The sequence below is a fragment of the Dermacentor albipictus genome, chromosome 2, assembly GCF_038994185.2.
Source record: "Dermacentor albipictus isolate Rhodes 1998 colony chromosome 2, USDA_Dalb.pri_finalv2, whole genome shotgun sequence".
Taxonomy (NCBI): domain Eukaryota; kingdom Metazoa; phylum Arthropoda; class Arachnida; order Ixodida; family Ixodidae; genus Dermacentor; species Dermacentor albipictus.
This window is the reverse complement of record NC_091822.1, coordinates 165,688,204-165,952,973: the sequence shown is the minus strand read 5'-3', so window position 1 is coordinate 165,952,973 and position 264,770 is coordinate 165,688,204. Positions and strand designations below refer to the sequence as shown.

Below are 264,770 nucleotides of genomic sequence, written 5' to 3'. Positions count from 1 at the left end.
AATTCCTTTGTTTTTGTGCACCTAATTAACCATGCGATTCATGGCGAATCCCCCACTGTGGGCATGAGCCAGAGCCACTCAGGACAACGACGACAACTAACGATGATGGGTACAATTATGTTTTCTTTCTCTTTCTTTTTTTGTAAAATTTGTACCGGAGAATTTACGATGTAAGCGCATAGCTGCGAGTTCGTTTTCCCGCCATGGTGGCCACAATTCTGCGAGGGCGAAATGCAAAAAAATAATAATAAGAAAATGTTCCTGTATTTAAATTTAGGCGTACTAAGGGCATATTGTTGCAGGGAGAAAGCAGGTCCTCGAGTGCAATATAATGTATATTTAGAAGTAGTGTATATGCGTTCAGGCAACTGCCAGACTTCGTCGTCCTCTAGTTCATGACAACTTCTTTCCCTTCACCGTAATATAACCCTCCCGGCGGGGTTAGCTCCATCCCGGTGCAAGTTATAGAGCCTCAATTAATGGCGGGGGGGGGGGGAGGAGGCGGGGAGGGGCATAGGGCTTGAGCCTGGCGACGTGAACAACATCGCTGGTGACGTTGTGAGGCACTGAAGGCTGACCGACTGGGGCGATCTCTCATGTCACGTCGGACAGTTGGTGCAATATCTGGTACGGACCAGAATAACGGGAAAGTAGTTTTTCCGACAAGCCAACGCGACGTGAAGGCGTCCAGAGACGGACAAGGGAACCAGGTGAAAAATGGTGGTCTCGTTGCCGAAGGTCGTAGCGTCGCTTTTGAGAAGCTTGCGAGACTGTGAGGCGATGACGGGCGACATCTCGGGCCCGGTCGGTTAAGGCAATAGCATCGCGTGAGTAACCGGTGCTGGGTGATTGTACTGCGGAAGGTAGCAACGTGTCAAAGGGCAAGGTGGGGTCGCGGCCATACAAAAGGTAATATGGTGAAAATCCAGCAGTGTCGTGACGGGACGAGTTGTGTGCGAAAGTCCTGTATGGTAAATCGACGTCCCAGTCGCGGTGATCGCCGGAAACGTACATGGCCAGCATTTCAGTTAGTGTGCGGCCGAGTCGCTCGGTGAGGCCCTTCGTTTGAGGGTGGTACGCGGTAGCAAGCTGGTGTTCCGTAGAACAGGAGCTGTGCAGATCATCGGCGACCTTCGATAGAAAGTAGAGCCCGCGATCCGTGAGCAATTGGCGAGGGGCGGCGGGGTGCAGGATGACGTCGTATAGTAAGAAGTCGGCGACATCTGTAGCGCAGCTGGTTGGCAGCGTTGGTACGATGGCATATCTCGTGGCATAGTCTGTTGCTACAGCAATCCATTTGTTTCCTTTGAGGGAAATTGGAAAGGCGCCAAGGAGGTCGAGGCCCACGCGAAGAAGGGCTCTGTAGGGACATCAATTGGTTGAAGCGAACCAGCTGGAGGCATAGCAGGCGCCTTCCGGCGTTGATGTTCCTAATTGGCGTATAGGGCGAGAAAGTAGAATTGTCTGGTACTTGGCGGTAGTGACTCCGATACGACCACCGAGGAGGCGACGACCTGTGGTTGCGGCAATGACGGACGATGTGTCGTATACCGGAACAATTAAAACAGGTGGGCTTACCATCCGCTGCGCGTTAGTCAGCTGGGTTCCAACGAAGGGGTGAAAGCTTTGCGTCTGGGAGCGAGGGGCCGGAGTAATCTGGTAGGTGTTTGTTTGGCGGACCGAGCAGAGAGATGGAATGCCCAGACTTGCTATTCCCTCCCGCATGACCATTTGTATAAGGAAGATAGCGGGCACGCTTTCCCGACAGTCGGAACGAACTGGAGCCGGAGCCATGGACTCAAGCTCACGGCGAACGATGCGCGTTATATTTTCCAGTCCTGTCGGCTGAACGAACCGCGGCGGGTCTTCGCAAGAAGATGTCGCGGCGGTATTGGGCAGTCTGTCGAAAGTTTGAGTGATGCGGTGGCCCTTCGTTTGTTCGAAGCGCCGGCACTCCTTTATAACTGCACCCAGAGTAGCACAATTCTTACACATCAGGAGATTGAAGGCATCGTCAGCAATACCTTTTAGTATGTGACCAATCTTGTAGGCCTCGGTCATGTCGTTATCAGTCTTGCGACAGAGCGCCAACATATCCTGTATATACACGACACAGGATTCTGTGGGCGTCTGGGCGTGGCACGCAAGTTTTTTTTTGCTACCAGCTGACGATCGACAGGTCTGCCAAACAGGCCTCGCATTTTGTCTTTGCAGACATCCCAGCTCGTTAGGTCAGGTTCATGTGTATCGTACCATTGCTTCGCTGTTCCTCTTAGATAGAATATCAGGTTTGCTAGCATCATTGTTATATCCCACCTGTTGTCGTCGCACACTAATTCGTACATCGTAAGCCAGTCCTCGACGTCGGCGTTGTCCGTGCCACAAAATGTCCCCGGGACCCGCGGATGAGTGAGGATGACCGTTGGCATGGGCTTCTGAGGCGTTGTCGCTTGTGTCGGTTGATTTGCCATTGTGGCGGCAGGTGGATGGCGTCCACTGCGAAGTCCCGTTATTGTACCCCGCACCTTCCACCAAAATGTTGCAGGAAGAAAGCAGGCCTACGAGTGTAAAACAATGTTTATTTACAACTGGTGTATATGGCGTCTTGGTGATGATGATGATGATGACGATGATGATGATGATGATGATGATGATAATGGCCTCATGTTATGGCTCATACCCACACTGGGGGATTGGCCAAGAATTGGGTGCTGAAACGATTACCTGTTCTTTTGAAGGGCTACTTATTCGACGAGAAAGAAAAACAAGAAATAGAGATAAGGAAACATACAAAAACAAGCAAACTACAAGACAAAAATCAAAAAGTTATTCGTTTTGTTGACTGTATGTAACCGCAAACGGCATCAAATACGTCCCTGTGGTTCAGGCAACTGCCAGACTTCGTGTTCTTCCAGTCCATGTCAACTCCTTTCTCTTCACCGTAACAATATCAAACGCATATATAGGCACATCACCGAACCCCACACGGTGAAAATAAACATCCGGAGCCGACCGCTGCGGCCTCCCGTGCTGGAGATGTGTGCAGTCTCTGGATGCTAACCTCCATAATTTAATTTTTACCTCCTTGTTCCATCGCCCGCAGTGGTGGCACGCGCCATACTTCTCAGGGACATAGAAGCAGAAGCAGAAGAAGAGTAACGCCGCCGGAGAACGACGTCCACAAGTGGGTATGTGCCACGGCCACTAAGGACAACAACAACAACAACAACGACGTCCACAATAACTCCTGCTTCAGTCATGATCACCAGGAACGGCGCCAGGGGTTTGGCCCTCAGTTTCACGGTGAGAACTACACGATGATTCACCATAACGTACGCCCGACGATTAGCAGGGCGCTTGTCGAAAAAAAAAAAGAAAAGCCATGGCATAGCGTCAAGTCCTCTGTGACTGCGGTGTTAGCCCTTTCTCTGGCGACGTAATTTATTACGTTAGCATAGGAGTGTCAATGTCGAAAAAAAAAGTGTATGCGTGTAACGCGTGGGAATCTGTTTACGAGGCAGAGGTAGAGAGGGATTGGAAGAGCATAGAAGAGCGTGTTCGTGTGTGTAGGCAAAGAGAACCTCTTCAGGCTACCTTTCAAACGTATAAGGTACCTGAGTGATGCTACGAGGTAAACTAAACACGTATTTAATTTGAAGAGTTTCTATCGGTGCAGTGAACGGTGGAGTGGCGCGCGGCGGCGGCATTTCATGGGGACGAAATGCAAAAGCGACCGTGTCCCTTTCATTATGGGGCACGTTAAGGATCCCCAGGTGGTCAAAATAAATGCGGAGTCGGCCCACTACGGCGTCTCTCATAATCAAATAGTTCTTTTGGCGCTTGAAACACCAGAATTCACTTCACGTGTTCATTCTTCCAAGCAGCGCACTGCAATATAACTTACACCCTTAAAAGTGGAAAAAGAGAGGATGCAATATATAATATGCCAATAACTCGTCCCCTTGCACCCTTCTCGGGTTCGGGAGTGTGAGTTATAGGCATGTTTAAAGGCTTAGTCACTTCAAGAGAGCAAATTATTTTGCAGTGAAATTGCCTTGCATGCTATGTCGGGCCAACATATCGCGCCCGCGTACGGTAAGAACACCGTGCGAGGTTTTTGTACACAACGTGAAACCCTGCGGTCGCTGTCTATGCATCGCCAGAGACTCCCATGTAAGAAAACAACAAACAAATTATGGAACCAATTTTTATTCCTTGGTTTATTTGGAAACAGATTTCGTATCGCAGTATAAGGGGCGCTATAACGTAAAAAATATTCCAAACTATTCTATTCCAGTTTTGCAATCAGCCCACCGCGATTGATTAAACTTTTCTGGACCATGCACCCCCACTTCACCTGTCTGTCACGCAACATCACGAAAACCGCGCTAGCTCCCCGTCCGATGTGACGTGTTCACACTGATTATGCATAATTTGACCGAACAAAACAAAAATAGTTATTTATGATTCGACGCCTTTTCGCCATTAGCCCTCGGCTATTGGTCAAAAGTTTTCGGGCTGCACCCACATCACCTGGCTCTCACGCGACGTCACAAAACCGCAAAAACTTACCGCGTCAAAGTGACGTGTGCGCGCCAAAGATGTATGTATTAAAGGGAAGCTGAAAGGTTTTCCAGAAAAAATGAGTGAACATCTGTACATAATGGTTTTCAACCCTCCGAATTCGAATATCGTATCCAAATTGAGCGAAAGAAAGCGCAAATATATTTTATTTTGACGAAAAGTGCAGCAGCGGACACGCCCAGCTCGTGCGTCTCGTTTCTGCCTGTGACGTCAACTCTGCGTCGTGACGTCAACTCTGCCGCTGCCGACCGCTGCCGCTACACATGAAGCGCGGTGCCAGGTAGTTTGGTGCTGTTTTCTGAGACGGTAATGGAAAATTTAGAGAGACTGCGTCTTTCTGAGGAGTTCGGCGTTACTCCCTACATGTACGAGCCGATTGCGAAGAGCCGGCCTCTCGAAGAAGCAAACGATGCTGGTGCGAGCAGTGCTTTAGACGCGAACGAAAGCAAAGCCTTGTGATCTCCTCGTGTTGGAAATGCTCTTTAGTGAGTGTGTTTTTTCCAAAGCGATCTAGTGATCTCGGCGATCTTTCGGTGATCTAGTGAGCTAGTTTCCGGTCAAACAACTGTAGTGTTGTGTTCCTGCATGCCTCCTCGTGGAACGTAAGCGGGGATGCGATCGTCGGCATTTGTGCGCTGTCCAAAGCTGTCGGCAATCTACAAAGACGGTTTAAACGCGCGAAAAGCTTCCCGGTTCATGCGGTACGTGTAGCGACCTTCATCTGTTGACTACCACTCACGTTGACTACCACTCACGTTGATTACCACTCACGTTGACTACCACGCACGTTGACTACCACTCTACATACACGCAGACGCACCAACAAAGGAATGCAGGGTCGATCGAAGCAGATACACGATGGCACGCACGCAGAAACAAGCGCGGTCAGGCACGGTCGCGGACGCTGCGAAGGAACGAAGCAGAGTTGACGTCACAACACCGCGGTTTCCGGTCTCCGCTCCGCTCGCTCACTCAAAGGGGGGCGGAGCTACAGCGCAATTTCAACCGACGATTACGTCGCTCCTAATTGAAAAAAAAAACCCAAATTTTACCGACATGGTTTATAAGGTTCCCGCATCCGTATATGAGCGTCTTATTGAATTCGACAGACTCTTCAGCTTCCCTTTAATATGCCGAACAAAAGTAAATTTTCTTCTGAATAGCCGCAGGCTGCCCCGTTCCGAAAGGAATAAAAGGTGGCTACTGCGGATCGCTCCGGCACTAGCTACTCGCACCTGCCGGAGAGCATGGGTTTATTTGCGTGTAATAAAGCTTTTTGCGTGGCCGTGTACGCCCACACTAGCGACAAAAACGCGCGCGACACGCCGCACGCGGCAAGCGCCCGCGCGGCAGACGCGTGCGGGCAAGTCCACAGTCGCGTTTTGCGGCACGCGGCAGCGGCCCGTGGAGTCCCGCGTTGTCTCGTTCCATTCGATACTTCTCGCGACAACGCGCTCTCCGTTCTGCCCATTTCGTCTTCCATCGGAAGTGTCTGTGTTTTTTTGCGCCACTGCGGGCCACGCTCAGGCATGTCGGATACGGACGAGGAGCTACTGGTGACTGTGAACACTATAATACTTGTTTGTTCTTTACTTGTGCGACGCCGACGTGCCAGACAGCGGACGAGAAAGTTTTGAGTGCGGTACAGGGACACTGAGGGCCAGGCGCACACTCTGCTTCCCCACCTTCACCAATTACTCACCTGTCATGCCAAACTGCTGTCCATAATGTGCCAGCGGTTGGCGCGCAGCTCCTTGTCCGACGCTCGATTTATCATAGAGGCACGCATAACCGTGAACGGTTTCCAAAAACGCCTCCATTGCGAGGCGAATTCTTCGTCGACGCCTCAGTGGCGGTGTGGTAAGGCTTAACAAAAACAGCCCCCTTGACTGGAAATGGCCTCTGAGATTTTACGGCGCGCGTGTCACTGTTCAGTCTCAGAGCCCATAGATTATGATTCTTTGCTTATGCGACAGGTGGCGCCACAACAGCGCGGCTCGTAAAGCGGCTCGCTTCTGATTGGTGGACGTTTCGCGTCTGCCGCGAAAAATGGGTCTCGCACCCATTCGCGCGTTTGCCGCGCGTTGCTGCCGCTTTTCGTGAATCTTGCCGCGCGCGACAGCACCGCTCGCCGCGCGCGTCGTGTCGCGCGCGTTTTTGTCGCTAGTGTGGACGTACCATAACGTTTTCGAGAACTTTAGACAGGTTTACGGCCTCGTTCTGCCAACTCTTCTTTGCTGAGGATCCGTTTTAGCGTCATTCTTCAGCTTCCGTTGCATGCCGCCGCGATAGTCGACGAGCCACTGCAAGCAAAGTAAGAGAAAGCGGACTAATCGCAGACGCCGGCACCACCCTCTTCATCCGGTTATCGATATTCAGTGCAGTAGCTCGGCCACATCGAATCCCTCTCCACTTGAGCATGCTCCATGGCCTCTTGTGATCCACTTAGATAAGAGAAGCCGCTCAGTGCAGGCAATGTTATTCGTTTTTCAAGCAAACAAAAGTGACCTTCTATGAACGAGGGGAGCATTTGATCGGTTTTGTTCAGACAACCCTGCGGGTGACCGCCCGATGCTTGCGTCGGCGATTGCGCATATTTGACTTCAAAAGATGGGAATAAAAACATATTGGAATAGTTTTACGTTATACGACCCACCAGTTCGTCTTCCTTTCTTTTTTTTTGCTGTTCCAATTATTATATTCCAATTATATTATATTATATTCCAATTAATTATTATATTCCAATTCCAATTATATATATATATATATATATATATATATATATATATATATATATATATATATATATATATATATATATATATATATATATATATATATATATATATATATATGTCTATATATATATATATATATATATATTTTACATTCAAGAGTGTTTTTCAACCTCAGTTGACATTGTCAGTGAAGAACAATTCGAATAATTCGAGCGTGTTTGCTTGGTTCCCCCCCCCCCCCCCATGAGGCGTTGTATACCTGACGTACGTTTCGAGGAAAGTTCCGCTCTGAACTTATTTTGTGCTTATCTCATATTTAAGAACATTCTTTAGAGTTTTGTCGCGAACAACACTTGTGAGAGATAGCTAACGGGCCGATCGCGTTCGGAGTTCGTCAGGCTTTGGTAAAAGAAGCCCGACGTATACCATGAGAGAAGATAATTCAGGAGCCATATGCCAGAGCATATAGACCGCATGGCTTTAAGCCAAGCACACTAGCCTATACGCCGCCACTTCCTTTTCTTGCGGGCAACGGGTTTTAAGCTGTGGGAAACGAAACTGAATGTGTCCATCCGCTTTTATGCGCATCAATTTATAGTAATATAAAGATTAATAATAACCACACTAGACGCGCTGCCCATGACTTTTTGTTCCCTTTCGCGCGCATATGTAATTTCTTGTCAATCGTTAACCCACCTGGAATCGCTTCAAATAACAGTTTACACCATGAAATTTGCCCTATAATTATAAAAAATGGACTCCAGCTTTTAAGACAATTGGAATGAATATGTTCGCCGATGCACCAATACGTTCATACTCGTTAGCTACGTTGAAATACTCCATTAAAGCTTTTCTTTTGGATTAGTCCTAATTTACTCGATGTTGCTGTACTTGTTTGTATTGCTTTTGTTCCTGAATTTTCAATTTGTTTATGTGTACTTGATCTTATACGTTCGTATTGTTTGTTATAATATTGCTGAATCATATTGTATTCCAGTTGCCTGTGCCATTTGCGTTTGTTCGTCGAATTACTTTCTAATTTTCCGTTTGTCATAATTCCTGTTTACGGCATACTAAGCTCCAATCCCCTATTTTGGCCATCTTTACTGTATAATTTACCTATGTGTTTGACTATCTGAAGCTTAACGAATCAAAATGATATCATTTGACATGATTTGACCCTTAACTGAGCCGGGGCGGTATTTTCGATCGAACGCGTCAACGTCTACTGGGGCGACAGCGCTTCTCACACAAGACTTGTTTTGCTCATCTCCGCTCTATACGTTGCAACGACGATGCTCTTCGTCGGACAAGGAGATGGAGAGCTAGTGCCAGGGCTTTGACATAACCGATGCTCACCTTACACATGAGTTAAGGCAATCAAAGCATCACTGTAGCTTATCAGTTATTTTCTGCTTTATTTGTACGTCAAGATCCTTTTTTTATTTTTCTTTACTTGTGGATCGCAGCTCATTGATATGCCATGGCAGGTCACGCAGTGTTTTGCTCCTCATGCGCCTCATAGGTGGTGATGGTCCTGGCCCTGTCGATGCAGATGCTCTTCATGTACAGTTCGGCGATTCTGTGCGACGCAAGCAGTAAGCATACGTAGCGCCAATACCCCTTCTACTGCTTACATCTACTACTACTACTACTACTACTACTACTACTACTACTGCTACTACTACTACTACGAATACTAATTACTAGTAATACAAATAATTGCTACCTATTAGCATGTGCATATGAACGGCAGCTCGCATTAACAGCCCAACATGGCACGCGCAGCACGGCCGTCTGTCTGGATCTCCTGGGGCGTCGGCTCTTTTCTGATGGCGGCTAACATCGGGTTCATCATCATGTGGATGGTCGCCGCAGCCAGGGTGCGTATACCGCTATAGAGAAGCATGAATTCACGATGAACTGGTGCAACAGCAAGAACAACAACAACAAAAACGCAGTCAAACCAAACGAGGACGACGATGACACCACCAACAATAACAACATGCCGACCCGCCACGATGGCGTAGCTGATATGGTGTCGCGCTGATAAGCTCGATGTCGCAGGATCAAATCCCTGTGGCGGTGGTTGCGTTTAGACGGGTGCGAAACGCCAAAAACGCCCGTGCCCCGTGCATAATTGCGGGCGCATTAAAAATCCGGAGTCCTCTAGTACGGCGTGCCTTATAATAAAATCGTGGTTTTCGCACGTAATACCCCTGAATCAGTTCATTCACAACATGCAGACAGAAACAAAGTAAATCATATCGTGGGATGACCTCAATATGACCAGCGTACCCGTGACACTTTAAGCAACATTTACAGACATTCCTGACAAAGAGCGCAGTCGATACCGATCCCGAAGACGCCGCAGATAAAAAAAAACAAATTGAGCAGTCCGACGTTTACGCTACTCCCCTCACCCGAGTGGCGACGGATAGATAGCCGCGCGCAGTGCGCATGCGCCATTCTCACCACGAGCTCTCTCTCAGGAAGGAATTCTGTTATCGTCTTAAACTATAGGGTAAACCACTTTCCAATTTTTTGTTTAGTAGACATTAACCTCGTGGAATGCTGCAAGTAGCATTAGGTGTCTGCCCTGCACTATTCTTTTTTTTTATTGCGATAGCAATTACAACGACACTCTTGGCGAATTTCCACCATCGCCGTCGCCGTCGCCGTGATGTTCCTTATAAAGTGCAAGCGCGATACCATCACGGTCGCGCGTCGCATGCTGTAGGTGCGAGCGAAAGCTTGCGGGGCTGAGCCGAGAAGGATGCTGGCTTGATGCAGCGATGTCTTCTTGCGCTCCCAAGTGACGAAATCATGGACGGTGCGCGCTGTCTTCTGACGAGCGCAAGGCGAGAAGCGGGGAGATGTGCGCGCGATAGCGCGGGTGTGGGGGTGAAAGGTGGCAGGTTAGTGCGCATATCCGTTCCTACTTCAGCTGCTGCGGCTGAGCCCGGCCGTGACGTCCTGTCTTAGAGGCAATCTGTCGTGGGTTTGAATGCTAGCCAACCGAAGATAACTGATGGCTTTGTGTGCGCTGTGTTTTCGTGCGCATCGTTTGCGTTGAAGTGAGAGGCACCACGAAGGGGAGTTCGCTCACCGCTGTTGCCGCTCCTCATCACGCCAGCGTAATTTTTTTTTATTGTGGGGTTGTATGTGCCAAAACCACTTTCTGATTATGCGGCACGCCGCGGTGGAGGACTCCGGAAATTTCGACCACGTGGGGTTCTTTAACATGCACCTAAATCTAAGCATACGGGTGTTTTCGCATTTCGCCCCCGTCGATATGCAGCCGCCGTGGCCGGGATTCTATCCCGCGACCACGTGCTCAGCAGCCCAACGCCATAGCCACTGAGCAACCACGGCGGGTAGCAGCGTTATGACTGCGAATGTCTGCGGTCATCGAGTGAGATATATTTGTGTTTGCCTGTGCATGCGTAACAACGTACTTGTTAAATTAGCTAGTACGCGATTGCTTACAGCAGTTTGTGCAGCTGATAAAACGACCAACCTTACTTGTCCGGGATCAGGACTAACCTTACGTGTTCGGAATTCGTGGTTAAAAGGTAAACAAAAACCCGGGGCACTTCGCCGACCAAATAAAGATTTAAAATAAAAGAAGACGTTTCGGCTCCCAGACGGGAGCCTTGTTCACAGGTAAAATAAACAAAGGTGTTCGAGCAGCTCGCTTAAATAGTCTTGAATACATGACGCAGGCAGAGCGCATACACTGACGGCAGATTGCCATTGCTCCTGTTCAGAGTGTGTGGGGTAGTCTGAATCATGTGCGACTCAAGCTAAAGGCGTCGAGATGGCCCTTTTTCCCTGGCAGGGACACGTGCCTTCCCCTAGTCGATTGCGTGGCCGCTTGAAGCGGCATGCTCAGCCATTCTGTCAGCTCAGTTCCGGAAGCGTCACCTGTTATTTCAAGATTCTTGTCGCAGGAGCATTGCTCTTCAATATGAGCCGCGGAACGATGCTAGGTTACCTCTGGCCATATTTGCGCGCAGGACAACGTGCGACGGATGCGCATAGGCCTCACGGGCGTTTCGGTGCGCCTTGTGGGCACGGTCATCTACATTATCATCAGCCGAGTCGAGGCCGCACTATCGGTGAGACATTAAAGGCTACGCTACGCATCGCTGAGCTGTTCTGCTGTCTAACCGCCGAGAAATCCCGTTTCAGAAGAAGACCGTTTCCGAAAGGGCCGCCCAAGTTCTGCATACGGGAGAGGTAAGCGATCAAAATCCGTCTCGCCATGGTGCAGCATCTGGGGAATACGGCACAGTCGCACTGTCAGGACACAAAGCCAAGTCTAAAGGAAAAAAATGAAACGATAAAAGTGTGTATGATGGATTCCCAGTAGAAGCGCGGTGGTAGGTGAGAAAAGTTGGATAAGCCTTGCGCTAAACATGTGAAGCGGAATAGGACAAGTCAAGGTTACACAAGTTGGCGAGAAATGTATGCATGTTGCAAGCGGCTACCTTCTCTTCCCAAATGGTCCCACAGCACGGAGCGACCAATGTCGATTCACTTGGGCCGCAAACCTTCAATCAAAACGCGCCAAAAAGAAGAAAAAAATTGACCGCGAATCTAGGACTGCGTTCATGGAAACTTGGCCTCCGGGATAAGGCAACGCAACCAGATCCCAGAGACCTATGATGGGAGGTACAGCGCTTCCCACGAAATTGACCAGACGAAACTCCGTGGCGTTACCGTCCTAGAGAACTGCAAGCAGAGCGATTCATCCAGCAATGGGAATGACGCTTAGTACCACAGCCTGCTATATATATATACACGGCTGTGCTTGTTGGACGACCACAAAACGGCCGGCATCTATGGGAACACCACATACGTAGGGTTAAAAACAGCATATTGAGGTCGATGAGGATAGCAATAGGGGCTTGTTGGTAAGGCATATCTTATTTTGTTATAGCGCAAGCTTGACACGGACAACACAAGGCGCATCTGACGCACACAGCGCTGTGTGTGTCAGATGCGCCTTCTGTTGTCCGTGTCAAGCTTGCGCTATAACAAAATAAGCATGTTGAGGGTAGCGGCGATCATCACCAGGCGATAGGCGACCATGTTACGGCGTTGCCGAAGAGTATAGCACCAGAAGGCGGCAAAATTTGTTTGTACCCTTCGCATAAGAATGGTTTCGAGCGGCGGAAGTTTCTACAGCGGCCGATCTTTATTGCTTCGTTAATGTTTCGGAAAGCAGAAGTATGCAGTCGCTATTTTATTGATGCAGATTTTTTTTTTGCCAGCAGCGAGCACAGAATGTAAAAAGTGTACTGGGGACAACTCTACGTAGTATCGCCGTACCTTAAACGACGGCCGCTTTCCATTGATTCGCCGATGATCCGGCAGGTACAGAAGTGTATATGGGAGCCTGCGTTAGTACATAGAATTTCCTAAACTTCATCCTTCTCGCTTCAAACGGTTTTGCGACTTTTCAGAGCTGCGACGCTCAAGAAATTGCCGCATATATAAGCGTCATGATTGACTACGATCATGCGCATGCGCGGAGTCTTATTGACTTCTGCATTCAGAAAAATCGGATTGCTTCGCAATTCGGGCTAACAAAGCCAGATAAAGCGTAGTTAAAGAAGGGGCTTTAGCGGGCATGCTATGTGTCGGTGAAGCCTGTGCAGGACATGGCCGGTCCGCTCCACGCAGCACGGCCAGACAGGTGCGTATGAGCGCGGGCGCACAAACGAACCCTGCCGTGCAAGATGCAAACGCTGCTATTCGGTGCAGTACGTTCGGGGCGCTATTCTGGGCATTCCGCCATTTTCTTCGATGCGTGAGGTAGAGGCGACGCGAATAAAATGGCGCTGATGGCCCCATGTTGCTTTCGTACGCATCTGTCTAAGCATCGCTGTACCGCGACTACACACCTTCGCGCGACCATAACCAAGAGAGGACAAATGTCCATTAACTACGCCACACGGAGCACAGTGAGCTTTGACATTGCGATTTTGCGTGATGGCATGAACAGTGACGTACATTCCCAAGTGCAGCCAATGAACAGCCGAGTTAAGGCGGAAACGACATGCACCGCCTTCCAAGATCCAATCACGCGGAGAGAACACCCGCTCCATCTTATGAAGGTGGCGCTGTGTTCGTCGAAAGCGTCCAGCCTGACCGTGTACGGGTCATCACACCGGCGCGTTTCTATGTATCGTATTGGGTTTGATTTTGTGACTCTGTTGTGAAGCTAGCGATTTTAGAACGATATATATATATTTAATGTGCTGAAGCGCAATAGACGGGGCAAGCACAGACAAGACAAACAACTGGCCGATAATTGTACTCTTCCTTAGAACTATATACATTGGTCGCTTCGATACGCGCGGTTACGCAGAGAAGAAAGCAAGTATGAGGTTTTGGAAACTGTAGAATATTTGCGGCGGCACCAGTACATTCTTGTTTCTCTCTCTTTCTCGGGCAACTTTTGTTGCGCAAGAGCGGCTTCCAATTTTGACGGTTTCCTAGACCGCCAAGCTTCAAACTTACCGGTGAATTTAAAGCGGCTTTTTCAGCATCGGTAAAGCAACAAACGCCCATAAATTACGTGATGATGATCATTGATGATTCACAATGGCAGATGTTCTGCAAATCCCTCACTAAAAATAGCACGTGACATGTCCGCTTGCCCGCCGTGAAATCACCATAGTGAAATGGTGTGAAAAAAAAAAAATGGCCAGGCTTAGCTTGGTTAAGCCAAGAATGCGTTGCATATTGCGCGAGTTGGGGCCCAGCTGTTCCTCCGGCTGTCGTGACGTCACGTCACGTGGTTGCGCTAAAGGTCAATGGTGGCTGCCCGGCCGCGCCCAAGGGCTGAACTGAGTGATTGCAATATGCAACGCATAAAAATAGAAGCAACTTAATAACAAACATAGCAAACTTAAAACAGAATAGACCCACATATGAGACGCGCAGCAATGAACAATGGCTCATACCCTCAATGGTGGCTGCCCGGCCGCGCCCAAGGGCTGAACTGAGTGATTGCAATATGCAACGCATAAAAAGTACCTCAACAAAATGAATGCCCCATTGGTCCTCGCGATTGGCACTGAACTCCGATTCAAGTAAATTACGGCCAGACAAAATAAAACTAGAAAATAAACTGTGGTATTTCGCGCCGAAACCACAATCAGAATATGAGGCACACAAGTATGGGATTGGCCACCTCAATCTTCCTTGTGTATTTGTTCAAGGAGAAGAAAAATTCAATTCAATTCAATCTCAGCACGTGCAACGCGACATAGCCACTTGAGCTACCGTGGCGGGTTGCCAGACAAGTGCCGATGCATGCTGCCTGAAACACGCTTGTGAACACGTGCACGAGAAAAGAAAAAAAAATACAAACGCCAGCCCTGAGGATGTTGGTGCAAGTGTCCGACAGTGCGGCGGTGCCTTTAAGGCAACGATGGCCAACCAATTGCCCCAGCGATAAATCTCCTCAGAACATGCTTCAGTCTTGGGTGTAACAATTTCATTCTCGCTTCATTAAAAAATTAGCACTGCGCCTATACGTGTTGACGATATAGCTGTCCCAATGCTTTTCGTAGGCTGATTTAGTATTGTTGCATGTCAACAGTCTCTGTTGGGCGGCGGCCTATGGGTGATTCCAGCTGTGCTCATGTTTGCGATAGAGGTGAGTCCTTTGTTTCTGCTGTTCTCTCTGTTACTTTTTTTTTTTCGTGCTGAAAAAAGAAAGTCGCTCACATTCGACTCCACCGATACGTTCGCTTCTCGAAGCACAGACGGTAACAGAAATTCACCGCGCCTACAGGCGCTCGCGTGTAGCGGTAATTCGAGCGTATGCGCAGGCATGGACCTTTAAAAATAGATATCCATTCACTGAATGCTATGAATGCAATTCACTCAAGCGTGGAGGACGTTCCGCGTTACCGAATACGCGATGATCATGTTAAGTTCAATAATATCATTCCAGTTCTCGAGCTATAGATTAATCGGAGAGAGGCGGACATTATACTTGTACGAAAAAAAATCAAACGCGTATTCAGCGTATTCAGCAAATGCACTAATTAACTTCCTGATTAACAACTTCGCGGCATATGTTGCAATTAACGAATCGTATAGCCGCCGAGTTTGAAAGCCGTGTCCCACTTGGAATGAATTTCCAGAATGACACCAGTTTGGTGATATGTGCCATCAAACTCGCCGATAAAAATGCACTGCTTTTACACTTAATTTTTTTTTTGCCAGAACGCCCTTTTATGCATTCAAGCACAAGAGTAACTGAAAGTAGCTGGAACGCACCATCAATTTCCTTCCACTCTTTGGGAAATGGTATACCTCGAAAAGGGTGTCATCCTGTAAATTCATATTAAATTGATACATCTTGCAATTAATAGATCGGCTACCATTCGTAGCTTGCAATATGGGCCGTAAGCTGTAGTTAATTAAGAACCTAATTATTGAATTTTGTTTCCTTAGTTGAATATGTGTTTCCATTCGTGTAAAGTTCGCGTCTTCCAAAAATCCAGCTCAAGGACAGGAATTGCGCCACCTGACACAGGAAGGACCGCGCGACATCTTGACAGACAATGTTTGCTGGTGAATCTAAACACATCGTACTTGTTGGACGACAAGGCAGCAGGTCGCACATCTTTCAATAGAGATATCAAGCATTAGAGAATTAACATTCAAAATTATACAACTTCAAAAAATATATTCCAACACACTAAAAAATATATTGCGCTCTCCAGGCACGCTTGACTGGAGAGCGTAGTACTTATTTATTAGCGTAGAAAGACTTGGCCGAAAGTCTTTCGGCCAGCCTTTCGGTCCCAACGCGGGAGCGGCCCGCTTCGGGCTCGGAAACTAGCGTCACCTAATGGACCATAATAAAGTTTTTCCATCCTGATCCATCTCCAGTCACGTAAGAATACAAGCAAAAATCGCATGTCACAATGAAAAGTTCATTACCACTTCCTTACTTATTTCATCCTTTTACATTTTCAATCTATATGATGCAGTGTTTCATCAAATTCCTTAGAAAAATCGGGGACATAATAATTCCTCGTTTTCTTTCCATAGTTAACACTTGTGGCTTGAAACATCTTTCCGTTTTTCGTAACGCAACACATTTTTTACCAATACTTTAAAAACAGTTGAATAATGATAGCGTGTTGCAACCACACACTCAAAGAGTTCCTGTGCTGGAAGTATTCCTCAAATGTTACACTTTTCTTCTCTGTCTGCTTTTTCTAGTCCGGTTCCATAAGTTATGCAATTCACTATTACTTTAACTACGAGATTAATAGGTTGCTTTTTATGGTCAGAACATGGTCAGAACATGCAACTTTATGGTCAGAACATGTGCCCTATAACCTTATACCTTATGCAATTACTGAAAACAAAGGTAACAGTACTATCACGTATATCTATGGAACCGTAAGTATACCCAGGCACTGTTCTCCTGCCACGCATGACTGAACGGGAGCTAAATTTATGCCTTTCGCTCAGTGTTCAGGAAGACGTAGTTTGTAAGTAAATTCTAAACAAGAAGTGAGAAGTTTCGGAATTTTGTATGCATATACAGTGAAGTTACATCCTTAAGGAATGTGCTGTTTATAGCAGTGTACGTTTCATTAACATAAGCACTAGTAATTTAGAAACACACTGCCACAAGGTAACTTATAATAGAAGTGCGCATTTTCACAATCCGGAATACATATACAGTCGAAATCCTTTATAACGAAATACTCAGGGGCCTCCGAAACCATTCGTTATACAGGTGACTTCGTTATAGAGGTCGCCAACCGCAGAGCTCACGATAGAACTGGGACAAAATTATTCTTTCGTGATTTAGGGGATTTCGTTCTAGAGGCGTTCGTTGGAGAGGCGCTAGACTGTAAACTGATGTTAGAAAGGTGTTGCTTATTAGAAGAATACAATTATCTGAGATAACTGCTAGAAATCTAAAAGTAACATTTCCGTTGGGGCAATGCTGGCCTTTAGTATTCGCATTCGTCATGTCTGAAAACTGAGCGTAACAAATGATGTGGAGCGCAACCTCTACGCGTGCAATGACTAAGGAGGGATGTATACGGAATCCGAGCTGCTGAGCATTCGAAATGCTTTCATTAATCCAGAGAGTCTAGCTAGTTGCATCACACGTCCAAGAAAGATGACTTCGAGTACACTGAGCCTGCAGATTATGATGTGCCACAGTAACTGACGCCGTGAAATTGACGATAAACACAGAGTGAAGCGAAAATTCGGTGCTACAGCTTTAGCACTCCTGCCGAGTGTCACACAGTCTCACTGGCTTGGATGTTGAAATTTATATACGCACGCTAAGTTATCCACGTTAAATATAATACATAATGTTAAAAAAACAAGCTTCAGCTGAATTTTGGACGAGAACTGCGTATATGTTTGCTGAATACGCTCATCATTAAATACGCTCATTAGCACTCCACAAATGCAAAAACTTCATAGCCTTCACTGAACCGCGGGTACAGTTGCAAAATTTATGTTACCTAAAGTGAAACATCACATGGAAATACAAAAAAAACTCAAGATGAAGTTATCGGAACAAAAATAATGCGCAATTCATTTTATGGAGTGAACCCACTGCTGACGATGTTACAAACAAACCTGCGTAAAGGCGTAAATAAATGCAGCTTTTGCATTTGGTTAGTTCTATTTCGGCACACTGCGGGGCCCACGCACCTTCAGATGCAGTCGCGTGAAGTTTAGAGCACCACATTGCGACCGCGTCCTCGATACAGCCTGCACGTGGTTGTACCTTTTTCTTTACTTATCTTTTACCGGGAAAGGGCATTCGTTTACGCACAAAGCCCAGTTGCTTGCACAGCGCTTTGAAACGACCCGCCCAAGACGCGCCCCGGTGGTTTGTATTCGCAGTGTGGCTTCGTGGCCACAATGGCCAGTTACACCGAGCGCTGCCAGGCGGCGATCGACGCCAAGAAGGCGGAGGAGGAAGAGGAGAAACCAAGAGAGAAGAGCGATGCCAACTCCTCCTCCTCCGGTGCCTCCCCAGCTGGCCCGAGCAGCAACTGAGGACGCTGTACATGCATGTCAGAGCCGGTGCAGACGCCGCTGCTTCGACAGACAGCTGCGTCATATTTATTTTGGCTGGCACTTGCGCGAGAAAGCTTGCAGAGCACGACGGACGTGCGAGCAATTAAAGCGTGAATTGTTTCGACCTTGAAACCGACAGCTGAAGATGAGCAAGCACGCGGTCGCCGAGGCGCGCCACAATGCGATACCGCCTGCTCGTGGCATATGCGAAGGAGGGCGTGGCTTTGTATCTTCTCGAATATTCGTGCTTGTCATCGAGTAGACCGATCATGATGAAGGTGATAATGTTAATTTACTGCGGCTCGTAACCGCAAAGGGGTATTGGTCACTAACTGTGCGGCGGGAAGACAGGTAAGTCGATTGATACTGCGAGGAGGGAAAATGAATATGCGAAAGGAAAGACGCATCAGAAAAGGAAAAAAATGAACGAGAACGTGGCGTTAATGTTCAGTCAGTTAACGTTCAGTCAGTCTGATATAACATCCAGGCTATGCATCTGCACCTGCCAACCGAAGTAAAATATTTAAATTATTTACGAGCTAATCCGTGTACGCTATCATTATCATTAACGTCATCGTCGTCGTCACCATTATCGGGAGAAACGCCTTGATGTGAACGCATCAAGTAGCCCGCTGAGCAAAAACGCCGTCATCTGTCGTCTGTAGTAGAGAAACGGCACCTAAATTCCCATTGGTTGTGACGCCATGTCACGGGCGCCTGTCGATGTGGGCGAGCGAGCGCAACGGCGCACCAGCATTTGCGACAGCGCGCCAGGTGTTCCGTGAGGGGAGAGGGCATCTCCGCGACTCTCTAGGAAGCCGGCGCGTGGTATCTATCTATCTATCTATCTATCTATCTATCTATCTATCTATCTATCTATCTATCTATCTATCTATCTATCTATCTATCTATCTATCTATCTATCTATCTATCTATCTATCTATCTATCTATCTATCTATCTATCTATCTATCTATCTATCTATCTATCTATCTATCTATCTATCTATCTATCTATCTATCTATCTATCTATCTATCTATCTATCTATCTATCTATCTATCTATCTATCTATCTATCTATCTATCTATCTATCTATCTATCTATCTATCTATCTATCTATCTATCTATCTATCTATCTATCTATCTCGCTCTGTCACTGACTTCAACTGGGATTAGCTGCTGCGCTCACCTGCGACCCTTGGTACCCACTACTGCTTCCTCGGTCGCTCCTCGCGCAGGACATCAGTGAGTGAGTGAAGAAACATTTATTGTAGGTCCGGCGAGGACGCGAACTCGTCGCGCACCCGGCTAGTCCCACGTCGGGACCGGCAGGTCTAGCCCACCGGCCCGGTCGCGGGCACGCCGGACAGCCATCAGGCAGGACATCAGTGGCATGCGGCTTTGGCACGCCAGGCTTCTGCTGCTGCTGCTTGATGGCGTGGGCCGCACGTACCCCTGTGGTACATTAATCGTTGCCTAAAATTCGAAGGACAGCTGAGCGGCGTTCAAATGAACATTAATGCTTTGGCGTGGGAGCGGCCCGCAGTGCGCTGAGTAGCATAGCTCAGGACCTTCATTTAAAATTTTGCATCCATCCATCCATCAAGAAGTCATAAGCAGTGTTTAGGTGTTCTCGGTTTTTGAAATCATCTGTTCACGTTTACAAGAAGCCGTTAACAAAACGGAGGCATACCTCAAGACCTGTGGTCTCTCGTACGTACCCGAAAAACCATACTTACTAACATTACGTAGAGAAAGCAAGGGACGACCTCTCAAGGTCACCCCCTAATGCGAAGTGATTCTCAATTAGCGGAGTTACTATACCTAAGGTAGAGTCACTAAGAATCCTTGGCCTCGTCATATGTGACGGGGCCGAGTCGTGAACTCTTCCTAAGCTCCAAGAGGCTGTCCTCAAAGTTTCTCGCCTGGTGAGACGGGTGGTCCGAGAGACATAGGCTAAGGGAACAGCACGCCTTGAAGATAGTACAAACGCTTGTCATCAGCAGGGTAACCTACGGCGATGCCGTATACCTTAGACTCGAAAGGGCTGAAGTGGAGAAGCTTAACATACTAATAAAGAAAGCTTTGAAAACATTCTTTGGTGTCCCTGACAAAGCCTCGACGGAAAGACTGCGCCTACTGCACACCAAGAAAAAGTGCACTTTTAAGAATGTTTTCTCGTGCCTATAACTCGCGTTTTCAGGCCCATACAGAAGTGTGTTTAAGCTAAATGTACACCCATCTGAAAGGGTGAATTTCTCTTTATTTCGCCATTTCCATGCAATGTACGTTTTCTCAGAAGCCAGGCTGCGTTTTATTTTTGCAGCGATATCTTTATTCCATCACTATTCTAATTTTTGGTCGCGCCCCTTCGCTTTCCCGAAGCTGAGGCCACGGTTTCAGTGCTTCAGTTTGTCTATCATTTAGCGCCACGGGGAAAAAAATTTAAGCAAAGCTAGCAGCCTGCGGAAGGCGGGAAGAAGGGAGGAGAAGCACAGTTATGTCTTTCCACATTACAGCCTGGAGCTGAATGAAAGGGATCCGTAGCACAATAGTGACTGGGCGACAGCAGCCGATGCCGAACCTGCGTCGAATCGAACCTTTCCGTTTTGTTTCGGAGCGCCACGCAGTCCAACGCGTGCGTTTGTTTTTCGTGTCTGTCGAAACGTAATGTGATTAATCATTTGCGGATGACGGTACTCATAATTCTATACAACAATAAAAAGCTATTGTATCGTCGCTCCGCGGTAGAGCTTTGAGCTCATGTTTACTGCGTCCTGGGTTGGAATCGTGTCCAGCAGTCTAAAGAAAAAAAAAATATGTATTATAATACCGAGACCGATCAAGTTGTCCAGCGCTGTTTATTCCGAAAAAGATAACGCCCCAGCTTACGCGCGCAGAAGTAGAAGAACAGGGAAGACGATGATGTCTATGTACGAATTAAAACGACGAAGTACGTTAATAGTGCTTACAGTGTATTTATTTTATGTTGCCGCATTATATTTTTTCTCGTTTGACTTCTGTCGTACTTGTTTCACCACCACGCCTGGCACAGAGGGCTACGGCCAAGACGAGTGAAGCGACCCATTGCGTAGACCAGGGAGAATGGGGTTGGGGGCCTTAGGCACATACCGCTTCAGGGGCTGCATACTAATGAATACTGATGCGTTGTGTCATAACAGCGCATACACTATTACGATGGGCCCCATCACCGTAGTGAGTGCCTTACGACGGAGCGCGCCGCCTCCGCAATGAATGCTGCGTCCTCGTTGCTAGGAGACTGCTTCATATGTCTGTCCGCAAGTTTACTCTGCGTGGAAAAGCGCAAGCCTTACTGCACGTCACATTGCACCGGCCCGGATGCTCAGGAGGGAGATCTCGTGCCTCAAGAACTACGATTGGCTGATGCTCGAAGATTCGCTGGCCGCCAGTGGCTGCGGGTTCCCGGAAACGTAATTTTTGCATTCTTGATGACAGCAGAGCATTGCGAACGATCGAACGCTTACGAATTGGCAGCTGAGCTATAAAACAACACCGAGCTGAAGCAACTTAGACAAATACAGCCATAAAAAGCAAAGGGAGGGTAAGAAAGAAAGGGAAAAGCTATGTCTTTCAACTTCACCAACGGGGACGTCATGTACTTGACGTAGCAGGTCGATATCCATAAACTGCTCTGACCGTACGACGACGGTTCGCGCCATAATGACTTGGCGCGAACCGCCTGGAAGTTGTCGTTTATGGCTTTCTTACTTGCTTGCAACGTTAAAGAACCCGAGCATCTCTAAGTTCTGCGAGGTTTAGCGTTCGCACAAAACGCACTTCTAGCACCAAGTGGCCCACAGGTACATTGATACATACCCAGTGGCCCAGTAGCCCATACATTGTCATCACATAGCGAGTAGCATCAGTTGCAAATACCCAGTCGCCCCTTGGGTGCACATACATACAAGATAGATACATACCCGGTGCGCTTATATATGGACGGCACGATTTTCAGGATCGTTCCACGAAAGAGGCAGAAACAGTCGAGAAACAGGCGCACCCTATGCGGGAAAGTAAAGGGAAACTTTCTTAGAAAGATATTGCCTTTAAAATAAAGCGTGGAACAAACAAACGAACAGAAAGACCACCAGTAAAGTCCCAAGTGAGCGTACCTCAATGCAGAGATCGGCGGCTTTTACTTTACCCAGCGTATCTGGTCACCCACCACCCAGTAGCAGTACGGCGAGTTCAGAACTCCAGTGCATGGCGCCCAAGTAGGCGACGACCGTCTGCGAGGAAAATCGAAAATAAAGGTGTTTCCATCCATCCATCTCCGCTGGATAACGATCAGGATGACGACGAAGACGGCAAGGACACAGGGTGGCTTTGTGCATACGTAAATGGCACGACGCATTCAGGTCGCAGTTTTGTGCGAACACGTCACCAGCTGCGTTTACGGAGTCACACGAGCAGTTACGGCTTCCTCTCGTGTCCCTCTGAAATCGAAACTTGTGCTCGTCGCCATAAGTCATGCGCTGAAGCAAACCCGGTTTCGTGCCGTGATGGCTAGGTCGTTAGCCAAGGCAAGACAAGATCCAAGATTCGTGTACCAGTGCTACATTAAAGGTTCAGTACGGAGAAATTTCACTTTCTCTAAATCTTTCTGGCCAGGATTTCGAAGAAAAGGCAATATGCACAAGATCGTGGAACGTTTAAACGAGCAAGGCAAACCGGTCGTTCAAGAAAAGAAAAAGAAAGGCAGAATGCGCGTATAACTTGGAGTTTACGTGTAACAGTGCTTTAATGAAGCGGTCAAAAGACACACACACAGAGAGAGAGAGAGATATGAAAAGGCAGGGAGGAAACCGTTGACAATTGTCTATGATTATTTTTTTTATTCACGGTTTTCTTCTGATTGCATTTTTCCCTCTCGCAAACCTTTTACCTCCTGAGCTCCAACGTTCAAATTGTTACTTCCTTTGTTTTTATGCACCTAATTTAACCACTCGGATCCTGGCCCATCCCCCACTGTGGGTATGCGCCGCAACCACTCAGGACAACAACAACTAACGGCTATGCGTACAATTGCATTTTCTTTCTATCTAGCTTTCTTTCTTTTTTGTAAAATTTGTTCCGGCAAATTTCTACCGGAAAATGTTGGATGTAAGCGCGTAGCTGCGAGTTCGTTTTCCCGCCACGGTGGCCACAATTCTGCGAGGGCGAAATGCAAAAAAAAGAAGAAAGGAAGGAAGAACGCTGCTGTATTTAAATTTATGCATACTTAGGGCATATCAAAGGCACATATTTAGGCATATCACCGAACCCCACGTGGGGGAAATGAAAATCCGGAGCCGTCCACTGCGGCCTGCCATGCTGAAAATGTGTGCAGTCTCGGGATGCTAACCTCCATAATTTAATTTTTCCTCCTTGCCCTCCGGCAAGCCGAAGATGCCGTCCGAGTCCAATGACTTTAAGCCGCCACCAGAGGCCACACACACAAAAAAAAACTGCCGGACCATTCATTTCCATATTTACAGACGTCTACGCTACCCCCAACTGCCGGTGCTGTGGCACTCACCCGGCTACGCTTCCGCATATGCTGTGGGAGTGCCCAGCACAGCACACACAGACTAACGCCACGACTCCCTCGTGACCCTGAATGTAGCGTCTGTCACACTCTTGAGACAGTAGCTCACGTACTTTGCCTGTGCCCTCAATATGCGGCCGAACGAAGAACACTCAAATCTACAGTTGACTGCGTGGACTCCCGCCCCTTTTCAGAAGAAAAGCTTTTGGGCGCGTGGAGGACTGTTCACTGTGCCCAACGTGCCATAATATCACTTTTTAACTTTTAAGTGAGACTGGTTTAGACGATCACCTCTAGAAGCTGTGAGACGTGCAGTTAGTGCGAAATGTGTTTGCGCAATAACTTTTTGTGACAAGATTACTTTTTGCATGGACAAGATTGCTCTTACGTTTATTGCGTCTACAGTGCGCATCCGCATATAGGACAACGTGTATATAGTATCTCATTGTACTATATCATAATCACCCGCCACCTACCTTTCCCTGTATTTCCCACTTCCCCTTTCCCTAGTGAGGAGTAGCAGGCAAGAGGCACACTCTCCAGGCCGACCTCTCCTCCTTTCTCTTCATTAAAATCTACTCCTCCTCCTCCAAGACTCTCTCGTCGAGGTTGCATGGGGCTCTGCGGAGCTCCGCCCTCGACGACCAAACCTGGATGACCCAGCACGCCCGCGAGGCAGCAGCGAGGCAAGCCCTCGACGTCCCTTCGTGGGAGGCTTAGGCCTGGCCATCGTAAAGTGCTGGTTCTACAATAAAAGTTCATTCCTCCTCCATTCATTAATAAAGTTTCTTCTTCTTCTTCTTCCTTGGTCCATCGCCTGCAGTGGTGGCACGTGCCATGCTTCTCGAAGACATAGAAGCAGAAGAAGAATACCGCCATCGGAGAAGGACAAGACAACACACCTCAAGAAGGAAATCCACTCCAATTCCGATAATGCCTGCTTCCCTCTTGGACTCTAGGAACTGGGTCAGGGGTCTGACCCTCGCTTTCACGGTGAGAACTGCACGATGATTCACCATAACGTACGCTCGAAGATTAGCAGGGCACTTGTCGAAAAAGATAATCTAAGCCATGGCGTAGCGTCACGCAGTGTTGAGTGAATCGCGTCGAGTCCTCTGTGCCCCCGGTGTTAGCCCTTTCTCCGCCGACGTAATTCATTGCGTTAGCATAGGAGTGTCAATGCTGAAAAAAAAAATGGCTGTGGCTTAGCTAAGGTTAAGCCCAGGATGCGAAGCATACTAGCCTTTATTTTAGTTGTTGAACCACTGTTTAGCCTGGTGAACTGCTGTTGCTTGGCTATACTTGGTTCGGCTAGACGAAGAAACAACTCATGCAGGCGAGCGCATGAGCTGAGACCCGGCTATGTAGCTACGCGGCCGCAATCGAGCGCACGAGTTGAGCCTCCGCTTTTGCAGCTGTTATGACGTCATATGGTAGCTACGCGGCCGCGCGCGGCGCAGCAAGGAAGAGCGTGGTTGTGCGGCTAGTATGCTTCGCATAAAAAATGTGTATGGGTGTAAAGCGTGGGAATCTGTTCACGTGTCAGAGGTAGGGAGGCGATGGAAGAGCGTAGAAAAGCGTGTATATGTATGTAGGCGAAGGGAACCTCTTCAGGCTACTGCCGTTGTCGCCGCTGTCGGTGTTGTGCTGCCCCGCTGTTAGACGGCGCGTTGATCGCATGCGCGCGGAATGTCAACGAGTTTGTCGAGAGAAGCCGAGTGCGTTTGGCTGCAAAAACGACGAAGCGGACGCAACGACAAAAATAACGTACAGCGCGAAAGACAAGGACTGCGAAGACGACCTACACAGCGCTGACTTCCAACAACATTTAATTGCGTTGCCACATCGGGTGTATATATACAAGAAAGGGCATGCATCGCCGGGACTGCGGCTGCGTGCCCCGCTTTGAAGATACTGAAATTTTAGCGAGACACAGCTCGCAGCTCACTCGGGAAATTGTGGAAGCTGATTTCATCGGGAAACTTGGTAGTAATTGCGTTAGTGCCCCCTCTATCGCGCTGACCCCTGGTGAAGTCACGTATCTAAACAGATAGAAATCGTAATGTATATTTTTTTTCTTATTTTTCTGGTGACCATGCTTTTAGTTCATTGACTTGCTGTTAGAACACCCCATGTGACTGCCTTTCATTTTCTGCGCATGCCCTTTCTTGTATGTATACACACGATGTGGCAACGCAATTAAATGTTGTTGGAGGTCAGCGCTGTATATGTCGTCTTCGCAGTCCTTGTCTTTCGCGCTGTACGTTATTTTTGATCATGGATTACCAGCTAGCTCAAGCAACCACCCTAGTGCAACGACAAAGTCCCGCTCAGTCGGGGATCCGTGGCGGAGCTGCAGGGCAGCGTTTCTGCCTTCCTCTGCTGGCACGAACTTTGGGCGCCACACCTTTCCCGCTGAGCTGTTGTTTGTATAACACTCGGCTGAGCGTATAACAGACGGTACACGCGGAGCTCACGCTATAGTATATTTCAATGGGCGCCGACTATGGCAAGCGCTATGGGAAACGAAACTGAACGCGTCTATCCACTTTTATATGCATCCATTTATAGTAATTTACAGACTAACTGTAACCAGACTAGATGCGCTGCCCACGACTTTGTTCCCCTATAGCGCGCTAATTATGAAATTTGTATTTGTTAATCGTTAACCGCGCTGGATTCGCTGCCAGTAACAGTTTACACCATGTAAATCGCCATGTAGTTATGGAATATTGTCTCCAGCTTTCAAGGCAATTGGAAGGAATATTTTCACTCATGCATCAACATATTCATACTCGTTAGCTACGTTAGCTACGTTAGCTGTGTCCATTAAAGCTTTTCTTTTGGATTAGTCCTAATTTACTCGATGTTCTGTATTTGTTTTTACAGCCTTTCTTCCTGAATTTTCCATTGGCTTACGTGTACTTGATCTGATACGTTCGTATTGTATATAATAATATTGCTTAACCATCTTGTATTCATTTGCCTAAGCTGCTTGCGTTTGTTCATTGAATTACTTTCTAATCTGCCTGTTTAGTTGTCATAATTGCTGTTTACGGTACCATGGTCCAGTCTCCGATTTTCGCAATCTTTACTAATTTACCTGTGTTTTGGACTTTCTGAATCTAACGAAGGAAAACGATGTCATTTGATATGATTTGACCCCTAACTGAGCAGGGGCGGTATTTTCTGTCGGACGCGTCAGTGACTGGGGCGACAGCGCTTCTCGCGCAAGACTTGCTTTGCTCATCTCCGCTCTATACGTTGCAACGACGATGCTCTTCGTCGGGCGGGAAATGGAGAGTGCCAGGGATTTGACATAAGTGACGCTCACTTTACATTTGAGTTAAGGCAGCCAAAGCATCACTGTAGCCTGTCAGTTATCTTGTGCTTAACTTGTACGTCAGGGTCTTTTTCTTTTTAGTTTTCTTTATTTGTGCATCGCAGCTCGTTGATATGCCATGGCAGGTCACGCAGTATTTTGCTCCCCATGCTCCTTATAGGTGGTGATGGTTCTGGCCCTGGGGATACAGATGACCTTCATGTACAGGATGGCGATTCTGAGCGACGCAAATAGTAAGCACATGTAGCGCCACCACCCCTTCTACTATGACTACTACTACTACTAATAGTACTACTACTACTGCTGCTACTATTACTATTACTACTATACTGCCTACTACTACTACGAATACCAATAACTACTACTAATACAAATAATTGGCGCGAAGCACGCCCGCATGTCTGGATCTCCTGGGGCTTCAGCTCTGTTCTGATGGCGGCTAACATCGGGTTCATCATCACTTGGATGGTCGCCGCAGCCAGGGTGCGTATACCGCTATGGAGAAGCATGAATTCACGATGAACTGGTACAACAACAAGAACAACAACAACAAAAACGCGGTCATACCAAACAAGTACGACTATGACACCACCAACAATAACAACATGCCGACCCGCCCCGATGGCTTAGCTGATATGGAGTAGCGCTGCTAAGCGCGAGGTCGCAGGATCAAATCCCCGTGGCGGTGGTTGCGTTTAGATGGGTGCGAAATGCCAAAAACGCCCGTGCCCCATGCATTGGGGGCGCGTCAAAGATCCGGAGTCCTGTACTACGGCGTGCCTCTTAATAAGATCGTGGTTTTCGCAAGTAAAACCCCAGAATCATTTCATTCACAACATGCGGATAGAAACAAAGTAGATCATATCGTGGTATGACCTCTATATGACCAGCGTACCCGTGGCACTTTAGGCAACCTGGAGAGATATCCCCAGATAAAAAGCGGTCTTAAAATGCATACCGATCCCGAAGACAGCGCAGATAGAAAAAAAAAAATAGAGCAGTCCGGCGCTTATGCTAATCCCCTTACCCGAGCGGCGACGGATAGATTGCCGCGCACAGTGCGCATGCGCCATTCTCGCCACCAACTCTCTCTCAGGTAGGCACTCTTTGATCGTTATAAAGTATAGGCTAAACCACTTTCCAACTTTTTTTTTTTACTAGACCATAATATCATGGACATCTGAGAGTAGGATTACGTGTCTGCCCTGCACTATTCTTTTTTTATTGCGATAGCAATTATGTCGACACTCCAGGCTAATTTCCGCCGTCGCCGTGGTGTTCCTTATAAAGAGCAAGCGCGACAGCATCACGGTCGCGCGCCGTTTTCTGTAGGCGCGAGCGAAGGTTGCGAGGTCGAGACGAAAAGGATGGTGGCCTGATGCAGCGATGTCTTCTTGCGCTCCCAAGGGACGAAATCATGGACGGTGCGCGCTGTCTTCTGACGATCGCAAGGCGAGAAGCGGGGAGATGTGCGCGCGATAGCGCGGGTGTGGGGGTGAAAGGTGGCAGGTTAGTGCGTATATCCGCTCCTACTCCAGCTGCGGTGGCTTAGCAGCAGCCGCAGACGTCCTATCTTAGAGACAATCTGTCGTGGGTTATAGAAGGCTAGCCGACCGAAGATAACTGATGGCTTTGTGCGTGCTGTGTTCTCGTGCGCCTCGTTTGCGCTGAAGTGAGAGGCAACATGAAGATGAGTTCGCTCACCTCTGTTGCCGCTCTTCATCACGCCAGCGTTATGATCGCGAGTGTCTGCGGTCAATGAGTGAGATATAATCGTGTTTGCCTGTGCGTGCGTAACAACGTACTTGTTAAATTAGCTAGTAAGCGATTGCTTAGAGCAGTTTATGCAGCTGATAAAACGACGGATCAGGACTAACCTTACGTGTTCGGAATTCGTGGTTAAAAGGTAAACAAAAACCCGGGGCACTTCGCCGACCAAATAAAGATTTTAAAGAAGAGAAGACGTTTCCCCTCCCACACGGGAGCCTTGTTCACAGGTAAAATAAACAAAGGTGTTCGAGCAGCTCGCTTAAATAGTCTTGAATACCTGACGCAGGCAGAGCGCATACACTGACGGCAGATTGCCATTGCTCCTGTTCAGATGTGTGTGGGGTAGTCTGAATCGTGAGCGACTCAAGATAAAGGCGTCGAGATGGCCCTTTTTCCCTGGCAGGGACACGTGCCTTCCCCCAGTCGATTGCGTGGCCGCTTGAAGCGGCATGCTCAGCCATTCTGTCAGCTCAGTTCCGGAAGCGTCACCTGTTATTTCAAGATTCTTGTCGCAGGAGCATCGCTATTCAATATGAGCCGGGGAAGGATGCTAAGTTACCTCTGGCCATATTTGCGCGCAGGACAACGTGCGACGGATGCGCATAGGCCTCACGGGCGTTTCGGTGCGGCTCGTGGGCACTGCCATCTACATCATCATCAGCCGAGTCGAGGCCGGGCTATCGGTGAGACATTAAAGGCTACGCTACGCATCGCTGAGCTGTTCTGCTGTCTAACCGCCGAGAAATCCTGTTTCAGAAGCAGACCGCTTCCGAAAGGGTCGCCGCAGTTATGCACATGGGAGAGGTAAGCGATCAAAATCCGTCTCGCCATGGTGTAGCATCTGGGGAATACGGCACAGTCGCACTGTCAGGACACAGAGCGAAGTCGAAAAGAAAAAAAAAATGAAACGATAAAAATGTGAATGATGGATTGCCAGTAGAAGCGCGGTGGTAGATTAGAAAAGTTGGATAAGCCTTGCGCTAAACATGTGAAGGGGAGTAGGACAAGTTAAGGTTACACAAGTTGGCGAGAAATGTATGCATGTTGCAAGCGGCTACCTTCTCTTCCCGAATGGTCCCACAGCATGGAGCGACCAATGTCGATTCACATGGGCCGCAAAACTTTAATCAAAACGCGCCAAAAAGAAGAAAAAAATTGACCGCAAATTTACGACAGCGTTCACGGAAACTTGGCCTCCGGGATAAGGCAACGCAACCAGATCCCAGAGACCTATGATGGCAGGTACAGAGCTTCCTACGGAATTCACCAGACGAAAAGCTGGCGTTAGTGTCCTAGAAAACTGCGAGCAGAGCGATTTATCCAGCAATGGGGATGATGCTTAGCACCACAGCCTGCTATATACATGGCTGTGCCTGTTGGACGACCGCAAAACGGCCGGCATCTATGGAAACACCACATACGTAGCGTTAAAAACAGCATATTGAGGTCGATTAGGATAGCAATAGGGGCTTGTTGGTACGGAATATCTCATTTTGTTATAGCGCAAGCTCGACACGTACAACAGAAGGCACATCTGACGCACACAGCGCTGTGTGTATCAGATGCGTCTTCTGTTGTCCGTGTCAAGCTTGCGCTATAACAAAATAAGCATATTGAGGGTAGCGGCGATCATCACCAGGCGCTAGGCGACCATGTTACGGCGTTGCCGAAGAGTATAGCGCCAGAAGGCGGCAAAATTTGTTTGTACCCTTCGCATAAGAATGGTTTCGAGCGGCGGAAGTTTCTACAGCGGCCGCTCTTTATTGATTCGTTAATGTTTCGGAAAGCAGAAGTATCCGGGCGCTATTTTATTGATGCACATTCTTTTTTTGCCAGCAGCGAGCACAGAATGTAAAAAATGGCTGTGGCTTAGGTAAGGCTAAGCCCAGGATGCGAAGCATACTAGCCTTTATTTTAACGCGACAGCGTTAAGGAGCTCGTGTCGCAGAAAAGCCGGTGTCGTCGGCGTCGGCTCAGGCGTGCGGCGCTTGCTCAGGCGCACATTTCGTTGTCGCGCCGAACGCTGCGTTGCTCGACGCTCACCGCGTCCGATGCGGGGCGCGTAGTCGCTGCGCCGTAGCAAAGCCACCTAGAAACAGTCTCTGTAGCACGCCGCAACCTTCGCTTCTCATTCCAACGAGCAGCTCTGTCTCCAGGAGGCATCTCACCTCGTGAGTGTCTAGCAGAGGCAAGCGCAGCTGCTTATATACCGCCGCGACGGCGCGAGTTGGAGCCCCGTTTCTCCTCTGTCGTGACGTCACGGTGCCACGTGGTATTGAAGGGACACCGCCGCGCCTGAGGAGCTGGGTTGAGCTCTAGTAATATGCTTCGCATAAAAGTGTACTGGGGACAACTCTACGTAAGTGGCGCCACCGCCATACTTCAAACGACGGCCGCTTTCCATTGATTAGCCGATGATCCGGCAGGTGCAGAAGTGTATACGGGAGCCTGTGTTAGTACATGGAATTTCCTAAACTTCATCCTTCTGGCTTCAAACGGTTTTGCGACTTTTGAGAGCTGCGACGCTCAAGAAATTGATGCATATAAACGTCATGATTGACGACGATCATGCGCATACACGGAGTCTTATTGACTTCTGCATTCAGAAAAATGGGATTGCTTCGCAATTTGGACTAACAAAGCCAGATAAAGCGTAGTTAATGGAGGGGCTTTAGTGGGTATGCTATCCATCGGTGAAGCCTGCGAAGGACAAGGCCGGTCCGCTCCACGAAGCAAGGCCAGACAGGTGCGTATGAGCGCGGGCGTGCAAACTAACCCTGCCGTGCAAAATGCAAACGCTGCTATTCGGTGCAGTACATTCGGGGCGCTATTCTGGACATTCCGCCGTTTTCTTCGATGCGTGAGGTAGAGGCGACGCGAATAAAATGGCGCTGACGGCCCCATTTTGCTTGCGTAACGTGACGCCAAATTGACGTTTTGCCTAACAAACTGAAATGAAGCCACTGAACGTAAGGTTCTCGGTGAAGCAAAACAGTTTTCCTTCGCAGTAAAAATAAAGAAGCTATAGCTCAAAGCGCATGATTATTCCGTCGAAAACGCTTCTCGCTTCCGTCGTCTGCTGCGTACAAGTCGTCGTCTGCTTCATTCGTTAGGATGCGTGTCCCCGGGAAATGGAATGAATCCTCGTACGTTGGCGCCGACGCGCTTGTTTTCTGCCTTGTTACATCATACGCGACGTACGAGTAGTGATGCGCGCACGTTCTAGGCCACGTTATCGCTGTTTCGTGAGACGCAAGTGACTCAGCCCGATTCGGATGACTGAGAAAGGGCGAATATCACCGAAAGCGTTGCCCGCGCCAGAGATATCTACTTGCACGAGGCAAGCGCCGGCACTGCCATCTCTTGTCCACTTCGCTGGTTACTCGCACCGCGGGAGGAAACTTCACGGCGCCGCCTTACGTACATTCCTTTATTTATAAATTAAAAAACAACGTTGTCATAACTTCGAACTGTGCGAAAAGGCATTAATCTTGATTACAATATAAACGCAGCAGTGCAAAGTGCACACCGTTACAGAAAGTCTGCTATGTTCAAGCATTATGATTTCGTTTATAAGCGTTCTTTTAAAAAACGATGGCCGAAAACACAAACGCCAACACCACCCGAGAGCGATGCAAATACCATGAGCACGCGATATGAACAAAAGATTTTCATGGCGCCAAACGACGGGGAAAATGTGGCGATACGCATTCCTCTCGGCCGCCATTGCATATGGCTGCTCATTAGCATAAGTCGCGCGGCTCGTCGCACCACAAATTATGGCGGAATATCTCTGCAATGGCGGCCCAGCTCAAGTTAAAGTTAAATTCGACGTTTCGCAACGTCGAATTGACGTTTACGAAACGGCCCTTCCTGTGACGCTCCCCTCACCATATTCCTTCAGCCAATCAGCAAGCTGGCATGGCGCATGTCTTGGATCGCGACCACATATTCGCGAAGTTGCAGATGCATTGCAGTGGCCACCGCTCACTTTTGTTTTGAAGCGCTAACGGCGCAGTATAGCTGCCAAGTACCAACAGAGTGCATTAGTCTACAAAATTTCTAGCTCCACGTCACGTTTCGTCATCTTGATGAAAACGCAATAATGCATTTTGCAAAACTTCCGTTTCCCGGGACAAATTTCAAGGCGCGCGAGCTCTCCACAACCAATCTGAGAGTCAACATGGCGGATAATGGCGGCCGTGCAGCCACCATGCGTGTCGAGCATCCAGGGTGTCGAGAATAGCGCCCTCGTTCTGCTACACTCTAAGAACAGTTTACACCCTTTGGTTGCCCCTTCTGCCACACAAAAATAATCGTCATCTGCCTTGATGCGTTTCCTTTCTTTATCGCCGCAAGCCCGGAACTTTCCAGTGACGAACGGCACGCGCGTTATCAGAAGAGGCACTCCAAAGGGTGTAAACTGTTCTATGCTGATAACGCGCGTGCCGTTCGTTACTGGAAAGTTCCGGGCTCGCAGCGATAAAGAAAGGAAACGCATCAAGGCAGATGACGATTATTTTTGTGTGGCAGAAGGGGCAAGCCAAAGGGTGTAAATTGTTCTTAGAGTCTACACTCTTAGGCAAAGTTACACCCTTTGGCTTGCCCCTTCTGACAACGCGCGTGCCGTTCGTTACTGGAAAGTATCGGGCTCGCAGCGTTAAAGAAAGGAAACGCATCAAGGCAGATAACGATTAATGTTGTGTGGCAGAAGGGGCAAAAGCCAAAGGGTGAAACTTTGTCTAAGAGTGTACGCGTAGCGTGTAGGTATATACGGCGCGGTCGCCGCTGTTGTGTCGCGAGGTGCCGATCCTCTGGCCACTGCGGCTCGCCGAGGACCCAATCGCGGTTCGCTCCCGTTTGGCGCCGCGTCGTAGGCGCCCAAGTCGCAATCAGCGGCGTCTACGTGAACCGCCGAATCGTCAAATTTGAACTGCGCGCCAGAGTGACTGTTCGGTACGCGGGGCGCTGTAGGGGCACCCATTTCCGCCGTAGCCTTGAAATTGCCGCCGAAGAAGGAACGGAGGCACCGCGAACGTTACGGTTGACGGCCAATCAACTCCGCTTCTGCTGAACGTACTTGAGAACTGATGTATAAAAGCCGACGCGCTTGACCCGCTGATCAGATTTCGGCGACCGCCGATCGTGTTCGCCGCTATCGTTGTGCTATACGTGTAGCCTGTTTTGTGGGCACAGGTTCGCCCAATAAAAGTTAGTTTTTTCGTTCACAGTATTGCTACTGTGTTCTTTGAAGTCACGACCACGCGACAATATAGTTCTGAGTACAATTTTCGGCCAGTTGTTTGTCTTGTCTGTGCTTGCCCCGTCTGTTGCGCTTCAGCACATTAAAAATATATGTATCGTTCTAAAATCGCTATCTTCACAACAGAGTCAGAAAATCAAACACAATATGATACCTAGAAACGCGCTGGTGTGATGACCCGTACACGGTCAGGCCGGACGCTTTCGACGAACACAGCGCCACCTTGATAAGATGGAGCGGGTGTGAAACTGCCGCCGGAGAAGGAACGGAGGCACCGCGAACGGTACGGTTGACGGCCAATCAACTCCGCTTCTGCTGAACATATTGAAGAACTTTTTCGCGGCGAAGTATAGTTCCGAAATAGCCTAATTTAACCTCGGATGCATTTCTCGACTTGGACAATAAAGAAGTGCACCCCTTTCACACTTTTCTGGGCGCGGTGCGTGCGAGGTGTGTTTTGTCGTCGGGTAACCCGCTTTGGTCGCCAATTCGCGGAGGTCGGCGAGCGGCCGCCGCGTTGCGTTGCCGAGTTCGAGGTCGCAGGTTCGACTCGGGCCGCTCTGGCTGCGGACCGATGGGCGCGGAATGCGAGAACGCTCCTCTGCCCTGCTCTCGGTGAACGCTATAAAGTACCCCAGGTGGTCTAAAATTAATCCGTACGTACTCCTTCACTACACGGTGCGCCTTGCAATCGTATCGTAGTTTTCGCACGTAAAACCTCTTCCCGCCCCCCCCCCCCCCTTTCTATATTGAGTTACGAACACAAAGCGGATGACCACTGTATCTGAGCGCGGCGGCCGCTTTTCGAAAGGATGGGGGCGAAATGCGAAAACGCGCGCGCCCCGTGCAATGGGGGCACGGTAAAGATCCTCGGGTCTCAGAATCAATCCAGAGTAAACCACTACAGTGTGCCTCATAATCAAATACTGGTGTTGGCACGTAAAACCCCAGAATTTGTTAATCGCGCATGCCTTCCGTAGAGTCGGGTGGCCGACTGGCTCGGAGTCTTCTGGCGCGCAGAGAAGCAATGTTTCGTGCTATATATGGTAGCAATAGCAATTGCCGGTTTCTTAAAAAGAAAGAAAACACGAAAAGACGCCATAACCGAATAAATATACCGCTGACCGTACTGCACCTAATTAGCGCAAACTGTTCGCACCTCAACAGCTGTCAGCAGCGGTGAGAGGGCAGTATACCGCGTAAGGGCATTTACATTTTTGGAAGGTACTTAAGGGTGCACATCAGTCTATGGCTCGCAGCCTTACACCCGCAAGGGCGTAAACGTGCGAGTAATAGACAGGATCGAAGAACCCTTATGGATGTAAGTCGGTTTACTGTGTGTGGCAGTAATTGGACAGGGAGACAGGATAGCAGAGTGCGATAGCGACTCTCGTACACGGCTTGCATCTATCTCCCTGCAAGTTCCTCTCCGCTACGCTTATTTACAGTGCAATATGATTACCAACGCCTTGTGCAGTCACGTCGAGTTGCGGGGCACTTCACAAAAAAAAAGAAAGCTTGCCTATTGGTAGAAACACAGAGACAATTTTCTCGCAAGTACTAATCAAAATGACGTCACTTATACAAAATATGGCCCCACTTTTTTTTCTTTTTGTGCGAGGAAGTGTCACTCTCTGCGCATAGATGGCGCTAAGCCCCATTAAACTCTGATGTACCGCCACGTTTTGAGCACACGGGCATCTAAGCATCGCTGTACCGCGATTACACACCTTCGCGCGACCATAACCAAGAGTGGACAACTGTCCATTAACTACGCCACGCACAGCACAGTGAGCTTTGACATCGCAATTTTGCGTGATGGTATGAACAGTGACGTACATTCCCAAGTGCAGCCAATGAAAGCCGAGTTCAGGCGGAAACGACATGCACCGCCTTCCAAAATCGAGTCACGCGGGGAGAACACCCGCTCCATCCTATCAAGGTGGCGCTGTGTTCGTCGAAAGCGTCCGGCCTGACCGTGTACGGGTCATCACACCAGCGCGTTTCTATGTATCGTATTGTGTTTGATTTTGTGACTCTGTTGTGAAGCTAGCGATTTTAGAACGATATAGATATTTTTTATGTGCTGAAGCGCAATAGACGGGGCAAGAAAAGACAAGACAAACAACTGGCCGAAAATTGTACTCTTCCTTAGAACTATGTATATATTGGTCGCTTCGATACGCGCGGTTACGCAGAGAAGAAAGCAAGTCTGAGGTTTTGGAAACTGTAGAATATTTGCAGCGGCACCAGTACATTCTTCTTTCTCCCTCTTCTTCGGGCAACTTTTGTTGCGCAAGAACGGTTTCCAATTTTGACGGTTTCCTAGACCGCCAAGCTTCAAGCTTACCAGTGAATTTAAAGCGGCTTTTTCAGCATCGGTAAAACAACAAACGCCCATAAATTACGTGATGATGATCATTGATGATTCGCAGTGGCAGATGTTCTACAAATCCCTCACTAAAAATAGCACGTGACATGTCCGCTTGCCCGCCGCGGTATGCTCGGGCCCAGAAATCTCCATAGTGAAACGGTGCGAAAAATGGCTGTGGCTTAGCTATGGTTAAGCACAGGAGAACATTCATTTGGGCTAGATGGTGCATACTTGAATTAGGAAGGAACAGCGCCAACTAAGACGAACACAAGAGGGGAGAACGACACAGTAAGCCCAAGATGCGAAGCATACTAGCCTTTATTTTAGTTGTTGAACCACTGTTTAGCCTGGTGAACTGCTGTTGCTTGGCCATATTTGGTTCGGCTAGACGAAGAAACAACTCATGCAGGCGAGCGCACGAGCTGAGACCCGGCTATGTAGCTACGCGGCCGCAAGCGAGCGCACGAGTTGAGCCTCCGCTTTTGCAGCTGTTATGACGTCATGTGGTAGCGACGCGGCCGCGCGCGGCGCAGCAAGGAAGAGCGTGGTTGTGCGGCTAGTATGCTTCGCATAAAAAGTACCTCAACAAAATGAATGCCCCATTGGTCCTCGCGATTGTCACTGAACTCCGATTCAAGTAAATTACGGCCAGACAAAATAAAACTAAAAGAATAAACTGTGGTATTTCGCGCCGAAACCACAATCTGAATATGAGGCACACAAGTATGGGATTGGCCACATCAGTCTTCCTTGTGTATTTGTTCAAGGAGAATAAAAATTCAATTCAACTCAATTCAATTCAATCTCAGCGCGTGCAACGCGACATAGCCACTTGAGCTACCGCGGTGGGTTGCCAGACAAGTGCCGATGCATGCTGCCTGAAACACGCTTGTGAACACGTGCACGAGAAAAGAAAAAAAAAGTACAAACGCCAGCACTGAGGATGTTGGTGCAAGTGTCCGACAGTGCGGTGGTGCCTTTAAGGCAACGATGGCCAACCAATTGCCCCAGCGATAAATCTCCTCAGAATATGCTTCAGCCTTGGGTGTAACAATTTCATTCTCGCTTCATTTAAAAAATTAGCACTGTGCCTATACGTGTTGACGATATACCTGTCCCAATGCTTTTCGTAGGCTGATTTAGTATTTTTGCATGTCAACAGTTTCTGTTGGGGAGCCTATGGGTGATTCCAGCTGTGATCATGTTTGGGATAGAGGTGAGTCCTTTGTTTTTGCTGTTCTCTCTGTTACTTTTTTTTTTTTTCGTGCTGAAAAAAGAAAGTCGCTCACATTCGACTCCACCGATACGTTCGCTTCTCGAAGCACAGACGATAACAGAAATTCGCCGCGCTTACATGCACTCGCGTGTAGCGGTAATTCGGGCGTACGCGCAGGCATGGACCTTTAAAAATAGATAGCCATTCACTGAATGCTATGACTGCAATTCACTCAAGCGTGGAGGACGTTCCGCGTTACCGAATACGCGATGATCATTTTAAGTTCAATAATATCATTCCAGTTCTCGAGCTATAGATTAATCGGGGAGAGGCGGACGTTATGCTTGCACGAAAAAAAAAAATCAAACGCGTATTCAGCTAATGACACGAAATGCACTGATTAACTTCCTGATTAACAACTTCGCGGCATATGTCGCAATTGACGAAATGTATAGCCGCCGAGTTTGAAAGGCGTATCCCACTTGGAATGAACTTCCAGAATGACACCAGTTTGGTGATATGTCCCATCAAACTCGCCGATAAAAATGCACTGCTTTTACACTTAATTTATTTTTGCCAAAACGCCCTTTTATGCGTTCAAGCACAAGAATAACTGAAAGTAACTGGAACGCACCATCCATTTCGTTCCGCTCTTTGGGAAATAGTATACCTCGAAAAGGGTGTCATCCTGTAAATTCATTTTAAATTGATACACCTTGCAATTATTACATCGGCTGCCATTCGTAGCTTGCAATATGGGCCGTAAATTGTAGTTAATTAAGAACTTAATTATTGAATATTGTTTCCTTAGTTGAATATGTGTTTTCACTCGTGTAAAGTACGCGTCTTCCAAAAATCCAGCTCAAGGACAGGAATTGCGCCACCTGACACAGGAAGGACCGCGCGACATCTTGACAGACAATGTTTGCTGGTGAATCTAAACACATCGTGCTTGTTGGACGACAAGGCAGCAGGTGGCACATCTTTCAATAGAGATATCAAGCATTATACAACTTCAAAAAAATATATTCCAACGCACTAAGAATAAATACTACGCTCTCGAGTCACGCTTGACTGGAGAGCGTAGCATTTATTTATTAGAGCAGAAAGACTTTGCCGAAAGTCTTTCGGCCAGCCTTTCGGTCCCAACGCGAGAGCGGCCCGCTTCGGGCTCGGAAACTAGCGTCACCTAGTGGACCATAATAAAGCTTTTTCCATCCATCCATTTCCACTCACGTAAGAATACAAGCAATAATCGCACATTACAATGAAAAGTTCAATACCACTTCCTCACTTATTTCATCCTTTTACATTTTCAATTTATATGGTGCAGTGTTTCATCAAATTCCTTAGAAATATCGGGGACATAATTCCATAGTTACCCGCCGTGGTTGCTCAGTGGCTATGGTGTTGGGCTGCTGAGCACGAGGTCGCGGGATCGAATCCCGGCCACGGCGGCCGCATTTCGATGGGGGCGAAATGCGAAAACACCCGTGTGCTTAGATTTAGGTGCACGTTAAAGAACCCCAGGTGGTCAAAATTTCCGGAGTCCTCCACTACGGCGTGCCTCATAATCAGAAAGTGGTTTTGGCACGTAAAACCCCAAATATTATTATAATTCCATAGTTAACACTCGTGGTTTGAAACATTCTGTTTTTCGTAGCGCACCATATTTTTTTTTACCAATACTTTAACATTTGAATAATGATAGCCTGTTACAACCACGCACTCAAAGAGTTCCTGTGCTGGAAGTATTCCTAGAATGTTATACTTTCTTCTCTGTCCGCTTATTCTTGTCCGGTTCCATAAGTTGTGCTATTCACAATTATTTTAACTACGAGATTAATAGCTTGTTCTTTATGGTCAGAACATGTACCATATCACCCCATACCTTATGCAATTACTGAAAACAAAGGTAACAGTACTATCACTTATATCTATGGAACCGTGAGTATACTCATGCGCCTCACTTTGGTGTCATTGTGCAAAGGAAAAAAAAAGAGCCATTGCTCTTTCCTGACGTGTCGTATCCACAGACGGCGCTATCTCCTGCCACGCATGACTGAATGGGAGCTAAATTCATGCCTTTCGCTCAGTGTTCAGGAAGACGTAGTTTGTAAGTAAACTCTAAGCAAGAAGTGAGAAGTTTCGGAATTTTGTATGCATATACACTGAAGTTACATCCTTAAGGAATGTGCTGTTTATAGGAGTGTACGTTTCAATAACATAAGCACTAGTAATTTAGAAGCAGACTGCCACACGGTAACTTATAATAGAAGTGCGCATTTTCACAATTCGGAATATTTATACAGTCGAACTCCGTTATAAGGAAATACTCAGGGGCCTCCGAAACCATGCGTTATACAGGTGGCTTCGTTATAGAGGTCGCCAACCGCAGAGCTCACGATAGAACTGGGAGAAAATTATTCTTTCGTGATTCAGGTGATTTCGTTCTAGAGGCGTTCGTTGGAGAGGCGCTAGACTGTAAACTGATGTTAGAAAGGTGTTGTTTATTAGAAGAATACAATTATCTGAGATAACTGCTATAAATCTAAAGGTAACATTTCTGTTGGGGCAATGCTGGCCTTTGTATTCGTATTCATCATGTCTGCAAACTGACCGTAACAAATAATGTGGAGCGCCACCTCTACGCGTGCAATGACTAAGGAGGGTTGTATACGGAATCCGAGCTGCTGAGCATTCGAAATGCATTCATTAATCCAGATAGTCTCGCTAGTTGCATCACACGTCCAAGAAAGATGACTTCGAGTACACTGAGCCTGCAGATTATAATGTGCCACAGTAACTGACGCCGTGAAATTGACCATAAACACAGTGTGAAGCGAAAATTCGGTGCTACAGCTTTAGCACTCCTGCCCAGTGTCACACACTCTCACGGGCTTGGATTTTCAAATTTAATTACGCACGCTAAGTTATCCACGTTAAATATAATACATAATGTTAAAAAAACAACCTCCAGCTGAAGTTTGGACGAGAACTGCGTATATGTTTGCTGAATACGCTCATCAGCACTCCACAAATGTAAAAACTTCATAGCCTTCACTGAACGCCGGTACAATTGAAAAATTTGTTAACTGAAGTGAAACATCACATGGAAATAAAAAAAAAAACTCAAGATGAAGTTATCGGAACAAAAAATAATGCGCAATTCATTTTATGAAGTGAATCCACTGCTGACGACGTTACAAAGAAACCTGCCTAAAGGCGTAAATAAATGTAGCTTTTGCATTTGGTTAGGTCTATTTCGGTACGCTGCGGTGCCCACTCACCTTCTGAAGCACTCGCGTGAAGTTTAGAGCACCACATTGCGGGCGCGTCCTCCATACAGCCTGCACGTGGTTGTACCTTTTTCTTTACTTATCTTTTACCGGGAAAGGGCATTCGTTCACGCACAAAGCCCAGTTGCTTGCACAGCGCTTTGAAACGACCCGCCCAAGACGCCCCGGTGGTTTGTTTTCGCAGTGTGGCTTCGTGGCCACAATGGCCAGTTACACCGAGAGCTGCAAGGCGGCGATCGACGCCAAGAAGGCGGAGGAGGAGGAGAAACCAAGAGAGAAGAGCGATGCCAACTCCTCCTCCTCCGGTGCCCCCCCAGCTGGCCCGAGCAACAACTGAGGACGCTGTACATGCATGTCAGAGCCGGTGGAGACGCCGCTGCTTCGACCGACGGCTGCTTCATATTTATTTCGGCTGGCACTTGCGCGAGAAAGCTTGCAGAGCACGACGGACGCGCGAGCAATTAAAGCGTGAATTGTTTCGACCTTGAAACCGACAGCTGAACATGAGTAAGCATGCGGTCGCCGAGGCGCGCCACAATGGGATACCGCCTGCTCGTGGCATATGCGAAGGAGGGCGTGGCTTCGTATCTTCTCGAATATTCGTGCATGTTATCGAGTAGACCGATCATCATTAGGGTGATAACTGTGACTCGTAACCTCAAAGGGGTATTGGTCACTAACTGTGCGGTGGAAAGACAGGTAAGTCGATTGATACTGCGAGGAGGGAAAATGAATATGCGAAAGGAAAGACGCATCAGAAAAGGAAAAAATGAACGAGAACGTGGCGTTAACGTAGAGTCAGTCTGATATAACATTCAGGCTCTGCATCTGCACCTGCGAACCGAAGCAAAATATTTACATTATTTACGAACTAATCCGTGTACGCTATCATTATCATTAACGTCATCGTCGCCGTCACAATCGCCATTATCGGGAGAAACGCCTTGATGTGAATGCATCAAACAGCCCGTTGAGCGAAAACGCCGTCATCTGTCGTCTGCAGTAGCGAAACGGCACCTAAATTCCCATTGGCTGTGACGCCATGTCACGGACGCCTGTCGATGTGGGCGAGTGAGCGCGACGGCGCACCAGCATTTGCGACAGCGCGCCAGGTGTTCCGTGAGGGGAGAGGGCATCTACGCGACTCTCTAGGAAGCCAGCGCGTGGCCCGTATCTATCTATCTATCTATCTATCTATCTATCTATCTATCTATCTATCTATCTATCTATCTATCTATCTATCTATCTATCTATCTATCTATCTATCTATCTATCTATCTATCTATCTATCTATCTATCTATCTATCTATCTATCTATCTGTCTGTCTGTCTGTCTGTCTGTCTGTCTGTCTGTCTGTCTATCTATCTATCTATCTATCTATCTATCTATCTATCTATCTATCTATCTATCTATCTATCTATCTATCTATCTATCTATCTATCTATCTATCTATCTATCTATCTATCTATCTATCTGTCTGTCTGTCTGTCTGTCTGTCTGTCTGTCTGTCTGTCTGTCTGTCTGTCTGTCTGTCTGTCTGTCTGTCTGTCTGTCTGTCTATCTGTCTGTCTGTCTATCTATCTATCTATCTATCTATCTATCTATCTATCTATCTATCTATCTATCTATCTATCTATCTATCTATCTATCTATCTATCTATCTATCTATCTATCTATCTATCTATCTATCTATCTATCTATCTATCTATCTATCTATCTATCTATCTATCTACTATCTATCTATCTATCTGTCTGTCTGTCTGTCTGTCTGTCTGTCTGTCTGTCTGTCTGTCTGTCTGTCTGTCTGTCTGTCTGTCTGTCTGTCTGTCTGTCTGTCTGTCTGTCTGTCTGTCTGTCTATCTATCTATCTAATCTCGCTCTGTCACTGACTTCCACTGGGATTAGCTGCTGCGCTCACCTGCGACCCTTGGTACCCACTACTGCTTCCTCGGTCGCTCCTCGCGCAGGACATCAGTGGCATGCGGCTTTGGCACGCCAGACTTCTGCTGCTGCTGCTGCTGCTTGATGGCGTGGGCAGCACGTACCCCTGCGGTACATTAATCGTTGCCTAAAATTCGAAGGACAGCTGAGCGGCGTTCAATTGAACATTAATGCTTTGGCGTGGGAGCGGCCCGCAGCGCGCTGAGTAGCGTAGCTCAGGACCTTCATTAAAATTTTGCATCCATCCATCCATCAAGAAGTCATAAGCAGTGTTTAGGTGTTCTCGGTTTTTGAAATCATCTGTTCACGTTTACAACAAGCCGTTAACAAAACAGAGGCATACCTCAAGACCTGTGGTCTCTCGTACGCACCCGAAAAACCAGACTTACTAACATTACGTAGAGAAAGCAAGGGAAGACCTCTCAAGGTCACCCCCGAATTCCAAGTGACTCTCAATTAGCGGAGTTACTATACCTAAGGTAGAGTCACTAAGAATCCTTGGCCTCGTCATATGTGACGGGGCCGAGTCGTGGACTCTTCCTAAGCTCCAAGAGACTGTCCTCAAAGTTTCTCGCCTGGTGAGACGGGTCGCACCGAGAGACATAGGCTAAAGGAACAGCATGCCTTGAAGATAGTACAAGCGCTTGTCATCAGCAGGGTAACCTACGGTGATGCCGTATACCTTAGACTCGAATGGGCTGAAGTGGAGAAGCTTAACGTACTAATAAAGAAAGCTTTGAAAATATTCTTTGGTTTCCCTGATAAAGCCTTGACAGAAAGACTGCGCCTACTTCACACCAAGAAAAAGTGCACTTTCAAGATTGTTTTCTCGTGCCTATAACTTGCGTTTTTAGGCCCATACAGAAGTGTATTTAAGCTAAATGTACACCCATCTGAAAGGGGGATTTTCTCTTTATTTCACGAATTCCATACAATGTACGCTTTCTCAGAAGCCAGGCTGCGTTTTACTTTTGCAGCGATATCTTTATTCCATCACTATTCTGATTTTTTGGTCGCGCCCCTTCGCTTTCCTGATGCTGACCCGCCGTGGTTGCTCAGTGGCTATGGTGTTGGGCTGCTGAGCACGAGGTCGCGGGATCGAATCCCGGCCACGGCGGCCGCATTTCGATGGGGGCGAAATGCGAAAACACCCGTGTACTTAGATTTAGGTGCACGTTAAAGAACCCCAGGTGGTCAAAATTTCCGGAGTCCTCCACTACGGCGTGCCTCATAATCAGAAAGTGGTTTTGGCACGTAAAACCCCAAATATTATTATTATTATTTCCTGATGCTGAGGCCACGGTTTCAGTGCTTCAGTTTGTCTATCATTTAGCACCACGGGGGAAAAAAAATTAAGCAAAGCTAGCGGCCTGCGGAAGGCGGGAAGAAGGGTGGAGAAGCACAGTTATGTCTTTCCACATTACAGCGTGGAGCTGAATGAAAGGGATCCGTAGCACAATAGTGACTGGGCTACAGCAGCCGATGCCGAACCTGCGTCGAATCGAACCTTTCCGTTTTGTTTCGGAGCGCCACGCAGTCCAACGCGTGCGTTTGTTCTTCGTGTCTGTCGAAACGTAATGTGATTAATCATTTGCGGATGACGGTACTCATAATTCTATATACAATAATAAAAAGCTATTGTATCGTCGCGCCGCGGCAGAGCTTTGAGCTCATGTTTACTGCGTCCTGGGTTCGAATCGTGTCCAGCAGTCTAAAGAAAAAAATATGCATTATAATACCGAGACCGATCAAGTTGTCCAGCGCTTTTTATTCTAAGAAAGACAACTCCCCAGCTCACGCGCGAAGAAGTAGAAGAACAGGGAAGATGACGATGTCTATGTGCGAATTAAAACGACGAAGTGCGTTAATAGTGCTTACAGTGTATTTATTTTGTGTTGCCGCATTATATTTTTTCTCGTTCGACTTCTGTCGTGCTTGTTTCACCACCACGCCTGGCACAGAGGGCTACTGCAAAGACGAGTGAAACGACCCGTTGCGTAGACAAGGGAGAATGGGGTTGGGGGCTTTAGGCACATACCGCTTCAGGGGCTGCAGGCTAATGAATACCGATGCGTTGTGTCATAACAGCGCATATACCGTTATGATGGGCCCCATCACTGTAGTGAGTGCCTTACGACGGGGCGCGCCGCCTCCGCAATGAATGCTGCGTCCTCGTTGCTAGGAGACTGCTTCACATGTCTGTCCGCAAGTTTACTCTGCGTGGAAAAGCGCAAGCCTTACTGCACGTCACATTGCACCGGCCCGGATGCTCAGGAGGGAGATCTCGTGCCTCAAGAACTACGATTGGCTGATGCGCGAAGATTCGCTGGCCGCCAGTGGCTGCGGGCTACTGGCAACGTAATGACTTTTGCATTCTTGATGAAAGCAGAGCATTGCGAACAATCGAACGCTTACGAATTGGCAGCTGAGCTATAAAACAACACCGAGCTGAAGCAACTTCGACAAATACAGTCATAAAAAGCAAAGGGAGGGTAGGAAAGAAAGAAAAAAAGCTATGTCTTTCAACTTCACCACCGGGGACGTGATGTACTTGACCTCTCCGGTCGATATCCATAAACTGCTCTGACCCTACGACGACGGTTCGCGCCATAATGACTTGGCGCGAACCGTCGGGAAGTTGTCGTTTATGGCTTTCTTACTTGCTTGCAACGTTAAAGAACCCGAGCATCTTTAAATTCTGCAACGTTTAGCGTTCGCACAAAACACACTTCTAGCACTCAGAGGCCCACAGGTACATTGGTACATACCCAGGGGCCCGGTAGCCCATACAGTGTCATCACATACCGAGTAGCATCAGTTGCACATACCCAGTCGCACCTTGGTTGCACATACATGCATGATACATACATACTCGGTGCACTTATATTTCGACGGCACGATCTTCAGGATCGTTCCACGAAAGAGGCTCAAACAGTCGAGAAACAGGCGCACCCTATACGGAAAAGTAAATGGAAACTTTCTTTCGAAGTCATTGCCTTTAAAATAAAGCTTCGAACAAACAAACGAACCGAAAGACCACCAGTAGAGTCCCAAGTGAGCTTACCTCAATGTAGAGATCGGCGGCTTTTACCTTACCCAGCTTATCTGGTCACCCACCACCCAGTAGCAGCACGGCGAGTTCAGAACTCCGGCGCATGGCGCCCAAGTAGGCGACTACCGTCGGCGAGGAAAATCGAAAATAAAGTTGTTTCCATCCATCCATCCATCTCCGCACCCCACGCAGAACAGACTACATCACTGCATGACTGCCCTATACAAAACATCATATTGCGAAAATTGCCATAGCACACTGGACGTACATCACTTGCTCTGGCCGTGTGGTCGGACCCACGCAAACAAGGATCAAGACTCCGCCAGGCTACAAGAAGCATTACGCAGCACTGACCTGGCCACGATACGGCCAGGGAGTTACAATTCCCGGTCCCAACGTGGGAGTAGCCCGCTCTATGGGACCTTGCGTCCCGTAGCTCGCAGGACCTTTCATTAAAGTTATTCAATCCACACAAAAAAAAAATCCATCTCCGCTGGATAACGCCATCAGGACGACGACGAAGACGGCGAGGACACAGGGTGGCTTTGCGCATACGTAAATGGCGCGACGCATTCAGGTCGCAATTTTGTGCGAACACGTCACCAGCTGCGTTTACGGAGTCACACGAGAAGTTACGGCTCCCTCTCGTGTCCCTCTGAAATCGAAACTTGTGCTCGTCGCCATAAGTCATGCGCTGAAGGAAACCCGGTTTCGTGCCGTGATGGCTAGGTCGTTAGCCAAGGCAAGACAAGATCCAAGATTCGTGTACCAGTGCTACATTAAAGCTTCAGTGCGGAGAAATTTCACTTACTCGGAACATTTCTGGCCAGGATTTCGAAGAAAAGGCAAAATGCACAAGATCGTGGAACGTTTCAACGAGCAAGGCAAACCGGTCGTTCAAGAAAAAAAAAAAAGAAAGGCAGAATGAGCGCATATCTTGGAGTTTACGTGTAACAGTGCTTTAATGAAGCGGTCAAAAGACAGAGAGAGAGAGAGAGAGATATGAAAAGGCAGGGAGGAAACCGTTGACAATTGTCTATGATTATTTTTTTTATTCACGGTTTTCTTCTGATTGCATTTTTTCGTCTCGCAAACCTTTTGCCTCCTAAGCTCCAACGTGCAAATTGTTAATTCCTTTGTTTTTATGCACCTAATTTAACCACTCGGTTCCTGGCCAATCCCCCACTGTGGGTATGCGCCACAAACACTCAGGACAACAACAACTAACGGCGATGCGTACAATTGCATTTTCTTTCTATCTAGCTTTCTTTCTTTTTTGTAAAATTTGTTCCGGCAAATTTCTACCGGAAAATGTTGGATTTAATCGCTTAACTGCGAATTCGTTTTCCCGCCGCGGTGGCCACGATTCTGCGAGGGCGAAAATCAGAAAAAAAAGAAAGAAAAAACGCTGCTGTATTTAAATTTACGCATACTTAGGGCATATCAAAGGCACATATTTATGCATATCACCGAACCCCACCTGGGGGAAATGAAAATCCGGAGCCGTCCACTGCGGCCTGCCATGCTGAAAATATGTGCAGTCTCGGGATGCTAACCTCCATAATTAAATTTTACCTCCTTGCCCTCCGGCAAGCCGAAGATGCCGTCCGAGTCCAAGGACTTTAAGCCGCCACCAGAGGCCACAAAAAAAAAAAACTGCCGGACCATTCATTTCCATATTTACAGACGTCTACGCTACCCTCAACTGCCGGTGCTGTGGCATTCACCCGGCTACGCTTCCGCATATGCTGTGGGAGTGCCCAGCACAGTACACACAGTCTAACACCACAACTCCCTCGTGACCCTGAATGTAGCGTCTGTCACACTCTCGAGACAATAGCTCACGTACTTTGCGTGTGCCCTCAATATGCGGCCGAACGAAGAAAACTCAAATCTACAGTTGACAGCTTGGACTCCCGCCCCTTTTCAGAAGAAAAGCTTTCGGGCGCGTGGAGGACTGTTCACTGTGCCAAACGTGCCATAATATCACTTTTTAACTTTTAAGTGAGACTGGTTTAGACAATCACCTCTAGAAGCTGTGAGACGTGCAGTTAGTGCGAAATGTGCTTTCGCATTAACTTTTTGTGACAAGATTACTTTTGGTATGTACAAGATTGCTCTTACGTTCATTGCGTCTACAGTGCGCATCCGCATATAGGACAGCGCGTACATAGCATCTCATTGTACCATAACATAATCACCCGCCACCTACCTTTCCCTGTATTTCCCACTTCCCCTTTCCCCAGTGAGGAGTAGCAGGCAAGAGACACGCTCTCCAGGCCGACCTCTCCCCCTTTCTCTTCATTAAAATCTACTCCTCCTCCTCCACGACTCTCTCGTCGAGGTTGCATGGGGCTCTGCGGAGCTCCGCCCTCGACGACCAAACCTGGGCGACCTAGCACGCCCGCGAGGTAGCGGCGAGGCAAGCCCTCGACGTCCCTTCGTGGGAGGCTTAGGCCCGGCCATCATAAAGTGCTGGTTCTACAATAAAAGTTCATTCCTCCTCCATTCATTAATAAGGTTTCTTCTTCTTCTTCCTTGGTCCGTCGCCTGCAGTGGTGGCACGTGCCATGCTTCTCGAAGACATAGAAGCAGAAGCAGAAGAAGAATACCGCCATCGGAGAAGGACAAGACAACACACGACAAGAAGGAAATCCACTCCAATTCCGATAATGCCTGCTTCCCTCTTGGACTCTAGGAACTGGGTCAGGGGTCTGACCCTCGCTTTCACGGTGAGAACTGCACGATGATTCACCATAACGTACGCTCGACGATTAGCAGGGCACTTGTCGAAAAAGATAATCTAAGCCATGGCGTAGCGTCACGCAGTGTTGAGTGAATCGCGTCGAGTCCTCTGTGCCCCCGGTGTTAGCCCTTTCTCCGCCGACGTAATTCATTGCGTTAGCATAGGAGTGTCAATGCTGAAAAAAAAAATGGCTGTGGCTTAGCTAAGGTTAAGCCCAGGATGCGAAGCATACTAGCCTTTATTTTAGTTGTTGAACCACTGTTTAGCCTGGTGAACTGCTGTTGCTTGGCTATACTTGGTTCGGCTAGACGAAGAAACAACTCATGCAGGCGAGCGCACGAGCTGAGACCCGGCTATGTAGCTACGCGGCCGCAAGCGAGCGCACGAGTTGAGCCTCCGCTTTTGCAGCTGTTATGACGTCATATGGTAGCTACGCGGCCGCGCGCGGCGCAGCAAGGAAGAGCGTGGTTGTGCGGCTAGTATGCTTCGCATAAAAAATGTGTATGGGTGTAAAGCGTGGGAATCTGTTCACGTGTCAGAGGTAGGGAGGCGATGGAAGAGCGTAGAAAAGCGTGTATATGTATGTAGGCGAAGGGAACCTCTTCAGGCTACTGCCGTTGTCGCCGCTGTCGGTGTTGTGCTGCCCCGCTGTTAGACGGCGCGTTGATCGCATGCGCGCGGAATGTCAACGAGTTTGTCGAGAGAAGCCGAGTGCGTTTGGCTGCAAAAACGACGAAGCGGACGCAACGACAAAAATAACGTACAGCGCGAAAGACAAGGACTGCGAAGACGACCTACACAGCGCTGACTTCCAACAACATTTAATTGCGTTGCCACATCGGGTGTATATATACAAGAAAGGGCATGCATCGCCGGGACTGCGGCTGCGTGCCCCGCTTTGAAGATACTGAAATTTTAGCGAGACACAGCTCGCAGCTCACTCGGGAAATTGTGGAAGCTGATTTCATCGGGAAACTTGGTAGTAATTGCGTTAGTGCCCCCTCTATCGCGCTGACCCCTGGTGAAGTCACGTATCTAAACAGATAGAAATCGTAATGTATATTTTTTTCTTATTTTTCTGGTGACCATGCTTTTAGTTCATTGACTTGCTGTTAGAACACCCCATGTGACTTCCTTTCATTTTCTGCGCATGCCCTTTCTTGTATGTATACACACGATGTGGCAACGCAATTAAATGTTGTTGGAAGTCAGTGCTGTATATGTCGTCTTCGCAGTCCTTGTCTTTCGCGCTGTACGTTATTTTTGATCATGGATTACCAGCTAGCTCAAGCAACCACCCTAGTGCAACGACAAAGGCCCGCTCAGTCGGGGATCCGTGGCGGAGCTGCAGGGCAGCGTTTCTGCCTTCCTCTGCTGGCACGAACTTTGGGCGCTACACCTTTACCGCTGAGCTTGTATAACACTCGGCTGAGCGTATAACAGACGGTACACGCGGAGCTCACGCTATAGTATATTTCAATGGGCGCCGACTATGGCAAGCGCTATGGGAAACGAAACTGAACGCGTCTATCCACTTTTATATGCATCCATTTATAGTAATTTACAGACTAACTGTAACCAGACTAGATGCGCTGCCCACGACTTTTTTCCCCTATAGCGCGCTAATTATGAAGTTTGTATTTGTTAATCGTTAACCGCGCTGGATTCGCTGCCAGTAACAGTTTACACCATGTAAATCGCCATGTAGTTATGGAATATTGTCTCCAGCTTTCAAGGCAATTGGAAGGAATATTTTCACTCATGCATCAACATATTCATACTCGTTAGCTACGTTAGCTACGTTAGCTGTGTCCATTAAAGCTTTTCTTTTGGATTAGTCCTAATTTACTCGATGTTCTATATTTGTTTTTACTGCCTTTCTTCCTGAATTTTCCATTGGCTTACGTGTACTTGATCTGATACGTTCGTATTGTATATAATAATATTGCTTAACCATCTTGTATTCATTTGCCTAAGCTGTTTGCGTTTGTTCATTGAATTACTTTCTAATCTGCCTGTTTAGTTGTCATAATTGCTGTTTACGGTACCATGGTCCAGTCTCCGATTTTCGCAATCTTTACTAATTTACCTGTGTTTTGGACTTTCTGAATCTAACGAATGAAAACGATGTCATTTGATATGATTTGACCCCTAACTGAGCAGGGGCGGTATTTTCTGTCGGACGCGTCAGTGACTGGGGCGACAGCGCTTCTCGCGCAAGACTTGCTTTGCTCATCTCCGCTCTATACGTTTCAACGACGATGCTCTTCGTCGGACAAGGAAATGGAGAGTGCCAGGGCTTTGACATAAGTGATGCTCACCTTACATTTGAGTTAAGGCAATCAAAGCATCACTGTAGCCTGTCAATCAATTTGTGCTTAATTTGTACGTCAATGTCTTTTTCTTTTTAGTTTTCTTTATTTGTGCATCGCAGCTCGTTGATATGCCATGGCAGGTCACGCAGTATTTTGCTCCCCATGCTCCTTATAGGTGGTGATGGTTCTGGCCCTGGGGATACAGATGACCTTCATGTACAGGACAGCGATTCTGACCGACGCAAATAGTAAGCACATGTAGCGCCACCACCCCTTCTACTATGACTACTACTACTACTAATAGTACTACTACTACTTCTGCTACTACTACTATTACTACTATACTGCCTACTACTACTACGAATACCAACAACTACTACTAATACAAATAATTGGCGCGCAGCACGCCCGCATGTCTGGATCTCCTGGGGCATCGGCTCTTTTCTGATGGCGGCTAACTTCGGGTTCATCATCACTTGGATGGTCGCCGCAGCCAGGGTGCGTATACCGCTATGGAGAAGCATGAATTCACGATGAACTGGTACAACAACAAGAACAACAACAACAAAAACGCGGTCATACCAAACAAGTACGACTATGACACCACCAACAATAACAACATGCCGACCCGCCCCGATGGCTTAGCTGATATGGAGTAGCGCTGCTAAGCGCGAGGTCGCAGGATCAAATCCCCGTGGCGGTGGTTGCGTTTAGATGGGTGCGAAATGCCAAAAACGCCCGTGCCCCATGCATTGGGGGCGCGTCAAAGATCCGGAGTCCTGTACTACGGCGTGCCTCTTAATAAGATCGTGGTTTTCGCAAGTAAAACCCCAGAATCATTTCATTCACAAAATGCGGATAGAAACAAAGGAGATCATATCGTGGTATGACCTCAATATGACCAGCGTACCCGTGGCACTTTAGGCAACCTGGAGAGATATCCCCAGATAAAAAGCGCAGTCTTAAAATGCATACCGATCCCGAAGACAGCGCAGATAGAAAAAAAAAAAATAGAGCAGTCCGGCGCTTCTACCCGAGCGGCGACGGATAGATTGCCGCGCACAGTGCGCATGCGCCATTCTCGCCACCAACTCTCTCTCAGGTAGGCACTCTTTGATCGTTATAAAGTATAGGCTAAACCACTTTCCAACTTTTTTTTTTTACTAGACCATAATATCATGGACATCTGAGAGTAGGATTGCGTGTCTGCCCTGCACTATTCTTTTTTTATTGCGATAGCAATTATGTCGACACTCCAGGCTAATTTCCGCCGTCGCCGTGGTGTTCCTTATAAAGAGCAAGCGCGATAGCATCACGGTCGCGCGCCGTTTTCTGTAGGCGCGAGCGAAGGTTGCGAGGTCGAGACGAAAAGGATGGTGGCCTGATGCAGCGATGTCTTCTTGCGCTCCCAAGGGACGAAATCATGGACGGTGCGCGCTGTCTTCTGACGATCGCAAGGCGAGAAGCGGGGAGATGTGCGCGCGATAGCGCGGGTATGGGGGTGAAAGGTGGCAGGTTAGTGCGTATATCCGCTCCTACTCCAGCTGCGGTGGCTTAGCAGCAGCCGCAGACGTCCTATCTTAGAGACAATCTGTCGTGGGTTATAGAAGGCTAGCCGACCGAAGATAACTGATGGCTTTGTGCGTGCTGTGTTCTCGTGCGCCTCGTTTGCGCTGAAGTGAGAGGCAACACGAAGATGAGTTCGCTCGCCGCAGCTGCCGCTCTTCATCACGCCAGCGTTATGATCGCGAGTGTCTGCGGTCAATGAGTGAGATATAATCGTGTTTGCCTGTGCGTGCGTAACAACGTACTTGTTAAATTAGCTAGTAAGCGATTGCTTAGAGCAGTTTATGCAGCTGATAAAACGACGGATCAGGACTAACCTTACGTGTTCGGAATTCGTGGTTAAAAGGTAAACAAAAACCCGGGGCACTTCGCCGACCAAATAAAGATTTTAAAGAAGAGAAGACGTTTCGCCTCCCACACGGGAGCCTTGTTGACAGGTAAAATAAACAAAGGTGTTCGAGCAGCTCGCTTAAATAGTCTTGAATACGTGACGCAGGCAGAGCGCATACACTGACGGCAGATTGCCATTGCTCCTGTTCAGATGTGTGTGGGGTAGTCTGAATCGTGAGCGACTCAAGATAAAGGCGTCGAGATGGCCCTTTTTCCCTGGCAGGGACACGTGCCTTCCCCTAGTCGATTGCGTGGCCGCTTCAAGCGGCATGCTCAGCCATTCTGTCAGCTCAATTCCGGAAGCGTCACCTGTTATTTCAAGATTCTTGTCGCAGGAGCATCGCTATTCAATATGAGCCGGGGAAGGATGCTAAGTTACCTCTGGCCATATTTGCGCGCAGGACAACGTGCGACGGATGCGCATAGGCCTCACGGGCGTTTCGGTGCGGCTCGTGGGCACTGCCATCTACATCATCATCAGCCGAGTCGAGGCCGGGCTATCGGTGAGACATTAAAGACTACGCTACGCATCGCTGAGCTGTTCTGCTGTCTAACCGCCGAGAAATCCTGTTTCAGAAGCAGACCGCTTCCGAAAGGGTCGCCGCAGTTATGCACATGGGAGAGGTAAGCGATCAAAATCCGTCTCGCCATGGTGTAGCATCTGGGGAATACGGCACAGTCGCACTGTCAGGACACAGAGCGAAGTCGAAAAGAAAAAAAAAAATGAAACGATAAAAATGTGAATGATGGATTGCCAGTAGAAGCGCGGTGGTAGATTAGAAAAGTTGGATAAGCCTTGCGCTAAACATGTGAAGCGGAATAGGACAAGTTAAGGTTACACAAGTTGGCGAGAAATGTATGCATGTTGCAAGCGGCTACCTTCTCTTCCCGAATGGTCCCACAGCATGGAGCGACCAATGTCGATTCACATGGGCCGCAAAACTTTAATCAAAACGCGCCAAAAAGAAGAAAAAAATTGACCGCAAATTTAGGACAGCGTTCACGGAAACTTGGCCTCCGGGATAAGGCAAGGCAACCAGATCCCAGAGACCTATGATGGCAGGTACAGAGCTTCCTACGGAATTCACCAGACGAAGAGTTGGCGTTAGCGTCCTAGAAAGCTGCAAGCAGAGCGATTTATCCAGCAATGGGGATGATGCTTACCACCACAGCCTGCTATATACATGGCTGTGCCTGTTGGACGACCGCAAAACGGCCGGCATCTATGGAAACACCACATACATAGGGTTAAAAAACAGCATATTGAGGTCGATTAGGATAGCAATAGGGGCTTGTTGGTACGGAATATCTCATTTTGTTATAGCGCAAGCTCGACACGTACAACAGAAGGCACATCTGACGCACACAGCGCTGTGTGTATCAGATGCGTCTTCTGTTGTCCGTGTCAAGCTTGCGCTATAACAAAATAAACATATTGAGGGTAGCGGCGATCATCACCAGGCGCTAGGCGACCATGTTACGGCGTTGCCGAAGAGTATAGCGCCAGAAGCCGGCAAAATTTGTTTGTACCCTTCGCATAAGAATGGTTTCGAGCTGCGGAAGTTTCTACAGCGGCCGCTCTTTATTGATTCGTTAATGTTTCGGAAAGCAGAAGTATCCGGGCGCTATTTTATTGATGCACATTCTTTTTTTGCCAGCAGCGAGCACAGAATGTAAAAAATGGCTGTGGCTTAGGTAAGGTTAAGCCCAGGATGCGAAGCATACTAGCCTTTATTTTAACGCGACAGCGTTAAGGAGCTCGTGTCGCAGAAAAGCCGGTGTCGTCGGCGTCGGCTCAGGCGTGCGGCGCTTGCTCAGGCGCACATTTCGTTGTCGCGCCGAACGCTGCGTTGCTCGACGCTCACCGCGTCCGATGCGGGGCGCGTAGTCGCTGCGCCGTAGCAAAGCCACCTAGAAACAGTCTCTGTAGCACGCCGCAACCTTCGCTTCTCATTCCAACGAGCAGCTCTGTCTCCAGGAGGCATCTCACCTCGTGAGTGTCTAGCAGAGGCAAGCGCAGCTGCTTATATACCGCCGCGACGGCGCGAGTTGGAGCCCCGTTTCTCCTCTGTCGTGACGTCACGGTGTCACGTGGTATTGAAGGGACACCGCCGCGCCTGAGGAGCTGGGTTGAGCTCTAGTAATATGCTTCGCATAAAAGTGTACTGGGGACAACTCTACGTAAGTGGCGCCACCGCCATACTTCAAACGACGGCCGCTTTCCATTGATTAGCCGATGATCCGGCAGGTGCAGAAGTGTATACGGGAGCCTGTGTTAGTACATGGAATTTCCTAAACTTCATCCTTCTGGCTTCAAACGGTTTTGCGACTTTTGAGAGCTGCGACGCTCAAGAAATTGATGCATATAAACGTCATGATTGACGACGATCATGCGCATACACGGAGTCTTATTGACTTCTGCATTCAGAAAAATGGGATTGTTTCGCAATTTGGACTAACAAAGCCAGATAAAGCGTAGTTAATGGAGGGGCTTTAGTGGGTATGCTATCCATCGGTGAAGCCTGCAAAGGACAAGGCCGGTCCGCTCCACGAAGCAAGGCCAGACAGGTGCGTATGAGCGCGGGCGTGCAAACGAACCCTGCCGTGCAAAATGCAAACGCTGCTATTCGGTGCAGTACATTCGGGGCGCTATTCTGGACATTCCGCCGTTTTCTTCGATGCGTGAGGTAGAGGCGACGCGAATAAAATGGCGCTGACGGCCCCATTTTGCTTGCGTAACGTGACGCCAAATTGACGTTTTGCCTAACAAACTGAAATGAAGCCACTGAACGTAAGGTTCTCGGTGAAGCAAAACAGTTTTCCTTCGCAGTAAAAATAAAGAAGCTATAGCTCAAAGCGCATGATTATTCCGTCGAAAACGCTTCTCGCTTCCGTCGTCTGCTGCGTACAAGTCGTCGTCTGCTTCATTCGTTAGGATGCGTGTCCCCGGGAAATGGAATGAATCCTCGTACGTTGGCGCCGACGCGCTTGTTTTCTGCCTTGTTACATCATACGCGACGTACGAGTAGTGATGCGCGCACGTTCTAGGCCACGTTATCGCTGTTTCGTGAGACGCAAGTGACTCAGCCCGATTCGGATGACTGAGAAAGGGCGAATATCACCGAAAGCGTTGCCCGCGCCAGAGATATCTACTTGCACGAGGCAAGCGCCGGCACTGCCATCTCTTGTCCACTTCGCTGGTTACTCGCACCGCGGGAGGAAACTTCACGGCGCCGCCTTACGTACATTCCTTTATTTATAAATTAAAAAACAACGTTGTCATAACTTCGAACTGTGCGAAAAGGCATTAATCTTGATTACAATATAAACGCAGCAGTGCAAAGTGCACACCGTTACAGAAAGTCTGCTATGTTCAAGCATTATGATTTCGTTTATAAGCGTTCTTTTAAAAAACGATGGCCCAAAACACAAACGCCAACACCACCCGAGAGCGATGCAAATACCATGAGCACGCGATATGAACAAAATATTTTCATGGCGCCAAACGACGGGGAAAATGTGGCGATACGCATTCCTCTCGGCCGCCATTGCATATGGCTGCTCATTAGCATAAGTCGCGCGGCTCGTCGCACCACAAATTATGGCGGAATATCTCTGCAATGGCGGCCCAGCTCAAGTTAAAGTTAAATTCGACGTTTCGCAACGTCGAATTGACGTTTACGAAACGGCCCTTCCTGTGACGCTCCCCTCACCATATTCCTTCAGCCAATCAGCAAGCTGGCATGGCGCATGTCTTGGATCGCGACCACATATTCGCGAAGTTGCAGATGCATTGCAGTGGCCACCGCTCACTTTTGTTTTGAAGCGCTAACGGCGCAGTATAGCTGCCAAGTACCAACAGAGTGCATTAGTCTACAAAATTTCTAGCTCCACGTCACGTTTCGTCATCTTGATGAAAACGCAATAATGCATTTTGCAAAACTTCCGTTTCCCGGGACAAATTTCAAGGCGCGCGAGCTCTCCACAACCAATCTGAGAGTCAACATGGCGGATAATGGCGGCCGTGCAGCCACCATGCGTGTCGAGCATCGAGGGTGTCGAGAATAGCGCCCTCGTTCTGCTACACTCTTAGGCAAAGTTACACCCTTTGGCTTGCCCCTTCCGATAACGCGCGTGCCGTTCGTTACTGGAAAGTATCGGGCTCGCAGCGTTAAAGAAAGGAAACGCATCAAGGCAGATAACGATTATTGTTGTGTGGCAGAAGGGGCAAAAGCCAAAGGGTGAAACTTTGCCTAAGAGTGTACGCGTAGCGTATAGGTATATACGGCGCGGTCGCCGCTGTTGTGTCGCGAGGTGCCGATCCTCTGGCCACTGCGGCTCGCCGAGGACCCAGTCGCGGTTCGCTCCCGTTTGGCGCCGCGTCGTAGGCGCCCAAGTCGCAATCAGCGGCGTCTACGTGAACCGCCGAATCGTCAAATTTGAACTGCGCGCCAGAGTGACTGTTCGGTACGCGGGGCGCTGTTGGGGCACCCATTTGCGCCGTAGCCTTGAAATTGCCGCCGAAGAAGGAACGGAGGCACCGCGAACGTTACGGTTGACGGCCAATCACTCCGCTTCTGCTGAACGTACTTGAGAACTGATGTATAAAAGCCGACGCGCTTGACCCGCTGATCAGATTTCGGCGACCGCCGATCGTGTTCGCCGCTATCGTTGTGCTATACGTGTAGCCTGTTTTGTGGGCACAGGTTCGCCCAATAAAAGTTAGTTTTTTTCGTTCACAGTATTGCTACTGTGTTCTTTGAAGTCACGACCACGCGACAATATAGTTCTGAGTACAATTTTCGGCCAGTTGTTTGTCTTGTCTGTGCTTGCCCCGTCTGTTGCGCTTCAGCACATTAAAAATATATGTATCGTTCTAAAATCGCTATCTTCACAACAGAGTCAGAAAATCAAACACAATATGATACCTAGAAACGCGCTGGTGTGATGACCCGTACACGGTCAGGCCGGACGCTTTCGACGAACACAGCGCCACCTTGATAAGATGGAGCGGGTGTGAAACTGCCGCCGGAGAAGGAACGGAGGCACCGCGAACGGTACGGTTGACGGCCAATCAACTCCGCTTCTGCTGAACATATTGAAGAACTTTTTCGCGGCGAAGTATAGTTCCGAAATAGCCTAATTTAACCTCGGATGCATTTCTCGACTTGGACAATAAAGAAGTGCACCCCTTTCACACTTTTCTGGGCGCGGTGCGTGCGAGGTGTGTTTTGTCGTCGGGTAACCCGCTTTGGTCGCCAATTCGCGGAGGTCGGCGAGCGGCCGCCGCGTTGCGTTGCCGAGTTCGAGGTCGCAGGTTCGACTCGGGCCGCTCTGGCTGCGGACCGATGGGCGCGGAATGCGAGAACGCTCCTCTGCCCTGCTCTCGGTGAACGCTATAAAGTACCCCAGGTGGTCTAAAATTAATCCGTACGTACTCCTTCACTACACGGTGCGCCTTGTAATCGTATCGTAGTTTTCGCACGTAAAACCTCTTCCCGCCCCCCCCCCCTTTCTATATTGAGTTACGAACACAAAGCGGATGACCACTGTATCTGAGCGCGGCGGCCGCTTTTCGAAAGGATGGGGGCGAAATGCGAAAACGCGCGCGCCCCGTGCAATGGGGGCACGGTAAAGATCCTCGGGTCTCAGAATCAATCCAGAGTAAACCACTACAGTGTGCCTCATAATCAAATACTGGTGTTGGCACGTAAAACCCCAGAATTTGTTAATCGCGCATGCCTTCCGTAGAGTCGGGTGGCCGACTAGCTCGGAGTCTTCTGGCGCGCAGAGAAGCAATGTTTCGTGCTATATATGGTAGCAATAGCAATTGCCGGTTTCTTAAAAAGAAAGAAAACACGAAAAGACGCCATAACCGAATAAATATACCGCTGACCGTACTGCACCTAATTAGCGCAAACTGTTCGCACCTCAACAGCTGTCAGCAGCGGTGAGAGGGCAGTATACCGCGTAAGGGCATTTACATTTTTGGAAGGTACTTAAGGGTGCACATCAGTCTATGGCTCGCAGCCTTACACCCGCAAGGGCGTAAACGTGCGAGTAATAGACAGGATCGAAGAACTCTTATGGATGTAAGTCGGTTTACTGTGTGTGGCAGTAATTGGACAGGGAGACAGGATAGCAGAGTGCGATAGCGACTCTCGTACACGGCTTGCATCTATCTCCCTGCAAGTTCCTCTCCGCTACGCTTATTTACAGTGCAATATGATTACCAACGCCTTGCGCAGTCACGTCGAGTTGCGGGGCACTTCACAAAAAAAAAAGAAAGCTTGCCTATTGGTAGAAACACAGAGACAATTTTCTCGCAAGTACTAATCAAAATGACGTCACTTATACAAAATATGGCCCCACTTTTTTTTTCTTTTTGTGCGAGGAAGTGTCACTCTCTGCGCATAGATGGCGCTAAGCCCCATTAAACTCTGATGTACCGCCACGTTTTGAGCACACGGGCATCTAAGCATCGCTGTACCGCGATTACACACCTTCGCGCGACCATAACCAAGAGTGGACAACTGTCCATTAACTACGCCACGCACAGCACAGTGAGCTTTGACATCGCAATTTTGCGTGATGGTATGAACAGTGACGTACATTCCCAAGTGCAGCCAATGAACAGCCGAGTTCAGGCGGAAACGACATGCACCGCCTTCCAAAATCGAATCACGCGGGGAGAACACCCGCTCCATCCTATCAAGGTGGCGCTGTGTTCGTCGAAAGCGTCCGGCCTGACCGTGTACGGGTCATCACACCAGCGCGTTTTTATGTATCGTATTGTGTTTGATTTTGTGACTCTGTTGTGAAGCTAGCGATTTTAGAACGATATAGATATTTTTTATGTGCTGAAGCGCAATAGACGGGGCAAGAAAAGACAAGACAAACAACTGGCCGAAAATTGTACTCTTCCTTAGAACTATGTATATATTGGTCGCTTCGATACGCGCGGTTACGCAGAGAAGAAAGCAAGTCTGAGGTTTTGGAAACTGTAGAATATTTGCAGCGGCACCAGTACATTCTTCTTTCTCCCTCTTCTTCGGGCAACTTTTGTTGCGCAAGAACGGTTTCCAATTTTGACGGTTTCCTAGACCTCCAAGCTTCAAGCTTACCAGTGAATTTAAAGCGGCTTTTTCAGCATCGGTAAAACAACAAACGCCCATAAATTACGTGATGATGATCATTGATGATTCGCAGTGGCAGATGTTCTACAAATCCCTCACTAAAAATAGCACGTGACATGTCCGCTTGCCCGCCGCGGTATGCTCGGGCCCAGAAATCTCCATAGTGAAACGGTGCGAAAAATGGCTGTGGCTTAGCTATGGTTAAGCTCAGGAGAACATTCATTTGGGCTAGATGGTGCATACTTGAATTAGGAAGGAACAGCGCCAACTAAGACGAACACAAGAGGGGAGAACGACACAGTAAGCCCAAGATGCGAAGCATACTAGCCTTTATTTTAGTTGTTGAACCACTGTTTAGCCTGGTGAACTGCTGTTGCTTGGCCATATTTGGTTCGGCTAGACGAAGAAACAACTCATGCAGGCGAGCGCACGAGCTGAGACCCGGCTATGTAGCTACGCGGCCGCAAGCGAGCGCACGAGTTGAGCCTCCGCTTTTGCAGCTGTTATGACGTCATGTGGTAGCGACGCGGCCGCGCGCGGCGCAGCAAGGAAGAGCGTGGTTGTGCGGCTAGTATGCTTCGCATAAAAAGTACCTCAACAAAATGAATGCCCCATTGGTCCTCGCGATTGTCACTGAACTCCGATTCAAGTAAATTACGGCCAGACAAAATAAAACTAAAAGAATAAACTGTGGTATTTCGCGCCGAAACCACAATCTGAATATGAGGCACACAAGTATGGGATTGGCCACATCAGTCTTCCTTGTGTATTTGTTCAAGGAGAATAAAAATTCAATTCAACTCAATTCAATTCAATCTGAGCGCGTGCAACGCGACATAGCCACTTGAGCTACCGCGGCGGGTTGCCAGACAAGTGCCGATGCATGCTGCCTGAAACACGCTTGTGAACACGTGCACGAGAAAAGAAAAAAAAAGTACAAACGCCAGCACTGAGGATGTTGGTGCAAGTGTCCGACAGTGCGGTGGTGCCTTTAAGGCAACGATGGCCAACCAATTGCCCCAGCGATAAATCTCCTCAGAATATGCTTCAGCCTTGGGTGTAACAATTTCATTCTCGCTTCATTAAAAAAATTAGCACTGTGCCTATACGTGTTGACGATATACCTGTCCCAATGCTTTTCGTAGGCTGATTTAGTATTTTTGCATGTCAACAGTTTCTGTTGGGGAGCCTATGGGTGATTCCAGCTGTGATCATGTTTGGGATAGAGGTGAGTCCTTTGTTTTTGCTGTTCTCTCTGTTACTTTTTTTTTTCGTGCTGAAAAAAGAAAGTCGCTCACATTCGACTCCACCGATACGTTCGCTTCTCGAAGCACAGACGATAACAGAAATTCGCCGCGCTTACATGCACTCGCGTGTAGCGGTAATTCGGGCGTACGCGCAGGCATGGACCTTTAAAAATAGATAGCCATTCACTGAATGCTATGACTGCAATTCACTCAAGCGTGGAGGACGTTCCGCGTTACCGAATACGCGATGATCATTTTAAGTTCAATAATATCATTCCAGTTCTCGAGCTATAGATTAATCGGGGAGAGGCGGACGTTATGCTTGCACGAAAAAAAAAAATCAAACGCGTATTCAGCTAATGACACGAAATGCACTGATTAACTTCCTGATTAACAACTTCGCGGCATATGTCGCAATTGACGAAATGTATAGCCGCCGAGTTTGAAAGGCGTATCCCACTTGGAATGAACTTCCAGAATGACACCAGTTTGGTGATATGTCCCATCAAACTCGCCGATAAAAATGCACTGCTTTTACACTTAATTTATTTTTGCCAAAACGCCCTTTTATGCGTTCAAGCACAAGAATAACTGAAAGTAACTGGAACGCACCATCCATTTCGTTCCGCTCTTTGGGAAATAGTATACCTCGAAAAGGGTGTCATCCTGTAAATTCATTTTAAATTGATACACCTTGCAATTATTACATCGGCTGCCATTCGTAGCTTGCAATATGGGCCGTAAATTGTAGTTAATTAAGAACTTAATTATTGAATATTGTTTCCTTAGTTGAATATGTGTTTTCACTCGTGTAAAGTACGCGTCTTCCAAAAATCCAGCTCAAGGACAGGAATTGCGCCACCTGACACAGGAAGGACCGCGCGACATCTTGACAGACAATGTTTGCTGGTTAATCTAAACACATCGTGCTTGTTGGACGACAAGGCAGCAGGTGGCACATCTTTCAATAGAGTTATCAAGCATTATACAACTTCAAAAAAATATATTCCAACGCACTAAGAATAAATACTACGCTCTCGAGTCACGCTTGACTGGAGAGCGTAGCATTTATTTATTAGAGCAGAAAGACTTGGCCGAAAGTCTTTCGGCCAGCCTTTCGGTCCCAACGCGAGAGCGGCCCGCTTCGGGCTCGGAAACTAGCGTCGCCTAGTGGACCATAATAAAGCTTTTTCCATCCATCCATTTCCACTCACGTAAGAATACAAGCAATAATCGCATATTACAATGAAAAGTTCAATACCACTTCCTCACTTATTTCATCCTTTTACATTTTCAATTTATATGGTGCAGTGTTTCATCAAATTCCTTAGAAATATCGGGGACATAATTCCATAGTTAACACTCGTGGTTTGAAACATTCTGTTTTTCGTAGCGCACCATATTTTTTTTTACCAATACTTTAACATTTGAATAATGATAGCCTGTTACAACCACGCACTCAAAGAGTTCCTGTGCTGGAAGTATTCCTAGAATGTTATACTTTCTTCTCTGCCCGCTTATTCTTGTCCGGTTCCATAAGTTGTGCTATTCACAATTATTTTAACTACGAGATTAATAGCTTGTTCTTTATGGTCAGAAGATGTACCATATCACCCCATACCTTATGCAATTACTGAAAACAAAGGTAACAGTACTATCACTTATATCTATGGAACCGTGAGTATACTCATGCGCCTCACTTTGGTGTCATTGTGCAAAGGAAAAAAAAAGAGCCATTGCTCTTTCCTGACGTGTCGTATCCACAGACGGCGCTATCTCCTGCCACGCATGACTGAATGGGAGCTAAATTCATGCCTTTCGCTCAGTGTTCAGGAAGACGTAGTTTGTAAGTAAACTCTAAGCAAGAAGTGAGAAGTTTCGGAATTTTCTATGCATATACACTGAAGTTACATCCTTAAGGAATGTGCTGTTTATAGAAGTGTACGTTTCAATAACATAAGCACTAGTAATTTAGAAGCACACTGCCACAAGGTAACTTATAATAGAAGTGCGCATTTTCACAATCCGGAATACATATAAAGTCGAAATCCTTTATAACGAAATACTCAGGGGCCTCCGAAACCATTCGTTATACAGGTGACTTCGTTATAGAGGTCGCCAACCGCAGAGCTCACGATAGAACTGGGAGAAAATTATTCTTTCGTGATTCAGGTGATTTCGTTCTAGAGGCGTTCGTTGGAGAGGCGCTAGACTGTAAACTGATGTTAGAAAGGTGTTGTTTATTAGAAGAATACAATTATCTGAGATAACTGCTATAAATCTAAAGGTAACATTTCTGTTGGGGCAATGCTGGCCTTTAGTATTCGCATTCGTCATGTCTGAAAACTGAGCGTAACAAATAATGTGGAGCGCCACCTCTACGCGTGCAATGACTAAGGAGGGTTGTATACGGAATCCGAGCTGCTGAGCATTCGAAATGCATTCATTAATCCAGATAGTCTCGCTAGTTGCATCACACGTCCAAGAAAGATGACTTCGAGTACACTGAGCCTGCAGATTATAATGTGCCACAGTAACTGACGCCGTGAAATTGACCATAAACACAGTGTGAAGCGAAAATTCGGTGCTACAGCTTTAGCACTCCTGCCCAGTGTCACACACTCTCACGGGCTTGGATTTTCAAATTTAATTACGCACGCTAAGTTATCCACGTTAAATATAATACATAATGTTAAAAAAACAACCTCCAGCTGAATTTTGGACGAGAACTGCGTATATGTTTGCTGAATACGCTCATCAGCACTCCACAAATGTAAAAACTTCATAGCCTTCACTGAACGCCGGTACAATTGAAAAATTGGTTAACTGAAGTGAAACATCACATGGAAATAAAAAAAAAACTCAAGATGAAGTTATCGGAACAAAAAAAAAATGGCTGTGGCTTAGGTAAGGTTAAGCCCAGGATGCGAAGCATACTAGCCTTTATTTTAGTTGTTGAACCACTGTTTAGCCTGGTGAACTGCTGTTGCTTGGCTATATTTGGTTCGGCTAGACGAAGAAACAACTCATGCATTACTTCTTCGCCTTCAAGAGTGGAACGCGACAGCGTTCCCGTCGACCCGCCAAGGGGTGTAAGACAATGGGCTACAGGGCAGCGACTACGCGCCCCGCATTGGACGCGGTGAGCGTCGAGCAAAGCAGCGTTCGGCGCGGCAACGAAATGTGCGCCTGAGCAAGAGACGCACGCCTTAGAAACAGCGCGTTTCTAAGGCAACACCGCATTCACTAGAGGCGCTTTTGTACCGCTTTGAAGCGTTGTACTCGTGGCTCAGTGGTAGCGTCTCCGTCCCACACTCCGGAGACCCTGGTTCGATTCCCACCCAGCCCGTCTTGCAAGAGTTGAGCCAAAGCCACTTCTCCTCTGTCGTGACGTCACGGTGTCACGTGATTTCATGGTCACCGCCGCGCCTGAGGAGCTGGGTTGAGCCCTCGTAATATGCTTCGCATAATAATGCGCAATTCATTTTATGGAGTGAATCCACTGCTGACGACGTTACAAAGAAACCTGCCTAAAGGCGTAAATAAATGTAGCTTTTGCACTTGGTTAGGTCTATTTCGGCACGCTGCGGGGCCCACTCACCTTCAGAAGCACTCGCGTGAAGTTTAGAGCACCACATTGCGGGCGCGTCCTCCATACAGCCTGCACGTGGTTGTACCTTTTTCTTTACTTATCTTTTACCGGGAAAGGGCATTCGTTCACGCACAGAGCCCAGTTGCTTGCACAGCGCTTTGAAACGACCCGCCCAAGACGCCCCGGTGGTTTGTTTTCGCAGTGTGGCTTCGTGGCCACAATGGCCAGTTACACCGAGAGCTGCAAGGCGGCGATCGACGCCAAGAAGGCGGAGGAGGAGGAGAAACCAAGAGAGAAGAGCGATGCCAACTCCTCCTCCTCCGGTGCCCCCCCAGCTGGCCCGAGCAACAACTGAGGACGCTGTACATGCATGTCAGAGCCGGTGGAGACGCCGCTGCTTCGACCGACGGCTGCTTCATATTTATTTCGGCTGGCAGTTGCGCGAGAAAGCTTGCAGAGCACGACGGACGCGCGAGCAATTAAAGCGTGAATTGTTTCGACCTTGAAACCGACAGCTGAACATGAGTAAGCACGCGGTCGCCGAGGCGCGCCACAGTGCGATACAGCCTGCTCGTGGCATATGCGAAGGGGGGCGTGGCTTCGTATCTTCTCGAATATTCGTGCATGTTATCGAGTAGACCGATCATCATTAGGGTGATAACTGTGACTAGTAACCTCAAAGGGGTATTGGTCACTAACTGTGCGGTGGAAAGACAGGTAAGTCGATTGATACTGCGAGGAGGGAAAATGAATATGCGAAAGGAAAGACGCATCAGAAAAGGAAAAAAATGAACGAGAACGTGGCGTTAACGTAGAGTCAGTCTGATATAACATCCAGGCTCTGCATCTGCACCTGCGAACCGAAGCAAAATATTTACATTATTTACGAACTAATCCGTGTACGCTATCATTATCATTAACGTCATCGTCGCCGTCACAATCGCCATTATCGGGAGAAACGCCTTGATGTGAATGCATCAAACAGCCCGTTGAGCGAAAACGCCGTCATCTGTCGTCTGCAGTAGCGAAACGGCACCTAAATTCCCATTGGCTGTGACGCCATGTCACGGACGCTTGTCGATGTGGGCGAGTGAGCGCGACGGTGCAGCAGCATTTGCGACAGCGCGCCAGGTGTTCCGTGAGGGGAGAGGGCATCTCCGCGACTCTCTAGGAAGCGGGCGCGTGGCCCGTCTCTATCTATCTATCTATCTATCTATCTATCTATCTATCTATCTATCTATCTATCTATCTATCTATCTATCTATCTATCTATCTATCTATCTATCTATCTATCTGTCTGTCTGTCTGTCTGTCTGTCTGTCTGTCTGTCTGTCTGTCTGTCTGTCTGTCTGTCTGTCTGTCTATCTATCTATCTATCTATCTATCTATCTATCTATCTATCTATCTATCTATCTATCTATCTATCTATCTATCTATCTATCTATTTATCTATCTATCTATCTATCTATCTGTCCGTCCGTCCGTCCGTCCGTCCGTCCGTCCGTCCGTCCGTCCGTCCGTCCGTCCGTCCGTCCGTCCGTCTGTCTGTCTGTCTGTCTGTCTGTCTATCTATCTATCTATCTATCTATCTATCTATCTATCTATCTATCTATCTATCTATCTATCTATCTATCTATCTATCTATCTATCTATCTATCTATCTATCTATCTATCTATCTATCTATCTATCTATCTATCTATCTATCTATCTATCTATCTATCTATCTATCTATCTATCTATCTATCTATCTATCTATCTATCTATCTATCTATCTATCTCGCTCTGTCACTGACTTCCACTGGGATTAGCTGCTGCGCTCACCTGCGACCCTTGGTAGCCACTACTGCTTCCTCGGTCGCTCCTCGCGCAGGACATCAGTGGCATGCGGCTTTGGCACGCCAGACTTCAGCTGCTGCTGCTGCTTGATGGCGTTGGCAGCACGTACTGCTGTGGTACATTAATCATTGCCTAAAATTCGAAGGACACCTGAGCGGCGTTCAATTGAACATTAATGCTTTGGCGTGGGAGCGGCCCGCAGCGCGCTGAGTAGCGTAGCTCAGGACCTTCATTAAAATTTTGCATCCATCCATCCATCAAGAAGTCATAAGCAGTGTTTAGGTGTTCTCGGTTTTTGAAATCATCTGTTCACGTTTACAACAAGCCGTTAACAAAACAGAGGCATACCTCAAGACCTGTGGTCTCTCGTACGCACCCGAAAAACCAGACTTACTAACATTACGTAGAGAAAGCAAGGGACGACCTCTGGTCACCCCCTAATTCGAAGTGACTCTCAATTAGCGGAGTTACTATACCTAAGGTGGAGTCACTAAGAATCCTTGGCCTCGTCATATGTGACGGGGCCGAGTCGTGGACTCTTCCTAAGCTCCAAGAGACTGTCCTCAAAGTTTCTCGCCTGGTGAGACGGGTCGCACCGAGAGACATAGGCTAAAGGAACAGCATGCCTTGAAGATAGCACAAGCGCTTGTCATCAGCAGGGTAACCTACGGTGATGCCGTATACCTTAGACTCGAAAGGGCTGAAGTGGAGAAGCTTAACATAGTAATAAAGAAAGCTTTGAAAATATCCTTCGGTGTCTCTGAGAAAGCTTCGACGGAAAGACTGCGCCTACTGCACACCAAGAAAAAATGCACATTTAAGAATGCAGAACTCCTCGATCGATTAGCGGAGGCGATTAAGACACAGTCCGGAGCTATCGAGCAGTAATCCGAGACTATTAAGAAACAGTCTGAGGCCATTGCTACCCTCAACCGCAGAATGGGGATAATGGAGGCTAAGCTTGTGGACGTAAGCAGACTGAAGGTGGCCGGTAAAGTTAAGAAAGCACATCAGGATTCCGAGGCGTCGGGCAAGTGCACCGCGCTCAAGGGGATGCTAACTATATAGAGACACAATGGCGGGCAACACAGGCAAATTATTTGTGTGGCAATGGAACTGTGCCAGCTTCAAGAGGCGCAAGGCCTCGCTACAACAGTTCGTGAAAGCACAAGCGGACAAACCGCATGTCCTGCTCCTACAGGAGACCCTTTGTGAGGAAGCGACCTTCTCGGGTTACCGCGTTGTCTCGACGAGAGGGGACGGTAGGAGAGGGGTGATCACTATGGTTAAGAAGGCAATTTCCTTCCAGGAGCACGATATCACAATAGGCAGAGCTGATGCTAGCACTAGATTGGAGGCGCAGCTGGTTGAGATAATCCCTAGTGGCAGGATCAAACAGAGCATATTCGTCCTCAATGTGTACAGCCCTCCGACAGATCAGAGGCAGAGTTTTCGCGGACTCCTAGGCAGGGCAGTCGCCATAGCGGGTGACAGCCCTCTGATAGTGGCAGGGGACTTCAATGCCCCGCACATGGCCTGGGGTTATAATAGACAAACGGCGAAGGGAGTGAACTTAGTGAGCACGGCAGAAGACTGCGCGTTGACCCTAGTGGCGGACCCCCGCTTTCCCACGAGGCTAGGCACCTCGGTCTCGAGGGACACGATGCCAGATCTGGCTTTTGTTAGAAACACTGACGCAGCCTGGACTAACTTGCAAGAAAATTTAGGGAGCGACCATCACATTGTGGCGTTATCAATCAGGATCAGAGCGGCCCCGCTTAGGATATTTAAGTACGTTGATTGGGATCTCTTCCGAAAGATACGGGACGAAGGTGAGTCGGAGTACGGTGCACTGGAGGATCTACTCGCGCAGGTCAAGATAGACGTTGAAAGGGCCACCAAGGAAATATCCACGGACCTTAAGACCCCCAGGATGGACGCGCGCCTGGCGCATCTCCTGGAGGCCAAGAGGTCTGTGCTGGAGAGGTGGAAAACGCAAAGGCTAAATCGCAGGCTGAGAAAGAAGATCGCGGAGCTTAATCGCAGCATAGAGGCACACTGTCTGGAGCTCAACAGGCAACAATGGAACGAAGCCTGCTCTGCAGCAGACGGGCGAATGCGCACGGGGGGAAAATGGAACCTTCTTAAGCACCTGCTCGATGATAAACAGACCAAGGGTAATCAGAGACTCTCCGTAGATAGACTTGTGCATAAGCAAAAACAGGAAGGTCATTCCGATACGTCCCTTCTCCGAGACCTGGCAAGAAAGTATCTTCCGGTAGGAAAGGATGAACTACGGGAATGCCCTCAATACGTGGGGGAGGACGCCCCAAAGCTCGATGATCCGTTTTCTGAGGCAGATATCAGGGAGGTGCTCTACAATCTCAATGGTAGGTCGGCCCCTGGGCCGGATGGCTTAACCAACCGGGTTTTGAGGAACCTGGACGACCGGTCCATTCGCACCATTACAAAGGAAATCAACCAGGTATGGGAGGAAGGTAGTGTTCCGGACTCGTGGAAGCAGGCGACGGTGGTACTGATTCCTAAGCCTGGAAAGCCCCCAAGCCTGGACAACCTCCGGCCCATTTCGCTAACGTCATGTTTAGGTAAGGTTGCCGAACATGTTATACATAACAGGATTTCAAAACACATAGAGCGGGAGGGGTTGTTCTCGTACAATATGGTAGGGTTTAGACCATCTCTTTCCACGCAGGACGTCATGCTACTGCTAAAAAGACAGGTTATTGACAACAGGACTAGAGACGTCAGGGGCATTCTTACACTAGACTTGTCCAAAGCCTTCGACACCGTGTCGCACGACTTCATCTTAAATGAGATTTCGGCATTGAACTTGGGAGGTAGATTTTTCGCGTTTGTGGAGTCCTTCCTGAGGGGCAGGACGGCGGTCGTCAAGGTGGGGCAGACCAAATCAGAACCATTCCCGCTAGGAAACAGAGGCACGCCACAAGGGGCGGTGATCTCCCCCCTCCTATTTAACATTGCAATGCACGGACTCTCGAAGCGGCTGGCCGCCGTGCCAAACGTGGGACACGCGCTGTACGCCGATGACATTACGATCTGGTGTCCGGGAGGCTCGGAGGCGGCCGTGGAACAGGCACTCCAGGAGGCCTTGGACGTGACCCAGTCCTTCCTGGAGGGCACGGGTCTCCAACTCTCCCCGACCAAGTCAGAGCTTATGTTATACAGACCGGCAAGGCAGGGGGTTCGGGGGCTCGTGCCGCTCGAGCAAATCCCCATAGATGTATACACGCGGGACGGCCAGAAGATCCCCAGGGTGAATTCGATTAGAGTTCTAGGATTGTTGCTCGATGCCAGGGGCTGTAATGCCAAAACCATTGCGCACCTGACCGCCAAAACCGAGAATATTCTCAGATTAATCATGAGAGTCTCCAATAAGAAGGGGGGCCTAGGCGAGGACAACCTACTTAGGGTGCATCACGCTTTTCTTGTGAGCCACATCAATTATGTGGTCTCGGCCCTGCAGTGGACAAAGACTGAAAGGGACAAGCTTGACACGTTGATGCGGAAAAGCGTCAAGAAGGTACTGGGTATTCCGATCACGGCGAGCACGGACACGCTAATGCAGCTCGGCGTTCATAACACGACCCTCGAACTCATAGAGGCGCAACGAGCGGCGCAGATCACGAGGCTTTCGGGCTCCAGCGCCGGTAGGTGCCTCTTGGAGGCTGCGGGCTTGCAGCCACGTTTCAATCACAGCGAGGTGGTTCAGCTGGACGAGAACTCCAGAGGGACCTACGTTGTCAGTCCGTTCCCTAGAAACGTTCACCCGCAACATAATGCGGGCAGGCGAGCAGCTCGTGCCAGGGCGATATTGAAGAAAACGGTCGGCATGGAAGCCTTCGTGGACGCAGCTCAATATGGGCGCTCCGGTAAATTCACGGTCACGGCGGTCAGCGAAAAGGGCGAGCTCCTATCTGCGGCCTCGGTAGGCGCTGTGACGGCCGACGTGGCAGAACAGGTGGCGGTGGCGCTGGCGATGCAGGATTCAAAAAGGCCGTATATCTACACTGACTCACGCGCGGCCGTCAGGGCTTTCGCTTCGGGAATGGTTGCGAGACAGGTGGAGGTGATTCTGAAAAACAAGTCCGGTACTAATTGTGACCCCGTGCATTATATTACATGGTTCCCAGCTCACATGGGCGACAACGTGCTGCCGAGCCGCCCGAACCCCAATGAAATTGCTCACCGCCGTGCGCGAGAATTAACGCGCCGCGACGGCGATGGGGCTACATTGGATCCGGAGGAGCTCGGCCACAGCGACCCGTTATTAACATTTCACGAGATCGTCTCCCATTATAAATAGGAACGCAGGCGCTTCCCGCCTCCACATCCAAATTTATGCAGATCACAATCGATCACGCTTAGGATGCTTCAGACGAGGTCATATCCCTCGCGAAGTTTCTTAAGCTGGATTTATCCAGAAATTGACCCACAGTGCCCGGATTGTGGGGAGGTTAGCACTCTACCTCATATGCTCTGGCAGTGTCCTGCGTTACGGGATACGTCCCTCACCAGCGAACGGGACTGGGACGAGGCCATATCTAGTACGCAACTCAAGTTCCAGTCCATGTCCGTCCAGAGGGCCCGTGAAAGAGCGGAGAGGCTTGGCCTCCCGATTCCGACATGGGAGCAGCCAGCGGCGAGCCGGGGGCCCCAACGGGTCTCCACCGGCTAGTCCCTCAGGACCTCAATAAAAGTTCATTGTCTGTCTGTCTGTCTGTCTGTTTAAGAATGTTTTCTCGTGCCCATAACTCGCCTTTTTAGGCCCATACAGAAGTGTACTTAAGCTAAATGTACACCTATCTGAAAGGGTGATTTTCTCTTTATTTCACCGTGTCCATAAAATGTACGTTTTCTCAGAAGCCAGAGTGCGTTTTATTTTTGCAGCGATATCTTTATTCCATCATTCTTCTAGTTTTTTGGTCGCGCCCCTTCGCTTTCCCGATGCTGAGGCCACGGTTTCAGGGCTTCAGTTTGTCTATCATTTAGCACCACGGGGAAAAAAATTTAAGCAAAGCTAGCAGCCTGCGGAAGGCGGGAAGAAGGGCGGAGAAGCACAGTTATGTCTTTCCACATTACAGCCTGGAGTTGAATGAAAGGGATCCGTAGCACAATAGTGACTGGGCGACAGCAGCCGATGCCGAACCTGCGTCGAATCGAACCTTTCCGTTTTGTTTCGGAGCGCCACGCAGTCCAACGCGTGCGTTTGTTCTTCGTGTGTGTCGAAACGTAATGTGATTAATCATTTGCGGATGACGGTACTCATATTTCTATATACAATAATAAAAAGCTATTGTATCGTCGTGCCGCGGTAGAGCTTTGAGCTCATGTTTACTGCGTCCTGGGTTGGAATCGTGTCCAGGCAGTCTAAAGAAAAAAATATGTATTATAATACCGAGACCGATCAAGTTGTCCAGCGCTGTTTATTCCAAAAAAGACAACTCCCCAGCTCACGCGCGAAGAAGTAGAAGAACAGGGAAGATGATCATGGCTATGTACGAATTAAAACGACGAAGTACGTTAATAGTGCTTACAGTGTATTTATTTTATGTTGCCGCATTATATTTTTTCTCGTTTGACTTCTGTCGTGCTTGTTTCACCACCATGCCTGGTACAGAGGGCTACGGCCAAGACGAGTGAAGCGACCCATTGCGTAGACAAGGGAGAATGGGGTTGGGGGCTTTAGGCACATACCGCTTCAGGGGCCGCAGGCTAATGAATACTGATGCACTGTGTCATAACAGCGCATGCACTATTATGATGGGCCCCATCACCGTAGTGAGTGCCTTACGACGGAGCGTGCCACCTCCGCAATGAATGCTGCGTTCTTATTGCTAGGAGACTGCTCCACATGTGTCTCCGCAAGTTTACTCTGCGTGGAAAAGCGCAAGCCTTACTGCGCGTCACATTGCACCGGCCCGGATGCTCAGGAGGGAGATCTCGTGCCTCAAGAACTACGATTGGCTGATGCGCGAAGATTCGCTGGCCGCCAGTGGCTGCGGGCTCCTGGCAACGTAATGACTTTTGCATTCTTGATGACAGCAGAGCATTGCGAACGATCGAACGCTTACGAATTGGCAGCTGAGCTATGAAAGAACACCGAGCTGAAGCAACTTAGACAAATACAGTCATAGAAAGCAAAGGGAGGGTACGAAAGAAAGGAAAAAGCTATGTCTTTCAACTTCACCACCGGGGACGTCATGTACTTGACGTAGGAGGTCGATATCCATAAACTGCTCTGACCATACGACGATGGTTCGCGCCATAATGACTTGGCGGGAACCGCCGGAAAGTTGTCGTTTATGGCTTTCTTACTTGCTTGCACTGTTAAAGAACCCGAGCATCTTTAAATTCTGCGAGGTTTAGCGTTCGCACAAAACGCACTTCTAGCACTCAGAGGCCCACAGGTACATAGGTACATACCCAGGGGCCCGGTAGCCCATACAGTGTCATCACATACCGAGTAGCATCAGTTGCACATACCCAGTCGCACCTTGGGTGCACATACATACATGATACATACATACCCGGTGCACTTATATATGGACGGCACGATCTTCAGGATCGTTCCACGAAAGAGGCAGAAACAGTCGAGAAACAGGCGCACCCTATGCGGAAAAGTAAAGGGAAACTTTCTTAGAAAGATATTGCCTTTAAAATAAAGCGTGGAACAAACAAATGAACAGAAAGACCACCAGTAGAGTCCCAAGTGAGCATAGAGTTTCTCACTACATTACCTAGAGGGAAATCTGGCGCTGCTGCGCTGTGGTATGCATGGGAATGCCGGTATATTGTGGATTCGGATTGGCATCGTTCTCGTAGAGACAGGACGCCTTGAAGACGCGCTCGGCGAGTACCGTTCCATCTGTCACAATGATTCATTTTCTACTAGAACAGCACGTAAAAAGCTGTTTTAGCTTTATTATTACGCGAAAACATGTTTTGTTTAACTATGAGAACTTCTTATTGTGTGTACGACTACATGTTGCGTAAAAAGTATCAGCGGGCCGCTAAAGTTGGAGGACAGACGACAAGGTTTGCGCTCGCTTTGAAACAATTGGTCGTCTGTTCTTGCTTTTCTTCGCTTGGTCATGCATTGTGGGTGAGTAAAGATGTAATATGCGTAAATGGAAACATTTTATGAAGATTTTAGTCTGAGAACGCGTTATTTGCATAGCCATATCCACGTTTTAGACGAAGCCTCTTACAACACCAGCCAACACGAGCCTCGCAGACACATATACCGTCATTCCCATGAGGGCACGGTGCCCCCTTAAGAAACTCCCATAGACGGTGGCGCCAGATTACCCTCTAGGTGTTGTAGTGAGAAACTCTATGCAAGTGAGCGTACCTCAATGTAGAGATCGGCGGCTTTTACTTTACCCAGCCTATCTGGTCACCCACCACCCAGTAGCAGTACGGCAAGCTCAGAACTCCTGTGCATGGCGCCCAAGTAGGCGACTACCGTCTGCGAGGAAAATCGAAAATAAAGGTGTTTCCATCCATCCATCTCCGCTGGATAACGATCAGGATGACGACGAAGACGGCGAGGACACAAGGTGGCTTTGTGCATACGTAAATGGCGCGACGCATTCAGGTCGCAGTTTTGTGCGAACACGTCACCAGCTGCGTTTACGGAGTCACACGAGAAGTTACGGCTTCCTCTCGTGTCCCTCTGAAATCGAAACTTGTGCTCGTCGCCATAAGTCATGCGCTGAAGCAAACCCGATTTCGTGACGTGATAGCTAGGTCGTTAGCCAAGGCAAGACAAGATCCAAGATTCGTGTACCAGTGCTACATTAAAGGTTCTGTACGGAGAAATTTCACTTTCTCGGAATATTTCTGGCCAGGATTTCGAAGAAAAGGCAATATGCACAAGATCGTGGAACGTTTAAACGAGCAAGGCAAACCGGTCGTTCAAGAAAAAAAAAAAAAGAAAGACAGAATGAGCGCATATCTTGGAGTTTACGTGTAACAATGCGTTAGTGAAGCGGTCAAAAGAGAGCGAGCGAGAGAGAGAGAGTGAGTGAGAGAGAGAGAAATGAAAAGGCAGGAAGGAAACCATTGACAATTGTCTATGATTATTTTGTTGATTCGCGGTTTTCTTCTGATTGCTTTTTTCCCTCTCACAAAACTTTTGCCTCCTAAGCTCCAACGTTCAAATTGTTAATTCCTTTGTTTTTATGCACCTAATTTAACCTGGCCAATCCCCCACTGTGGGTATGCGCCACAACCACTCAGGACAACAACAACTAACGGCGATGCGCACAATTACATTTTCTTTCTATCTAGTTTTCTTTCTTTTTTGTAAAATTTGTTCCGGCAAATTTCTACCGGAAAATGTTGGATGTAATCGCGTAGCTGCGAGTTCGTTTTCCCGCCACGGTGTCCACAATTCTGCGAGGGCGAAATGCAAAAAAAAAAAGAAAGAAAGGAAGAACGCTGCTGTATTTAAATTTATGAATACTTAGGGCATATCAAAGGCACATATTTAGGCATATCGCAGAACCCCACGCGGTGGAAATAAAAATCCGGAGCCGTCCACTGCGGCCTGAGATGCTGAAAATGTGTGCAGTCTCGGGATGCTAACCTCCATCATGTAATTTTACCTCCTTGCCCTCCGGCAAGCCGAAGATGCCGCCCGAGTCCCAGGACTTCAAGCCGCCACCCGAGACCACCAGAAAAAGAAACTGCCGGACCATTCATTTCCATATTTCCAGACGTCTACACTACCCCCAACTGCCGGTGCTGTGGCACTCACCCGGCTGCGCTACCGCATATGCTGTGGGAGTGCCCAGCACAGTACACACAGACTAACACCACGACTCCCTCGTGACCCTGAATGTAGCGTCTGTCACACTCTTGAGACAATAGCTCACGTACTTTGCGTGTGGCCTCAATATGCGGCCGAACGAAGAACACTCAAATCTAAATCTCCCGCTCCTTTTCAGAAGAAAAGCTTTTGGGCGCGTGGAGGAGTGTTCACTGTGCCCAACGTGCCATAATATTACTTTTTAACTTTTTGAGTGAGACTGGTTTAGACGATCACCTCTAGAAGCTGTGAGACGTGCAGTTAGTGCGAAATGTGTTTGCGCATTAACTTTTTGTGACAAGATTACTTTTTGTATGGACAAGATTGCTCTTACGTTTATTGCGTCAACAGTGAGCATCCGCATATAGGACAACGTGTATATAGTATCTCATTGTACCATGACATAATCACCCGCCACCTACCTTTCCCTGCATTTCCCACTTCCCCTTTCCCTAGTGAGGAGTAGCAGGCAAGAGGCACGCTCTCCAGGCCGACCTCTCCTCCTTTCTCTTCATTAAATTTGCTCCTCCTCCTCCAAGACTCTCTCGTCGAGGTTGCATGGGGCTCTGCGGAGCTCCGCCCTCGACGACCAAACCTGGGCGACCCAGCACGCCCGCGAGGCGACGGCGAGGCAAGCCCTCGACGTCCCTTCGTGGGAGGCTTAGGCCCGGCCATCATAAAGTGCTGGTTCTGCAATAAAAGTTCATTCCTCCTCCATTCATTAATAAAGTTTCTTCTTGTTCTTCTTCCTTGGTCCATCGCCTGCAGTGGTGGCACGTGCCATGCTTCTCGAAGACATAGAAGCAGAAGCAGAAGAAGAATAGCGCCATCGGAGAAGGACAGGACAACACACGACAAGAAGGAAATCCACTCCGATTCCGATAATGCCTGCTTCCCTCTTGGACTCTAGGAACTGGGTGAGGGGTCTGGCCCTCGCTTTCACGGTGAGAACTGCACGATGATTCACCATGACGTACGCTCGACGATTAGCAGGGCACTTGTCGAAAAAGATAATCTAAGCCATGGCGTAGCGTCACGCAGTGTTGAGTGAATCGCGTCGAGTCCTCTGTGCCCCCGGTGTTACCCCTCCCTGCCGACGTAATTCATTGCGTTAGCATAGGAGTGTCAATGCTGAAAAAAAAATGGCTGTGGCTTAGCTAAGGTTAAGCCCAGGATGCGAAGCATACTAGCCTTTATTTTAGTTGTTGAACCACTGTTTAGCCTGGTGAACTGCTGGTGCTTGGCTATACTTGGTTCGGCTAGACGAAGAAACAACTCATGCAGGCGAGCGCACGAGCTGAGACCCGGCTATGTAGCTACGCGGCCGCAAGCGAGCGCACGAGTTGAGCCTCCGCTTTTGCAGCTGTTATGACGTCATATGGTAGCTACGCGGCCGCGCGCGGCGCAGCAAGGAAGAGCGTGGTTGCGCGGCTAGTATGCTTCGCATAAAAAATGTGTATGGGTGTAAAGCGTGGGAAGCTGTTCACGTGTCAGAGGTAGGGAGGCGATGGAAGAGCGTAGAAAAGCGTGTATATGTATGTAGGCGAAGAGAACCTCTTCGGGCTACTGCCGTTGTCGCCGCTGTCGGTGTCGTGCCGCCCCGCTGTTCGACGGCGCGTTGACCGCATGCGCGCGCAATGTCAAGAGGTTGTCGAGAGGTTGTCGAGAGAAGCCGAGTGCGTTTGGCTGCAAAAACGACGAAGCGGACGCAACGACAAGAATAACGTACAGAGCGAAAGACAAGGACTGCGAAGACGACATACACAGCGCTGACTTCCAACAACATTTAATTGCGTTGCCACATCGTGTGTATATATACAAGAAAGGGCATGCATTGCCGGGACTGCGGCTTCATGCCTCTCTTTGAAGATTCTGAAGTTTTAGCGAGACACAGCTCGCAGCTCGCTCGGGAAATTGTGGAAGCTGATTTCATCGGGAAACTTGGTAGTATTTGCGTTAGTGCCCCCTCTATTGCCCTGACCCCTGGTGAAGTCACGTATCTAAACAGATAGAAATCGTAATGTTTTTTTATTTTTTTATTTTTCTGGTGATCATGCTCTTAGTTCAGTGACTGGATGTTAGAACACCCCATGTGACTGCCTTTCATTTTCTGCGCATGCCCTTTCTTGTATGTATACACACGATGTGGCGACGCAATTAAATGTTGTTGGAAGTCAGCGCTGTGTATGTCGTCTTCGCAGTCCTTGTCTTTCGCGCTGTACGTTATTTTTGATCATGGATTATCAGCTAGCTCAAGCAACCACCCTAGTGCAACGACAAAGTCTCGCTCAGTCGGGGATCCGTGGTGGAGCTGCAGGGCAGCGTTTCTGTCTTCCTCTGCTGGCACGTACTTTGGGCGCTACACCTTTACCGCTGAGCTTGTATAACACTCGGCTGAGCGTAACAGACGGTAAACGCGGAGCTCACGCTACCTTATATTTCAATGGGCGCCGACTATGGCAAACGCTATGGCAAACGAAACTAAACGTGTCTATCCACTTTTGTATGCACCCATTTATAGTAATTTGCAGACTAATTATAACCTGACTAGATGCGCTGCCCATGACCTTCTTTTCCCCTACAGCGCGCTAATTATGAAATTTGTATTTGTTAATCGTTAACCGCGCTGGATTTGCTGCCAGTAACAGTTTACACCATGTAAATCGCCATGTAGTTATGGAATATTCTCTCCAGCTTTCGAGGCAATTGGAAGGAATATTTTCACTCATGCATCAACATATTCATACTCGTTAGCTACGTTAGCTGTGTCCATTAAAGCTTTTCTTTTGGATTAGTCCTAATTTACTCGATGTTCTATATTTGTTTTTACTGCCTTTCTTCCTGAATTTTCCATTGGATTACGTGTAATTGATCTGATACGTTCGTATTGTATATAATAATATTGCTTAACCATCTTGTATTCATTTGCCTAAGCTGTTTGCGTTTGTTCATTGAATTACTTTCTAATCTGCCTGTTTAGTTGTCATAATTGCTGTTTACGGTACCATGGTCCAGTCTCCGATTTTCGCAATCTTTACTAATTTACCTGTGTTTCGGACTTTCTGAATCTAACGAAGGAAAACGATGTCATTTGATATGATTTGACCCCTAACTGAGCAGGGGCGGTATTTTCTGTCGGACGCGTCAGTGACTGGGGCGACAGCGCTTCTCGCGCAAGACTTGCTTTGCTCATCTCCGCTCTATACGTTGCAACGACGATGCTCTTCGTCGGGCGGGAAATGGAGAGTGCCAGGGATTTGACATAAGTGACGCTCACTTTACATTTGAGTTAAGGCAGCCAAAGCATCACTGTAGCCTGTCAGTTATCTTGTGCTTAACTTGTACGTCAGGGTCTTTTTCTTTTTAGTTTTCTTTATTTGTGCATCGCAGCTCGTTGATATGCCATGGCAGGTCACGCAGTATTTTGCTCCCCATGCTCCTTATAGGTGGTGATGGTTCTGGCCCTGGGGATACAGATGACCTTCATGTACAGGATGGCGATTCTGAGCGACGCAAATAGTAAGCACATGTAGCGCCACCACCCCTTCTACTATGACTACTACTACTACTAATAGTACTACTACTACTGCTGCTACTATTACTATTACTACTATACTGCCTACTACTACTACGAATACCAATAACTACTACTAATACAAATAATTGGCGCGAAGCACGCCCGCATGTCTGGATCTCCTGGGGCTTCAGCTCTGTTCTGATGGCGGCTAACATCGGGTTCATCATCACTTGGATGGTCGCCGCAGCCAGGGTGCGTATACCGCTATGGAGAAGCATGAATTCACGATGAACTGGTACAACAACAAGAACAACAACAACAAAAACGCGGTCATACCAAACAAGTACGACTATGACACCACCAACAATAACAACATGCCGACCCGCCCCGATGGCTTAGCTGATATGGAGTAGCGCTGCTAAGCGCGAGGTCGCAGGATCAAATCCCCGTGGCGGTGGTTGCGTTTAGATGTGTGCGAAATGCCAAAAACGCCCGTGCCCCATGCATTGGGGGCGCGTCAAAGATCCGGAGTCCTGTACTACGGCGTGCCTCTTAATAAGATCGTGGTTTTCGCAAGTAAAACCCCAGAATCATTTCATTCACAACATGCGGATAGAAACAAAGTAGATCATATCGTGGTATGACCTCTATATGACCAGCGTACCCGTGGCACTTTAGGCAACCTGGAGAGATATCCCCAGATAAAAAGCGGTCTTAAAATGCATACCGATCCCGAAGACAGCGCAGATAGAAAAAAAAAATAGAGCAGTCCGGCGCTTATGCTAATCCCCTTACCCGAGCGGCGACGGATAGATAGCCGCGCGCAGTGCGCATGCGCCATTCTCACCACGAACTATCTCTCTCATGTAGGCACTCTTTGATCGTTATAAAGTATAGGCTAAACCACTTTCCAACTTTTTTTTTTTACTAGACAATAATATCATGGACATCTGAGAGTAGGATTACGTGTCTGCCCTGCACTATTCTTTTTTTTATTGCGATAGCAATTATGTCGACACTCCAGGCTAATTTCCACCATCGCCGTCGCCGTCGGCGTGGTGTTCCTTATAAAGAGCAAGCGCGACAGCATCACGGTCGCGCGCCGTTTTCTGTAGGCGCGAGCGAAGGTTGCGAGGTCGAGACGAAAAGGATGGTGGCCTGATGCAGCGATGTCTTCTTGCGCTCCCAAGGGACGAAATCATGGACGGTGCGCGCTGTCTTCTGACGATCGCAAGGCGAGAAGCGGGGAGACGTGCGCGCGATAGCGCGGGTGTGGGGGTGAAAGGTGGCCGGTTAGTGCGCATATCCGTTCCTACTCCAGCTGCGGTGGCTTAGCAGCAGCCGCGCACGTCCTATCTTAGAGGCAATCTGTCGTGGGTTTGAATGCTAGCCAACCGAAGATAACTGATGGCTCTGTGCGCGCTGTGTTTTCGCGCGCCTCGTTTGCGCTGAAGTGAGAGGCAACACGAAGATGAGTTCGCTCGCCGCAGCTGCCGCTCTTCATCACGCCAGCGTTATGATCTCGAGTGTCTGCGGTCAACGAGTGAGATATATATTCGTGTTTGCCTGTGCGCGCGTGACAATGTCCGTGGTAATTTAGTTAGCAATCTAACGTTTACAGCAGTTTAAGCAGCGATGAAGACGAAGACCGAACGCTAAACCCTTAATGAACCAAATAACGTTTTCTCTCTCTCTCTCTCCTAGTGTATGCCGACCTTTTCTTGTCTGCATCCTGTTTCTGTCTTAGCCTTTCCCGAGTAGTGTATTTGGATTTCGGAATGTCCGACGCTAAAGAGCCGTGTACCCGTATATTTTCATTTTCTTTTCTGTTAAACTAAATATAGAGAAGCGTGAGCTGACATAATTCCGGAAGCGTCATCTGTTATTTGAAAATTCTTGTCGCAAGACAATAGTTGTTCAAAATGAGCCGGGGAACAGTGCGAAGCGACTTCTGCTCATATCTGCGCGCAGGACAACGTGCGATGGATGACGATAGGCCTGACGGGCGTTTCGGTGCGCCTCGTGGGCACGGTCGTCTACATTTTCCTCCGCGAAGTGAAGGCCGAGCTATCGGTGAGACACTCAAGGCTACGCTACGCATCGCTGAGCTGTTCTGCTGTCTAACCACCGCGAAATCCTGTTTCAGGCGTGGAACCTTTCCGAAATGGCCGGCGACGATTCGCGTAAAGAGGTGAGCGCTCAAGACCCGTCTCGCGATGGTGTAGCATCTGGCGAATACGGCACAGTCGCACTGTCAGCACACAAAGCGAAGTTGAAAAGAAAAAAAAAGGAAACGATAAAAGTGCGAATGATGGATTTGCAGTTCAAAAAAAAATTAAATTATGGGGTTTTACGTGCCAAAACCACTTTCTGATTATGAGGCACGCCGTAGTGGAGGACTCCGGAAATTTTGACTACCTGGGGTTCTTTAACGTGCACCTAAATCTAAGTACACGGGTGTTTTCGCATTTCGCCCCCATCGAAATGCGGCCGCCGTGGCCGGGATTCGATCCCGCGACCTCGTGCTCAGCAGCCCAACACCATAGCCACTGAGCAACCACGGCGGGTATTTGCAGTTCAGGAGGAGCGCGGTCGTGCGTTAGAAAAGTTAGGCAAGTCTTGCGCTTGCAATGTGAAGCGGAATAGGACAAGCTAAGGTCACACAACTTGACGAACAATGTCCGGATTAATCAAGGGAAGATGAGACAGCCACCCGTTCGTAGCAGTTGCTAGAAAAGAAACCGCAACCGGTTCCTTGAAAGAAAAGCCTCGCAGTTGTGAAATTCGTCCTGGTCCGAGACTCGAACCCTGGATTGCGCATGGCATTAAAAGGACAGGGAGACAGGATAACACAGAGCGATATTGACTCTCGTATACGGCTTGCATCTACCTGCAAGTTTTTCCCCGCTTCTGTTATTTACAATGTCATATGAGTGAAATTACCAACGCCTAGTGGAGTCATGTCAAGTTGCGGGACACTTCACACACACAAAAAAAGCTTGCCTATTGGTATAAACACAAAGACAATTTTCCCGCAAGTACTAACGACAATGACGTCACTTCTTTTATATAAAATATAGCGTCACTTTCTTTTTCTTTTTTTGCTAGGAAGTGTCGCTTTCTGCGCATAGATGGCGCTAAGCCCTATTAAAATCCGATGTACCGCCATGTTTTGAGCACAGGGGCATCAGTCTAAGCATCGCTATATCGCGCTTACACACCTTAGCGCGATCATAATCAAGTGTGGACAACCCTCCATTAACTACACGGCGTCGAGCACCATTGCAAAGTCCCGTCGTGATATGAACAGTCACGTTGATCACCAAGTATGAATAAATTGATAGTGAAATAATTAAAGTGATAGCGATAATTAATTGATCGTGAAATTAAAGTGATAGTGATAATTAATTGATAGTGAGACGGTGCGAAATAATTGCCGTAATAAAATGAATGCCCGCATCGGTCCTGGCGATTACCATTGAACTACCATTCAAGTAAACTACGGCCAGACAAGATAAAAATATAATAATCTACCGTTTTTTTGTGCCGGAACTACAATCTGAATGCGAGGCACACTGTGCAGCGAGGAACTCCTGGAATAATTAATGTTGTCCACACCAGCGGCGCTTCCTTATATGGTGCTCCTAAATATAGGCGCAAGGGCGCGTTTTTTTTTTTGTCATTTTGCATTTCGGTTTCATCAATATGCGGACGCCTCGACCGGAATAGGATTGTCCACCTCGACCATGTGCAACGCGACATCGCCACTTAAGCTATCGTCGGGGAGGGTCGCCAGAGAAGTGCCGATGCATGTTACCTGAAAAACATTTGTGAACACGTGCACGAGAAAAGAAAAAAAAAAGTAAATAAACGCCAGTTCTTACGGTGTTCGGGCAAGTGTCTGTCATTGCGGTGGTGCCTTTACACAACGATGGCCAACCAATTGCCCCAGCCATACATGTCGTCAGCACTTGCTTTAAACTTGGGTGCAACAATTTAATTCTGGTTTTATTTTAAATATTGGTGCTGCGGCTGTGCGTGTAGACGACATACCTGCCGCATTGCTTTTCGTAGGTTGATTGAGTATTTCTTGCATGTCAACAGCTTCTGTTTGAAGATGTATGGCTGTTTCCTGTTGGGATCATGTTTGCGATAGAGGTGAGTACTCTGTTTCAGCTGTTCTCTTCTTTTGCTTTCTTTTTCATGCTGATAAAAAGAACAATCGCTCTCCTTCGACTCCACCGATTCGTCCGCTTCTCGAAGCACAGACGATGATAGAAATTCACCGCGCTGACTTGTGCTCGCGTGCAGCGGTAATTCGAGCGCACGCAGATACACGGACCTGTAAAAAACATGCCCGCTCTGCGAATGCTATAAATGCAATTCACGCAGTCGCGTAAGCCGCTGCGCGTTTCCGAGTAATGGTGTGATCAGTTGTATGCTTTCTGGAATTTCTAGTGATCGCCTGCTGTAAGTAATAAAATTCCAGTTCTTGAGCAAGAATACTCGCAGAGGTGGACATTAAAACTGCGCGAAAAGATCAAACGCTTATTCAACTAATGAAACGGTATGCACTAAAAAACTGTTCAGTAAAACGAATAAACAACTTCTCGCAGAACTTCTCCGCTTCGCTGGAATCATTTGTTGAATGTATTAGTACTGTCAACTTTTATTGAAATTCGAGTCCAAGTGGTGTACACTCTGAGTTGATAATATTGCCCTGTTCGCGTATTCATTTGTCATCTATGTCCAGTGTATTGCCATGTTTTTTTGTTTTTCTCACTTTTGTATGTATTATTATCTTTGCAATTATGTCAAGTAATTAGTTTAAATTTACTTCTCTTGTTTGTATTCTTAGTATCCACTCCTGCATGGGCCCGACAAGGGCCTGCAGTATCTGTAAATAAGTAAAAATAAATAAATTTGTTGTAGAATGAATTGAACGAAAACAATATCATTCAGAAGATGTCCAGCTCTTGTGCAACAAGATATGCAGCACATCAGTGAGGAGATAATTTCCAACATTCCGCTTTCCAATACCAATAATGTTCACATCTCCATGCATGCGCATTGGTTATAAAAACAAGTGGCTCTTAAGTGACTCAAGCTACATAGCTAATGTAACGTTGGTGTCACTCGTTTCGCGTCTCTGCATAACAAACAAGCAATCAAGGCGTCACAAACACTGAAATGTTACCTCTGTTCAAACGTAACGGTGTGCATGTGGCATTTAATCATGAAATGTGCACTACTATGCATATTAACGTGACTACAGACTGCAGTGCTTGTGCTTGAGGGAGCTCGCTTTATTGCAGTATAGGGGCAATTCATGGAACATGATCATCAGGAGTTATGAGAGAAGTTCTTGTGCAAATTTGACTGTTGCTCTGCTGTGGCGCCTGCGTATTCGACACGTGTGGTCTAGAAATGGACTCGTGCGAGGAGAGCCTCGCGTATCGGTCACAGGGATGGCCAATCCGCGCCCACCACCTTTGGCCACGGCGGGCCCACTAGGAACAGGAAGCGAGCACCATTGCACACCCACTAGCTGAATCACAAGTATAGCATAACAATAATATTTGGGGTTTTACGTGCCAAAACCACTTTCTGATTATGAGGCACGCCGTAGTGGAGGACTCCGGAAATTTTGACCACCCGGGGTTCTTTAACGTGCACCTAAATCTAAGCACACGGGTGTTTTCGCATTTCGCCCCCATCGAAGTGCGGCCGCCGTGGCCGGGATTCGATCCCGCGACCTCGTGCTCAGCATCCCAACACCATAGCCACTGAGCAACCGCGGCGGGTGTAAGTATAGCATGCAAGTTTTGTAGGGCGTCTATAAATGTAGCTTACGCATTTCATTACGTCCATTTCTGTGCCCTACGGGGCCCATTCACCCTCGTAAGCACTCGTATGACGTTTCACGCAGCCCTTTGCGGCCCCGTCCTCGATAGAGCCCACACGGGGTCGCTTCTTTTTTTTTCTTTCTTTATCTTTTACGGAGAAAGGGGATTCGTTCACGCACAAAGCCCAGTTGCTTGCACAGCGCTTTGAAACGACCCGCCCAAGACGCCCGGATGGTTTGTATTCGCAGTGTGGTTTCGTGGCCGCAATGGCCAGTTACACCGAGAGGTGCAAGGCGGCGATCGACGCTAAGGTGGAGGTGGAGGTGGAGAAGCCAAGAGAGAAGACTGGTGACAGCTCCTCCCCCGGCGCCCTCGCAGCTGGCACGAGCAACTGATGACGCTGTGTACATGCATGTTAGAGCCAGTGGAGACGCCACTGCTTCGACAGACAGCTCCTTCATATTTATTTGTGCTGGCAGTGGCGCGAGAAAGCTTGCAGAGCACGACGGACGTGCGAACAATTAAAGCGTGAATTGTTTCAACCTTGAAACCGACAGCTGAAGATGAGCAAGCATGCGGTCGCCGAGGCGCGCCTAAATGCGATACCGCCTGCTCGCGGCATATGTGAAGGAGAGTGTGGCTTTGCATGGATGGATGGAGTAACTTTATAGAAAGGTCCTGCGAGCTACGGTGCGCAAGGTCCCATAGAGCGGGCTACTCTCACGTTGGGACCGGGAGTTGTAACTCCCTGGCCGCATCGTGGGCTCGCTGGACGGCCCAGAGCTGCTCCGCCAGGTCCGTGCTGCGTAATGCGTCTTGTAGCCGGGCGGAGTCTTGATCCTTGTTTGCGTGGGTCCGACCACACGGCCAGAGCCAGTGATGTACGTCTAGTGTGCTATGGCAATTCTCGCAATATGATGTTTTGCATAGGTCAGGCATGTAGTGATGTAGTCTGTTTGCCTGGGGTACGTGTTTGTTTGAAGCATTCTGAACGTCAGGGCTTGAGGCCTGGTGAGCTTATTGTGAGGCGTGCTGTATATTCTGCGGTCTAGATAAAAGTGCTTTATGATCTCGTTATATGTGGAGGGAGGGTCCCGATTCTCGCTGGGATGGTCACGACCAGAATAGGTGGCGTCGCGGAAGGTTAGGTCTCGCGCGCTCCTGTGAGCCTTCTCATTGAGATTGCGAGGGGCGTCCTCGATCTCTCCGAGGTGTGCCGGGAACCAGCAGATGGTGTGATGCTGCAGCGGTGCGGATCTATTGATTATTTGTAGTGCTTGTCTTGCAACTGCTCCTTTCTGAAAGGCTTTGACGGCCGAGTGTGAATCGCTGTGGCTTTGAATGCTCGAGCGTGTGGCTTTGAATGTTCTCGAATGTTCACGTTTGTTATCTACTAGACCGATCATGATATGGTGATAATGTTGGTGATCTAGTGCGACGCCTGCCTACAAAGGGGTATTGGCCACTAACTGTGCGGCGGGAAGACAGGTAAGTCGACTGCTACTGCGAGAAGGGAAAATGAATGTGCGAAAGGAAAGACGCATTAGGAAAGGAATAGGAACAAAAACGTGGCTTTAATGTGCATTCAGAGTGATACGACATCCAGGGGCCGAATCCTATAACGGTTCGGAATACGAACCGTTGGTTTCGCCGCTTACGTCACTAAATGTGCCACTCCCAAGCCGGTAGAGGAAGAAGGGGAGGACGCGACCAATAGATCAGAGGGTGCCACCTCTGAAGTGCACGTCATTATACGACGAGCTAACCGAGGAATCGCAGAATGTTCCTGCTTGTTAAATAAATGTAAAATACAAATTGAATGTTAAACGCGAAGTTCTGAAGTATAAACGTATGGTGCTGGGCGTTTACGCAATACAGAAATAATTTATTAGTGTCATTCTTTTTCACTCTCAGCCGACAGGTGGTATCGCAAGCGTAAATGAGTTGGCAGAGCACAGCGCTGTGTCGTCTGCTAACAGGAGCTTGCATGATGCACGCAACAGGAACGCACTGCCAGCAATTCTTAAGTAGCAAGCGCGACAGAACCATGAACTGGTTCTTAGGGACACCTTTAATAGCCGACTATATCCATTTTTCTTTATTTTTTCGCCCTTCGTCATCGGCTCGGACATGACTGGCCCGCCGCCGGGTTGGCGCTATCCCTTGTTGCGTACTCCAGGGTAGCCTAGTCCACCGTTGCCGAGTTGTTGCGACGCCTGTTTATCGAAGCTCCACCGACGTTACTATTCGGTTGCGTGTCGTTGTCGGCGGGCTGCAGGCATCCGGTAGACCATGGCGACCAGGCAACGACGAGACGATTTCTGGTGCGAAACTTGCACGTTTCATCCAAAGGTTGGTGAAAGATGATAAGAAGAGAATGAAGTGCAAAAAAAGTACATTTCGGAACCCCTTTAAGTAGCCTCTCTAAAATTGTGGGCGGGATCTTGCTCACGTCGACGTCACGAGACAGGCACAGAGTCTGGTGTGGGGATGGGCCTCCCTCCTCCGTAGATACCAAGCCATAGCAAGGAAAGGGCGTCCCGCCTCCGTAGATAGCAAGCCGCAGGTCCGGGATAGTAGACGCTTATCCTTCTCTCTCGCGCGTTGCTGGTTCGCGGAAAGGGCGTGCGGTTGTGGATAGGCGGATGATCCATTGTCCCAGCTGACGGTGCAAGTGCTCGTCATGGCTTGATCCTTTCTTCTAGGGGACGTTGGTGCGCGAAAGTTCTCCCGTAGAGCTTGACAGTTCGAGGAAAGGGTCCCTCTAAATTCGCACACACACAAAAGGGCTCTGCAAACACTGCGGGCCGTCCGCCAGACCGGCATCCACTCGAGACAACCACGGCGAATCAGGAAGTCACACTTCGTTTCGATGAGGCATGTGCACGGTGTGCTAGACACCAACCGTAACAACCTCCAATTTGCCCCGCGGCGCGTCGCGTGATAGAAGTAATGGAAATTGAAATCGAACATTACGATATACGGGCCCTGCATTGCCTGCGCGAAGTAAAATCGAAGAGTGTGGTGCTTACGCTGCGCGCTGTGCCTTGAAATTGAGGAACAAAGTGTGGCACTCCCGAACTATAGAAAAAAGGGCAGCCGAATAAGAGATTTCCACAATATCTTCCCATCCTGACTGTATAGTTTTATCGGCCGAAAGAAGGCAGCGCTGAACCAGCCTAGGTTGAACCCTTTTGACTGCTGGACGGCGATCTGCGAGCTATTCACGCTGGCGATAGCACTGGGAATTCGATCTCGCCATGCAAATATCTCCTTGGCATTGGCTTTGAAGCGGAGGTCACGGGAAAGCTGACCGAGCCCTTCTACCGGCCAACACAGTAATTGCGAGAGCAACTTTGTGGACAGTGCCGGCAGCAGAGATCTAGGCCATTCCAATCAATGCGTTACGTCCGACCGACCTGTTGGAGCTGCAGGCCGGTGGCAATGCACCGCAGCGCGCAATATTCCTTCCTATGCGTGGAATGACCACTGGTACGCTTGCACCCGAGTCTCCTCCATTTGATAGCGTATAGCCTGCAAAATGGCTACTTAGAAAGCCGGCAAGGGCGGTGTAACTCATTATCCGTCACTTTTTCGAACGCGTATCGCATTTCCAGCCGTGGGCGACACCGAAAGAGCAACGCCAAGCAGACGACGAAGGCGAGTAACAGCCTCCGAAGCAACCAACGCACGCGCGCGCGACGCCCGCGTGTCTCCGGGGTCTTGCGACCGGCGCGCGCGGCCAGGGTCGCAAGCCAACAGCCAAGCCACAGCAATGGAACCCAAAGCGGACTATCCCGTCGCCGATTCCTAAGACCGGTTCGCTTTGCAGATGATTGGCACATGCGTGACGTATTCATAAATTGCGATACCGCCCCGCTGCCTCTGACGACCTGTGACGTAACCAAAATTTTGGCCAATCAGGTGATGCCAAACGAATCGTTTCTCGACCGAACTGTTATAAACTTCGGCCCCAGGCTCTACATCTGTATTTGCCAACCGAAACGAAATATTTCAAATTATTTCCAAACTAAACCGCGTACACTACCATCATCATTAACGTCGTCGTCACCGTCACCTTTACCGGGCGAAACGCCTTTCATGTTTCTTTCTATTTTCATTCAGCAAAGTTGTGATGATGGTATTTAGTTAAAACAAGAAATGGGAACCTTCTTTGAATGCCAGGAGGACAACACGCTGGAACATACTTATTGGCTATATAGCCCTCATTCACTTGATGGACGAAGCGCTGTGATTTGCGTAAAATATTATATGAAACTGTGGCTGGCGGCCGCGCGCCCTTACAAATGAGTACCTGGAAATCATCGTTCATGTGTTCCATGCATTGTGGGAAACACTGGGAGACATGACAAACTAGAGCCATCGTTATTGCGTCACAGTAGTGCATTCGATCACACGTCAACGGCATAGTTTGGTCCGAGAGTTCTCGACACTTGGCTACCATCACGCTTTATCCGCCCACGCCTTCGTACACTCTTCAGCGTTCATATGGTCACGTTATTCATTGTAGTAAAAAGAGAGCCATGCCAGCTAGTGCACGCCTGTCGAAAAAAAAAGACGCCACCAAAAATATGTTATAAAACGTATACGCTGCGCAGTGATCATATGAATACGAGTTGTAATTGTCATTTTAGATTAATGTCACACTACGAATGACAAGTCACCTCGCTTAAGTCACTTGAATGAAAGACAAATGGGAAATGTTACGATTCGCTATCACTCGACATAGACTATACATATGCGCAAGCCATTGGTGTGACAAAGTGTGTGTGGCGTATCATGCGAATATCAGTCACGCGGCAGGCGCCCAACGCGCGACGTCAGAAAGGCGGGAAGGAGGAGATTATCCTGCGGTCGTTGAGTTTCTGCGGTGGCCTGAAGTTGTCCATGAGGGGCTTGAGGCCCGTGCGATCTTTGAGCCTCCGGAGCTTTTGTAGCTGTTGCAGAGAGAGAAAGAGAGAGAGAGAGAGAAAACGCGTTCCTTAGACAAATAAAAAAACATATTCTTGAAAAAAAAAGAGTATTTGTATAACGCGTGTGCAGAAGTACAAGCAGGAAGCTACAGCTTGTCTAAAGGAACACATAGTACGTCGCCTCCTTTGGACCGCTAGACGGAGAACAAAGCATTCGTACAGCTCGCAGATTGCGGTAGCTGGGCTTGAAATAGCACACCCTGGCTATCGCGACGGATCAAACGCTATGGCAGCTGTGTGTGTACGGGGAAGAAATTACAGGTGTAGAGCCACCGTCGGACGTAACCAGAAAACATCAACGGCGACTTGTCTTGTTTGTCCTGCAGGGTTAGCTAGAGCTTTCCGGCGATAATGTCTTCAAAGTGTTCTATAGCGGGAACCCTGGCGTCTTCCAACATTTCCATAGGCTGGCGTTTTTTACAGTCCTCCGCATTTCCTAAGGAAGACGCTAGCTTCGTCTCATCATTGTCCGAGTTAGGCGACGGGGCTGCACCTGTACGTCTCCGAGTGAGGCAGCATTTCCCGCACGTACATTTCTCTAATCCCAAGTTCGTCCATGTGGACCACGGGTTCTCGAACACGCAACTCACGCTCTATACCATACACGGTGCGTTACCCTCGAAGCCATTGCGTGCTACCATCAACGTTTAACAACATATTCTGACAAAAGTTTCTGATGCTATAAGCGAATGCTGGTGTTATATGAGCACCACATTGGTCTTTCCGCAATCAGTGGACGATGCTAGTGCAGATAGCTATCGCCACCCTGGCCTCTGTTGCATGCTGCGGAACACTCAGCTGTCGCCATGCTCAGCTACTGCCTTGCTGCACATCTCAATACAAGACTCCGGCGCATACAATGGCCTTTAAGATTAAGTGCGTGCTCCGCGGTCTCGGAGGCCGAGCTCGCGTGCATTTACGTCTCCACGCGAACAGTAAATATAATGCAGAACGTGCGTAGACCAACGGGTAATGCGCGTTGTACAGCGAGCTCAGTGTTAGTTACATGGCCGATGAACTTCATAACGCTTGTTCCTTTATCTGTAACGAGGAAGTAGAAGTACCAGCGAAACTAATGCTTATGGGCCCACGCAGAAACCTCACCAGGGACTCGGTGATGAATGCCTGCCTGTTGAAGACGGTCCAGCTGACGGATTCCGTGCACGGAGGCACGGTGAGCGAGCCACGGTACGTGTAGAACTCGTCTCGGCCCGCGGGTGGCATCAGGCTGTCCAGCGTCAGCCGGGGAACGTGCGTGTCCGCGCGTCCTGACGAGCTGTCGCCACGGCCCGTGAGGCGGCGCACCATCCAAGGAAGAAGGCGGCGTCGACGACGTTTGCTCCGGGCGCCGGAGTTCAGCGCGGCCAGGACGGCCCGCATCGCCTTCACCGACTCGAAGTCCACAAACGTAACCTGCGTTCGATCGGACGCGGCTGTGTTGGCGGTGGACGAGCGACACCAAACGGGAAACGAACGCGATTCCCCGCGCCGCCCGAAGACTGCAGCTTCGTTTCCGTGAACGGACCCGCCGCGGTAGCTTAGTGGCTACGGAGTTGCGCGGCTGAGCTCGAGGTCGTGGGTTCGGCAACGGCGGGTGCATGTCGAAGCAGGCGAAGCGCGATAACGCTCGTTTACCTACGTTTGAGTGCACGCTAGAGAAATTCAAGCGGTCTAATCCAATCGCGTTTCTCATACTACGGTGCGCCTCATAATTATATTGTAGTTTCGGCATGTGAAACCCCAGAATGTCTTTTTTTTTTCTTTCTTAGTGAACTCAACGAGAGCGCGTCGAGACAGAAGTCCGGCTGACTTATACTGAGCCGACAAACGTTTACATGAATTTCGCCAATCAGGTTGAGCGAGTCAGTCCATCTCTCTAGTAGTCACTCAGCCAAACTCAATCCACCCCGACATGTCACCGACTCGGTTAATCGCATACCCTGTGCGACGCCATTTTAATGGAAGGATCACGTATTGGTTAGCGGCATGCGAAAGGCGATTCGTTCTTTTCTGCTTCCAGTGGCCAAACGCATACCAGTATGTCATCATCATCATCATCACTCTGGTTACGCCCACTGCAGGGCAAAGGCCTCTCCCATACTTCTCCAACAACCCCGGTCATGTACTAATTGTGGCCATGCCGTCCCTGCAAACTTCTTAATCTCATACGCCCACCTAACTTTCTGCCGCCCCCTGCTACGCTTCCCTTCCCTTGGGATCCAGTCCGTAACCCTTAATGACCATCGGTTATCTTCCCTCCTCATTACATGTCCTGCCCATGCCCATTTCTTTTTCTTGATTTCAACTAAGATGTCATTAACTCGCGTTTGTTCCCTCACCCAATCTGCTCCTTTCTTATCCCTTAACGTTACATCTATCATTCTTCTTTCCATAGCTCGTCGCGTCGTCCTCAATTTGAATAGAACCCTTTTCTTAAGCCTCCACGTTTCTGCCCCGTAGGTGAGTACTGGTATGACACGGCTATTATATACTTTTCTCTTGAGGGATAATGGCAACCTGCTGTTCATGATCTGAGAATGCCTGCCAAACGCACCCCAGCCCATTCTTATTCTTCTGATTATTTCCGTCTCATGATCCGGATCCACCGTCACTACCTGCCCTAAGTAGATGTATTCCCTTACGACTTCCAGTGCCTCGCTGCCTATTGTAAATTACTGTTCTCTTCCGAGACTGTTAAACATTACTTTAGTTTTCTGCAGATTAATTTTTAGACCCACTCTTCTGCTTTGCCTCTCCAGGTCAGTGAGCATGCATTGCAATGTAGTGCAATACAAAGGAAACTAAAGTGCGTGAGAAAGGCGCTTACCCTGTATAACGTTGCAATAATGGCGACACCGTCATGTTCCTTCGCCGCATCTGCGGCGCTGTATTTCTCGTTCGTATAAACCAGCTGTGACTGAAAAAAAAAAGGAAACGGCAACAATACGTTAACACAACGGCAGGAAGAAGTTTGTGCTCAGGACCAATGGCGACCGGGCGGGATATAACTTTTGACCGTTGCAGCCACGACTGCAAATGCGTTGGAGCTCAAATGCACACAAACACTTCACCACGGGTTAGAACGCTTCACTAATGTGTTTGCGCCTTCCACCAAGCGCCATGATCGCTGCCGCGAGGCTAAGACGTTATCTTAGGACTAACAGACTTCGAAACTATAGAGATTTTCATAAAACAGTTTCTTCTTGCGATGACAGTCCGATCCGCCCACCGAAGGACTCGGGAACCATGAGCGGTGTATTAGGAAATGGAAACAGCACTAAACCGGCTTAGACCGGTAAGTAACGCATTCAATGTTCTACATTGGTTCATACTGTGGAGACGTGCCGGTTACAACTGGAGAAAATTACGGCCAAACTACCTCTAGAATTTCGCTCCGATACCGCAGCGTCAATAATTCAGTGTGATGTCACCAATTTTAAAGTAGTTTTATAATATTATGGTCGCTTTGGGGGGGGGGGGGGGGAGTTATTCGAGCCTGCTGGTTGAGGATTTGACTCTCTCGAGTATGCAATATAGACGATTAGTTACTGGACTTTGGCAGAGATTCTCAAAGTTCTCGCCGTCACATAGAGCTGGTACAGGAAAACGAGAGCGGCGTACAGCGGCCCGTATTTCGTGTTCGCGTCCATTCTCCCTCCCTCCCCCTCCTCCGTTTCGTTCTAGCCTCCTCTCAGTGTTACTGTGGCCGCTTTGCTAATGCAGAAGGAGGACTTACAAATCCAGCTTAACGTAAGAGGAAGCCTTATCTCGGAAACTCCTATCTGCATACATCGATCACGATGACCACACCACCAATTTCGATTTTGAAAAGAAGAACGTAAAATCAAATGATCGATGAAAGTACATCTTCAATTTCTGCCATAACTTTCCGAAATATGTCATGAAATACTGCGGCATTTCAAAAATCTCAATTACATTGTTTACAATCCTGTAACTACATAGGCAATATTACAATTCTGTAAGTAAACAAACATTACGCACAAGGCGTACAAGATTGACGTAACATGCATCACTCTGAAAAATTCTCATAATTTGTGCGGTGGGCTTTCACAAGGCGTTCGTTAGCATTATATGAGTTTCACATCGGCTGTAAACCCAGATACAATATTTGTGCGCTTGAGACGCTCTAATAGATGCAGTTTACAGACCTGCGACATCTATTTTGGTGCGGACTTCAGGAATTGCAAACACGTTCTTCAATGTTTCTAAACTTACTTATTTTCTCCGGCGTTTGTAAAACGTTTGACGTTCATAATTTTATTAGGATTGCAAATCGAGCAAGTTGGTAACGATCCAACTTCAAAAGCAACAATTAAGAGAAGGGAAAGCGAAAGAACACAGGGCATGTGCTGATTACCAATTGAGTTTCCTACATGTAGACACCGGGTTATGCAAGCGAAAGAAAAAAACACGCGCGTGCTCTTTTGCCTGCTTCCCTCTTAAGTGGTGCTGTTCAAGATGGAGGTCCTAAATCAAAATCGTTTCATAGAGCTGATGAAATTACATATTTCTCTCTCACGTGATCGTTCTCACAAGCTTCCTTTTAATGTTTCCTCTAACTGGTTACTGAGAGCAAAAATGGGATAAATTGGTTTCTGGTTGGAAAAAATGGTTTCCGCAAAAATGGAATAAATTGTTTTTGTAACAGTGTATTTGCCGAATTGTGCATTGCAGTATGTTTTGTGTGCCACATTTGTTGATTTCATATATGTATAATCTGCATTAGCAATTAGCGTTAATTCTTTCGGTTTCAATTGTACGTGAGTGCTACATGTACTGCATATACATTCTGTTTCACTTGAATTCATTTTACACATATATGTATGTATATATTATACATATGCATTATGCCTGACACTCGTGTTATTGGGACTTAGTTAATTCTAGCTTAATACGTAATACCTAACCATATGCTCTGTCACTGCTTGTTAAAAGGGGCTGTCAAGGCTGTTACCTTGTCAAGCCATAAAAGGCTTTTTTTTTCGCGGTCCTCAACATTGTGGTGTTGAAAATAAAGTGAATTGAATTGAATTGAATTGAACATAAGGCTGCAAAATGGCGGCGTAGTTCCGCGTGAACGCAGCATGTATGCGCGCGTTAGAGGACACCTCCATGGGGTAGGCGATATGCGTGCGCTAGAGGATATACCTCCATGGGGTAGGCGATTCCGTCGACATGGTGCTCGGAGCCCTGGCGCGAGCCGGATCCCCAGTGGAAGAGCGCGTGCCGGAACACGAACTTGCCCGGCAGGCGACCGCCCCGCACAGTCCTAGCCGTCGCGTCCGCCGGCGCCGCCTTGAGGGTCACTGTAAGACCACACCAACCGCCCACAGTCCCGCACACTTGTTTTCAGGCAAGACAGACGCGAGAACTATCAACTGGGGAACTTGTGGAATTCCATCTTGGGGAATTTCTTACAGCCACAGTGTTGCCTTGAAACGTTCGACCCTATCGCTTATGATTTAAAGAAAGCCGATCACACCAAACAATAACGACACGGGACAGCTGAATTCCCAGATCGCCATTATTTTCATGTGGCACGTACCCGCATCTGCGCAAGGCTGAGGTAGTCAAGCTTCGTCTCGGGAAGCCTTATGGAAAAAATAGTCGGGCGCCGACGTACCCTAATGTGCGGTCGTTTATTGAAAGTATGGATTACCTACACGTCCAGTAGAACATTTTCTTCCAAGGCAAGGCTTCTGCAGACACGGACGTACCCTAACCCGGTCATCATGAATAAAATTAATCCGGACTGCGGGGTTTCAGTCTATTGTAGTAAGTGTGGGGGTTTGCTCGATTTACAACACATGTTGTGGCGCTGCTTGGCGTTGGCCGGTGATGGTTCTCGAGGTGAACAGTGATGGCAGCGAATGCTGCACAGTGAAATGCTGGCGGACCAACTCAGGGCTGCCCAGAGGGCCCGTGTGATGGCAGAGGGGCTCGGCCTTTCTGTACCGACGTGGGAGCGGCCCGCATCAGTCCCAGACTGATCCCTCAGGACCTAAATAAAGTACTTCATACCATACCATACCGAACAGAGAGCCCCGGAAAGCGTTCAGCAGCAGCGTGGTCTCGCATCGGTGACCAGTACTCACGAGAAAGGCCGTCATTGTTGACTGTGAAGTTCTCGAGCGGCACGCCGTGACCCTCGAACTCGAGCGCCTTCATGGCGATGTCGTGCACTGCGCTGAACGTCTCGATGTTCACCGGCGACTGCTGTGTGCCGCCGCACGAGTTGTTGGCGATGCACTGGTACTGGGGCCACAACCACGTACCTGCGGCAGATCGTGCGCGGAAGCATCGAAAAAGTCTCGAAGGAGAGGTTTGCGAGGAGTGTTTCAACCTGGTCCCCGAATAGGTATTGCATGGCGGCATCCTTATCTGAGGCAAGATGGTTAATCTTGAAGATTTAACAAGCTAGATGGTTAATCTTGAAGACTTAACAACGTTCACGTGTGACATCTTGCGGAATTTCTTACAGAATACAGAGGACGTGGGCTGTGGCAGCATGAGGTACCCAGGTGAACAAACCCAGGGAACTTACGGTGGTGGTGATGATGATGATGATGATGATGATGATGATGATGATGATGACCTATTGGTATTCCCTTATGAACGGGGAGATGGCATACAGTCACCTAGTCTGTTTGATTTAATCAGGTATGCATACATGTTTTTCATTCTAGCATTTTTGCGCACACCTCGTAAATCTTTTTTTTCTTCGTCTAAACTTCTTTATCTACTTTGTTACGCTAACTCTGTTGTAATGGAGCCGATCTTATCAATCCCTTCTCTGCTTTCTTTCCACCAGTACTCTAAACGTCTCTTGCTTATCACCAATGCTGACTGGTTGATGCTTCCGTCCACTTTAAATCCAAGCGCTTCTGGAAGGTGCATGTTACCTACGGGTCTCACCGGGTTAATACCTTCGCATTCTATTAGGATGTGCTGAGTGGTCTCCGGATTTTTGCTGCAGCAAACAAATGCCTCATCTTGCTGCGCATACTTGCACCGGTATGTATTTGCCTTTAGGCAACCAGCTCGAGCCTCAAATGGCAAGGCACTGCCATTAGTGTTATCGCACAGATTTTCCCTTCTAATTTCCTTCTTCTCATTCTTGTATATATCCGTGGTCTTTCTTGCCTCCATTCTTTGCATCCACTGTCTCTGCTTGTCTCACTTTCTCTCTTGCTACTCCTACACTTTAAATTACCCTATACTTAGTCGCCAACTTTCTTGACCTGTTCCTTCAATCTGTGTCCACGCTTTACGTGTAAAGATACTTGTGTACTTTAGCTGCCCATTTATTTTGGTCGACGTTCCTGAGTCTTCCTTCAAAAAACTGATTTTGCTCTGCGCTTTCCTGACTTGAAGCGAGGCCCAACCCACGTAACCTGTACTGCCTCATCTTTAGTTCTGCGTGGGGCTCCCTAGGTCATGTGGCCTACCGATCTTTGGTTAACTCCCAGCCCCGACGAGATATTCGATTTTAAGCACATAATGGCATTCGCGAACGTTAGCCCTGTCACCATTACGCCTTTCCAGATTCCACGCGCCACTTCATATCTATTGAGGCCCGAAAGTGCTGTATGTTTCATTATTGCTGCGTTCCGCTTCGCCTTAACTTTCAGATTATCTCGGTGGGTGCTCGAGTGAGTCTTTCCTTCGTTTATGTACACGCCGCGGTATTTGCATTGCTTGACTGGGGACGTGAGTTGCTGCTAAATTGACATCACGTAATTACTCTCCTCTTTATTAAATATCATAATTCCCGATTTCTCTGTGCTTAAATTCATGCGTAGATTTGTAGCTGCGTTGCCACACATGACCACAAGTGTCTGTAAATCTCTTGCATTGTCTGCTCGTAGCACTATGTCGCCCGCATACATCAGTCCGGGGACGTTCTGTTGCGCCAACGGCAGCAAAGCTGGTAGCGACCTCTTGTGGCTGTTTGTTAACCAATGTGCGTGTCAGAATTTTTTTCTTTTTTTGTGTGTGTGCTGTACTCAGACAATGATTAAACAAAAGGGCCATTATGTATTCATGACTATGCTGTTGTTAACGCCTTTACACCAGCGACTAAGCAGCGCATAGCCTGACATTGAAATAATAGTGTTTGCATGCTCTGGTTGAGGAAAACGTCACGAGATGGCGCCACCGTAGTTACCGCTTACGTTTACGTTTCCGCTATTCCGCCATTCTTTAAATGCTCAGATTCACTGTGAAGCTTAATGCTCCCTGAAGTCGCGTGCCCTCGACTTCTGTCGAACGACTTCCAGTCCTTCATGTGTTCGATACAACATCTGGCACGCTAATACTGCACCACATAAAAGCGGAATCTATCCGGGATATCGTACTTCTTCAGTGACACATTCCAAAGCCTTGCTTGACCCCGCCGCAACCATAACGTTCTGCTGCTGATCTCGAGGTTGTGCGTTTCGTACTTGGCCGTGACGGCCGCATTTAGGTGGGGTCGAAATGAAAAAAAAAAACGATTGTGAAGTTAAATTGTGGTACGCCTTCTAGAACCCCCTGCAGGTGGTCGAAATTAATCCAGAGTCTTTCCCTACAGCATGGCGCCCCCCCATATCCAGTGCGTTCCTTCACTGCCTCAATAACCATGAATGAATGATTCAAAGTCCACCTTCCACAGTGCGGTGTCATGCGGATGGGTACTTTTGAACTGGCTCGCTTTTTGATTTTTTTTCCCAACGTTGCTGCAATCGTCGTTCAACAAAGCCTACACAAACTCCTCGTATGCAACAAGGACAGCAAGGGCTATCACCGTTTTTCAAGTTTGGTGAACTGAGATCTCAATGTTTGTTTGCTCGTATTTGTTTTCTCCTTTCTTTTTTTTTGCTTTTTTACATTTTTAGATGCACCGCAGGTTTACCGTAGGAACAGTGACCGTCCGAAAGAACTTAGTTTGAAATCGTTTTGCGAGCTTAAGATGCATTACTACCCTCTTCGTAAATGGGTACAGAGTCACCATACGTAGTACCCTAATGTATATTTAGTGTAAAAAAGCGCATAATTTTTCCCTTTATGCAAATTCCAGAATACTAATCGAAAAGAGGTGTACTTATGTAAATGCAGACTTACCGTCATTATCATAGCTCCAACAGCGTTGTATCTTTGCTTTACGAGAAAGAGAGAGAGAGAGAGAAATAAACGTATGAACGAAAAAGAAAAAAAAAACTTACACGCCAGTCAGAAGAGCTGCAGGGGCTGTATTTAGCAACGATTCTTTTCATTCTAACGCTTCTTGGCCTCCGTCACCGATTCGAATGAACCAGCGCTTCCGCCATCAACGCGATTTGCTTATTGGCAGGAGGCGTAATAAGAGATTAATAAAGTAAGAGGAGAAGAATTGTTGCGAAATACTGCGCACCAAGCTGCGATATGCGCATCCCACGAGTCCCAAATGCCATCATATGAGGAAACCTGACGAATGCATTGTGAGAAACGCGAATAGCCAACGCATGCAGCTAGTAACAAGCAGGAGTGAATAAGGACAAAACAATATTGCTGGACAGCAAGGCCTGCGATGCACCGACCTGCGAACATGGAAAAAGAGGAAAAGAGGGCGACATATGTTAGCACCCGAAGTTCTCGGTTCTTGGGGTATGCCCGTATGCTCCGGTTTTCGGCTGACTCCTAATCCTCATCAAACCATGCGCCTACATGTGTCGAGTTTGTATGCAATGTGTCGAGTATCTCCAAAGAGCTAAGCCTCCTGAGACCGATGAAAAAAAAAATTACGGTTTCGTAACTCTTTTTCAGAGTCACTATTCTTATTACCGTTCGGAGTGTTAAAAAACGTGAAAAACGAATTGCTTCTTTAAACACCGTGGTTATGAGCATAAAGCAGAATGGGCAAAGTGACCTTCTCCCTCTGCTTGTTCTGACAATAGATGCTTTTGTTTACTTCGGTGCATAGCTGAATATGTAACAACGTGTGATTAATCGGTACATTCACGCCGTACTTCGGATACTGATGCCACCTCACGCTACACAAGTGCGCTTTACCGATGCTTCTCGCTGTCCACGATAATACACAGGCACACCAAAAGTTAGGATAAGCTTTCTCGAAGTCTGGCGGCAAAGTTATTATTAAACCACTGACGTATCGTGCCCCGTGCATCTAGAAACGCATGCTAAACACCAGTTCCGTAGCAAGGTTACCAAAATGCTGTCATGTATGCAATGACCCAGCTGGGCCGGTTCGTGTCCACTTACGCATTTCCAACATGTTTGCAAGTCTACGAAACGCAGTGTCTAACCGAGCAAAATGTTAATGTAAGCAGGCCGACTGAGTAACGCAAATATTAACGTAAGGTTCCAGATACAGTTTTCCTAGAAAGCACACGCAAGGGCATCTTCTAATGACTAGTTTAATGTATATGCACGCGATATTCAACGATCTCTAAACAGCACCTTCACTAATATGACATGGTCAATGGCCTGCATAATACATCTGCCATACGGGCACTTTCGACCATGATCTAGCCCGATCGGGAATTGAATTTCTCAGTCGTGATTGGAATATTTGCACAAGCTATCGAAGTGAGCCAATCGCGGTGTTGACATTCGATTCCGATCGGGCTCGATCGAAATTACACCGTGCGACTCGCATTAACGACGCTAAGCCTAAATGAATACAGAGAGAAATCGGGCTGGTTGGCGTTAGCTCGTCTTGCAATGCGTTGAGTATACAACTGAGCTAAACCTAATTCCACAATAGGGACACACCAGACAAGGACGACAGAACATCCGCGTCTTTCGTCGTTGTCTGATGTGTCCTATCGGGGTTAAATATTCTCAGCTGTACTGAACAATGCATTGCAAGATCCTCCAAATCCACAAATGCCTGCTGAAAGGCATAGTGACGACCTCAGCTTGCTTTCATGCCTATAGCGTCACGTCTGGTGAAGGATTTGCCTTTGGTCTCATCATCCTCTCTCCTCGCGTCGTCCTTTTGCCGAGCTTCCTCCTATCTTATGTCAAGAGTGTCACAAAAGAAACAAGAACAATTGATACTTAGAATTGGCGATCGAGAATAACCGCATTTACAGTAAACACCGCACCACTGGCGCTATATTGCATGAGCGCTTAGAATTTCAATACTTGCGTGCTGTTCTTTTGTAGGAGAAGGCTGGTCATAGTTGGTGATGATGACCCCGAAGGCTGTGTGGCGCATACCCACTAAGAGAGTTCATCCGAGAGCCGGGCAGCGTAGATAATTAAAATAAGCTTTAGAGGCGTTGGAAATCCTTAATCTTCGCCCATTTGTATCTTTCCAAATTGATCATTTTAAAACTTCACATTCGTTCTAATTTAGGTACACTCCTGGCTTTTATTTTTACTTTTTCTGCCTTTTCTGTTCCCAATCATTTTACGTAGCAGAGTAGCATGTAGCGCCTATATACAGGCCGTCGTAATTGCCTGCACTTCATAAAAGGACTTCATAGAATATCATAAAGAATATCATAGAATGTAAGCAATGAATTACCAGCATCAGATTCGCCTATGTAACCGTCTGAACATGCTTGACAGGCGTCCTTTCACAATGATCTAAGTGCTTTGACCATGGCCATGCCCTGTTAAGCAGAGGTGGGCTTAACTTGCCGTCGCGATTTTTACAGCGAAGCTGTATGTGGCTAAGGTACTATGCATTTTTGTTCTCCGTGAACAAAAAACTGTCATCATCAATGGCTTACGGAGGTATGCCTCCGTAAGCATTCATGCTACCGTAAGCAAGCAAAAAATGCAATGGATCATAGCCCCGTAAGGCAGAAGCTACAAGCACTCAGCAAATGGAAGCGAACAATGCTTAAATTCTTTCTAATCACGCATACAACATACAGAACAGCATGTCAAAAACTCTCATCATCAATGGCTCATACCCCCGTGAGCAAGCAAAAGATGCATTGACTCATAGCCCCGTAAGGTTCATGGCTATACTCACTTTGCGCGAATTAGCTGCGATAACACTACCCTTGTTGTCGTTGTCGGTAATTTCAATGATGATGTATCGGTACCGAAAAGGGAGCGGTTTACGTGTTCCGTGTTGCAGACATATCCCTGGCGATGCCACACCGATCCGGCTCAACCGACCACCCAGTGGTGTACGTGCATCGATTAGAACATTATCAAAAAATATGATTGCAGTTGCGAGTGAAATAATGACCACCGATCAAGACAATAAATGCGTGTGCGTGCCTTTCTTCACGTTGATCACCCATCAAGACGACGAGTTCGTACCTTTGTTCAAAATAATCTGTTACCTCCGTGTCGTGTGCTAAACAGCTTCGCTGGTCAACCACCTTGACAGAGCGGAATGGCTCATCATTATTTTATCCGCCGTGGTTGCTCAGTGGCTATGGTGTTAGGCTGCTGAGCACGAGGTTGCGGGATCGAATCCCGGCCACGGAGGCCGCATTTCGATGGGGGCGAAATGCGAAAACGCCCGTGTACTTAGATTTAGGTGCACGTTAAAGAACCCCAGGTGGTCAAAATTGCCGGAGTCCCACTACGGCGTGCCTCATAATCAGAAAGTGGTTTTGTCACGTAAAACCCCACCTAATATTATTATTATCATCATTATTTTAGTGGAGACTAACCTTACGGACTGCCTGTAAGTGACGTGAGGATTTGCCTTCGACATTGTGCTTCTTTTTTAATAAGCGGAGCTCGCGGTAGTGTTGTCCTTATATGCATATGAAGAGAGTTCTGTGGACTCCTGCACTCCTGTGTAATGAGCGCCCATCCTATGGTTACTGGGCTCTGCTTTGGATGCTGGTGCCCGCAGATGCCACAGTCCCTGGGCGCTTGTGTTCACGTACCCGCCGTGGTTGCTCAGTGGCTATGATGTTAGGCTGCTGAGCACGAGGTTGCGGGATCGAATCCCTGCCACGGCGGCCGCATTTCGATGGGGGCGAAATGCGAAAACACCCGTGTACTTAGATTTAGGTGCACGTTAAAGAACCGCAGGTGGCCGAAATTTCCGGAGTCCTCCACTACGGCGTGCCTCATAATCAGGAAGTGCTTTTGGCACGTAAAATCCCATAATTTAATTTTAAAATTTGTGTTCACGTGTGCATTGTGCATTTTGATGTTTTTTATTTCTATTCCCCTCTTCATTTCTCCTTCATTGACGAATTGGGAATTTCGGTACAGTCGACTCTAACGTTGCTTACCTTCCCATGCTTCTAAATCTAAATAAGTAAATAAAGGAATACACCACTCATTCGCTTACATGGAGAAGGGTGTGTGTGTGTGTGTGTCCGGGGGGGGGGAGGAAGCAACCTTCTCTTCCTTTCTCTCTTTAACAGACTTTGAAAGCTCAGTAAGCGAAACTAAAAAGACAGGAAAATAAAGTGCGGGATTGATCACTCATAAGCAGGCCAAATAATTCGCACGTTCGAAGAAAACTAGCGCCACTAGAGCCACCTTTCATAGTCTCTTTCTGTATTTAATGTTTCCATTTTGTCGGCCGCGTTGCCTTTTACAAATTCGAGTTTATGTGCAAATACAGAGGTAGCAAGTACAGATACACGCGAAATGACTAGTAAGAACTTTCACCCCTTCTGGGTGATAGGTGAAATCCCCAAAGTTGTTTTCGTGTGTCAAGTACGTAAATGTAGATTCTCGTGATATATCAAGTGCGTGTTGATAGTTCATTTTGTTTGCTTTCTCTTTCTTTCTTGCCCCTGCCTAAGTGATATATTTGATATTTTGGGCAAGCCGGCCCTAGAGATGCCTACTTTTCTTTTGGATGCAAAAAATGAAGGAAGAAACTTCGTTCATGTCGTTGTCATTGTCATCGTTGTTTGTTGTCCTTCTCGTTTTTGTTATTGCTTGTGTCGTCGTTGCTGTTGTATTCGATGTTGCATTTTTCTTATTCAGATGTAGAAACATGGTCGGGTAGGGTACATCAGGAGCGGCTATCCCATAAAGCAACAATAAGCAACTATAAAAGAAAGGAAAACGAAATAAGAACATCAAAAGCCACTATTCTCATTTAGCCGAGAATCACGTGAAGAAGTCAAATGCATTCGAAATTTAACTTCTTTTGCAAGGTTCTAGAATTTCTGAAAATTCAGCGCCTGGAAATTTTCATTACATTTTATTTTTCATCCTACAAGGACATGGCCTTAGTGATAAGGCGTCATTATCGTCTGAGCCGAGCAGTATTACAGCAACAAGGCTCCACGCACAGTGTAGTTACAATAGGTGTTTTAAACATGCAAATCAATATGAGTACGAGGAAGGCAGTTGACTAGGATGTGTATTTTGAGCAAATTTTGTGAGTCTACAGACAAGTGTGAGTGGTATGTGAGGATAGTCGACATGGTAGAGGTGTAATAAAAACACGGCTCGGTTTCACTCGGATGCGTGTTTACCTTCACGAATTGACAGTTTCAATACGGAAAGTACTTCTGGTACGGAACTGCATACCTGCTGCGATGCTCATGATTTCCATAGCTGACCAACGCTTCGCGCTTTTCAGTCAGGGTTGTCCTCCTGAAGAGGCTGTAGGACAGCCGCTCGCATCTATTCAGCTATGAAAATTGATTCGCTATGCAGCCCTGTTTGCTTGACCATGCTGAGTTATAGTCTTTGTCGGAGCCTTATTTGGCTCTTTTCTCACTTTATAGACAACACGTACAATCGATGGCGTACAGCGTCCTAATATGGGAAGTTTCTGAAGACGTAGCGTCCATTCACGGGATTGATGGGTCGGAAGTTGTTGACAAGTTTTTCAGTGCTGCTTCCGTTACCAGGGGCCACCTTCAGGTCACGGAAAGCTTGCAGCTAGAAAAAGAAGATGAAGAAGTAGAAGAAGTATTTTAATGAATGGAAAATGTAGAGAGGTCGGCCGGATAATGGAGCATCTGGCCTGCTACTCTACGTAAGGGAAGGGGAAGAGGGGAAGAAAAAGGGTCACAATGGGGGATGATAATGGGAGGAACGAGGTGAATGACACATTACACAACTGGTATCACAGGCGTGAGTCCAGGCCCGTGTCACCTAGGAAACGTGAAAGTGCACGCATTGTCACTGTCGTCTGCCAACTCTGTGGCCACGCGCCTAGCAAGAGGTCCTCCGACAGTGGTCCATTGTGTAAGTGTCTCAATGTATCCGCCAATGTCAGTCTTTCTCGCGCATACTCAGGGCACACCACGAGCACATGTTCTATAGTCTCTACAGCGCCACACACTGAACAGTCCGGGGAGTCTGTCCGTCCAATAATGTGCAAATATTTGCGAAGAAGATGAAGGTTGTTTAGATATCAGAGGCAACGCTAACAATCACTGTAAAGAGCCTTTCGCACCGAATGTGGCGGCCTCGCAGCGGTGTGATTCACCAACGAATGGATCGACAAATGAACCGACTGATTGTAACCACCAAACCAACTGGATTGATTGATTGATTGATTGATTGATTGATTGATTGATCGATTGATTGATATGCCAAAATGGAAGTCATTTTATGTTCCCGACAGTGCTCTGAACTACCACTAAAACAACGCGCAAGCAAGCAGGCTTGCTTGCTTTAGAGCACTTTCATAGAGTTCAAGCTAACCCAAGATGTCAGTGACCGCTGTCGACTATTCATGATATATGCATGTAATATGTTCACTCAAAATAATGTCCGTCATAAGACTGTTCACACGCTTGTGACAAATGTTATAGTGTGTGCACTGTTTCCTTCATAATTTTGCTGTCTTTATCTTGTTTTTGCTCTACTTTTTTTTTAGTAGTCTCCTACACTTCTTAAAAAGGCAGTGCCTAGGAGGATGGCAAGGTTGTCGAAAGGCTACTGAAGGTTGTTATAGACGTATCGAAACATGCCACAAGTTAGTCAATGAACAGTGATAGCAATTCGAAAGGTCAGAAAAATATCCACGGATGTTGAACGCAGAAAAAAAAAATAGAAATTTTTTTGCGTAAAGACCGCACCAGCTTGGCTAGGTCCATTAAAGACCCATCACACGTCAGCACCACATATATACGTATATATTTTGTACCTAGTGAAACTGATCGCAGTGCCAGCAAATTCCAGTTTAACAAGTAACCTAAAGAAAGACTTCTAGCTTTCGCATTGACCTTGACCGACATGCCTGTGCTTCGCTGATTCCATTAGGACTCCTGAGCACTGTCCAGGTGACTGCCTCCGAGCACGGCGGTGTGGTGAGGGAGCCCTGATAGCGGTAGTACTCCTGTGCGTTTTGGGGCATCAGTTGTCGCAGCGGCGGAATGTAAGCCAGATTCACTCGAGTGCTGCTTTCATTGCGCATCTTTCGAAGGGCTTGCACGATGCTGGTCAGCGCCGGGTTGTCGTTCCAGCTCACCTGCCACGAAAGCACGATACACAGACCTGTCAGGTATTCTGAGAAATATTCAGAAGTACACGCTGTTAATCAAGCACTAGCAGGAGAACACGGGAATCCTCAGCTTGCAGAAGACGTTCCCGTTTTTCCTGTCAGGATGTAACAACCCTTGTCTCGCACATTGGATTGCGAACGCTAGTTGCTTGTTGGATCGACTCTGATCATCAGTACGCCCTTCTTCGCGGCATTGACCCGCAGTGCGCCTACAGCATTACCGAGGATTGGACACGGAAGTTGAGGGCGTCATCCGTAGATTAAGACATCGTGTGCAGCAAACGCCTATCGTTCGTTCGTTCGTTTTTTTTTTTTTTCTGACAATACAAACCTTTTTGTCGAAACGTTGACTCATGCCGATGTTGTTGTTTTCTTTTTGACAGTGAAACTGTTAAAGAGAGTTCCACAACTGTTCTCAGGTCGGCGTACGACGGCGCAATCGATACCAAACATACCAACGCAGCGTGTGTCGGAGCTCCGAATTTTTTTGAAACGTAATGACCATAGATTCTAAAACAAATGGTACCTTGCGCATGTCTCGTTCGAATAGACAACTTACCAGCACGTTACCAGTAATCCACCATTTTCGATTTTCACATATTGTTATACCGGCTCAAAATTGGAGGTGAGCTAGGAGTTTGTGCAGCTGCGGTGCTGAAAGCCGACTGCTGCAGCGCAGCCTGCGTGGGGGTCGTCATTGAAATCAGCCAGCCACGACCGTGCTGTATTGCTGAGTTCGAGCAATGCTGTGAGCCAGCAAACAGACCCCTAGTCCTTCCGAGGCTGTGCGAGTACTCGCTTATGCAGCTTCTCTGTCACTGATGTATTGGTTGCTCAGATTGGCGTACATCTGTGAAGGATGTTAATGCGAAGCGTTCCTTCCGGAGTCAATCCAGCTTTTGTCCTGTATCTCGGTGTTTTCCGTGGGCCGATTCTGAAGATAATGCAGCATAAATATGTGTGCCAATGGAGCCAGTTGTAATATGCCAGTATGTATGTGTTGCTCGTCAATGCGCCTGTTTGAAGACAGCTTGCATAAGCGGGTAGGACAACAACAAAATAACCCTACCTAATGACATTACAGCATTACGTAGACGTTAAGTTGAGCTTGTCTGACTTTCTAATGCAAAATCGTTATATACCCCATTACGCAAAAATCCGTCGTAGTCGGCATGACCGAGAGATGGCGGCAAAAATGACCAATTGCGCAAACTATAAAAAGACGCCAAAAATGCTCGAATGGACATAAATTTTCTTAAGGAGGTTCCTGTAAACAAAGCGGATTGATAGATTTGAAAAGAAAATGTGGTACCCTTCAGTGCGGGGGGGAATCGAGCGCTGGACTTCGAGGTAGAAGACGAGTACGCTTGCACCACACCACGGCGGCTCCACGGTTCTGGCTGGCTAAAGGTGCGGCCTAGTGCGCGTGTCAATGGGCACATGATAGTACAGACAATGGCGAGGACGTGGCGTAACGTCATGAGTGTATTTTATTTATTTTATTTATTCGGTATACCTACATCGCCAGTACGGCATTATCGTAGGGGGGTTAAAATACAGGTGGTCACAATGGAAACATATTCAGCAACATCAAAAGAATACATCAGCAAGTACAACATAGTTTAAGCACTGAAATTCGCAAAAGCGGAATAGAAACTAACAAAGTACAAAACAAAGTGAGTGACAAAGTAACTAACTAACAAAAAAAAGTAACGTATGTGCAGAGATGAATAACAGAACAATAAAAGAATATGGCTCTCAATAGCATTTTCAAAACTAGAAGCTGCCATCAGCTGCCATCATAAAAAGAGCGCGTTCATGACGTTCCGAGGTCTACAAACGGTATAATGCTTTCGCACTCCCGCACTTAGGCAGTCTTAGGTGTCTCTGCCGAATTTTTCTTTGTACTTTACCGCTTCATGTTGACTTATTGAAATATCCGTCTTCCTGTGACCATTTTTTTTCTTGTTTCGAGGCCGAAAATGTAGTTTTTTAGTCGCCTCAGACGATTAGGATAGAAAAAGAAAAGCTGTCTGCACGATTCGGTGAACAACGCACATGTCAGCGGCTAAAATACTGAGAGGTGTTGGTCTGACCACAAAGCTGATGTTGAAGATGACGTGTTCATCGAGACAGAGTCGAATCCACGAAGTGGTTGAATATTGAGTCGTGGCACGTTCGGGCCGCCGCCAAGACAACTAAGCGCTTCCCGAAAACTTGGCGAGTCGCTTCCGTATATAGTATTCGCAAGGCCGCTTATCGCAAAAACCAACGCCTGGGTTGGACGCCGGTTTCAAAACAAGCTGCTATTGCTTTCGTAGGAGGCACGCCTTATCGATGAGTGACTGCAACTCGTAGCAACTCGACGGCTAGCGTAGGTGCTTTTGATTTCGAAGAAGGATTGTTACAAGAGTGGAGCTGGCGTGTAAGAAAAAGCAGCGAGAGGATTGGTGGCAACTTTACGCTGCGGAGCTCCACTGTGTGGTTACGACGGACGCCGCAGGGGTGGGCCTCCAACTAAGTTCGCCCCGCCTGGTATTCATATTGCAATCTAACTGCGCGCGCGTTTCACCATTCCACTTCATCGGAATATCGTCGCTGCGGCGAGTCGTCGAAACGGCGAACTCGCGTTCAGCAGCAGCAGAACGCGGTGGCCATGGAACTAGGAATTATAAATTTTCTTCACCGCATCTCACGGGGTGCACGCGAATGCATACCTCGAAGAACACCGCGACGACCGCGACGCCGTCTGGATACTTGAGGGCCTCTTCACCGGTGCTGTACTTCCTGTTCATGTGTACCAGGTGCATCTGTAAGGATGAATGCAGGATGAATCATCGAACTCGGTAGTCTATAAGCGAAGAGCAATAATGTACGGCAACTACACTGCACAAGTGGTAGAGTGCGACAGACCTCGTTTGTTGTTACCCTGTGTGTGACTGCGCGTTCCACTTAGCTAATTTTTCGATAGCTGTTGTACCCTCTGGTGGACTACGCTCGCACTTTTTGTGCTTAGCAATTACAAATGAACATAAGCATTAACGTAATTAATAGCAAGAGCATGTCGGACTTTACGCATGTGAGTTCTCGCGTGAGTTGTACAAGGCTGCAATTTTTTTTTTTTCGTTATCTCGCTCTCTGGGTTCCAAGAGGTTCGCAACAAACTACGTCACATACCGCAACAAACTACGTCACATACCCTACCTCGAAGGGGAAAACATAGCCATTGATCTGGTGTTCGGAGCCGACGTTGGAGCGATTTCCCCAGTGGAAGTGGAATTGCTGAAAACCGTACACTCCATTGAGGCCCGGACCGGTGATCACAACTTGACTGGCTTTGCTCGAAGACACTTCAACTGTTTGGAGAGTAACAACACAATTGCATGCGTCAATTATTCGACGCTCTTCGCTGAAGTTTTGAAATATTTTGAGCTTGTACAAATGCCGTAAGTGCTACTAGCCACGAGACAGCACGCTGCGTTCGATGGGGGAGGAAAAACCTCGGCCGAGACGATGCCGCCAATATTTAGTTGTCCACTTCAGAATTGTGCCAGCCGCATGAAATTCTACATAACAAAAGGCGTTGTGAGCGGCAAGATCTACGTGCGGCTGTTTCAACACTGGAGTCGGTTATGTGCTCGCAGCTCTGACAAGCAAATGGCTGCATGAGCGGCCCCACTACTCAACCACGCGGACCCCGGTTCCAAGCTCATTCTCGACTTCATCAGAGGGGGGCCATGCAGCTTGATGGTCAAAAAGGTACCCTTTGAAACGACATGCTGGCGCCAAAGTTCGTTCTTTTTTAAGACGCAGCATTGTTGTTATCTTTGTGTTTTTAGTTTCTTTTTGTGCACCGGGCCGAGTTGCATATTATTAGTTTCTGATCAACTTAGTAGTTCAAGTGTAGTTCTGTTGTGGGTTTTCAAAAAATAGTGACGAGAAAACATGCACTTATATTGCCGCCTAATAGATATTTCAGGGGCACGAAGAGCCCATTATAAAATGGGGCATTAGATTCGACGCTTTCTTTTTATTTTGAAATTTAGACTACATCAATCCGGTATGCGTCATTGGATACTTCGCCTAATGTAGCGCGCAATTTTCATGGAAGCAGTAGTGCCCATGAGCGCAACTCTGTTCAGCGTCAACAAACAATAAATCAGGACATAAACCTGTACATATAATGTCCTCTTGTAGGTTTATTTAGAGCATGCACATCTGTTAATAGAATTGTCCATGATATTGAACTGTTCTTTTTATTTTCTCAAGTTTTTAATATTTGGGCTACCCCAGTGTTGTGCCACTATTTACATGTCCGTTATTGGCGAACTTTCCGAATCGGGCACGAGCCACTGCGAGAGAAAGGGTATAGAATGCTTAAATAAATATATCAAGTCATCTGTCGAGCATCCCTCTCCCTCCCCCTCCCCATGAACATCTCATTAATAATAAATAATAATATAATGTCTTTGTCCTCGTGAAGCTTCGACATCTCAGAGTGTGCGCCAGCTCGATTTAGAATTTGCATATCGCCCCACATTGCGAACGGTGTACTACATAAACAAAAACGTTGCTTGAGATCATTGTTGCGACGCATGCGGCGCTACGCACCGTGGCGTTCTACCGGATTGTGCGAATGCTTGGAACGTGCTCTACTTACCCGTGTGCCCGGTGTTTACAAGGGATACGTTTTGCAGCGGGTCTAGGTACCCGTAGTACTGGACGACATCAAGTGACTGGTCGTAGATTGTCCGCCTGTCCACTATGTTAATGGGTGACTGGTAGTATCCGCCGCACTGATTCTCCTCGTCCAACTGAAGATACGGCCATTGCGCGACCCCTACAATATGGGAGAGAGGGGAAGTTCAACGGCAGACTAACGGTACTGTGCTGTTGACGACTATGGGAATAGCAGTAAGGTGCGCGAGACCACAAAACCTTACAGGCGTATAAGTCTCTGACGCACAATTTCCTTCTCCGAAAAGAAAACCCGCCAACTTGCGAAAAATGTAATGAAGCTCTTACAGTCATGCACATCCTAATACCATGTCCACACATCAATACACTGAGACGGAGGTTTTTACACAGCCTGTATAAATTGCACATTCCATTACACCCTACCCTATTACTAGCAGATGACCCCCTAGTGCCATTTCCTAACCTCTTCGACTTTTTAGAAGAAACTGGTTACTTACACCAACTATAATGTAATGCAGGTTTACCTGCCCTAACTTTCCGTTTTATTTTGTCTTGTGACTGGGGCAGCATGGCCTTAGTTGCCTTTGTGCCACTAAACCCAAACTAACTAACTAACTAACTAACTAACTAACTAACTAACTAACTAACTAACTAACTAACTAACTAACTAACTAACTAACTAACTAACTAACTAACTAACTAACTAACTAACTAACTAACTAACTAACTAACTAACTAACTAACTAACTAACTAACTAACTAACTAACTAACTAACTAACTATTTTATTTTTTATGCTAGGTAAAACAATGGAAGGAACAGCGAGTGAAGCAAATGAACTGCTTTCTACTTTCCGCGCAGTGTTCGTGCATTTTAAGTTCAGTATACAGGCTGAAAAGATAAGGCTTTCCGAGTGTAATAAAATGGGCCTGGAGTAGACTACGTATCTCGAATACGGAGGTGCAGTTTCGGCACGTCTCGACCTTCATTCGTGCGCTCGAAGGAACGAAACGTATGAAATGGCTTTCCTGATGAAAATCAAGCAATTGAAAGAATGACCGTTGGTGCGTAACCATGCTTGACCGCGCAGTGCCCTAGGGTTGCTAGAAAATAATAATTAGTTACTCGTGCGCTTGAATGACGAGGGACGAGGGCATATTGCATCACATATATCCACTATCAGTAATACAAATAGAAAAGCGATGCATTATGGGTGGAGTTCTGGTGGTGAAGTCGACAACTAGATTGCCTCCTGCAGTAACCCAACAGAAACGGGCCCCAACTATAAAGTTTACGTGTAGTAGCCTTCAACAGACAGCTGGAATTGTGGGCGTCATTACGCCATGTGAGTTGAAGGTGCCAGGGCAAAGGCGAACACAGTTGTCTATTCGAGCATACGCAACTGTTCTGAAGGTCTAAGCCCAGACCAGCACAATATACCTATGCAAGCATTCGTCGATCGCAAACCTCAACACGCTGATGTCAGTAATAGAGAACGGCTAAGAAATAAACACAGAATGGGCGCTGTTCAATGTTTATTGCTTGGAGTGTTAGAACACTCGCCAAATAATAAGTCAGAATACTCGCAGGCACAGCAACGCTCAATTCAACAGCAATGGAGTTTCGCTTCAATACTCAGTCACAGCCCTCTCTGTCACACCGTTCGTACCATGGAGAGCACAATACGCAATAGAACGGCGAGCACGATACTCACCATTTCCGTAAGTCCATTCGTCCTCGCCGCGACCTGAAGTAGGAAACAAACAAAAAAGAAATAAGTGAGCGCAGGCCAGCTGGAGATATTAAAAATCCGAATAGACCAGCAGTTTGCGATAAGATCGGTTGAAAATTGCGCTACCAAGAACAAGAAGGAGCGCACAGACAATACGCTGTACCCGCATTGTACAGAGCTGTTTTCAACTGACCATAAACCAACTAGGCCGAGAATCAATTCCCCATAGACTTGCGTTAATCCACAAGGAGGGATCACGAATTAAGATTCTGTCGCGTGAAGTTATTGCTGTGACAGGTAGCGCAATCGTTGAGAGCAAAAATGCGAGGGAGCAGCTATGAACTAACGGATACGAATGTGACGTATTAGTTAAAACTGCAGCTGAACATTGAACTTGTCAGCAAGCAAGTCGATCACATCTATCGAGAGGTCAACTTTAATAACCCAGAAGACGTGACCACGCACACACACACTAAATCATCCTCTCCCAATTCCTGAAGCAGCTTACTTTGACGTCACAAAATGCGACATAGTATGAACGAGGTCGATTTTCCTGACTCTCGAGAGTTCCAGCATGTTATATGGTGGCTTTATGTTCTTTTTTTTAAAGCAGTCATAAGAGTTATCACCTTCGGAGTCAATCAGATGGTTAAATCGCCAGTGCGGAACCATAAGAAAAAGGGCGCCGATGCCATTTTATTTTGAAAAATAAAGATACTTTCGTCAGGCTAGAAATTAAAGATTCGGAGTGGCGCTTACGGTACGTTTCTGTCGTGGTCGCAAAACGTGCCGCTAACTCTAGGACAACAAGCATTCACACTATCGTTGACCGTGTTCACTACATCAGTTGGACATTTTGTGACTCCAATCAACTTTTTGCAACAGTCGCCGTAAGGCCAACTCCAGCTTCGTTTCGTCCAATCTGGCCTATGTATGACCACCATGCTACTTTGAAAAAAAAATTCGCCGGGAAGGAAAACTATTTCTAACGCAACTTCCACCTTCAAGTCAAAAAATTTTGTTCTCAGTTGGGTTGCACGTGAGCCGTCGTATCGTTGAAGTTACTTGGTAAGGAACTGCCAGCGAACGGAAAGGGTAACTAGAAAAAAATCGTGAGGTAAGACACAGAGAAAGGACAAAGAAGCGTGTTGGAATAACAATTTACTTTATTTCTGGCGAACGGTATCCGCAAGGACCAAACGGAGCATGCGTGTCCGCACTGCAAGACACTTGAAGGCAACCTCTCCGGCTTAAATCATGGGGTTTTACATGCTATGGTGTTTTACATACGTGGCGCGGATTCGATCCCGTGACGTCGTGCTCAGCAGCCCAACACCATAGCCACTGAGCAACCACGGCACCTCTCCAACTACACGCGGCAATCCTTATCAAGGAGCCAGAAATTTAGGGATAGAGCCTGGAAACACGTCTGTCGGTTATTTCTAACAGACAGACCTATTTATCAATCACACATTTAGATTAATTGGGGCCCCATAATTGTTTACATCTTTAATTATTTCTTGCAAATATATAACATTTCAAGATTGTACAGGACTAAAGGCAATAGTGCCTCGCATAATTCCCTGATCCCGGCCCCTATCAGCAGTACAGCGCGCATATAAAGTGCACATTTGCTACAAACAAGTTTATTAATAAAAAAAAGTAATTGTACTTGTTGCTTAAGCCAACATCAGAAATGTATCGCTATATTTAAGACAATAGTATTGTCGAGGTTACACACAAGGAAGTACAATCAACCTATATGACTTGCATTATTCGCAAGAAGACAGCTGATGTGTGCGACGTCATAGAATTGCGACCCAACTTCCAGCCAAGCAGTTCCTTTCGAGCAGTTGCAATAAATGTTTCAGTTCTTTGTAATTATATCGCATGGTTTAATATGTTGCCCGTATTTGAAGGCTCCATTTGAAACGTTGCTTTCATGTAATGTTTGGAGCACTTCTTGTTGGGAATTTTAAAACTCAACAATTATTCAGCACGCATCTTACTTCGCTAGAAAATTTCGTAATGTCTTCCCACCATCTCCCCGTTTCTCCTGCTCACCCAATTTTCACTAGATTTGATATCATTTGGGTTCACAGTTCTCCCAAGGCAGCGGGATAAATTCTGCTTCTTTCGTAAAGCACATTCATAAAGCTGCGGATCGCTCGCATGGCCAATTTACTGCATATGTCGTAATTAGTCCCCTGTCATTGAAGTGTGCCTACATATTGCCCAAAAGGCACTCTTCAATTCTGGTAAATATAAAAAAAAGTGCTCTGTTTAGTTAACCGATGGCATCGCTGGAACCAAATAGGAACGTCTTATGGCGCATGGAAATAGAAGTAAAAGACGACGGCTAATTATTTTCAACGCTTCTAACTGGACCAAGAACACAAAAACTTTGTCGCACATTGCGCTTTCGATGACCCCCCTCCTCCTTCCACGAGATATAAGCCCGTTGTAACATACCTACAGCTGTGTCGTGACACTGGGAAGCATAGCTGATAGCGGCCGTATTGCACGCTCCAACACTTGAATAGCGTTTTTTTAGAAACACAGTGTTTTATCCAACCACATGTATTCAACTTTGCACAGAGAGTTTCCACTTATACCACCAATTTTCACTAAAGTTGGTTTTGGTGGCTTTTAGAAGTCTACCATGACAGCGGGGGACATTCTTCCCCGCTCAAGACACGATCATAACACTCCAGAGCTCTTGCACACGTAATTTTTTGCGAGAGCCCTAATTACCAATCTATTTTGAGCTCTACCTATATACACATCACCCGTTACTTTGTCCTTAGAGTCAGCAAACATAAAGAAACTGCCTCCTTTAGTTCGGTGAGCAGACTAGACTAACCCAATTTACCACACTTGAAAAGTAAAAAAACAAGAAAGGACTGAATAATTATTCATAACGCATCTAAATAAGCCAGCAACGTTAAAGATTCGCGACACATTGCACTTAAAATGCTGCCTATTCCTGAAAAGAATAAAATTTCTAGGATTTTCATGGAACATTGAACAACGTAGCTAGGAACAGCAGCATATGATAAACTTCGAATAGCTTCGAATGATTTTCTATAGCTCAGAAAGTGGTTTTGGCACGTAAAACCCCGTAATTTTTTTTTTCTAAAGCTGCATTTATTCAACATGCATTTACCATCGCACAAAAACTTGGCATATTGTTCCCCCTGTGTTCGCAAAATTTTACTTCCGTTGTAGTTGTAATTATGCTAGCGCAGCAGCCCATGTTTTACACCGCTCTTAGAACTCACTAATAACGGTATGGAGCCCTTGCATACGTATTCTGCAGGAAAAATCCGCTTAACCCTCCTAGTAGGAACATTGCCAAAACATTGCCGATACCATGCCCACAATTCTCCCCAGATATAAACAAGAAGCCTTGCTTAGCTCACCCAGTACACCAGAGAAACAAACTACGAATCTCATATCATCAGGAAAACACATTGAAAAACGAGGACTTAGTAATTATCTGCAACACGTGCTTTTCAAGCAGGGAAATGGAAGGTTTGCAAAGCATTATGCTTAAAACTCTTCTTATTTTACACGAAATTTCAAGTCCGCATCTCTTGGTGTTGTTTTAAGAGTCTGGGAAACATTTAGGTTAGTGGCAACGAGACACCCTGAAACGCAGAATGAGTGAGTTTCTACAAAGATTGTAATGAATCTACGCAGAATAAACATTTATCGCTCGTCCCTTAAAACACTGCTTCCTCTTTAGAGAAAATATAAGAACCGTACCCCGCATAGGTTACCATGGATACAGGGCAAAAACAACTAAATGTCGTCTGTAACCAATAAAATTAGAAATAAAGCGAGTATTAAATGTTTTCAGAGCACATAAACCGCGCATACAGTTCGAATTTTCGATACACGTCAGCAGAAAGTGGCCTCCGTTTCTTCAAAATATGAAATATCGGCTGTTTTTCCTCCTGCTAGGAAATAAGTGCTAGTGTAACTCTTATTTAGAAACAGCCTGAAAAAATGAGATTAGCAACGTCATTAGTGAGTCATTTGGTAATCAAATGGCTCTGCACGTTCGACCACGGTAATGTTCACGAACATATCTACGATAAGTCATGATAACACGATGAAATTCCGACAGTTATCGCTGTAAGAGGTTTGATTATAGTTTCTTTATAGTGATCAAACTCTGAGACTGCAACGCTATGTAGGCCATCTCTGGACGGATATTCAATGGTACCAGCTTTTCCTAATTCAACTATTTCATATGCCATAAGGCACACGAATCGTTGGGCGCGGATGATTATAATATTTTTTATCCAGACTGCTCTCCTGGCCCGCAGATTACATATAGCAAGGTGCTTGTGTTTGAAATATGGTTAGGTGGTCAAAAAAAAAAAGCTGGGTATGATGTAAGCAGCGCAAGCGCAAATTTGTTAGGGCAGGAACTGCCCAGCGTTAGGCCTTCTCCAAAACGCGAGCATGTACGTCAAATCCCGCAAGTCGTCCGCTACAGCGCTTTCCTAGAAGGCACAAAAGACAATACAACCTGCCCAAGCCGGCGATGCTCAGTAAGGTAAGGAATTACTTACGTGTCCGCTCCATTAAGAAAGAAAATTTAGCGTCAACTGCACTTTCGTTGAACTTTCGAGCGTGCAGCCGAATGTGCCTGCTTCAAAAATTGGGGCTAAAATCGCATACTTTGCACCCCCCCATCCCTAAAAGAGGGGGACAAAGTCTGGGATATGATAAACTGAGTACGCAGGTAGGGCAAGTACCTTACCTGCGTCCCCCCCCCCCCCCCCAATAAGTACGCTTATGTACGAAAGCCAGTGCTCTTATCCCCTAATGTGCGCAGTATTAAAGAGATAGTTTAACGTAACTTAATAACGATACAGTAATATATAATGGTCATTTCTCAGCTTTACACCTGGACTTTGCCTAGCTATGTCATTCAATATGCGACTAATTACCGGCGCGCATCGGTCTTCGTAAAGGCTTCTTGGTGGGATGGTTGGTTTTGGGTCCCGCCGAATGCCTTGGGAAAGGCTTTCGTCTTTTCGCGCGCGATAAATGACCTTCATCATGAGAGATAAAAACGCTGTCCGCCACAGTGTAAGCCAGCTAAGACATGGCTTATCGCTCTGCAGCATAATGCCAATATCACCGAGATTACCGAACTGTTTCCACGCGCTACGAGTCAGTCAGGCTCTGAGGGCATGAGCAGGAATCGTGCAACCAACAGCAGTACTCACATGCGGCGAGTAGAATGAGCCAGCAGCTCAACAAAATAGTCGACTCCCTCGTTTTGGCCGAGAAGCGGCCCATTGTAAGTTGGGAGCGTAGTTCAGTTCTATGACTCTACTAAGCCGCCTAACGGCTTGGATCCAGCTGATGCTCACGGAAAAGCAGATGCACCTTTGGTGGTGGCGGAGCGTTTCTCTGTAACCTGCTCATCACGAGATTCGCAGACTGATTCGCTGTACCAAGCAAAAAGAATGAAGCAAAAAAAAGCCAATTACGAATGTCAGCCGCGCACTCGCAGGCGTAGGCCCCATCCCAGCTGCTCATTGCCGCTTGAGTCAGCTTTCTTGTTTCCGGTGCATCGAGCGCCATGGTGTGCATGGTGTTCCAGTGCAATAAAAGGAAAAACAAAACAAGAAAGTTGAGCACCATTACAAGAACCATTGGTGGCAGGGTATTAATGGATCTTAGAGTAGGTACGAATAGTATCGGTTTAAGGATACTAAAGGAAAAGCTAGGGCAAGTGTGCGCAGAACGCCGCAAGCATGACGGCTAAGCAGCATAAAAAAGCTGGGGTAACAAGCAAACTGCATCTGAACAGAAGTACCTAGTATAACAACGTGAAACGTTGCACAGCGCACACACTACAGAGCTGTAGGGGGCGGTTTATTCATGCTCGTCTCTCTGTCTCTCTCCCCCTTCCAAGCTCATTCTCTTTATATCCCCCTTAACACTTCCCACCATGCCGGGTAGCCAACTGGAACTACGTCTGGTGAACCTCTCTGCCTTTCTATGCATCCTTCTCTCTCTCTCTCTCTCTCTCTCTATATATATATATATATATATATATATATATATATATATATATATATATATATATATATATATATATCAGCAGAAGCTAGAGCTCGTTTCAGCCAACCAGTATACCTGCGTGAGTGAGTGAAGAAACATTTATTGTAGGTCCGGCGAGGACGCGAACTCGTCGCGCACCCGGCTAGTCCCACGTCGGGACCGGCAGGTCTAGCCCACCGGCCCGGTCGCGGGCACGCCGGACAGCCAGGATTTGCTGTTCCAGAGCGGGGCTACGCAGAAGCGAGTCCCACTCCTCCTTGATGAACTTAGGGTATGTCGACCCGCACTCCCACAGCATGTGCGCTAGAGTAGAGGTCTGCCCGCAGGAGGGGCAGGCGTCGTCGCGATACACGTCCGGGTAAGCCTCGTGGAGAACGGACAGACACGGATACGTACTAGTCTGCAGAAGCCTAAGAGAAACGGCTTGCGCCCTATTCAACCTGGGGTGAGGGGGTGGAAAGACCCTTCTAGACATGTAGAAGAATTTAATAATCTCGTTATGAGTAGCGGGAGCATCCCTGTGGCCGTAGGGAGGAGGGGAGTCGGTGCTTGTCCCAGAGAAGCGAGGTGGGCTCGCCCATTGTGGCCCGCCAATCTTACCGCGAAGGCTTCCGATCAGTCTACGTCGCACACAGCGCGATCATAGGCGGACCGCGGAACAGCCATACGGACTCTTCTGGCTCCCATTTATGGCTGGATGACGCAACGAATATCTTTCGCAGCCCCACACTGCGTAGTTGCGCGGAGTCAAGGATACTTTGGATCTTGTTGAGAAGCAAGTCCCCTAAACTAAACCCGACCTTGTACAATAACTCTTGCCCATGGTGCGGGTCCTGGCCTTCATTGCATCACGTAACATGGGAGTGCGCCAAAGACCTCATAGTACTAATTCACCTTTGGTACTCACCTTACTAAGGAAGCCCTGGGGGGCTATCCTCGCTCTTGCTGACCTCGAGGCCCAGAAGGGCCTCCTGGATCCAGCTGGGCGGATCGCGGTGGCCACTTGAGCCTCGGAATAAGGACCCACTCTGCACCGCTCCCTTCACCCTTTTTTTTTCCTTATCAATAAATGTTTATTCCTCCTCCTTGCACGTGCAACTGTTGTTTATGGTGATGATGACGAGATGATATGATGATATGGTGATATGATGAGGAGGATGATGATACGATGTCGATGATATATGATACGATGATGATGATGATGATGATTATGATGATGATGATGATGATCTTATAGTCTTTGACACATATCCATTCACGCGGATAGGGCAATAGTCGGGCAAAGTTTGCATATTTTTAAAGTGAATAAATTTAGAAGTCCATAATTTTGATAATTAAATCAAAGCCGGTAAAATTCAAGGCGATTCAGCAAAGAGCCATTCCAATAGAGCAAAGATAGAGATAGAAAATGCTGCGCATATATTTATAAATGAGGCAATGAGGGAAGAATGGAATTAATAATACGATTAACGATAAAATTGGTTTGATTCAACAATGAATGTTGTAGGAACTTTACAGCTGCTCTAGCAACTTCGTCGATACTGTCGTCCCAACAACAGGAGGCCGCCATCAGCAGCCAATTTCGCGGTACCACCGCCCGATTCGTGGCCGATCCCCTAGAGTGGGTTGTGCCATCTCACTAGGGAACAAGGACTTTTGCTTTGCATCGTCCGTTACACCTTACGCTTGGGGTGGCCGGGGCTTCACCTATGTGGGAGTAATTAAATGGCTTATCGTGAGTGCTGTGAATACGCCATCGCGCACATGTTCAGGCACTATTTGTGCTGTAGGCTGTACTTTTTTTCTTTTATGCGAAGCATATTACTAGAGCTCAACCCAGCTCCTCAGGCGCGGCGGTGTCGCCTTCAATACCACGTGACACCGGGACGTCACGACAGAGGAGAAACGGGGCTCCAACTCGCGCCGTCGCTCGCGGCGTCGCGGCGGTATATAAGCAGCTGCGCTTGCCTCTGCTAGACACTCACGAGGTGAGATGCCTCTTGGAGACAGAGCTGCTCGTTGGAATGAGAAGCGAAGGTTGCGGCGTGCTATAGAGACTGTTTCTAGGTGACTTTGCTACGGCGCAGCGACTACGCGCCCCGCATCGGACGCGGTGAGCGTCGAGCAACGCAGCGTACGGCGCGACAACGAAATGTGCGCCTGAGCAAGCGCCGCACGCCCGAGACGACGCCGACGACACCGGCTTTTTGCGACACGAGCTCCTTAACGCTGTCGCGTTAAAATAAAGGCTAGTTTGCTTCGCATCCTGGGCTTAACCTTAGCTAAGCCACAGCCAGTTTTTTACTTGCGATATCGAGCCTATACTTGGTGTTCGTACTGGCACGTCGAGCCTCTCTTCTGAAGTTTGGTCCGTGTCATATGTGCGAGATGTATAATCCTGCAGAAATTTTAGTTGCGATGGCAAGTCATATTGTGTGTTTGTACTGGCACGCGCAGCACCTTGTCTAGAGTCTCAATTGTGTCGTGTGTGCCTAGGAGGGGTATAATCGCGGAAAATTTTACATGCAATAGAAAGTTATACTTCATCTTTTTTTACTGGCTCATGTCATCTTGAGTGAGAACACTCATGTACGTCCTTTATCTAATCACGAAAAACGAGAACAAGAAAAGGCTGACGAAAAAAAGCTCAAACAACGTCTGAACCTAAATCTCCGAGAGAGTAGTTGTCATTCGCCGTGTGCATTCCAGGAGGGGCCGCAATGCCACGCCTCCTCAGCAAGCAGAGTTGCTTTCACCAAGACGCCTACTAACTGCGTCTTGCTAAAGCAAGTTTGTGAAAGTGCACCTGGAACGGTGAATGATGACCAAGAGCAGTACAACGATCGATGACACGTAGATTACAAAGATGAATTCTTTCCGATCGCACTTTCATCAAAAGAGATTTTAGTTATCTCGACACAGTCGCGCACTCCCAGGGTGACCAGCAGCTACAGTGTTCTGCTGTCGAGCACGAGGTGCTGGGTTCGAGTCCTGACAGTGTAAGCCGCCTTCCCGTGGAGGCAGACTGCGAAAGCGCTCGTGCGCCGAACCTCGTGTACAAGATAGACAACACCACATGTGGTCGAAACAAAACCGAAGCCTCTCATTGAGGTGTCTCTCGAAGCATCTGCGTTGGTTTGGTACGTGAAACATCACAGTTTTAATCCAGTCGACTGCATCTGGAATTATTCGAAGCGTGTCCATTACAGGGAACCCTGAAACCACGTTCTCCTTGTTGTGTCGCACGTCGTTTCTGTCCATGTATACATACGGTCAAGTGCAGTGCAGCAGCTGGCAGGATAAGTTGATAACATCAGATCACTCAGTCGATCAATCAACCGCTGTATCCATCAGTGAGCTGAACGTAGCGAATTGGTCATCATGCTGACAAAATCCGCTTGAATGACTCACCATTAGCTACAGCTACAGGCTCGGCTGTGCCTGGGTTCGGGGGCATCTGTAGAATGCATACTTCAGAAATAATTTATTTGATTTTCTGCAGTGGTAAAAAACAGCTGTGACGCGCGTTCCAGCGCGCACCTGCTTAACAGTCAGCCATGCGCTTCTGTGGCTGCTTCGTCGTGTTGTGGCAACATCCTGTTTCGAGTCATATGTTTCCGCGAATACAGAGAAGTGTACTAAAATGATACCGCGAAACGAGAAGCAGGAGAACATGACTGCGAAGTTCGGCCTGTATAGAAACACGTAAATCTAAAGGACAGCTAGCTTTACAGCGGGTATGAAAAATTGCTGTTTCGCTATTCCTTGACGGCATAACAAATTACTCGCTTCATATAAAGCCATTTTTTCCCCATTTAATTGAGGAAAGTGGTTTCACGGTGTTGTCAAAGTCAGCACGCACATGCTGTACTCTAGCGTCGATGTTGTTTACTTACCTGGCCAGCTGACAGAGAGGCTATGGCACTCTACTGTGGAGGCCGAGGTCTCCGGTTCGATTCCCTGCCCTGGCGGCCATGTTTATTGGTGGGCGAAATGTAAAGACGTTCGTGCACTTGGATTTGGATGAGCGTTATAGGACACATCGTGGTCAAAATTAATCCATAGCCATCTACTGCGGTGTATACCTCGTCGCCCCATCGTGTGTATAGGACGTTAATTTTAGTGGCACGAGCATCGAGGGACACGTGTGTTTCTTCCGCAGCACTTCTGGTTCACCTCCTGAGACGACCGGGGATGAAATTCAAAAGGAATCAGGAAAAAATTGAAAGAAATAGCACATTACAATATGCATGGGTTTCATTACAGATATATCAGAGGATAAGCTTAGTCACAAGTTTAGTTACTGAAGGGTCTGGAATAATTACAATTAATTAGAAATCACCGATTACCGCAAACCAAAGGACAAAATCGCAGACTTTGCGACTTCGCAGTCGCTGGAAATCAGTGTCCCATATATAGATACCATCTCCCATATCTTCGGCACTAACGGATCGCAGGTTCTGTGATTTCCAAATTCATTTGAACATCTGATAAGAGAAAATAGAAATTTAAGAATTGTAGAGCCAAGTGGCTTGCACGAACAGCACGATGCGTAAAATTTGTGTTGACTATCACTCTCGTTTGACTAACTGCTCATGCTCGAAGAAACATCAAGGCTTCAATGCTTCTTTTGAAATGGCAAAGCTTTTTGCGCCTGGTCCCATCGTGGGCGGAGCCGCCAACTTGATTGCGGAGCCTTCAGTTCCCCCCCAATCAAGTTCCTCAGGACACTCTAATAAAGTTTTTGTCACTGTCACAGGGAAGAGGGACTGTACAGAACAGTGTTTATTCCATAACGTTACATTTCTTTGAGACGTGGCAGTATACACAATCATGGTAGTCGTCAGTTGATACATCAATGCAGCCTTTGGCACACTTTGCAGTTTGAGTGCATAGACAGCATTTACACGATAGGAGAAAAAAATCACGTGGTTCATGCGGATATGGGCCGCTCATTACGGGAAGGCAAGCGTTCCCGAGACCGTCGCTACTGTTCGCGCAGACATAAACATTTCAGCATTTCGTACTGATACCGTGCACTCGCATCACAAAAGAAAGACACTTTCCAAGCTTTCACCAGACCCGCGCCAAAGCATTCACGTTCGAGCGCCTAAGTTGTAAATAAGCTAATTGCGGCTAAACTCTGTACATACTCGAACAAATGCTTCACGTGAAAGGCTGAAACGTCTTTCACCTGTATAAACACGAGATTGTCATTCTTTTACTTTTGCTCGCCTTCCACGCACACAAAAGTAGTGTGCGGTTGGCGAGGAATAGAAATTTTCTATATCTACTTCGGTACCATTTGGACCTAGCAAAATTTCAGTGGCTGAGTGCGAAGACGGCAAACCGCGTTCATCGTTCTTTGGTCACACATTTCGTGTAATCTTTCTTAAGGCCTGGTAAGCCTTCACGCTTAATCATGACTTACTGGACAGGGAAATTTCGCCGTCGAAGTGTCTCATTGTCTTCATATAATAAAATATAAGGCTCGTGTCTTTTCTAGAAGCTGCGACGCGTTCTGTTGCTTTATGGCTGAACCACGTGATGCGGGAAACACTACTTGATCCACATATGTCATGTTCTTCAATGTCAGGGGTCGTGTAGACTTAGACATTTGACTGGCGTTGGTGGCAGAAGCAGTAGGAAGCCTGCTTTACAGATTTGAGGTGTGTGGTACGAGGTAGAGATGCTGGGATATCAGGTTGTTCAACAATGAATACCAAGTGCAGGGACCCGTGAACTATACAGCCAGCCTTCCTCTAGTGCCAGTAAAGCAAGCAAAAAGAAGTTTTCCAAGCTTCTGGAAGTTCTGCCAGCGTCAGAGCATGTCGAAGGAAACAAATACTTGCGGTCCCACGCACTGTATAAAATAGGGCCTGTGTTCACAGAACTCTGTTTACGCAACTGCCCGACGCGGTCGCATCACTATCGCTTCGATGATTATATCATGAGTGGTGCACGCTCGGAAAACGGATAATGAAAAAACGCTCGCACGACCTCATTAAAATGATTTCGCACGTAGACCGATACCGCCGTGTATGTTCAGTGTGAACAGTATGGAGTCAAAATGGATTCGATAATATTTCTGAGTATGTCCCTTAAGAATGTTACTGAAAACATGTGGAACTAATTGGCCGTATACAGAGGACAGCATCGCTTTATTTTACTGTCCGGCTTTTGCGCAAAAGAAGTTCTGTGACTGCGGCCCCTGATGTTCACGGCACTCTCATCTATGTACATGATACACGGTAAGGCTACGAAATGAGCAAAGCTGCAACACACGCAAAGCGACACCGTCGCAACACGTCCTTTACATTTTTTTTTCTCACTTGCGAGGGCAGCATAAGTACGTAAAAGTATACCCTGTTGTGTTGGGATACGTCGACACATGGTCAAAATTCAGAAAAAGGTTCCTAAACGTATAGGTGAAAAAGCTGCGTTGTCACCAACACGTTGTCACGCACGAATCAATGTTTCTCATATAATGCGGAGCACAGCCAAACTTTCAGAGACAAGTTATCGACAGGAATCCCGCAAACTGCCGCGGCTGCTTACAGAATGTACAACCTTACGGCAGTGAGCGTGAGCGCAAGTTCAAAGTTGTGTAAATAGCGCGTGGTGGTGGACGCGTGCTTCAGAAACAGTGTACCAAGGATATCCGTAACCATCAAACCCCTCAGAGTGAACGCGTGCAAAATCTTTGATGAAATTGTCAATGCCTAAAGAAATCAGTACAGAAATCTACAAGGTGGAGAGCTAGATTTTAACAAAATGTAAGAATTGTCGCCTGCCGACAAAGCACGTGAAGTAGAAGAGAAACCGTAGGGTTTTTTCACCCCTCGCTTCTTGCTGCTCACATGCGGATTAAGGAGAAGTAGAAACTAGAGGCCCAATTTTTGGTGATCATCACTATAAGAACAGCAAAAGCCTGTGTGACGTGTGTATTGTCTAAGCCTTGCATCGCATAATTCGACGAAAAGCTTGGGCTTGCCGAGGGCTTTATTTATACTATAGGCGTCAAAACGTTGTGGAGCTCGAGTTGGACGAAAAATATTCAAATTTACTTAGTTTCTTTACGCAGCTTTTAAATGAAAGCCGCACTGTGCTAGCACACGTACTACACCAGGCTGCAACTGCGGCTATCATCGTCATCATACTTAGGCACACTGCTGCATGGCCCTTCCCATCGATCTCCAGTTACTCCTTTCCAAGCTGTCTGCCGAAGCTTCCCGAAAACTTCCTTTGTCATTTTTTTCGCAGACCCTGCCCGGAGTAAGCTTTAGACGCCGATAGTATAGCATGGTTCCAACTTATGAGAAACAAGTAACTAATACAGAAAAACAAACAAAAGCAAAAACAATTCTACAGAACGGGAAAGATTGGAACCTACTGATTTATGAAAATACATTTTCTTACGTCGTTTCTCCGATGTGCAAAATTATTGATGCTACATCGTGTTAATCCTGAACTAGAAGTTTTTTTTTGATGGGTTTGACAGAAACCCTATGCGCAAGTGGCACGAGTCAGAAATCAGGCTGCTGAAACTGGCCGTAGCGTCAGAATGTACATGACCTCGCTTCTGGCAGTTGATACCTCGGCGGCTAGACAACAGAGTGTGGGACAAAGTGCTCACTTTTTCGCCGCTGCACCCACGCTGAACGTGTGCCGGTTAGCCGAGGTAACATTTTGACAAGCAACAATCGCGATCAACGAATTGTGTTCGGCATTCTATATGCGAAGATTCATCTGCGTGATATTCTAAAACAACTCGAATGGCTTCAATTACGGACTCCACGATACGTAGTAGTTCAAACAACAAAAAGGAGTTCACAGTAAGATGGAGACTTGAAGTTATCAACTGTGATGCGGACGAAAGAAGCATCAACCAGTCTTTACATAAATAATGCGTGATATTCCATTGCATCCCAACAGACATTGGAATGAATGCAAAAAAAAGGTCAGTGGAAACACAACGGTATCTCTATAGTGATTTTAGCAACGACGGTGTTGATACTTCGACAATAGTACTGCCTTCTTCAGAACAGCAATTGCCCTTTAGTATGAGATATGTGGTAAAATCTTTTTTTAGAGAACTCAATTGAATTATGGGATTTTACGTGTCAAAACCACGATTTGATAATTAGGAATGCCGTAGTGGGTTCTCCGGCTGAATTTTGACCACCAGGGGATCATTCAACGTGCCCCCAGTGCACGGAACAGGGGCGTTTTTTTGCATATCACCCCCCATCGAAATGCGACTGCCGCGGCCGGGATTCGATCCCGCTACCTGGTCCTTAGCAGCACAACATCAAGCCGCTAAGCCACCGCGGCCGGTTTCCTTCGAGAAGAAGTAACACTGATCCGCCGCAGTGGCTTAGCGGCTGTGATGTTGCGCTGCCAAGCACGAGGTCGCGGGATCGAATCCGGGCCAGGGCCGCCGCGTTTCGATGGGAGCGAAATGCCAAAACACCCGTGTACTTTGATTTAGGTGCACATTAAAGAACCCCGGGTGAACCAAAGTTTCGGAGTCTCCCATTACGGCGTACCTCATAATCAGGTCGTGGTTTTGGCACGTAAAACTCCATAGTTATTTTTCTCTTTCGCCGGCGGCCACTGCTAGGCCGGTAGTGCTGATACGGAGCCGATGCAGCTACGCATTTTGTATGCTTAGGTATTCTTGACAAAGCATTCACGGTTTATCGCAACAGATAACATGGAGATAAGCGGAGAAAGTGTAGTGTGACTAAAACCACTGAACGGATGAAGAGCGCGGACACCAGTTAGGGTACGTCGTCTTCAACACAACTTTGTTCGGTGCAAAAGGCTCAAAGGTGTCAAGGTTAACGCCAGTGTGCAGATAGGGCGCACTGGAACATCGAAATGTTTGTACACATCTAAAAATGAATTGTTCTTTACAGTAAATCTATGGACATGGAGCCAGTAAACATGTGGATATACACAACTTACAAGCGGCACTATAATTTGCGCACGTCTTTACTACCGCCAGCCACAGACCTTCAAGTAAATGTTCGCACCTTACAAACAACGTTGAATTTCGTACTTCTTGTGAAGTAAGGTATACCTTCTTTACGAGCCATAAACACAACCATTATGCTATTTACCACATGCGCTCCTAACAACGTGATTTCTGGCCCCGTATGAAGCCCTGTCACTCTGAAAAGCCGAACTACTGTTCTATTGCAGGCTGTGTTACTAAAACGAATAGAAAAAAACACCGAATCCACTGAATGAAGATCATAAAACACAGATTCTGACGCTTCAAGGAAGAAAAAATATGACGTTCCAGTGCCCCTACCACTTGCGAACGAGGGACCCGTACATACCCCGAAGCGTCAGAACGTCTGTATTGTTTGTTTCTCTTCTTGGTTAGGTGCGTCTGCATCTTGTTTCACTTGTGTTCGTTCCTCGCCACACGGGCTTCCATTAAACATTGGACTGATCTGTGAAATTGATTAGTAAACCAAACGATTGAGTGAACTAATTATTTGAAGCACACGCCACCAATAAATGCATCACAAAAAAGTAATTTTGCGAAACCAAATGCAGATGTAAGTCAGCAAAACCACTGTACACGACGCAGCGTGCTAGGCCTGCCTTGCATCACAGTCACAACCCCGACAATTTTCTCGGACTCTTTTTCATATGCTGGTATCGACCCCAGACATATTCGACTGCATATTGTGCAGTTTTTATACACGTTTTCTTCTCTCTTTTTTTGGCATTTCCCCTGCGTTTTTCTTTTTCTCAACTGGAGGACGTGACACAATTGGATGACGTCAGAATTATGGCAGCAGCACAGACGACGGTCTTAGATTCTTATACGTTAATGCAGTGCAAAATGGCAGCTGCGCTTGCTTATCACGCCACCTGCATCGTTGAGCACACACAGTTTGCTTTACTTTCTTCAGAACGCGGGAAGGGGCGATATGCAGATGACACGAAAAATGAGACAACGAATATGATGGAAAGCAGATGCAGTTGGGACAACATTGTGCTTCGCCGTCATAGCACAAGTCATAATCACCTGTTTGTGCGCAAGTAACGAAGTCGTAGCGCGATTAAAAAGAAAGGAAAACAGGGAAAGAAAAACCGAACGTGCCGCATAACGTCCGTATACAATGGTTCTCCAAAATGTCATGCACGATTATTGAATATGGAGGCTACGTGGCACATGTTTCCCTCCTTCCTTTCTTGAAGAGGGGGAGGGGAAGCGGAAGGCAGGGTGTCCTCACCTGAAGAGTAATTTCCGACGATTCTCTTCATATCTCGTGTCTAGAACTTTACAAGCACAATGACAATAGGAAAGGTGACGAGACAGGTGGGCTGAGCCATTCCCGCTTACCTCACGCCTCCTGCCCTTCAATCTTTAATTTTTGGCCTCGGCGCCAAGTTAGGACTGATGATTAATGGATGAAATGTGTTTCCATCATGTCGGGTGGGAACGCAGGACGTTCTAAAGCCACTGTCGGAAGAAGCAACGCACTTCTTATTACACGACACGGAGCCACGCTAAAAGGTTTGAGGGGAAATTGCGGATTCCGTGCATGAAAACTAAACTGCTAGATAAACGCAAACATTAACAGTAAGCTCTTCCAAATGTTTACCCTAGGCGCATTGCGGTCGTATAAAACAATGTAGCAGTAAGAGTAGATCTCTCGGCTCATCTCAAGGACAAAAAAAAACGAAACTAAATTACACAAGGGTCTCGGAAGTAGGCAGTTCAAAATCACATGAGCGACATGGCAGACAAGCAGGAAGCTCACGTATTACGTGCGCCAGGTGGTGACGTCATCGTTCTCTACATCACTTTTGCTTAGGCCAGCTTAGCTGAACTGCCATGACGACGTTTTTTTTTTAGTTTTTCCTGCCAGAGGAAGAAAAGACCTCGATGCCCGTAGCTCCTAGAAAGCGCGTGACCATAGAGTTTCACGCTGTGGCCTTTGACATTGCACGGGCGTCAGTCTCGAAGGCCACGCTCACACAAACATAACTTGCTGGAGCAACAACTGGATATGAGGTGGCGCAGTACACACAGACTCGGCTAATCAGATTGTGCCAGTTTCGGATATGCGTTTAGAGTTAAGTGATACGGCACGCACTGCTCTTCTGGGGCACTGTGAAATTCTGCAACATTGTCGAATTCGTTTTCAGCAGGTAATAGGCGACGAAACATACGAGTGAAGTTTAATTTTACTGATAACTGGGTACTCAAAACATGCCTGTGGTTTGAAGAGTTGTCTCAAGCCGGCCTGGTTTCAGAGCTGTTTTGTGCTGTGAAAATTGGCGAAATAGCCGTAGCCGCCTACCGCACTTGCCCGTGATTCGAAGCGAGCGGATACTGCTGCTTCGGTTTATTCTCAATCTTACTTAAGCGACGCTGGATGTACCCGCATAGACACTAGCGCCACCATAACTCGCAATAACGTAAGCTTCGGGAACTCTATTGTTCACAACAACTCACACAATCTGACGTCAGCCGGGCTACCGGTCTTGCTTGCAACCTGCCCCACAGTCTCGACACATGGAGTCACGAAGTGGCCTTTTGCCTCCTTTCCTCTACGAACCATGGCAACACTTGTAGCGATCAACGCCTCCCCGTCCCCCCGATAGCTATCACCGTGTAAGTTGCTGCTGTTTGCTCGTGCTCTACGCGAGTGCAAACTGCATTGAGCGTAAAATGCTCGCCTTTGAGATGTTTAAGGGCTGTAGCGATACCATCCATTCACCAATGGTGAGAAAAAAGAGGGAAACGGAGAGGGGGAAGTAGAGCAAGAAAGGTTAATCCACTGACTACTCCACAATGGCTATTGGGGGATGGGGGCAGAAAGATAATGAGAAAGGCGAGAGCTAAACGCATGCACCGTGCAGGCACATGAGCGTTCATTAGGTAGTACAGACAGTCACAAAGTCCGGTAACATTCAGGAAGCCAAACGACGTTCATTTCGGCGCACTGTGTAGGCATTCGCATCGGTATTCGCATTTTTCGGTTAATTTCAACCTCTCCGTACTGTTGCTAATCTAATACGATTAAAACTTCGTTTTAAAATCAATTTAACCACAACAATAAGAGGATAGTTTCATAACCTCTACGCGTAAACGTCAAACGGGGCCCGTGATCCACTTTTTCTTCCTGTCATTCTGTCATCCTGCCTGTCATCTAGCAAGTTTGAAGTGAAGTAGCATTGAGGTGTGCTAAGCGCGCACTCCGCGTACGACGGACACTGACGTATTGTATATTTAACATTTTTCTCGCAATTGCAAGACGCTTTCTTCCTGTCATTCTGTCATCCTGCCTGTCATCTAGCAAGTTTGAAGTGAAGTAGCATTGAGGTGTGCTAAGCGCGCACTCCGCGTACGACGGACACTGACGTATTGTATATTTAACATTTTTCTCGCAATTGCAAGACGCTTTCTTCCTGTCATTCTGTCATCCTGCCTGTCATCTAGCAAGTTTGAAGTGAAGTAGCATTGAGGTGTGCTAAGCGCGCACTCCGCGTACGACGGACACTGACGTATTGTATGTTTAACATTTTTCTCGCAATTGCAAGACGCTTTCAGACCTTCCGATAAGGAACAAATAAATGTCGATGCAAGCGACTCGCAGTCACAGCTTACAATGCAAACTCCTGTGTTGTGTTGGTCGGACACAGCGAATGGCACGTTCTTTCGTCGCGATGCAGACCTACAAGGTCGACGGCAATACCGTGCGACACGGCTGCTGCTTTCCTTGTCGTGTTGAGAGGGATACCTTCTCACAAGATCTCAAGACGAGAAAGTTAAAGCCGTGGTACCCCCACGGGGACATCGTCGCTGCAAGAAGTTTTGGTCGATGTCAGAAGCTCTCATCGCTGCGTTGAAGCCTGGCCTGGAACGAAGGGACAGGCCAGCTTTCGCAGGGCGTAGAGGCAGGAGCGAGGTTGCTGCGCTCGTCAAGGCACCAGTGGCACGTCGACCAGCGGGTGCCAGCGCTCGAAACGCTGGTCGGGAAAGCGCGCCACGTCCACCCAGTGCTGCAGCTGGTCCCGCTTGCAGTGCAGACCCAGCTCGATGCCACCTGCAGCATGCACGAGTAAGGTTGAGTAAGAGTGAGCGAACTGAGTTGAGTGAGTGAGTGAGTGAGTGAGTGAGTGAGTGAGTGACTGAGTGAGTGAGTGAGTGAGTGAGTGAGTGAGTGAGTGAGTGAGTGAGTGAGTGAGTGAGTGAGTGAGTGAGTGAGTGAGTGAGTGAGTGAGTGAGTGAGTGAGCGAGTGAGTGAGCGAGTGAGTTGGCGAATGAATAAGTGAGTGAGTGAGTGAGTGAGTGAGTGAGTGAGTGAGTGAGTGAGTGAGTGAGTGAGTGAGTGAGTGAGTGAGTGAGTGAGTGAGTGAGTGAGTGAGTGAGTGAGTGAGTGAGTGAGTGAGTGACCGAAAAGTGGATTAGACTTGAAAAGAAAATGGTCAACACCTGCCAAAGCTCCAAATTTCGAGGCTCCATTATGCATTTTTTACTGTTCCTCGAGACGCAATATCAAGAGACACCAAATCTCTGCTACTATGAAGAATCACTAGCACAGTGAAAGTGCAATTTTCCCATAAAGCCACCAAACAAAGGCATGAGCCGGAGATTCCTTTTCCCGAACTAAACTGTTCGGATCTCGTTACTGCAGCAAGGTAGGCTGCAGTGTACGTGGATTATCTTTTCGTGCTTGCATGTTACAAGAGGAAGGGCTGAACCCTGAACTGATTGTCAGCCTTCCATTAATAAAATTAAAGTATGGGATTTTACGTGCTAAAACCACGATCTGATTATTAGGCACGCCGTATATAGTGGGAGACTCCAGAATATGTTTGACCACCTGGGGTTCTTTAACGTGCACTTAAATCTAAGTACACAGGTGTTTTCGCATTTTGCCCCCATCGAAATGCGGCAATCATGGCCGGGATTCGAGCCCGTGACCTCGTGCTTAGCAGCCCAACACCATAGCCACTAAGCAACCACGGCGGGTAGCTTACTATTAACATGGTATAACACGATGTGCATTAAGCTTCTATAAATTAACGAATTGCCCGGCAAGAGTAAAGCCGTCGTCTCCCTAATTTTTCGACAACGCGACGTTTCGATATTCGATTTATCACGTTCGCCTTATTTGCTCTGCACTTACGGCTAGTTATTTATGCTAGGGTTCTTTCTGCCGGAACGTGTGTGTGGCCCGAACAAAGAAAATTATGCGTTCAACGCAGAATAGCAAAACCAAGACAAACGGAGCAAAGCAATGATCAATCATTATATTGCCTACACAAGCCGTACATTAGGTAACAAGTGAACGTGCAGCTGCTTGCGAAATAATAATTATGTCACGTTTTTTTATTATTATTATTTTACGTACAGACATTTCCAGGAAAACATGCTACCAAGTCGGTGCACATCCGTTTGCTAAATATGAATTCCGTTATGTTTCTAAAGCGTACCACCATTTACAAGCAGATATACATTAAAATTTTTGATCGCTCGAACTAGGAAACGCTCGAAGAATACACGTTTTACAAATTTAAATGACAGGCGAAACTGATTCATGCAAATAAGTCAACACGCCAAAGTGTACACGGACAAAACGGCGACGACCTGAGTTACGAACGTCTTACCCACTAAGTTTTCCTCATGTAAACAGGCGGTTGATAACAATGGCACCGTTAAAAATCCCCATCATCCGTGTACACATGTTTTGTCACTGCGGCTGTACATAGTACTTCCCTCATGAGCAACACAAATGTAGATTTTCATCACCAAAATGTATGGATATGCGACAGTGAGACATTCCTCCACTGTTTTCTTGATGCGAGACCCTCTTTCATTCCGTACAATATGGCTGCGAGAGATCTCAACCACGACGCGCGTTCCTTTTTTTAGCTGAAGAAATAACGCTGTCACTATTGGATGCGACATAGTAACGTCCACTGTGTAACCCTGTACCCAGCCATCAACACATATTGAACAAGATGTCGATACAAACTATGGGACGCACTGTTTCTACGTTTTGCTAGTGTTGTGAAGTCAGCTTGACACCGGCTTCCGTGTGACGCTTATGGTATCACAGCGTGGTCATTAGCTAGGAGTGCGTCGATGTCATGTTGCACTGCTATATAATAGCATGTCAGAGGTTCACCTGCTTTTTTCCCCGTCCGCGTTTCAATTTACGCTCGTTAGGACAGTTTGCCTGGTCTTGGCTCGCCTGGTGGTAAATTACACTGAGCTCTGCTTTCTCCCTCTCTCTGTGCAAGCGTACGTTGTGTTTGCGTGTGCACGTGTATGTGCATGGTTGCGCCGCTGGTTAGTTTCAGGCACACCATGTAGCATCCACTGCACTTCTTACTATTGCGCAGTAAGGGTACAGTGTTCCAGAATACATTCGAAAGGAAGGTCGGGCGCCTTGTGCTCCCTGTATTTTTTCTTTACTATTTTGTTTTTCATTTTAAGGCGCCAAAGTGATAGACACGCACTAGCAAAGAGCCCCTCATCACTCCGCATCGCTAACAACACAAGCCCATCACCGCTATACAGTGAAGACATATTCTTAAACCGTGCCTTACCCAAATATTCGTCGGGTTTCCCGCTGTCTTTGTCCCAGGCCGTGATTTGCAGAAAGTGCTTGGCGAGGTCACCGTTCGACTGCAGGCTTAAGGCAAGCTCCTGCGCATTGAGAATTATCTCTAGTGAAATGTGGGCCGGATAACTTCTTCACGTGACAGGGACAAAAGGGGGTGAACCCAGCTGCAGTCCCGGAGACAAAGGGACCGACGTTTTGAGATGTGGACCCCTGTTCGTCCCAGAGCATCCTTGACATCATTGGCGGGTAAGTTTAATGTGGTTAGTAGAAGAGCCACGTAAACCCCGCGAAAAGCAGCTTGTTGCTCACAGAACACTCTCGCGAGTTCTACGCGCAGCCTTCACGTTGCGTGCTTAACACTTGCTGTCATCGTGTTATAACGCCACGAACTCTCACAGTGCTGCAAGTGCTGAGTCTGCAAGTGCCAGGGGCCCACAGCATACCATCGAGCTCCCCTCACCTCGTTGTACTCGGGATCCGCAGTCTTCTTCTTCGCGGTCGTCTTCCAGCCGGGATGGCCAGCATCCGGCTTGAGGTTTCTGTCGCGCGAGAAGAGATGATGACGTCGATAATTATATGGCTCATTGTAGCGCATTTGCAACTACCTTAAACCAGTAAAGAAATTACCTTTACGAATGTTGCCTTCTGCAAGACCTAGCCTGAACAAATCAGCACGCCGTGAAGGCGGCATTCGGCTCATCTTTACTTGAGACATATTATGGCTCTTTTAAAAGAGAGTCCCGCACAGATATTTCTGGGTGACGTCCCAGTTTTTCCCCACTCAGCGTCTCACTCCTTTCTTCAGGTTTCTCATTCTTTCAGCCCACTGCTCCGCCTAGACCTGCTGTGCATCATTTTACCTGAAGCTGCCTACAAAGACACACGGGGTGACGCGTAACCAATCACCTTATCTTCTATTAGCGAATGAGTGTGGCTCGAGATGAATAAAAAAATTACAGACGGTTTCATGGTCTTTTAAAACCTGAATAAGCGCGCGTCGGTCCGTTTAACCGTAGGAGAAGAGGCACGGCATTTTCGGGCGTTCACTTTCGTAGAAGGTTTCACTATCACGAGAGAATAGGCCCTGTACGCGTCCGCGTTACTACCCATGGCGTTTTTGACGCTGTGCCGAGCTCGCCATCGTTGCACAGTGCCAAGAGCGCTGTCGGCCGCATACTTCGACGCGTCCAGTGCCGAGCCTCTCTTGAAAGTGAGACCATCTCCGAAAGTGAGCGCCCGGGTAAACGGCTCGGAATGCGCTCTAATTCTCTTAATGTTCCGGGTACCCATGAATGAGTCGCGAACAGTGTACACTTCGTGAAACCAATCATTAACGGTTCGCCTATCATACGGCATCCGGCTCTTAAGCCTCTCGACATATGCCTCTTGAGTACGCGCTATACCTTGCGTTGAGTGAACGTCCCCAACATCGGTGATGTGCGTTTGGGGGAGAAAACATATGCACAGGGAATTTAGATGCAGGATAACTAAAATATTGCAGACGGGAATAATACGCGTCGTCAATGATGGGTGAAGTATACAGGAGCAGGAAAACTAACTGAGAAGTGCTGTCCTTGGAGTTTCTGCAGGCGCATAGGCCAAGTGTAGAGGTGACCTTGCACGTGATTCCAGTGTCGTAGATACCCACGCGAGCCTAGTTAGTTCCAGTGCTCATGACAAAACAACTATCCCGACAACAAGTCCTTTTGTGGTATACTCCACTAGAGTGATTGTTATACCCAGTATGCTACAAAAATCATAAAGTCAATTCAATAGAAGCAGGCAAGCGGAATGATGAAGTTCAGCTTTTGTTAATGTAGACGCAAGAAGTGAAAATATTGTCAAAATATTGTCACAACTAAGCTATGTTGGCGAGTTACACGAACACAAACTGCTTCAATGTATGCCAGAGTGACACGGGTGACGACACCGTCCAAAAGTGACCAAAGAAAGCTTAATTCGATAACAATCTAATCTTGCTTTACTATAATTCACTAGGAACGTCCTCTCGGAGTGAAAGCTACGATGTGAACAGATTTAACTATTGGCCAGGGCTAACAGTAATGAATTCTTTCGGCTATAAGATAGTTCCACGCTTCTGCTAAAAGGTAGTCCCATACTGCAAAACCTGATATGTCCCAAGGAGACCTTAAAGGTGCCATCAATGTTAACTCAGTACTTGCCTTGTTCTTTTTAAGAACTCAACCAAACAACCTTAAAGGCCAGCTGTCACAAACTTTGGCTAGGTTGGTGATATAAATTAATGTAGTATATTTTATAGATGCCCGTCATCTACATACTTTGGAAGTGGTGCCTTGAGACAAGGACAGTCCGCGAAATGACAATTAGAAGTGTAAAGGCAAGAAGCGACCAACCTGAAGACTATGAAAGATGGATCATGAACACATTCCATAAGTGGCCTTTCTTGTGTCTGCATAAAACTAGTCTTCATGCTTACAAAGTATCATGCTCCAAAGTATGTAGATGCCGGGCATCCATAGAATATACTAGAAAAAGAAACTTTAATAAAGAATAGTCCGGCAGTTCTTGCTGTGGTGGCCTCAGGTGACGGCTCGAATCCTTGGACTCGAGCGGCATCTTCGGCTTGCCGGACGGCCCAGAGCTGGTCTGCCAACTCTGAACTTCTGATAGCCGCCTCCCAGCGGCGGCGACGCCTACGGAGAAGGTCCCCGGCGGCTCCCGCATCCGGGGCAGCGTCGGGAAGAAGCGAGCTCGAGCCTTCTCCTGCCCTGGCAACGGCCGCGATTATGGACACTAATTTATATCACCAACCTAGCCAAAGTTTGTGAGAGTTGGCCTTTAAGGTTCTTTGGTTGATTTCCTTAAACGAACAAGGCAAGTACTGAGTTAACATTGACTGGCAAAGCGGTTAGCAAAAGGCCCGTTGTGTAGGCGCTCGTGTCCTCACAGTCGCACGAAGGGCGCCGTTGGGGTCCGGTCCCTGCGCATGAGCCGCACGCATCGCACGAGTCCCACGATGAGCTGGTTGCGCCCGCTGGCGTGCATCAGCGACACCAGCACCCGGGGCCGATCGGGGCTCAGCGAGCACGACGCCTCGTCACGAGCCTGTGAAACGAAGAGAATCGAACAGAATGCCCGGCAACATTTATTTGCTGTTGCGTTAGCTTCAGCCGGGAGTGTCGAAGCTGACAAAGGTGTATGTGTGTGAGGTGTGGGAAGCCGGTCACGGGGCACTGGTATACAGGCGATGGGAGAGCTAATACAGAAGAGCATGTTTTATATATATATATATATATATATATATATATATATATATATATATATATATATATATATGGATCCATGATTTAAACCGAGTTCACCCCATTGCGTTACGTTGTTGAGGAGCCCACTGGACACACGTCCTGCCTCATCGAAGAGAAGATTATATATATATATATATATATATATATATATATATATATATATATATATATATATATATATATATATATATATATTGCAACTGACTGTGGTTTGGTATTTTACTTTTCCTTGATGAAGCAGTACGTGTGTCCGAGTGGGCTCCTCAACAGCGCTATGCAATGGGGTGAACTGGTTATAAATCATGGATAACGTCTCAGCAAGGGGGCCTGTCCTCTTCAGGGCAGCTCAACCAGCTGCACTGACGATGATGACATTTTCTTCTCGAAACTTTGACTCCGGCGACATTCCTCGTTCTGTGGAGTCGGGCCGTGGACTCGGGCGGCATCTTCGACTTGACGGACGGCCCAGAGCTGGTCTTCCAGCTCCGACCTTTTGAGAACTTTAAAGGTTTATTGACCCGAAATTTTTTTGAACGAGGCCACGTCCATCACTTTCGCAGGAGGCTATTCTTGCGCTACAGCGGTGCTTAAGGTGCACTGGCTTAGTGACTGCTTACAGTTCTGCAGAACTACAACGTCCTGCGTCGTTCGTGCAGTGTTCACCTCCTTTTTTTCCTCTTTTTATTCAACCTTTCCCTTACTCCTGGCGTGGCTTAGCAAAGCGAACGTTCGTCGGGCTCGCCTACCTAGCGTTCCTCCCCTTGATTTCTCTAACTTCACATTTCCTGCGCTCTATATATCGTGTGGAGACGAAGAGAAACGTCGTTCTTTTCATTCTTGTCCATACAGAGCTGATATGTAGAACCTCTCGACTGTTGCCTAGAGCGCAATAAAACGGTATCCTTGCGTTGCGGCTTGTTTTGATAAACTACGCTCGTGTGATAACCGTAGTCAGCTGTACACTAAGTCACAAAGTTTCAGCGCGATATCCTGAGCCTTGCAGCTGACTTATTGCTTTTTCTTCGCAGCGCAGTGCTTGGGAGAGGCTATGCAAGAGTGTGGACGCTGGTACTGGATGCAAGAAATGTGTTAGCAACGCAGCGGGGACACATTTCCAAGTCAGTAGTCAACGGACCTGGGGAAATGTTCGAGAAATCAGCCGACCGATTCGAAAGCCCTCATTCGGAGGCGTTCACCGAACCTCACCTGTCGGCTCCTGTCCAGGGCTGCGTTGAGCCAGCACATCTGGTTGGGCGTGAGCAGCGAGAGTGGCACCGTGGTCGAGCCCAGGGCGCAGCTCCCGAACCGGTAGTCGTCCAGCACGGTCAGCCTGCGACGCACCGCGATGCTTCCTGTTACGCTTACCGAGACCACGCACCTCGCGCAAGTCGCATTAGTTCCTCCGACACCGACCTCTAACCGACTCGAAGGCAGGCCTGACTTCCACGACTACACGACTATTGTCCACCATGTATACAGTCACCGTCACGGCGTCGGGCTCTTTCAGGAGAGAGCGCTTTCCCGCCGGTTTCCCTTGACGCTCCGCCAATGTTAAGAGCACCAGCCAACGTCGCCAGCATCCCGTTTTTTCTTTTGTGTGGCCGTGACGCCATACACCTTTATATATATATATATATATATATATATATATATATATATATATATATATATATATATATATATATTGTCTTACGTTTCTTTTTTTTACATTTCTCTCTATTTTAAGCTTTATTTTCTCGGAGCGGGCTTAACGAAACATCGCGCCAGGTGCTCCGTTTCGTTCGCGTTCGCAGCCAATGGGAATTTAGGTGCCGTTTTGTTGCTACAGACACCGCGGATTTTTTGCTCAAGGGACAATTTGACACTTCTGCATAAAGAATGGAAATGAAAGTGGATAAAAAACTAACTGACGTTTTCCCACGTCTTCGCATTACGCGTGCGACGCTGCTACCACTTTTGAGGATGATAGCGAATTTTCGGGATGACACCAGTTTCGAGATTTTCTTTCACAGAGCATGCAACTAAATACATGGGAGTTCCAGTTGTTTTTGTGCGTCGATGCATAAAACTGCGGTTTGTTAAAAAGAATTTTTGCCGCAAGTAGCGTATATTGAAACTCAAGCGATCCTTACAGTCCGTTCCAAATCGATAATTTAATAGAAACTTACTCCTGACAATTCGTAAATTACCACTGGCGCCGCAAATCATTTCACTAGGAAGTTAATTATTGTCTACTATCTCAATTATACGATTATGCATTTCGATTTCTCATGCCAGTAATATCCGCCGTTTCCAGGAATCCGGCTCAAGGACTGCAATTACGCCATCTGGCTCAGATAATTTTTAAACATTCTCTTTTAACCTGAAAAACCAAGCCGCATGCCAACTCGGTAAGGGTTCGCAATCATGCGGGCGCGCTTCACTACGGCATTCCTTCGATAAGCCCTGAAACTGCTTAAACAGCAACAATCCATCAGGCTATCAACGCGTCTCAGGTGAGTAAAAAGAGGCTGTGAAGAGCGTATCGCATAATGCACGTCCCACGGTGTTGCGAAAAATGCTCCCGCAGCACTTACAGGCACTCAGTGGCGTGACATACTTCTCGCTTCGCCAAGATAATTAACGGAAAGTACTACAGAACACCCGTACAAAACACACACTGTTTGCAGTTCTTCTTTCTCTGTTTTTTTTTCTTCTTGGAGAACAATACAGGAAAGAAACCGGCTTTCAGCAATGTTGTTGACATAACTGGTAATAATATTTTCTTCTCTTCCCTGTCGCAATGTTGATATCGATAAAATTATTTTTCCCGATGTGTACTTCGTGTTGAGAGCCTATTTTTGTGCAATTCTTTATATTGTATCAATTTCACAACTTCTTTTCTGTATCGCATAACAGTGTATTGTTGTTTGTGCTATGTTATGATCCACGCTACATGCCCCTTCCCACCCTTCAATTCCTTGTGGCGGTTTAGGTCAAGTGTAAATAGAGATAACTAGATTATATACTTGAGCTTTCGTTCGTCGATGGTGCTGTCTGCGTGGAACACAAGGGTCTCGTTGAACTCAGGATTCACGGTCTTGTGCAGAGTCTTCGTCTGCTTGGTATCACCCTGGAAAGCAGCAAAAGAAATGCAACGCTACTATATTTTCTGCACGTATATTTCAGCTTTGTCGCAAAGCCAATGGCCAGGACGCCATCGTTCACCTTTTTGAAGCTGGGCAGGAGTTGTACCCTGACGAAGGGATCCGAGAAGCCGCTGTAGTCTGTGCCGTACAGTTCCTGCGAAACCACGTCCGCGAGTAAAAAAACAAGAGTGTGTCGAAGCACAGAGAACAGGGTCAAACCGCCATTGTCTTACATCGCCAGTAACACTGGCACAGTAGCACTGCATGCTGGAGGAGTTGGTATTTTGTAACTGACGAAGAACAGCGTGATAAACAAGGGATGAGAAGAAATAAACGCGACAAGAGCGCTGAGTAGCAACTGGGATTTATTGTCAGAAACATGAACATATATATATATATATATATATATATGTGTGTGTGTGTGTGTGTGTGTGTGTGTGTGTGTGTGTGTGTGTGTGTGTGTGTGTGTGTGTGTGTGTTTGTGTGTATTCTACAATGTATGATGTTAGCTGATCTGAATAACCTGATGCTGTTCATTGTGCATTTATTTTTGTTTGAAGTACGCGTTAACAGCAGGTCTCAAGTTGTCTGTTGACTATAAGACCTCTTTCTGTATTTATGTCATCTTTGAAATGCATACTTCAGATTTATGAAAATAAAATTGAAATTGAAAGTGAAAAATGTTTCAGATGAGCCTGTTAAGTAACATGTAAAAATGTCGCAGTTTCGCCAGAAAAGCGAAGCATCGGTTGCGCTAGCAAGTTAGCAGACAGTGATACGAAGTAAGGATAGCACTTCTATCGGCCGTATCAACTTGTGAACGCTCGTTTGATAACTAAATTAACAAGCATGGTGTCAGCGAGCAAAGCAAGCATGAACTAATCACACTCGATGACCGCGGGCGGGCGCTGTCGAAACGCTGGCATGAGGAAGCCCGGCAGCAGCAGCGAGCGAAGTGACCTTAGTGTCGCCTATCGCTTCAACGCCCGATGAGCGCCGAGAACACGCAGCACGCACAAAGGTACGAGCCGTCGACGCACCTACACTCTTCCCCCAACACAGTATGCTTTAAAGATACGGCCCCGCGGCCGCGTACAGCAGCCACATACGCAGTTGCAGCCGGAGTAGAACAATAAGATACAGCCTTTGTTCTGCATAAAGGAAAACAATATACAGATAGCAGGCCTGCCAAAGCCTCAGACTAGCAGTGTCTGACAGCCAGCTCACAGAAAATTGCACGTGATCACAGAATTGCACGTGATTAATGCACGAATCATCGTGCATTATTGCACGATGATTATGAGCAGTTACCTGTTAGCGGGTCGGAACAAAATGTTAAAGTTATACAAAATGTTCTTTTAAACTTCGAAAATCCTGAGTAATTTCTGGATCCCATGTCTTTTGTTTGCTTCTAACACAGGCGTTGGCAATTAAGCAGGCGGCAGCCACGGTCAGCAAAGTGCGGGTGGTTCGTAAAGAAAGATCTGCTTTAAAATTACGGCAGACCCCAACTGACGATGTCTGTCGATGGTAATGCGCGAGCATTGAGCCAATATAGCGACACAACGTATTGTCACTGTCGAAACGAGAGAGAGAGAGAGAGAGAGAGAGAGAGGGTGGGGCTCTTTATTAGAAAACAGGGAATTTTGCCGGCGCGTATATAACTGCTGGCATGATACTCTGTATAGGGATGGAGAATGGGATTAAAGGATTCCAGAAGAGAGTGGGAGAAAAAGAGGATAAAAATAAATATGAAATGTCCGAGTGGACATGATACTAACATTTACAGGTGACATGGCGGGTAAATTTGGGCTTTTGTATATGAAGTGTTCAATTTTTAAAGCTTTCCTATTACACCGATTTCTGACAGGTATTTGAACAATAAATCCAAAACCCGTCGCTGTCTTGAAGGGCCGGGCATTGGACCTAAGATGCTCGGTAACGTTAACGGTTCGTGGCAAATCATGTCCATTTGTAGCTCAAAACATTGCCTCCCGTCGCGGTACGCGGGGCATTCTAGTAATATGTGCTCAATTGTCTCTATGTTGCGACAGTTATCACAGTATGGGTTTGTGGTAAGCCCCATGCGGTGCAGATAATTGTTCGTATATAGCACGTTCAGTCGAAGACGATGCTACAATGTCTCTATGTGTCTATGTGTCTCTATGGTCGTGAAATTTTCGGTCTAATTTCTGGGTGAATGTAACGCAGGAAGTTATCTTGGTGAAGCTAAGGATTCCAGATGCGGTCTTTTTCTTGATGGGCATTTTTCGCCATGTTTGAAGCATCGGCTTTTGTAGAAAATGTTCTTCTGAACGTGCAGTAATGGAGTCCATTTCTGGTAGCTTCATCCGCTCGTTCATTTCCCGAAATGCCGGCATGACCAGGTATCCACTGGAACTTTATGCAATGCCCAGCAATCTTAGCCCTGTGGTGAAGATAAGCAATGTCAAATGCCGCAGGTTGATTTTTGCAACGCTTGTGCCTGTTCCACATACTTTGTAGGGCTGCTTTTGAATCTGTAAAAATCACCCACGTCACTCAAGAAGTTTATATTTTCATGAAATGTGGCACATGTTACGTGCGATACATCGTTAAATTTTGAACTCTGTTGGCCGTCCGGCAGGCCGAGAATGCCGCCAGAGCGCAAGGGCTTCTGGCCGCCACATAGGCCGGATTGTTATTATTATTATTACTATTACCATACCAGGAAAACAAGCATGCGTCAAACCACGCTAAACACACGTATCAAAATCTGATAACCCGCCGTGGTTGCTCAGTGGCTATGGTGTTGGACTGCTGAGCACGAGGTTGCGGGATCGAATCCCGGCCACGGCGGCCGCATTTCGATGGGGGCGAAATGCGAAAACACCCGTGTACTTAGATTTAGGTGCACGGTAAAGAACCCCAGGTGGTCGAAATTTCCGGAGTCCTCCACTACGGCGTGCCTCATAATCAGAAAGTGGTTTTGGCACGTAAAACTCCATAATTTAATTTTTTAATCTAATAAGGCACGATAAGTCGCAGCTTTGGCTTGGCGTCGACATTCAGTTTTTAAACAAGGCTTTATATTATAAGCAAACCTTCTTCGCGACCCGTAGGTACTTGAGGGAAAACAGCTTAGCCTTTTAGGCGTGCAAGCATACGACGGGTGTGAACAATAGGAACCTTTATGAGATGGCTGGACAATCTCCTTGGTTGCTGTGCTCTGCGCATAGAACGGAAGCCACAACACATAGACGACTTGAAACACAGTCCAGGAGCTTAATGCGCTTCAGCAAGGGAGCGTCGGTTTCAGGATGAGTTGAGCCGATTACTTGTAATCCATTTCCCAACTCGCGTTCAACGCGTGTATTCGACCAGTATAGGGTGTAATTTTGGTTGCACACTGCGTCACAACATTTCGCATAGCCAATTGAGAGCTAAGCTTCTATCGCCAACTTAAAGAGAGTGCGGGAGTAAACATGTTTCGTCAACGCCTAGCTAATCTGCTACCTCACGGATCCAGGACAGCCCTGATATTGGCTACCAGGGTTTAAGAATATGGGACCAAAACCTTGTCACTTGAAACAAGAAAACAAAAAAAATACGTGGTGCCAGGCAACCAAATATAGACAGGGTCTATAGACAATCAGGGTCTATAGACTATCTACAGACTCTGAATTTAATTTGCAAGATGCACTCCAAAGCGGTATATAACGATAAAGTGAAATGGTGACGTTTCTCATTGCGGTTACTGTTCTGGTTCAGAGAAAATCATTCAGCCCCGGTTCAACTCTGGAGTAAAAAAAATGCAACGGTTAAGATCAATTTTAACTGGGTTTTCGTTATTGTGCATGAACTAATAGCAATTAAAAGAAAACAGCGTAATATTATTTTGTGCTAAAGCTCGATGGTGCTCCTGAGCTGTACGGTAAGACTCCAAGGAAGATACGCGTGCACTTTGTCAGGTCGCAAGCAATTTGAAAAGACCTCATTGCGGAAACATGACTCAGAAGCATTAAAGAGAGGGTAGGGAGTCACTGCATTTTTTTTTCCTTGAGCACGTACATTGTATGGGAAACATACGCATTTCATTAACGATGATGTGCTATTGACACAGCACAGAAGCCGCAACAGACCTCGAAGAGCCGACACTGACCAGCAGCACACTGGTTCTGAGACGAAAGTGAATTTTGCAGCCATTCTGATATTGCCAATTTTGCCTGTTGCAGGAACTTGTTGGAATAATCTTTTCGAAGAAACTAGCCCTCCGGTGTCTTGGCACCATCGCGAGATTTTCGAGAATACATGTCGCAAACCTACGAGCGAAACTTTTTCGCGAACAGAATTTGTCGCAAAATTTGATGCATCTTTCGTAAAATCGAAGAACAAGCCCAAATTATTAACTTTACTAAAAATTCAGAATAGTTTGCAGGTACGGTGTTACTAACATGCCAGCCTCAAAAACGACGCGCTGCAAACCAAGCTATAGCGGTGCTGTCACTTCTAAAGACGACATCAAGCGTGCGTGCATTTTGCGAGGGTCTACATCTACATTTGCATGGTTAATACACAAGTGCGGGAATCGCATGGATGAAAGGTTCCAGAGAAGGTGGCAACTTGAACCGAAAGCCTTTATTTTACAGCGAAGCTGTTTCACTCCTAGGTCCCGTATACATCCCGGCACGCGCTCCCAGGGCGGCTTGCGTCCGTATCGTGGACAGGAGTGCGCGCGCATCCGATCTTTTGGAGGAGAGCGGAAAGAATGTGGTGACGGCACCTGTGCACGTGGCCCGCGCTTTCGTGGTTATAACGTCGCGCGCGTCGGGGGTGCCGGCAATGCTGGAATGGGGAAGGATAGAAGGGATGGAGCGAGCGAGCGGCTCTGCAGCGATGGAGACGGGTAGGGGGAGAGAGTGTGGCTACGATGCCTGTGCACGTGGTCCGCGCTTTCGGGTTTATAACGTCACGCGCGTCGGGGGTGCCGGCACTGCTGGAATGGGGAAGGATAGAAGGGATGGAGCGAGCGAGCGGCTCTGCAGCGATGGAGACGGGTAGGGGGAGAGAGTGTGGCTACGATGCCTGTGCACGTGGTCCGCGCTTTCGGGTTTATAACGTCACGCGCGTCGGGGGTGCCGGCACTGCTGGAATGGGGAAGGATAGAAGGGATGGAGCGAGCGAGCGGCTCTGCAGCGATGGAGACGGGTAGGGGGAGAGAGTGTGGCTACGATGCCTGTGCACGTGGTCCGCGCTTTCGGGTTTATAACGTCACGCGCGTCGGGGGTGCCGGCACTGCTGGAATGGGGAAGGATAGAAGGGATGGAGCGAGCGAGCGGCTCTGCAGCGATGGAGACGGGTAGGGGGAGAGAGTGTGGCTACGATGCCTGTGCACATGGCCCGCGCTTTCGGGGTTATAACGTCACGCGCGTCGGGGGTGCCGGCACTGCTGGAATGGGGAAGGATAGAAGGGATGGAGCGAGCGAGCGGCTCTGCAGCGATGGAGACGGGTAGGGGGAGAGAGTGTGGCTACGATGTCTGTGCACGTGGCCCGCGCTTTCGGGGTTATAACGTCGCGCGCGTCGGGGGCGCCGGCACTGCTGGAATGCGGAAGGATAGAAGGGATGGAGCGAGCGAGCGGCTCTGCAGCGATGGAGACGGGTAGGGGGAGAGAGTGTGGCTACGATGCCTGTGCACGTGGCCCGCGCTTTCGTGGTTATAACGTCGCGCGCGTCGGGGGTGCCGGCACTGCTGGAATGGGGAAGGATAGAAGGGATGGAGCGAGCGAGCGGCTCTGCAGCGATGGAGACGGGTAGGGGGAGAGAGTGTGGCTACGATGTCTGTGCACGTGGCCCGCGCTTTCGGGGTTATAACGTCGCGCGCGTCGGGGGTGCCGGCACTGCTGAAATGGGGAAGGATAGAAGGGATGGAGCGAGCGAGCGGCTCTGCAGCGATGGAGACGGGTAGGGGGAGAGAGTGTGGCTACGATGCCTGTGCACGTGGCCCGCGCTTTCGGGGTTATAACGTCACGCGCGTCGGAGGTGCCGGCACTGTTGGAATGGGGAAGGATAGAAGGGATGGAGCGAGCGAGCGGCTCTGCAGCGATGGAGACGGGTAGGGGGAGAGAGTGTGGCTACGATGCCTGTGCACGTGGCCCGCGCTTTCGGGGTTATAACGTCACGCGCGTCGGGGGTGACGGCACTGCTGGAATGGGGAAGGATAGAAGGGATGGAGCGAGCGAGCGGCTCTGCAGCGTTGGAGACGGGTAGGGGAGAGAGTGTGGCTACGACGCCTGTGCACGTGGCCCGCGCTTTCGTGGTTATAACGTCGCGCGCGTCGGGGGTGCCGGCACTGCTGGAATGGGGATGGATAGAAGGAATGGAGCGAGCGAGCGGCTCTGCAGCGATGGAGACGGGTAGGGGAGAGAGTGTGGCTACGACGCCTGTGCACGTGGCCCGCGCTTTCGGGGTTATAACGTCGCGCGCGTCGGGGGTGCCGGCACTGCTGGAATGGGGAAGGATAGAAGGGATGGAGCGAGCGAGCGGCTCTGCAGCGATGGAGACGGGTAGGGGGAGAGAGTGTGGCTACGATGCCTGTGCACGTGGTCCGCGCTTTCGGGTTTATAACGTCACGCGCGTCGGGGGTGCCGGCACTGCTGGAATGGGGAAGGATAGAAGGGATGGAGCGAGCGAGCGGCTCTGCAGCGATGGAGACGGGTAGGGGGAGAGAGTGTGGCTACGATGCCTGTGCACGTGGCCCGCGTTTTCGGGGTTATAACGTCGCGCGCGTCGGGGGTGCCGGCACTGCTGGAATGGGGAAGGATAGAAGGGATGGAGCGAGCGAGCGGCTCTGCAGCGATGGAGACGGGTAGGGGGAGAGAGTGTGGCTACGATGCCTGTGCACGTGGCCCGCGCTTTCGTGGTTATAACGTCGCGCGCGTCGGGGGTGCCGGCACTGCTGGAATGGGGAAGGATAGAAGGGATGGAGCGAGCGAGCGGCTCTGCAGCGATGGAGACGGGTATGGGGAGAGAGTGTGGCTACGATGCCTGTGCACGTGGCCCGCGCTTTCGGGGTTATAACGTCACGCGCGTCGGGGGTGCCGGCACTGCTGGAATGGGGAAGGATAGAAGGGATGGAGCGAGCGAGCGGCTCTGCAGCGATGGAGACGGGTCGGGGGAGAGAGTGTGGCTACGATGCCTGTGCACGTGGCCCGCGCTTTCGGGGTTATAACGTCACGCGCGTCGGAGGTGCCGGCACTGTTGGAATGGGGAAGGATAGAAGGGATGGAGGGAGCGAGCGGCTCTGCAGCGATGGAGACGGGTAGGGGGAGAGAGTGTGGCTACGATGCCTGTGCACGTGGCCCGCGCTTTCGGGGTTATAACGTCACGCGCGTCGGAGGTGCCGGCACTGTTGGAATGGGGAAGGATAGAAGGATGGAGCGAGCGAGCGGCTCTGCAGCGATGGAGTCGGGTAGGGGGAGAGAGTGTGGCTACGATGCCTGTGCACGTGGCTTGCGCTTTCGGGGTTATAACGTCACGCGCGTCGGGGGTGCCGGCACTGCTGGAATGGGGAAGGATAGAAGGGATGGAGCGAGCGAGCGGGCTCTGCAGCGATGGAGACGGGTAGGGGGAGAGAGTGTGGCTACGATGCCTGTGCACGTGGCCCGCGCTTTCGGGGTTATAACGTCACGCGCGTCGGGGGTGCCGGCACTGCTGGAATGGGGAAGGATAGAAGGGATGAAGCGAGCGAGCGGGCTCTGCAGCGATGGAGACGGGTAGGGGGAGAGAGTGTGGCTACGATGCCTGTGCACGTGGCCCGCGCTTTCGGGGTTATAACGTCACGCGCGTCGGGGGTGCCGGCACTGCTGGAATGGGGAAGGATAGAAGGGATGGAGCGAGCGAGCGGCTCTGCAGCGATGGAGACGGGTAGGGGCAGAGAGTGTGGTTACGACGCCTGTGCACGTGTCCCGCGCTTTCGGGGATATAACGTCACGCGCGTCGGAGGTGCCGGCACTGCTGGAATGGGGAAGGATAGAAGGGATGAAGGGAGCGAGCGGGCTCTGCAGCGATGGAGACGGGTAGGGGGAGAGAGTGTGGCTACGATGCCTGTGCACGTGGCCCGCGCTTTCGGGGTTATAACGTCACGCGCGTCGGGGGTGCCGGCACTGCTGGAATGGGGAAGGATAGAAGGGATGGAGCGAGCGAGCGGCTCTGCAGCGATGGAGACGGGTAGGGGGAGAGAGTGTGGCTACGATGCCTGTACACGTGGCCCGCGCTTTCGGGGTTATAACGTCACGCGCGTCGGGGGTGCCGGCACTGCTGGAATGGGGAAGGATAGAAGGAATGAAGCGAGCGAGCGGGCTCTGCAGCGATGGAGACGGGTAGGGGGAGAGAGTGTGGCTACGATGCCTGTGCACGTGGCCCGCGCTTTCGGGGTTATAACGTCACGCGCGTCGGGGGTGCCGGCACTGCTGGAATGGGGAAGGATAGAAGGGATGGAGCGAGCGAGCGGCTCTGCAGCGATGGAGATGGGTAGGGGGAGAGAGTGTGGTTACGACGCCTGTGCACGTGTCCCGCGCTTTCGGGGATATAACGTCACGCGCGTCGGAGGTGCCGGCACTGCTGGAATGGGGAAGGATAGAAGGGATGGAGCGAGCGAGCGGCTCTGCAGCGATGGAGACGGGTAGGGGGAGAGAGTGTGGCTACGATGCCTGTGCACGTGGCCCGCGCTTTCGGGGTTATAACGTCACGCGCGTCGGGGGTGCCGGCACTGCTGGAATGGGGAAGGATAGAAGGGATGAAGCGAGCGAGCGGGCTCTGCAGCGATGGAGACGGGTAGGGGGAGAGAGTGTGGCTACGATGCCTGTGCACGTGGCCCGCGCTTTCGGGGTTATAACGTCACGCGCGTCGGGGGTGCCGGCACTGCTGGAATGGGGAAGGATAGAAGGGATGGAGCGAGCGAGCGGCTCTGCAGCGATGGAGACGGGTAGGGGGAGAGAGTGTGGTTACGACGCCTGTGCACGTGTCCCGCGCTTTCGGGGATATAACGTCACGCGCGTCGGGGGTGCCGGCACTGCTGGAATGGGGAAGGATAGAAGGGATGGAGCGAGCGAGCGGCTCTGCAGCGATGGAGACGGGTAGGGGGAGAGAGTGTGGCTACGATGCCTGTGCACGTGGCCCGCGCTTTCGGGGTTATAACGTCACGCGCTTCGCACTTTCCGGCGCGGCTGCAGCAGCGGTGACGGCACATGTGTAGAAGGTGCGGTGAACGCGGCGACGCTTGTGTCGGCGTATTGTGGTGCCGTATTTTATCAAAACTATCCTCCAAAATTATATGACAATTGGTAGCGCTAAGATGACTCTATCATTACGACGAGTTTCATTCCCTTTTCATAATTAAGTAGTTTGCAGTGAAGTTGTAAAAGTTGTGGAATTCCCGTCTGCGGTCAATACATGGGCTTCCACAGGAGGGAAACGGACAGCCCCATGTCTTTCTGCTAAGATAAAGCTCTAGTCCTGCCAAGTTTCATTACCCAATTAACCAAGACGTATGTTCAATTTCGAATTATATACAAATGTTTATTTCCGTGCCCTCCTTTGGATTAATGAAATCGAGGGTTCGACGAAAGCCCGTCTGGTTGGGATGAAGCATTGAAGAAATAAAACGAAGGACACCGACCAACGTCCTTCGTTTTATTTCTTCCTCCTTTGGATTGCAGCCCGCTCAATCGTGTTTTGTTTCGTGCACTGGTTTGGCTTTGTTGTCCAACCACGTTCACAGCATGAATCGGGGGCGAATTTGGGAGCACAGCGACACCTTCGAATTCGCTGTCATTACACTTTCACAGAGGGTATTGGCCTCCACTTCTTTCTTCTCTATTTTAGTTAGGAGTGAAAAAATGATAATGTTCCGGTTCAGTTACAACTCGTGTAATGAATAGCAAGGTTTTATTTTCGCCTTCTTGATCAGTTCTGTTTCGATACCCCGCTGATAGCACTCACTGTTCCTCACGTGCGGTGGAGCCTATTGATGAACAGTTTAATGATTCCAGCTCTCTGTACTCTGCCTAGAGTCGTTCTGAGCTTATCGTGCACACTACATATGCGGAGAGAGAGAAAACATGTTCACGCGAATCTATGCGCCGTCTTGGCTACGACCTCCCTCTCAAACGACACGATCTGATCCTAGAGGGTCATATACCGTGTGTCCCAGCTACAGTCAGCCAAGCTGTTCAATGAAAAATGAATATTTAAAAACACACGGCGTAAGTTACAACTATAAAACCTACAGCGTTCGATTGCCAAAGGTGCGACGACAGGTCTGAGGAGCGTATCTTGCACCGTGCTTGTATTCTTAATCTCCTTTTTTCGTCGAACAGCATGGCTAACGTTAGCTGGAACGCCCTGTATATAATATGGACCAAACCTGTATCGAACGCTGAAGTACAGCTTCTTTCCCCATCTTTTTCCGGGAAAGCTACTACTCTGTGGCCTTTTAGAAATGCCAGCATACGACAGGCGTGAACAATGCGAACATTTATGAAATGACCGGACAACCTCCTTGTCGAACAGTCCTTAGTTCTAACCTAACTACAGCGTAACGATGACTAGTATTACATATCCGGTAGTCACCTATCAAATAAAATCCACTAAATAGGCATTCACGTATTACTTGCGGTTAGTGTTCAAATACTATTTATAGGCGTCCCATACTTACCTGTACTGTACTGTATTGTACGTCTGGCACAACTCTATAGAAAAGCGCAAAGTGGATTTCTCGGCAAAAGCAGTCCTTATTTGGGGCCGCCCTAGCTACACGTTGCCTTTCAGTTTGTAACACATTCGCAAACTCATCGACATTATGAGGGCTTCTGGTGGGCAAAATAATTCCGAAACGAGTACTCACCTGAGTAAAGCACAGGGTATACGTGCTGCTGCTGGACGTATTATTTGAGAAGGTGGCCAGCCACCTTAGAAACAAAAAAAATTTGCGTATAGAGGCCCCCGAATTCAGGGAGGCATGCGTGTGTCCGTTCTGGTCACCTCCTCCATCGTTTGCTAGCATGCCTGAATTCAGGTCAAACCTAATCGGGCCAACCAGACCATTCGGACCAAACAGGTCGAGATAATTAATACACTCGGACACCAATGTCTCACCATCTTATGGTTGTCGCGCCCTCTGGTGCGAAAATTGCAGGGCTACAGGCAACCGAAAGGTCTCCACCTCAGCGTGTTCAGTGCCCCAATATATGTCACGCGTTCACGCTTTGTCAAAAGCATACGAACTACGTTGTCTGAGACCGCCATGTTGAGCACAGGTTGTTTAAGGGAGCCCCTGTGGTATGTAGTGACTCCTTAGGGAACGCAAATAACTCTTGCTTGCCATCCAGACGTTGTTTCGAGTGTCAGGATGCGCCACAGGAACCGCACCTCACAGTCGGACGACGTGTATGGGGAAGGTGTAGAGTAGTCCGCATACTTTTGACTATGGCTGTAAGCGTACACATTCGCTTAAGTACACAAAATGCGTAACCTGCATGCATACACATTTATCGCGGCAACCTTTATTAAAATTGCGCATTTTCGCATCTTCGTACGCCTGGAAATTATGGGTTGGACGGAACACTTCACTTCGCTCGACGTAGACTGGGCACCGCATCAGCAAACGCGGTTTTGCGTCTACATAAGGGTTATATTTGATCAAGATGGTCGGAACATGGCCTTGAATCATTGATTTAGCATTTATAACCGTACTAATAAGGAACAGTATGTCTCATACTATAATTCGATGCGATCATATCGCTGCATGCATAGGGGAATAAAACATCTTTATATAGGATCACATGAGATAATACGCGATTCTAGATGTGGGATACACGACGCATGTGACATTTTTGAATACAAGAAGGAAGGATTATGAGGATTGCATAAAGGCTTTGTGGCCCAAAAAGGTTGCTGCGATAACAGCGCGTACTTAAAGTCGCGAATGAAACAGAAGCTTCCAAATTGAGTCACCTTTGCGCGATGGATGATGCACTTGAGCGCCTTGCCACCATTGAGCAAGAGCAGCGAGAACTCCAGGGTCCCCGCCGATACTGGACGAGAGAGAATAAGGGCATATGTTGCCTTGCAGGAAGACAGCCTTGCCGATTGCCTCTTATTCGCCGAAATCACCCTTGCAGTCCTTCTCTCGTAGCTGTGATAACGAGAGTTGCTCAATCGTACACCCAGCTGCCAAATTCCCCTTACAGACCAGAGTATGTTCACTATGGTATGTTGCTCCCTCGCAACACCCAGCCGTTTAGAACAGGCACACTTAATCTCGACAACAGTCGCCAGCCTACGGCGCAACGCGCGCTGGGCCAACGCCACCTAGATAGCACAAGGCCGGTTTACTCCGATCCATGACGTCACGCTACCTGGCCCGAAATGTCTATTGACAAGGCTGGCGTGATGAATGCGGTGACGTCAAAATCACTGTTGCCTACTCGGGAGCATCCCCATTAGATTCTATGGCAGTCGGGCCAGGTAGCATGACGTCATGGATCGGAGTGAAAAGGCCTTGTGCTATCTAGGTGGTGTTGGCTGGACTGCTAGTTTGATGACGCTGGGCTGCTGATGGCAAGATTACGGCAAGCGAACGCAGGCGACAAGCGATAAGAACAGGCTGAGCGTCATCGCAGTTATCGTTGATTCCGCCAGTTCCAGCATTCCCCGGCAAAAGTTGGTTTACCCCTAGAAGCGCTGCAAATTCTGGTCTATAAGGCCGGCACGTCAAAATGTCGTACGTCGCAGTGAAGATGGCTTAGTCGTCTGCTGATTGCCGCGTCATTTACAGACAAGAATATATGCACCGCGCACTCGCAATATGGCGTTACGGCTATTTCGGCACTCTAGAAGTCGTGCTAACGCCAGCCGCCATGCACAGCGACGGAAACGAGAGGACACTTTGAACAACAGGCGCGCACACGTTTCATGGCTTGCTTAGAAACGACCAAGCGAGGCCTCGCACGATCTACGCACGAGCGTTGGAATGCATAATTCGTGGGCCTTCACCCCCGTTGTCTGGAAGCATGCACGCCTGGTTCGCAGAACGTGGAAACTTTCGCCTCGAGATTAACGATGTCGCCAAAGCCTCTCCGAACGCGTAAAGCCTCCTACAATATATGCATCCTCCTATGTGGTCTGGCGGTGCTGTCTGTATTGAAAGCTTGCGCGCGCGCAGCCTACAAACCAGGCTCTGTACTCACGAAAGACATGTTACGCTACATCTGTTCATAAGAACGTACAGGGGGATCCAGCAAGTACGGACGCGAGCACGAGTAACAGGAACGGAGAGGACAACGCTGGAACCAGCGCTGTCCCGTCCGTTCCTTTTACTTGTGCTCGCGTCCGTACTTGCTGCAACCCCCTATACGTTCACCATGCACCAATTGGCCCAGCAAAGCACGCTTCTAAACTGCTGTCCGTAAGAAATGGTGCCAGCCACTCATCCTGCCGGACGTATTACTAGGAAAGCGACCACCTACCGGCAAGCAAAATGAACTTACGAACTACAAGCTTTGCGAATACGGTCCCTGAATCTGCAGCCATTGTAGATGGCAGCCACTTCTGCCGAGAACTGCAGTAGCTGGCAGAAAGAGCAGGTGCGACAGCACTCAGCCTGTTTAAGTATCCTGCATGCTTGCTATCCGCATTCGGTCCCCTTGGCCTTGCTTTCAGCTGGCTGTTAGCGATCCACAATGCTTCCACAAGCAGTGCTGACACTTGGCGACTGGGGCTGAGCTTAAGTGCGCTTGCGCTAAACGGCCATTCACTTTTCCGAGCGTTCCAAATTTTGAAGAAAGCTTTTGGAACTGGTGCGACTGAAGAACTCTCGTGGTAAACAACATTCTTGTCAACCGAGATGTTCTACCAAAACGTACGGCTTTCGTCGAAAGAAACGAAGCCACTAAATGCCCGAGTGTCGTTGCCGAGTCCCGGCTGCGTCGTAGTCATGGTACAGACCCCATAGCACAAAGATGATCTACAGAGGTTGAGGGCTATAGTTGGCGTTCTTCTCCCGAGCTTCCAATAGGCGTGAACACAAAAGGAGGCTATCTCAAGGTCCGTAGTCAGCTGCGGTAACTTGTACGGTGGTTTCCTTTCTTCTGACAAAGTGTGTACTACATAGATCCGTTGCCCGAACGTTGATTCTTTGCTCTCAAGAATAAGGACCGGTCACTGCAGCGCGATTGAGGACTTAAAGTACTTGAAGCCGCTATTCGAACTTACAAGCCCTCAGAAGGCCATCTTCGTGCTCTCGTGCAATCTCATTTCCTGCACGTCGTCGTCATCCAGTTTACAGCAGAAAGAAAATGGCAGCCCATTCCGTACTATACCTTCGAATTTCCTGTCGTGTCACCACAGCTAATGCTCTGCCGTTTATGACCGCGTTTCCTTTCTCATGGGACCGCTTCGGTTACTCTAGTAAAACAACTGTGATCAGCGGCCGCATTCCACTTCATTCTCGAAATCTAAACTAGAATACGTGTCTTATCGTGCTGACTTGTTCCTGTCGTAATATTAAGCGACGTTTTCGCAAATCGAATGGTTGGCAACGGTGGACTCTGTACAGCTATAAGTGTTGATTGATTGATTGATTGATTGATTGATTGATTGATTGATTGATTAATTGATTGATTGATTGATTGATTGATTGATTGATTGATTGATTGAACATACTATTACGCAGTTCTCGTGTAAATACTATACCTAATCAATTGTGACTGAGTGATAAGCCGGCTGATCGATCAGCCGTACCGCAACATTTAAATATGCATGCAACTTACGTCGCACTCACTCGCACAGGTGACATGCTACTCACTTGCACGGGTTGTAACAGCAGTGCATGTCCAGCCTGTAAGCGCACTGCAGACAATGCGCACCAGCCCCGTTCAACAAAAGAGAGGCAACCAAGGAAGCAAAAGAAAAGAAGCACAAACTCCGTCGCATTTCAGCAGCATAATTTAATGCATCGAGTTGAACGGGGAAACAGCAAAATGGGTACATCACAGGAACACACAGAAAAACAAAAAAAAATGTTGCAAAGCGGCGGCAATCTCAAAGGAAAGCAAACAAAGAGCCACAGCAAGGTACATCGGGAACACATTGTCAGTGAAAAACAGCTGTGATCCGCAGGGGATGAAGCAGGCGGGAAGCGAGGGCAACTCATCATCTTATACAATACATGTTCATTTATATGTTATCATAATGTCACCGGGTCCTTGGTCTAGCCCGTACAATGAGCTTCTTTGATAAATCATCATAGTTATCATCATTGCATAAGTTAAGAGATCTCTCTCCGCAAAGCAAACGCAAGCGCGTGAGTACAGGCGATAGTAGCGTGATTACCTTATGACAGTACATAAATAAACGCGGCATTTAAAGGCAATTGCGCGGTTCTAACAATTGACAGAAAAGCAAGAATTGCACTTTGTCAAACGCGCATTTAAGACACGTGGGAAGGTCACGATATCTTAAGATATATCACGTGAGAAAAAGATTCTGATACGAAAGTCTGCTTCGACGTCGTAGCTTGAACATCACAAGGACGTGCACTGCAGCCCTGCTCACAAGGGAGCGGCTTAATGGGATTTCAAGTGGCGCCATACGCTCAAGTCAAAGTGCTCAGTCTTGAGACACTAGGTGGCTCATTTCCCAGTGACATGCTTAGATGAAACCGCAGAAGTCCTGCGACACTAGCGTCTAATCGAATTCAGAGAAAGAAAGTGTAGATAAAGTACGGTGTCGGGCTTTGCTCAAAACAGCGTCTATCCTTTCTTTGATTCTTTCCACGCGCCATAGAGTACTCTACTATTAGGAGCACGGCGCATAAAATATGACGCAAAAAAAGCTTCTTGCGCAAGGTCAATAAGGCGGGCGTGAGACCAATGCTATACGACTTATTTAAACTGCAACTATAGCAATCATGTGTAAATTAGCTACAGAGAACAGCAATACGAACCTCACACTCAAGAAGCGTCAACGCAGAAGCCCGAATATAGCCAGCCGCTCAGTAAGATCACTCGATTTTTTTTCATCCTTTTGATATAGTTACCTATTACTGTTGCACGCAATTATTTTAAGACATGTCTAAAGTGCGATGTCATTTACAATTGTTGTAGCAATGTTGCTCCCGTTGTTTGGTGCAGTACCAAGTGTGTAATGTTCACGTCGCAAAGCAACGCGGCCCACGCGTTAGCTATAGAATGGTTCGCAGTGTGGTGGGCTATCGCATGCGCTGAGGGAGAAAGATTGCTGACAGAATAATGGCATCAGACGAAAGAAGGGCCACACCGCGCACGCGGTCATCTCCTAAGTTTTCATAATCTCGACACATAGATCTTCAGCGCGACAATGTATCGTTCAAAACTCTCCTTTCTCATTTGCTTATTTACGTGCAGATATCAAAACATCGAAATGTTTACGCATCTACTTCCTCGACACTTCAGCATTGAAAGAGCCGAAAATAAATTTTCTGCCGTCACGAAAGGCACTCTCATTGTGATTTTCGTAAATACAGCTGTCATCAAGAAAGAAACGCTTGCTGTAACGAAAGTTCGTGTAGTACACCATGACATCCTGTGGTCACGAAATCAACTGGTAAGTTTAATATCTCGACGTGAAAACAAAGTTTTCCGGTGTCACGACTAGTGTGCGCACTTAGGAATACAACAAAAACGGGGGCAAATATTCGTGTCGTGAGTCTGCCGTCCAGTCGTGGCAACGCAGTTTTCTGTAGTCAAGACAGAACTTCGCTTGCCAACACCAAACGTAGCGACAGGAATTGTTGTAACATAGGAACAACCTTTCTTGTGATTATAACAACCCATGTTCAATGTCTGAAGTATCGTCGAGACGACGACGAGGCCAATTACCTTGTGGTCGCGACACAAAACGTTGTCGTCTCTGCAATTTATATATCTTACGACCTTATTCTCTCACCGTGCTTTTGGAAATTGGCAAGAGGCGTACTGCACAACAGAACCCCGATGTTACTCGCGGCGCGTCTTAGAAACAGTGTCTTAGACCGATGTTATCTGCTCGAAGCTAGCGGCAGCTTTTTGCACGCAGTTGCTGGCACTAGAAGACAAGTACGCTAATTGTAGTAGTAATAGCAAACAAGTAATAGTAGCAACAGCAGTGGAGTGTTAAGGCTACTCTTATAAGTCGTTCGTGGGATGGCATGCTACAACCGTACCACGTGCTTGCAGCTTAACTTCAACGACCTTGTTATCCAAGACAGAAAAGCTTTGTTGCCACGACAAGACACCCGGCTGACGAGACACATCCTCGTCGTATACTGGGACATTTTTCTGTCCTTACTGTTAACTAGATCAACTAAACGTGCGCGCTTGCGAGTAAAATGTGCTACCAGGAAGACACGTGCGTGAGTAGTGTGTTTGCTATGACGTGTTGCTTACTATAAGTTCACGATAGGTTGTGCAACTTGTGCGCAGTGTAAAATGAGAGACCACAGAACTATATGTATATATATATATATATGTAAGGCTAGATGTTGTGACTCTGTTGAGAAAAATACATAATATACAGACGTGGCGTGCGTTACTTGACAATTACGGCTTCCGTACGTATCTCGGTATTGTTTAGGCGAGCAGTTCTCGAAGCATTTGAAGCGAGTGCGCTTAAAATTCTTCGAGCGACCCGAGAGGTGGCGAAAAAGCTAGCACTGACGGTTCATAGTTAACCCGCCCCACGTAGCGGCTTAGCTATGGAAAAAAAAAGCAATTTGATGCCTGCAGCAGGAACGAAAAGACCCTCGAGACTTGCTCTTCTTGGGAAAGTTGTAGCCTAGATGAGAAAGCTGTGTGAAAGTGTCGATTCACAAAGCCACGAAAGGCGCGTTTTTTTTTTCTCTGTGATGATGTGCTGACAAAATCAAGACTGGAAAAAAATTAATCGTCTTCAAACAGGGCTGTCGTCGCTTCTCGATATTTAAAACGTTGCTTAATGCGTTAAACGAAAACCACTTTTCAGATCAGCAGACCTAGATGAGTTTCAGTTCAAGAGTCAAAGAAGAAAGGCTGAGTTTCCATGCGTGATTGATGAAAAGACGTAATAGCAAACAGAGGATGTGGAAAACGTGTTTTTGTTACATTGTAAACTTGGCAAGCATAGTGTTTGGCACGCGGAGGATGATTTGTTGAGTGCGTGAGAACGTGACAATATCGTCGCGTTGTAGTGTCGGCGGCCGTGTCCATTGCCATGGTGTCGCAAAAGGAATCGTCCAATTTTTTTTTCCGCTTGGCTTCCCACACAGTAAAGCGTCAGTGTGAAACTACATATAAGCAAGCAGGCCAGTTTCATAGAGATACTGCAATATTGAAATCTGTTGTCCGTAATCTATATTTCATAGTCTTCAGCTTGGTAACTGCTCGGATTTCACACCTTTAAGTACACTTTTGCGAATTGTCTTTGTCCCAGGGTACATCCAAAGTAGATGGCAAGCAATATCACGGAAGAAAAGCGAAGGTAACGGTGTCAATATGTCATACACGCAGAAGTTATGCAAAAATCTGGCAAGTTGTACAACAGAAGGAGTGCAAGCACCGAACACTGAAGGGTGGCTGCTTGTGCGTTCGTCTGAATAGCAGCTTCGAAAGATTAACAGTCCGACATGAGGAAAATTAAATCCGATCCCGCATCAGTTTGTAAATATCATAAACTGTACGAGTGAGCATTGTTCGCTCCACGACATCCAAGCAAAAAGATGCGCAGTGTTGAAGGAAAGAAAAGATTGCCACACGCTGTCATCATGTACCCATAAAAGTCTGCTTGCATATCAAACGTTAGATTTTCCTATACAAATATAATCTATTTTATACAATTATCCTTGCTCAATGGCAGTTATGTGCCCAGTGTTGTAGTGAGAGTTACTATCGTGTTATTGTCGGCACTGCTTTAATTATTACATTTGGGAGGCGCCTTTACCCTGTTTAAAGCTTACGCAGTGGTCAAGCGCACCTGTTACTTCCCAATATGTTAGTCTGGATAACTTATTTCATAGATTCTTGCATAGATTAAGCGCGATAGTTTGAGATGAGCAACTCAGCTGCGTAGACGAGTGCTCGCCAGCAGCTGAGCCAACAGCAGAAGTGTGCGCAAGATAGCGCGTAGGCCAGTTGTCGACAAAATGCGTTTCGTAAAGTATGAGACCTGACAATTTGGCACACTCTCGGTCGTAATCTGATGACAAGGACTGGTAATCGTCCTGCAGTATTAAACCTTGCGAAATGTGCCTGACTTGTGATGCATTACATATTGAAAACGTCATCAAGGACGCTAACTTTGTCATATGCTCCCATAAAAGCGTACAGTGTTCGGAAACGAAAGTAAGGAAACGCTGTCGTAGCACTAAAAAGCTAAGTGCTCAAACTCCGACGTATGCGACGTTACGGGGATGTAATACTGCTTTCTGACAACGGATTTAACCTCTTGAAAGTGGCACAACGCCAGTTCCAACTGGAGAGTCGGAAATCAACGCAATATCTTAGATGCGAAGGAACGACTATGTGCATTGGAGGAACGCTACCTAAACATGAAGGATGCTCAGGGCTTAGTTAATGTGCTACATATTAACCACGTCTTTAGCTAAAGGCAAACTACAACCACGTCTTCCATGAGGCGCAGGGACAGATCTCTGTACAAGTGGCATAGTTCTCATTTACGCGAACGACTGAATTGTGTAATTGAAGTTACTAGTTGTGCGTACAAGGGCTAGCTTTCTTCACGCAAGTCATCACATCTGTCACCACACAGACAAGAACGATAGCATCGTATTGTCTGTCAAACAGCTATGCGCTTTGCCTTGAGCTTCCCCCGTAACAAGCTCAGCATACCCTGAGCAAGCCTATACCTTGATAAATAAAGTTCAAGTTCTCACAGTGCATTACATTCAGGCTGAACAAATGCAGGTTCAAAGGAAGGCAAACACGGTAATATAATGAGCCGCGCCGTACTATGCCCTTGGCGTAAGTAATTTACATATTCAGCGTATGTGAGACTAGCAATGACTGTTATTTAGACAAGATATCTAGACAAGATATTTAGACAAGTCATCAATCTAGTCTAGTTGTGCATTACATAGAAGAGCGGTCTTTCGGTTGAATGATATGATGTGTGGGTTGCGTTCACAAGATATGTGTGGTTAATTACGCCTATGTTGTCCTTTCAATGATTACAGCGATTTGCAGTCAGTGTTACGAAATTTACCGAGCACTCAGGAACCACGTAACGTCACTGCATAGGTTAATAAGGTCTCTTGTCTTTCTGTGCTGAAAATAGATGTTGCAAAGAATTCCGACACCCAGTCCCAGCAAAATAACCACAGTATATCTCAAGTCAATGTTAGTTTTAATCGCTGCTTTTTCGCATACTGGATCTCGCCTTCTGTTAGCATCTCTTTCGCAAACTTCTTTACAAATCTTGTGATTGTCCGTTGCCGACAACGCCAGAAAAAGCCGTTGTTGAAGTTCTGATTTGTTGTTGTACTTTAACATAATCATAGCCAAGAAACTCAAGCATTCGTCCGCTATAACTTAAGGCGTATTACACAGCTACGAATGTAGCTCCATGCGCAATATGGAGCGGTACAGTCAAATATGTATTACATGGGCCACAGTGGCTCATAATCTGTGCAAAACGCAAAAGTGTTCCACAAGACTGTATATCTGATGGAAAAGCTATTGAGTAGACATTCAGTCGTCAGGATAGAATCCTGGAGTCTGAGGAATAATTGTTGCTAAAAAACTAAATTTGCTTCCTTATATTGCTCCACGGTAATTTAATTTGGAAGTCGACACTAAATAATGAACAAGACTTGTATCAACTATCAACTAAACTGAGCGCGATCATGACGGTGCTGACGGGAGACCTAACGCCTCAAACATCGTGAAATGCTGATGTTAACGAAGAGGAGAATTTTCGCTTGGTCTCATATTGTCAGCTCGTGTTGGTACTCATCTTTTTCTTTTATTTCGGAAAGTTCTCAATACGTTCTTTGTCGCATGATCAATGAGTACAGAAAGCATATGGAAGCAGCGTAGCTATTTGTTCGCTACTTTGTCTTACTATAGTCCAGCACAGCACTCAAAATTTGACTAAATTACGAAATTGCAGTCGCTAGAACACAAGGAAGAAAACCTCTGAGTACATGCTACTAAATCCAACATTACATTAAAAGGCACCTCGATGGCAATTTAAAGTAGGGACACGTTCAATTTGGTATATAACAAAATTTCAAGAGTCATCACAAAATTTCTCTTCTTTGCTTGTAACGATCAACAAGTATTCAACAACAACAGAAAAAGACAATACAAATGCACAACTGTGGGACCGCTACTGGACGAGTAAGATCATGCAATGCTTCCAGGAGGCAGCAATCTCGTCAAAGCAACAAGCAGCTAACATAACCCAGCAAAATAACGAGGCACAGCAGAGCTCTTTAATGCATCGTAAACGTGCAACAGGCATCGAACGAAAGCAAAAAATACAAGAGGCTCGGCACAGCGTCATGCCTGTAGCGCCATATGAGACAGCTTTCCACGAGTCCATAGCAAACGATACGCACGGCGAAGCATTTTGCGCCAGAGTCCATCGCACCGAGGCCCTCCCTTAACGCCCAGTCGTGACGTCACGGGAAACTGACGTCATGAGAAACTGACGTCATGATACACCGTTGCTGCAATCACAGCAGTTGCCACACGCAAGTGCAGCCAGAAGAAATGCGCACATCATGTTTAATTATTTTTATTTGCCACGCCATCATAACTAGATTTACTGCTACACGAGATCAGCAAATTTTGTTATTTGTCATGGCGTTACAGTGAGGTCGATGACGCGAGGTCCGGCATTTCGAGACCAAATGTAGCTTAAAATTAAAACCTATTGTACTCGTTTCCCAACCTTCGCATACTTACGAAGTGTGGGTTCCTTTTTTTTACGTGCAAGAACCATGCCTTCGATTTTCGTGAACTACTAATATATCAAGTATCAGTTTAGCAGCACATTTCTAAGCGGCCTGGAGCATCGAGAGGCTAAATTTATTTCGCTATTAATACAGTGACAGAAAAACCGTAAGCTTCACTTTCAAATTTCCTCAACATGTTCCTTCAGTCCACTTAAAGAGCAAGCGGACATCAAAACTACTCCGCGTTTTGTCGGGAAAACGTCGGGAAAGAATCCCGTGAGGCCGGTACGATGACTGCGCAGAATGCTTCTCACGTGCCCATACAATCACAGAAATACATAACGCGACAAGAAGCAGCCATGCGAGTCATATTAAATTGCATTTTTATGGGACACCTTTTCTCATAGACATTTCCGCAGGTCATGTACCTTGGTGTGGAAGAGTGAAGTTGCTCTCTTAAGAAAAAGCAGCGATTTCTTCCTTGCGCTCCGACACAAATCACGCTCATGACTAGATGGCGATCACTTTCTACCAAGCGAACAAAAATGTGCGAGTACAATTCAGTGCGTCACGTCATGAGGTTGATACTACAAACGTAGTGCTTTTACACGTCAAACAACGACGACAAATTTTGCATACGTCACTGCGACAAACACGTTCGTCAGATGTGACACAAGCACAAGGCCCCTGCATATGCCTCTTTTCAGGAGTGCTTTCGAACATCCTGACACGAAACGAGTAAAACACGTCGGTAAAACCTGCCCACTGAACTATGATATAGTGCGCGAATACTGCCGTATCCTGACGGCCATGAAAAGTCTGCGAAAGTGTCAGCCGCGAGTTCACAAGTCGCCGCACAGAAAAGCAGAGGTGTCATTGTTTACAAAGTTTGCATCGGAGGGTTCCTAAGGCAAGCGCTGTCGCTCCTTTCGTTTTTTTTTCTCTGTTGTCGAAGTCATCGCAGACACTCTATGTCATGTAAAACGCTGGAAGCCACGTGACATTGGTGTTTGAAGGAAATGACGTAGCCTCCGAAGTACCCGCGTGTTTGGCTACGTGAGGGTACTAGGCTAACCTACAGAAAAGCAGGCGCTGAGCTGACTATGGGCAAGGAGGTCGGCTGGGGTTATTTTTCTCAATAATTTCTCAGGTCTGCAGTAAGTGTAACTTCTTGCAGTCGTCTTTTGCAGTTATCTTTCTCTGTTTTCTTTTTTCGATAATACCTAGGACTGTCAGCTGAAGTTACGCTTTCAAAATCGAGCTCCAAGCGCCTTCTTACTTCACGTATGCGCGGGCAGCTCTAACTGCAGCCAATGCAAAAGACCACCGGTGCGTATGTGCTGCTTCTCTCTACCGTAAGCGATGACGCGCTAAGTTTCGCGACAAGAAGCAAAGATAGAGAGTCACTTCTTTTTCTTCTCTCCTGTATGCTTCAACGAGCAACGTTTGCCAACATCTGCGGAGGCCTGTCGACACTGGTGCGAAGCCTTGCCTGTACGCGGGATGATAAATTCTGCTCCGTCACGCGCATATATCTCTGCATTTCTTTAGCCATATAGGACCGGCGATTGGCACCGCACATTGCTTGCGCACATTTACACCTCGCTGCCCACCAACAGGCGCGGAAGATTACTGAAACTGGCTGACGCGATGACAACGGAATCTCTTCGCAGTCAACGATGCATTCTTCGCATTTGTGTCCATCTGAAACCCAGGTCCAGCATCTTGTCTGAGAGCGAATGCTCCTACGGCCGCTGTGTTTCCTGATCCCTGCGTCTCACTGCGCCTGTTTAACGAGTCGTAGCTGTGGCTGTAAAGACGAGTCGCCATGTCATATTTCTCCTTCAAGCTATACAGCCAAAGGAAAAAAAATGGTTCAAGCATGTGTTGACGCCAAAGAATACGAGGTCGACGTACATGGCGGTTCAAATGATTCGATGATTAAATGTTGACTATATCTTCTATTATCTCTATTTTTCCGTGTTAATGATTCACTCATTTCATATCTTACTTGAATCGTATATTACGCCCAGTTACGTTGACTTTGTTATCCAAGAAACATTCTTCGAAAGCGTATATCTATGTGCATGCCTGAGCCACTTTGATCACTAATTCTTGCAACCCACATCATTTCCTTGTGATCAATATGGTCAATACCAAGGGATTATCGAATCCAAATAGAAAAATAAACATGTTAAGCAAGCAACCGTCCACCTTGTTTCCTTTAGCATCAACACTTGCTTGACCCCTTTCTTCCTTTTTTTTTCCTTTTGGCCAAGAGGCCAGGTAGGCCGGTGTCAGAGCTTATTTCGTTGTAGAGCAAGCTGAACGACAAGGACAACAGAAAGGCACATTTGACGCACACAGCACTGTGTGTGTAAAAGGTGCCTTTCTGTTGTTCTTGTCTGTCATTCAGCTTTCGCTACAACAAAATAAGATATGCCGTACCAACAAGGCCTATAGCTATCCCCACTAATGCCAGAGATACCGTAGTCTATAGTGCAATGTGTTTACTTTTTGAATATATTGGCGCTAATTACGCCCGTACCACTAATTTTACCTATTCTGCGACTAAATCTCGTTTCTTGTAGGCACCGCCGAAGCGGGCTTCCGGAAGCCATTGTCTAGCGCGAGTCCTGCTTATTCCAAGCTAAATCGATCCCTAATGCGGGCCGTGCGGCAGCTTTGCCCCAACATGCATGTACATACGGCGGTGCACCCTTTACAGGGGTACATTGCAATACACTTAATGTTCTACAGTATGGCGCTTTTTAAACCCTTATCGCTAATTTTACCTACTGTGCGAATAATTATTGCTTCCTGTCTCACTGAAACCTCTAGTTTGATACCTCTTGCGACTTGCTAGCACAGTCCCGAGGCGCAAAAGTGAGGTTTTCTTTTTTCTGGAAGTGGTTAAAAGATACCCAGATCCCAGATACTACAAACCTCACGAAGTCAGCTAAGAAGACCTTGTCTTCAAAAATGAACACCGGAGATCAGGTCGATCAGCGCACTAACTACACAGTTATAACTGCCCGCTCGAAACGAATGTGTCATTCCACAGCCAAGGCCTCTTGTGTCGCGCTGCCAGAACCCGTCGTTCGAGAGGAACCCGCCTTTTGCAAACACACTCAACGTTGCACTCCATTCACAACAATGCTTTACAGTCGCCGCTGTTGTAGCGTGTGGTGGGGAGCCGAGAAAAGTCACTTCGCGTACGCGCACACGTTCGCTCGCTACTACCTGGTGGTGAGCCTGAGCCTGCGGATGAAACTCTTGCTCTTGGGCTTACTTGAGTCGGCGCGGCTGCCGTTGCTGCTCGCGTCGTCGCCTTCCACGTCGAGCAGCTCGCGGCGCGACGATCGCGGCGGGTGGGCGCTCACGTAGCGGCCCGTGCCGCCGATGCTGCCCAGGCTGTCGGCCGATCGGTCCTGCGTAGCGGCGATAGAAAAAGAAGCGGGCGCGCGCCATACGGCGTCATGTGGTGTCAAGTTTAATTCGAAAAGTGTGATGAGGTTACCTATACGTGATAGAAACACTAAAGCAGTAGATCCCACAGGGTAGAATAAAGGAATGACAAGGGGCCGGACCCCCTATGTTTACAAAGATGGGGTAACTGTAAAGAAAAGAGTAATCACTAATTTCTGACGTGTGAATGAGCTTAGTAACAATAAGCATCTTGACATACCAAGATTGAGTGAATGAGAGTACGAGATAGTGAGAGTAAAGTGAGTGAGCGGTGAGCGGGTGAATGAATAAATGGGTGAGCGAGTGAGCGGATAAATGAGTGAGTGAGTGAGTGAGTGAGTGAGTGAGTGAGTGAGTGAGTGAGTGAGTGAGTGAGTGAGTGAGTGAGTGAGTGAGTGAGTGAGTGAGTGAGTGAGTGAGTGAGTGAGTGAGTGAGTGAGTGAGTGAGTGAGTGAGTGAGTGAGTGAGTGAGTGAGTGAGTGAGTGAGTGAGTGCAGTCAGTCAGTCAGTCAGTCAGTCAGTCAGTCAGCGAGCGCGGCGTGCCATTCCCACTGTCTTTCTCACCTCGACGAGATAAGGCGAGCAGCGGTGCGTGCTGGCCGCGTCTTCGCTGTCCTCGTCTTCGGCCGCGGCGGCCGCAGCGGCCTCCTTCTCCCTCTGCAGTTGCCGTTGCCTCCATGGTGCCATGTCCGAGTGGTAAGAGCGCACGCTGGGTGTCGGCGAGTTGCGACTCGGTGACACTGCACACACATGCAGTTAGCAAGAAAGTGAACGAGGGTGACAGAATAATTTTTAAAAATCAATAGCCTTCACCAATTTTTTTCTCGTTTCTGAACACATTTACTGCGACAGCAACGGACTCTCCATAGCGGACATACCGCCATTTTATAAAAAGCGTCTTCTTTGGGGTTTAAGCAACGTTTTCCCCACGTGCTATAGCTGGTATCTTCGATTCACGGCTCCAGAATGCACAGGACTGCCCGAGGCACTGTATTCGACTGATGAGCGTTGACGTGCGCGGCGTCTTTGGCAGTCAGGAACGACAAATAGAAGAGAGCCTGGACCCTGGCCATAGAGATCCTGGCCTGCCATGGCTTCCGAATACCTGCCCCAACGACTGCAATCTCAATGAATCTGAGGGGCTTAAACGCTCCTATCGCACCCTTCTTCTTCCCATCATCACCCTCTATCTCTTTTTTGTTCTCTCTCCCCCTTTCCCTAGAGCAAAGCAACAAGATAAAGCGCATTATCTCAAGGCCCGAGCTTTCTGTCTTCCTACAAACAAAAGTTATTCTCGTTGCAATCGAACATGTTTGTCCTCGCCGAGGCCACTAGCGTTCATCCGTCCCCTGCTTTGGATGATCAAAGCTGCTGACTCACGGTCGGACGCATGTTCTGTGCCAGCAGAGTCCGCAGGGCCCTCGGGCTTGAGCCGCTCCGAGCTCTGGTCAGGCGACAGCGGGAACCCGCTGCCCATCCGTGGACTGGCCGACGAGTCGCTGTCCGCTGCGACGGCATCCACAAGTGAGTAGAGAAAGAGGAACACTTCACAAAATTCGGTGTATACCGGTGACGTAGAAGTGAGCAGCCGCGTTGGTGGCGTCATCTCGTGGCGCAACCGACAGAGAACGAATAGTTATTATTTCAGCGATTAATCCCGTTCTCCCCAGCTGCCGATGCAACGCGTGGTAGCCACGTAACCATCAACGATTCCGTTTCTTTTTCCTCTGGCGAGAGCAGCCACTCCAATACAAAAACGTTTCGAACGCATTGATTCTGAACAAAGAGTTGCAAGATGTCGTTATCAGCGCCATTACTGCCACTCACATCCCGAATGATTCAGTATTCTGTATTGAATAAAACGTACAAGGATCATCTAAAATTCTCTTATCTAGTATAAATGAGTAAAGTTATTAAAGAAGTAGTTGATAAAAATGTAATTGTTCGCTGAAAGAAAATTTTAGCCGAACCGAATACGCTCAGAAGTTCATGGATCACCGGAACACCGGATATTCAGACGACAACAGTAGAGCTGGTAGTGACAACTTGTGACAGGTTGTCCAACCGGAAAGCGTAAGAATAATTTTTGAAATGTTATTATCGAAGGAAAGAAAGAAAGTCACTGTGCATTATGGACTATGCTGTTATCGAACCATTTAGACACAAGCGACCGAGTAGTGCACAGCATGCAATTTCAATAATGGTTTTGTACGCTTTGGCTGAACTCAATGTTGCGAGCTGGCGTCATCAGTACTGCTTGTCACGCGTACGTGTCCAGTGCCCGGTAAACAGCAGTAAGTGCACATGTGCGAACAAACCAAAGATGTACGTCGAGCCTATAGCACTCCGAGCGAACTGGAAAACGACACGTGCCAGACTGCAGTCGGTCGAAATCGATACTCACGTAATGCTGTAATCACCGGCGGTCGAATTAAAGGAACAGAAGGGGTGTTAAGGTAACGAAAACCCCATTTGACGGAGGCAGGCGAATAGGTCCCATGACAGGATTAGGAAAGCCTACTTCCCCTATACGTGTTCCTTGTCTTCGTTGTCTGGCGGCTTCACGCGGTTGGAATTACATTCGGGACAGCCACAGCAGCATTAATCGCACCCAGCTTATACCACCAGCACGTTAGTTTTAGGCTACTTACATCGCCAACGCGCATCAACGCGCACACGGTGACGACCAAGTCTACGCCTTAGCATCAACGACAGCACGGATCACACGCATTCATCAATTTTCATGGCGCGCCCGCACAACATGGCGATTGGCTCCTCGGGCTTACTGCATCGGATGCTTTAGCAGACAAAAAAATGATTAATTAGCCACGTGTCGTTACGTCTGCGCGGCAGCGTTTCCCACGTGTAAGCGCGCATTGGGCGAACCGCTCCACCCGTTCTCTCCGGCTCTCATGTCGTCCGGGACCCTTCTTTAAAAGTTCCCGGCGAGGTCCACTTAGTGCGCCAGGAGGCGGCCTCGGCCGCATATACGTGTCGGCGAACTTAATCCTCTTACGGCCGGGGCACTCGGCAAGTCTTCTGACGCCGCCAGACGTTCTCCAGCTAGAGATCCCGTGCCGACTTCCCCTGCGGCTGAAAATAGGTCGTGAAGTCACCTAAAGCCGGCTTAATTCTCGACATGCTCTCGCTTCCCACAAATGCGTGCAGTGCTGTCGAAAAGCTGCAGCGGATCGCGTCGACCAATGCGGAACGGGGATCAGGTAAAGGTTCGGTCCAGTGTTAAGCAGATATGTACGGATAGGTTATAGTTGTCTGACCACTGTTGTCGGAGACGCAGCGCACTTCCAGACACATTATCTTTTGAAAAAGATGGGCTATCCATTTTTCTTTATTACTGAACTTACTCGGCAGTCAATTAAATGACGCAAGCCAGTGAACATATATTTACAGACAGCAACATCGTAAACGGGCAACTTGCCTTCTAACATGCGTCTCGAAAGATGAGTGCCTGCAGCGTCAAACCTTTCTTGATTTTATTCTTCTATCTCTTGTTCTATGTTGAAATATGTGTCATATCTGTCATAGCCATTTTCCATCCACTGTACAATAGCATCATAACTGTGCGCCAGAAGGAAGGCTTGACGGCTGTTCCTAGGTTGCTTTAATAAATATCTATAATTTTTATTTGAAAACGTATAACAGTTGACAAATAGGTAAAAGGCGAGGAACAAGAAATCACCAGAGGTCACGCTGATTACAGCAGACACACGGACAAACCGCTTTCTGCTTCCGAGTTTGCCCATGTGCGCTGCGTCAGCAGCAAGAACAACAATGGTATCTTACAATGCCCCATTGTGCGCCGCTAATCCGTCGTTGATCCTTCCGCGCGATCGATACACCGTGCTCGGGAGGATTAGCCACGGACCAGCGGACGATCGAGCCCCCAGGAAGTTCCCAATCCTGATCGGCTTACGCGGTCCATATAGCTTTGTCCACGCTGCACGCACTTCCGAAGACAGAGAGTACAGGCTCTTGGATTGGGTCGCGAACCTCTTGCCGTGGAGGTGGAGAATTAGCAAGGGGGGCGGGAGCGAACAAATGAGGGGGGGGGGGGCAACTAAACCAACTTCTAAAGTCCCTTGATAATTTGAAAGTACCGCCACTCTTTGAACTCTGCCGCCGCCGCGCGACCTCCTCGCCTCCTCCTCGCCCCTTGCGCGTCCCCCCCACGGCAACCAGTTTTGCCCCCTTTTCCTGCACGACGATTGGTCTCCCTGCCGTTGCCCTTGGAAACGCGCGGATCTTGAGTTTTGCTTGTGTTTTTCTTTTTCGTTCGCGCCATTTTCCTCCTCAGCACGGCTGGCTCGGCGCTTTAGCTCGGCGTAGCGAACGTTGAAAGCTGTGTTTCCTGCTGTATAAGCTAGCGCTATGCCTTGCTGTTGCGCATATAACTGCAACAAGAAGCCTGAGCATGGTTATGCCGTTTTTGTGATACCGCAAGGAAAGCGTGACGGCTTGCGCAAGAAGCAGTGGCTGCATAACATCGGCCGAAAGAACTTTGTTCCGACAAAGAACAGCGTTGTTTGTGAGGTGAGGCGTCTCTCATTGCTCGTAGCAAATCATATCGTAATGCATCTAGTAATTCTTCCGGCCTGCTCACCAGCGTTTTTGTTGCGGCAATTTGTACGTTGCATAAAAATGCGGTTGCCCTCAGTAACGTATTATTATAAATGTATGAAGACGTTTTACTCATCCTGCCTGAGTGACTAACTCTTCTCTAATTGTTCTAGCTACATTTCACTGAAGACCAATTTGAGCCGCGCATATTACAAAGACTCGGGAAAAAAAAAAGCTGAAGCTGAAAAAAGTTTGCTTTCGCTGACTTTCATTGCCATTAATTTATCATTTGTTTAATTCAATCGGTAAGCACTAGTAATTTCCCCTATGTTGTCCTTCGCGTCTTTGTTGGCTTCTCATGATATCTTACCACTGCTGTGTTCTCTTGAGCGTCTCTTTTTCTCATAATTCTACACTAGCATTGATTCTGATGTTGAATATTATATTCAGTACTATTATTATTGTTGTCGAATATTCTATTTTATGTTCTCGGTTACGTGTATCTTGTCAACCAACGTTAGTGCGTGTACATAAAAATAAAACATTCTGCTGACAATGCTGTTTGATTTTCGTTGCTATAAATGTTTTGTGATGCTTAATTCAAATCAAATTTAAATATGCTACTACATAATGTAACAAAATTTCGTTGTGAACTATTACAATACGTTATCCAAAGGCGTTTCTCTTGCCTAAAGGTATAGAATGTCTTCTCCTATAGATATACCGAGTATTTCTTAACGCTTCCTTGACGGCGACCCCTAAAGAATATTCATTAGATGCCCTTCCTCGGCTTCTACTACTGTAGTCAATGAGCGGTTGCCGGCACCGCTTTTTCACACTGAAATTCCGCAATCGTCCTATTCAGTTTACAGACCACAGCAAAAAAGCTATAACTTTCACATTGTGAAGACAAAGGCATGGACAGTCGATGCACTCGCGACTAATTAAGGCATGCTGAATATATTAACTGCGGTGCACATACGCGCACAGGCAAGAAAAAAGGGTGCCAGGTGTTCTTATTTATCGCCCAAGAGAAGCGAGCGTGAAAGCCTTCTAAAGCCTACTGCGGTAAGACATCTTTCATCCAACTTAATCGGCCTTAATCCCCTCTAATGTACCTTAATCCCTCCTAATTCACCCTAATCCACCTTCATCCACCTTAATCCAGCCTAGTCCTTCTTTATACACCTTTATATTTACTAATGCACCTTAATTCACCATCATTCACCCTAATCCACTTTCATCGACTTCAACCCTCCTTAATACACCCGAATTAATCTTAATCCAATCACTAATCAATCATAACTTTGCTAATCAATAATCATGTCTTATACACGGGTGCACATGCTTTGGTTCGCTTCCCGCCTTCTTTCGGTCACGCGATATTTCCTGTAGGTGACAACACGACCTTGAAACAGAGGTCTAAGACTTTTGCTTAATATGCCGCACACAAAGGGATGTGTCACAAGCAATACTAGATCAGACGCACAAAGTAAAGCATCTCATCATGCGGCATAAAAACTGTCTGGAATTTAAACTCGCCTCAAAAGCTCCCTTTACATCGGTATACACCGTTCATACGGCTTTAGGAAAAAACCAACCCCGTCATAAATGTTGCCTGTAGCATTATAGATGCTGTTATTAACATTTCTCAAAATTTTCAACCCCACTGGGGCGCGCAACTGGCCCAAAATAACACGCCTCCATAGAATCCTGCGGCCCGTCCGCGGGAGCCAGGGAGGAATAGCGTGCCGTGCGCAGCCGGCGGGCGAGGAGAATCGAGGAGGAAAGCGCCGTGAGGAGGAGAGTGTCGCTACTTTCAAACATCAAGGGGCTTTACCAACTTCGGGTTGCGCGCGCCGCCTACAGCTATAGCGGGTATTTAAGCGAGCATAGCTCGGCACCGAGGAGCGTCGATGCCGCAGCAACGCGTCGCCACCTCCTGACGAGTTCATTATCGAATGACAGGGGCTGGGGAGGCGCTGTACTCTCGAGGGAGAGAGCGCGTCGCTGATTTGAATGTCGCGCGAGCGCGGTATATAGCCGCCGAGATCAAACAGTTAAAGTCGAAGGGGCGCGTGCGAAGCGAGAGAAGACGCGACGCGGCGTACCGACTATGCGAGACTTAGCAGGCGAGAGCGCGCTCCGAAAAACGGGATTGGAAGTTGGTTTCTCCAATCGGGCGTGGCACCGTTAATGAAAGAAAGAAAGAAAGAAAGAAAGAAAGAAAGAAAGAAAGAAAGAAAGAAAGAAAGAAAGAAAGAAAGAAAGAAAGAAAGAAAGAAAGAAAGAAAGAAACCAGTTGACGCTCACTTTTTTTAATACTGTCCCACACGCTGAACGCCGATCACAGCCTTACATTCTGTTTCTTCCATCATGGAGAGGAAGCTCTCGTAGACACGCACGATCGTACTTTATACAGACGTAGCAAAAAAGTTCGGCAGCATGTTACATTCCTGTTACAAGTGAAGGCGAAAGCCTGCTGCACGCGTGGCAATGCATTAAGGTATACGGTCGTAGGGGTGAGAGTTCTTGCAAGACATAGCGAGCCGCAGTGCGAAGTACACGTGTGGCGCTTAAGGTCGACCTCCTCAACGACGGATGCCAGCATTTAATGCGTGACCTAAAGGGGCAGCATGCTTGTCCCCAGTAAGCGTTACGAATGCGTAACACAAGCCGCGCATTTTTACGTTGCATCCTCTCAGCAGGGAAAAGCTGCACTCGCGGTCGAATATCTTGCTCCAGCCGCTTCGCACGTAACACATTGTTTCTCGCATGGCAAGCATCCTCGACCGTAGCGTACTTCCGAGGCCTGCCGCGCAATCCGCTAGGCCCCGGGCGAGCGTCCTCGATTGTCGCCACAACCGCTGCATTCACCGCGTGACGTCAGCGACTTATCACCTTCATTCCCCTCTCCACCCGCCGCTCTCTCGGAGAAGGTCACGTGGTTTTTTTTAAGCACGAAATGCTTTAAGCTCCCTTTGTTGGCGACCTTCGGGAGACCTTGAGCCAAAATCTACAGCCGTTATCCGGGTACGCAAGACGAGAGTGGGGCGAGAACGAAACGAGAACATCCGGGCAGCGTTGGGAGAACAAATTGAGATTATCCGAGCAACCAGTCAAAACATAAGAAAACGCAGTCTCTGGCCTCCAACCCCTTTCACGGGAATGCATTACATACGCTAATTACTGCCCAAACAAGTTACAAAACAAAATTTCCTTTCGATTTCTTCCTAAGGTTTGTTTACAATATCACTCATGCTTTGCCTTCTAGTACGCTGAAGTTTAATTTGTAATTTCCAACAGCGACGTTCAAAAGCCAGATACAGTGCACCATACATTTGATTGTCATCTTTTGGCGCTGAGATAGGGTTGTCTGTGCTCTTTTTAACGCAAGCGGTCCGTGAGTTTCGCGGCGCGGGTTTTGCGCCACGCTGCGTGACCAGGCCACCAGCGACCGCCGCGGATGGTTGGGAGATGGTTGAGACGGTTGTGAGTAATCGTCTTCATTGCTGCAACCGGTTGTCACTGCCGGATGTCCTCGCAAGAAACGAGGAGCCATTACCGAAGAAAATTTTGAAAAGCAGCTCTTAGTCGAGATAAACAAAAGATGCTGCAAAAGGTGCATTGAAAGGCCCAGGCCCTCTCCTCTGTATGCGGTTCACATTATTAAAATATCGGGAGGCAAGTAACATTACAGTAATCGATTACTGTTTTTAGTAATTGCTCAATTACATTTGTGCGGCAGTAATTGGTAACTGCTGTGAATTACATTTTCGAAAGAAGTAATTTCAATTCTAATCGGTGACTTTTTTCCGTAATGTGAACAAGTCTTACCACCTTGGCTTCTTTCTTTTTCAGCGTAGTCTATAGCACCTCAGAATAAAAATACGTAAGTAACACTGAAACACTCAATCCGCAGCCCTTCATAATTTTGGGACTGAAGGGGCTAAAATCTATAATACATAGCGAAGCCACGGCCATCACTTACTGGAGTCGTAGAGAGCCTTCCTGGAGATGACCCTCCTGTTGACGCGTACTGCTTTCGACTCGTCTTCGGAGCTGTCGCTCAGGTCCTTCTCATTCTGCGTACCTGCAGCGAACGAGGGTGAAAGCGCACGGACAGTGATGCGTACAGCAAGTGCAATGGGGTGGTCAGTAGGGCACCACAAAACTAGGGAATGACGTCATGACACCACATTTGACGCGTCACAATGGCAGCCGACGTGAAGATATGCCAGCAGTCGTGACCGCCAACTACTAACGCCACCAAAACTACGCAGGAAGTAAACTAATTGAACTAAAGCTAAATTTTACGATTTCACACACCCAAACCACGATATGATTATGAGACACTGTAGAAGCTTGGGCAAGTTGGTGTAACATTCTTGTTCAACAGCGCGAATGACAAGGACGAGACGAGATAATAAACACGCAGTTGTTAGTGAGCTCAGTGTCTGTATGGTCAGCGCTGTGCACGCGCACTCGTCTCGTCCTTGTCCTTTGCAACACTGTTGAAAAAGAATGATTATGAGACAAGCCCTTGTGCGAGCCTCCTGATTCATTTTGTCTACCTCGGGTTCTTTGACGTGTGCTCAATGCACAGAAAGAGCAGCGCTTCAAGACGGGACACAAAGGAGGAACCACACACGCACTGCGCTGACTAACAACTGCGTGTTTATAATCTTGCTGGGCCTTTTACGCAGAGAAATAAAAGCAGTGTCAACAACAACAATAAAAGAAGGCACACCTTGGTCAAAAGGGAAGGAAGGAAAAGGGGAAGCCCCTCGCGTCCGGCACATACTTGTTACAATACAATTTTCAGAAAATCGATTTCTTTTTTTGGACAGCTTAAGAGACGGGATGCTGACGCAATCAACATTTAAGCGGTTAATCTCAAAAGCCTCTAAGATTTCCCAGGTGCATTTATCAGGGTGCTTACGCAATGCTTCACTCTGCGACAACAGAGGCTTATATCCACACTGCCGAAAATGAAAGGCTAGGTTTCCACTGATTGCAAGAGAGAGAGAGAGAGAGAGATTAATAGGAGAGGCAGGGAGGTTAACCGGATATTAGTCTCCGGTTTGCTACCCTACACTGGGGTTGGGAGATAGGCGTTAGAAAGAGGACAGATAGGAAAGGATTAAGAAAAAATGCACACACAGAGACACACACACACGCGAAGGGCGTTACCGTTAGAGACGTTCGCAAAGGCCGGTAGATCGCAAGAAGCGCAGTAGCGCTTGCACGGCCTTCTTCTGTGACATCAGGTCCTGTCGATGGTGTAGAATTCCTTCTTTCGATAGCGGTCGGTCACCCAGCTGGTCGAGTTCGTGGCGAAGGGATTCCCTCTGAGGGCAGTCACACGAAATATGGCCAATCGATTCTTCATGGCCACATGCGGTGGTCAAAGGCTGCGGTGTCGGCTATTCCTATGCGGAACGCTTAGGCTTTGGTAAAAGCAACGCCCAACCACAGTCGATACAAAAGCGTGGCGTCTCCACGGCGAAGCTTTGATGGGACTCGAAAGCTTAGTGTGGGGTCAAGGGAGTATAGTCGAGAATTCCTGAAATGTGGCTCATTCCATTACGGCGTTGTTCATTGGTTCACAAGCCGGCGGAGCTTCCGTGTTGCGTCAGTTCTAGAAAATGGTATCGGTACGTGGTAGTCGTCAGTATGGGCTGAACGGGCAGCTTGATCGGCCCGTTCCTTGCCGATAATCCCGCAGTGACTTGGAAGCTATTCGAAAGTTATTTCATGGCCTGTGTCACTTATATGACGCATCGTCTCTGTAATCTGAAATACTAGCTGTTCGTGCGATTCGCGTCGTTAAGGTGACAGTAGATATTGCACCGCCGCCTTTGAATAGCAGAAGATCGTCCACTTGTGTGGCGGTTCATCACCGATGTAATGAAGGGCTGTAAGGAGCGCTGCAAGCTCTGCTGCCGTCGATGTTGTCGAGTGAGTCGTCTTAAATTTGATGGTTGTAACTTTCGTTGGTACCACGACTGCCGCAGTGGAGCTGTTTGGCAGGACAGATCCATCAGTGTAGACATGCGTAGAGTCACGGTAGTTTTCGTACAAAAGTAGTAACGTGAGTTGCTTAAAGGTTGGTGATGATAGATCAGCTTTTCCAGGTATTGTCAGATTGATTTTTGGCTGAGCGAGGCACCATGGAGGAAGTTCTCACAGCAGGAGTGAAACAAGCAGGCAATGATTCACCATGTGCGGTTATCATTTGGCTGAAAAAGGTGCGTGGTCTGTCCACTGGTAGAGAGGTTAGATGCCTTATATGGGTCCTGAGCAATTCAATTTCAATGTGGGTCTTGACAAGGTGGTCTTCAGCGATTGCTATAGTTGCCACTGCTGATGCACTCTGAGGCAGGCCTAGACAGTTCCGGGGCGCTTAAACCTGAATACTTTGTATTGTGCGTAGATTCGTCTTGCCTTTGTTGGTTATTGTTGGCAAGCTGTGCCTCAAAAAGCCGAGAAAAAGCACCCTGTATAATGGTAGCATAGCACTTGTTGACATTCCACAAATCTTGGCAGTGAACATTGATTGCAAGGTATTTTACATTGTTATTATGCTCTCTAAGCCTATCGTTGATACAACGGCCTGACTGGCCAATATATCGTTTTCCACATTTTAATGGCACCGAATACACTATCCCTTACACACAGTCAACAAAACGTTTTTTTTTCTTTTTTTGCTTGATCATACACGTTCGTTGAGAGCGCGTGTGGGAGAGAGTCCAGACAACGGGGTAGTGAGTTCAGAATTTCTAAAGCTGTCGCTTACCTTCGGAATAATTCATTGTGTCTCCTACCTGTGGATAAAGAAGGCGGATATTTTCATTCAAACAAATGGGATCTGTATAAGATCCTGCATAGCACCACTCTTAAGTGAACTGTACTTAGCTTATTATGACAGAATGCTGCTCTCCTCTCTCGTTGGTTCATCCGCGCTCAAGACCTTTCGCTTTGGTGCTTGGTGCTTTTAGATTGTAAACATGTTGACTACGATTCGAATGTGCAGACGACTGTTGCTGTTTTTCGCGAGTGCTTGAAGCCCTTGCTATTAACACATGAGACGCTGGAAAATGAATCACATTTCTTGAATTGAAACTCTTCTTTGGCCAAAGGCACGTCTGCCTTCGGCAAGTCTGCTGGTCATACGAGCCTATAGACAAAAATCCACTGCTCCCGTTCACATCGGAGCACAGTAAACTGGTAAAAATCAGTATTGTGTCGCATTGTTTTCGGAATGCAATCAACAAATCATGTGCGCACATGGTATCGGACAGCTTCTGCAGGCAGGTCGGTAACCTTGTGTCACCAGGATATCCTGGGCACGTGATAATTTTGGTGGCCGGGTGTTTGCTAAGGAAGCGCAATGACGCCAGCCGAAACGGGGCAACACAGGAGGGCGGACAAAGTGGTTGTGCTGCCTTACACGCACCAGATATCACACAATCTTAAAAGGATCGGTCAGGCTGCAGGCCTCAATGTTTTTATTTTTTCTGCGCCCCGCATGATAATTGGCCCTGTGTGCTAAGGTCAACTCCGACACCAGCACTCAACGAGCGTGGATAACCACGCACAAAGTGTCCGGCGGAGTCCGGCGGAGTCCGGCGCAGTCCGGCGGAGTGCATGAGCGCGGCATAACGCTCTTTCTTCGCTTACGTAGGAACCGCCAGACCCAAGGGACCTGACTGTCGCTTCCCCGGCTTCGGATGCTTCCATCTTCGGCGCTGTTATCGACGTGATACCGGAGAAGATTCTGTGCAAGCGCCCATGGCTACACAGTCCATACCGCGAGTGCGTCATCGTGGTGGCAGCCAATCCAGGAGGGCGACACCGGGCAACAACGCTTAAAAAGCCAACGCCGATTGTGAACCAGCGCAGTCCGGCGGAGTGCATGAGCGCGGCATAACGCTCTTTCTTCGCTTACGTAGGTGAGAGCAGCGTTTCTTAACTACTTCAGTGTTTGAATATAAATTTTGCTCCGCCGGACTGCACAAAGTTGTGTTCACAATGTCTAGCAATGATTGCCTCGCGTGCCTGAAAGCTATTGCACCTGATAGCCAGTGCCTTCGTTGTAGCGATTGTGATAACCGTTATCATGCCGGCAAATGCTCTGCCGTCACAAAGACTAACCTAAAAAGCATGTCAGTAGAAACGATCCGTATTTGGTTATGTCCCACGTGTGCAAACCACAAAACACGACTGTCGAACGCTGAAGAAGGGGCTGGCTCCCAGCGTAAGAAGTTAATGGCAGACAGCGAGCAACCTTCTTTGGTTGACGTCATGTCGAAGCTTGACACTATGCTACGCCGTTTTGATGAGCTCGAAAGAAAGCAGGAGGAGCAGCTGGCTAAACATGATACCACCAATGGAAAACTTGAGGACCAAGCACTAACAATACAGAGCATAGAAGAATCACTCGATTTGATCTCTTCCAAATATGATGAAGTGCTTAAAACTCTTGAAACCCAGAATCAAGAAGTAAAAGAGCTGAAGAAAAAAGCTACGGACATGGAAGCTCAGCTGATAGCAAAAGACACTAGACTTTCTCAACTGGAAATGGAGGTGAATAGGATGGAATCCTATTCAAGACGTAATAATTTGGAAATTCATGGGATCAAGTGCCATGAGAGGGAAGACTTGAGAGCAGTTATAAATTCCCTTGCAGGGAGACTCGAACTACCCCTTCCCAGGAATGAGGAAGTCGAAGTTGTGCACAGGATTAAAGGCAAAGCAGATGCTGAGGCTCCCATACTAGTCCGTTTCACCAAGAGAGAAACAAGAGAAAAGTGGCTTGCAAAGCGAAACATGCTGAAACATGAGAACATTTACATAAATGAAAATTTGACACATCTAGCCAAGAAGCTTCGATGGATGGCAAAGCGCCAAGCAACTGAGAAACACTACAAATATGTTTGGGTGCGAAATGGTCGTATATTTGTTAAGAAAATTGAAGGTGCCCCTGTTATTCTTGTTGAGAACGAAGCGGATCTGCGCAAGATAACGTGATGACTGAGATTGTACATTCATTTTCTGAGTGGATGAAGATACGCCGGGAACTCATGTCAGTTGAATCTTGTACAAGTTTTCATCTTATCCATGTGAATGTGAGAAGTCTTCACAAGAATTGGAACTTGTTACAAATGTACTTGGAGAATGTTTTAACTTTTCTGGAGGTCATAATATTTACTGAGATAAATGTAAGCGAGTTTGATTGCTCTCTTTATAATATACAGAACTATCAATCGTTTGCCTGGTGCAGAGAGAGCAAACGCGGTGGAGGAGTGTTAGTATTTGTGAAAAATTGCTGGTTTTGTGAATGCTTAAAAGTTGAATTTGATGAAGCGGAAGTTATAGCGCTTTATCTTTCTACCAATGAAGATGAATTTTTAGTTTGTGCGGTTTACAGACCTCCTAGCAAGAATATTGCAGTTTTTTTAGAGGAGCTCGCTAGATTCCTGAAAAAATATGGAGTAAATAAACGTGTGATTCTCGCAGGAGACTTCAACATTGGCATTTCGGTGACCAATAGGGTAGGTGTAAGTGAGTACTTAACGTTGTTGGCCAGTTTTGGCTTGGAGAATAAAATTCAGGGCTATACGCGAGAAGAATTTCTAGGAAGTAAATTCACACAGACATGTATTGGCCATATCAGTACAACCGTAGCGCAACAGGAAACATTCGGCTGTATTATCAAAGAAAAAGTTGCAGATCATTATTTTGTTGCGCTTACGTTGTTAAAAAATAGTATAATGGTGGCACAGGAGAGATCTACAGAAAGGCTTGTAATTAACAATGAAAAAGTAGATAAACTAATTAAGTTGTATGACTGGACTTCCCTGTTGCAGTACAATCACCTATATGCTTACGAACTGCTCGTAGAACAACTAAAATCAATTTACAATAAATCGAAAACTAAGGTGAGGATGAAGCGGCGAAATCAGGCAAGTCCTTGGATAAACAAGGAAATTATTGAGCTATCTTACATCAAAAGTAAACTTTTAAGAAGGCGCAATGAGAACCCTCATGACTTTGCACTAAGAGAAGAATTCAGGCAACTGCGAAATAAGATTACAGCAAAAATACGACTGGCAAAAAAACAGTACCAGCTTAATCAATTCTCGGCATGTAGTAGTGACGTAAAAAAAACTTGGCAATTAGTTCAAACCACCATAGGAAAACCATCCAAGAAAAGCATTGATGATACTTTAGAACAGGCCTTTCCAGATAAAACCAAGGTAGAATTGGCCACTGAGTTCAATAAACACTTTGTAGAATCTGTTACTTTCTTGTGTAGACAGGGAAGCAAAATGGCGAACGTTACTGCAGTTGCTTCAAGCATTCATTCAGCTTACATGCCTACTGTCACTGAGCCGGAATTATGGGATGTGTTGAAAACAATGCCAATAACGAAATCCCCAGGCTATGATAGTGTTAGGATAAGAGATCTCATTGTGCATTTTGACATACTTAAAACTGTTTTACTTTTCATTATCAACGAAACGTTAATAACTGGGCAAATTCACATGTTCATGAAAGTAAGCGTAATAAGACCATTGCATAAAAAAGGCTCCAAAAAGGATTATAATAATTATAGGCCAATCGCAATTTTGTCATCCCTCGCTTGTATCATAGAGAAAATTATACATATTAGCATGACATCATTTCTTGATAAGTACCATCTACTAAATGCAGCCCAGTATGGTTTCCGCAAAGGTAAAAGTACGGTAAACCTACTAGAGGATTTTCATGACCTAGTCTGCAAAGAAATAGATAACAATAACATTGTCCTTACACTTTTTATTGATTTGCAAAAAGCCTTTGATACTATCAATCACAATTTATTAATAGATAAACTTGACAGTATTGGTTTTAGAGGTCCATACAAGTCGTTCTTTAAAAGCTATTTTGCTGATCGAGCCCAATGCGTCCAACTAGGCGGATTACACAGCCCAATTTTGAACGTTTCGACAGGTGTTCCTCAGGGATCAATTTTAGGACCCTTGTTATTTAATATCTACGTCAATGATATGACCTGTCTTCCACTGAACTCGCAACTCTTTTTATACGCGGATGATACTGCCCTGGCGATACCAAGTGAAACGTATGAAGAGGCCTCCGACAGGATGCAACAGGATGTGCATCTTTTGATAGAATGGTTCAACACTAATCAGATTTTTACTAATAATACAAAAACCTGCCTACTTTGTTTTCATAGCCCATATAAAGTGGTTAGAGTACTATCAAATATATACCTTCATGAGAGAAACTGTACGTGTTGTTCATGCCCACCTTTGGAACTTAAATCCAATTTTAAATACCTTGGTATCACATTTGACGAAACACTGTCGTGGAATATTCATATTTCAGAGTTAGCCAAACGCCTACGCCTAGTGTGTGTTTATATATATGCTCTACGATCTATATGTGATGTATCGGTTAGAAAAATGGTATATAAGGGATTGGGAGAGTCAATATTACGATACGGGATAACAATTTACGGAACCGCTTCTTTATATAAATTAAACACATTAAGCCGCATTGTGCACAGGATTGCAACCAATCTCTCCTATGGAACCAACTATCATGATAAGTCAGCCAGAGACAGTATGGAATATTTTGACATGCTTCCTGTACACAAGCAATTTATCTTTGACATATTATACAAGCATTTCTTTCACAGCTCCTTTAAAACCTGCAACATTAAAGTACGGCCTCTCCGTCAATCAGAAAAGTATGTCATACCCCGCATCTTCACCACTTATGACAAAAGAACCCGCACCTACTATGTTCCTTACTACTTCAATAAATTAGGAACCCTCCCGAATATTACCGGTTTAAAAGACCTTAAGAATTTTCTTCGACCTTGGCTGAACGATAATATAGAATAAGGTAATTTGCTGTTGATCATGTTCTTAACGTTTTCATTTCGTGTACGAAAGTGTGCACGGTGGATTTGCTATCATATGTTCTGCTGGTTCTTGTTTGTTTGCTTGTTTGTTCTTATGTCGCACAAGCAGTTGCTGAGTATTTGGTTGATTTTATTTTCCCTACTTTTCAACTATGATTTACTCGCTGTTGTTTCATGTGCTTAACCTGGCTGCCCAGCTCGGCACACAAGCGGCAACGCTTATGCAGGCTGGAACATGTTGTACGAATTGAAGTGAATAAAAAAAATATTATTATTATTATTATTATTAAAAACTGTATTGTTGACTGCGTGCAATAGATAGTGTATTAGGTGCCGTTAAAATGTGGAAAACGATATATTGGCCAGTCAAGCCGTTGTATCAACGATAGGCTTAGAAAGAGTTATAACAGTGTAATAAATATTGCAATCAGTGGAAATATATATATATATATATATATATATATATATATATATATATATATATATATATATATATGCGTGTGTGTGTGTGTGTGTGATCGCAGAGTGAGGAATTGTATAAACACCACGATAAATGCACCAGGGAAATCTTTTGAGATTACACGCTTAAATGTTGATTGCGTCTTCATGCAGTCTCTTAATCTGTCCAAGAAAGAAACCGATTTTCAGAAAATTGCCTTGTAACAAGGCTGTGCTTGGCGCGAGGTCTCTCGCCTTTTTATGAGGTGTGCCTTCTTTTCGTTGTCTTGTTGACACTGCCTTTATTGATCTGTATAAAAGGCTCAGCAATATCATAAACACGCAGTTATTAGTCAAGCGCAGTGTGTGTGTGTGGTTTCTCCTTTGTGTCCCGTCTTGAAACGCTGCTCTTTCTATGATAATGAACCAACTATAGCACGTCAGTCAATCCTGGCAAACTCGTGCACGGTACGTGAATGTCGGCATTCCGCCCCCAGCCGCAATGCGGCCGCCGAGGCCAGTATCAAACCCTACACATCGATTTCAGTAGCTCAACGCCAGAACCCCAGAGTTACCGCGGCGCGTAGGGAGGCAAAAATGGAGCCGGTTCAAAAGTTTCGCAGATTTTTGAAATTTTCGGACGCCGGGTTTGGCTGCGGCTCACGTTACCGCGCCACACTGCTGACGATTCAAGCAAGTGTTCAAAAAGCAGAAAAAGAAGGTGCCATGTCAAACACACATTACCACAACTAACGCAGCCAAAGTTTTCACAATTTGGTATCTTATTGCACGTATAGAAAGAGCGAAGGTAGGCCTCTTTCGAAGCCAGCCATCCAAAAATCCCGAAATCTGGTTGCTGTTGTCGTCGTCGTCGTCGTCGTCGTCGTTGTTGTTGTTGTTGTTTATGTTTGTACATGATTTGACAAACCTGCTTGTTTACTTTTTCCACGTTAGCATGCGTTTCACCAGCTAGCAAATGTTATCGTTGAGCGGATGACGTCGCTCTTGCACGTATCGAAACATTCTCGATCATTCTCGCCGATTCTATTCGTTGCCTCTGTTGTAGCCGAAACTTTTCTAATCAGAGTGCATGCACGACTCGAACAGTGCTGCACATTCTAGAAGGCACGCGAGCCCACAGCGATTATGTTGGAATCTTCGACGAGTCATGTTTGAATACCTGACACGATCGAGTCACCGGTCAGATTTTTTCGACGATCGACGAGTGTGCACCCGCCGCTATCATATGTCCTGAGTGTTGCCTGTGTTGCTGGGTGCAGGTTCGCCCAATAAAGAGTTAAATTCGTAACTCAGTTCCGACATTAAGTCTTTATTTACCGTCGCTACAACGTCACAGCGTGCACAATACTCTGGAACACGTTCAGTGCTTTTCTTTTTCATACTTCGATGCACCGTTATATACAAGCACCCTCCCTTCACTCGGGCACTACGTTTACTGTGTTTTTATACAGCTTCGTCCTATTTAATATGACCTGTTTAGTTACCACGAAACGCAGTTGCGTACAGCACGCGCCACAGCCACGATAACTCGCACGTCTGAAAGAACGGAACGCCTTCGTCAATAAACGCGGCTGCTTACACAAAACGTAACTTCGCGAAATATATATATATCGATGCGAACGTAAAGCGCATGAAATTAATACTTAAATAGTATCGCGCGAGATCGAGTCTCTCAATTTCAAAGGGACGACACCGCTATACGCTAACTCGACAAAAAAAAAATTCTGTATATAAATAGAGAGACCAGGGGTGCGATCTTGTACGCGTTCCAAAATAGAACGGAGGCGGTTCGTTCTTTTCGTCACGAAATAGGCGGTATGTACCGTTCCGTTCGTCCGATAGCAGACGACACGGAATGATCGACAGCAGATATCACGTCACAATTGACGTCATGGCGTTCGGCAAGGTTCAAACTGACGAATCGTATTTGGCTCGTTGGAACGAACCGCCTCCGTTCTATTTTGGAATGCGTACAAGATCGCATCCCAAGTGTCTAGTAGCGAGACGGAGTTGCTCAACCTCAGTCACATTATCATCCATCGCAACGTGGATCGGGTGTTCGACGGCTAGCGCTCCGCTCACCCGCGCCTAGCAGTGAATCTTCAAAGCACGACCCTAGTTCTTTCCGTTGGTGACGTCGAGACGAGCTCGGGTCAAAGCAGGCGTCGCATGCAAACGAGAGTGGGCCATTAGCGAGTCCTGTTTGCAGAGCGCGGGTCCGTTAGCTATGGCTCGGGGGCAATGTTAGCGCAGCGTCGCACGTGGAGAGGCACGTCTTTCGCAGGGACGAAGGATGGGAGTTGCACTTCACAGTATATACGAGGTGCTATAGCTACTGTAGCCTCTGCCCGCAGGTCGAACGGATGGAGTAAAAAACATAGCGAAAGTGCAAATTAGGCCTCGCTTAGTGCTCTCGAAGGAGGCTACAAACATGACGCTCTGCAATGCAACTGGCCAAGGCAGGGTCAATTAAGCCTCACTAGTCTACTTTCCCAACCTCTGGAGCAGGCTTTCTTGAAGCGGTTTAGCAATGCCCCGAGTGCATGATTCTAGAATTATATTCTAGAATTGCTATAGCGGAAACCGGGATTAAGCGAAGTGCTCTCACCCCTGTGCCAGCCCCGACCGGCGAGCGCGGCCGAAGTGGCCTCGGTGCCGTTGTGGCTGCTCCTCACGGGCCCGTACCGACAGCTCGTCTCGGTCTTCTCCGGCGCGATGTAGTTGGGCAGGCCCCGGTAGAACCAGGCGCCGGACTTTTTCCACATCTGCTCGCGTTTTAAGAAAGAGGAGGAGGAGGAGGAGGAGGAGGAGGACGGCGCGTCTGTTAGAACGAAGCGCTAGTTGGACTAGCGATGCAATTCCGCCCCCCACCAGCAACGGCGCACAAGTTTCCAACAGGTTCAAGCAGCCGTGTTTCCGACTAACACGCGTCGGCTCCGGCTGCTGGAATTACCGTCGGAAACTTGTCGGATGCTGCACTGATGTCGCGAGTAGTCGCCCAACGTCGAATCTCATCGTTTGAGCAAACGTCTGCGCAAACACAGTGAAGAAACCACCGCAAATGAGGGTAAACAAAAGCGATGTCTTTTGCTGCTTTGTACCGTTAGAAGGACGGGGCAAACTGTCGCGACCTGACTTTCGTAAGTAAATTTCACCTACGCGACGCGACCCACGGGCCATTCGTCTCAAAGCGCTAGCTCACGTTAACAGTGGTAAGGCTGTTATACTTTTGGACTATGCATATCTCGGTAGCCTGATCAATTAGGAAAAAGAAGCGTCTGCGGCAGAGCGCCGGGCTAGTGCGCTCGGAGACCGTTTCAAATCCCACCATTTGACACACATTTATTTATCGGTCTTTCTTTTTTTTTTACTGTGACAGCTTGTGTTAACCGCCCGCCGAGTCTACTCGGCTAGACAGACGACGACGACACTCCAAACCCCTTTTACTTTACTTACTAATTTACTTACGATAGGCAAATAAACCTTCGCTTCGAAAGCAGAAGGCGCACGGTACCATAACCGCTTGCGACCCAACTTACCACGCGGGCCAGAGACCATAGCTGGAGGGCGCCGGTTCTATCTCGACCAGATATGCCTTCCTTCAGTACGCTTCTTTAACACAGGACTCCACTTATTTCGGTTACTCCTTACCCTAGTCGTGAGTAGCGGGCCATGCTCTTCCGGCCGAGCTGTGCCCTGTTCTGTTGGCGAACCATCTCTACTCCTCTCCTTAAATGTGGCTGTACGAGTGTTATTTCTTTGTACCTCGTGTTCAGCCTCGTGTTGAACCTCGGGCTCAGCACCATATGTATTTAGTCATCGCGGCGGACACTCAATTGTTTTTGCCGTCACCTTTAGAGACCCTTGACTTCACGAAAGCCAGTCGACCTGGCCGCCTTTACTTCCTTGTAGCGACTGTCTCGCTCGTCTATCATTATTACAACGATGTCACAAAAATAAAAAGAACGGTGACGTTGCGGGATTTCTTGATCGCAATAAGCCAGTCACTACAAGATTCGGTTATAAATGCTTGAGTACTCGCTACAGGATTTGAGAATATACACTTTGACTCGATTGTCTTGAGTATTCTTTAGCGTCCTCTTTGGCGCGTTTTCTGTGGTTAGCATAAGCCGCGATTCCAGGCGTAGTCTTGCCGGCATATCCCGGCCTTTCCGTTAATGATGGACCATGTCCCACGTTATCGCCTCGTCCCAGTTACTTTTTCTTTTACATTACTTCGCAACTTGTCGTATGGATGACGCTTCTACCTGACCAGGCGGTGTTCCGTCTAAGCCTTGATTACTTCTCTGTCTTCCAAGCGATCAGAAAAGCAACACCTCAAATACGCGCCACGTAGAGCCGTGAGTCAAAAAAAAAAAAGAAAGCCGATCACCACTCACCTCTCGGGTCTCTGAGCAAATTTTGCATAGCCATATTTGTTCCTTCTGGGCACCGTAAGTGTCCACGCTGCACTTGCTGCACACAGCCTGCGAGAAAATGAACACAAAAAATCTACAGAGTCAAAGAAGAACGCGTGCATGAAAGGACAAGCGAATTCACCATTGCAGCGTGGCGAAGAGAATGCGTGACAATCCCATGATGGTTATAAGTACCCGGAACCGGCATCCGCGGCGGACATTCGACACCTTTTGAGACTGTGCCATCGCGCTCAGAATATTAAGCCCAGTTAATATGCTCAGGGAGGCCAAACTAAAGCTAAATGTTCCAAAGGGCTACACAGGTTGGATAACGGACAACAGATGCGTTAAACCATTGCTTTCGTTCGTGCATCACATCGGGATGCATGGGTTTATATTATGCCCTTTTGTTGTTTTCTTTACTACATACATGCCTTGTGCCGGCAAATTCTACGAATAAAAAAAAAAGAGTACACGCAATGTTTCGCCAAGAGAAGGTCACATGATGTGGCCCTTCTGCAACACCTGTCGTTAGTTCGCGCTCAAATTTCGCATGGAGGTAGAATTTCTGAGTGCGCTTCGTTTAACACCACGTCGGAAATTCATTCTCATTCAAAGAAACGTCACAAACAAAGGTGGAAAAATGCCCTCACTTTTTCGTTTTCCCCCCATCAGCCTTACGACGCAAGTACCGTCCTAACCTAACCCTCACGTCGAAACATTTGACCGCTCTCTCTCACCCTCGTCCTCGCATATATAGGAAAAATTATCCGACCTCACTCACCCTCATACTGAAAAGGCTACCATTATTCTCTTACCTTCCGTTTTCTACAACTTTCAAATAAACCATTTGCTTGACCCGCGAGTTCCGTTTACAACACTGATTGTCTAGTGTCGCCCCTATTGTCAAAACGTGGCACGCTGCTTTGCTTTAGGCGCTTGGCTACAGGTATGCAAAATAAACGGAGCTCACTCAGACTCACTCAGAAATCTTTTTTTTTCTTTCCTTTCTGGACTTTTTTTTTTTTTGCTCACAGCCCGCTCGGACTCAGATTCAACGAAATTCTACTCTACCAGGTTCACTACGACTCAGGCTTGCAAAAGTTATAATCAGCCAAGCTCATTTGGGCTCAGACTAACAAAAATTCTATTCAGTCACGCTTACTCAGACTCACGTTCACCGGAATTAAATTCAGCCAGGTTCGCTCGGACTAGCTCAATCAGACCCAGAAAAGTCTTCTTGGCCTCAGAGCTCAGACTTTCTCTTTAATCGAACATATAGATGATAAAAATGTCTTCATACCAGGCTAATATATGAGGAATGTAGAGGGATAAAAAACGCAAATAATTTAAAGATGAGTATTACGAGAGTTGTTAATCTACAAGAAATTTTCTTATTTCTTGTTCATCACGATGTGTTGCAAGAACTAGATTTGGCAGTGCTAGATTTAGTTCGCCTAGACATTAAATGTGCAAAAAGGGATATTTAACCAATATGCAAATTATTATTTGTTTGTTTGTTTGTTTGTTTGTTTGTTTGTTTGTTTGTTTGTTTGTGCGTGCGTGCGTGCGTGCGTGCGTGCGTGCGTGCGCACACGCTTTTGTTTCAGCGGCGCATGTGCTTTTTTTTTTGCAGTCGGGATAGATCACAGTTCCTTCTTTCCAGCACTGTACTAAACTAAGGCATGCCTCGTAAACAAAAGTTTTCCCTGCTGCGTCGGTGCGCAAAGAAGCTTGATTGAACGTAATGTCACTTGTCCATGATTTACTACAGTACCGCAGGAGGTCCAGCTCGCTGTAATTCCTTTTGAGGCGTCGGTCATAACGCCAGGCACTGAGAATTCTGAAGTCCTTTTTGGTTCACGAGATCAACCATGTATCGTCTGTGATATTATACATGTACCATAAATTCAGATGCGCAATTCCAGCAGTGGCACTGCTGATAACTACATTTGCTGTCAGCTGCGCTGAACGCTAGCATAGAACACGGAGGATGGAGGCGGAAACTGTAGTTGTGGTACAGAGCCGCGTAATCCGGTGCTTGACATTTTTTTTTTTCTTTTATGCACTCGTGTGATTTATCTAGTGTCATGTTGCCGTCCTACGCCGCAAATTTAGCTACGTTTTTCTTTGTGTTTAGGTTTGTTAGGTTTTGTGTCTCGGCTTAGGTTCAGCCATTCATGACTCTAGTCAGTTAAAAGTGGGCTTCGACGTACATCTGCGCTAGAGAGACTTCCTGCCAGTGCGCTTGAAAACTTTAGGCTTTAAACCCGCCATGCATTTGATCTGAGTGACTTTTATGCAGTTCATCATTATGAATGGCATTTTCTTCATTAACGTTCACATCGTTACCGCACCCTCCCTCGCCCTCAACTCAACCTCACCAATCTCCCCGAAGGAGATGAGGGTGAGATGAGGGTGAGATGAGCGCAGATGAGAGTGAGGAAGGCCTTCGTGAGGGTGCCCATGTCTGGTCACAAGTGCGTGTTCTATGCAGCGGTGAGGCACGGAAAGAAGCAATTTATCTCGACGAAGAGAACAGTGGTGCCCTCTATCAGCGTAGCGGCGAAGCAATGCTTATGCCGCATATTCGTGTAACCGTGATCTCAGGAAACTACAATGGGCGGGGTCACTACGAGCCATAAATTTTGAAGGCTGCGCGGCAACAATGGCAGACACTGCCACTATACTCTGTTGCGAACAAAACATATATATCCTTACCATCTCGTTAAACATCTGTGATCCACTACCCTGCCGACCGCTAGCCATTTTTTTCGCAACACACACACACACACACACACACACACACACACACACACACACACACACACACACACACACACACACACACACACACACACACACACACACACACACACACACACACACACACACACACACACACACACACACACACACACACACACACACACACACACACACACACACACACACACACACACTATGGTCCCTAAAACATGCACGCACTCAGAACGGGGAAAACAGACACAAGAAAAAAAATGGCAGCCCTTGAAATGTGCATGCTCAGAGACTCGGAGACCGCGCGACCACCGATCTCAAAAGAAAGCAGCGCAGATCGTTCCGGGCGTAAGCGAATATCGTCGAAGCTACAGCTTTTGTTCTTCTCCTGTCAAACGCACTCGCACGAGCGTACACACGAGCAGCTTAAGCACACGCCAGGGCTCGACCACACCGCAAGAGCTCGCCTTCATCCGAAGACCGGCGCAACGGGCGGAAAATATCCCACTTCGCAATATACCGAACCTCTCTCACCCGTAGATCGTCCCTCAGAGGCAGCCGTCGCCATTTATTAGGCGAAGCCCCCTTTGTAGACTCGTCTCGAGGGGCCGAGAGAGACGCCCCCAGGGCCGAGATCGAAAGGGGAGGAGGCCCTTTCCCGCCCACGCGCGCACCTGTGGGCTCGCCGTCGGCGTCCCGATGAATTGCGCTGCAGCAAAACGGCCGGCGAAGGCCCTCTTGGCGTGCGAAAACGCGCAGCTGCTTCCCCCGTTCGAGCGACTGGCAGGTGTACCTTATGCGTGGAGACTCACTCGAACGGCGGACGACTATCGTAACAGCTCTTTGTTCATCTATTTCCTCCGGTGTGTTTTATTATTTTCACCTGTCTCCTTTTCGGCGGCTCAGGGTATATACTTGAGAGAGAGCGGTATTCGAAAAAAACGATCCAATTGTAAAGAGCTGACTCCCCCCCTCCCCCTCCACCTGCCCCCCTTTCGTTCCCCAGAGGGAACGAAAACATAGCAGAAGACTAGAAACTAGAAGGACGAGAAACAAAATTTAAACGTCTCAGCAAAGCTACTGCACGCCGTGCGACTGGTCGCTAGCACTATGCAGACCTCAGGAGAGTGCGCTTTTTACCCGCACTCGGTGATTGAACCAATCGTACAGCAGCAAGACGCCGCAACAAGTTGCGTTGCACGGCGCATGGCCCAGGAACAGTCGTGCACGCGCTGAAACATAAAAAGACCGCGCATGCGCATACCAGAGATGCGACTGAGGCAAATATATACAGAGAACGAAATACACACAAAAGAATAAAAAATGGGTTGGAGCGGATACGGCAGGCATTACCAAATCAATACCGGGGCTTACCGCTGTCGTTGAAAAGAAAAGTGCCGCTAACATTGCCACTGCATTCTACAGGTGCTGATATATGGGTTGGAAACTCGGAGGTTAACAAAGAAGCTCGAGAAAATGTTAAGGACCTCGCAAAAAGTGACGGAAGAAAAAATGTTTGGCGTAACGCTAAGAGATATGAAGACACCGGTGCGGATTATAGAGCAAACGGAGGCAGCCGACATTACAGTTGAAATTGAGAGAAAGAAAGTGTCCGACGATTGCAATTCTCCATGGCGCGAAATTTGAGCGCAGCTCGGTACGTGGTTTCATTTCGCAATAGTATCTTGAGGCAAACAATGTGAGACCGAAATCACCGCACCGACGGGGAGTGGGCCAGTGCAGTCAACGTATAGAGGCTAGAAAGTTCTAGAGAACCTTTCCAGCCTCTATAGTAAGCGCCTTCGCAGAGGGAGGGGCGGGATGGGAACCCTGGCATGATGAGCGGCATCGGTGACAGCTGTGGAAGAAGGTGACGACGAACGCGCGAGCAGTGTACGAGTCGAGTTCGCTGGTTACGCCAATGGAGGGACGCCAAACGCTCAACTACAGTCTACAAGAGCTCAACCCATGAACGGGCACCTAATAGCTGCGCTCTAAAACATGCAGCTGGGTAGGCCATGTAATGCGTAGAGTAGATAACCGGTGGGCCATTAAAACAAATTAAATTATGGGGTTTTACGTGCCAAAACCACTTTCTGATTATGAGGCACGACGCATTGGAGGACTCCGGAAATTTGGACCACCTGGGGTGCTTTAACGTGCACCTAAATCTAAGTACAGGGGCGTGTTCACATTTCGCCTCCATCGAAATGCGACCGACGTGGCCGGGATTCGATCCCGCAACCTCGTGCTCAGCAGCCCAACACCATAGCCACTGAGCAACCCCGGCGGGTACCGGTGGACCATTAGAGTTACAGTATGGGTGCCAGGGAAAAGAAGCACCGCTGAGGACAGCAGCTTATTAGATGGGGTGAAGAAATTACGAAATTTGCAGACATAACTTGGAACCAATTAGCGCAACAGTTAGTTGGAGATCGCTGGGAGAGACATTCGTACTGCAGTGGACGTAAAAATAGGCTGATGATTATGATGATGATCGTACGGATCGGCCCGCAAAAACGGTTAGAACTCGTAAGAAATAGCGATTAGTTCCCAAAAAAAGCTGAATGCCTAAACAAAAAAGATCAGTGGCGATTTAGTGGTAAATGCGAGATAAATGCTTTAGCATTACGTCACACCTCTCTGAGGTCCCACATCTATGATTTAAACCGCATTCACCACGTTGCAAAGTGTTGTTCAGGAGCTTACTAGACATATGTCCTACCTCTTCGAGGAGCGAAGTGCAACTACGGTGGTCGTTGACCCGCCTCTGCCTCTCCCCCTCCTCACCCCCCCCCCCCACACACACACGCGGACGTCCTTGTGAGCTTTCCCAGCCCATCTCTACTTCTACCACTTGACCGGCTTCCCACACGTACACTTGGAAATACTTCACGTACGATTAATCTCGCGTAGAAAACAAGGTGAACAGGGAGCAGATTGCTTTTGGAGCCGGGCGAGCTTCGGTATGCAAGGTAGATGCTATTGCATTCAAACACCAAGTTGCTCTGGCCTTGACCGAATCGTTCCTCAAAGCTTTCGTTCTTTTTTATTCTGTTTTACGTGTGGCGCGCTGACATTTCATTCACAGCGGGCCCCTTTTATATAAACTCTTCAAATTCAGATAATTCACAATTGTAAAACGATATTAGGGCTAACATTTTAAAATAAATGTTATTACTTACGCTGTGCTATTACAGGACCTGCACAGCGTGCTAAAGGTTTCAAAGGTGCCAGAAATTTCGGCACTTCAAATTTCTATTCCGACAGAAACTGAAACATTAAAATTCACTAAATGGACACGACGAGACATCAGGGATGCGAGTCCTGCTTTCTACAGCGACAGCGGATCGATGTCCGTAGACCAAAAACCGTGGGCCGATCCCGAAGATAGTGAAATACCGTGCCGACACGCGGCGGAGATGAAGCAGGCTTCAAGCACTCCGCGAACTTGCAAGAATAAGCTTAACATCTTTGGTTCAAATACAACCCGTATCAAAAAAATTGGAGGCTTAACCTTAGCGTATCCTTAGCGTTTGGAGGCATCTTGACCGCATACACGCCCGGCGCAAAGACGCTGGCGCGGTTGCGGGCACAGAGACTGACGCGACGGCGGGCGCGCGCCGCTTCATCCCTGGCGTGACGTCACATATCACGTGATGTAGAGATGGTGGCGCCGCCGCCGCGTCGCGCGCGACGGCGCGAACCGAAGCGTGGAGGCCTCCGCCGGGCGACGTCCGACGGCGCGATATGAGGCCCCATCTGCAGCCGGTGTGACGTCATCACGTGACGTCTCATCATGTGATCTCACTTCAGGGTCAGTGGTAGCCACCGCCGGGAGGCGACCGACGGCGCGATATGAGGCCCCATCTGCAGCCGGTGTGACGTCATCACGTGACGTCATGTCACGTGACCTACTTGAAGGTCACTTGAAGGTCAATGGTGGCCACCGCCGGGAGGCGACCGACGGCGCGATATAAGGCCCCATCTGCAGCCTGTGTGACGTCATCACGTGACGTCATGTCACGTGACCCCACTTCAGGGTCAATGGTGGCCACCGCCGGGCGTCGCGCGAAGGCCCGAAACCTACGTTAATATGCTTCGCATAATATTAACCTGTTAAGAACAGATGCTACACTTTGACCTGCGTCGGCCATGTCTACGTTCGCACCGCCCTCTCTTTGTCGGCGTTCCAAGCGCTCGCTTGTCTCCTGTCCCATCCTTCCGCTCCTTGTTGGAGGTGCCGTCGAAACGTCCCACGTGTCTAGTTTCTTCTGGCTCCTTAGGGCGGCGGGCCCGTCCCCCACGCGAATGTATACAAACCTCACGGTAAATGAGTCCCTACCTATGTTCAAAATTCTGTGTCACCTCTGTGTCGTATGCTAAGTGGTCGTCCACCTCCACAGAGTGCTATGGCTCATTATTTTTGACGGAACGGACTGCGCTCAAGATTCAAATTCCTCTTTGCTTATAAATAATGAAGTATTCAGCATTCTGTTCGATATTAGGAAGTAGTCGTTTTTTCTAGAGTATTCGTATTCATATTCGATTCGGAAACTATTCGAACCTCCATGCTCACACGCAACGCCAAGTGGTAAAGGGGACAGAGACAGTTTGGTGCAGGTATAGAACACAGAACAGCGTGCCCACGGAGCATCGTGCGCTTTCAAGACGCCGCGGCGCACTCTGCAGCTGCCCACCTTCCTGCAGTCGTAGCACATGAGCGGAGAACCACTGAGCAGCCCGAACTCGTTGGCGCATAGCACGCACTGGCTCGTGCCGTTGCCCAGCGCGTTGCGCTTCATGTTCTCCAGCCGGTCAACCAAACGCCTGCGACGCGCACGACAAAAAAAGAAAAAGCTCGTTATAAGTGTTCAGTCATCAGAGGTGCGATGACCGAACACCTTTATTTACTTATACATTGCATAATTTTACACTGCTGCACTAATTAACCATTTTGTACCAAGCTTGTTAACCGACGGTCCGGCTGAAGTCGTTTGACTTTGGGAATTTCGCCGTTATACTATTAACAACCAGCAATGTATCTTGAAAGAATAATAAATTGAAGCTGAAACTGAAACCGTAGGTCTTAAAATCATATCTCGCACCATGTTTTCTAAATACCATTTTTTTTCCTTGCCCAGCTTGACGAACGTTAGCTGGGACATCGTAATACCACAAAAGCAATCTTGGCCAAGCAGTATGTCTGGTAGTTGCGTAGTTTTCTTGTTAGAAGCCTTTGAACAGCACCTTAGCAGAAGACGCGCGCACCTGGTGGTCGTCGCTATGACGCGAGCCCCGGCATGCCGCCTCCGAGATGCTTTTCGGCGCGCAGCTGGCTGCCGCAGGCGGCGCCTTAACTCGAAGATCATGGCGAGGAGCCGCTAGTTCTAAGTGATGCGTCACTTCCGGATAGAGGTGATGGCGGCACTTTGTTTGTTTGCTTGTTTGCTTGTTTGTTTGTTTGTTTGTTTGGGTATCAAAAACATGTATTTTTCGAGTTTTTTGTTACGCTTCCACTCGTATTTCAAGCACCAAATTTTTTCGTGGCGGCTCCTCTACACCTTCGTTATCTTAAACTAACCTTTCTTGCGTGGTTCAAAATTTCGTTGCAGTTGGCCTTTAAGTCTTCTCAATATCTCGTAGATTCTGCACAACTGTAACGAATATCTAACTTCGATTGTAGTAGAATGCTTTAGCTTCGACATTTCTCGAAGCGCTCTAATGGAGTTACGTTCACTGTGACAGGCTAGAAACCATAGACTTCCTCCACTTGGGAGTACACGGGAGATTATGAAAACGGAGTCACGGAGCAGGCAGCCAAAGGCCAACTGACGCACGGCCTTGTGCGCGACTCCTCGGCATTGCCTTCAAGAATGCGGGAGGCCAGGTTTCTGCGCAGCGCATATACCGTGGATGCCACGAGGTGCCGCGACTGGCCCCCTCTTGCTAGGGTGCCTCGACGCACCCTACCTCTTTCTGCTGATGTGCTCGGAACTACCACGTGCACTGATTCGTGTCAGTGGTCCTGCAGGCGTGGCCGGCGCGACCCAGCTGGGTCGATCGACCGGCGCCCGCGGCGCGCTCAAAATGCGTGGATGAAAAAATTGGCTGAAGGCTTAGCTTGGTTAAGCCTGGGAGATTGCGAAAGCAATACCCTTGGCTGCGCCTTGGTTCGGCTGATGGTGTGGACATGGTTGCCCTTTGTTAAACTTATGGCTATACATCATCCGACATAGCGCAAGGCAGCGCGCCGACCACTGCGAGGAGCCGAGCTGTAGCCCCATTTATCCTCCTAGCGTGACGTCACACCAGCGAGCGCCCTCTCTCGGTAGCGCCGATGCAGCGGCGCGCAAGGCTTCGCCTCCACCATCGATGCCGCGAGCTCGGGCCCCGTCTCTCGGTCTGGCGTGACGTCACACGGTCCCGTGACGCGCAGCTGTGTAAGGAGGCGCCACGACCACCCATGGGCCGAAAGTGCGCAATAAAAAAATGTCGGACGCGGAGTGCCGATATTTGCGTCTAGCGGTACCTACTAAGTGCACGCATCGTCTGCTTAGGTGCCGTTTAAAAGCTGCTAAAACCAGAAAATTATGCAACTGCCCACTCCGCGGCTTTGCCAAGGTTTCTTCAGTGGTACTTACTGCTCATTTGGAACAAATTAAGCAAAATATCAATGTCTTTGCAGTTGGCCTTTAAGCACTGACAGGCTAGGAAATAACAGCGACGAGCGAAAACCGACGCCGCAGACGAGAAAGAGAACAAAAAGGAAAGGAGCCCGCTCACCCGACCCGTCGCTTCTCAAGCTGTTCGAGCGTGTCGGCCCTCTTGATGACGTCCACGATGAGCTCCTGCTCGCTGTCGTTGAGTTGCTCCTGTCGCGAGAAGCTGCTCAGGGCGCCCGTCTTCACCGACCAGCCCGTTTGCAGCCTGCGACAGAAGGAAGACCTTGAGGCGACTGCTGCCACGAGACACACGCTCAAAACGAGTTTTGGGTGAGACTGCAGAAATGGCGACGCCAGGAAGGCGGCTGCCGTTGTCGAATGAAATCGATTGCACTTCGAAGTTTCTGCATTCGAAATTGAAAACAAAAGTGAAAATTTAGTGATCGGACCTCTCTGATTTTTGCGGCTAGTCAGTAAATAAACACGTTTACTACCGTTTGTTCTATGGCGCTTCTACGTTCTTTCCTAACCTTCTGGTTGCCTATCACTGATATATGTGAGCATGCTGCTGTTACATTTGATATGCTTCAATTTAATAGTTTTATTTTATTACGTTTCAATTTTCGTTTTTATGTGATTTTTACCCTCAATTCTTTTTCTTTCTTTTTTTTGTACGTGTGTGTGTGAAACCTGTCCTAAGCCCCCGTTACTCAATGCCACATAAAGGGGCCATCACCATCATTATCGTAATCAGTTTATTTTATTTCCATCTTAAGACAAAGGCCTCCCACAGCGATCCTAAAGTGCCACTGCCTCGCGTCAGCCGGTTCCAGCCTATGACTGCAAGTTTCTCAATCTAAACACACCTCCTTATCGTCTGCCAACATCGAATGCACTTCCCTACCCTTGGCACCCGTTCTGTTAAACTAATACAGCAGCGGTTGTTTTCTCTACGTATTACGTCACCTGCCGAACTCCACTACTGATCCCCCAATGTGCTTGCTCTCCTCCTTGCATTCTAACTCGGGTGAAGGAAATCTCCCTCCGAAGACTTCGTGCTGGGATGACCCTCACCCTTCCCGCAACCTCTGCCTGGGGTTCAGCACCTTAAGATCCTGTGGAGTGCTCAAAGAGCTCTAGCCCCTTGTCTGAAGCAGATACGCTGACATCTGTGCTATGTCCATGCCTATAGAAAAAGGCTACAAGAGAGAATGAGCTCAGCGGTGCAGGGATGCAGACAGACCAGCCCAAAGGCTACGAACGCCTAATTACGGGCGATAAGTTCAACGGGCCACTTATGCAGCTTCTTCACAAAGAAAAAACTAAACGCATTGTTTTAACAACTACACGCCGTACGGCCAACCGGGCGATTAAAAAAAAAACTACAATACATACGTTTACTCACTAAGCTATGCTGCCGTCTTCATGCCTCATAGCGCTAAGCCTATCATTCTCCTTTAAGTACCTCGAATTTTTACTTACACTGCAAGGAAAGTGTAAAACGTGCAATGGCCAACCGCGACGTACGCCTCAGTGTCTGCGGCATATTGGAGCTGAGTCTCTTCCCCTACAAATCTGTTATCTAAGGGTCTCGCCGGTACCCTTATAACAACGGGCGTTTGCACTGCGAGTGCCGCTTGTTCGGTATTCGAGGTAAAACGACGCGATTCGATGGGAATAGGGAAGTATAGGCCTGAGACCGGGCTGTTGAAGTTACCGAACACCGAAGAATTGCGAGAAAGCAAGAAGGTCACTTTCTGTACTTCCTTTATCTTTGTCGATCGTTCCCTGTGTTTCGGCAAACCTCGAGGTGCAAATGTGCGTAGTTCGCTTCCCCGTCTAGGCGCCCGCATTCCGATCAGGGAGGAATGCGGGAACCTTAATTCGACAACCGGGATTTCAGAGCACCTCGATGGAATTGTCGTTTCGTGCGAATATACAAAAAAGACATAAATAAGGAGCGGCGGGGAAGGAGGAGAAAAGAACAAGAAACACCAGAAAGGACACTGTCGATGCCCGCAATTCAGGGAGGAGACGATTGAAAGTATGCGGGAAAAGGGGGACGAAAAGAGTGGTTCACGGCCGAAAAACACTACAACACACAGCCGTTAACTGTTACACTAAATCTAAGAATGACAAAAATGAAAAGCACGTCAAGCACCGAGGTCCCTCGTCACGCTACGCGACAAACAAAGCTGTCCGTATACGTAACGGGTTCCTGGGTGCAACAACACCGGATACGGGGATGGGAGCACAAGCGATGACAGCCACACCTTGTAGCACTCTGTAGAAATACAATGCGCTAGAAAAAGTATTTGTTTTCCATTACTGTTCTCGTCGAAAGAAATGGGTTACTATACAAGAATGACGCGGCTGCTAATGCCTTTACGCCAACAGTAAAGTAGAACGTAGTCAAAGTTGCGATGATAGCCCTGCCCACTCTGGTCGAACTCAACGTCACAAGATGGCGCCACCAGCGTTGCTGCTCACGTGTGCCTCTCCAATAAAATTTGGTGCTGTGCTAGTTGGTGATGCATTCTTTAAAACTGATGGTAGCGCTAAAAAGGAACGGACACACGGTGAAAAGACGACACGACGACGAAGAAACGCTCCGTCGTCGTGTCGTCTTTTCACCGTGTGTCCGTTCCTATTTAGCGCTACCATCAGTTTTAAAGTGTGCCTCTCCAATATTCCGGTGTTTCGTAAACTGTAATGCCTCTCCCCCCGTAGGGATAGGCCAGAGGATCTCTATTGCCCCAAGAGTGCCCCGCGCCGCATGTGGAAAGCAAAATTACAACTCCGATTCTTCGACCATCGGTAGCATTGTAAACCAGGATATTCACCAGAACTTCGCGACACTGTCAGGTGCGTGACGAATTTTCTTTCCCGTTTTCAGGCGGCCCCCGAATTTATACCCGAGCCCGTTCCGACAGACAGTGTTCCTCGTAGCCCACGGGTTGCTTTGGGACGGATGAACCTATCGATCATATATGCTACACAACGGGAGAACTTCGTCGGTCGGCGTAGGTCGGCTAGCTTCACGGCCATCGAGACACGTACGCCCTCCTTGACGATTCTGCGGCTGTCCCTTGTCAGTCAGTCACGTTCCTCTGACGCCTAGTGCCTTCGTTCGTTCGTCCGCCCACTGAAAAGAAAATCACACCGTCTCTACCCTTCCCGCACCGCCACCAACACTTTTGCTTGTCCCTTTGGTGCCTTCAAAACCCACATGCTTCTTAAAGATTTCATCTAGAGCGACCACGTATTTGCTCTCTGATACACGGTGGAAGCATGAATAAAAAAAGGCCCGTGCCTTCAAAAAAATATTACTTAAATAGTTCGCAGAAAATCTCTCAAAGTTCCTCTGTGACGCCTTCTGGGGAGCTTAGAGATACCATACAAGCATTTACATATAGGCTGACACATTTTTTTGCCAACTAGCACTTGCAGACTTCTGGAAAGACCGCTTCAGCGATTCAATGGATCACAGTGTTAGATCAAAAGAAGCTGACTTCTCGACGATTTTTTTTTCTTGACAGTATGTACAGATCCCTGGGCAAAAGTATAATATTCACAGGCTCCCCGAAAAGAAAAAAGAAAAGAAGAGACAACCCTTAAACTATTCGTAATTCTGGCGCGCAAACAGAAGCGCACTGGAAAGTTTGCAATGCCAAGTTTAGAGCCCTCATTTTCAAGTTACATTCAGATGTAGAGAAGAAAAACGTCCCCATCGCGTGGTGCCTGCTCTGTGTACTTTAGCTCAGCGGAGCCCATTTTACGTAGCCGAAAGGACAAGCTTCAAGAATGCCCCCCAGAGCGGTTCGCAAGAAATCTACGAACGAACCTGTGCAAATTTGTTTTCGTAAAGGCAAACCGCTCCAGCTCGAGAGATTTATCCGACAGTGCCATCATTATTTCCTGGCAGACCGCATCGCGTATATTCCATTACATGCGATACAGTTCTGGACCCAGCCGGACTGTATGACGGCGACGATTCGACCAAAAAGATGTTTAAGAAAAAAAAAAGGAAGTTTCGCTCCTTCTTTGTCTTCACAACTGAATAGTGGTAAGCGCAATTCCCAGACGGGACATAAGATAGACAAACAAGAACAGGACAAGCGCTAAACTTTTGTTAACATACTCCTCCGTCTTCATCTGACTCGCGTGTAAAGATTGCAAATTAGGGACGATTGTCAAGAAGCCAGGTGGCCGATTGTTCCCGAAGGGACAGCAGCGGTGGCATATATTAGTAAACGTTATTTTCGATAACTTTTGGTTCGATAATGCACGAGCCTCAAAGACAAAGGTTTTCGATTGGAATTCGAGGAACAAAGACGGTGCGCCTATCTGACATGTCTTTGTTTCGCCAACACACATTCACAGATATATTTCTTTTTTTCTTCTTTCTTTTTCTCAAGCATGCTGAAGTAATTGTCTTTGGCATACATTCGCGGCTCGCGAGGTGAAGAGTCAAGCGGTTCTTCAATGAGAATCAAAAGCATGGTGAATGAGAAGAAGGAGCATGCGACCTATATATTCCAACACTACCACAGCTGCGAGGCCCATCGAACTATTTCTCGCTTCCCTTTACTGTTTCGAACGCCGCTGTGTTGGCACAGTCCGCGAATTGAGCAGATTTGCCGGACTAAATTGAAAAGCTCGTCATGACTTTGTTTGTTTCAGAACAAGTATCGGTAACAAATGTAATGAGTGTTTCTGCTTGTGGCGCGGTTCTTTCTTTCTTTCTTTTTACACAGTAGAAGCTGATCTACAATTTACCAAGTAGAGTCTGCCATGTCTTGTTTTTACGACTGGTATGTATTGTCTCGCTGCAGGTATTGTAGACAAATTTTGAAGCTACTTCTCTCGAAACAAAGCAGTCATTACCTCTCCCAGCCCCCACATTCACAAACCGTCCAACGTGTTGGTTTTCAATCTGTTGTGTTCCGATCATCTACTGCGATCACGAGTTCTAAAGAACTGGTCGGAAACGGCTCATGGGCTAAAAGAAAGAACGGAAAGAAAAGAAAAAAAGGAAAAGAAATGAAAATGAGAAAAACGGCCTCTAATCAACGCTGTGAAGGTGGTTGTACAGCGAAGCTGGAAATAACAACTATAACGATTACCCCATTGCATCGTAGGTTTAAATAATTTACCTGGCGTGGCATTCACCTGCATTTTACCTAATTATTAACCTAATATGTCTCGATGGCCAGCGACTTGGCTTGCTCCGCTACTTCGTGCATCTACAAAGAGTGGACCAGAGAGAAGAAGAAATGCACTTAAGTACGCTTTTGCCGCGCCTGGTATGTACGCTGCTCTTCAGGAGTCCTCTCAATAGATGGCCTTCCCTAAGCACTGTACCAACACAAATCAGTTGCCAGGCGGGTTCTTCTTGGACGTACGAAAGTGCAGTTAGTATGCTTAGTATGCTCAGTGCAGTTAGTACGCTACTTAGTATGCTACAGTCAAGATGCCGTCGCCGCGGCAGATGGCGCAGCAGCAATCTTCACCGAGACACGTATGCGAGGAGTGCTACGTGCTTCGAATGAGCCATTGCATTGGAAGGGGGGGGGGGGGGGGGGGGGATGCTGACCCATAGATGATGATAGTTTTTTGTCAACGTTACGCCACGAAGAAACCCCGGGATACTAGCCATAGAGAGCTTCGGCGTGAAACTGTCGGTCGAAGCTCCTTGCGCCTAAAGAGAGGAACTTTCCCTGAAATGCCGCTGCGAGCAGGGAAATTCCCCTCACCAAACCAATAGCCCCATCGAGCCTTCTGACAACGTTTAGCCTTTTGAAGCAAAGCTTCCTTTGCCTCTTCTCCCCCACTGTCCGGGCGCTGCTGCTTCTGTGATGGTCTTCCCGCGCGTGCCGTCGCGTTTCTTGCGACACCACGAGATGGCGCCCGCCTCGTCGTCTTCCTCGCGCGCTGCTGGGTTTCTTGCAACACAGCCAGGTGGCTCTCGCCTCGGCGCATCCCTGCCGGCGCCGCCGCGGCAGCGTTTCGCAATTTGTGCGTATGGCACGTGCTGTGCTTGCTTTCCCATGCGACAAAAATGGAGGTGCTGGGCTGTGGAGGTCGCGTGCTGGGGCTGTGATGGTCTAAACTATACAATCGTCCGTAGCCTGAAGAGGGCGCCTGGAGCTGGCGTCTCAACAGCGTGCTGGCCACGTATGCAGAAGGGGCACGTAAACACGCGCCAGCAAAATGGCTCCAAAGCGTGCACTCGGCCTCGAGGACACCCAGGCCCGAAATAAGTTTCGCGTGGAACAGGAGTGTCTTCGATACGCAGCGAAACGAGCTGCAGACCATGAATGTGTGTATGCAATGTATACATACGATTATAATAATTAACTGAGTTACGTAGAGCCCCATAATGCAATTAGAGTTTAACACTTCTGTCATGATGCGACGTGCCACAAGACGCAATGATAATGCTCAAAGATCTCAGAGAGTATGAAAAAGTGCCGCACAACAACGCCTCATGCAAACATTCTTCCTGCGTGTTCTGCGGATTACGCAGAATAACAGCAGTGGTGCACGCAAGGTAACGTTCAGCATCAACTCAGCTTTACCCACCGTGGTTGCTTAGTGGTTATATGGTTGTCAGGTTGCTGGGCACGAGGTCACGGGATCGAATCCCGGCCACGGCGGTCGCATTTCGATGGGGGCGAAATGCGGAAGCGCCCGTGTACTTATAGATTTAGGTGCACGTTAAAGAACCCCAGGTGGTCAAAACTTCCGGAGTCCATCAGTACGGCGTGCCTTATAATCTGATCGTGGTTTTGGCACGCAAACTAACCCCTCTCGTATTGGACTTAACGCTGAAGCAATTACACATTCCCCACCAGCGTCACCACTAATTATCGTCACTCAAAGCAAACAGCACAGGAGGCTTCGCTTACATCGATTCCCATATAGTTATTTTATTAATTCGATAGGATTATACAAGAACTAAGGATTTTAAAGAAGTGGTTAGCCGCAGCTGATCAAACCTAATAGCATATGGTTTGTCGTCATGTGGCGCTGCTTACAGTGTTCTTTATATTACGCTTAATTAGTTCACTAATTAGGATGAATTATGCAATATTTTTAATATTTATTTTAGGGCCAAACGCGTTGTTTTGAGTTGTAGGGGTTTCAGAAAGGACCGATACAATTTTTTGTGGCAACGTACGTGCTGCTTTCCGATTTTTTTTTTGCGTTTAAAGAATGCTGTTAAAAAACGCTGTAAGAACGCTGTTTAAAGAACGCTGAAGCAATTTAAAGAAAGGAAGCAACTGCTTCTATTGGGTGGATGTCTCACGTTCCCTTTAATAATTCTCTGCTCCTTGTGAATTTCCGCAGAACTATTACGTCAAACTCTTGCCTCTGCTTCGAGTTGCTGATGGGTTCGACTTCGCCCTGCCATCTGCTATAGCCGCCTGGTAAGCTCAGACGGTAGATCGGCTGCCCCGGAAAGGCGGTGGTCCAGGGTTGCAGTCCCGGACCAGGACGAATTTTTCTTCAACCGCGAGGCTTTTCTTTCGACAAACCCGTGTGGGTTTCCTTTGTGGCAACTGCTACAATTGGGTGGATGTCTCATTTTCCGTTTACTAATGACTGCGTTCATGCGCTATCGTATTGCAGCGCACTCAACAGCGCTTCGTGCGAAGAGAAAGAGTAAGACATCTTTATTATTAATGTTTGGACGGTGAGAGCAGTGTGGGAGGAACCCTCAGTCCAGGGTCCCTAAGATGATTCCGGCGATGTTTCGAGCCCGTTGTATCCCAGCTCGGAGGACCTCGGGAGGTCCGTCGCGGAGGGCATCGTCCCACAGCTCTTTGTGGCGTAGGGGGTAAAGGAGAGTTGGCAAGGGAGGAAAGAGGTAGGGGAAAGAGGAAAGAGGCAAGGGAGGAAAGAGGGAGGAAAGAGGTGAGTGCACTCAATCGCGACGTGGAAGATTGTTGGCGAGCTGCCACAGCCAGGGCAACGATTTGCATAACAGTGTGGGTAGAATGTATTGAGAGAGACAAGATTTGGAAAAGTTAGAACCGTGCGCGCAGACCGTGGCGGAGTAAGAGGCCGCGGCTCTAGGCTTCACAGTCCGTCAGCGTCCTTGGCGCGGTTGCCAAGAGTGATAACACGGGAGTGTGTTGCTTGCGCCGGCAGGACGCGTAAAAGATAACGCCGAGGAGCTCGAGAACTTGACATCTGTCTTCTGAGCGACTGAAAACAGGTTTCGCACCTACGAATTTGTCTTGAGTGCGACTAGAAGGCATTCTGCGAGCGTGTAACATAGTCTGGCTGAGAGCCTGTGTTGTGGCCACCTCTGTGTACATGGCGTACCATCGCGTCGATTGAGGCCAAGTTGTGGAAACGCGCAGTCACCCATGTATTTGTGCTCTTAAAGTGCAGGAAATTTTGCCGGGGAAGGGAGGGAGGGATGCTTGAATATCAGATGTTTTATTCATATTTTATGGCATTGGTTGGGAGGAGTCTATTTGCTACGAAATGTATGTAAAAGTGAATTTATCTGTAATTCCGCCCATTCACCACTTAGGCACGTTTCGCCTCTACAGGCAATATTCCTGTTAGGTCAAGATACCAGAATGATACATATATATAATTTACTTTTTTTTCAGCCTGTGGCATCCGGTGGAGCTTCATACGGCAACGACTGCTGCTTACCTGGTGCCACAAGTTTCGATGAATACACAAAAAGCCCGGAACGAGTATTTACACAGAGCAAAATAAACGTTTCACTATTTCAGAAGACGTCTTGCGTTTACTTTATGAAATTGCACGTGGCACGAATCTGTGCCACCTGCAATTGGAGGCTTGTAGAGATCGTTCGCAATCATTTTTACTAAATAATAAAACAATTCCGCGCTAAGGCCGCGCGTGATTCAGCAGTGGAAGCGAAAAAAAAAGTGCCGCGCCTATCAGCGGAGCCGGCGTGGCGTGTACCAGCTGGCGTTGAAAACACGCGCGCCCAAAACCGAAACAAGTTGATCCCATCCGCTTGGTGCGCTACAGTCAATTCGACTGCTGGGCTCTATGGGAGTGTCCGCTCTAGTTGAATCTCTTTCTCAGTGTTATGGGATGCATGTATGTGCCATGAGACAGAAAAGCAGGCGTTGTCTGCCATGCTAACACTAATAGGTAAGTGGGCAACCGAAGCGCTGAATCCCATCCGCTTGGTGCGCTAGTCAATTCGACTGCTGGGCTCTATGGGAGTGTCCGTTCTTGTTGAATCTTTTTCTCTATGTTATGTCATGAGACAGAAAAGCAGGCGTTGTCTGCCATGATAACACCAATAGATAATGGGCAACAGCAGCGCTGAATAGAACCACCTAATACAGACTGCTAGAATACGATATCTTGAAAAACCTCCGTACTTGCTCAGGCTAGTCTGCAAATGTGGTCTTCATATCTGATTTGCATTACAAACAACCTTAATGTAAAAATTTGCACGCAATATTTTTTGAGATTCCTTTATATCTTTCAATAGAAACTCCAGAAGTAAGGCAATTATGCCTGAAACCTTACACTGTATGTTTTGACGCAAAACGACTATCAGTATGGTCAGCATAGGGGATCGTTTGCTAAAACCGCATGTAACGAAAACGTAATACTTTGTAATGCATGTCTTGCGCCCTAGTGACACTACTGACACTCGTACTTCTTCATAAATGCGAAAGCATTATTAGTGGTAGTAAAGATCATCATTATTAGTGACGTCTTCAGCGTCTTGTATGACGTCAGTAGTAATACAGAATTGAAGTTAAAACTCTAAGTTAGAGCAAAGTGAGTAAAGTGAGTAACGTGAAGTAGTTAAGTGATGAGTAAAGTGAAGTGAATGAAGGTTAATTAAAGTGGATTTGGGTTGGTACAAATTAGAGCAAGGCTGAGTAAGGTGGTTTAACGTTGGTACCGGTTAGAGCAAGGTGGATTAAGGTTGTCACAAATTAGAGCAATGTGGATTAAGATGGATTACGTTGGTACAAATTAGAGCAAGGTGGACTATAAAGTGGATTATGATAGATTAAAATGTACTTAGGTGGATTAAGGTTGGTACAAATTAAAGCAAGGCGGACTAAAGTAGATTATGGTGGATTAATGTGTACTAAGGTGGATTAAGGTTGGTACAAATTAGACCAAGGTGGATCGATGATGTTTGACGGCGCGAACTTGGACAAAGGACGGTGAAAGAGGCGACAAACGGAGACAAGCGCTGAACAGCGAAGGTGCTTTTCACGAAGTCAGGTAGGGAGACATTGCCGTCGGTGTGGACAACCCCGTTGTGTCCCTTACTTGATGTTAGAGCGTTGCGGCGGAGATCAAGCAAAGCCTGCAGCCAGGTATGTTCCACCAGATTCGGAACTTTGGCATTTGGACAAAGGACTCTTCCGCCGTCTTTTGTCCAAGTTCGCGCGGTCAAACACTATGAATGTAAACTAGCTAGCCCGATCGGATATTTTACAAGGTTGATTAAGGTAGAGTTGTGAAGGACACGTGACAATGTATGACGCCACGTATCATCGACGTAACCAATTCCTGAGGGAAGCCTTTATGCTTTCGCATTCAAATCGCGTAAAGATCGCGTAAACACTGTCATTTTTTTTATCTTTTTATCTATTATTTGGCGCATACCAACGAACAGAAGCTATAGATAAACACCATAGTCTGCAAGAGGGGTTGAAGATCCCATTAGAGAAACGCTAGCTAAAAATATGACGTTGAGCTGAATTAGAAAATCACACTTTCTGATTAGAAAAAAAAGGAGAGGGAAAGAAAAAAAGCAATAAAGTAAGAAAGAAAGACTCGCAGTGACGTCAGCTCGAAGTTCCCGCACCAGGTCTTTCGTTGACGTCATGAATATCGACGGCGTTGCCGCAGGACTACAGTTAAATATTCATCGACACAGTCACACCGCGTCGCAAGTGAACCGAGGGTCCGACCTCAATATTTTCCGCTGTTTTACGCTGCGTTGTATTTTTCAGTTCATGTATTTTGTGCAGCCATGACGTATGCATTCATATTGTGCTTGTTTGTGAGCACAGTACTTTGTCATTCATGTGTTCTACTGCTTATCCTGGCAAGCTTCCCATTTCTATGTCGTTAGTTAACTGATGCCTTGTGAAATCTACCTTATTTGCACAAATATAGCGCTTTTCTTTATTTTCCGCCCGCAGAGCGCGCCTTACGCTATGTATTCGGCTTCGTGACACGAATATAAGGCGATTTTTTTTACATGTTTTAGAACGCAACACTTAGGCGTCCGTTCCTGTGTTGAGTGTCGGCGGTATTCGAAGTCGCGTGATGCATCACCACGCAACCCGCGAAGGGCTTTACCGTGTTGGATTGCGTCGTGGGAATTTCTGAAGCGATGTTTTGTCCGATAAATTTGGCGGGTGCCGGGCACGACGACGTCGTTCTCGACAGGGGTGAGAAGGATGGTAGCTCCCGTCCTTTCAGTTCGCAGTAACGATGAATATATATATATCCCCCCTGGCGCTATTTTCGCGGTCGCGTTATTTGCGTGCAAATGCGGTAATAGGCATTAACGCCTAGTGTAGCATGTGCTGTCACGTGCAATTTTTTTTTTCAGATGCTATCGTAACTGTATTGGAGAAGAACCAGCGCCAGATTAGGCCCATGCACTTTTCGCTATCACACCCTCTTTCTTCAAAGAAAGCAATTATGTAAGATTGTAAGATTCAACGTCAGCTATAAGACTGCACTTTGTGTTCGTGTCCTTTTTTTTTCACGTTATGCGGGTTTTCTATCTCTACATGTTGTTTTTAATGTGGCCTAACTTTAAATGTGTCGACCTGTTTATACGAGCTGGCTTTACCTTTGGGTGCGATTTTATGTTATTTTTTTGCGCTCGTGGCCTTTAATATTTGCATTCCTAAAAAGTGCAGCCGGCGTCAATTAAAGACGCTAACGTATCCTAAACATACTACATTTTTAATAATAATAATAATAATATATGGGGTTTTACGTGCCAAAACCACTTTCTGATTATGAGGCACGCCGTAGTGGGGGACTCCGGAAATTTTGACCACCTGGGGTTCTTTAACGTGCACCTAAATCTAAGTACACGGGTGTTTTCGCATTTCGCCTCCATCGAAATGCGGCCGCCGTGGCCGGGATTCGATCCCGCGACCTCGTGCTCAGCAGCCTAACACCATAGCCACTGAGCAACCACGGCGGATCACATTTTTAAAAATAAACGTTCCGGTACTGCGCGAACGGGTTCCGAGGTACGCCGCAGTGGAGGACTGCGCGGTACGCCGGTGCTTTTATGCGAAGCATATTACTGGAGCTCAACCCAGCTCCTCTGGCGCGGCGGCGTCGCCTTCAAGGCTGACCACGTGACACCGTGACGTCACGACAGAGGAGAAACGGGGCTCCAACTCGCGCCGTCGCTCGCGGCGTCGCGGCGGTATATAAGCTGCTGCGCTTGCCTCTGCTAGACACTCACGAGGTGAGATGCCTCCTGGAGACAGAGCTGCTCGTTGGAATGAGAAGCGAAGGTTGCGGCGTGCTACAGAGACTTTCTAGGTGGCTTTGCTACGGCGCAGCGACTACGCGCCCCGCATCGGACGCGGTGAGCGTCGAGCAACGCAGCGTTCGGCGCGACAACGAAATGTGCGCCTGAGCCGACGCCGACGACACCGGCTTTTCTGCGACACGAGCTCCTTAACGCTGTCGCGTTAAAATAAAGGCTAGTATGCTTCGCATCCTGGGCTTAACCTTAGCTAAGCCACTGCCAGTTTTTTTCTTCATTCCGAAACACAATCGGAATGCGGCCGCAGCGGCAGGATCGAAGCCGCGGCCTCGTGCTTTGCAGCGCATCGCCATAGCAACCGACCCACCGCGGCGGATGAAGAAATGAGCTTCACTTCACTTTGCTTCTCAATTCAACGAGCTTTCGAAACTGGTCCCGCGAAGAAAGACCGGCCCGCGAATACGCAAGAACAAATAAAAATAAGCAAAGAAGAAAAAGGTTTTGTAAACCGTGACATCACGGCCACGAGCTCACTACAAAAGGCTGACCTCAGACTCTTTTTCTCCCCGCCCTTATTCAGCCTCTTCCCGCCGAGTAAATGTATAAATGTAGCCAGAGTCTTGAAAGAGCAAGTTACGCACTATCACATGGTGTTGCACTTTAGTGCACCATAGAGAGCGATTCGCGGTATACTAACTGTGTACACAGCAACTAAGCCGCAGCCGTTACTTCATGAATTAGCCCGCGCGCTGCTAGCCGCTGGAGTAATCATATTCCCCAGCCTTGGCGTGGCTTGTCTGTGCACTGAGTAGCCATAAAATATTTGTCAATCTTTTCTCTTTCTTTTTTTTTTTTTGCTTTCAGAGCGAACACGACGCAGAGGCTTTAGTGTTCACGATGCCTTTCGTGCAGCCACTTTTGCCACAAAGGCACATTTGCCAGGCTTCTGAACGGTCCAAACCCCGCCAGTATCGCAATGTAATGATCCACTTCCGGAGCGCAGTGCGTTATAGATATAACGGCCCCCAAGAGAGCCACTAGGCGAACCGCTCTGTCGACCGGAGATTTTCACCGTCGTCTCCTTTTACAATGCTGTCCCACAATATTTCTCTACCTGTATCATTATTTCTCTTGAGAAGCTAACTAATTCGGTCAGTTGAAATTTATGTCCTAACAGATATCATCGTCTTCGGCATCATTAAAAACAAGCATACAACTGCAAAACGTATCAATAATTTCAATTTTGCTGTGAGATGGTCCTTTTTTTTTCCTCGGTCCGGCTGCACGGCTTAAATTTTTAAAAATGCTTCGGGGACGTAAACTGGCGAATTCCTAAGAATTAAAGCATCAAGTTTACGATTCAATCAGCAACTTCGCACCAGAAACAGTTGCCACAATCTTGTACACTGCTGCATCCATTATAGAGTTATAAAGGCAGCAAATATGCGTTATCGTTTTAGAGCGTATAATACTTTAAATGGTCAGATTCAGTTTTGCAAAATACGCCAAGTAGAAAATACGAAAGGACATTGAGATAATCATTCAGTCAAATCTTGTCTTCCATGTGCATTGATTCAGTGATTTTTTTGTATTGTGACGTCTGCTTCCATTACTGAGTGCCAGAGTTGTAAACTTGACGATGTTGTTGTTGTTGTTGTTGTTGTTGTTGTTGTTGTTGTTGTTGTTGTTGTTGTTGTTGTTGTTGTTGTTGTTGTTGTTGTTGTTGTTGTTGTTGTTGTTGTTGTTGTTGTTGTTGTTGTTGTCGTCGTCGTCGTCTCCGGTGTGATGAATGACTGCCTCAGCTGCTAGATCGTGTTTCGGTCCTATAGAGTCCATGGAATAACGTTATTTGTGAGCCATTTGTGAGCGTTATTATGATGATGATTATGTTCATTTTCACGACTCGTAGCCACTAAAGGGCGATAGGCCGAGAATCGGGCGCCGGAGAGAGCTTAAGACAATTCTTATTTGAAAAGCAGGAACGCCAATCAAACGAAGAAAGAAAAAACAAAAAGAAGGAAATTCCGGAAAAATAGAATAGTGTGCGAGCGAGCAGTCAGGACAACTGAAGTAAATTTAAGAAAAAGGTAAAAATTAGGGAGAAATTAAGGACAACGTTACTTAGGGATTCGGCAAAACGTTTTCAGCGAAATGAATAGTGATCAGATAAGCAGAATAAAGCTACAAAAATTATAACAGGGTGAACGTTTTGTTCTGATCAAAAAAATATCGAACAATGCGGCACAAACATCACTGTGACTATAATCTAGTATGGAAGCCCCAAATGATAATATTACCGGAATACTTAATCCTAACGCAATCTTACAGAGTAGAACTTCTTCTTTTTTCTTAGTAGCACATTTAGTATTTTGCAATAGCCGACGTAAAAGACGCCTACCTCCCCATTTCGCGCAGTTGAGATTTTGAAAGTTATAATACATAGAAACGTGATCACGACAGCCCATTACGTATTGCCTTCCTCCCATACATTCGAAAAAGTAAATAGTGCCAGGACCGGTTAATGAATGGCGACTAAAACGATTTTTTTTTTCGTTGCCATGTATTCGAATCGAAACTCCCAAAGGTACCAAAGCTCTCAGCTTAAAGAAAAGCACTGCGTTTCGGAGCGACTCCATCAAGATAATAGCGCCGCTAATGAATACAAACAATTCCCACGCGGAGAGATAAATGGAACTTCTTTAATGGACACCTGTCCCCAATAATTTATGCCCCACCTTGCCGCGCCTTTAGTAACATCAATCCCGCTCCAATTCGTCGAGGAACCATGACAAGACTAACCCAATGCGTCGAAGTTCGACGACGGGAACGCGAAGAAAAGCAAGGAGGCAGACAAGACGTAAGTACGTGTCGGCGCCTTCGTAAATTTTCATTAATGAAACACGTCATTGCCGATGCCGTGTCCTCTGGCCGTGTCCTTCCTTTTCTCCTCTCGTTTTTTTTTAAATCCTAGAAAGCTGCAAGGAGTTGGAACGATGCCTTCGTCGTAATGGACGTTCAATTTCGAAAGTAAAGAGCCAGCGAACAATTTGTTTTTTTTTTTTCCTAACTTCGCGTCTAGCCCTACATTTAGAGAAAAGCAATAAAACAGAAGAAGCGTGTCTTCGTGTTACACCACTGATCGCTTGGGGAGAGGCAGCGGAGCTGCAGTTATTTGCGACATAGTCGTTTAGAGGCGACAAAAATGTATTACGACTCGAGCAAGAGCACGCATTAAACTGGAGGCTCGCGAACGAACAAAATCAGCAGGCTTCGGGTATCCCTTCATCTTCGAAATCATTTGCTGCGACAGCGACAAGCTCTAGCAGGAGACACCGCCATCCCGATGATGGAGATAACGATGATGAGGATGACCATCTCGGTTGCAGTCCAAGCCGCAGTCGTCATCCTGGGTTTCGCGGCTCCAAATGTAAGTAACCGAGACATAGCTGCCCCGATATTCTTTGTATTATGGAACTCTAGTCTGTATTTCGATGGCATGTTCGCGGAACGCGGCCGTGGTCGTCTTCTATATTCAATGACGATTATGATTATTACGATGATGATATCACCCGCCGTGGTTGCTCAGCGGCTATGGTGTTAGGCTGCTGAGCACGAGGTCGCGGGATCGAATCCCGGCCACGGCGGCCGCATTTCGATGGGGGCAAAATGCGAAAACACCCGTGTACTTAGATTTAGGTGCACGTTAATGAACCGCAGGTGGTCGAAATTTCTGGAGTCCTGCACTACGGCATGCCTCATAATCAGAAAGTGGTTTTGGCACGTAAAACCCCATAATTTAGTTTTTTTAACGATGATGATTATGATGATGATACGCCTTCTGAACATGACACATACCCATAATGGGGGATGGGCCAAAAGTCGGGTGGTTGTTCGGACAGGTAATGACTTCAGAAAAAAATAAGCTTGAGAAGGTAAAACTACGAATAATGAAGTAGTGCATAACTGAGAGAAGTGAGAACAGATGAATGGGAGATTATATTTTAAAATAAATTAAGATAAGCTTCTCTGAACTGTTTGGAACAGAAGAAATTCCGAACAAGAGCTTCTTCCTCGCGATGCGCACGCACCATCATCTCCACCCTGCGACAGTTCTGCCCAGTGTTTCTTTTTCTTTAGTGCAACTTCCTAAAAGGACGTTACCTGCCGTGTGGCATGCAGCGACGCCAATACCCTCAAAATATATGTGCGGCACTCGAGATCCTCGCAAAAATTGTCAAGCACCAAAGCTGCGCGCCAATCTTCTTCTTTTTTTTTTTTATTCGTCCGGGATGAAACGAGGCACATTGTCGGAATGAAATTGCATATAAGCATCGAGCCTCGTTTCGTGCAGATACTGCTACAGCGACTTATAAAGTACATCGTCCATTTGCCATAGTTTGCCGCACTAAGGTTGGTCACTTCTTAAGTTCACAGCTCGTTAAGTACCCTTTCGCGGGCTGCCTTTTTTTCCAGCAGCTCATCCAACGTAGATGGCCGGCAACCGCTGCGGACGCAGGAGCGGTGCTCTCCGGATACGACAGAACATTAGAGAGTTTTAGGTTAAGGTCCCCAAGCGTTGGGGCACGCCGACCACGGATCGTGCAAAAGAACGCAAAGGGCCCACAATCGAGCTCGCGTCCCCAGCGCTTTGATGTCGCTTGGGTGCCCTATTCTAAAACTCCCTATCGTCTTGTCCAGCAGGCTCACGATGTGGCCGTGAGGCTTGGCCTTCCGGCCCCGACGTGGGAGCGGCCCGCTTAGTGATGAATTATCACTACTTGCAGGACCAAACACAGTTTTCCTTCCTTCCTTCCTTCCTTCATATAGACAGGTGACCCCAAGCACAAGTGATGGCTAGCACAAGGCCGAGCCCGGCCCCGAAGAGTGCAGCGAGACACTCGCTTCATGGAAGGAAAGGGAAAGAGGAGGAGTTAGACGTGGCGGCAGAGAGCGAGCAATTAGGCTTGGCGCGCAACGTCCCTAACTGCACATTGCCGCAGGGGGATGAGTTGAGTCTCACGTTGCGGCTGTGGTGGCAACAGTTTTGCTTCCTTCGCAATGCAATGGATCGGTTGTAGAGATGAGGATGACGTGTCCTGGTGTGCGGAAGGTATACAGAAAGCAGAGGTTAATTCTCTGCTGCAGCGCAGCTTTAACCGCCAGCACACTAGCCCTGCGCGGGGAAATAAAGTGGGAGGGGAGGGCGCGGAGGGGGGGGGGGGGGCGATCCCGCAGCAGTCAGTGAGCCACGATAACAAGGCCTAAGGCAAAAGAGTAAAAATGGCGGCCTTAAATGTTGCGGGGCCCCTTTAAAGCCAGAGCGGTTAAGTAAAACAGTTGGTCCAATAAAAGTTCAGCGCGATCGAGTTAAACTCAGCGTCACCAAATAGAGCCACCGGAGTGGCGCTACTTACGTCTACGCCAGCTGCATTCCGCATATTGTAATACCTGTTTACGCACATGCTAAAAGTGTACAACGATGCGAAAAGCGCGCCCGAAGTCAAACTTCGCTGCCAGTGGCATGCATACATCTGCTCGAAGTGACACTTGCATGTATACGACGGTGCGAGCATACCCACACTTTGCACCGCTGGTATATTGAGACGAGCGAAGTTTGGTCGGTGTTGTGGCAACGTTTAAACTATTAATCAGTAGAAAACGTAGCGCCGCCCTGATATGCGAGTTTCTTAACGAGTGCCGTACCCCAATGGCAACGCCAGGATGTAGATAATTCGAAGTGTCTTGCACGTGACTTGACAACCTTTACGTGGTCCTGTACCTGCGGAAACAAAGTTTTCCAGGAATGAAGCCTTCTTTGCGAGAAAGCTCTAGTAACCGGGAAGCTTCTATCCAAACACGTGGGAACGGAGATATAGTTCTTGTTGGTATCCAGTGCAGCAAACTTGACGAGGTCTACATTGCATTTTATAAAAAAAAATATTAACTTCTACCGACTGCCTAGGGAGTACTCGTTCAACTTAGGTCATCAATATTTTAAAGGAAAGGCTTAGGAAATCGCAAGATGACGCAACATGCCAGCGTCGAAATTACCGCTTTGTAATTCAGCAATAGAAAGCGATATCACGATTCTGTTAACACAGACTTTGAGACGCGTATCTAAAACGAACAAAATTAATGTACTTACAACACTCTGGTTATATTCGTGCTTATTTGTAAGCGGGACTTTGGCAAAACGCTCGTAAATATTGTAACGTTCTCGCGTTATCTGTAAACACACACATCGCATTTGTCCGTTTGATGAGGTTTAACACCTGCATTCCACATAACTGCATATCTGTTACTTATGCAGAGTTATTCATTTGCAAACCTAGTGCTTCAGAACTTTTTCTTTAGAGTTGCTTATTTCATTTAGAGTAGCATATTTCCAGCAATCTTTGTTAAAAGTTTGAAGCTCTAAATGCGAATTTTGCTTCTAACATGGTCGGCAAAATTCTGTTTTCTCTCTAAAATGCAACAAATTTAGGTCGAATGGGTACAGCAGTTATTCTCTAATGCGACCATTTCTGCAGTTCCCATACATTCGAATACGGAAATCAGAGTTCAAGTGTTCAGGTTTTATTCAAGTTTCAAGTGTCACACACTTTGTAGGAGGGCAAAATGCGACAATTCCTGAGATGACAGCAGACTCTATAGCTAAGGTCTTCCTCTCAATCTCCATGGAGACATCGTGCCTAATTATTTATGTATGGTGTAACGGGCGAGATAGCGCGTTATTGAAGACACTCTGAATATGAATAGACTAATGGGTGAAAGTATTTGGCTCATAAGAAGAAAGGAGAAGGAAGACGAAAAGAGCTAGGTAGGAGAAAATGGCGGCTTATATCAACATTTTACTGAGGAACAAGAACAATAACAAGATAAAGAAGTATTTGGTCCTTGGGCGAAGTGCCCGCTACAACAATAGCACACTTAATTAGGCAACCGAAGAAAGCGAAAACAGACGATTGAAATCGACGCACAGTCAGCCGCATACTGCCCCGCCTTTGCTCAACTTGGGCGACCCGCTGGCACTGTTGATGCTCGCTATGACTGCATGCCCCAGAGCGAGTGCTTACGCTTTAATAAATGAACGGGTGTTTTTAAATAATAATGGCGAAACAGCAGCTGTATTACAAGCTGGTTTTAGTAGGCAATCAAACAGACGGGACGCTGTTTGCCAGACGCGTCTTCAAGTTGTCCGTGACTATCTTGAGAAACATGCCTGTCCCGAGTTCCCGACATACGGGCATTCCCGTGCATGCGACAGCACCCCAGCGCCACTTTTCCATCTATCGGTAATAGTAGGAAACTCCAAATGGTTAGCGCGGGCAAGCACTCACTTTGCCCGCAGCGCCAGCTCCCGGTCGTTGGGACAGACCCACTTGTCTTTCTCGGCGAATTCGCTCATCGCTGAGTCTGCTCGGCTGTTCTCGGTGACCTGCAAAAAAAAAACAAAACAAGAACGCGCAAACGCGCCGCTGTTTTCGATGGTTTTGACACAACAAGCATCACACAACCCACTTGCGAAAATTAATTGTCTGGATTCAAACTCACGCGGTACGAGAGGTACAGGCGTTCGGCGTAGGCCATACTCACAATAATAATTCGCGATAACGGCGAATTATTATGGTGAGTGTGGCTTACGCTACTCGGTACGTCTTCAGAACGACACTTACATTGTGCGCTCGGGACCACCCCTCAGCCCTCGCCCCCCCCCCCCCCCCCCATATAAGAGCATTTCTTCGTCAGCTCGGTTCTCCCCTGTTGCAGCGAACACCTTAAGTGTATCTTACAATGTGGCCAACTGTGCCATCCCTCGGCGAAAAGGATGCCATTAGCACCGAGCGTGCCCCAAGTGTTGGACTGAATTATGCGGTCCCGCACAATTCAGTGCAACAAGCCGACTCTACCACAATTGACTTTGTTCCCGTAAACGAACTACGCACTCGGTCAGGACAGGTGCCATATCTACATACTACTAAAATACAAGAGAGAGAGAGAGAGAGAGAGAGAGAGAGTGCACGGTCGAAGAGCCTGCCGTTCGCTTCTCTGGTTTGTGTGAGCAGCGGCTCGAAAGTTCAACTCCATCACACGCGCAAGCTTTACGAAACAGCTTGCAGCTGAAAGTATTCTATTCATAGGCACTTTTAGACCTTACCATATACGCCTCATGGAAAAATTCGCCCATCAAAATAAAATAAAAAAGAGATCTGAGTCAGACAGGCGCGGCCGATTCCGACTGACTGCGACCGCTGCCGGTGGAGCGCATTCTCTCCCATTTTATAATTCGAGGCGGTGCTATTTTTAGCTATGGCCGCACGACAGCGAGCTGTCCCGGACAGATTTCCAGGGACGTCACTTCATTTTTTTATTTTTTTATTATTATTTCGCGAGACGGTAGATGACACACCGACGTTTCTCAACGCTTCCAGCAATAACAACATTCTGGCGGGCGTCACGCGAGCAGACGTAACAGCCTGAGGGGGTTGAGTGTGACGTGCCAGTTGCAGCCAGTCTCGCGCGGCGCGGGGCACCTCTCCGGTGTTTGCAAAACAGAGTTCAAACACGTGTTCCTTTGATTGCTACACGTCGCGCCGCTAGCCTGCCCTATCATATTCGCTTCGGGCTTTCCTGCAAGGGCTCACAACATCCCACCGTGGCGAATATGACACGCAGAAAGCTATTCTTAGAGAGAGAGAGAGAGAGAGAGAGAGTTATCACAAGGTAAAGGCAACGAGGTCAACCAGGCTAGGCCCGGTTAGCTCAGCCTGGTTTACCGAGATACGTAGTTAATCATAATTAACTAACTCGGCTCGACACGCGCACAGAGAAACGGCACGCGAATTACATATTGTGTTGCAACTTTCGAGTAAAACAATCGGCAGAAAGAGTTAAGCTGAATGCAGATTAAAGATCAAGATCGAGCGGGTGTGGGGTGTGTCCCCCCTTTCGTGTTCCGTCTTTTTGTGACGCGCTCTAAATTTCGTTACTGTGATGCAATGCCGACTAGCCCAGCTATCCGTCATATTGCAACATCTGTGTGGTTTGCGAAAAAGAAATCAAATCAAGGTTAAATAATAGCGCGGGAACAAAGATGCGTGGGCAGTGTTACACAGTATAAGTCGCGGACTGGCAGCCGCAACATAACGACGCATAGCGCAGGCCAAAAGAAAACGTTGCTAAAATCCGTGACATTCAATTCCTTTACAATAGCACCATACGTTTTCTATCTCCCTACTCAGCAGAGCTTCTTTAAATTACAGAAATGTGCGAGCCATAACAGCAAGAAACAAATCGCAAACAAGACAAGGAATCTTTTCACGAAGAGGTACAGAATAAGAAACAAACAAACAAAGAGCGGCACGGCACTCAACTCACTTAATAACGTCGTTTGTGTCCGTCTGCACTGCACATTTCCTTTTCTTTGCAGACATTACCAAGGAAAACTGATACAGCTTGCCAGACCTTATAGCGACCAAAAGTTCGTAATCCTACTTCTGCACGGTGTCGTAAACCTCTTCCACCGCGGCGTTTTCGTGTCCTTTCATCTGCGCTGTGGGAACAACAGGCTGCAGGCTAAGCCGTTCCAATTGCGGGTGATTCGATTTCTCGGTTCATTCGATCGCTGCAGCGACGACTCTCGCCGATGACGTACACATATACGGTTCTCCAACCAACCTTTAATCCGATCACCGGCGAGAAATCCTCTCAGCTTATGTTGCTGCATCGATGTTGGTAAGCGCAGTTTTCGATGACATTTGATGCTTTTTGAAAAAAAAAACAGAAAGAGAGATAGAATCATCAGCTGCGCGGAGTTGGTTGCGACAGGCAGAACGCAATTCTTCAATGCGTTGTGAAAACTTCTGCGTCGCTGGCCATCTCGTTTTTTTTTTTCGTGAACTGTGAAAACAAACACGAATTTGTTTTGATGGATGGGAGTTTTTTAACGTGCACCTTAAGTTATGTACACGATTTTTTTTTTTTGCATTACTACTCATTCGAATGCAGCCGTGGAGGACGGGAGTCGAATCTTAGACCTCGTGGTCAGCATACTAACGTCATAACAAGTGAGCCACTACTACGGCGGCCAAATCAACATTTGAAGGTTTCCCTCTTAGGAAAGATAAATTATCAGCGCCATCTTTTATTTCATTTTTTTGCGAATCTCGAGTTTTCAGACGTTAAAGGTATAGGCAGTCGTTATACTGCCAACATACTCTTTCAGAAAAGCACACGACCTCGCAATAAAAACACTTTTTTTTAATCTAACAACGTTACCTAAGCTATAATATGGTTAGTGATTCATGTGAACGTGGCTCGGTCGTTCAAAACCTAATGAGAAAAACTTGCATACCCCATACGCGCTGTATCCATAACTTTATATGAATATATAGAACCCTGTATTGAAAACCTCTATGTTCCCATATAAACCCATATGGTCCTAGACGATTGTGGATCTTTTCCAATTGGGGAAATCTTTCTGTGTATATAGCTTCGTTAATGGTCTCTAACAGGTTGTCGAATTTTCACTATACGCAGTCATTAATCGGTTCTCAAGACTACACGCTCAAGTGAGAGAAAAGCTAGATTATGACGACACGATTAACTGTGTGACGACAATGCGCCAATCGTGCCACAACCTTGAATCTGGAATATGAAGCATTGCAGACCGAGAAGCTAACTAGACTGAGCATTCCAAGAAATGCTCACATCTGCATCCATTCAATCGCACAATTCCTGTCTATACCTGTTCAGTGTCAACTGCTATACAAGACGCCATAAGGTGGGACACGTGATTGTCACTTAAAGACTTCAACGACGAAACGGACGATAACAACGCTTTCGTAGCACAAATTTAGTCTTCGCTGTACATGTCTTCACAACTGATAGGAACGTCAACGATGTTTATGATATGACTGGCTTTCCAGATTAGCATATGTACAGTGTAAGAAAACGAAGATTTAAAGACACATTAGTGCGCTAGACGCTCAATGCTGTCGTGGTGAGAAGCAACGGTAGAGGGAGCGCGCTTGCTTGTCCTAAAGCGAACGCTCCTTGCTGCCGCTCCCATCCCAAATAAATCGCGCCGTGCCTCCGTAGCTAAGCTGATTACGTGACTGACTCAATCAATCAATCAATCAATCAATCAATCAATCAATCAATCAATCGATCGATCGATCGATCAAATAACTTTATTTTCACCTATACAAAAATTTATCGTGAAAGAAAGTGACCGGGAAAAAAATCTGCCTAATCAAAGCTTGACACAACCCCAGCCACCCCGTCAGCGGTGAAAACAGGGCGCAGCACGGATAATCTTTAGCATGACAAATTGTGCGAAAGAAATAAGCAAACACAGAAATGCGATGTCCAACAATTGTTCCATACTCGCACACTTGTACCGCAGTGGACACACCATTAGTTCGCGTGTACAAGCAGTATGACGATTTCCACGCACGTATTTCTCGGAAGGAAATGTATAGTTCACAGTGGAACGCAGAAATGCACTTTATGACATGCGTGCAGCAAAAGAATAATGAGAAAATAAATATGCAACGCACGAGGAACCTCTAATGTAGAAAAACGCACGTTTCAATTCTAACAAGAGTAATGCTGTTATTTCTTTCTTTTTCTCTTTTTTTTAAGAATGAAATGTCGGTTTGAAGTGAGTCGGAGTAGTACGATGTCGTTAGCAAGATACGTCGGGTGTGATGCGTCCCGTACTGCGGGCGTGAAAATGGAAAGTGCCAAGGCGTTCGATATCGGTAACGACAGGAAACAGCGTTTATTTCGATCAAGGTGCCAGAGATTCATAAAACTATCCCATTTGCCGAGCGCTGCCTTCTTGTAAGAGCCTAGTAGTTTGAAATTGTATAAATCTGATATTTTAAAAATGTTCAGTTCTTCCTCTATTTTTCTTTTTTGAAAAGAGGGGCGGTTTGTTTTGCAAAGGAAGCACTTGAAATTACCCCAACCACTTTTTTTTTCGGTAACCTGCTTAGTTTAGATACACTAACTGCCGTAGTTTTACCCCATACCAGCAAGCTATAACATGATAGTCAAAAAGAGCGTCGTATAGCAATCTTTTTATTGAAACTGGTAGCGCATGTCGATGACAGCTCATTAATCCTATACACTTACCTAATTATGACGTTATCGCTTTTGCTTGTTCATTCTGTGGCATGTGTGCATTGAAGATGATGCCAATTGTTTTAACACATATTCCAATGCGAACAGTGTATAGACCTACGGCAACGTTCTTGGGTACCGCAGCCAGTGCCAGCGGCGCACAATATGCAAAACGCTTAGTTACGGTTTCGTTCAATATTGGGCTCTTCGCTTTGCACCATATTCATTAAGATTCCAGCAAAACAGGCTTGCTTCGGTTTGAATGTTTGAGCAATCTTTTCCATTAAACATGACTCTGTTTCATTTTTTTCCCTGATAGATAGCATGATTGATACGATTAAAGGCTTTGATAGGATCTAGCTACAGTTCTAGATTCAACGTCGTAGTTTCCATGTTCTCTGACATAATCTCTTTCTGAAGCAGCAGTGCGTCTTCAGAGGAGCGATTTTTTCTTAATTGTAACTGACGCTTAGTAAGGAGATTAAATTCTTGCTAAAATTTTCAATGCGGGCATAACTTTCTCAGGCCCTTTCGAAAAAACTGGCAAAATGGAGAGGGGGTCGTAGTTTCAAAAGCTGTTCTTGTCAGCTCCTTTATGTACTACCATTACTTTAGCCACTGGCGCATTACTTAGAAAAATACCAGTTCGAATAGCTCTATTTAATATGTCTATACTCCAAGTGGCGATCCAATCAAGTACATACCATAACAAGCTTTATTTATAATCTGCCTGCCTCACAACGACGACTGTCTTTAAGGGCCGTAAAAAGAACCGTCACCTGAGCAATAGAAGTAGGCTGAAAAAATAAAAACTGCGGTAATCTTGGGAAACCTACGGGCAATAAATGTGAAAGCAGCAGTGCTTCTTGTCTGTACAAAAAAAATATATAACTAAAGCAGTTCACAGGTTTCTCCTCGCTCAGTGAAACGTTTTCAAGTACTATTCAGACGAAAGCGTATGACGCAGACTTTCTACTCAATAGATGATGTATAGTTTTTTCCAGATGATGTCACTTTTTCTGGGGCAATCACGGTCGAAAATACTTCGGAAATATTCTTCCTCTGATTTAGAAGCGGCTTTGTGTAATTTATTCCTAAACAAGTTGAATTCTCGCAACATATCATTGTCACGAGTCTCTAGGACGGCATCGGACCTCCCGTTTTGCACGTTGAGAGGTTTTACTAATTCTGGAATGACCCGCTGTTTGCGAGCTTTCTTACAGCCCTGGAAGGTTTTCTCTGGAAAGGGCACGTCATAACGATGTTTAAATATCTGTAAGAACTTACCGTAGGCAGCGTTCACATCTGCAAGAGTAGTTTGCCTCCCTTCAATCAATAAGCATCAGTGTTTGTCTAAAGGTCTCGTGTGTACGCATTGATACATCGGCATATGCTGCATTTCTTTCGATTCGATTTAGAGCGCAGCTCTTAGGTGCCCGTTCCTGCGGCGAGCATGGCCGCAAACGAGCGAACGAGAACAACAGCGAAAGAGCAAAGTGAACGCGCAGCACAGCGAGGCATTGCACCATGAGCAATAAAACTTCAGTTGTCAGTAGCGCCGTGTCCTCGTTCCCTTCTGTTCGCCTACGTGCTCTCTTGCGCTTAGCCTGAAGTTATGCAATACCAACTAGCCCACCAGTCTGTTCTATTGAGGGATGAAACACGCGAGGAGGAAAGCATTGTGGAGGTCGCAGCGGAACCATGACGCGGAAAGCGGAGGAGGAGGGCACGGCGCAAGCGTGACAAGAAAAGCGCAGTGCGGCGACAATGACTACGAGATGGCGCGAGAGTAGCGGGCGTCGTCTGCGCCGTCTGTTGGCGACGCCTGCTGTGGTTCCCACCGCGCGTCACACACGCGCTGGCTCTCGCGATCTCCAGTTTGGCGAGGCAGTCACGCTCTATTCGCAAACGTGTCGCCGCCCCTGCGTTGTCGTATCCTCACCATCGAGCCGCCATCTTCCATCCGTCATCATCGCGCCGTCGTCACAGTGTAGCCGTCATTTCGGCGTGGTCCTTCCGTGGCCGTCATTTTGTCGAAGTGATTCAATTATTGTCGTGGCTTCGTCGTCACGAGGCCGTCGTCAGTCCGCCGTGGTTATTGGATCGTCGTCGTCGTCGTTGCACCTTCGCACAACTGGGCACGACGACAGCAAACGATGACAGTGTGAGGTGGAGTGCGCAGTGCTGCTCAACGGCGATGAAAGTTGATGCCGTGATGATTCCATGGCAGCTTGCGCGGGAGCCGTCACTACGAGTGGGCTTTAAAACGTAATTATTCATTGTTACAAAATAGGATTTACCTTGTGTACATATTACTGCAATGTACGATGACTTCACTGGGCGGTTTACCTTTTTCTTTTGCCAGTAATCCATAACTGTTGTTTCTCCCGTTGCATTTTAGTTAGCACCTCAAGGCTGGAGGTCACTGGGAGATTGTACGGCCGCGGAAGTGAAAACTGGTGGCGTTGTTCAGCAGGGCCGCCTACGTGGGAGCCAAGAAGCGACCGTACGGCCATGGAGTTGGTGATAACGCGCAGGCGGCGTCGGATGTTGAATCAAAGAACTTCTCACAGACGCATAGTACTTGTGTATATAGTGTGGGAAATCGATTATACAGCTTCGCTGTGATGTTCTGATGATCTTATTGGCACACATGTACAATATCATCACCATCATCATCAGCAGCAGCAGCCTATGTTATGTCCACTGCTGCATAGAGTTTCCTACAAAAATTACTAGAGGGAACTCTGGCGCTGCAGTCATTGTCCTACCATGGGAAAGATGGGAAGTACATGGATTTGTCTGATCTTCGTGCTTGTGGATTCAGACGTTCTTGTGGCTTTGTATATTACGCTATATAAATCTTATTGTCGTATATTTCAGCGCAATCTATATTCTTCGAAGTGCAGAAGACGCCGGGAACGCGTACAATTGGTATTAATTGCAACGGTTGAGCTTGTCCAGGTGGCCAAGTCGAAACGCACCAAGCGTCTCAAGGCACTGGCATGCCCGTGATAAATTCATAAGGGCGTTTCATTCGCTTGTCGATACATGCAAAGAAAAAGAAAAGTGTCCGTGGCTTAATGGTTTCAATATCAGCCTTCTGTGCTAGAGTCCCTGGGTTTGAATCCTGCCGTCGGGCAATTTTAATGATGTTTATTTAATTATTTATTACGCAATACACTGTTGAAAATGACGTGTTTACAAAGTCACAAAGCCGTGTTTTCAGCCCAAAGGACGAAGTTTAGGCAAATCCACGTACTTCCCGTAATTCTCATGCTGGGACAGCCGCTTCCACTGCAGCTCCCGCAGACACTAGCACCAGAGTTCCCTCTAGTAATCTCTTGTAGGAAACTCTATGCACTGCAGGACGAAGGCCTCTTCCTACGATCTCCAATTATCATGTACTGCGCCAACCGATTCCAACCAACGCGCGAGCATTTCATCGCCCCACCTAGTCTTCTGCCGTGCTCGACTGCACTTCCGTTCCCTTGACACCCATTCTGTAACCCTAATGGTCCATCGGTTATCTAACCTGCGCAATACATGACCTGCTCAGCTCAATTTTTATTGCGATAGCAATTATCTGGACACTCCAGGGGCATTTCCGCCGTCGCCGTCGCCGTGATGTTCCATATGAGTTAAAGCGTGTGAGGGTGAGCCGGCGAACGCGTGAAACGCGGCACGCATGTGTGCCCTTTCCTACAGCGCGCCAGTGGTGTCAGGCGAGGGAGGAAGGGCGTTCTTCTCCTGCGGCTGCCAGGGTGTCTCAAGGCCCGGAAGGGCGGAAAAGGGCAAGCAGGCCCAGGGCCTTACTTGAGCCCTAACCCTCAGCCACGTCCCTCTTTACCCTTCCCCCTTTCAATAAAGTTTATCACCACCACAACCACCCTCTCAAGTTCAACAAATGGCCACAGAGGGCGAAAACATCGACCGCGCGGCGCTGCTAAAGAAACAGGCATACTACACCAATTAGAAGGATTCCCCACTGAGCCCATTATCTCCCTCACTAGCTTAAAATCTAGTGACTGTTGGTTTCGAATTTTTCATTTAGGTCGTCAATTCTTTATATTAAAAATTGGCAAAAACAAAGAAATTTCAGAAAATGAAACTATGGAGCTCACAACTCTGTAACTTAGCAAGGAAAAATGATATAAAAATTATAGGAATTGTATCTGATAGTGCATCTGACGTGGAGAAGATTGATATGTTACACATGTATCTAAAAAAATTGTATTGTGTAAATACAGCTTCTGCAGAATCCTCGTACACAATGTAACAAATTGACATAAGATATTAACTGACATATTCTAATTCTCCGCTTTGAATGATCTAATGGATGCCGTTTAAAGAACCACTATATCTGTTTTGGTGCCGAGCTATTCATTTGTAAACTTCTTCCTCCTACTTTTTTTTTGAAACTTTCGACTTTTTGGAAATTCTCTTCATAAAATTCAGGCCCTAAATCGATATTCCGCTTTCGACAGCCACTAGGATTTCACTTTCCCTCTCTAGTGTAACAAATTTCATTAAAATCGATCCGGGGGTTATCTTAGAAAAGTGTTTTTGAGTTTTACATGCATTTGAATGGGCCGCGTCGGAGTTGGGCCTGAGCTAAAGCTTCCTCTTAATGTCAATTAGAATACTGGCTATACCCGTTTTATCTCTGATCCAAACCACTCTCTTTCTGTCTCTTAACGTTTTGTCTAGCATTTTCCATTCCATCGCTCTATGTGCAGTCCTTAACTTGTTCTCAAGCATTTTTGTCAGTCTCCAAGTTTCTTCCCCATATGTCAAACGCATCTACGAAATATGTTTGTCTAATCATTTTTGCCTTCCCGGGCTCCGGAGTATCCTTGTTCACGAAATGCCTCAGCGCAAACACGCGTGAATGCGACCACGTGCGTAACTCGTACCTTCTAGCATTTGATCAAGGAGGTTTACCCCTCACGAGAAAAGATTCACATTTCAAAAAATTGTGTAACCGGTGTGTTTAGAAAAAGTTTATTTCGACAAGAGACGATACGAACACTGAGTCATAATCGGTATGAACCGTGGGAGCTGCACGGTCAATGTAGCCGAACATTTATTGATTGCTAGCATAGAATATCTTGAAAAGCCATCGGACTTGCTCTGGCTAGTTTGCAGGTTTCGTCGTGATATCTAATCTCTGTTATAAAAATCATTAATGTAGCAATTTCCTGAAATTATGCTTTAATATAACTTCATATCCTTTATAACAACAACACCACAAGCAAGGCAAATATGCCTGAAACTATACATTTCGAACGCAGAAAGTATATCAGTATGTCAGCATACTGTCTGCATCAGCCTCAGAGGTCTTGCTAAAACCGCATGTAACGAAAACGTAATGCTTAGGAAGGCTATAAATGCATGTCTTGGCTTCCTGGTAATACTAGGGGACACTAGGGGGCGCGACGTAGTGAAGTCGCCTTCTCATCGAGCTCTGACGTAAATGTCTATAGCTTCGGAATTTTGAGTCCTACAGCGAAAATTCAAGAACGAGAAGAACCACAAACACCAGGGGATCACGGAACTACCGCCACCACCACGGTAGGACCACTTCTCTAATCTCTGCAAGAGCTTGAATTTTCGAGGCGGCCACGCCGCGAGCTAAGCCTAGCACCGAGGGAACGCAACGGCGTAGCAGCCCGCACAGCTGCTGCGCCGGCCCAAGCATGACGCAGCCACGGGTAGTGGTTGCAGCGTCGGCGGAGACGCCGGCAGAATAGCGAAGAAACGCAGCCGCAACAGCTGCGGCAACTGCCGGAAAGGACGCACAGCCAACGTCCTCGGATGCAAATCATGCAGAAAGAAGACCTCCCCACGCAGGAGAGCTGGAAGGAGCAAAGATGGACATCGGCGCTTTCGCCAATAAAGAAGAAACAATAAAGAAGGGCTGGTGCCGCTCCATAGGCGGCAGATACGTCCCGGAGGAGTAGGTGAAAGAAGTATTAGCAAGAACAAGGGAACGAAAACCCTTAAACCTGAAGAAAAACAAGGCCATGGCAGAGAGGACGGCAGACAAGCTTCAAGTTCGCCTGCCATCGGGCACAGAGAAGATTATCCTCCGACCAGCAGGAGGAATCGACAGCATAAAGAAGAATCTGGGGATTCTCACCGGAAACGCCATCCTTGAGGCGGCCGCGCTACCCCCCATGGCAGAAGAGGACATTGTCTTCAACAAAATCAACCAAACGATCCTAATATCAACCCCGAACAAGGAAAGGCAGAAGCTTTCGCCAAAATCAAGAACATCCGAGCCGGAGGAGAAGATATCGAAATGACTGCCCACCCTGCGATGCCCGAAGCGGGCAAAAGCGTCATCTATGCGATTAACCTAGAGCTGACGCAAGGAACAATACACAAGGCGTTGGACAACCCACGCAACCCAACGTATACGGCAGTAAGAAGACTAGGAAGGACATCCGAATCTGTCGTCATTAGCTTCAAGGACCTGGAAGTACCGAAGGTCGGAAAATTTTTCAGTCAATGGATTCTATGTCACCTACATAAGAAAAAGTACGACGTGTGCTACGCATGCGGCAAGATTGCACACAGGCAAGACGTCTGCCCAGATCCAACAAGCACCGGCTTCAGAGGCTCCGGGCTACGAAATCAGCCCGAGGAGCACGCCTGCGAGCCGTAGTGCTTCCTCTGCGAGAAGAAACATCAGTTAGGAGACCCAACATGCAGGGAACTCTACAGGAAGCCCCACTGGTTTAAGCAACGCGACGTGGCCCGAGCTGAGGCCAGGGCCGAACAAGACAAGGAACGAGCGACCGAAGTGGAAGAAACAGGCCGACAACGAGGGTCACGCTACCGCCTGCGACCAAAAAGCAACGATCCGAGTCCAGGGACAGAAGTGCATCCAGGCCGCTGCCCAGGGACGACCAGACCCACTGGCCGGGCCTCCAGAAACCAGGGGACAAGAGGACCCACTCTGGTATGCCTGTCACAATTGCAAGCGCGGTCTCCCAAGGTAGGACGCCAGAAGTAGAGGCACAGACTATTTTATCTAAGAGAGAGATAGACAAACGAGATGAGGAAAATAGCCAAGTAGAAGAAACAATCAAAACCCTACTGGAAACAGTAAACCAACCCAAAGAACAAGTTGAGCAGCTAACGAACGCAACAGCGCGAGCTACGCAGGCGGCGCCAACAAGGCCGCTTACCCCAGTCGAGAGAACAGCCGCCCCTCACCCAGACGCAGGACGAGGGCACCATGGTGGTAGATACTGTAGGCACCGCAAAAAGGAAGGCAGAGGGGCACGAAACGGCTCCACCTGAGAGAAGAAGAAAGAGGAACAGAAAGATTAACGAGGACGAACTAGAGGCACGCCTCAAGGAACCCGAGGAAAGCATGCTAACCAAACTAAGCGCTATCATAGAGAAGAAGTTCCAGGCTATATGAAATCGTATGAACGCACTTCTGACCGTGCTATGAGGCGAACGAGCTCATCCCGATGCGGAGCCTCCCTCAAGCTCGGAAGCCCCGTTCTCTCCCTTATCATGGCCAGGACAGGAACATTAATTTGGAAGTGGAACTGCACGGGCTTCAAAAAGAGAAAGGCGTTGCTGCAACAGCACATTCTAAATCAAGAAGAGCCTCCGCTTGCCGTGGCGTTACAAGAAACAGGAAAACCCCCCAGTCAAAATTTCAGGGTACCACCCATTCGACAGCAGGAGTGGGGAGAAATCTACAGTAGCCACCCTAGTTAAGAATAACATAGCGGCAATTGAACACGACGCGAGTACGAACGAAGTGGAAGCCGTACTCGCAGAAATCCTTACCAGCAAAAAGAATAGGGGAAGCATATTCGTTCTGAACGCATACAGTCCCCCTCGTCACAAAAAGGCACAGTTCGAGAACGCATTTAAGAAACTGCTGAGGGCAGCAAAATCGTGCCTCCTGCTCTTAATAGGGGACTCTAATGCAAAGCATCACGAATGGGGCTACACCAAAATCGACAAGAAAGGTAGAGTGCTGTGGGAAGCGATTCAGAAGACAGGACTCTCGCCATTAAGGGACCCGAACGAGCCAACCAGAACGGGTAACAGCATCTGCTGCGACACAACACTGGACCTAACACTAGGGCACAGGACGGGCAAAACATCGTAGAAAAACACGAGCGAAAACCTCGGCAGCGATCACATTGTAATCGAAATCCAAATCGATAGGAAACTAGGGCTGCCCATACATAAGCCAAAGCAGGCCACCGCAACTGACTGGGACAAATTCAGGGATATCAGGTCAACAGCAGATTTAGGCGAAATCGGAGACATAACAGAGTGGACCTCAACCGTCGTTTCACACGTGAAACAGGCCACCAAAACAGTAGAGGGAGATGACCTCTCATTCAGATTAGACAACAAGCTTAGAAATATGTGGAACCGAAAACGAACCCTCGAAAACAAGCTAAAGCGCCAGAAATGGAACTGGAACCTAAGGAAAGAAATGCCGAGCACAATAAAGAAATTGAGAGCTACGCATTCAAACTAGAAGAAAAAAGGTGAGATCAAAAATTCGACGAGCTAGAGAAGAATATGAGCCGTCCTAACACGTGGCAGATGCTGCGCCACCTCATAGACCCCACCAACACCAAAACCCACGCCAACATAGAGCAAATCAAGGCAAGATACAAATTTGACTGGAATGATGAACAGCTCATCGACCGACTTAAATAAATCTATATAGGCCGCGCATGCCCGGCAGCGGATAAAGGATATCAGGGAGCGGAGAATCCGCAACTGGACGAATTCATTCTAGCAGCAGAGGTCAGAGCCGCGCCCCTTCAGTCGACCTGTTAGATAAGGAGACGGCTTTTTTGGATGGGTAAGATTTGGGTAAGGTGGCGCCACTGCAGTGCATGGGTTATATAGGTGTATTTCCTGGAAATCAAGTTGTTGAAGTTAGCGCATTGTGTTGTCGTCTCCCTTCCGTCCTTGGTTGCTGGCGCTAAATATGCTTTCGATTTGCCAACACGCCCAACAAATGGCAATTCCATAAAGCGAACGCGATCCGTTGCACATCAACACGTGCTACCACGCGCGTCCCACACAAGGCGTTACGCAGAATACCGTGTCCTCAAAATACTAATATCTATTACTCAAGTGTGTCTTGCGAGAAACTCTATTTTCCGGAACAGAGCTTTTAACCTTTGCTGTTTCATGGTGTATGAAAGATCAGCGATGCGTACTTGCTCCTCGGCCTGACAATAAAAGAAAGAAAAAGAAACAGAGGACGTATAGGCTGAGCTTTTCGAAAGCAATTTGGAAATAAAGGGTGAAGGACCGCAAGAAGGGGATTATAGAAAAAAAATAAGAAGGCTAATAAGACGCGCGAACTTTTATCGAACCGCGGAGCTTAAACGCCCCAGGTGGCGGTGCTTATACTTGTGGGCATTCACACAATACCACAACCACCGCGCGCGCGCACCGTAATAACCCGGCACCCTCCCTCCCGCCCTCCTGCAGCTCAGCTCCCCTCCCCCCCCTGTGGAGAGCGCATAATAAACACGAGAAATCTGCATGTCCGCCAGCCAATTACCGCCGCGGGGAGCAGGTCTTTTAAAGAAGGGCCACACGCCGCTGCGCACAAAGCAGTGAAACTGCGGCTAATTAATTGACGATTAAGCGGACTCATCAGCGGCCACCATATATGCGGCGGCGCGACTCATTATCGTAACAATCGACGAGAATAAAAAGCGGGAACTGCGGCGTCTTTTCCAGCCCGCGCGGACGAACGTCTCCGCGAGCTGCGTAAACGCCGAGAGAGACACCTGCCGCGGACGTGTTCCGAATACGACGCATTAAATATAGATCGGTCGTTGTAAAAAATCAAAGAAATGATAAAAAAATAAACCCGCGATTCGCGGTACGAATCAGCGATATCAACAGTTTTCAACAGTGGGTTCGAACGGCTTCGAACACTAGCCGGTGTCACCTTTCCATTGCCATTTGTTGGGCGTGTTGGTAAATTGAAAGCATATTTAGCGCCAGCAAACAAGGACGGAAGCGCACTGAGTTGTCGTCTCCCTTCCGTCCTTGTTTGCTGGCGCTAAATATGCTTTCACCTTTCCAACACGTGCCAACAACACCAGCGTCCGTCTCTCCAACGGGTTCCAACAGTGGCAGCAGCCATCTTTCCAGGCGTTCCAGCAGTGGCAGCAGCCATCTCCCCAACACTAATAGTAATAGGCTCAAGGAGCAGTGGTGTCCATCATTCGCATAGGTTCTAACGAGCAGCAGCCAAACCTTCCAACGGATTCCGACAACCGTGGAAGTGCACAATTAAGGGCGGTGAATCGTGAGGTCTGGAACTTATCAATGACAGCAGCGCACGGTCAGCGACGACGCACGAAGAGATATCCTGTCTTTGTAATCTTCAGCGTAACTGACCTCCACTGAGTGTCGCACCAAGTTGTGTGTGTTCGGTACGTATGTGCATGTCTGCACTTGCAAAGCATAGAAGCTCGGCGGTTTTTGAACCCAATTCATAGCTGCTATGAGCCGACCGACCGCTCCTTATTATACAAGCGCCACACAGTCGTGAGAATACATAGACGTTGACGCAAAGCTCCTGGAAAGGGTTGCGTATATATCGTGTACGAGCGTCGCCATGCTTGCCTGGAACAACACCGTGCGCTCTACGTATACGTCGTTTCACGGAACCTTTAAGGCGTCCCCCATGAAACCGAAGCATAGCAACAAAGAAACACAGTATAACACAAGGCTTGTGTCAGGATTATGCCCGACACTTCCGACAGTGACAGGAAGAGACGACGTGTGCACGGCTCTCGGCTGGCTTCCGGCCATGTACAGGCGACATTCATTAGAAATGAAGTACAGGCAAACATACAAAACGAGAACGCCAAAGGTCGACGAAAGAAAAACAAAGATTGTGACAAACAATGAGAAATCTTCCTGGAGGTCTAAGCGCGCAGGCGTGCAACAAGACAGCAGCGGGCGCTGCTCGGATCGCACACGTAAGAGCAGAACATGCGCTTCGGTTCCATCGTTGCCGTGCTGCGAAGAAGAAAAAAAACACTTTTTGTTTGCAGATTCTGCCGGGTTCCGAAAAGTTCCGCGAGCAGTCCTGCGTTGCCATCCTTTTCGGAACGGTCGGTTTTCGTCGCCCATCCGCGGGTCCCATGCATATACTGTCAGGGAACGGGATCAGAGCGCCTCGGAGAGCCTGCCGTTTCGATCGCTTGCGCGGGAGCCCGCATACGCTTGAAACCGCTGTCACGCCTCGGAATTCGACTTCATGAGAGTGGCTTGTTGGGCTAGTTGGTCTAGTTGTTGGGCTAGTTGGCTACCCACCTTCCTGTCTCTTTGTCTATGTCTGCCTCTCGATTTTTTCCTACTCTAAAGTTTGCTGGCATTCTTCTAGCATAATCGGAATTCGACGGCTCGGTCTCGTGAAAAAAGTACAACAACAAAAACAAAACTAACAAGAACAAGTGCTCTCGGCATAAAATTGCTACTGAACGAACTTGCGGTCGCAAGTTCGGCTCTCTCATGGCGTAAACTGGCACTGACGTATTTGCTTTTGTTCATCAATCGCCGCTTCAGCTATGGGTCGCTGACGGAGCTGCGCTAGCAGGGCGCAGATATTGAACGCACCTCAGGGGCATTGTTGGTGACATTCTGTTGGTCAAAGTAACCAGATCGTACCCAAAAACCCTTTGTATTGCGTGAAAAGCTGCTAATTGGTGATGTCACTAAGGTTAGCGGCCATGGCGAAAGCTCATGAAGTGACGGGCATGACGGCGGTCCCGAATGGCGCTGGCTAACAGTCCCGGGACTTGAAAGGGGAAAACCGGCATCCAAGCTACGCTGCAGCGCACAGCTACAAAGGAAACCCAAGCTAAACGTCTCCGATGATGATAATGATTGATGATGATTTATTAGCATCCCCTTTGAAAGGGTGCGGTGACAAATGGTCAGCTAGCCTGCTTGACCAACTGACCCATCAGGTATGCTATAGATGCTTTTCATTTAAAAAAAAATGAAGAGCGAAGGTAGACTTGCAACTACGTCAACAGTAACACCACCATTTTAGGCTGCGGTTCTGAACTCGTCGCCTCCAGTGGGGGCGACGAGTTCGACGATTTGATCCCGCGACCTCGTGCTCAGGAACCCAACACCATAGCCACTGAGCAACCACGCTGGGTCGCTTTCTGGTACAAACGCGACCTCTTGCTTGGGCCGCGATGCGGCGGAGGCGAGCGCCATCTGGAGGTGTTGCAAGGAACAGGGCGCGCCGCTCCATGGTTTACAAGATTGGCACGCGCCGGCGCGCGCAAATGTCGTTCCCCGTGGCCGGTCTAGGAATGGTAGAAACACTGGAAAAGGGGTTTGAGTTTCCGCGTAACAGAATTATGTTTTCTCAGATATAGAAATTGCAGCCCGACGCGATCATGTCTTTAGGCCGTGTGTAAGTCGTACTTTAGGATTTTTCTGACGTATTTTACCTTGAAAAATTCAAATAGTTCAGTAACTTCTTTGCGTTAAATGGAGGGCCTGCGCGGTTGGGTATGCGTGGCTCGGAAGGAATCTTGCCGAAACGACGGTCGACGCTGGATGCGGGACGCCGACGCCGGGTTTTTTGCGACACGGGGCCCTTCTGCAGGCGCGTATGCACGTCGGCATACGCCTTGTTAGGTTTGTTCTGACGCTCTCACCGTCTACTCGAGGTGAGCCATCCATGCGGCAGCGCTCTCCTGTCTGAACGAACGGACTTGTTTCAATTGTTTCCTCATTCGTCCCACCTCCGGTTGCAGTTTCTCGCGGTTACTGGCAATAAAATGGCCAGGCTTAGCTTGGTTAAGCCAAGAATGCGTTGCATATTGCGCTAGTTGCGGCCCAGCTTTTCCTCCGGCTGTCGTGACGTCACGTCACGTGGTTGCGCTAAAGGTCAATGGTGGCTGCCCGGCCCCGCCCAAAGGCTGAACTGAGTGATTGCAATATGCAACGCATAAAAATAGAAGCAACTTAATAACAAACATAGCAAACTTAAAAGAGAATAGACCCACATATGAGACGCGCAGCAATGAACAATGGCTCATACCCTCAATGGTGGCTGTGCGGCGGCGCCCAAGGGCTGAACTGAGTGATTGCAATATGCAACGCATACAACGAGGCCAGAGCTAAGCCTCGAGAAGGATCCCACGTCCCTTTCTATTCGTATTACTGATGCTGCCTCCTGAGCGTTAAGAGGCGCTTGCATGCATGGTCTGCCGAGTCTCGTCGCATAATCCCACGGCCGTGTTTGTTATACGTGTCTCCATCACTCCAAGGACCAACGGCGGATCCCTCTGTCGGCATATGCCGCTGCTGAGTGCCTTCGCTCAGAATCGCGAGACACTCATCCCCACGCCCCTTCTGCGAAAAGGTCGACGCCATGGTGTCCTTCCTTTCCACCTCTTTCCTTTATCTGTAGTTGTTCTTTTTCATGAGAACCGTTTCCCGGTTATGGTTCTCCTTTTGTTTCTCTGCCCCTTCCATACGATGAGGTGCCCTCGTCTTGAAACGACTGGTCTGCGAATGGTTCACGTCTGCTTCCGCGCCTTACCCGGCCCAAAACTTTCTGCAACAATGAAGCCAGCCAGAGTTCGCTCCTTTTCGCGGATCATGATCATTTGGCGCGCCTCATAATCTAACCCTTTCCCTTCCGTCCAGCCTACACATAAATACTCAGGTCATTATACACAGCTGCTATCCGAGTACGCAGGTATTTTTATAATATACGACTGTACTAGATATTTCCGGCACCAGTGTCTCATTCATATCTCACATACAATTCATAGCACGGCATCGCACACTTTTATTCGCTCTCTCTCTTAACGAGTTCCTTTTTTCTTTCTTTGTCCTTCTTCCTCAAAATTCAGTTTTAGGTTCTCTCCTTTGTATGACCCCTATTCATTTGTTATTATTGACATTAAGCTTTGGATTCCTTCCCGTGGTACGGGCATTCACTCGCATTACTATTTTTTTTTATCTTTGAGGGCACAATAAAGCCGTAGAGTCGAGTTGCGGTGAAAATAATATTGGAAGCGATTTTAGCAATAAGTTCAAGACGGAAGCTAGTGCTACGGGAACTAGTGCCTGTTCTACATCGATGTGCCTAATCTTCGTCCCTCTGGCTTCAAACGGCTTTGCGCCTTTGCGAATCAATCATTTTAAACAAATAATATTGCGTTACAAATGGTACAGCTATTCGGATGACTACAGGCACATCTGCGAATATATATATATATATATATATATATATATATATATATATATATAGAGAGAGAGAGAGAGAGAGAGAGAGAGAGAGGCGGGAGGGGGACATACTCTGTACATTTTATATACTTCTTATTTATTATTCTTTAATTAACAAAGATATGTAAAACTATAACGCCACAAGAACGTCTGAAGCCACAAGTGCGAAAGTACACGGACCGAAAGGCTCGACGAAAGACGAAATAAAAAATGGCTGTGGCTTAGGTAAGGTTAAGCCCAGGATGCGAAGCATACTAGCCTTTATTTTAGTTGTTGAACCACTGTTTAGCTTGGTGAACTGCTGTTGCTTGGCTATATTTGGTTCGGCTAGACGAAGAAACAACTCATTCGTTACTCTACTTCGCCTTGGACGCCCGCATTGGACGCGGTGAGCGTCGAGCAACGCAGCGTTCGGCGCGGCAACGAAATGTGCGCCTGAGCAAGCGACGCACGCCTGAGCCTTAGAAACAGCTCGTTTCTAAGGCAACACCGCATTCACTAGAGGCGCTTTTGTACCGCTTTGAAGCATCGTACTCGTGGCTCAGTGGTAGCGTCTCCGTCTCACACTCCGGAGACCCTGGTTCGATTCCCACCCAGCCCATCTTGCAAGAGTTGAGCCAAAGCCACTTCTCCTCTGTCGTGACGTCACGGTGTCACGTGGTATTCAAGGCGACACCGCCGCGCCTGAGGAGCTGAGTTGAGCTCTCGTAATATGCTTCGCATAAAAATGAATTTATTCGTATAATTCAGACGGACAAATTGAAATTGACGAGTCTACTGGAAGGTTCGCAATGCCAAGTTCGGAATGCAGTTGTCAATATCAAGTTGCATTCGTATAAGGGGAGAAGAAAATCCACTTCATCGCCGTATCCCTGGTCCGTGCACAGTTTTGCTCAGGCCAGTGTTGCCAGTTATTGCAGTGCATATACTAGGTGAACGATCAGAGCGGCACGGTTCCCTCTAGTTAGTCTTTTTTTTTTACGAACTCTGTAAGAAGAACGAAACTAAAAAGCAGGTGCACGCTATAAGACGTGCCAGAGCTACGCGGCGTCTTACCCGCGCCGTCGAAGACTCGGCGAAACTTGTAAATCACGGGCTTATCGCGTCGACCCAACCATGCACATAGCGCGCTTCCGCGTTTGGTGCCCCATAAGGCGCGTGGCGACTCACATGCTCTATGAAATACACGCGGGGAGAGAGAGAGAGAGAGAGAGCAAAGAAAAAGGACGCCTGCGTCGTCAAAAAACCAAGCTTGCCGAAAGCGTCCTCCTCCTCCGTCGGAATTACTTCGTGCTTGCGTATGCAGAGCAGTCGTCGTCACGGGCCAGTCAAGTCGAATGAGTTACGATATCTAAAACACATATACAAATTTAACAGACTGGACTGGCGAATTGCTCTTTCGGATCTTTAGCTGCGTTTCATTTTTTTCGCTGGAAAAATAAAAACAAGATGTTCTCTCTTTCTCTCTTTTATGGAGAAAGTCATAACGGAGCTTGTCCTTGAAACATTTCCCCATCCGAGCCTCGAAGCCGATGGCGTCATTCTGCGACGCCCCATACATCGCTGGACTCTCGCGGATTCGGGTTCGTTTTCAGGCAGGAAGAGCCAACAGAACATTAGAACGTGGGGCAGCTCCTGTCATTCACTTTTACTACGTTTTCCGGCACATTGCATCCGAGACCAAGTGGCTTGCGGAGCTTGCACCTGATTGGAAAAAAAATGAAGGAGAGGACGTCGAAAATGATGCGACACTATCATGCAGCTACTCAGAATTCTTGATATTCGAGCCGCACTTCCTTATTATTTTTTCACGAGCCACTTCCCAAAGGTAGAGGTTGATGATTTTCCTCGACTCGTCTATTCGCAGTCTGACCCTTCCCAGTGCTGTGGTGTGGGACTCTGCACGCCATCTTGGAGGAGTCTAAATACTTCTGCTTCCCCAACAGCCAGGTCGTGTACTCCGACAGCGACTTCGCCGTTGTGAGAGACACGAGTCTGAAGGGACACTACCGCAGAACGACTGCATAAGACGGGAGTCAGCTAGACCCGTCCCACCTGACCGTTTCCTCCGACTTATAGTATCGCCTATAGCATGCGCTCCACTGACGTCTTGCAGAATGTGATTGCCGTATGAAACGCGAATGGTGTTTGATGACTGTTAAAAAAACAAAAAAAAACACGTAGGTAAAGAACCTTTCGGCCTGCTACACCGCAAAGCTTCAAAAGCGAAGATGATGGCGTAGACTAGAGAGATCATACTAATGTGAGCAATTATAAAATACAAACATAGTTAAGGACGATAACAATGAAGAATGATGATAACATATTGATAAGACAATTAGATAAATATAACTCATCGGACGATGACTGTCGACGGTAATGCGATTAGCATTCAAGCTAGGTAGCGACGCACCCCATGTCTAAACTCGCGTTTATCTAACACCTGTAATGGCCCTTCTGACACCCGTCGATTCGGTTATGTGCGACATATTCCTGTACAGACCCACTTTGCTGTGGCACTTGCTTGCCGAGATCGTCCGCGGGAATGGCAGCGTGACGACCGCTGCATGACGCCGACGCAGTGTCGGCGAGAGAACGACGAAGAAGGGATGACATCGATGAAACGACAAAGGCCGTGTGACGCGAATGGCACGACGACAATGATGATGACAATTCGTAAACGATGACGATGGCATAACGACGGCATCGTGGCCACGAGACGAGGGCGTGAAGACGACGGTGTGCCGACAAACGGCTGACGAAGCCGAAATGACGTCGATCGCACGACCACAAGAGCACGACGACGGCACGATGGTGGCACGATGATGTCGCGATGACGGTATGTCATGAATGCACGATAGTGATTCTCTGAAGACAACGCAATGACGTTGACGCTATGGCAGCGGTGTCGTAATAACGATTGAATGTCGACGATATGATTACATATAATGAGGAACAAGAAATGACGTCGACGGAACGGCAAAAGCGGTACGACGAAAACAGCACGACTGCAGTGGGACGACTTTATACGAAGTGATGACACGATAAAACGATAACATGACGACGACGGACATGATGACGACTGTGTGGCGACGACGACTGTGTGACGACGATGGCGGGACGACGATGACGTCACGACGATGACGTCACAACGGCATCACGAGAGTCGGATGTCGGAGTTAGAACAAAGATAACAGAACAACCGCGGTGGCTTCAAGACGACGGTACAACAACACATGCACGACGACGACACCGTGACGACGATTGCATGGAGTCGACGCAATGGCGAAGATTACACGAAAACGGTGTCGGGACAATGGGATGACGACGAGTGTATGGCGACAGTACTGTGATGAAGGCAGCACGACGAAGCCTGTATGATGACAATGACGTGATGTCAACGGCATGATGAGTGTCGGATGACAAAGCTGGAATGACAACGATTCAAGGCCCACGACGGCATCGCGACCCCGAGCACAGACCTTGTGCGCCTGAGAACTTGGGTGGGAACACTGGTGGGAAATCAAATCACGAAACTGGAGGGATGACGATGGAACGACCATGCCGATATCACGACCACGAACCACCACACAGTTAGTGGCGCTGGTAGTTTGAGCCGCTTTGTCGGTGTAAGCTAGATAGATAGATAGATAGATAGATAGATAGATAGATAGATAGATAGATAGATAGATAGATAGATAGATAGATAGATAGATAGATAGATAGATAGATAGATAGATAGATAGATAGATAGACAGACAGACACAGACAGACAGACAGATAGATAGATAGATAGATAGATAGATAGATAGATAGATAGATAGATAGATAGATAGATAGATAGATAGATAGATAGATAGATAGATAGATAGATAGATAGATAGATAGATAGATAGATAGATAGACAGACAGACAGACAGACAGACAGACAGACAGACAGATAGACAGATAGATAGATAGATAGATAGATAGATAGATAGATAGATAGATAGATAGATAGATAGATAGATAGATAGATAGATAGATAGATAGATAGATAGATAGATAGATAGATAGATAGATAGACAGATAGACAGACAGACAGACAGACAGACAGACAGACAGACAGACAGACAGACAGACAGATAGATAGATAGATAGATAGATAGATAGATAGATAGATAGATAGATAGATAGATAGATAGATAGATAGATAGACAGACAGACAGACAGACAGACAGACAGACAGACAGACAGACAGACAGACAGACAGACAGATAGACAGATAGATAGATAGATAGATAGATAGATAGATAGATAGATAGATAGATAGATAGATAGATAGATAGATAGATAGATAGATAGATAGATAGATAGATAGATAGATAGATAGATAGATAGATAGATAGATAGATAGATTAAACGCTTGTATCAGGCAAAGTATGCCAATCGCATTAAAACACGAAACATCCAGCGTCATTTTATGCATCTCATAAACACCAAGCCCTGCTCTATCTAGATACATAAGAGCCATATAATGAAAGTAGCAGCGAGAGAAAAAGAAGTAACGTCGCTGTTAGACAAAGATAATGGCCTTCGCACTAACAACGCCGCCGGCGCCATCTGGTACTGGCCTTGCGAACAGGATACGGTGCTCAGCAAGCAAAGCGGGGATAGCGGTTTCACGTCCCTGCTATTCCTGCGAGACAGATCGTGAGAAATTATTAAAGGCGTAAAGGTAGCAAGATATGGTATAATATGTGAGCAAAGCGGAAAAGGCTCTTTTCAATTGCGATTATACATACCGCGGTTCGCCGATTTCAAAGCACCACCGAAGGTCAAATAGCAGGAACGGAGCATATAGCGCATATTGTCACAGCAGCAAAGGCTGCCAACGGATTTTGGGCGTTTGAATGCGCCGTTGGTAAATAAAAAAAAACTATAGAAATTGTGCCTCGAATATCACGCACACACGTACGCACGTACGAACACAAGCGAACACAGAAATACGCACGCACGAGATGCTTCGAATCGGTGATGCAAGCTGGATGTTGCAAACGCAGACAGTTCATGCAGGAAGTTTAAATTGAAGATGTAGGATGTTTCTAATCTGTTAAAGAAGTGAGCGAGCTAATGAACGAGAGGGTGAGTGCAGTTCCTATGAATATAATAACTGAATGAGAAAACGATTGGGTGAGAGAGTCGGGATCGTTTCTGAATTGATTGATTGATTGATTGATTGATTGATTGATTGATTGATTGATTGATTGATTGATTGATTGATTGATTGATTGATTGATTGATTGATTGATTGATTGATTGATTGACTGATTGATTGATTGATTGATTGATTGATTTCAGGAAGGATGGGGTTTTTTTCGTGTAATAAGAGGAAGGGAAAAGAGTGAATGGAGCAAGCGACCGTGCAGTGGAGTCCGTCAGGATCGTTTTATGAATCAATCAATCAATCAATCTATGAGGGAGCATGAGCCAGCGATCGTAGACGTGCACATGTAGGCGGGGAAGTAATTTAACATTATATTCTATGCTAGTGCAACCGGAACCGCCGTCCTCTCAACCTGCTACGCTCTGCCGAAAACAAGCAGTGGCACCGCTAACAATATGTACATACATTTTAAAGACTATGCGCACCTTTTTTTTTTTCAACGTTCGCACAAGGAGCACTTTTCAACTATGCAAATACTGTGTTAAAGCGAAAGCTCACACGCATACGTGTACCACACGTAGACACACACACACACACACACAAAAAGGAACGAACTTAAAGAAATTCCGGTGCGCCATACGTTCGCGAAGAATTGCAGTCCAGTTCTCGACTTTCAGTAATTCAATATTTGACTGTCACAGTTTTTTTGTGTGCGTCAAGAATCTAATATAGAACTATTTGTCGATGAGGCTGTTTCCGTGCGTTTGCGCTTGCCCGTGTTTCGGGACGCCGTTCGACCTTTCACACTTTATCAGATTACGAAGTGAATTGCGTATGCGCTTGTTGTCGGAGGAAATGAACTTAATATTCAATATAACGTAGCGCGTTCCGATCGGACGCGATTTCGACATTCGGGACGAGTCGTCCGAGCAGCGAAGACGCCCTTCGTCGCAGTTCCGTTGTGCCATTTACTTTAACTCGTTATGGGGCCACTGTATGCGATTAGCAGTGTCACGCTGAAGTTTTCTGACGTTGTCGGAAAGCCGTTCGCAGCAGTGCATCGGACGTCACTAACCGACGCGCAAAATGTGAATGGGCGAGCAGCGGCCACCTGAAACGTTGCGAGAAGAAGAAAAACTCGCGCGCCTTCAAGGACGAATGTCGGCGACAGCTGCTGCGGTCTTTTCCGGCAACGCTCGAAGGTTATGAGAGAAAACAGAACGGACGGCGCGTTTGCGCGACGGGAACAAAATCAGATTTACGCATCCCACGCATCATGCAGCTTCTTTTGTGTGTGTGTGTGTGTGTGTTCGTGCGTTGTGTGAGCTGCATATACGTGCGCATGCGTAAACGCGTTCTTGTGCGCGCATGTGTTTCCGCGTTGTATTTATGTAATTTGCCTTTTTCTACCTGCCAGTCTACACGCCTGTCTCTGTATGTACCTGTCTATGTGTGCTGCCCTGTCGTATGCGTGCCCATTTCCGTCCATCCGTCCGCCCGTCCGTCTGTGTGTATGTGTCTGTCTGCTTCTATGTGCTTTTCTCTGTGTTTGTATTCGTCTGTCTGCTTCTATATGTGCGTATGTGTGCGTATATATGTCTGTCTGTCTGTCTACTATATGTGTGTATGTGTGTATATATGTCTGTCTCTCTGTTTCTATATGTGTGTATGTGTGTATATATGTCTGTCTCTCTGTTTCTATATGTGTGTATGTGTGTATATATGTCTGTCTGTCCGTGTCTGTCCGTCCGTCCATCTGTCCGTGTCTGTCCATCCGTCTCTGTCCGTGTCTGTCTGCTTCTAAAGTGTGTATGTGTGTGTGCATGTATGTCCGTCTCTCTGTTTATGCGTGTATGTGTGCATGTATGTCCGTCTCTCTGTCTATGCGTGTATGTGTGCATATATGTCCGTCTCTCTGTTTATGCGTGTATGTGTGCATATATGTCCGTCTCTCTGTTTATGCGTGTATGTGTGCATATATGTCCGTCTCTCTGTTTATGCGTGTATGTGTGCATATATGTCCGTCTCTCTGTTTATGCGTGTATGTGTGCATATATGTCCGTCTCTCTGTTTATGCGTGTATGTGTGCATATACGTCCGTCCGTCTGTCTGTCTGTCTGTCTGTCTGTCTGTCTGTCTGTCTGTCTGTCTGTCTGTCTGTCTGTCTGTCTGTCTGTCTGTCTGTCTGTCTGTCTGTCTGTCTGTCTGTCTGTCTGTCTGTCTGTCTGTCTGTCTGTCTGTCTGTCTGTCTGTCTGTCTGTCTGTCTGTCTGTCTGTCTGTCTGTCTGTCTGTCTGTCTGTCTGTCTGTCTGTCTGTCTGTCTGTCTGTCTGTCTGTCTGTCTGTCTGTCTGTCTGTCTGTCTGTCTGTCTGTCTGTCTGTCTGTCTGTCTGTCTGTCTGTCTGTCTGTCTGTCTGTCTGTCTGTCTGTCTGTCTGTCTGTCTGTCTGTCTGTCTGTCTGTCTGTCTGTCTGTCTGTCTGTCTGTCTGTCTGTCTGTCTGTCTGTCTGTCTGTCTGTCTGTCTGTCTGTCTGTCTGTCTGTCTGTCTGTCTGTCTGTCTGTCTGTCTGTCTGTCTGTCTGTCTGTCTGTCTGTCTGTCTGTCTGTCTGTCTGTCTGTCTGTCTGTCTGTCTGTCTGTCTGTCTGTCTGTCTGTCTGTCTGTCTGTCTGTCTGTCTGTCTGTCTGTCTGTCTGTCTGTCTGTCTGTCTGTCTGTCTGTCTGTCTGTCTGTCTGTCTGTCTGTCTGTCTGTCTGTCTGTCTGTCTGTCTGTCTGTCTGTCTGTCTGTCTGTCTGTCTGTCTGTCTGTCTGTCTGTCTGTCCGTCCGTCCGTCCGTCCGTCCGTCCGTCCGTCCGTCCGTCCGTCCGTCCGTCCGTCCGTCCGTCCGTCCGTCCGTCCGTCCGTCCGTCCGTCCGTCCGTCCGTCCGTCCGTGTCTGTCTGAGAGAGTGAATGCGCCTCGCAGCGCTGTCAGGCACATCGACCAGAATGGCAGGAAGGTTAAACAGAACTGAGCCCCGTTAGTTACCCTACAATGGGCGAGAAGGAAAGTTGAAATTGAAGTACCAGTTTGAGAGAGCACAGAGTTCAGGTGCCCGACGGCGATTCACCCGAACTGGAATGTTCACCACTGCCTCAAGGGCGGTCTCTCAGTCGGTCACTCGGATGGTCCGCTTGACATCGGAAGACGCAGCAGCGCTCTTACGGGTTACTACTACTGCGATATGCGAAGTCATAGCTCCAAGATTTACCTCGTGGTAAAACACATTCCGCCTAGCTGTATGAGAATAATTCGGAGGACAAGTTGGTAAAACATATTCCGCCTAGCGGAGTATGTTTTACCTTCAGTTGTTGACCTTCAGCGGAAGGGTATGCACAGTATGCTAGTGTTTCTTAGCAAGCAAAGGCGTTGCGGTCAGTGCTGAGGCCATTCCAATCAAGCACGAGCCACCGTTCGCGAATGCAGCGCCAGGGCGGAAGCGACGGAAACAGCTACTTGACGGGGAAGACGCTGTAACAGACTTACGCGAATCTGCGGCTGGGGGCCACCTGTACCAGAAACACAAGTGGAGTCGGCGTAAATCGAGAAATTTGCAGCTCCATCGTTTGCGGCAATGGCCCGTCGAGTCATTAATGGCGCATCGCGTGAAAAGCTAAAATGAATTAGGCAGTTTTTACGTCCCAAAGTCACGTCCTGGTTATGAGCTACGCCGTGATAGGGGACTCCGCGGCTTAGTATGACCACCTGAGGTGTTAACGTGTGCCTAAATCTAAGTATGCGAGCGTTACTTTATTTTTCATTTCGCGCCAGCCAAATCCGGCCGGAATCGACCCCGCGACCTGCGGCTCAGTAGCGAAACCTCATAGCCATTAGGCTACCGCGACGGATGTCGTGACTGAGAACCCCTCCAGTTCTCAGACAGACTCTGTGCGGCTAGATGAATGCGTGAAGCGATGCGCGGAAACGTGTATAACGCGTCGCTAACTACACCCCTTAGGCTGCGTAAGAGGCCGTCGCTTTAGTTGTCCTCCGCCTATACAAGGACTCCGAAAGGCAGTCCACTCGGTCTGTCGTCGACAGAGAGGCTGTGCGTCGTCGATCGGCAAGCACCTCGAAGTGCTGCAAGCACTCGCCCTCCGAAAGCTTTCTGGCGCAGACGCGCCATACACCATCATCTCGCCGCGTCGTTCCTAATTGAAGGCGGCTGTTTGCACAAGGGAAAAGCCCCGCCCCCTTTCACCACTCACCTCCCCCCCACCCTTCCACCCGGGCACTGAATGGAGGGGCCGGCGTTCGCGAAGACGATAGAAATCTATTTTTGGGGTGACTCCGCATCGATTTTTCGGCCGCCTTATATACATCAGCGGGTCCAGCTCCCGACACGCGCGGGGCCGAACCTGCCTCCTCGCGGGAGGGGGTGGGGGCGCCATTTTGAACGGCAGTCGTTAGTCGACGCCGATAACCCGGCGTCTTCGATTCCTGCAGTGTCACAGCTCCCGTCCCACAGCTCCGCATTAGCATGCGCTACGCGGCGCTACTGCTGTACCGAGTACTACAGCAACAACCTGATTTGGGTGAGCTGGTTATTTTGAAGATGTACAGCCGGTTGCCCGTTTCTAAGCGTGGAGTAGTCAAAAGTCCCTACTGCTGTACGTTTTGGAGTCTGAATCAAGTCATGCCGGCGAACCTGCATTAAACGAAAGACGACATTTGGAGTAGTTTCGGTATTCGTGTTCCACTTGTTGAGCGCTGTACATTGAAGTAGCGCGGTGGAAGCAGGACAAAAGCACACACAAGTGGACTCGAGCTGTTGTGCGTGTTTTTATTTCTTTGCGTCCCATGGGGCTGTTTCAACGTATATTGAACGAGAACTACTACTATTCCGAGTAGTAACACGTAAGCATTCAAGTGATGGTGGACATGTGGCGAATCTACGCTGAACAAATTGCGTTGAATTACGCTGAACAAATTGCCGCCGTAGTCATAGACGCAGAATCAAAAATCAGAACCACATGTAGTGTATACACCAAACACTCAGAAATAGCGGAGGAAGTAGCGATTGCGCTAGCCCTCACAGAACAGGAATGCGAAGTCGTACTAAGTGACTCACAAACGGCAGTAAAGAATTATGCCAAAGGTCGAATTTCCAAGGAAGCCATGTCCATTCTGGCCAAAGCGGGCAGATCCAAAACCGCGAGCTCGAGGATCATATGGTTCCCCGCGCACGTCACCACGGAAGGTGACGCGCTCCCGAACCTAAACGAGACGGCGCACCGGACGGCGCGAGACATGACCCGCCGCGCCGAACAGGGCAACGCCTCTCGTACGATAGCGAACGCTTCTCGAGCAGAACGGGACAGGCTCACAAGATACAACGACATCACCAGTGCATATTTGAACGCCAGAAGGATATACCCCCCGCCGAGTCCCAAATTGAACAGGAGGCAGGCCGTCGCCTGGCGACAACTCCAGACAAACACGTTCCCTAATCCATTCCGTCTCAAACGCATCTTCCCAGATAAGCATCAGGACGACACGTGCAAATTGTGCCAGGAAGGACCAGCAACACTCAAACACATGCTGTGGGAGTGCAATGTAGTTATAGGAGGGATGGCAGTTACTCCGGAGACCCTGTCGTTGAGGTGGGCCGCCGCTCTGCGCAGCTCAGACCTCGGAATACAGACGTGGGCAGTCCAGCAAGCACGTGAGGCGGCGTTGAGGCAGGGCCTTGACGTTCCTCCATGGGAGACCTGAGCCCGGGTCGCGTTAAACCTTGCCGGACGTACAAGAAAGTTGTATCCATCCATCCATCCATAGAATCGACAGAAGACAGAAATACGTGTTAAGCCTAATTTTACTGGCCATACGCCTAATGTTTCTTTGAAGATGGAGGACCCAACACATAACCAGCTTCCGCAGAAACATGCGCAAGGACTGCCATTCCAGCAATCTTCGTATTAAAATCTCCCTCCCGTTAGGAGGCGCCCACAGCATCCCCGATTCACGCCTTCTGCCCACGCCTCCATAAGCCTCTACCGCGTCCACTTTATGCAGACGACAGCCAAGTCATTCGCCGGAACGACAATAAAGACGTTTATGCAGACGACAGGCGGGTCGTTTTCTTTTCTTTACTACAGACGACAGAGTCGAATCATTTGTGCAAACGACAGCGAATGTCCAAAGAAAGGGAATAAAAGCGAAACCACAAGACGCAAGAAAGAAAGCAAAAAAAAAGAAAGCCGGAATTCGCGGGCGCTGTGTATGAGAGTTCCACTTGCCCGCGCTGGCAGTTGTTAAAGCATTTTTACGACGTCGTTTGGGGAAGGCTTTTCTCTATTGTCCGTCGTTGTCCGACTAAAGAAATAGCTTTTGTCTAGATGAATTTCCGGGAACCCTGTTCTGCTCTTAGTAGTTTTACTGTGCGTAGGTATAGGACTCCGCGCTAAAGGAGCCGTAGGGAACCCGCGCGTTTCGCTTAAAACCTAAACGAGCAACTTAACCTGAACCCACGTGGGGTAGACGCCGACCTTTTCCCCACTGGCAATAAAGACCCTCTCTCCCGTGCTTCGCTTGTTGCTCTTTTCCCGTTTCGCGTTTTAAGTTGACCAAGGGAGCGTAAAGCAGGACAGGCGAAGCAAATATGTCACAAAAAGAAAAGGAATGTGGCGTAACGTTTCAGAGCACGCGCATTCGAGGACAAAAACATGGGACGGCATCGCTGCTATATACTAATAAACTCGGTGGAAAAACGCGTTGTCATGTTGCTTTGTTCCGAGAGCTGAATTACTGGATGCCACAAAGAATGTAATTGAGAGTGCGGCGGAAGCTCGTCTGGTCGGGACGAAACACGACAAAGAGAGATGTACACCGACCGAGTAAAACTTTGGGAGCAGTGTGAATAAGGCTTCCGTTTGGAAGCCGAAACATCTTGCTTTTTTTTTCAGTTTTACTTAGTCGGCGTACGTCTTTCTTTGTCGTCATAGAGAATGAAATAAATAAAATTTAATCATAAAAAATTATGCGGATACCACGGCCTGTGGGAATCGACGTAAGCGAAGCTTGAGGCGTTGTTGTGCGCCATTGTTCATAACCTCCAAGACAGTTGGCATTGCCATTCCCCCGCGGCACATCGCATCGTGGCAGAAGTGTTAAACTTTAATTTAATTAGGGGCTGTACGGGGCAAACCAGAATCGGATTATGAGGCACGCCATAGTGGCAGTCTACGCGGATCAATTTTGAGCCCCTGGGGTTCTTTAACGAGCACCTAAACATAAGTACACGAGTGTTCTTGTATTTCGCCCCCGTCGAAATGTTGTTGCCGCGGTGGGGATCAAAGCCGCGACCTCGAGTAATGCCGTAGCCGCAAAGCTACCACGATGGGCACAGAAGTGTTGATTGACGTGCGATGCTACGGTGTTTTTACGCGGCTTTGAGTCTGCACGCCGTGCGTCAATTGTCCGCTTGACAAATTTGCGTGGCGTTCATTTTTCAGAAATAGCATAAACGATACCGTCCTGTAGCTTGAACTCAGATTTATCCAGTATCCCGCAATCACATTCGTGTCTAGAAGTAGCGTTTCCTCGCTTTCGCAAATCGCCTTTTCCCTCCTGTAAATTTCCTGCCTGCTTTCTTTTTTTTTTCCGCCAATACTCTAGACGTGTTTTGCTTATCTTGACATCCATCCTCTTTATATCCCACCTCTTCTGGAAAAATAATGTATGTAAAAATAATGAGAGATATCTATAGCGGCTCCACAGCCACCGTATTCCTCCATAAAGCAAGCAACAGAATCCCATTAGAGAAAGGCGTCAGGCAGGGAGATACGATCTCTCCAATGCTATTCACAGCGTGTTTACAGGAGGTATTCAGAGACCTGGATTGGGAAGAATTGGGGATAAAAGTTAATGGAGAATACCTTAGTAACTTGCGATTCGCTGATGATATTGCCTTGCTTAGTAACTCAGGGGACCAATTGCAATGCATGCTCACTGACCTGGAGAGGCAAAGCAAAAGAGTGGGTCTAAAAATTAATCTGCAGAAAACTAAAGTAATGTTTAACAGTCTCGGAAGAGAACAGCAATTTACAATAGGCAGTGAGGCACTGGAAGTCGTAAGGGAATACATCTACTTAGGGCAGGTAGTGACGGCGGATCCGGATCATGAGACGGAAATAATCAGAAGAATAAGAATGGGCTGGGGTGCGTTTGGCAGGCATTCTATGATCATGAACAGCAGGTTGCCATTATCCCTCAAGAGAAAAGTGTATAATAGCTGTGTCTTACCAGTACTCACCTACGGGGCAGAAACCTGGAGGCTTACGAAAAGGGTTCTACTCAAATTGAGGACGATGCAACGAGCTACGGAAAGAAGAATGATTGGTGTAACGTTAAGGGATAAGAAAAGAGCAGATTGGGTGAGGGAACAAACGCGAGCTACTGACATCTTAGTTGAAATCAAGAAAAAGAAATGGGCATGGGCAGGACATGTAATGAGGAGGGAAGATAACCGATGGTCATTAAGGGTTACGGACTGGATCCCAAGGGAAGGGAAGCGTAGCAGGGGGCGGCAGAAAGTTAGGTGGGCGGATGAGATTAAGAAGTTTGCAGGGACGGCATGGCCACAATTAGTACATGACCGGGGTTGTTGGAGAAGTATGGGAGAGGCCTTTGCCCTGCAGTGGGCGTAACCAGGCTGATGATGATGATGATGCTTCTGGAAGGCAGAGGTGCCGGATATGAAGAATCAGCACCTCTAGGGGCCGCGAACTGGGTACAGGCACCAAAGCCCAAATTTTTCTATTCGCACAAGGCACGCACGCGAACTGACATGTATCCAGCGAATTTCGGATCCAAACGGACTGCTAAGGTTTGAAAAAGAGAGAGAGAGAGATTCATATTAGGGTGTGGCATCTCCTTCATAGTATGGAAACCCTTGGTTCAGGACTCCATTGGCTCGCGTCACTCTGTGCCCGCTGGATCAGCCTTCGCTGCTCCTAAGGTTCTAGAGGCTGGCCCTCGCAGCCTCCCAGGAGAAAGCCGCGGATGAAAGAAAATAGGGGGGGGGGGGGAAGGGGGGGGAGCTGCCCGCAGGGTGTGGGTGTTTCCAGGTGCACAGACATATTGTTGGCTCTGCTCCGCAGAAGGGACAGTATTAGGGATATTGCATGGGCCGGAAGAGGTTAATGCTAAAAAGAAAAGGGGAAGGGGGGTCATTAGTTCGCAGTTGCCACCACGCGACGGCATCTCGGTTAATGGAATGGTGCAATTGGGTGAGGTGTGTCTCCTGCTATGTCTATAATGTAGTGTTTCAGGGATGTTCAATGCTTCTGTCGGTTGCGTCATCCGAGGTTGCACAGTTCTTCCAAATGGCACCCGGTTAATGGTGGAAGGGCGTGAAAATCGTTAAATTTTGCGCAGAAGACAGGACATGGTTTTAAGGTCCTCCCTCAGGGTTCAGAGAAAGGCCAGACGTTTAAAGAGGCTGAACCCGGTTGGCTATCCTGCACTGTGAAGGAGCAAAATGTGAGGAAAAGATGAAAAGAAGGAAAGAAGAAAAATTCGCAGTACGCTCGTGCACGCAATCGTTCAGTCTGTCGCAGGCAGTCATGAGTAATCCGTAGCTCCTGTCCAAAAACATTTGGTTATGCGCTTGACGCCACACTGCTGTGTCGGCTGTGGGCAAGAGCAGCTACCGTATTGTAATGGCACACTCACCCATGTGCGCTAAGTGCTAGTGTGAAAGGAGCATCGATCATCTTCTATGCCAGTGTTCTCGCTTCGACAAACGGCGCCAGACTCTCCAGTGTGTCTTGAATAGACTGGACGACGAGCCATTTACAGTAACAAAGTTCTTGAGAACCTGGCCTCACAGCTCATCAGCCCAGAAGGCCGTTCGAGCTCTTCTGCAGTACCTGAAGGCGAAAGACTTGAGTGCCCGACTTTAGATACGCTGCGCCTGGCTTAATTGCATGTGAAAGTGCGATCAAGACCTCTCTCTCTCTCTCTCTCTCTCTCTCTCTCTCTCTCTCTCTCTCTCTCTCTCTCTCTCTCTCTCTCTCTCTCTCTCTCTCATCTATCTATCTATCTATCTATCTATCTATCTATCTATCTATCTATCTATCTATCTATCTATCTATCTATCATTTTCACTCCCCCATCTCCCTCCCCACGTGCAGGGGAGAAAACTGAACAAAGTCTGGTCAACCTGCCTGCCTTTCCTTCCTCCCTTCTCTCTCTCTCTCTCTTGGTTATGCGGTAGGATGTTCGTAGCAGGCTTCCCCGGTGTCATCGGTGGAATGAACGAGGCACTTCGTTTATATTTGCTCAATGTAATGGGCATGTTATGCGTGATGCATAAGCAAAGTTTGTATTGTACGGGGTAATTACAGCCTTTGTACTACACATCGCGTATGAAGTGCTCCGGAGCAGTATGATATAAGTGTATTTCACGAGCTACGCACAGGTTCGCCCTCTGTCCTGGAACAACTATAAGTGCCACCAACATACAACTTAGTAAAAATTGAAGAAAAAAAGCATATATTGCGTCTCGTATGTATGCAAAACTAAGCGTGCGTGAATAAATAACAGCGTTAAGAAAGATTAATTGAGAAAGCGCTGGAAAACGTTATATATATATGCACTCTCTATCCGTTATCATTTACCTGTGCTCTAAGAGAACTAGGCCCCACACCGGGTTTACACTTGGCGAAAAAAGAGAGGCATGTTAATTGTTATCTGAAGTGAAACTTAAACGTTTCTACCCTAATTACGAGTTCAGCAAATAATTGATAAGGCCCCGTTCTCCCTATTTTCATGCAAGAAACCGCGGTGTCCTCGGTAAATTAATAAAGCGAGTCACCTTGTTTATATTTCGTGACATATAGGGGAGTGGTTATATGTGTGATGTGTCGGCAAAGCTGCCAGCGGGTGGCTTAATTACAACCTTTGTAGTAAATTACTAATGCGAGCGCTCTGGAACGTTTTTGGGAGCGGAGTAGAGTTTATCTAGCTCAGGAAGAACTGTAACAGCCACCGAGGTCAAATTTTGTGAAAAAATGGGGGAACATTAAGGCTGACGCACATGCGAAATTTATAGTTTTTTGGACGAATTAAGAGCTTCGATTTAAGACCCAAAAAATTCCTCAAGCGAGTGCACGAAATAGTCATAAGCGGGCAACGGTTTAAAGTGTGCGGATTAATTAAGGGCAACTGAAGTTCCTGACGCAACGGCTCGAAAGAAACAACCTCGCTGGAAATCGGGCTGCGATCCCGCAAGGTCGCTCTGCTGGTCTGGCGTTTTTCTTTGTTCTCGATCCAATCGCACGAGATACCGCACACATCGGGAAAACGCGAGATTACGTAGCTCGCGCTGCCTGCCACAGGCTAGCCACGCTACGTACTTCGAAAGCCGGGAGTGTCCCCCGCAAATCCCAAAATAGAACGCCCGAGGCAAAACGTTTACAAACCTCCCCAGCGATAGGCGCCGTCAGTGAGTGATATCAATAGGCGAGCGAACTTCTGGGTATGTACGACGCTGCGGCGTGGCCAGGTGCGGCCGCCGAGCGTCAACCGCCCGTTGGAAAGGTAAGATGAGAAAAAACGAAAGAAGCTTGCCGTCTGTCATACGGGCCACGCGCGGCAGCTGCGCCGCGACCCATTGAAGCGTACAGCTGCTATCCCGTCGTTACTTCTCTCTCACCCCACCCCCCACCCTTTCTTTCTAGATTCTCCTCTCCTTCCCCCAAGAGAGGGGTGAGGGTCGCCGAGGAAAGTCTGTAATCAATTCTCCTCGGGGCCACCTGTTGGTTGGCTTTAAGGTCACGGGAACGCACAGGACGCTCAGCTGTGTAGCATCTCATTGGCATATTCTTCAAAGAGCGAGGCAATGTACTCTCGATACGAGATGCCGTGTTTTAGCGCGTATTGCTTTAGCCTAGAAACTGAACACGTTCGGTCCCTTTGACTGTACACGCGGTTCTCCGGTGAATTGGTGATGGGAGTTCCACAACGGGCGCTCGCAGCTCGCACTCCCATTTCTCGAAGAGCCGTGCGATGTATTCTCGCTTTAGGGCGCTTCTCGCTTCTCGCGTTTTAGGGCGCGTTTTTGGCTGGAGCAAAAATTCCACTTCTCTCGACCCCGTCGTCCTTACACGGTTCCGCGTGAAGTTGGTCAGGGGGACGCGCAGAAGGCTCAATTGCATGGCTCTCACTCTCGTTCTTCAGAGAGCCGCCCAATGTACTCTCTCTCTATGAAATACCGCGTTTTATCGCGTGTTGCGAGCAGAAAACTCATCACGCTCGACCCGTTTGGCTCTACGGCTCCCTGGGACATTCCGAACGAAGCGAAAAGGGTAAAAACCTTCGCATGAAATTTCGACAGAAAGGTCTCTCTCGGGCACGGTGCCGATGACTTTGTCAAACGTGTATACGGGCTACGTTGCCTGCGACCTCCACGGTGACTAAACACTGTTCAAGGAAATTACTGTGGTGCGCCTGAAGCTCCAACTCCCTGGGTCATGAAAAGAACGCTAGTACTCACCATCCGGAGATCTGGAGTGTCAGGAGTGCCACAGCAACCGCTAAACAGAGCCGGAAGACACATACGGGGAGAGCGCCGAATTAAGCAGTATACATTTCACAAAGGCTGTACGTACGCTTGCTTACCAATAGCCTCTTTGTGTGCACGTTCACGAACTTTGCGTTAGCAAGGCGCAGGCCTACGTGCACCCGACTCCGTGAAGCATCTGTGTTTGTTGCGAAGGCGGCGCCATCTGTAGTATGCAGCCAGAAAATGCTTGCCGTTGCCTCCAAGATTTCGGTACACACCTCTCCATCTCTTCCTGCTCTTTTTTTTTATCACTTGCGTGATCACACTTGTGAGAGTCTCTTCAGATAGAATGACACGTAGCAGTGTTAACAGTACGTATACCTTGCTACCCCAAGCGAATCGCTAGCTGAGCGCACATTTCTGAGGCACATATGACACACAACAGGCTTCACACAAGAAGCTTATTGAACCAGACAAAATAGGAAGTATATAGGTATAGCGCAAGTGAAATCATTCCTGCTCCGTTAGAATTGTGACTTTCTGAGCCTTGCCGTGACTTCTAAAGCACGAACAAAAAAAAACCAACCCCCTTGAGTTTCGGACCTTTCTTTTCTACCATTCTTTTTTTCTATCTCGTTGTGTCTTCTTTTCTGCAGCTTTCGACAAAATTCGCAGTTTTAGAGGCTGCACGGGGTTTATCGTTAGCTAAGTTTGTACAAGATCCCTTTCTTAACTGCACTATAGAAGCACTCAACGTCACGTCGAATGTCGTAAAACACGCAATTGCTTACATTCTGACGCAAATAGACGACGTTTAAACGACTCAAACCAAGGCACGGGTCTATAAGAGGCGCTGTAGTGGAATGGAAGGATCTGGATAATTTCGACCACTTGGATTTCTTCAACGTGCGCTCAACGATCGGCGCCCAATCGAGTTTGCGTTGCAACACCACGGAAGCGCAGCAGCCGCGGCCAAGAATCCAAAAACGGGAACTCGCGCTTGCAGCAGCTCTCTTCGACATCCTCTCGCAGCAGCATTTATTTACAACGTGGCTTCGATGTCGTGAGCCATCCAGTCATGCAGTGCAACGGTAGGCAACTCAATGGGGAGAAACCTCGCTGGAAAACATAACGAGGCTTGCGAGAACGTACTGGTGCTTAATTAGAAGAAAGAAAAAAAAAACACTGCAAATCGAGCGCGTCTTCTTTTCTTAGTAAACACTGCAGTAAGGTGACACTCAGCACAGTTCACCGATACTATAAGGAGGACGTTGCTGTGGGACAAGTGCTCCGACACCCCAGCTTTTCCACATACTATCCACACAGTAGATCCGCACAGTATGTGTAGTGGATCATCGAACGTTTCTTGCTCTCCTCGTGGTGTGCTTGCCTGCAAGCATTCGAACCTGCCTTCTGGAACCTGCCTGCAAGCACACCACGAGACGTTGCACACCATGCAACTGTCGACCAATGGGCAGCGGAGAAAACGCGAAACAGCGCCGCACACGAAGCTCTCGCGCGAGAGCACGCGTTACAAGTTACACGAGACGCGTCACACGCGCCAGTCGTCTCAAATCGCTTACTGGGCGCCGGCGGGAGCGAAGGGTGCATGCAGTCGCGCGGCCTAATGGCGATGAGCGTCGGGCTGTTGTTGTGCAGCTGCAAGAAATGGCTTCGATCCCACCATCGCGAACGGGTTAATTACTTTATTTTATGTGCATGGTCCATTCGGCAAGACAGCTGTATAGGAGCCACGGTCAACACTGTCGGGGAGGGTTCGCTATAGAAAGCTTCGCCTTTTAAAAGCCGCAACACATTTCACTGTTGCGATGCTTGCAGACGACGTATACAACGGCAGTTGAGTCGTAGTAAATTGCCATCGCAGTAACATTTTCGCACGCTCTGGTTGAATTCGACGCCACGAGACGGCATCATCGGCGCTTTCGTTTCTCCTGCTCGGCGTTTCGAAAATTGTGGCCTTGCTCTCTATGAAAACCGCCGTGAGGTAGAAATTGCGGAGGAATTTTGTGCGAAAGTCGCCGGCGGCACAGTTTTAGCCTTTGACATGACTTCAGGTGACATCCCCGGTCCACGAGATACAAGTATGGACGCTCCATTCTCTATGGAAGAGTTAGAAGCTGCTATGGCGCTCTGTAGGAGTTCATCTTCACCAGGGCCCGATGGGATAACATATAGTGCTTTGCGCCACCTAGGTCAAGAAGCACGAAGACAACTCCTCAGCCTTTTTAACAGCTCATGGCGAGATGGTGTCGTCCCACAGGAATGGAAACGAAGCCGCCTGGTACCACTACTAAAAACAGGAAAGACACCGCTCGAACTGGCATCGTATCGGCCGATAGCACTTGCCAGCTGCGTCGGGAAACTCATGGAACGTATGATCCTCATGCGTCTCGAATGGTACCTTGAACACAACAAAATTTACCCTGACTCAATGGCGGGATTTCGACGAGGCCGTTCATCGATTGATAGTGTCATCGATCTGGTATCTTCTATAGAACAACAAAAATCTCGGAAGCGATTATCAGCCGCACTCTTTCTTGACGTGAAAGGCGCTTACGATAATGTTTCCCATCAAACCATTCTCGACGCACTTCTCACAGTTGAACTAGGAGGGCGAGTATATCGATGGATCAGAAACTACTTGACACAAAGGTCCTTGTTCGTGCGTACGGAAGATGGTCCGACTACCGACCACTACACATGCCGAGGCGTTCCCCAAGGCGGTGTTCTAAGCCCTGTTCTTTTCAACCTCGCGCTTCTGGGGCTGGCTGAATCCCTCCCGGAAACAGTGAGTGTTTCAATATACGCCGACGACATCTGCATCTGGACATCAGCGGTCACTCGCCTGCAGGTTCGCGCAAGGCTACAGCAAGCAGCAACACAGGCATCTGACTATCTTCAGACACAAGGCCTTACCATCTCAACAGAAAAATGTGCGTTAGTCGCTTTTACGCGGAAAGCAATGTCTGGTTATCCAGTATATATCAATGGCCAGCCTATCAGCTACAAGAAAAATCATCGGTTTTTGGGTGTCATTGTTGACCGGGACCTCTCTTGGAGCCCTCAGGTTGCCCACTTGAAGAAGAGGCTCACATCTATTGTTCACATCTTCAAATTCATCGCCGGCAAAACATGGGGATCGTCAATAGGCTCCATGCTACAGTTATATCGAGCACTTTTTATCGGATTTCTACGTTATAGTTCTCCCGTGCTTGCTAAATTATGCAAGCCCAATCTTAGAGAACTTCAGAGCGTGCAAGCACAGGCACTACGTGTTTGCCTAGGCCTTCCGCGGAGCGCCTCAACAGCAGGAACCATTATAATGGCTCAAGACCATCCGATCACGACTTACATCAGCACGGACTCGCTCAGGGCCCATGTTCGTCATATTTCACGGATTCAATCAAGCTTTCTTGCCTGTCTGCCAGAACGACGACCACAGGCATCCTTCTCCAACGAGGTCAGCAAGTATCGTGCCTCCCTACCATCGGGGTTTACACCATCAGCACGTTCAACCTCAGCTTTGTGGTGTTTAAAACAACCTCAAGTGCGTCTTACGGTTCCAGGAATAAGAAAGAAGACCGACCTATCTACCTTGGCCTTGAAGCAAGCAGCTCTGGATTGTTTGCACACTTCCTACTTTGACCGAGTCCACATATATACGGATGGCTCTTCCACCCAGACCAGCTCCACCGGGGCAGTGGTTATACCATCACGATCACTAAGCATCCGATACAAGATTTCTCACATGACAACATCGACCGGTTCGGAGCTTGTTGCCCTCCGAGGTGCCGTTGATTATATTAGCAACCAACCGGCTAATCGGTGGGCAATATTCTGTGATTCAAAGGCGGCCTTACAATGTCTTCTGCCATCTCTTCGTCGCGGGTCCTGTGAACAACTCGTATCGGAGATACGAGAACTTCACCATCACATGATTGCTAAAGGGCACGACGTCGTGTTTCAGTGGCTGCCTGGCCATTGCGGTATCTCCGGCAACGACCTCGCTGACGACGCTGCTAAGAAAGCACACGAAGGAGCAACCCTTGTTTCTATACCTTTATCGCGTACTGACGCAGCCCAACACTTAGGCAAGCTAGCGCACCGTATGACATTGGAGAAGTGGCACACACCTGATTTCACTCAACATCGATTGCATTCCCTCGATCCATCTATGCAACTGCGGCTGTTACCAGGGCTTCCGCGTAATGAGGAAACAATGTTGTGCCGCTTACGCTTGGGCGTCGCATTCACGAATGCATATACGTTTTTGATTGGCATGGCTGATAGCGCCGAGTGCAATGCCTGCGGTGTCGAAGAAACTATCGACCATCTACTGTGCTACTGCCCATCATTTGAAAATGAAAGACAAGATCTCTGCACAGCTCTCAACAAGTTAGATAGCAAACCGTTCACCTTGAACAAGATCTTGGGACCATGGCTTCGTATATCGCAGCTACAAAAGGCCACAAAAGCGCTGCTGCGATATGTGAAAGATACAGGATTGAGTGACTGATTGAGGACTGAGTGACTGAACGATATCCCCGGTGGACTTTCTCTTCTTTCTTTAATCTTTCCGTCCCCATTTCCCTTTCCCCGGTGTAGGGTAGCCAACCGGGCTCAGTCCTGGTTAACCTCCCTACCTTTCATTTATCATTTGCTCTCTCTCTCTGTGGCCTTGTGCGGAGAAGGCTGTGGTGTGCGTGCGCGCGCATCAGTTGTCTTTCCTTTCCCATTTCCTTTCCTGCCCGTTCTTCCTTCTCCCATTAACCAGCGTAGCAAACCTGGTTAACCTCCCTGCATTTCCTTACTCTCTCTCCGTCCGTCCGTCTGCTTCTATATGTGTGTATGTCTGTCTGCTTCTATATGTCTGTCCGTCCGTCTGTCTGTATCTTCTACATTCTCGGTATCCCGTAAATGGTGCACGCACACGAACAATAACTATCCGTTACTTGCGTCAGTTCAAACAGCGAGCGGTGGCTTTGAAAGTTGCGGATTATCGCATATTTTTTTTTTTTTTACAGCAGACGCGCGGATGTGATTTAGAGCAGACTCCGACGTTCCTAGTTGACTCGCTCAAGTGCACGAAATTAAACACTTTCGAATTTTACGTTGATAAGGTTAGGTTGTTTAGAAGTTGTGCGCTGGAAAATACGGCCCGCATCGGGAAGGCCGCTGGAGCGCCGCTGTCAACTGCACATTTACGTGCACGCCGCACCTGTTTCACGTGCACCTTTATTATTATTATTATTATTATTATTATTATTATTATTATTATTATTATTATTATTATTATTATTATTATTATTATTATTATTATTATTAAAGAGTCCCGGATAAAAGGTGCTTCTTTGCACCTGACTGCGTCCGGGAGCCCATACAAACTGCACGCGTAGGACAACAGCGCTGTACAAATCAGGTACGCATTTCAATTTCTACTGATTTGAAATTCGAAGAATGGCCTACACAAAGCGGAGAACGCGCAGCGTTTCTTGCAACTTCTTATCGCGCGCGCGCCCTGGCAAGGTTAATATACCTGGTAGCGAAGCTTCCATAGGAGCCCGTACGTTCAAAACATGGCGGTCCATGGGCGGTTCATGGGGCTTAGCGCCATCTGTATGTGGTGGGAAAACTTCCGGCAGAAGAAAAATAATGTGACGCCATTTCCGTTAAAAGCAGAAGTGACGTCATTTTGTTTTCGAAGGCGCGAAATTTGTTTTGCTGTCCTTCGTGTGGAGCTATACATTCTATTCTTCCTCTTTTTTCGAAAGTGCTAGAAAAAATTCTGCTCAAACGTTTGCAGAACTTCTTTGATGCTAATCAGTTAATATCACACTCTCAGTTCGGCTTCCGCAAAGGTTTTTCTACAGAATCAGCTTTATTAGTCCAAAAAGAAATTATTTTACGGAATATTGAAAACAAACTCTTAACACTAGGAATCTTTGTGGATTTCAGTAAGGCCTTCGATTGTCTAGACCATAATATTCTCTTAGATAAGTTAAACAAATACGGCGTTAGGGGAAGGACACTTCAAATTTTCAGTTCATATCTTAAAGACCGGGAACAGATAGTGAACATAGACGGTTTTTGTTCATCCAAACGTTATCTAAAATGTGGCGTCCCGCAGGGCAGCATATTAGGACCTTTTCTTTTCAATGTCTATATAAACGATGTGATAACAATTTCGACAGAAGCTGATTTTGTAATTTATGCCGACGACGCTTCCCTATTTATCTCTGGTCTTTCGGTTACAGAAATAATTTCAAAAGCAAACAATGTCCTAAACAGCCTTTTAAATTGGTCTAAATTAAACAATCTCAAAATAAATACAGCTAAGTCAAAAGCTGTTATTTTCCGTGCTATAAATCGTCACATAGGGACTAACTTAACCATTAACCTAGGCAATAATATTATTGAGGTCGTTAGCCACCATAAACACTGGGTGTTGTATTTGATGAGCACCTTCGATGGACTGAGCACACTAATTACGTATCTCTAAATTTATCTAAAGCTGTTGGAGCACTTTCCCGGTGTCGTGGCATTCTTCCAGTGCACATTAAAAAACAGATATATGTTTCATTATTTCAATCACACATTGCATATTGTCATCTTGTTTGGGGCACGGCATCACCGACTAACATGAATAGAATTGTGAGCCTGCAAAAGAAAGCGATTCGTATCATTGCAGACGAAGAGTACTGCGCACACTCCAAACCGCTTTTTATTCGGTTAAAAATTCTGCCCATTAGTGTTATGCTACCGCACATTATTGTTTCTTTATTCACCGCTAAAACCACGTTTCGTACTAATTTCCTTATCAGAATATCAACGCTCAAGGAACGTGTACCGGCAGCCAACACTCGACAATTAGAAAAGTGGTGTCTTCCCAAAACTCGAACGAATTATGGTCAACAAATGTTAAAGTATATAATACCTTACACCCTGAACAATAATACAACCTTAATTGATGGCCCCGCAATAAATAAACGTGCTTTAATTGAATACTTTTTGAACAGTATAGCTTAATCGGCAATATATTTATATCATGCAGTTTACATTCGGCATTTTGCGTTCTTTTGTGTGGACTAGTGTGGAATGATTTTGCAGACATTGTCCAATTTCACTTTTTTTTTCTCGCTCCCCGTTTTTATAACAGCTCATTCTTCATAAAATATTTTACTGGAAGTTATGCATGTGTGCACTTGAATGGTGTGTGTATATGTGCCATGTACGCGTGTATATGTAGGTGTACATATATGTGTATATATATGGGGCGTATGCGCGCCACTTCTACGGGTTTTTGCGTGTGTACGTGTGAATATAACATGTCAGTGTACAATATTGGTTTGTTATTGGTGTATATATATGTAAATATTTTTGTTCTCATTCGTCACAGCTTGGTGCGAACAGTTTCTTTTTTTTCTTTTTCGTTCGTTTTTTTTTTCTCAAGTTGCTTTTTTTTCTTCTAGTGCGACATACACTGCTGTTTTGCCGCTGTTGCCACTGCCTGTAGGGCCTCAGGCCTCGTCAAGCTGCTCAATGAGCAGCTTTTTGTCTGGGGTCCATTTTTCCTTTCCTTGAGGAAAATAAAACCGATTCTGATTCTAATGCCCCGCCATTCGACTTGATGGGCGTTTCGAGCTTTCAGCGTGGAATGCGATGCAGGAAAAGGGCAGCCGTACGGTTTTTGAAATCACATCCCTGCACAGAACATACTTTCTTTGGAGGCCGACGAAAGCTTTAGGTGTAGAGTGCTGATCCTCTGCCAAGCCCGTCGGCCAGCGCAGTCGCACGAAAACAACTACACAATTATCTGGCGGTCGTAACCCACTCCTTTTGACCGAACAGATTAAGAAGCGATGAAGCTACACGCGTCACCAAATTCAGACAAACTTCGACAAACAAGAAAGCACAAACTGTGAGGGGGGCGTATTTCAACAGGTGAACTTTAAGAGTGCGCCTTTCTGCCCATTTCAAGACGTGCATTGCATTGTGAGTGATAGTGGCGTCAACGCCCCCTGTAGCGATGGGCGTTGGAAAAAAATGCATTTATTACTAATAATAAAATTAAACTTGTATTTTCTTAACTCTTCACGAATATATAAAATTGACTAGGAATTTTATTTTCGTTGAATGAATCTAACTGTGCCTCGCTTGAATTAAAAAACACGTTTTTTCTTTCCCAATGTTTGTTCCCTCCAAACATAGTCGCGCTTCAATCGCTGCTCCCAAAACCCCCCATGCTGATGTCGGTGACAATCTGTACTGAACCGCTTTTCGCCCGAAGCTTCGCGACCTATTTGAATCGACCTTGCCCTGGCGACAGGCTTTGGCCACACGGCGATGGCGAAAGTTTATAAACTTAGCGAGAGGCACGCCACATATGCGCTAATGAAGAAGTGACGTGTTACATATGAACGACTAGGTACGCCGTCAATGTCCTTGCGGTAAATACGCAGGTCTCTTTTTTTTTCTATAATGACCGCGTGCGTATAGCCTACGATTACGTCAATGGCAATGCTATCACTTCTCTCTCGTGAGCCAGTTGCGACACCGAGTAATGTGGGTCGAGCATGTGGGTAAAGGCACCTGACGCGCGCGAAGCGCCGGCGTATATGCAATAAAAGAATAACTGAAAGACTCAGAATGTCAGAAATGTTTTATAAAGCCGCTGTGCCATATAGTCATATACCGGAAGTACAGGTCAGAGTACCTCGCAGAAAGAAAGAAAAAGAACATTCTGCAGACGCCACCATAAGGAATGCAAACTTGTTTACTTAATCTGCATTGTATTTTCGTCTGGTATCCAGAAAAATACAGATAAAAAGAAAGGAGAGCAAGCAAAGCAGACGACATGCACAAAGCTTATCGTGAGCGCTATTTCTTTAACTTATGTGAATCCCATCGCCTGAAGTATTCAGCGCTACTCTTTTAGTATGAAATATACACCTTCTATATGGTTGTGGCACTTGTTGTGCACTCAGGTTTAGAAAGCAGCGCAGCGCTGTACTTAAATCAATGTGATTACGTCAAAGGGGGCATCGCGTCATCCTACTGCTGCGAAAGCGGTCACGTCTGGAACATCTGTCGCGCGATGATCTATGCGACATACGGGCAGCGCTCGCAAAGAACAACAGCCCGTGGAAAGAAAGAAAAGAAAACTCGACGAGAAACAGCCCGCAAATGCGCACCGATCTGCGACATGTGGTCCAGCTGTTGACGCAAACATTTCAAGACATTGGAAGACAATATCGCCGGCGGGTCAAGGACGTCTGCATCTGTCACAGCGCGCGTTATCAGCGACGGAAGCTCGACATATGCCGACTCGGCGGAACTTCTCCTTGCTTCCTTTTCTGAGCGAGCAAAACGCCGAATAAGAAAAAAACACCCTTATATTTGGAATAAACTTCAACGCCAGCAATCATTCGTCGCGTATCAGAGACACCTCCCTGCTACATCATGAGCTATACGCTTCAGGAGACACCGGTTTAAAAAAAAAGTGCTATAGCGCGTCCGTCGCCCACGGTAACGCCCGGCTTCGCGACAGTTTGTGCTCGCTTGGCGCGGATTACAAACCGCGCATGCACCGTCCGAAGCCCGTCAACATCGCCGTGAGCAGTGAATCGCGGCACCCGTAACAAGCGAGCTCATCGAGCTACCAACGACGGCACACGAGAATTTCACGCACCCGCACGTTAATCCCTGCCTTCTGGAGCCCCAGTCACGCAGCAGCGCTCGCGCCAGTCAGCGGTATCGCGACCACCGCTGACACCGCAAGGCTTCTCCGCATGCAGGTGCCCGCATTCCGCGATCGCATTCCCTTTCAAGCACGCAAGCCGTGCGGCGCACACACAACGCACGTCTCGGCGACTCGAAAACGCGTGCGGCACCGCGTCGTCGCACGGCGCCGTTTTTTTCCAGGCGGGCCCCCGCTGCCGCGGCCAGCTCAAGCATATGTTAGCCGCTTTCACTTACGCTTGCGTCCAGAGCCTCGCTCGGCGTCCGCAGTCTCGCTCGGAAACCTTCGGGGAAACCATATCAGCGCGCCGCCGAGCGCGATCGCGCCCGGGAGCCGCCGACGCTGCTGCTGCTGCTGCTGCGGGCAGCGGCGGTGCCGGTGGAAGCAACACGAGCAGCAGCCATCGCCGCCGCAGCCTCTGCTGCGATCGGGAACCGCACGGCACCGACGGAAGTTCTTCGACCGGCGCGCGCCGACAACTGTTGCGAGCGGCCGCCCGTCCGCGCCAGCCAGCCTGCCAACAGCGACGCACGCACACACACACACACGCAGCACGCACGGATACGACGACAACGCCAGGCGAGGCGGCGCGAGTGCAGTGGAGCGCGGACTACCGAGAGTGCGCGCCGCCGCTCTGGCCTCTCTCCTCCCTCCCTCCTTCCCTCTTCCGTCTTCCTCTCCCCCTTGTCCCCCCCTCCCCTCCATCCGCTGTACGCAAAGCTGGGAGCGCGACAAGCGCAAGAGGAACGGCGGTCTTATTGATTTCGCTGTGTGTTTACCTTGTCTTATATTAGAGGGTTTTAGCGCGGCGGCGGAACGCCGCTAGCGGCAGCGCCGGCGACGACATCTCGCGTAGCGCGGTTGAACTAAGGCGTGGCCCGCGCTGGACGTTTGTTGCAGTTTGTTGCAGGGACGACGGCCCGG

The 264,770-nt window shown here is 47.6% G+C and overlaps 6 protein-coding genes and 1 long non-coding RNA gene across 8 annotated transcripts; 3 read left to right on the top strand and 4 right to left on the bottom strand.

Moving 5' to 3' along the window:
• The first annotated feature begins 11,357 nt into the window (after positions 1 to 11,357).
• LOC139056272 (uncharacterized) lies at positions 11,358 to 41,743 on the top strand. Its single transcript, XM_070534358.1, has 10 exons — positions 11,358 to 11,443; positions 11,517 to 11,564; positions 14,941 to 14,997; positions 24,812 to 24,981; positions 27,492 to 27,564; positions 27,720 to 27,814; positions 29,683 to 29,784; positions 29,858 to 29,905; positions 37,901 to 37,954; positions 41,438 to 41,743. Exons 3-10 carry the CDS (start codon positions 14,961 to 14,963, stop codon positions 41,588 to 41,590), a joined length of 732 nt encoding a protein of 243 aa, XP_070390459.1. The 5' UTR covers positions 11,358 to 11,443; positions 11,517 to 11,564; positions 14,941 to 14,960; the 3' UTR covers positions 41,591 to 41,743.
• LOC139055606 (uncharacterized) lies at positions 19,738 to 22,620 on the bottom strand. Its single transcript, XR_011511880.1, has 3 exons — positions 22,574 to 22,620; positions 22,382 to 22,462; positions 19,738 to 19,874 (listed from the first exon to the last, which is right to left on the bottom strand). It is a non-coding gene; the product is annotated as an uncharacterized lncRNA (long non-coding RNA).
• Positions 41,744 to 48,846: 7,103 nt separating the features above from the next.
• Positions 48,847 to 65,747, top strand: LOC139055604 (uncharacterized). The gene is made up of 7 exons (XM_070533123.1): positions 48,847 to 48,979; positions 51,484 to 51,556; positions 51,712 to 51,806; positions 53,666 to 53,767; positions 53,841 to 53,888; positions 61,575 to 61,628; positions 65,442 to 65,747. The coding sequence occupies exons 1-7, from the start codon at positions 48,920 to 48,922 to the stop codon at positions 65,592 to 65,594; spliced, it is 585 nt and encodes a 194-aa protein (XP_070389224.1). The 5' UTR covers positions 48,847 to 48,919; the 3' UTR covers positions 65,595 to 65,747.
• Positions 65,748 to 76,723: 10,976 nt separating this feature from the next.
• LOC139055605 (uncharacterized) lies at positions 76,724 to 85,843 on the top strand. The gene is made up of 7 exons (XM_070533124.1): positions 76,724 to 76,874; positions 79,377 to 79,449; positions 79,605 to 79,699; positions 81,419 to 81,520; positions 81,594 to 81,638; positions 83,552 to 83,605; positions 85,542 to 85,843. The coding sequence occupies exons 1-7, from the start codon at positions 76,815 to 76,817 to the stop codon at positions 85,686 to 85,688; spliced, it is 576 nt and encodes a 191-aa protein (XP_070389225.1). The 5' UTR covers positions 76,724 to 76,814; the 3' UTR covers positions 85,689 to 85,843.
• Positions 85,844 to 89,656: 3,813 nt separating this feature from the next.
• LOC139055603 (carbonic anhydrase 3-like) lies at positions 89,657 to 102,295 on the bottom strand. 2 transcript variants are annotated; one of them, XM_070533122.1, is made up of 7 exons: positions 102,277 to 102,295; positions 99,411 to 99,446; positions 96,404 to 96,583; positions 95,457 to 95,614; positions 93,115 to 93,204; positions 91,392 to 91,700; positions 89,657 to 90,251 (listed from the first exon to the last, which is right to left on the bottom strand). In XM_070533122.1, the coding sequence occupies exons 3-7, from the start codon at positions 96,474 to 96,476 to the stop codon at positions 90,135 to 90,137; spliced, it is 747 nt and encodes a 248-aa protein (XP_070389223.1). In that variant the 5' UTR covers positions 96,477 to 96,583; positions 99,411 to 99,446; positions 102,277 to 102,295; the 3' UTR covers positions 89,657 to 90,134. The 2 variants fall into 2 exon arrangements, with proteins under 2 accessions (XP_070389223.1, XP_070389222.1); XM_070533121.1 differs by lacking the exon at positions 102,277 to 102,295 and having other exon boundaries at positions 99,411 to 101,457.
• A 2,417-nt stretch (positions 102,296 to 104,712) lies between these two features.
• Positions 104,713 to 118,491, bottom strand: LOC139055602 (carbonic anhydrase 7-like). The gene is made up of 7 exons (XM_070533119.1): positions 118,374 to 118,491; positions 113,110 to 113,142; positions 111,359 to 111,538; positions 109,903 to 110,054; positions 109,416 to 109,508; positions 106,435 to 106,665; positions 104,713 to 105,125 (listed from the first exon to the last, which is right to left on the bottom strand). The coding sequence occupies exons 1-7, from the start codon at positions 118,444 to 118,446 to the stop codon at positions 105,000 to 105,002; spliced, it is 888 nt and encodes a 295-aa protein (XP_070389220.1). The 5' UTR covers positions 118,447 to 118,491; the 3' UTR covers positions 104,713 to 104,999.
• Positions 118,492 to 129,008: 10,517 nt separating this feature from the next.
• Positions 129,009 to 264,485, bottom strand: LOC135910608 (rabphilin-3A-like). Its single transcript, XM_070533346.1, has 20 exons — positions 264,083 to 264,485; positions 229,302 to 229,412; positions 224,455 to 224,587; positions 217,317 to 217,414; positions 197,593 to 197,736; positions 195,507 to 195,636; positions 188,029 to 188,115; positions 186,237 to 186,393; positions 175,226 to 175,327; positions 168,037 to 168,162; positions 167,221 to 167,396; positions 166,432 to 166,619; positions 153,234 to 153,501; positions 141,320 to 141,394; positions 141,121 to 141,224; positions 139,319 to 139,442; positions 137,755 to 137,912; positions 135,286 to 135,364; positions 134,809 to 134,908; positions 129,009 to 132,296 (listed from the first exon to the last, which is right to left on the bottom strand). Exons 3-20 carry the CDS (start codon positions 224,476 to 224,478, stop codon positions 132,172 to 132,174), a joined length of 2,265 nt encoding a protein of 754 aa, XP_070389447.1. The 5' UTR covers positions 224,479 to 224,587; positions 229,302 to 229,412; positions 264,083 to 264,485; the 3' UTR covers positions 129,009 to 132,171.
• Between the last annotated feature and the right edge of the window lie 285 nt (positions 264,486 to 264,770).

Excerpts from the sequence above, each read along its gene's own strand:
- LOC139056272 (XM_070534358.1), top strand. The coding sequence starts at position 14,961 with ATGGGTGATTCCAGCTGTGCTCATGTTTGCGATAGAG. Across the intron at positions 27,815-29,682 it reads GGATGGTCGCCGCAGCCAGG|GACAACGTGCGACGGATGCG; the intron begins GTGCGTATACCG and ends ATTTGCGCGCAG. Across the intron at positions 37,955-41,437 it reads TGATCATGTTTGGGATAGAG|TGTGGCTTCGTGGCCACAAT; the intron begins GTGAGTCCTTTG and ends TTGTTTTCGCAG.
- LOC139055604 (XM_070533123.1), top strand. The coding sequence starts at position 48,920 with ATGCCTGCTTCCCTCTTGGACTCTAGGAACTGGGTCAGGGGTCTGACC. Across the intron at positions 51,557-51,711 it reads GATTCTGACCGACGCAAATA|CACGCCCGCATGTCTGGATC; the intron begins GTAAGCACATGT and ends ATTGGCGCGCAG. Across the intron at positions 61,629-65,441 it reads TGATCATGTTTGGGATAGAG|TGTGGCTTCGTGGCCACAAT; the intron begins GTGAGTCCTTTG and ends TTGTTTTCGCAG.
- LOC139055605 (XM_070533124.1), top strand. The coding sequence starts at position 76,815 with ATGCCTGCTTCCCTCTTGGACTCTAGGAACTGGGTGAGGGGTCTGGCC. Across the intron at positions 79,450-79,604 it reads GATTCTGAGCGACGCAAATA|CACGCCCGCATGTCTGGATC; the intron begins GTAAGCACATGT and ends ATTGGCGCGAAG. Across the intron at positions 79,700-81,418 it reads GGATGGTCGCCGCAGCCAGG|GACAACGTGCGATGGATGAC; the intron begins GTGCGTATACCG and ends ATCTGCGCGCAG.
- LOC139055603 (XM_070533122.1), bottom strand. The coding sequence starts at position 96,476 with ATGAAGGCGCTCGAGTTCGAGGGTCACGGCGTGCCGCTCGAGAACTTC. Across the intron at positions 91,701-93,114 it reads TTATTGCAACGTTATACAGG|GTTACGTTTGTGGACTTCGA; the intron begins GTAAGCGCCTTT and ends GATCGAACGCAG. Across the intron at positions 90,252-91,391 it reads CATTCATCACCGAGTCCCTG|CTACAAAAGCTCCGGAGGCT; the intron begins GTGAGGTTTCTG and ends TCTCTGCAACAG.
- LOC139055602 (XM_070533119.1), bottom strand. The coding sequence starts at position 118,446 with ATGGGCCGCTTCTCGGCCAAAACGAGGGAGTCGACTATTTTGTTGAGC. Across the intron at positions 111,539-113,109 it reads CGAATGGACTTACGGAAATG|GGGTCGCGCAATGGCCGTAT; the intron begins GTGAGTATCGTG and ends CCCATATTGTAG. Across the intron at positions 105,126-106,434 it reads ATGGAATCAGCGAAGCACAG|CTGCAAGCTTTCCGTGACCT; the intron begins GCATGTCGGTCA and ends TTCTTTTTCTAG.
- LOC135910608 (XM_070533346.1), bottom strand. The coding sequence starts at position 224,478 with ATGGATTACTGGCAAAAGAAAAAG. Across the intron at positions 167,397-168,036 it reads CACAGAACATGCGTCCGACC|TGTCACCGAGTCGCAACTCG; the intron begins GTGAGTCAGCAG and ends ATGTGTGTGCAG. Across the intron at positions 137,913-139,318 it reads CCCTGGACAGGAGCCGACAG|GCTCGTGACGAGGCGTCGTG; the intron begins GTGAGGTTCGGT and ends TTCGTTTCACAG.